This window comes from Ochotona curzoniae, unplaced genomic scaffold (genome assembly GCF_017591425.1).
Source record: "Ochotona curzoniae isolate NIBS_2020 unplaced genomic scaffold, NIBS_Ocur_1.0 contig_21, whole genome shotgun sequence".
Taxonomy (NCBI): domain Eukaryota; kingdom Metazoa; phylum Chordata; class Mammalia; order Lagomorpha; family Ochotonidae; genus Ochotona; species Ochotona curzoniae.
Genome location: NW_024465322.1, coordinates 1,487,894 through 1,711,112, shown reverse-complemented (window position 1 = coordinate 1,711,112; position 223,219 = coordinate 1,487,894). Strand labels below are relative to the sequence as shown.

The 223,219-nt window shown below is 43.3% G+C and overlaps 1 protein-coding gene across 2 annotated transcripts; it reads right to left on the bottom strand.

Moving 5' to 3' along the window:
- Positions 1–4,471: 4,471 nt before the first annotated feature.
- On the bottom strand, positions 4,472–140,902 carry SEMA3C (semaphorin 3C). Of its 2 annotated transcripts, XM_040971092.1 has the most exons (18): positions 140,662–140,902; positions 138,657–138,797; positions 70,329–70,489; positions 68,752–68,814; positions 61,915–62,034; positions 56,825–56,915; positions 53,921–54,040; positions 52,253–52,395; positions 50,967–51,081; positions 50,446–50,515; positions 49,140–49,284; positions 39,611–39,833; positions 22,510–22,598; positions 19,531–19,572; positions 15,981–16,138; positions 13,821–13,888; positions 10,765–10,895; positions 4,472–7,263 (listed from the first exon to the last, which is right to left on the bottom strand). In XM_040971092.1, exons 2-18 carry the CDS (start codon positions 138,757–138,759, stop codon positions 6,847–6,849), a joined length of 2,259 nt encoding a protein of 752 aa, XP_040827026.1. In that variant the 5' UTR covers positions 138,760–138,797; positions 140,662–140,902; the 3' UTR covers positions 4,472–6,846. The 2 variants fall into 2 exon arrangements, with proteins under 2 accessions (XP_040827026.1, XP_040827036.1); XM_040971102.1 differs by lacking the exon at positions 140,662–140,902 and having other exon boundaries at positions 138,657–138,804.
- Between the last annotated feature and the right edge of the window lie 82,317 nt (positions 140,903–223,219).

The following is a 223,219-nucleotide window of genomic DNA, read 5'->3' as shown; positions in this document are numbered from 1 at the left end:
GATGGGTAGGGAAGAGGAGGGAGGAGGGGGAATCCTTATAGACAGTATATAGACAATATATAGACAATATAGACAATAGCTTTGTTTGAGAGAGAGAAGGGAAGGTGCTCCCAGTCTTCACTTCACTGCCCACATGCCTGAAATCCTTTTCCTTCTCCCCAAGCTGGAACCAAGGCTGGATGCCGGGGAACTCAATCTATGGCACCCAAGGGAGCCACAGGAGCCCAGTCACCTGAGCTGTCCCTGTGCTATTCAGACTATGCATCTGCAAGAAGCTGGCCCCATAAGCAGACGACTGAATTCAGATATTTCAATATGGCACACAGCAGCCATAATGGCTAGGACTCGCTCATGCTCTTGTAGCTTATTGCTTACAGATGTAAGAAAGGCTTTGTAAAAGCTGAGTAGGAAAGGAGAAATGTTCCCTCTCTTTTCCCTTTCTCTAAAAATCTGCCTTCATTCTCTGCATCACGGTGTTTAAAATCAAGGAGAGTCATGCTCTCGTACGCGATCCATCCTACAAGACAGTGGCTGGAGCACCTGTCAGGAGCTTGAAAAACAGACCCTTCCAGATCAACCCGCAGCTACACCATGCAAAGCTATATTTTCACAAGGCTGAAAGGAGATGCTTGCACACATTCAAGTATGAGATGCACCAAAATTGAGAAGATAAAAATCAGGAAGAAAGACCACGGAATGAAGAGATTTGGGGGAAGAGAGCATGAGGTACCAGGTTAGGTGGGAGACACAGCCACTCACTTCTCTGGCCCTGCTATGCTAGCTCTTCCAGAAAGAGACACCACAAGGATGGACTCGGGATTTTTAAAATGACTTTTTTTTTTTTTCCTCCAATGACGTTTTCTATCCCCTACACCTGTGGTTGCTTGTCTGGTTCTTAGCACTTGTTAATAAAGAATGAGATGCTGACAAGATAACTCTCACCTACTGCTGTGAAACGCTTCATTTTTTTTTTTCCACCAATGTAGGAAGAGCAGGACTGGGAAAAAGCATGTTCTCATTTCATTTTGGCTTTGTGTTTCGCTCTGAGGCCACATAGAGTTGAGCAGAGCCAAATGAGACTGACCCCCCAAAAATGTGATCCAGTTAGACAATACGAATGGACAGCAGCCAGCCCGTGAGCTGCAACTCGAGGAATTCAAGCTGGAAGTGACATGATAACAGCTGAAAAGAGTCACTCCCCCCTTCCCCCGCCCCCCCGTCTTATGGTACATTTCCACATTACATAACCACATCTCTAGGACACCAACATAGAGACACAAAGCTCAGCCCTGCAACATGTGAGATCTGCTTTTGTTCCAAAACGTGTGGCCCGGTTACATGTCGTTGCTTTGTCTGAGAGCCACGTGTGCCATTGCTTGGGGCCTCAGTCCCTTGACTTGCCCTCATACGCAAGAGCCCAGCTACGCAAGAGCCAGTTAACAAAGTTTTTGTGGAACATCAGTTGCCCCAGTGTGTCCTGACAATTTGTTCCTCTTGCCTTAGCTTTTTGCGAGTCCTCAAGCTCTCTATTTAATATATTTGTCAGAAAGATTTTTTTTCTGCTAAAACATGAACACTGGGATTACTTCTCTACTTAGATGATTTGTTTTAAAGACTTATTTATTTTTATTGGAAAGACAGATTTATAGAGAGAAACAAAGAGAAAGATCTTCCATCTGCTGGTTCACTCCCCAAGTGTTTGCAATGCATGGAGTTGAGCCAATCAGAAGCCAGGAGCAAGGAGCTTTTTACTGAATCTCTCATGTGGGAGCAGGGTTCCAAGGTTGTGGGATATCCTCTACTGCTCTCCCAGGACACAAGCAAGGAGTTGGATGGAAAGTGGAGCAGCCGGAACATGAACCAGGGTCCATATGGGATCTCAATGCTTGCAAGATGAGAATTTAGCTACTGAACCATCATGCTGGGCCCAATTTGCTTGGTCCCAATCATTAATTTCTCTTTTGGTTCTACTATTAATTCAGTTTGACAGTTAATACATATTTTTGAGAACATATACTGAAACCATGATTTGCTGTGGCGATCATTCATAAATTAGGGAATCCTCCCTTCTATTTTATGTATATAAATATATAGACACATCATACTTTCAATATAGAGACGTTTCTCTAATATTTTCTATCACAAGCTATTTTAATAACAAGCTAGGAGAATCATGCTTTAGAAGAGCCCTGACCAGGGTAAGCTAGATTTGGATTCAGTTAAGATATGTTGAGAAAGTTAAAACAAGTGCATGAGACAGAAGAAAAATAGGACTTGCAGGTTATGGAGAAGTTAGAGTTGCTTCCCATAGGCTTGCCCATGGGAAGGCGGGAGGCAGTAGGATTTCAACCCACATGTGAAGAATAAGAAAGGAGACCCATGGATCTATGCCCTTATTGAGCGCCATGGCTGGGGCCAAAAATTAATATCCATTTGCAGCAAATGGAGAGACTCAAGACATAGGGAGCAGCGCCTGTGCAGAAGCCACAGTGCGTTGGGATGACACACCACGCTTTGTCAGTGCGTGAGTCCTGTGTCCGTTCTACGATTTTATAGGCAGGTTCTTTTAAGAGGAGTAAAGGCACAGCTCAGACGTATCGTTTCTGACATTCAGCTTCTATCAACAAACATCCACAATCATTCCGTTGGTGAGAAGGGAAGTGTATTAACCCTTCGTTTCCATAGCCTGAGCACCAGCTTCTGATCGGAGCCTGCCTTGCTGCAAACAGCCTTCTTTCCTTTACAGAGAAATTGGGGTTCAGGAAGGAAGGGGAGTGGAACCGTCTCGGAAGGCGCGGGAACTACTTTGCTGACTCTAGTGACAATGAAGGTCATGGTCAAACTCGCAGTGAATTAAGCCCTTTCCTCATCTCCACAAGGTCACTTCACCTGGAACGCCTTGCTGTAGCCCTCATCATCCACACAGCACATTTCTAAGTATAGGAAGTGCATCCTTAGGACCCAGTAACCGTTCTTTGAAGCAGGTCATCGCAGCCCCAGGAAGCCCCTTGACCATGATCTCTGATTCCTAAAGGCGATCTGCCTCTCTCTTGTAGCTTGCTGCTTTTTTTCAGATAAATGAAAACTCTGGAAGAAAGGAAAATGAAAAGTAACAGCCTATACTGTAATAGCACAAACCCGAGGTGTTCTGTTCCTACCAAACAGTCATCACAAACAGCATTACATCACAGCTTCCAAACAGCATCGGCTCACATCCATCCCAAAGAAGGTACTTTCAGTATCTAATTTCTATATCCGTCTGCAGAAGCCATTCTGGTGCTGATCTCAGCAAATCTTTGGATGGCATTTCGTATATGAATAATTCAAGCAGAAATGAAAGCACCAAAGGGGCGGGGGGAAATCACTGTATTTGTGCTGGTGTGGTTGAGAGAAACCCTATGACAGAATAAATGCTGTTAAAACAAGCCAATTAGAGAGTAAGCGGAGTGATCAGGTCGGGAAATCTGTTGAGATCATTTCTAAGCTTTGTTCGTATTTTTAAGGTTTATTTTTAGTTGGAAGGCAGATTTTTACAGAAAGAGGGAAGGAGAGACAAAGAGAGGTCTTCCACCTGCTGGTTCACTTCCCAAACGGATGCAGTGGCCAAGGCTCAGTGTCATGAGCCAGGAGCCTCTTTTCGTTTCCCACGTGGGTGCAGGCCATCCTCTATGGTGTTCCCAGGCAATAAGCAGACAGCTGGGTTGAAAGTGGAACAGCCACGACTTAAAAAACTACTGCCCCTGTGAGATGTTTGCACCACGGGGTGGAGGATCAGCCTGCATGCAGAATCCAACTTATTCTTTCCTCCACTCACATTATTACAGACCTGAAGCCCCAAGTTAGAAAAAGGGTTCTGTCAGTCAAAAGTGTTAAGAGGATTATGTTCTAACCTGTGGCTTCCTTCCTCTGACTTTAACAAAGGCTTCTTTTATTTCAAAGATATTACCTGCTCCACAGGCTTTAGCTGTCAAAGGCACTGCCTGGGCTTGAGTTTCAACTCCATTTCTGATTCCAACTTCCTGCTAGCTGGTACCCTGGGAAGATTAGGTGATGGTTAAAATATTTGGTCCCTGTATCTGAGACTCCAGCTGAGTTCCTGCCTCCTGGCTTCAGTCCAGCTCAGCCGCAGCTGTCCTGGGCTTTTGAGAAGTGAATCAGCAGATGACATACTTGATAGTATGTCACTGTCTCTTTTCTGTCTTTTAAATATAAGAAATATCAAAGATATGTTGTTACAGATAACTTTGAAATCCAGAGATAGTGGTCTACCTATTCTTTATTTCCCATAAAATTTTTGAAACCCATTTTTTTTTCCATGGGAACCCCTCTGGAATTTCAAAGGTGGAAAATGTCTTGATATGTACTTGTTACACAAATAGATGTTCATGATAATGACGAGGATTAAACTGATTCTGCCACATTAATAAGCAGCTACATTGTACATTAGAACAACAGCCAAAGACTTCCTTTGGGGAATTCAACATGTTTTATTTTTCCGGACCAATAATTTAAGTATCCAATTACATTTTCGTGGGCTAATTACATTTAACTTGCTTTTTAACAAAGATTTAAGATTCATTGGATGATTCCATCATGCTATTCACAAACCTACACCGGGAGGGGCAAAAGCACATTTCTAGGCAACTGTATGGACAATACAATCGGAAAAAAAAAAAGTACCAAGTCATGAAATCGTCAACTTACGCAAAATAAAACCAGCCAACCATATATGTTCAATAACCATGAATGATACTTTTGGGAAAAAAATTTTCTTTACATTTGGCAGGGTTATGTTGGAAGACAACATCTGAAGTTTTAAAAGAAAAGTGATAAAGGCATAGACATTTTAGTAACGGGCAAAATAAAGGGCATTAAATAGCACAATCATGATATTAAATCAAATAACTTATTAGCTATCAGTTTGGGTTGACGTGAAGCCGGGGGAATTGTGATGCTTACACAATGACTTTTGACTGTGCGTGTGGCATAGATTGATCACAAATACAGAACATGATTTCGTTTTGCATGGATACAGTTTGGTTTGCTCAGGCAGAGGTGACAAGAAACCTAACATCTTTAAGGCAGACAAACCATGCGCAGTGCCAACTTCTTTGAAGATAAGTTTAGAATTAGATACACTTGGGATAGATTTTTAAATCTGGTTTGCCGTTGCTTTGTTCTTTTTAACTGCCACCCTAGAATGCCATGACTTGTCACCATTTAATCACAGTCGCAGGCTTGGACTGGTAACCCCATTCATTTTGACAGTGGTACTACTTCTTGAAGTTTCGCATTGAAATTTCTTAAAGGGCAGCAGTATGACCTTAATGACCTGCTTCACAGGTTCTTAATTTCGGATATAATTTTAACACCAGCTTATACTTAGGAATTTGGCACAAGTTTTGTATTCGTCTGAAAACATGGAGATGTCTTCAAAGCAAATGAATTGCAAAGCCCCACGCTGTGTTTTTAAAATATAGGAACAAGAGGAAATGTATTGCATTTTCCTCATCTAATTTCTATGGGGAGAAGATGATTTCAATATGAAATTACTCTAATATAATTATCCAAACACACAATTAGGAGATAATAATTTTATTAATCATAAAACTTTCCACATTTACCAGTGAACATAATTTCATTTCAAAGGATGCGTGAAAGAAAAAACAATATAATACTAACATAAATAAAATGAATATTTTTATATTATTTTTCCTTTCTTGACATAATGAGTACCTCCCCACCACAAGCAAAAGCTTATAAAAAATAAAATATTGACTTAAAAATCAGTTTAGAGTCTAGTATGTGAGCCTCGCTTTCTAAAACAGTGACAATTCATCACCCAGCTCGACTACCTAATTTGAATGTGAACCACATTTACTAACACATTTCCTCTTACTACTGAATTTCCTACTTGGCTTTTTTCCATCTTTTCTCCTTTTTGCTGATTTCCTTCCCCACAGAGAAGCTCGAGACTTCCAAACTCTGTCCCTTTTCCTATTGACAAATGCCAATACGAAAACCAGGTACGACACAGTCATCAATTAAATAGTGGAAGGCTGTAGGTCAGTCTAGAATAACTTAAAATAACTTTTCCCCGAAAAGTGCTTCTGCTCAGAAGATGATCATGTAACAAGATAAACCCAACGGCTCCTCTGCTCTCTCTGCTTTATGGTGTAAGTTACCCATTTTTTAATCTACCTGAAACGAGGCAACAGAGGTCCGTGACAGATATCAGCAACGGACAAGACCTCGGATCTGAAAACACCTCCGCACTTCACTGGCAGCGTATCAAAACCTTCTTTGCCTTTATGATGCATTCGTGTTTTCGTATCGCTCTTAAATGGCCCCTTCCGTGTCAAGTATACTGACTACGTTTCTGCTGCCGGCTGTTCTGTTTCTTGCATTTGTGTATGACTTTCTCTACATGAAAACTGCAGATGTGGAATTTGCTTTCCTGCAGAAAAAGCACTGCCGGTCAGAACTCTGGACTCAGAGAACAGGATAGCAATAGCCCAGGATGAGGACCCTGTCTCAATTGAGGGATACAGCGACTCTTACTTTTGTAGCCGCCGGATGGAGTTTGAAGGTGAATAAAGGATATAAATAAAATTTGGGTTCAGTTAAATACTTCTATGCACCATGAAGACCATGACAAGTCTAGTGCTAGTCGATATTATACAAGAAAACGCATGCTCATTTCAGTTCGTGGAAAACCTTCACTTGAAGAGTAATGACCTTAGTTCAGTGATTTCTCAAGGGCAAAGCACAAGACTGTTCAAAACGTGGCTGTTTTGCAGACTGAGCATTTGTTATCAGAGGCTTAACCCACACCGGGAGAGTCGATTATGACTCAGGCAATTGATTCCTCCTGTTCCTGCTTTTCCGGCTGCTGATGAGCGCCTTAAGCTTGCCGTAGTCCCCTCTCATCCTCTGTGTCTCCTCGCCATGGTGGTGGTGTTGAGAGCGAGTGTCTTTGCAGTATTGATTGATCATCTGCATTTCGGAGTGGCTGAACGCCCCCATGATGTCCTTGGGGTGGAAGGGGAGGGCCCTCATGGAGCTGGCCCAGGTCCACGGGGACCATTTTTCAGTTACGACAGCCACTGTTTCGGAATCTAACACCTTGAAGTTGATCTTGGCTATGGTCTGCTTGAAGCTGTTTTCTGTTGCAATGCAATGATACAGTCCTTGGTCAGAGTCTTGAACAGAGCGGATCAGGAGTCCTTGGGACGTGGCGATGATGCGTTCATTCAGCTTAACCTGACAAAGAAACGTAGTTTTTGAAGATGGATTTTTTTGTTTGTTTGTTTAACTGGAAAGGTAGATTGATAGAGAGAAAGAGGGATGGAGAAAGATCTTGCGTCCCCAAATGGCCCTAACAACCTGAGCTAAGCTGATCTGGAGCCAGGAGCCAGAAAGTTCTGCCAGGTTTCACAATGTGGAGGCAGGGTCCCAAGCTTTAGGCCATCCATTGCTGCTTTCCCAGGGCACAAGCAGAAAACTATAGCAGGTGGAGGAGCCAGGACATGAACTATGTCTGTATGTAATGCTGGCGCCTGCAGGAAGATGATTAGCCATTTCAGCCACTGCGCTGGGTTGAAAATGAAACCTACTACATTTCCAAAACTATATTTTCTGAAATGATAAACCAACACATACAGAATAGTCCGGGTCTTCACAAGTTTCGGTAAGTACCAAACAGCTTCCTGCTCAGCGGACAAAGACCCTTGACCCCATTGTGTGTGTGTTTTTTTTTAAAGTGAATTAATTAGTTGGAAACTGCTGCTTCCTCTTAGGGGCTGTGGTTACGGGAAGCTGGACTGAGGAGGTGGAAGCAGGACTTGAACCTGGGTCGTGTAGTGTGGGTTGCAGGCTTCTTGGGGGTCTTAACTGCTAAGCTAAATGCTTACTTCCTGAATGGCTGCATTTAATCCATATAAAAAAAAATCAACTATGGAAAAGCATAAAAATGCAAACACAGTATTGAAAGCGCATTGATAGAACAGAATTAGAAAAGAGAGAATCCTTGGGAGGAAATAAAAACACAAGTTTAGATGTTAATCTTTTTACATTTAAATGTACCTCAACAATAACCTAACGATTAAGGAGAGTCATGCAGAAATTGAAAGAAAAATGAAAGCTTTGGCCTGTCTAGGCAACATCAAAGAACGTTTTCTGAGTCCAATTTAGTTAAATTAATTAATTAATTAATTAAAGCATGCACATTCTGATGCAGCCATTCCATTTGTAGGAACTCATTTAGAAGACAGTCTTAAAAATCTGTAATGTTTGTTTACGTTGTGTGTGTATGTTTCAAGAGTTATTTATTTGAAAGGCATATGTACAGATGGAGAGAGAGAGAGAGAGAGAGAGCTAGTTCTCGCATCCAAGTGGCCCGAATGACCAGGGTTGTACCACACTGAAGACTGGAAGCTGGAATTCCATCTTGTCTCCAATGTGGGTGATTGGGCGGTGGGGGGCCTTGCAAGCACTTGGGCCACCTTGTGCTGTCTTTCCAAACCCATCCGCAGGAGGGTGCTGGATTGGAAAGAGCCGGAACTCAACTACCTCTCCTGTGAGACTGACATCACAGATGGCAGCTTAACCCACCTCCATGGGCCCTGCCTTGTGTTTCTGGCTAGAGGAAAAATAAAAAGCAACCTAATCCAAGATGTAGTCACACCAGAGAATACTATACAGTTGTTAAAAGGAAACTGACCCCAAGTGTCCTGATAGATTCCTTGAGTGTGTGTGTGTGTGTGTGTGTGTGTGTGTGTGTGTGTGAGAGAGAGAGACAGGGAGAAAGAATTTATAAAGCACATTTGGAGGAACAGAGAATCAGAGAAATTCTTTTAGCCTGAAAAGTGGGAATAAATGCTAATGCAGAAACAGGCTCTCGGATTTTAATTTATGCCATTAAATATGAACTAGTAGGAGTATTTTGGTCCCGAGTTTTTGTTACTTTATCTGTTTTAGAAAATGCTCGATTTTTGCACACCAGTAACATGTACAACATGTGTGTTTGTCTGAAATAGTAAGAATCAAGACAAATTTGGTAAAACACAAATAGCTTTTCTAATTAAATTAAGAATAAGCAGAAACGTGTTCTGATTAAATTAGTTTTTTTAGCTTTGTAGTTTGTTCATTTTTGAGTCAATTTCGAACTGAACAGCTGTTCATGACTGTGCCAGAATTAATGGTATCAAATCTTCAGTTAGTTTATTCTTGTTTTTGAGTTTGTAAGAAACATCAACATTGTGCCAGTTCAGTTGCCACACTCTTCAATGTTGAAATAAAGTGCTGCAAACATCATGAAATGCTCCCATGTATAACACATCACATTTAAAATCATACGATTAATTCCTATGGCGTGTATCCAAAACCATAGAAAAATTATTTAAGCAATGGGAACTACTCATTCATTTGGATATTGTTTCATATGAACTATTTTACTGATTGAAAGGAAGTATTTTATCCATAGGAGGTAATTTTTGGGTTGAGAACCAGTTATACAATTTGTAGCCAAGCTCTGAGGTTTTTTTCTGGAAGAATTTTTCCTGTCCATGCATTCATTGGCCTAGCCCTGGCTCTCACCAGCACAGTGACTTCCACTTTAGGTTATCTTAAAGTCATCAATTAAACTGCAGAAACTTCAGGACATTTTTATAGCAGATTTTTTTTTCTTTTTATAGTCAAAAGGCAATCTCTGATCATTGTCATGAAGTTTCTTTCAAAGGTTTCTTAAAGTTTCACAGAAGTGTGGGGGGAAAAATATCAAGCTCTGTGAATGAAATCCTTTTTCCTCCAAACAATGAAACCTCCTTTGATGGGCAAGGACACTCATCTGCCCCCTTAACATCCCTGAAGACAGGATACATAGCCCACTCAAGAGCTCCCAGGCAGCCCACAGTGTTGCAAAGAATCCCTGGGTGAGGAACCAATGTTTATTTCAGGAGCTGTGATTTGGTGATGACCTGTGCCCCGGTGGGCATGCTACTTAGCCTTGTTCAACTCAACACTTAGCAACAACATTGCCACCAGAGGACACGGAATTCCGAAAGGATGAGTCTTCAGGCATCTTTAAGGATATACATATCAGACAAAATGGTAATGCTTTGACTGTATTCTCCCACCTCCACCACTTTTTCAACAGCTTTTACCCTCAGTAAAACGGGACAGTGAGTGCCTTGTGATTGGAAAATTTTAGGCTTGCTTTCTTCCACATCAAATCAATACCGGTGATGTTCCCATAAGCCATTCGTGTCTCACCTATGTGGAGTGTGTGCGTGGTAGGGGGGAAAAAAAAAGCAAAAGCAGGAAAACGGATGACCTCACAGCAGAAAAATGTTGCGTGCCATACAAGGTAGGCTGCGGAATCATTTCTTTGCTGCGGAAAACTAGGATCTTGTTGAGGACCTCTCTGATCTTGTGAGTCACCCTAAGGTGCTGCTGTGGGAGAATGTGGCTTCCAGATTCACCTTATTTCTTTCACCAACACCTCCTTGTGTCAAGACCAAGGTCTTGGTGCCCCAACTCTTGATTCAAACACAGAGGTAAAAAAAAGACAAGCGAAGATTTCCAATTAATCCATCCATTCCAAGAACAAAGGGTTTTGAAGGGGGGTGGCCCTTGTCGCAGCAAAGACAGAAGAGGGGACGTTCACAGGTCAGGACTTTTCCATTGACCTGAACTTGGCCAAGGGGCCAGTGACTGAAGGCTCCTTCCGGAGGCCTCCTGGATGGTGTCTGCCGAGTCACTCACCTCTTTCCTCCTGTCCTTGTCTTTCTGTAACAACCACTTGATGGATGCCTGGGGAGACTTGGGGGCACACTCGAGGAACGTGGTGTTATTTTTCACTCCGTACTGAACAATTTCAGCTGCATTTCTATATTCTGAGGAGCAAAAGCAGAACAAGAGAGAGCGCAGAAGTTAGAGCACGCGCTGTCCGGTGACATGCTTTTTCTGTGACACGGTCATCGAGTCGTGCAGCCAGCAGAAGGCAGCGTGACCACGGAACAAGGTCATTCCTCTCCATCGTTCCCTTGGTGTTTTTTATCATAAAGGGACAAGGGGGCTGTCATTGTGGTTCTGCAGGTAACGCTTCCACTTTTGATGCCAGCATCTTACAAGGGCACCAGTTCGAATCCTGCCTCATCCACTGCTGATCCAGTTCTCTGCAACTGGAGTGGCCGAAGCATAAGAAATGGTCCAAGTGTTTGGGCCCCTGCCGCCCACGTGGGAGACCTGGAAGAAGCTTCGGGCTTACGATTCCTGTCTAAATGAGCCCTGGTGGTTATGACCAAATGCAGAGTGAAACAGGGGATGGAAGATTTTTTCTCTTTCTGTCACCTACTTTATCACTTTTCTAAAATAAATAAATCAAGCAATCTCAAAAATAATAAAAGCATAAGAGGGTGGGGCAAATGATTTTTCTGTTATTATTTTTTATAACACATTTTTATGGGCACAAGTATTCCTCATTCTTCATACTCATCCTCTCTCTCCATTCCCCCATATTATCACCGTAGTTGAATAACAGTTGCAAGGTCGACATTCTGCTATTTTATCTCGCATCATGGCACAGTAGGTATTTAGAAGTAAAAGATGCCTAGTGTAACACATCTTTACTTCTCAGTATGCGAGGTTAGTCTAACCAAGGCTGCACTATTGGTGAGGGGAACCATGTTGATTGGCAAGAACCTACACCAAGAACTATTTCTTATAATTGTGGCCACCTGATTATTATGATGCATTTGCAAGTGAGGGTTTCTTAGCTGAATAAACAGAGGTGAGAGTATTTAAACAGCTGGGTGTATTCAGTTTGCAAGTCACAGTTACGCACAGAGAATGAAGACACGGAAAGGGATAGAAAACTCTTTGTCCGTGGGTTCACCCCCCAGAGGGCCACAGCGGTAGCACTTTGGCCATGTTGAAACGAAGGGCCAGAACTTCATCTGAGCCTCCCATGTGGGTAGCGGATAGTCAAACATTTGAGTCATCTTCCTTGGCCTTTCCCAGGCCATTAGCAGGGAGGTGGAGAATAAACAGAGCATCCAGGACACGAACCGGTGCCAATAGAGGATGCAGGGGTAGCAGGTGGTGGCTTTGTCTGCTACGCCACATGGCCAGCGTGTGTTCCCCTTGAAAATGTTTTACTTATTTATTTGGGAAGTCAGAGTTACAGAGAGGAGGACAGAACAGAAGCAGCGTTGGTAGGGACTCATCGATAGCAAAAGTAGCTTTCCCCACTGCCCCACTGCTCAAGCCCACCCCTCCGTGTGGCATGGAGGACCTTTAGAAACACAGGAAGCCGCAGAGTGCACAGTATGGCTGCAGCAGGAGGACGGAGTGGTGGGGAACAGCCTGTGGGATCAGGGATGACATCGCAGCTTCAGCTCAGCTAGCCATGCAACCACAGCCAAGCCACGCATCTGCCTTGTGCCCCAGTTCCACTCCCAAACAGGGGTTACAATGAACTCCTGAATGAAATCATTGAATGAGGCCAAGCATTTAATATCATCACTTAGATCAATTCTCACTCACAGAGCAGGGATAAAAATCCATTCTAATCTAGATCCATGCGCATTCAGTGCATCACCAGAAAAAGACACTGGGATTCGGACACGGATTCAGCATCAATATGGATCACCACTGTGCATGGAGTTTGACACATTCTCAGAATATGCCTGAGTGTTACCACAGACACAGCGATTGTGTTTTATTTCAGCACTGAGACTTCAGGAACAATTAACTTTATTTCAGCAATTAGACCTCAGGAACAATTAATTCCAATCTGCCTTCATTTGTTCCCTGTGGTTAGGGCAGTTCCTTACGAGAACAATATCCTTTACTAAAGGAGAATCCACGGCTTCAAAGCATCCTTAAGGGGAGGCCTTGGGCTAATTTTCCAAAGCAACACAGCTCTAAGCACCTCGGGGCATCAGGAGAAAGGACCGCCAGGGGCTACTTCCCAGTTGGTGGGAGGAAGGGAAGAGTCGGGGTGTGTAATGCTACGGTGTCTGCGCTTCCTGGATGCAAAGAAGGGATCCACAAGGCAGGGCTGTGAGCAGTAAGCAGGCACCGCAGCCCATCTGGACATGATGTTGGCACAACAGACAAGTGGCTTGGCACACCGCAGCTTGTGGGCGAGCCCCACAGAGGATTCCTCAGGCTTGGCTCGGGAGATAATGCGGACACACGACACGAAAGGGGACGAACAGACCTGGGCGACTTTGATGCTGTGTGACAGCAGGGCAATCACGGCAGGCCAAGAGTTGTACAAGTTGACTGTACCAGAGCCACACTTGTACGAAATTCCTAACACATAGAATGGCACCGGTAGGGGCTGGTGAGAGTGGAATGGACGCAGGGATAGAGTTTGGCAAAACGAACGATGCCTGGGGACTGGCTGAGTGAATGCATTTGGGGATGTAAAACCACACACTGCAACATGGCTACAATCCTAAATGCTACACTACCTATTTTTTACCAGGATCAAAAACATTGTTGGATGTGTTCAACAATAAATTATGAAAGCAATTCATTTTTTTGCTGAAAAGGGCAATGACTATGAAAACCTGTAATTAGAATGTATAGGAGTAAAAACACCAATTACTGCAAGTATGTGTGTTTTCGGGAATTCGAGTGTCAGAAATCTTAATCAGTAATACCTTTAATTGCTATCTTTCAATACCAGAAATTTCTACGGTGAATTGCTTCAAAGCGAGAGACTTGGCTCTAAATGCGTTTCTCTTTACTGAAACATGACAGGGAGCCCGGTGCCACTGGCCAGGGCTGATTGAGTTAGCTTCTCATACCTTTGAGATTAAACCCTCTGCATTGGGTCAGTGGGTTGCCATGTCTCACGTCTTGTCTCCGACTCCTCCTGCAAGCATACAAGTACATTAACAGGACTCAGTATTAGCGCTGCCAATTGAAACATCAGACTCTGCGGATGGCCTGAGTTGTCCTCAAAACTAAAAGAGACGGTCTGATTGGTTGATGGAGGAACCTGACATTTCCCAGTCAATGATTCAACGTATCCACCAGAGAGCTGATAATGAACCCAGCCTTCAACCTGAATAAAGCCTATCCCTCCCAGCTACCATGCGTGATGAAATCACTTGAAACCTGCTATGTTACCGGATTCCTAGGTAAAGTTAGACTCTGTCATTAAGCATGTGCAATTTTAGAAACATTCGACCAAAATTTTCTAAAATAATGTCTGAGAGGATAAATTAAAAAAAGAAGAAGAAATCAGGATCGAACCACTTTTAAAATAAAGATTTCTTCTTCTTCTTTTTTTAATTGGAAGGGCAGATTTACAGAGAGAGAAGATAGAGAGAACGTATTTCATTCCCTGCTTAACTTTCCAAATGGCCGCACTGGCTTAGAGCTGAGCTGATCCAAAGCCAGTGCAGCCAAGAGCCTCTTCCGGATCTCCCAAATGGGTGCACGGTCCCAAGGACTTGCACCATCCTCTGCTGATTTCCAGGCCATGAACAGAGAGCTTGATCAGAAGTGGAGCAATGTGAACACTCACCAGTGCCCACTGGAATGCCAGAACCATAGCAGGGGGGAACAGCCCATGAAACCACGGTGCTGGCTCCTGGACCACTTTTGTGATGGCTCTACTGCTATTATTGCTGAATAATTATTGCATCTCACAAGGACCTACAGTAAAAAGCTTATCTTACAACTTCTACCATCCACCCTCACCCAAACTTCCTAGCCCGGAGCTTCAAAGAAAGCTTGAGATTCAAACAGCACACCTTCAGGAAGGCTTCCTTACCACCCACATAGCATCACAACCCCTGATTCCCATGTGCTTCCCACGCCTTCTTTGTTGATTTTAAATTCATAAACCTTATCATTACTTGAGGTATGAGGATTGGATATTTTCCTTCTTGAATTACCACCCATCTTCCTCCATTAGAAATGATTATTCCAGAAGGCAGAACATTCAATTCTTTGCCTTTGTTTTCCGTGATATAAGTTGACTTTCTAGAACAGTGCTTGGAAATATTTGTTCCAAGATAGGTCTTTGATATCAAAACAAAGGATTAAAAAGATCAGAATACTTGGGCTACAGCAAGGGCGATTTTAATCACCTGTCACGGGACTTAACCGAACATATGTGTTACAGAGAGTAAAAGCTACAAACCATCAGCCAGGAGGGCTCCACTTGGAACATTCTTAGCACTCGTGGCTGGTCCTATTTGTTCCTCTGTTGATGTTAATTTTTATAGGTTTTGGCCCGTGTACCCATCATGACCAACATCACAGTAAGATTGAAAGCACTGATTACCTTGGCTTCCCCCTGAATTCTCTGCCATTTTGTTCTTCAAGCTGTTTTTTTCTACTAGTGGCCCTTTGCCACCTGGACATGGTTGCTCCAGTGTTCCCTGAGTGAGTCTTTCCTTGGACAAAATGCACCTGCCACAGAACGCTTTTCTCTGTTAATCAAGCCATCCCCTCTCTCTCTCTCTCTCTCTCTCTCTCTCTCTCTCTCTCTCTCTCTCGGTTGTCAAGACCATCCAGGGAATCAGGGAACCCACATTGAGAAAACACTCCCCGAAGCCTGAAGGATACAGTTGGCCTCGCTCTAGATAATATCTTTGTTTCTGTCATCTGGGGGGGACAAACATTTCATTGTAAACTAAGGGCGCAATGTGGGCCAAGACGATGCAATCTAAACATAGAGTGGATCACATAAAAACAACCAAACACATAAATTAGTTGAAGTGAAAAAAAAAAAAAAAACCTAAATGCTATCCCGACATCTTTCAACATCTCCTTCTCTGTAAGAATCTCAAGTTATAAGGCCTGGCTAGTTCCTTCGCCTATGTTAAATATAGCTACTATTTGAATGCTTTTTTTTCCTTTTGAAGAAAACTGCACCCATCGCCCCGATGGAGAGCAAGTTGCTACGTCTGGCAGCATACATCCTATTTGTCAGTCGAATGTTTAGCCCTTACCGCTTGCCCGTCGGGTAGAATCTGGAGCAGGACTTGCCGTCCCAGGCGCAGTACGGGTCCCTGGCCAGGCAACAGTCAGCGCAGGCTGTGCCGTAGGTGTGGCAACGATGCAGGGACACTTGGGAAATCCCTTCATTGGAGCTCACGTACAACTGTTGCTGTGAGAGAAACCATGATGATTTAGATCAGATGGGGAAGTTCAAAAGCAGACTTTCCAGCAAGAATGTTTCATAACATACGCCCATGGAGTCCCACGTTGATTTGGAGACAAACTGAAAATGAACAGCGAAAGCACACCAGGTTTCCAAGCCAAAATAAATAGAATTTTGCTACATTCATGTGCCTATAACATTACCCCTTTTCTGTTACAGAAAGAAAAGAAAAAAAAAACCCTTCTGAGCTCCATGTAGAGTGGGAACATATTTTGAACATTGAACTTCATTGTTCTCTCAGCTTGTAGCTACCACATTACAGATTTGAATGACGATATTTTCTTTCTTTTACATTGAATAATGCCTCTTGGCAAAGCAGGAGGAAGCTTTATCTTTCAACTCTGGCAACACGAGCCTTTATAGATTTGGAAAAGCAATGAACACAAAGGGTGTTTTCAGTTAGAAGCAAAAATAGTACCTTTCTTTTTTCTTTTTGGACTGGGGTATTAGATGACACCAAGAAACATTTCGGTCATCTGCCTTGGCATGTGTTATATTACTTATTTAGGTTGCATTCCAATTTGTCTAAAGAATATCAGTGTGTGAGCTGAAACATCGAAACATTTCTGCAAGAGGCAGCTGCCTTCATCAGCCTAAACAAAATCATCCAGAAAGATCTTCTAACTGGGTAGTGTGACAGCTTCTTCCCTTCCAATTGCTTCAGATAACGTAGCTCTTTTTTTTTTTTTTAAGATTTATTTTATTTTTTATTGGAAAGGCGATATACAGAGAGGAGAGACAGAGAGGAAGATCTTCTGTCCGATGATTCACTCCCCAAGTGAGCGCAACAGCCGATGCTATGCCAATCCAAAGCCAGGAACCTTTTCCGGGTCTCCCACGTGGGTGCAGGATCCCAAAGCTTTGGGCCGTCCTCGACTGGCTTCCTGGGCCACAGGCAGGGAGCTGGAAGGGAAGCGGGGCTGCCGGGATTAGAACCGGCGTTCATATGGGATCCCGGGCATGCAAGGCAAGGCCCTTAACCACTTGCGCCACCGCGCCGGGCCGGACAACGTAATTCTCAGGAAAGGAGTTTTTTAATTGGCACAGTTTCTTTTCCAAAGGACTTAAAGTAAATAATGCAATTTTGAGCAGGAGCTCTGAGCTCGAACTTGAGTAGCTGCGGGTACGAGGGACGTGCATTCATACTTCCCCCCATATCACTGAGACCTGGACAGTCGGTGACGCAGTCTGTGCGGGCGCAGTTGACGCTGGAGCTCTTAGTCTCCTCGCAGCAACACAGCTGCTGAGTAGTTCTGCCCAATCTCAGCTTCCTTACTCACTCGTCAATGAGTAAGGAATACTTAGCCTGTAGCGTTTTTTGTAAAAAAATAATTTGGAGTGGCCAGCACAGTAAAATGCATAGAACTGCTCTGGAGGTGTTGCTTACTTATTGTTTCATTAACAGTAATGGTAGAGCCAATTCCGTAAATTCTCGAATCTAAACCATCGTTCAAGTCCTGTCTTACTCCATTAGGTCTTAGGTAATTATGCTAAGTCAACTGTTGATCGCGAGGTAGGGGCGAACAGTCTCATGCTTTGACAAAGACGACTGGCCGAGGAACACGTGAAATAAGTCCTGTTTGTTTGATTGATGAATCAACAGTGAATACATGAATTCGATCAAACTATTTTACAAAAACTACTACGCCTGGGGAAAAGACCCACACGATTTCATTCAAGACAATATATTTTTAATGTATCCAGCTATTTTCTTTTGTATGGATACGTGAATAAATTAAAAATAGTCACAAATGAGCAATAAAGTCCTTAAGTATTAAGAAACGGACTAAATCTGTGATACTTAGAGATGCAAAGCAGGTGTTTCACTAACAGCAGCCCCTTCACTAACAGCAGCCCCCTTCCTCCTAAAGAAACAACGCAACAGGCCATTGTGCAAATGACTTCCAAAAAATGAAATAACTGCCTGTACCAGTTGTTTTAACAAAACATTTTAAAGCACATTTGCTATAATATTTTGAAGACAGACGGAGCATAGAAACCAAAAGCAACATGACACTCGTGCCCCTATGGATTGCTACATCATGTGGATGCAGACTTGGTGTTTAATGAGAAGTAATTCTTTCAAATGGATCCATGTGGAATTCTGCTCTTTCTCTCTTCCCATTAAGCTACCATAAACCAAGGGCTTCCCCGCTGACATCAAAGAGAGCCCTAATTTGGATCACGGTCCCGGGACATTACACAAAATGATACATAGCTGCGTGTTTCCTGGGAAAATGTTTGTCATGTACCATCCAAACATTTTTACAGATGACATGTTTAGTTCTATCATCCCCTGTTTATTTTTCCTCATAAAATTTGGTCAAATGGAAACAACGCAAGACTGATTACCAAATCCCACTTTGTCTTAACAGACCAGATACGGTCACCAGGGCTAAATCTACGCAGTCAGTTGTACTAATATTGAAACCTTTATTCCACAGTCCAAAAAAAACAGGTCGCAGGCGCTCACAGATAGCGGTCACGAAGGATGCACTTGATGTTGGCAATTTGGATAAATCAGCTCTTTGCAGGGAAGGGCCCTACTGTGCGGTTGTTGGAGCTGCGGTCAGTGGTGTTCAATGACTGATTCCTAACTGAAGGACAGGCCGGGGGACAAGCACATGCCAGCCCCCATTCTGAAGCCTTCTCTCTCTTGTTCCTATTGCTTCACCCTTTCGAGATTTTGTTTTCAGATGATACCTTTGGGGCCCTCACACATGCATGTCTTACATGTGTGCCTACTGGCATGAGGCTTTGCCTGGCCAGATCAATGCACAAAAGGAGAAGGTGCTTCAGATTTCTGGTTATCACTGGTCCAATACTTTGTCCCCCAAATGTTTAACTCTTAGATTTCAGCTTTTAAGTTCTACCTTTCTTTCTGGTGTTAATGGCATGCTCACACATTGGAAAGTCACATTTCCTTACAAATCAACACGAAAGAAGGCATTGTGCATTTTAGACAGCAGATTAAGAGCAGGGATTTTAAAGTGGATCCACCATGCATGCCAGGCCCCTCTCTTATGTGAGAGCTGCCCAAACATTATCCAATTATTTTCCTCCAGAAAGACTGCTCTGATTTTAATTGGCTTCACACACTCGAATATTGGAGAATACAGGTGACACAAACATTGCGTATCTTGGCTGTCTCTATGGTCTGCTCTGACGAACTTTTATACGAAAATAAACCGATAGGAATGAATGGGTTTTATGTCAAAAATAATCTCGTGGCATTTAACACTAATAATTTTGTTCATAGTAAAGCAGATGCTTGAAGTTTATACATTTGGCTAATAGCAAAATTTATGAAAAGAACAGGAATGTGAATCATTATTTACCTTTTTGGATGAAATTTTCATGGTTGTTATGGGAACACGATTCTAAAAAATCAGAAAACAATGCATTAGTTGTGCAAATGAGTCACCTTTCCACACAATCTGTTAAACTTAAGAAATCATCATTTTGTCGCTATGTGAGAAAATAAACACTGTGTCATATGCTTTTATAGCATGTACTCCTGTACTTAGCTGTCAAGTATATTTTCTTGTTCTGAACATGATACATGCATAAATAAACAAGGTAATTGCAACGTATCTATCAGTACAGGAAGTCGGAGAAAAGTAAGATTTGAGAAAAACGAGAGCTTTCATGAACCGTCTCTCCAACACTGAATTCAGCTTTGATCTAGTACCATCTTTGGAGAGGCTGTTTTTGGGGATGCCCCGTCTAAATTCTTCACAGTAGGCATTTGCCCAAGATGCCACTGTGGGGCTGTCAAGGATGGCACTGGAAAGATATATTCGGCTAGCTACACTCAATGTCACTTTTGCAAAAAATACTGACCAATCTGAATGAGTGAAACAACCACAGAATTTCCCGAAATACAAATCATCTGAAAGTGATTGTGCTGTTACTTCTTTTTAAATATCCTATTGTTTTTGCACAACACACTTTTTGCAGGTAAAGGGATTCATGCATTCCTCTTTCTCTTCCTCCTCCCCATTTTCTTCTCTTGTTGCCCTTTCCTCCCTATTATCCCTCTCGGATAGATGTAATAATTGAGCTAGACTTCTTGGAACTTGATGAAGATCCCAGATGTAAGTTAAGGAGGGGCAGTGAGCTCTCATGAGAAAATGCATCCCCAATCATTTCCTTTCTCAAGCGATACGCAGTTGAAAACCCTTAAATGATATCTTTAACTCCCAAATATAAGGAGTTTTTGATCATTCCTTGTAAACACACACACACACACACATATGCATGTGGTAGAATTCATAAACACCTAGGCAAAAGTTATCACTGCAAGTACATGCAAAGGAAGACTTGTCTTCAGGAAACAGGAAGAGGGGACTGCGAGCGGGGGTGACAGTTCTCCACGGAAGGCCAACAGCGTTGGTTTTCACACGCCAGGCTGTTTGCAGCAGTGTATCAGTGCGTCCCCTGGGCTAGGGACTTCCTAAGACTTAAATACACTCTTTCCTCCTGCCCCCGTCACACGGTCTCATCCACACTTAATTATTTCTACCTCACCTCGGGAAAGGTGACACAAAGACCACACTGTGCAGTTGTTGTATTTTGGTAACTGTGTCTCTCGATTTGGCCACATCCATCACTGTTGGCACATGCATCAGTAAGAAAGCTCAATTTTTGGACTCTCACGGACTGGTGCCTCCTACATACATCTTGAGTGATTCTAGTTTTCGTTGAGAGTTTATTCCTCAAGATGATAATAGCAGCATAGGTCAAACAGCAGGCCATGTGCAGTTAACACATGATCGGGACAAGTTGCAGCTCTTAAGGGGCATTCCCCTAACGCACATGTTTGGATTTAAGTCCGACTCACTTTATAAACGTGGACTGATAAGCAGTATTAAAAATGAAGTGCCACAACATAATCCTTTCATTGTCTATAAGAAAACTTCATAAAAAGGCACTCTACACATATCTAACCAGCCTAGGTGTCCCTGCTAAAATGACTGAGAAAAAAAATATTTTATGTGTGATTAATTTTGCTTGATCTAGTGAGGCAATACTTTACAATATAAGACATGGAAAGTATTTGAATATTAACACTATTCTATGAGCATCATTTTCATGCAACAATCAAAAAGGAAGTCATGGCTGGCATTAAAACCTGCAAGGTATTATCAGTGTATAATAACATATTGGGAAACTTTCCAAAGTTTGTTAGATTTTCTATCTAGGTTCCTCTTCTTATATTTCTCTTTACTTAAATTTTCAGCGAAATCTTGCAACACTGCGTGTATCACAACCACGTCTATGTTTATAAAATGAAGATTTGGGGTGATCACGGGCATACGTTAAGGAACCAAAGCGTTCTGAGTACACCCGGCTGAGCACAGCCAAGAGCTGGGTGTACGTACGCATGGCTGTTCTGATGTGCTGCTTTGCTGCTGTCCCAGCCGCTGCACGTCTTTCATTCTGCCTGGTAGAATTCACTAGAAACAGTGGCCTGCAGCAGGACCAACACCATGTCAAGGCTTCCCGAGCGTTCAAGGTTCCTGTGGCTGAGCCTTATCCACTACTCCATCTCCATGGATGCATATCACATGGGAGGAGGTCATAGGAATGATCCCACGAGTCCACTCTGCCACTTCACAGACTCAGAAACAGCAGCCACCCTGCCCTGACCGCGTGGCCTGTCACAGGCCCCAAGCTCCCTGGTTCGGACCTTTTGGGCTATGTTTTTGTTCCCTTTTTATTTTTAGGTCCCAAATTTCAGGAAGCGTAGAATAATAACAATGGGAATAATGCAAGCTTAGAACACGAGACGCTGAGTAGCCAAGAGACGCTGGTTGTGTTGAGTGAGAGTGACATTTGAATTTAAAGCAATAAAACACGAGATAACCAAGCGATTCTTCTTGAAATAACTGCCTACAAAAATATAAGAAATCTTATCTCGGAATCTATACTGTGAAGCCATCTGGTGTCAGTGGCTGGTGAAGCAAAATGATAAAAGTCCTTTCATGCTGAAATCTTTAAGACCCTGACCCCAAGAGCTCATTTGTTAAAAAATAATGACGGCCCAGATTCTTCATGTTGCGATGATAGCTGAAAAAAAAACAAAACTGAACCCTTTTATGTTAAGAGACACTGACGTGTAAAAAAAAACAAGTCACCGAAATATTTGTTCTATATTTCTTATTTTATCTGCTGTTTTCCTACCCTCGAACATTAATCACGTTCACTTATTTGATCTTTTCTCCAATATTTTTTCCTCTTCAGTAGCTGGGAAAAATCAAAGAATGCCATTCATCATTGCATGTTCTGAGATTAATGGAGGGGAATGTTCAAACCTTAAAAACTTCTAGCTCTTCCAGAATGAGCTCGCCATTGGTAGAACTGTTTGTAGGAAGGACAACCACCTTTTGCACAGTGCCTCGGTCTAGAAAAAAGAAAGACAGCAATGAGATGCTAAAATGTTTTCTCACCGAAGAGGAGGGAGGGCTAGTGGCTTAACAACGAGATTACGGTCTGCGCATATTTAGCTACAAAAAAAAAAAGATACTGGTCTATATTGATCTAGCATCATCTGCAAGACACTGCATCCATTTCAAATCTCACACACATCTCGTGTAACTCGGGGGAAGTTAGTGTGAACGTGTTGTATTGAGCGCATTGTTGGAGAGAAGTCAAGAATGGGTGTGCTATGCGAAAGAACTAAACATGTATTCTGGAAAACCAAATCCATAACCAACTTTCTTCCTGATTCCTCCTAACCAACATTCTAAAAGTGACATCCTCGTCCTTTTGGCAACTGACACACACAAAGAGGATTTCTATATCTGAAAGAAAGACTACTGGGAGGGTGGTTTGGATAATAACAACAAACTATGAGCACGGGGAAACTGACCCTTCCCATGTAGCTAGGTGACGTAGTCAAATGTTTCACTTGCATTTCAAAATAACTTTCCGAGGAGAAACACAACTGGGGTTTTATTTTTGATCCGGACAACTATTGATAGAATAATTCCATTTTTCACAATTGTATTTCTCCCGTGGAAATGTATTTCTCAGGATATGCCTAAATGGTAGGGACATTTTTAAAGGAGATGGACCCAGGAAATGAAAACAGGAAAAAACAATGCGAGAATGAAACTGACTCATATGTCTTTATAGACTCATGAATCTACTTTAGTTTTCTTTTTCTTTTTTTTTTTTTTACCTGAATCTACTTTAAGAGGTGACGATTCTAAGCACGCATGCTCCTTTACCAAAGTGAATAAATAACTAAATAACATCACAGTGCCTCTAAAATGGGACGATGAACACGGTGGCTTCACACCGGGGACAGCTGTGCCACTCTGTGAGCCTGGAATAGGACACTGCCATTGACATCTTCCGACTCAGCACGGAAGCAGCGAGAGCCAGGGACTCCGCAGAGGCACAGCTTGGTCAGCATGGCCTTGGACAGGCAACCTCTACCAAGGATCCAATCATCTCCCCCGAAGTGTTTACTAAGGAATTCGGAGGGTTATTTGAAAATCCTCGGCTACCTAATTAAACAGGTGACTGCAGCTGTCGTTAGCAGAAAGATGAAAACACTTTGGTGCTTTTTAGGGTAAAACACAGAATTCAAGTTGATTAGATAACACCATTCATTTCACTGGGCTCCTGAGCACCTTCAGACATGAACAAGTACATGAAAAATTTCTCAAGGAGTGGCTTTCATTTGGCCACAAGGAGTACAGACAAAGGTTCCCACGTCAAGGGAGAGACTCCTCAGCACTGGAATTGTTTTGTGTTAGCATTTCAGAATCATGAGAGACAAACACAATCATTCCTTTTGGCCTATTTCATGTCTCAGCATCTGTGTTTATAGAAGAGGAAGATACCAAATTATTTTTTTTAAATATAAATCAGTTAAATTGCTATTTTCTTTAGGCCTAAATTTAGCTAAAAGATTTTTTTAGTAATAAAGAAAATTAAGAACTTATTTGCAATGCACTAAAATACACTTGGAAAGTCCCCAAGCAAAATTATAATAAGGACATTTCAGACATTTCAAAAAATCAGAGGGTGTGGGGTCAGTATTCTGTCGAGGAGGCTTAAACTGCCACTGCATGGCTAAGATCTCACACGGGAGAGCCAGCTTGAGTCTTGGTGGTTCTATTTCCAATGGAGCTCCTGGCTGATGTACCTGGGATGGACGGGGGGCGGAAGGGGGCGGCACAGTGGAAGATATGCCAAGTGCTTGGGTCCCTGGCACCCATGTGGGAGACCAGCTGGGCTTCCTGGCTCTTGGCTTCAAATGGGCAGCGTTGGATGCCTGAATACTCCAAGCATTTGGAAAGTGAACCAAGAGAAGAAACAAGTTTCTCTTTCTCCCCATTTCCATGCCTCATTTTTTCTCACTCTGCCACGCAAATAACAAATGAATACATAATATTTTGAAAAAATAGATGTGTGTGATATGTAGTGCACAATGACAAAATAAAACTCGTTTTCAAACATTAAAATGAATGACAAAATCAGGAGTTCAAGTAAATATAAAGAAACAGAATTTTTAAAAGTTCTTTCTGAATTCAATATGACCATTGGCCATGATGAGCTAAATGATGTATGGCATCTTTCTGCAGTAAGCTAAATACAAATAAAAACAAAGCTAGAAGGGTTGCGCGAGGAAATGATTTTTAGGTACTGAGTAATGGGCAAAAATCACAAAGTAATTTTCATCAGCATCCCTTCTCTTCCCAGGGATCACTTCCTAGGAAGTAGCGGTTGGAATCCAATTAGAACCGAGTGTTCTCCCTGAGAGGAGAAGGGAGGTGTGAACAGTTAAGGCAACAGAAGAAAATGAATTCTCTAATGTGGAACAGCACAGAAACAGATCTCTCCAGAAAGAAAATCCAAGAAAGCCACGTAAGAACGCGTTATGAGCTGGTGGTGGATGTGTCCAAGCTACACGGAGCCCACGGCGGCTGCCGTGGGAAGCAGCAGACAGAACAAAGTTTAGACTCAACAGTACTGGGGGAAAGAGCGATGCTAGATGGCATTGGGACAGCCTGCTAACGCCTCCTTTAAAACTTCTGGCATCCAGCTGACATAAGCTGGACTGGGCATTTACAAATACACAGCACATTCTAGAATAAGACCTACTGTTAACCTGTTCTATCAATATATATAACCAAGATCTGGAAAGTCATGGAAAACAGAGTTACAAGCTCAAAAGTCCTGTAAAATTATTAGTGACTAGCCTGAAGCACCAAACATTACCAAAGCATAATACTATATCAAACAAGTTCCAAGTGATTGGGTAATAACAAAAAGCATACTATAATAAGAATGAACACTCAAGAGAAGTTACCAGAATTTAAGCCCAGAGAATTATCTGTAGTGCCTAATATTCAGAAACAAAATTCATTATCCATAATTCAGGAAAAGTATGATTAAGAATCAGAGATAACAAAGAAGTTAACATAATGCAAGCATTGGATTCAATAAATAATAATGAAAGATACTACTATGGCTAGTACAGAAACGCTAAAGGAACTACAGGAAAATTTGTTCAAAAGCTAGAGACATGGTTTTAACGACTAAAAAGAAAGGAAAAGTCAACAAAGAAATAGAAACAACCAGGAATGAAAGAAAATTTTAGAACCACAGGAACCACAATGAAATATGCACTCCATGAGTTTCATGGCAGATTGGATGTTTGAGGTTGAAAAAAGAGACAATACACTTGAAGATGGATCAATGGAACTTACTCAGTTGTGGGAACTCCAAGGAAAAAGCTTGGAGAAAGAAAACAGACTTTTGGATACGTGTGGTGCATTTTCTAAGGCCAAATCGCTATGTCTTACCGGAGTTCCAAAAAGGAGAATAGGGGGAGATTAGAAAAGCAAACGTTTTGAAAGAAATACTGGCTGGATGCTCCCAAATTTTCTAAAACATTTAATTACAGATAAAGAATTCGTCAAGAAACACGTTGGATATGTGTAGACATGACCAGATGTCAACACCTTAGATGGAAACATCTGGAAAAGAAATGCTATATATAAAAAAAAAGTCTTGGAAAGCAGCAGAAGAAAAGGGAGAAGCTGTGAGGATGGGTCACTGCATCATGAGGCCGTGGAAGCAAGATGGTAATAAAATAACATATCCTCAATACCAAAAAGGAAGACGAAAAATGAATCCATAATTTGATAGCCACGGATAATACTCTTGAATAGGAAAGAGAAGGGGCAGGTTCGTCTGCGTGTTAACACGGGCTCAAGGGTCTCATGCTGGTTCTGACTCCTAACCTCTGTTCCCTGCTAACGCAGAGGCTGGCTTGCAGGAGTGATGGCTCGGGGATCAAAGCCCAGTCGCTCACCTGGGAGACATGCATTGAACCCCTTGCTTTTAGCTTTGGTCTGACTTAGCTAGACCTGTACGGATGCTTGAACCAGATTAGAGAAATTCTCTCTCTCTCTCTCTCTCTCTCTTTTTTTCTCTCTCTCTGTCTCCTTCTCATCCCATCTCACCCATCTCTCAAGCAATACATGTTAAAAGCTTTTCAAAAGATAAACATGAAAACAAGCATTGGCACAGAGGTTGAAGCTGGGAGTCAGTGTACCTGCCTGCCTCTAATAAGAACCAGAACTGACCCTCTTTTTCTTGCGGCTGACCTGCCGGCACATCCAAGTTTTGGAACTTCTGCAGACTTTTTTGGGAACAGGATAAAAAGTTATTACCAGCACAGAGCTGACCCCTGCACCCCGCCAAGAAAACAGAGCCCAAATTCCAAATTGCAACAGAAGCCCAGGGTCTAATTGGATCACAGGAAACATTCACACTCCCAGTGGCTTTCAAATTAGCAAGTCAACAATATTTCATTTAAGAAGTAGACATGGAGAGAAACAGACCCCTTTGAAAATCGGAAGCCAGAGTACAATAAAAGCGTTACTCTGAAAAGAAAAAGTTATCAAAAAATCAACATTTATTGTATGATACCTGTAGATTAGTAGGAAATGACATTTTTTTGGATCAGCATTTAGTTTTTAACTTTTGAGGCAACATTTTAAATTCACATACAAAGGGGCCCGGCGCGGTGGCGCAAGTGGTTAAGTCCTCGCCTTGCACGCCCGGGATCCCATATGGGCGCCGGTTCTAATCCCGGAAGCCCCGCTTCCCTTCCAGCTCCCTGCCTGTGGCCTGGGAAAGCAGTCGAGGACGGCCCAAAGCTTTGGGACCCTGCACCCGCGTGGGAGACCCGGAAGAGGCTCCTGGCTTCGGATCGGCATAGTATCGACCCGTTGCGCTCACTTGGGGAGTGAATCATCGGATGGAAGATTCTCCTCTCTGTATATCCGCCTTTCCAATAAAAAAAAAAAAAAAATTCACATACAAAGAATCAAGGCTCCATTAAATAAAGAGGTCGACAAATTTAAAAAAAATTGATTAAAGAGGAAATCTAATCTAAAGCTATGAAGATAATAGACACTTATAAATGAGAAGTAGCTATCTTTTCACTGATTATCTGCAATGTAAGAATTCGAAGGGTTTTTTTTTTCTTTCATTAAAAAAAATATTCCTTTAGCAGCGTGGCTTATCCCAGTGTGAACTAATCTAGTCGTAAAGCTGAGCTGCACCGACACGGGGTAATTCGTGGCGTTTACTCATGACACCTGGCTTGAAGATTCCTCTGTTGGCTGCAGAGACAGCACGGGGCATTGTCGCAGGGTGTAGTCCAAGGTCAACACGCTCCTTCCTGCACACATGGCCTTTGCCGATTCCCAGGCTCATGAGCACAGAGCCATGGCGATTTGGAAAGAAGGGATTCCAAGGCATAGCTTGTTTTTTGTTTGTTTGTTTTGTTGGGTTTTTTTTTCCCCCTTTTTTACTAGGATTGCTGATTCTCTGAGCGAGCATCATTTGAGCAATGCGATCACCAACTGGAGGCAGAGTTCGATTAAGCCCATCGGCTACAATCAAGTGGCTGGCTTTACCACGGTCACAGTGCGGGTCTGGCTCGTGACACGTGTAGTGTGGTACACTTCCTGATCAGGACACGCACGCTCTGTTGGACGGCATGCTGCTCGTTACAGGGGCTTCCTCACATACTGTGTGTGTGACCCTCCTCTGCTCTGCAGTGATATATATGTGACATATATAATGGGTCGTGCGTATGTTTAATTATCTACATTAAACGTATTTGCACTATGTAAATACCTGTGCTTATACACCTATGGAATGTTTACAGATTTCCAGGCAGTACACCCAGGATTTCCTCTACATTATCTTATTTAATCTTTAAAAGAAGCCTATCAAGCAGGCACAGTTAAAAAAAACCTAGGCTGGGAGTGGCTAGATCACTTGCTCCAGGTCCCACAGAGCTGATCGGAGGGAAAAGGGCAGGATGTGAACTCCCAGCCCTGGGATGTCAAAGCATATTCCCCAATTCATCCAGAAATAACAAGGGGTTCCAACAAGTCATTCTGTATTTAACATGGTTTTCGAGAAATCCCAACCAAAATTAGAATTCATAATTATGGGAGACTCGCTGGACATCTTAATTATACAGCACCTTGCCATATGTTGATCTAGAATTTTACAAGTCAACACACACAGACTTGGGTGCGTTATTCCTGCAGAAAATTTTAAGTCTCTTCTTTTCAGTAGGTAGGATAATTGGAAAGCTAAATTCAGGGACAAAGTCAAAAAAGAGAACTCTTAAAAATCCATAATGTTGCTAAACTAGAGAACATATAATAATGGGTGATTATATTATGTTATGAGTTAATCGAGGCATAATAAAAGGTCAGAAAACAGCAGGAGAAAAGTACCCTTTAAGAAATCTGAACTAATATTTAGTCTGTCATAAAAATATTTGCTATGTCTAATATATATCAGAAATAGTTTAATAATTTTGCAGGTTTTTTTTTGGTATATTACGGTTCTAGAACCTAATCCTCTCCAGGATGGTTATTCACTTCAAGAGGCTACCTTTTTGGGGAAGTGGGTTGACTCACTGCTTGCAGGGCTGTGAGCATGGTTCCAGTCCAGGCTTCTCCACGTTCCCATCCAGGGCCCTGACTAATGTGCCTGGAAGAGCAGTGGAAGATGGTCCCAGTGCTTGGGAGTCTGGCACCCACGATGGGCAATCCAGATGGAATTCTTGGATCTTAACTCTGACCTTACTTGGAGCTGGCCATTTGTGGAGCAAAACACAGAATGGAAGACCTTTTTCTATTTCTGTACCTCTTCCCTTGATATAAATAAGATTAATTGTTTTCCAAGGAGAAAGTCGACTTACTAATTCACGTGATCTTAGTGATTGACCGGTCATATAGCTAAAGAACACTCATGTTGGGCCTTAGCAATCTTTAAAAATGAACACTTTGGAATTTTGTAAATTAAATTTCACTTAATAGTTCTAGTTGCATTACATCAAATATTGTTTTTATTTATATTTCCACATCAAGCAAGCTGCCTTATTGTCAGCACAGCAGGTATCCTATGTAAGGATTTACTGATCATACATACCGGATGTATCAACCAAATTTCCATAGATTCAAATTTACGATGACCTTTTTTCAGAACCCTTTATCAGATAAGAAAGATGTATTCTTTGGAGGTTAATAAATTGCATGGTCATCATTTTCCAGCACCATTTTGATTTTAAGATGTGCTACTTTGCATTAGCTTTCAAAGCTGACATCACTTCCACAAACTGGCTTGGAACATCAACCCACGCTTCCAGGTGCCCAGCTATAAAGTTGATCAAGCCACTGTTCACATGCCCTTGGGCATCCATAGTTGCTTCTTCTGCTCAAAATGCCTTCTTTCCTTCCTCTCAAACGTGACCAACGTGTAGCAAGGTGGAACAATATGGAGAGCAACTTATGACAGTGACCCTCAGCTGTGCCGACTCCACATCTGATGACCACTTCTGCCTGTCTGCTCTGTCCTTCCTGAGGCCACCACAACATCGCTTCTCTTATTCTCTGGTAATTGAAGGACCATTCCTCCTTCTTATTTCAGGTAAACACTCTTAGTTTCCTACCCTGCAGAAGAGCTTCGAGAGTGAAGCCCTTGTCTGCACAGTCCCCTAGAATGACCTCTATGAGGCACTGTCAAGAATTCAGCCAAGACTCACACAGGAGCGGCGCCCCTATCTCCATCTGCAGCTCACGCTCTCTGCTGAAGTGCCGTGTGCTAGGACGCCTCTTGGTCTTATCCTTCTCCCACAGTGCAGCAAATCTTCTACCCAGTTTGGGACAGACATGAGCTGGAATATGATGATGGTTCCTAACACGTTCACTGTCTACAGCGAGCCACTGAAGCTTTCAAAACCTCAGACTACACCAGGATGACTTTGTCTGAAGTTTTAATGAGACGATCCACTTTAGCTGATGAAGTTAAGCCCTAATGATGAAGAAGGCAAAGGAAGGACAGTTACACCATTCAGAAAAACGATCTGTTGCTCTCCGAGTCAGCTTCGATGGTTCTCCATCACTCCATCTGCTCAGCACAATTCCTGCTGCCTATCGAACTAGTTTTCAATCTACAAATGAATTTGTCCTTATCAGCCCCTTTCGTTCTCCTAACAAACTAAACAATAATAATAACCATCATTCTCAGCCACTCGCTTCTAAATGACTGATTTTGTTCTGAAAGGAATAGTTACAGAGAAGAAGAGATGGAGAGGGAGGTTTTCCATCTGCTGGTTCAACCTCAAATGGCTCCAACAGCCAGAGCTGAAACTAGGATTCAGGAAGTTCCTCTGGGCCACCCACAGTGAGCCATCTTCCACTTCTTTCCCAGGCCATAAGCAGTGAGCTGAATTACAAGTGGAGCTGTGGGGACATTAAATGGAAGCTCACGTGGAAGCTTAGCCCACAATGCCGCCACCTTCGTAGTTTGTTCTCAGAGCTCTGGGCTCCAATTGCACTATGGTCCCCATCCTAAAATAAATCATTTCCTTTGATTTCCTGGAACATGAACTTCTCCCAGGTTAATGAATACTTTGCAAAAGTTGGTTTTTCATGGACACCATGGCCACAGAGGATCGGTCATGGCTTCCGACGAGTGGACCCATACAGGCTGGCTGATTGCTGGCTGTGCGTTCTGCTCCTGAGAACCAGGGCTACCAAGTCTGCTTCAGGGAAATGACTGCACATCAAGAACAAAAACGCTCTGTGGCAATGTATTCTTGATATCGTTGACAACAGACTCAACGGAACGTAGTCTGCCAGCTGGGAGACATGTTGATGTTTGCTTAAGAGTGGAGGGTAGGGGAGAGGCAGCGCACAGCAGCAAGACAGAGCTGTGTGCTCACAGGTCACCCAGAGAAATCTTAGTGCTAGGAAAGAAGCTCTGGTTACACAGCAGGACAGTTTTATCTTCTATAGGCAAGTGTTACGTCCTTGGAGCATATTCAGAAATCTGCCAAGCATATCAGCCAACTATGTACATTAAATAAAAAGATGCACGCCAAAGATTTTTACCTCTATTTTAAAGTTTTTAAAGACCTCTTGAATGCAAATCCGAACTTGATTTGAAAACTACTTTTAGAGGTGTAAACATCTCATCAGACACCAAGGGTTAAGGTGGAATTCCACTGTTTGTGCATTCTCTCCTTTCCCTGCAAATCTTTATCTTCTTTCCTAACTAAAATGCGGCTGACATAAAACAAATCAAACTCACAAGCTACTTTCTAGCAGAGCTAACCCCTCACACAGATAGCACGTTGGTTCCAAGGCCAAGAGTGTCCAGGCCTTCTCTGGCACCTTGTCAAACACATCTAGTTTACAATGGAAGACTTGGTGACAAGACGTCAATGAGTCCTTTGAGGAGTATCCCTCACCCAGTGCCATGCCAACGCTAACACTGAATGTCAACACATCAACCATATCGTTTGCACATCCAAGAGTCCTTCAAGAAGTTCATGGAAAAATGAAGTAAAGGATATGTCTATTTTAGTGTAAAAACCTTCTCAAGGTCATGCATACTTTTCCAGGTACTTCCTGAAGACCTCTCTCGGGCACAATTGGGACATTTATTTCATAGTCATACAAGAAAACGCAAGTGCAATTAACGTCATGAAATATATAAAGTGATACTGACAAATCACGTTGAAGGAGTAGTGTTCAGATGTGAAATTGCTCGCTGTATTCTGGTAGTGTCATAAGCTAATGATGTATAGGCTTATACATCTGGGTCATCAACTACACACAGGGAAAGAGAAGGATGTAAGTCATTTATTCATTAAATTAATAACACAGACTGAGTGGCTCCTCTGAGTGTTGTGTTGGATCCAACAACCCAACAATGAGTAAGCCAGACCAAGGTCCTTGCCTCCTGTTGGCCACATCTTACACTGCCTCGCCGGGTCACTAGGAAACTGAGCAAAGTAATTCCCATAAATACCCGGTAAAAGGCAAGGATTACAAATATATCTAATTAGTGTCATTAAAGTAATAACAAAATAGGCTTGATTCCTGACCAAATTAGACTCCTTGCGTGACAAGTAGAATTTAGATAAATACATGGGTGATTCCAGCAGAGGAGCTAGTCTACACGATAATCATTCGAGTTTTTTACACCGTGTTTAATGATTTATTTGACTTACTTGAAAGGCAAGAATAAAAGAGAAAAAGAAAAAAGGAGAGTGAGAGAAGGAGAAGGGGAGGGGAAGAAAGGGAAGGGGGAAGAGGGAGAAACAGAGGCATAAGGAGAGAGAATCCTGATGATCTACCTGTTGGTTCACTTCCCAAACAGCCAGCAGGGCTGGAGTTCAGGGGTCAGGCCAGGACGAAGGCAGGATTTGGGAACTCTGTCCTTGACTCCATGTGGGTAGAAGGGCCCCAAGTACTTGGGGCATCCTTCGTTGCCTTTCTAGATGCATTGGCAGGGAGCTGGATTGGAAGCAAAGCAGTAGGGACTGGAATCTTCGCTCAGTTTTAGCTCCCGGCATTGCAAATGGCAGCCCGGGCACTGTTCTTATCAAACTCTAAAGAGCAGTATCAAAATGAAAAATAAGTAATCTCTTCATCAGCCAGCTATTTCTCTTTCATTCCTTTTCTAAGATAAGATTTAAAATGAATTTTAAATGCATTCAGCTCAGGGCAAATGATACATTTGTCAATAGATTCGCAATCACTCTGGGTTCTTTTCCAGCCTTCCCCCTTCACATCCTTCTGCTATCGAGTTACACATGATCACGTACATGACACCATCATTCATCATTCTTTCTCCTATCGATTCATGCTTTCTTCCTCTCTGTTCCACCAATACTTCCTGCTGTATCCATGGTACAGAAAAATCCCTGCAGTATCCATGATAAATTTCTAGGAGTATCCAGGCTTGGCTTGGAATAGCAGTAACCTCCCCCTCCCCCCGAGATGTTGCAAGCTGATGGCTTACAGAGGGATCTGCCCCTTCCTCATTGGCAAAAGCGACATCTCGACCCCATCTCAGAGTGACACGCAGGGCTCAGGCTCCAGCCGACAGTCTGTCTTTCCAGAACTCAAGCACACTCCCTCCAGTATTGTAGCGAGTCCCGCAAAAAAACAAAAACAAACAAACAAACAAAAAAACCCAAGATTCCTGGTCCTGCAGGTCATTCAGGGAGCCACTGCAAGGGGACAGAAGTGGTGACAAGCTCCAAGATGGTCACCCATGGGGCACACAGTTGAAAACTCCAAATGTGCAAAGGATTTGTAGCAACCAACCTTCCAGCTCAGTACCCAGCCCATAACACCGAAGCCAGCAAGGAGGCTCAAGCAGCGTATGTCCCATCAGGCTTTTGGCAGAACAACCCTGCATACTGTCCCTCCAGGCAAGACTCCTCATGGCATTAAATCAGCCTGAATCCTTATCACCCATTCACAAGAAAACTCACGGTGTTTTCATCTCAAACCACGTGTCATTCTGATTCATGCACAGTGCTAACATACAACCTTGACAGAACACTTTTGAACTTGACCCGCCCAGTTCCATACAAATGTCTCCAGAAGCAAAAAGGAAAACAGGGCTCTGGACAAACGGCCTGCGTGCAAAGCAGTAGGTGGTGAGGTTAAAATAGAAACATTCATCTTAGGAGAGCCCTTGTGTGTAGTTCTACAGCCCTTGCTAAAGTTGAAAACAAAACAAAACAAAAAAGTAAGGAAAATATAAAAATACTCAGAGTACTAATGCTAAGACCCCAAAATGAAAAATCAACAAGTTTAGAATAAAACAAAGCTTTGAAACAGATCTTTTTTTTTTTACTCAAGAGCAAAGAGTCATCACACAGCATGATGAACTCATGTATTATATCTGTAAATTAGAAAACGGCTTCTTTACAAAGTCCTAAGTCTTTCAAAACTCTTATTCCTCAGTCAACATGGAGCAGCCAAAGGGTTTTTTCCCTTATCTTTATTTGATGCATCAACATAGATGTTTATGGAGTAGCCTGTGATCTGTTGAGAAACGTATACACTGTCTGATTTTAAAATTAGGAAATCATATCTACACCTCCAACATTTTATTATTTTAACCTGATGAAAATATTCAGCATTGTTCCTTCTGCCTCTTGAAATTCACAGTCCATTTTCAGTATCTGCCGTCACCCCGCGATGCAACAGAACCCCAGAATTTCTGTTGGCAGACCGACTATAACTCCATCCCTGCTTTTCCTCCCTTCCTCACCCCACCACCCCTAAATTCTCCCCAGAATCTGCCACTCATCCTTCCACTCTGAGCTTCCAAGACAAACTCACTTTCTTTGATTCTATACAGAACATCACACAATATTTGTGTTTCCGTGGTTGGCTTACTACACTTAGCATGATATCCTGTCATTCCATTAATGTTATTGAAGATGATGGGGCTTCTATTCCTTATGGCTGGAGAGGACTTCCTTGTGCGTATTAACCACATTTTCTTATCCCCCCTCAGTGGATGGGTTGTGTCCGTTGCTTGTGAATAGTACCACAATAAATATAAGAGTGTCAATATTTCTTGGACAGACTGATGGCATTTTCTTTGGAAATATACCCAGAAGGGAGATGACAGGTGTAACATATGATAGCACTACTGAGAATTTCTTGATAGTTTTTCCATAATATCAGTCCAGGGGCATACTAATATGCATTGTAACACACATGCTCACCAACATCACAGAGAAACAAGAGGGTTAACCCATACACAGGACCAAATAGCTCCAACAGGTATCTCCAGAATGTTCCACTGGAGCCCCCAAACACATAGTGTTTTCATCGGCACATGGGACATTCCTCAAGTGAGATCATGTGAAACACCCCAGAGTAATTCTTCAGTTTCTCTGTGATAGGCCAACAGTGTATTTATTTTAAATTTCATGAGCTCATGGCTCTCCAGGACCCTGGTAGTATTAAAACAGCCACGGATATATGAAAATAAATACCTGCATTTCAATAAAAATTCATTCATAGGCATTGAATTTTAAGGATTTTATGATTTCCACTGTTTGCTGAACACCTTCCCAGCTTTTTCTATAATGCATTAACCATTCTGAGCCTAGATATTACATAAAAAAATGCAAAGGCTAGACTTAGTCCACAAGTTATATGCTGCTATGTTCTCCATTCCTTTCTTTCTTCTATCCTTCTTCCTTTTTCTTTCTTTTTTTTTTTTCATTTGTTGACTTTTTTTTGGCCCATTTTGCTTGGTGTCTGGTGGTACCCAAAATATAAAAGGAGACAGTCTCCATACCACTGGAAAACACTTAGGATTCACGTATCTTAAACTCGGCCAGAACTGTGTGCAATAACAGCCGTGGGATGATGGTGACAAAAGTCAAACATTAAACATCTCTAAGTATCATGGAGATACCTGGGAGCTTGAGTTAAATACAGATAACAAAGTCTCATCTTTAAATCTCAGGGTGGGGCCTGAGAAAGTGTGTTTCTAACGAGTTCTACATGACCCGGATTTTATCTTTCTGAGAAACACCCCTGGAGACAGACAAGGATAAAGCTTCTTTCATTCCACATCGGGTAGGGGTGTAAGACGATGCTCACTCAAAATCATCCACGGTATACAAGCAGATTCTCTACATGAGATTCTGCTGGCACTGTCATAACTAGTCAGACAATGTCCCAATAGGTCTTCTCTGACAACAAACGTTTCCGTTGGATTTGTCTAGATTTCCCATGATGGGTCAGAAAGGAAATCATGAGAAAAACACTCTGCAGGGGGCAGTCATGAGCATATCATTATTAATCCAAAGGCCACGAAGGGCTCTCTGGCATGGGGGTGGGGGGGAATTGGCAATACCCAGGGTGATTACAGACACAAAGATGCCCAAGCTGAGCCATCCTGGGGGACTGTGGCCTGGGTCGCTCCCAAGAGCCATTGCAGACAAAAAGCTATTTCATTCATTTCTGCCTACAAGTTCTGCAGGAAGAACTTCAGTTGAAAGAAACCTCACCAGCAATCCAGGAACTAAATGGGAAGAAGTATATTCGTGTAGACATGAATAACACACTGGTTGTTAGCGCCTAGGGCCCACTGAAGCCACCGCCTTTGTCCTCCAGTGCATCTGACAGGACCATGTGATCTAGAGGGTCTGAGTCCACTCAGCAAGATGCTGATGGTGCAGAGGCTCGGCCTGTGAGGGGTGGGGACCCTCAAGAGACTCCTGTGGCTTTGTAAGCAAGCATTGGTGAGGATTCAAAACGCATGCTTCAATATTATTTCTGAAAATGACACGTGTGTTCAAATACCAACATACAAAGTGTACAGAAAGATGCCAGAAGTCTATGTGTCAAGAAAAACCAAAGCATTCGTGCAAAACTATGGATTTTTTTTTCACTGAGTAAATATGACTGCACAGTTGCTTGAAAAATCCATCCATGACATCTACATATTTTATGTAGATTTTCATGAAAAAATATAAAAGTCTGGATTGGGACATCAAAGCCTACCTCTACCGCTGACTTCAAAGGAAAGAAAAGCGAACAGTCATCATTCTGGGGTAATATGAATATCAGGGAGAGGTGTGACTCTACATTTCAACTTAGCTTGAGGAAGAAATTTGCTTTTCTGCCAAATGCGAACTTGGCATCGAATGTTCTGAGTTGAGGTCCCAGAGCAAATGTGAGTCAACTATACAGACTATATATATATATGACCACAGGTTATAAGCAAATGAGGATGAACATTTGCAGGTGCTTATGAATTCATTTCACGGCATGGGTTAGAATGGACATTGTTACGGTTTTTAATTCATTCTGCCAAATATTTCTACCAGATGCTGTGATATTCCTTGATGAAGAACCTTGAGAGCAATGTGTGGTCATGAACACGGTTGTGGAGGCACCGACTGAAGTTCTGGGTAGAAGAGGAAGAGGATAAACTGTGTTTGAAACATCAGTGGCTTCTAGGATATCCAACTCCACAGTATAAACGTAGACGTTGTGTTTGGGAAAAGACAAGGGCTAATGGCACCCACGTTTGGCTTGTTTGCACAGAACAGATAACTAAAGGCAAAGGAGTGAAGGAGATGGCTGAAGACTATCTGAACAAAGAGGACGGTGGACAGAACCTTGGGGACTCTCTGTGCTCCCTAACCAGGGAAAGGCTACGGTTAGGGGAGGGGGGATGAGGTGACACACGTCTGATACAACAGGCAAGAGGGGAGTCTGCAGTCCCAGATGCCAGCACGAGGAGATGGGCAGCTCTGAGGGAAACAGACTAGATGGTCCTTGTCATCAGAAAATATGCAGGACTCTGCAGAAAGTGCGATGCGCGCGCAGGTAGCAACAAGGGCAGATGTGCACGTGGTTTCACACTCAGGCATAAGGGGTGTTAAAAAAATACCAGTGCAGGCAAAAGGGAATAAACAGAGAATAACAACAACGGGCATACAATTTGCAAGAAAGGTCATGAAGGTTATAGGCTAGATCAAACACTGAGAGCAAAAGGAGGAAGGGTTGAGTCTGGGAAAAAAGGAAGAATTTTAGTATGGATATCGGGGGTCAGGGGGAAGGAACACTCAGCTACACGTATGTGTGGGAATGGATGCTTTCCGAATCATCTCAGAAACTTCTCGATCTGTGATGCATTGGAGCTGAAACTCTCTGGGAGAGATTTAGATCTGACGTTTTGACGTTTGAAAATACCAGTGAGTGAGAATGTTATCGTAACAGCCAACCCTGGAAATTAAATGTAGCCAAGAAAAACTCACATGTTAAAATGGCTGGATGCGAAGTGCAATTGAATGCGTATTCCACCACCGAATCCCATGGCAATGTTCATAGACTTACTTTCTAAACGAACAGAGGAACAATCTACCGGCGTGGAGTAATTCTGGTGTGAGTAGAAGACAAATGGAAAAAGTTCATCCTATCTACATGGCAGCCAGGGATGCCCAAGGTGGACTTGAGAGCTTTTATTGCCAAAGTTCAGTGTATAGCAGACTTTTTCCGGGCTAGCAACAGTTCAGTGACAAGATCTCACCCGTATCGCGCTAGGCACGGGATCTGAACTTTTATGTTTCTACCAAGTTTGTAGTGACACAGAACTCACTGGCCCAAGAAGCACACTTCGAAGACATTTTGCTTCGGGGCCTTCGGGACCAGTTGATATGTACCAAGTAGCTCTACGCACGTCAGCACTTTCGAGTTTTTTGATAAAATGAATTGACAAACTGGAATTTGATGCTTGATATTTTCAAGAAGCCTATCCAGATTTAAGCTAAGTCCACTTCCAAATGTCACATAAAATGCAGTGTTTATTATGCTAATTTCCCTGAGCAGGTGCATTTGTGTATTTCATACGATATCATGAAATCAGTTTCACGTGAGAGCTAAACTCACCACTTAACATTTCTGTCCATCCTTAAGTCAGCTCGCTCTTCCTAAATCTCACCAACATTTGTGCCAGAAACTCTTCCACATTCTTCGCCCGTGTGAACCCATTACATCTCCTCTGTTGTATTCCATTAGCCTCATCTTGCAGATGGCGAAAGTGAGGCATCGGAAAAGAAATATCGAATTCGGGACCAGAGGTAAACATCGGGAGCTGACGCTGCAGCACAGCCGGTCAAGTCCCTGTTCGATGCGTCTCCCGTTGGAACGTTCTGGCTATTCCACTTCCAACACAACTCCCTGTGTACAGCAGCAGCGGGTGGGCCAAGGACTTATATTGCAGCCCTTCCGCATCCCTTCATGGGCGTTGCGGATAGAGTGTCTGGCTGCTAGCTTCAGTCTGACCCAATCCCAGCAATGTGTGAGCGTCTGGCGAGTGAAGTTGTGTCTGTGAAGACAAGGTGTGTGTGTGTGTGTGTGTGTGTGTGTGTGTGTGTGAGACTGCCTCTCAAATGACCGCATAAACAAGAAGCGATCATTCAGCCAAGCACGGCCTTTCCCATCCCCTGTCTTAGGGTTGCATCACAGTGCGGTCTCTGTCACCTTCAGGTAGGGCTGGCTGCAGGGGACACACACTCACCCGTCCCGAGGAACAGCACGCGGTAGCGGCCGTCGGCCGCATTCACCTGGTCCACGGCGATCTTGGTGTACTTGTAGTCGGTGCCGGTGCGGACGATCAGAGGCCGTCGGTGAATGGGGTAGACGGAGTTGTACATGAGCGGGTGGTTCCGGATAAACGTGACCACGTCATCGGGAAACTCCTTGGTGGTTCGGATGTTAGGAGTAAACGCTCCTCCGGGGCACTGAAAGGTTTTGGAAAGCAAAAAAAAAATGCAAACAGTTAGTAAATCATGACCTCTTGCTAGAAAGAATGAAAAGGCCTTTACTTTTCAAAACACGGAAACTCCAGTTGCTTTGGTACCCATGGTACCAAACTTCCTGCTTATCTGTACACTATTATAAAAAATTAACACAGGACGTGTATGATTTGATCATTTAGAGGAGACCAAGTTCGTTCTTCCTGTCCTATTTGGGTCTAGAGAAAATCACGGCCATTGTGAATATTTTATTTACAGTCGAAGCTTATACTATCAGAAAACACACACACACACACACACACACACACACACACGCACATATTGTGGCCATAAGCCTCCACTTCTACCATTTAACATAATCACGCTCTCATGATAAAATTCCACTCTCCTGCACAGTTTTATTCTCTAGCTTGTCTCCCCTCCCAAATGAAACATCTCAGAAGGTGCAGCTTAGATGGGAGAGGGCAAGTCCGCTGGAATGATCTGATTCTGGAAAAGTCTCTGTGATGTGTGTTACCCTCAGGATAAAATCCCCAGAAGCTGCTGTGTCATCTGGCCTGAGCTGTCGCTCTCAGCGTTATCCTGTCTTGTCTTTTGCTTCCAGCATGTTCTGTTCTGAAATACTGGCTCCTGCTACTGCCATCCATGGGCCCTTCCGGAACTCGTCCCCCATGGTTTGGTCTGAGTCTTCCTTCAGTCCTGAGCACCCATGGGCCCTCCTGAGGGCAGTACTGCGCTAAATGAGTGAATGCTGCTACGGCAACACTGATGGTTCAATTCCCAGCTCCTCCACTTTTTTTTTTTTTAAGATTGTATTTATTTGTATTGCAAAGGCAGATATACAAAGAGGAGGAGAGACAGAGAGGAAGATCTTGCATCTGATGATTCACTCCCTAAGTGGCTGCATGGCTAGAGCTGTGCCAATCCGAAACCAGGAGCCTCTTCCGGGTCTCCCACACAGGTGCAGGGTCCCAAGGCCTTGGGCCGTCCTGGACTGCTTTCCCAGGCCACAGGCGGGGAGCTAGATGGGAAGTGGAGCTGCCAGGATTAGAACCAGTGCCCATATGGGATCCCAGCGTGTTCAAGGTGAGAACTTCAGCCACTAGGAATGCTGGGTCCCCTGCTCCTCTGCTTCTGATACAGTTTCCTGCTAAGGCATCTAAGAAAGCCAGACATAATGGCCCAAGTGCTTGAGCCCCTGTCACTCACATCACACTGAGATGGAGTTTCAGCCTCTTGGTTTTGGTCTGGCCCAGCCCTGGCCATTGGGATTATGCAGGGCGTCTATTGTGGCAGCCCCTCTTCCCATCCAGCTCCCTACCTGTGGGAGCAGTCAGGGACATTCCAAAGCCTTAGGACCCTGCATCCAGGTGGGAGACCTGGAAGAGGCTCCAGGCTCCTGGTTTCAGAGAGGCTCAGCTCTGGCTGCTGCCGCCTCTTGGGAACTGAACCATCATATGGAAGCTGTTCCTCTCTCTGTCTCTCCTCCTCTCTGTATATCTGACTTTCCAATACAAATAATCAATAAATCTTTTTTTTTTTTTTAAAGAAAAGTTCAGCATTATAGCTCAGTGGATTTAGCCATCACCTGTAACATCAGTATTCTGAAAAGGTACCAGTTTATGTCTGGCTGCTCTACTGCTAACACTGCTAATGGGCTGGGGAAAGTAGCAGAGGGTGGCCCAAAGTGTTTGGGCCACATGAAAGACCCAGAGGAAGCTCCTGGCTCCTGGCTTTGGCCTCAGCCATCTCTGCCTGTCGCCGTCATTTGGGGAGTGAACCAACTCAATGCAAATTTCCCCAACTCTGTAACTCTGATGTTCAATGTACTCAGATGTAAGTTGCAAAATAAATAAACAAAGCATTATCAGCTAAAAGAAAAGGACCAACGTAAACCTTCTAATCCAGCAATGGCAGATACACACTGGTTCTGTGGACACTAGGTTGCAACGAGAATGGTAACTCACCCGGAAGTGAAATCTCATTCCAATGGGATCACTTCCTGATCCTGTCTACCCACGACTGCCCGCCTATCACTGCATCTACTAATCGCTCATGGCCCGTGAACAGCCTTAGCTGCCAATCCACGATGGCCCCTGCCCCCTGTGTGTGTTCTTTCTCTCTCTCTCTCTCTCTTGTTCCTTTCCCTCCTCCTCCAACCCCCCCTCCTCCTTCCTTTCTCTCTTCCTTTCTGTCACTCCTTCCTTCTCTCTCCTTTCCTGGCTCCCTCCCTTGGGACCCCCTCATGGCACTATACCAGGAGACCTCTCTCTCTCTGTCTTTGCCCAAGTCCTGGTGGCCATCCTCCCTGCTGGATTGAAACCTCCTGCGTGGCCAGCTGCATCCAAATTTGGGGTTTGTGGCAGACAAAATGGAGAGCGCGAATACCGAGAAGAGCTAACACCACTAACATGACATCATTCCACATCCTGGCGAGGGCACTTTCAGGCTAAGTTTGACCCATGAAAATGTGCTAGAACTTTTTGTAACAGCAGAGAATAGAGTTGTCTTATTCCACAGGGGCGTAAGAAGTAGTCCAAAGACTTAACAAAGAGAGGTAATGAAACAGTTATTCTGCTAGTCTTACTTGTTTTTTGTTATAGTATTAAATACATCATCTGGGGATGATACATAAAATATATCATTTGGGGATGGTGTATAAAATATATCATTTGGGGATGCTGTATAAAATATATCATTTGGGGATGCTGTATAAAATATATCATTTGGGAATGATAGTATTTTTCTCTTAAGAAGACGTATTATCCTTAAATATACATGTTAACTTTCCGCAGGAAAGACCCGAATGAGGACAAAGAATTGAACTGGAGGTTGTCCCACACTTGTGTGTGGTGTGGAATCATGGGTGTTTTCCCCCCAAAGTCTTCACACAAAAAGGAAAAAAGGGAAACCCATTGCTCACTGAATGAAAACATGGAAAGAACAATGCATGGGCGACTGAAATAGTTCCAGTTCTTTAAAAAAAAAAAAACACCACAAATTACGGCCTGCAAGGCTGAGATGTTTTCTTAAATATGTGCAAACACTCTCATTTTCAAGTTCTGGACAGACCCACAGTTAGCATATATTTCAAGGCCACTTTTGTCATTTCCAGTCTAGCATGGGATAAGCTGATTAAATTATCAGTGCCTCGGGTGTACATTTCATTTCCAGGATAACTGGAATTCAGATTTAAAATTATCATAAAGCTGCTCAAAAACATGGTTATTAACTAAGTAAATCAGATAAAATCAGTGAGTTTACACCCATCCCACTGCTCCCAAGTAAAGAACTCTATGTTCACAACGAATATTTTTGTTCAGAAACAAGGGTCTTCTCATATAATTCTGTTGATAACGATGATTGATCTATTAATTCATGTCGCAGAGCCTTCAGGTAAGGCAGAATGAACAGCGACAAAGACGACAATAACCACAGAGAAAGACACCCTTTTAAGCTATTTGCACTGGTAGGTTTACTCAATCTAACAACCCTGAGTTAAAAAGATGGGATTAACTTCTCCCCTCTCTTGAACTATAGCAGCGAGTGTGTACTGAGCCGTCAAGATAATGAAATATGCACATGCTATCATAAAAATAAAAGATTCAGTCCACTAATTGGGCTAGCTAAATTTACTCCACAAACAGTCGTTAAATAATTCCGGTTAAGCATCTCCTTGAATTGCTTGCTTTTCTGCCGCTCCTGCTTAGTGAGCAGCGATAAGCAGTCCTTCTTGAGCGAAGACACTTTAAGCATTGTGATTAAGCAAGGTGTTGGTGAAACACCAGGAACTGGAGTGCCATGTTAAAGAAGGGTTATCATTCGGATTCCAGTGTGCGGAGCCCCTTAAAGGCCAAGGAAGCATGACTAGTTTCCCAAAGCCTTATGTTAATGGTTAATGGGTTATTGTTAATGGCTAATGCATTAGGGCTGAAGCCTTGATCCGATTCGGATGTCTGAAGCGAAGGCCTTGGAAAAGCAAGTAAATTGGATTGGATCCGGTTGCTAGGGAGCTGACCATGAGCTCATGATTCAGTTCTGCCGGCTTTGTGAAGAGATACACAGGGACCTGGAAGATGGGCAACGTTGACTTTTTCTTTCTGATTTCTAATTCACTCCTTCTGCCATCCTGTGGCCTGCCTAGATGCCTACGCCGATGTGGCCATTGGACCCAAGTCAATATGCCCCTTTCCCAAGAAGTGCCTCTCATTTATGGGAATGGAGAAGTGACTAATACAGGGAGTGTTAGCACCTGCCGTCCCTCCCTAACTTCTCCTTTACACCCAGCTACTCATAAACATGTACCATTTCTGATTCTCGGAAATGTTGCTAATCCTCATATTATACAATTCCTCAAAAGGAGCATGCTAATGTGAGTCCTCTGGGAAATCATTTCAATGTGCCCATGGGATCCCAAGAACCAGAAAGTCCTTTTTCTACCCAAGTGCTCCAAGTAGGAAGATGAGCACACTCAGAACTCAATTGCATTGGAAGTCTTCAAGTTCTAATTCCCCCAAAAAGGCATTTGAGATCTGTGGTCATAAATGCATAGAGTAGGGCCCGGCGGCGTGGCCTAGTGGCTAAAGTCCTCACCTTGAACACGCCAGGATTCCATATGGGCACCGGTTCTAATCCCGACAGCTCCACTTCCCATCCATCTCCCTGCCTGTGGCCTGGGAAAGCAGTCGAGGATGGCCCAAAGCCTTGGGACCCTGCACCTGTGTGGGATACCCAGAAGCAGTTCCTGGCTCCTGGCTTTGGACTGGCATAGCATCGGCCATTGCACTCACTTGGGGAGTAAATCATCGGACGGAAGATCTTCCTCTCTGTCTCTCCTCCTCTCTGTATATTCTGCCTTTGCAATAAAAGTAAATAAATCTTAAAAAAATGCATAGAGTGCAAATAACACAATATATTTCAGCAAGATCATCATTTTGGAGTTTGATGATGGTTTACAGCCTTGGTCTATACTTTCCAACAGTGGGGCTTTTTCCTACTTACTTCCGTTTAATTCTTTACCTAATGGAGCATCAAACTTGTGATTATGAAGCTAACTGCAAACAGGTCATTGTAAAACTTTTTTATAGAAAGAAGGAAGGAAGGCGAAAGGGGAGTGTGGGCCGCAGGTAGGATCTGTTTTATGAGATGCATGAAATTTGTTCACTTTATGCCAAGAAAATAATTTGAAGTCTAAAAAAAATAAAGCATGACATTAAGACATGTAACAACGATTTGAAGCAAATATGAAATAATTAACAGAGCTTGGGTTGGGGCCAACTGTCACAGAGATTGAAAAGCCAGCACATTTAAACAAACCAAGAGCACTAGAGAAGGGCTGCCAAGATGCTCAAAGAAGCTTAGAGATGTTGAAAAGAAAAAGCTGGGCTTCTGCAGGGAGCTGTGATTGCTGGGGGCATCACGGGGTCACACAAGCTAATGTGAAGGAAGCAATGGGAGATGACACGGAAGACAGCGAGCAGGAAGTGACCCGAAAACCTTTCATAGAGTGACTAGCACAGGTCAAGGGGGTCTTGACCTGACACTGGAAAGATGAGTGCTTAGTGGATAAAAGGAGACACCCAGTGACCTTCCAGAATCTGGGCTAGGATTCGTGGCTGACAGAAGCCAATTTTACCTTTCGGCCCTTGGTGATCTGGGCCTTTTGATTGAAGGCCAGTTAATCAGACAGTGGGAGCCGTGGATTGCGATAGGGCTGCTATTCATCTTCCCCATATTGGCCCTTTTCTACCTGGAAAAGCTCTCGGCTCCAGTCGCGCTAGCCACGCACACACTCCGATGCATTCATTTCTACTGGCACCTTGTCATGGAAGCTGGACCCTCTGTCCACAAATCCTTCCAAATCAGTCCCTACCCGATTTATGCAAATCGCCTTGCCAGGCAAGCATCATCTCTACAATTGTAATGTGCCTTTTTTTGCACAAGATTGGCCCGCTACAAGCTCTTTTTCCTCTAAAGTCATATTTATGTTTACAAGTTTATTCATATGTTTACGTGATGGACAGAAAGTGATGTGTAATTAACATTGCCTGCATACGGGCCTTCGATGTTGTGTTTTATCATGAATCTCCCCAACTAAACACACTCCAGCATCTAAGAGATGTGCTTCAAGTTTCAATCAGAAGATACAGAAGCAATCAAAATGCCAGCAAGAAAAATACCTCCGATTATCTGTGTTGTAATCAACCGTGCTGATTATTCATTTTACTGAGGCTTGGCCTGGTTAAAGGAGACAGCTCAGCCTCACTCACTTCCAAATGGTCAAGCTGAAGGTTTTTAGCAGGTTCAGTCTGAACAGACTACCCCGCACACTATCTCCTGCATACACCATACAGCCAATTGTCAGAGAATGGACCACAAGAGCTGAGCCACGGAGACAATGTGCAGACGCTGGCTGCCCTTTGCAACATACCAAAGGTGTCTTGTTTCGTCCACAAACTTGAATCACTTATGGAAAAACATTATGACACAATTGGCAGGCTTCCCCCTACTGATTCCATCTTGCCGCTCGGGCTGTTTGCTCACACAGCTATGGAGCCTGCCTTTAAGAGCAGCACCCACGGGAGCACCAGAATGAGGTTATAGGATTTCTGCCAGTGGCATGCTTTGGAAAACACGGTTCCCTATTTATGGGGTTGACCTGGCAACCTGACTACTGTCTGGAGAAGTGAGGCCCAGCGGTCAGAGCTGATCCTTGTCCTGGGAGGACTTTGAAGGCTGGCAGCGAGGACTGCCTGGGGTCACTTGGCAGCAGGTGCGCTGGCTGCAAACGAGTAGGCTGTTAAGCTCTGCATGAGACAGGGGCCGGCCACTCCGGATTAAAGAGCTGACTCCACTTGGGGTTGGCGCGGTGCACGGCTGAGGCAGCGAGTCTTCAGGAAGGTATGCCTTTCCAGGACGAGTTCCAGAAGCCAGTCCTCCACCCTGCCCCCTCCCAATCCCCAAGGGATCATTCATCTGACAAGGTTTTTGATTTAAAGAAGCTGTTTTGGTCTCGGCACAGCTGGAAGAAACCACATTATAGAAAACACGCCTCAAGCCCCGACTACTCCCTTTTTGCCATGGTGTCTTTTCCAGATGTGTTGCTAAGCCCTGGCTGAATCTATACTGTTTTAGAACAGAAAAACAAAAAAAAAAAACCTCTTATTCTTGAGAACTAAAACAGAAATAGTGACAGTCAGGATTGTTCATTTTAAAAAAATAGTTATTTGAAAGGCACAGAGAGAGAGATATCTTCCATCCACTGGTTCAATCCCTCTCAAATGCCACACAGCCAGGGCCGATTCGAGCCAAAACCAGCATCCCGGATGATGATCTGGGTATCCCGGCTGGCTGGCAATCCCCAAGTCCTTGACTCATTAACTGCTGGTTCCCAGAGTGAGCAGGGGGCTGGAATAGAGAGCGGAACTGAAACCCAGGAGCTCCAATATGGGACACAGCATCCCAAGCAACAGCTTAGCCCCTGCCCCAAAGCGCCACGCTGAGCCGTTCCTTCTTAACACTTATCGAGAACACAACTCTTGCACGTGTTTGTAGCATACACCGAAACACTCGCACTCACAAGCAGAGTGATCGGAGTGGCATCAGACAACCAGCACTTCCATCTCCTTATCTATTCTTTAGGTCTGCTCCTTTAAAAAAAAAAAACAAAACAAAAAAACATATTTCTTTTCCTATCTGAAAGAGGAGGAGAGACAGAGAAGAAGATCTTCCATTTACTGATTCACTCCCCGAGCAGCTGCAATGGCCAGTGCTGCGCCAGGAGCCAGGAGCCTTTTCCGGGTCTCCCACAGGAGTAGAAGATTGCAAGGCCGTCCTCTTCTGCTTTCCCAAGCCACAGCATGGGGCTGGATGGAAAGTGGGGCCACTGGGAAACCTACCGGCACTTTTTCACGGCTAAGTGACAATTCTCCAAATTGGTCCAGTTAATGGTTCAACATAAAATATGCATCAAATGACATCAAAGCGTCAAAGGAAAGACGGCTTAATTTGGAATCGTTTGGCCTGGTAATTAAAACACCAATCAAAATGGTCAAGGGCATGAGACAGGCGCCTGGTCCAGCATCAAGCATTATGGGCATTCCAGGACTAGCCGATGGAAGCCTTCCCCCTAGCTACCTGTCAGTGTGTTTCACTCAGTCTATCTCTCTACCTCTCAAAAAAAAATGAGAAGAAGCAGCTTTTCAAGTTATTGTTTCCATTAAAAAATAAACTGACAGTGTAATTGTAAGACAATGAGGAAATAGGAGTGAAGGAGTGTAAGCAGACATTGAAAATAAATTCCTTTAACACAGAGAAAAGAAGAATCCAGAAACAGGGAGAATTCCAGGAGAGGAAGACCTGAAAGAATCCTGGCAAAAGAAATTTCAAACTCAGGAACAAAGACAAAAATAAACACATCATTAAAGTAAATATGATAATCACTACCCTTAGACTTAGATTTTTATGACGTAGTTCTTTTCTCTTTACTCGCATCAGCCACACGATAATGATAAACAGCCCTGTTCTATGAAATGCAGTAATGGCAAAAGATTTCTGCGCATGGCCTATTACATAACAGCTCCTCATAAGGGCCACCCCGTCCCTGCTTTCACAGAGACGGAAGCTAGGATTCTAGAAGACACAACTGCAGCTCAGTGGAACACAACTGTTCTTACGGAGGTCTTGTACAAAGTCCAGCTCCTCCTGGCCAAGTGCTCAGTATCCCCAGCTGGAAAATTAGCTTTCATTGTATCCCATAATGCAACTGCCATCACACGCTGTGGTTACAGTAACATGGTTCAGAAACAGTGCTTCAGGGATTTCTAATTCAAAAGCTGGACAAAACTAAACAAATAATTCCCACTCACCAATTTCCCAACAATTAGAAATGCTTCCTTTGAATGATGACATCACTTCCTCTTTCACTATTTGCTCACATATTCAAACACATTCTTCTTTTGAGAAGTACGCGATACAGAACTTTTAACACAATATATCAGTTACGAATGAAATGTCGACATATGCTACCATGAATTAATTCTGACATAGTTATTTGGTCATTGAGACATGGAGACTACTTAAAAGAGGGCAGGGCTGTGAAAAATCATTTAGCAAATTCTCTGGCTGGCCTGCAAAAGCTAACCGCTATCAAAACTAAATATCAGAGCTTATGAACTGAAAATCTACAAAGGGCAGTGGTCCATGGTTCCTACATGCCTGGATGACACATACTTCTTGTTAAGCAACATTTTCCACAAAGCAGGGAGCCAAGATTCCTCCCAAGGTACTTACAGTCCCAGGGCGAGGATAAGGAATTCTGCCCTGGTACGAAATGAGCTGATGGTTGGGTCCTTCCTTGTGGGCAAATGGTCCATTAAACACAGTCTGAATGTCAGAGAAATGATACACGCACACTGCTGAGCCTTTGAAAACGGAGCTAGAAAATAATAAGGAAAAAGATTAGAAGTTCATTTTCTCCCATTTTTAAATACAATTTTTAAGCAATGGATGATAAATATAATAATTATATACTGCATGCTTTGTAGAAAAAAAAATGAAAGGATTTAGAATATATTTACCCATGAAAAACAATAAAGGTTTGAGGATAGAGAAATGTTTACACTTATTGAAAATTGCACAATGCATGCATGCAATTAGATTGCATGGCTCACCACAGAAATGAAAGATCTGTCAGCTAAAGTTTTTAAGTTTGATACATCACTCATCAAAATGATGTCATGGAAAGACATCAAAAAAGCCGAATGCTAGGCTATGGAATTGTGTATGAAAGTTGAAAATGTCTGATTTGAAATTAGACATTAAGACAAGATATTTAATCCATCCATGAATGCAACAGGCGACGATGAATGTTACAGAAGATTCCTTCCCATGTTTCCCAAAAGTGTGTCAATTCAAGGAACTTCCCATCTAGCTAGCTTACTTTAACAAAAGTTAAAGAGTCATACATTTTGAAATATATGCACTTGAATTCCAAACGACTACCAATGCAGCCTTTGATAATGCTATCCAAAATAATGAAACCTGTTCATAAGAAAACATCATAGCTTTTTTGTATTAATATACACTTCGATGAATTTGGACATGCGCACAAGAAGATATTTCAAAAGTAATGGAAACATAAGCTTCAAAGATAAGTTTACTGTGGTACAAATCTCCTGGGATGCAGGCACAGTTTCCCTAGATCATTCGTTTTCCATGAACTTTTGGAGGGTCCTGCACGTGAACCACACTGCCGTCTACCATTACAACCAGGGTAAGCAATTCCATCACCTCCAAAAACAATTCCTACTTAAACATGTTCCTGTGCTCAGATTCTATCCTCATTGCAATTGGTCATATACACTGTTAAGATTTTAAAGTCCTTTAAGAATAACAGCACAGAATCATTACCAAGACTAGCTTAAGTAACTGTTCAGAAAGTACCATTTCAACTCAAATATAGCTTCTTAACTTGGTCAAAGAAACTGTAACATCTACACCCCAAATACTCTGTGAGATTAAAGTCAGACAGATAATTATTGCATGCCAAACACTCTTACTCAATAAAGTTCACACAATATAAAAGCTCAAAAATTACCTAGATGTCGTAAAAATGCCATATACCAGTGTTGTTCTTGGATTATCAGTTTCCAGGAGAAATACATCCTCTACAAATGAGAAAAAAATCTCAGTATTTCAAGTGTCCAAACATCAGCAATATTCTTAAAATAGTAACAAATAATTCTATTCTCATCCATTCTGATCTCAAAATCAGAATGTTAGATCATCTAGCAGGCATGAAATAGGGAATTCACTTACAAAAATAGTGTTCCTTATAAAGAAATCAAGTAATGTCTTTCAATACATGTAACACATTCTCTCACTACAAAACATGGTGATGTTTAAAAACACGTTTGAAATAATTACCTAAATGTCTCTGCAGTATATTCAGGGTTATGAATAGACTAAAAAAAAAATGCTTGGGGAAAGTTATAGACAGAATCTAGACAATGAAAGCAAGTTGGCACGTTACTGATGCTGAAATATCCATGGAAAAGACATTTTCCCCCCTGAGAGTTTTCAAGTGCATAAATACGTTTCCGTGTCACTTCTCCATACCTAGCTCATCGAAGTGAGTTTCCGGGCCATCTTCATCTGTGACGGAGCACACCAGCCTTGCTTTTAAAAAGGTGGTCCACTTGTTGACCAGGCTGCGCAGCCCGCCCGTGTCGTTCTGAAACCATTAGGCACACATCCTTAAGATTTTCTAAACACATACTGGGGTGCATTAAAAGCTCAGCATCGACTTACTTTAATTGGGGATTGACAATCATCTAAAGAAAGCAAACGCTAACCACATCTTCACATGAACAGCTCAAGTAGAATATTTAAGATATATAATATTTTATAAAATGATTACCATCACCCTATTATTGTCATGTCTGACATTATTGAATGCCCTCTTGCTCTCATTTTAACAATTCACAAGGAACATATTCACAGAATGCTAGGGGGGGGATAAAACATTGAACTTGTCTTATCTTGATTATTCACCATCGTCAAGAAGAACAAAATGACTATACATCATGAGGTTATCTGTACCTACTATGGTGAGTGACTAGAGACTAAGGCCCAGTAATTTTTATTTTCACTCCTTCATCCCTCTGAAATATCATTCAACCCTCAGTACTTCTGGTGGTTATTATGCATAATCTTGTGGTCACAGCAAATGGAATGGCGTGAAGAACATCCCTGCACAATCTTTATGGATGGCAGCTCTCCCTTCTGTGTCAAGAAAATTCTACCCTTCTGCTGACTTGGCTATGAAATGATTGAAAAGGAGGTGAGTCTGTGATCAGTGGAATATCATAGTCAAAGATAATGTATAAACTAGTTTAAGCACAAAGCACTTTTACAAAAATATCTTTGCAAATCCAAAAGTCAACTGAAGACCATAAAATTCCTATATGCAAGGACACCGCCAATTTCTATGAGTTGCTATGTATATTAACCATGTGTTTGCACAAATCTACATTGAGTTGTTCTTAATAACAGATACTGTAGTTACCAAGACACTTCTTCATTCTCACAATTATAAACAGTCCCTCCACAAACTACCTTTTACCCAGTTTACTTGTATTTCACTCACAAGATTTGCCACTAACAGGGCTTTAAATTGAGATGCAAAATTAGCTCAAATTCCTTGTCTGTTTAAAACTACGCAATGTTTCATTAAGATATACAATGAAATGTAGTGTCTTCATACAAGTGACAAGAATACATTTTTCTCCACGTTCCATATCTTTGTGGTTCTCAGTAGCAAAAGCAAGAAGATACACCCTGCATCTTCATATGGTGCTGATGCATTGGGCTTCTCTCAAAGCAGAACAGAGGTTCTTACTCACAGGACATATTCTGGCAATCATGGAATGAATCTGCTTGGTACTCCGGTTGTTGTCCGTCAGTTTCTCCTTGAAGAAGAAGTACACCTTCGCATCATTGGGATCGGTGCCGTCAGGGATGACATGAGCATCCACAAACATGGGCTCTGCAATAAAGCAGGAAGGCGATCTGTCCTCATGATGAAGATCCAACCACTGTGTAAGCAAACCACAGATACACGCCTTCCTCAACTCTGATAGGGAGGCACGAGTCAATGCTTACACACGATACTTGTAGGCGCAAAACTAGCAGGCACTCCACCCGGCCACCTTTGGAGGGTCAATTCCCTCGATACAGAGCTACGAGATCACAAACGATGCCTCTCCATCTGCAGAATATTCTGGAAGCACGGTAAATTTAAAAAGTACGTGCCCACTGATGAGCTCTGAAAACAAACTGGAAAAGCGTTTCTACTAGCTATTTCCCATGAAATCCCACAACTGTTTTATTCAAAAAACAAAGTTTGTTTTTCGACCTGTGGTTTTTAATCTACTGCACAGAAATTCCCCGAGGCAGGATGAAGCGCTGGGAGTCTGAGATCTGAAAAACACATTTCTTCAAATACAGCGAATGAAATGAAGAGGAACAGTTGCAAGGAAAATATGCAGCCGTTTGAAGACAGACGGGGTTTCCTTATTGCCAGAGCAAAATAATTTCGAGAATACTCTATTTCCAGATGTACTGGAAGAACATCATCTAGGGCAGGAATGGGACAATCGATGCTTTCTTATGCTGGCCTATCAAGAACGAGACGCTGAACTGCAGCAACTCATGCTCCCCTGTGCAATGCTGAACTGTCAAGTTCAGGGTCAGAGACAGATGTGCCCTAAGCTGAGGCGACGAGGCTCTGGGCCTGTTTTCTGTCCCCCATGACAACAGTGACTAATTGGACTCGTATCGTAAATCCTGTAATTTCTATTAAAAATTAGCCAAAGCTGGAAAATACATGGCAGCTTTAACATTCTAGAATCTATATAGATAGAACACATAGGAAAGATTCCTGCATATAATCTGTTCATCACATCTATGTGAGATTACTTTAGGATAATTTCTAGATTTTACGTGGCTAAAAAACATAACCACGTTCAAATAAATTTAAAAAAATCAATCTTAATATGTTATAATTGGGGAAGTTGCTTGGGTCCTGGAGTTTCTAAAAAAAAAAATATATTGTTACACATTTATTTGTACTTGTGTAAAAGTTGTGTAATAATTCACCAAGTGAAGAATTGGCATTTGGGATAAGCTTTTAGCCTAGAAGGGAAAGATGCTAATTAGGCACCCAGGTATCACACAAGAGCATCTGCCACCTCAGACTTTAGCGCTCACTTAATGAAAATGCTAGGATGCAATAGTGATGGCCCAGGCAGCTGCATTCCTGCCAGCCATGTGGGAGACCCAGACCCATTTCCTGGCTTCCAGCTTCAGCACTGGCTGCTGCGGACATTTGGTGATGAGCAAATGAGAGCTCTCTCTCCTTTCTAACAAATAGCTTTAAGAATTAGAATACACAATATGTGGCAACTCATTCATTGATATTAGATATTTTGAAATCATAGCGTACCGAGTTATCGTTGCTCATGTCATGGCCAGATATGAAGTTAAAGAGAATGCATGAAATGTTTTCTTACCACTGAGCCACTTAGAATTGTGCTGGTCGGTTCTGACTGCATTTCTCTTGGTTAAACTTCGAAAAATGGCCGCATCCGTCCCCATGAAATCTATGTACATCCCAGAGAAAAGTTCTTCATCTGTGAGACAGGAAACAGCAACCGAAATGTTCGTGTTTTTAAAGGGATTTTTGAAATTCAGGAAGAGTGAATTCAATATAAGGTCATGATACATATTACAGTGCATTTGTATTTTGTTCATCAGTTTTCATGACTGCCGAGCCAAATATTGGAAAACTTTTGCTCCGGTCTCATTATTATCTGTATGGTTACTCAAACAAAAACACACAGGTACTTTGAAATGTTGGTGGAAAATGCAGTTAAACCATACACTTGTTTTGTTGAAAAATGTCTGAGTTTCATGCAGAATAAGAGGCCTTCCAAAAGAACATGAAAATATACCTTATGAAAAGCTATATGCATTTCAAATCATGCTTGCAAATTATACCAAGATTCTTACTTCATTTTCCCACAAACATTCTTAAGTATCAATTTACACAGGAGTATAGTTTGAAGTAGTAAGTCTTTCAGCATTTTTTTTAAAGATTTACTTATTTATTCGAATGAGAGAATGACAGAGGGAGATACACAGACAGAAAGGGAAAGATCTTCAATCTGTTGGTTGACTGTCCAAATGGACACAAGGCTGGTGTTGGGTGAGACCAAGGCAGACGCTGGAAACTTCATCCCAGTCTCCCATGTAGGGGCAGAGGTCCAACATTTGGGCCATGTTCAACTGCTTTCCCAGGAGAGAAGCATTAGCAGGTAACTAGAATGGACATGGACTTGTACCAGCACTCGAAAGGGAAGCTGTGATCGCAGGCAGAGGGTTAACCCGTGGTGCCACAATGCCACCCAGTCTTTCAGTGATGAATGGCATTTTGGCAACTGTAATGTGGTCTCCACAACATGAAACAATAATAATAAAAATTACTGTGTTCAGTCCATTTGTTAACTCGACTGAGTTTTAAAATGAGTTTTTATCTGTATGTTTCATTATCTTAAAGCGTGATTTTAGAAGAATCTTACAAGTTGCCACCCAAAGCACATGTTTAATCATTTGGGAAGAGTTTTATTTGAGAAGGATATTTTCATCAGAATTTCTTGACAGGATCTTAGGCAAAGTTAAGATCATGCCTTTTCACTTTAATTCAACCTCGTGAGGCCAGTTTCATTTTCAATTATTAGAAATGCCCCACGATTTTTATGACAGTTTCTTTAAAAAGTAGCAACTGTTTTCCTTGGTCTCCTACAATAATGACTAAGTTTAGAAAAGAATGCAAAATTGCTCAATGAGTTAGACGGCATGAGTACATTTTGAAACTCAGAATTCTTTTCATTCCCAGGGTTTTTCACATTTGATAACTCTAAGTATTTTAAAGTACTATGACATGGTAAAATGAGTGATCAAGAAATTATTGGACAAGCGGTTAGAGAAATAATCCACTGAAGAAACAAAATAAAACCGCAGCCAATAATAAATGTCATAAGTTTGCAAAGTTTCGAAGTTTTCGTGTTAACAAAATTGCCCTAAGACTTTGATATGCAAATTGCAAATGTTAAGCAAAATATCAAAACTCAGCATAGGATTAGAGCAGCAATTCGAATCAAAGGTCCTTGAAAGAAAATCAAGAAAGTCAATTTTTAACCCCTATTTTGTAAACAAGTCTAATTCTCTAAGGCCACAAATATTAACAGCAATGCGACAGTTCAGTTAGAAAATGTATCTTGTTCTAACCCCTTGTATTTTACACAACATCCCAAAAAATTACATTCTAGTATGGTTATGTTAAGAGATATTTGAAGGTCATATCCATAGCATTTAATCAAAATGAATGGAAATAGTGGCTTTGCAAAACACTGCTTTATTCAAAACATTCAGAAACATCTCTGAACAGACTGTATCCGACCAAACGATAGAGCTTGTGTTTTCAATTTTACATGAATCTTTTTCCCTGATGGTGGTCCTCTGGCTCTATGATGCCCCGTCCGGATGCTCTTACGTACAATGACGCGCCACATAACCCCTCACCTCGGACGTGGTCAGCACCAAGGGAACCTACCTTGACTCAGTTTTCAGATCCAAGAAAGATAAGTCACCTACATGAACGAATTACCTACTGGCCACACATAGAGAAAGCCAAAGGAGAAACTTCCAGTATACACTGGTCACACTGAAATCCATGCTGCATTTCCCAGAGGGGACCAGTGGCCTCGGATCTATTCTCAAGGGTCTTAACGAACCAAAAGAGAATATTTTTTTTTTCCCCAAGTGAGACCCAGAAAGTCCAACAATGACAACAGTTTAAAAATGAATTATTTTACCACATTATATGAAGCAGTTGGACCTGGTGCTTGACCAGTATTTTACAAAACATAAGAGAATTCCAAAAAATTAGTTATCATTGCTTTGTTTCAGCACGGTCACCTGTGGAAGCTTCACACAAGTAGTCGGCAAACACATAAAGTTGAAACGTACAAATGATCGATTACAAAAGAGGCACAGGGGGTATAACAGACTGACTAATAGTTACCCAGAACACTTACAACTACTTTATAGAATAGATATCTCACTGCATAGGCTAGATATACATATAAACGAATTAATATATGCCGTATACCGATATGCATGCTTTTTCAAATGCTCGACATATTCCACGAACGGGAGAACTGGACACATACGTCCTCTAGTTCAAAATTCTTCAAAATGAGACATTGAGTTTCTTAGTCTGTAGCTCTCCACATTCCTCCAATGACTGAGCCATGCGGTGTCAGCCCTGCAGTCGCCCACCACGGTCCCAGCGTGCTGTGTTAACTTGTCTGCGTTCCCCGCCAGCCTTGTACCTCCCATCCCTGCATACTCACTGATCATCACAGACACGGTGTTCACACTGGGGTTGAAGGAGCAGCGTCCTTTCCCGGATTCGCACTTGGAATCGATCACAAAAACTTGATCCTGTGTTATAGACAGAATGCAAACCAGGATCAACCAGGACCAATGGAAGCAATTCCTTAGTGAAATAGGAGTATGCATCGAAAACAGCACGTGTCTGGTTGCCCAGCCTTTCTGCATATACTTTATTAGGGCACGCATCCCATTCAAAAGAATTTTCTGGAAACTACGAGCTAACTTCAGCAGGCCTAGCTCTCACCTTACAGGTGACCAAGAGAAAGAGCTCTCTCCAAATCAACATTGACTAAAATCGCTCCAAATCAACCATAATTATAAACATGAACTAGAGGGGTTGGCTACTGTCCACAGAAGAACCATATCTGAGAGGATTATATTTCCAAAATAACTAGGACATTCTAAAAATAAATCAGTGTAACTCTTTTGTCGTATAAAGTATTACACAGGATTCAACAAGAAATGTCATAACTTAGATTAAAACGTTTCATTTCCCCATCCACTTCACATAAATTCAGAGTATGCTAGATGATGTCTCATTCTTCGAGAAGAATCAAACAGAAATGGGAAAGCAGATAGCAGAGTGTGATGGAACTGGGTTTAATGTGAAATATGGTGATCAGCGTTTTCTTAGCAAGAGGGGTTGTCTGCAGGTGTAAAATATTTAAGTTTTCCTTATTCAAAATCACTAAAAGCTATTTCTATATTTAAAAGAGAATGATGGTCCCCTTTGTAGGTTGCATTCAGTGAGAAAAGTCCTAAATTATTAACACATTATGAGTTTTTTTCAGTGTGGAAATGCAGAATCAAAACTACCTGAAGGGACAAAGTCATCTTAAGATTTGTTGTACTTGGGGATGGAATGTTTCAAAACACACGGGGCATTCTGTAGGTGTGTGAATTTGCTATTCTAATAGTCCAGGAGTTACGGGATAATGCAACATGATGAGCCAGCACCTCGTTGCTCATGACAACAGCCAAGACGAAAGAGATTCTCTCATGAAAATCAACAGAGCCTGTCCTTGTCAAGAAATTGGTTCTAGTTCAGGAAGATGGAGAAAAGAAAGATGATTCTGGAGATTTGGCTCCCTGAAAAAAATGCAGCTAGCTCAGTCTTGTTAAACAAGTCCTGAGGTTGACACATCGCAGGACAGCTATGAGCCCTTAAGGAATGACGGGGCTTAAAGGCAAGGGCAGTGCTGTAGCCTGAGAAATTTCTACAAATGATCTGTTATTCTCTTCTTGATTGCCAACTCTTTCAAACCCTGGTATGGGCCTTTAGCCTGGCAAATAAGACACCAGTCAGAATGCCAACTCCACATACTAGCATGATGAGGTCTGGATCCTGGCTGTGTGCCGGATTCCAGCTTCCGGGAGACAGCAGGAGATATTCAGCCATTAGCATCCCTGCCACCTGCCCTCTGTGCGGATGTCTGCCTCCCAGCTTCAACCTGATCCAGCCCTGGTGAATGGGAAGCATTTGGGGAGTGGTCTAGCAGACTGTCTCTTTTCCTCTCCCTCTGTGTGTGTATGCGTGTGTGTGTCTGTCTTACAAACAGACAAGTAGTTAAATAAATACAGGTATAAATAATTTCAACAGTCTTAACGCTTTGCCACTACTTTGTCTTATCTCCTGATATTCTCACCTTATTTATTGCCAGCTATATTGCAGAAAAATAAAACCCTTAAATGACAGGTCTTCAACTCCTAACAAATATATAATTAGCATATATACATATGTATAGATGCAAATACACGCGCTCACCTGTAAGAAGGGCTACAGCTGTACTCTGAGGACAATTATTCAACCTTTCGGGTTTTTTTTGTTTTGTTTTGTTTTGTTTTTTAAAGATTTATTTTTATTATTTTTTTTTATTGTTGCTTACATTGTATTATGTAGTACAGTTTTATTTTGATCTTTTTCTTTCTTTTTAACTACATTTCCTTTATACCATCAATTGATCCTTTCTGCTTCCACATATCACTACCACTGCCATATTTCTCAGACATTCATAAATATTCATCACTACTTGTGACTTCTCATTCTATTTTCAATTTATTTCCATTGGGCATTCAACCTCAGCTGTTCTCCTGCAACACTTTTTGATAAGATCGTTCTGGAAAATCATGGTGCACAATTCAGTGCTTATTTTTTAGAATTCATCCTATTTAGAATCTCAATAGCATTCAGAAATTGGCAACCATGGCAGTCTTTCCAAAATGACTGTTTTTATCCTCAGAAATAAACAACAACTTTTTTTTCCCCCTCTATCTCCATGTCTGACTCTTTCATGTTTCATTTGCAAGTCTATTTTCCTCCATCTGGTCCCCAGTTTTAGTCACAGCCCTTCTACGCTTATTCAATTCTCTGTCCAAGTAAGCCTTTCGGGTCCTTCTAGTACTTTAATAAGCAGCAGATCATTTTATCTGGGCTGATGTTCAACTATGTACTTGATTGGTCAATGTGTCATACAATGCATCTCTGAATGAAGATTTTTTCACCACCTCACTTCAGGACAACTATAGAAGGCAATAAGCCCAAATTAGCAAACTGTGAACAGTGCTGGGAAATTGGGAGGGAATAAAAAGCATAACAAAATGTTTTAAGATCAAAGAAAGATATCAATAGAGGCACTGGAAAACACAGGACATGGCCAACAGTGCTCAGTGCTATAGAGGGGTCTAAGATAAGAGATACTGATTGAGGGATTCAAGCTGGTTACCAAGGAGACTTAGCCATTACATACGTAGTCTTGGTTAATATGTACGAGTGAAAGTTAGATAAGACAGATCTAACAAACTCAGACAGAGTAAAAATATGGAAGCTGGAAATACAGTTTCCAGAAACGCTCTGTGTTGAAGTAAAAAAAAAGAGAAAGAAAAAGAGTTGGAAAGAGTCATAAAGTCAAGATGACTTCAAAGAAAGAAAACAATTCTATTTCTAATCTGGAATAATTGAAAGCCAAATTTTGGGACGAAGACATCAAGTTCACAAAGTAGGGATGGAAGCTATTGCTCAAAGAACTTCATTGATGAGGAAAATGCACTGCATTTTTCTGAGAGATTAGGAAAACCTGGAGACTGAAACAGATGAGTTCTGTGACTGATACACCTCCAAAAGCAAAAGGGCTACTCTGGGTGCCTGGGGTACTGGAGTTGTCTGTTGTCTGGGGTCTAGACTATTGTGAACAAGCACTACGCAAATGCCTCGGGAACCTTCCAGCTCCATCTTGCAAAATAACAGAACAAAGAGGGTGTGTAATGAATGTGTGCGATGCTTCAAATTGAAGCCAGCTCAAAAAGCAGGCTCTGAGAACCCATGAAGGTCCATGAAGACGGATGGAAGCCAAATGGAAGGTAATGCTCAAGAAATTCAAAGGCATGATAACGGTCATTTGAGCTTAAACTAGTTTTACTTCCACACTACTCGATCTTTGAAAGATGGCATGTCTTAATTATTAACATGTCTTAATTATTAGCACTGTATTAAAGTAGATCTTTATATAACATCAGCTGGTGCAGTACAGGCCTGTAAGCTTGATGATATAATCAAACCCTGGAATTGGGAGTTGACTATGAAAAGCAGACACACAAAGCTTAAAATTCATAATTCTTTTCATATTTAAACTGGCTCTTAAGATGTTCACCTAGTACGTAAGAAACGAGCTAATTAAAATGCTTCACTCTTTGAGAAGATATCTTTTGGAGACCAACACGGTTCCTCTTAGCCAGGTGATTAAAATGTACTCCATGCTGGTTGTCCCAAGGAGATTCTTTTTTTGATAGACTTTCCAATTAAGGATTCAAGTGCATAGTGAGCAATTCATACCTGGGGAAATGATTTTATTTGAAATTTATGCTCTGAAAACTGCTACGCTCTCGTTGGCGCATACAGCGGCCTCACTGCCATCAGGGGAATGTCGGACAGCCTGAAGACATCCGAGGCAATAGTTTATTTAATCAATTGATCACAGGCATGTGGTTCTAATGATTAAGTTCCATGTGGTCATCTGTATTCTTCCAAAAAGTCTAACTTTCTTTGCCTTTAAGCATCTTACTGTAACACAGCTTTTGAAACCCCTTTTGGAAACGCCTCGTTGTGGGGTCAAATGATCATTGCTTGGTTATTTTTCAATGACTTTGCAATCATTAGAAGGTATGCAAGTGTAAATTGCATGTCTGAAATAATTAAAATTTAATCAGGAAGGCACAGAGAAAGAATCACTGTTCACTTGTATTCGTAGTAGAATATATTAATTTTGGTAAAAGAAAATAAACTTTCTGAGGTTTATGAATAGCATTTCATCTGCCCAATTCTACCCCTTTAAGACTGATGGATGTCCCAGAGAAGCAGACTTGTGGGCTTACACTGCACAATGAAAGCAAACAGAGATCATTTGAAATAATCCAGTTTTTAAAATAATCGCATCAAGGAAAACACATTTGACCGGAGGCATGAGAAAAAGCTCTTGGTCGAATGCGTGGTTTCCTTACTCAGCAGTTGTGAATGCGGAAGATAAACAAAGGGTTAAACACCACAGTTGAACTCCAACCAGCTTATATTTGGCTGTGCATTAGCAATCTATTTGTCTCGTCTTTGGCAAACAATATCCCATATCATTTTAATTCACGTGCAAATGAGGCTAATGGTGATGCTAGTCTAAGATAATGATTTGTTCATTATATAAAGTAAGAAACATGATTTATTCATTAAGTAAAGCGCTTTCCAGCATCTTGCTTTGTACAGATTTTACAGCTTTAGGTCTCAAATAGGTTTACTAATATGAAAAATTTTTTAAAAAAATGGCTCTCAATCGATCTACTTAGAATAGATCAGAGAAGTCAAGTTCATACTACGATATTGCCTAAATTGGAAAAAGTGATCAGCGGAGACAAAAACAGGAACCTGGCAGACAGAATGCAAACCTTGAGCAAGCAAGGCCCATGAACAATCTACAGACACTGATGGTGTGTGTACGTCTCTCTCTCAAATGCAGTGTTTGTCACCCTTGCATCAAAACTCAGAGTGCGAACGTGTTACACTCACCTCAGACCTCCTCCCCCTGTTTAAATACGTGCAGACGGGGCTGAAGGCGCCGCTCCCACAGACGTACAGGTGCGTGCGATTGAAAGTCTGAATGACACGTACAAAGTTCCCACAACCGTGCTGAAAGAAGCCAGGAGGAAAAAAGGGTCAGTTCACTATGTCGCGCGGTGAGATTGCATTTGCTAAGCTAACAGTGACGTGGCATCAAGTCTAGAAGATTCCGTGTCTCGGAGCATCTCCGCGTGTGCTCCCAAAAAGAAACCTTTGGTACTTGGGGAGGATACACCCAACCAAACCTGCATCTTTGGTTGGGTGCAAATGAAGAAAATGATAATTCAGGAAGAGTGATGGAGTGTTAAAAAGATGGGTCACTCAGCAGGTGTTTATTAGGTCACCTTATATGTCACCTTATAGTTAGATCTTTGGGGCCCTCTCAGTAAACGAAGTTTACAAACATTTTTGTTTCCACAGAGCTCAGAGAATCAACGTTTTTCTGGGGCCCGAGTTCTGCTATTTCCGCTCAAACATTTATCAAATGAATACATCTATCAAATGAATACATGCCAATTTAAAACCAGAATCATTTAATGATACTTTGATACATATTTTTTTGTGTGTGCGCTTTTTAAAATTGTTTCTATTGGGAGATATATTTGGGGGGGGTGGAATGCTAAATGAATCACGTGGCTCATGGAATGATTTATTCCAGCGGAAAGGGTGGCTACCCCAGGTAGCAAATCAAATGCTCTCTCCTAATCAAATTTCAATATTTTACTTACTTGCGAGGCAAGGCTATCATTGATTTGCTCATTGAAATACAAAATGATTAGTGTAATGCTAAACTGACCGTGACCTGGCAGGAACACAGGACAACCTTGTAACCAAATCAATCATTGAGTGCTCTGCGTGTCAGGTTCACAGTCCCTTCCTGGTTACAAATGAATCAAGTCCATCCCTTATATTCCCTTCCCAAGGTCGCTTTTCTCTCAAGGAATATTTATACAGTAACGTCATACTTAAGAGACAGAACATACAGTTTTATGAAAGACCGTGCAGAAATCTATTTAAAAATCAACAGTAGCTGATTTTTCCTGGTAATCAAATGACGGTTGTGACTAATTTCCTACCCCAGGTAGTTCTTCCCCGATTTTTCATAGTGCAAACACATTGTTTTCTACCACTGGGATAATAGAAGCAAAACAAACATGGCTAGAAGTTGTAACTTTCCCTAAAAGTCCGTGTCATTTCAGGATTTCCATCCTTTTCTGTTTCCATTCGTTATGTACCTGCCAACACACATCAGCTTCATCGACCACAAGAGAATTCCCACAGATGTTCCTATACGAGATTTGTGTTCTCAAATAAGCAATCACTGACGCTGTTGTCGCAGAAATGAATCCTTACGTAGCAGACTAAACGCTTTATTCTTGTGTGAAGACATTAAGGATTTTGTCTCAAATACACACGGTGGCATTGTGCCTTGACACCTGTTTACAGAGATACTTGGGAACATAGGAACAGATGAGAGGCGTGAGTGAAGGCTGCTGTGTCTATGTGAAGGCAATCTGTCAGGTGTAAAGCTCGTGTTTATTTTTTCACACTTTAGTTCTCCTGGGCATGTGTATAAAATATTTTTTTTCAGAGGCCACTGACCCATCCCAATTGTACTAATAACAGATTAGGTCTGTCTCATCCTTAAAGACCATTGACTGTCCTGAACTACTGACCTTTGTAAGCCAAAGGAATGAATAACACCTTTTCTTTATCCCCAATACACTTTCAACTCCCTACATATCTCTGACCATCAACTTACTATGGCTAATATGTATCGGGTTTATTATGTGCCAGACAACAAAATAGAAATGTATGTATTTTATCTCCAAGGAGGTTTGGATGCCAACTGATGGATGGCATTTAACTGAACAACTTGAAACCGTTACTTCGACATTTTACGTGCATACACTGAATTTTTCAAAGCTTAGCTTCTGTTGAGTAAAATACAGCTTAGATTCAAGTCCCCACAGGTAGAAGCTAAAAACAGATTGACAGATATGCGTTTGTCTAATGTTCAATCTTGCACTGTCAGTGACGTTACAACCTGTCATTTGGTGAAGAGTTCATGGTTGGTACTATAAAAATTATTCATATTTACATAACTATAGTTCTTAATGGTTATTAATATTTACAGCAATGTCCTAGTTTAACATGGGGCATTCCATTTAGTGATTCAAAAAAAAAAAAAAATGAATCCCAGAGCTGTGGATTTAATAAATAATTCACTGGGTCTTGAAGCATGGCCACTTTCCACCACGTAACTTTTCTAGAAGAATCTCACTGGCAATTAACAGATCCCCATAATGTTTCACACTTAACTCCCTTTCCCATACCTACTCTCACACAAGAATTTATCCAGCTGAGTTAATTATTAGAAATCATTATCTCGGTCCTTCCCATTTCCGTTGTGTTATTCTCTGTTTCTGTCCACATTACATTTGATCTATGCCATAACAATTCGGTCAATGCCACATGGCAAATATTTACTCAAGTCATTCTAGGCAAAGCACTAAAGGGTGCTGGCAACATTGGACCAAACGTATTCAACCGCTGCTTTCCGAGACGGGAAAGGCCACGAGGGCATGCCACGTTGGAGGCTGTACAGACCCGTGTTTGCTCAGCGTGCTATGGCAGAAAAGAGAAGACAGCCAGTGATGCTGACCTGAATAGAAAGGCTTGAGGGAAGGTCACTGGAGCTGAGTCTTGCAGAATTAGTTAGAGATTTGGACATTCAGAAGCACAATGGAAAAAAAAAACCATTCCAATAGAAATTAGAGTATGAGCAAATTGCAAAAGCATAGGACTACAAGCTTCCCTATGGGGAACACTGCCTATAGGAGCTGGAAGATGATGATTGTCTGCCCAACGGCAATGGTCATCTGTGTTAGGTGTGTGGTCTACCCGGGATTGAAAAGCAGCTGGCCTCTAACAAAGCCCCACAACTGTCCCTGAGAAACCGTGGGAGGCATACAGGGAGTTCGTTCTGCAGAGAGCTTAGAGCTGGTCCTGACAACAGCAGAAATGCTTAGAAGGCTTGGGGAAAGAAAGGAAACTTGGGAACTTCAGGGCAAATGAACAACCGTGGTGTTTCCTGTTCGTGATACATTCCCCTTCAGCAATCGTAATAAAACTAAAGCTGCGCGTGTTACGCGAAATGTAAGACCATTTGATTTTACGTGTACATGGGGAGCCGAAATCCTGCACAAACAGACCTTCAATTGTGGAGGGCCACGGACTTCTCGGTGATATGGTGTTGGCTCTTACGGCCTGTTCTAAGCTCTCTACAGATAGTATCATGTTAATCGTCTTAACCACCCATCAACGGAGCTCCTGGGAATGGGTACACTTCACAGTTAAGGGAACGCAGACACAGGACAGGCTGGGTTTCCAAAGGTAAAGAACGAATTAGAGCATCACTGAACTTGCACAGAGATAACTATGGTGTCGTGAGCTTTGGAGGGCGCTGGATGAAGTGACTCCCGAGGGCTCTCCCACACAGGGAAGTACCTCGCCCCGGTCCTAGCTACTCTGAGCTTCTGAGCTTGCTTGCTTCTCATGACTGCCAAGGAAAGGATGACGGTCCAGGTACTCAGGTCCTCCACCCACAGGGAGGACCTGGTTTCTACTTACTGGCTTTGACCTTGCCTCATTGTGCCTGCTATGGGCACTGGGGGATGAACCAGCAATGGAAGATCTCTCGCTCTTTTTCTGTCTATTCCCTCTCTCTGTCTATCCCCTCCTCTGTGTATTTTTCCCTGTAATTCTGCATCCAAACAACAAATATCACAAATATTTACATACAAATAATATATATGTACATATGTCCCAGAGCAAAATAAGTTTATAAAAATATTAATTCTTGGGCCCGGCGTGGTGGCGCAAGTGGTTAAGGTCCTCGCCTTGAACGCCCGGGATCCCATATGGGCACTGGTTCTATCCCGGCTGCCCCTCACTTCCCTTCCAGCTCCCTGCCTGTGGCCCGGGAAAGCAGTCGAGGACGGCCCAAAGCTTTGGGACCCTGCACCCACGTGCGAGACCCGGAAGAGGCTCCTGGCTTCGGACCGTTGCGCTCACTTGGGGAGTGAATCATCAGACGGAAGATCTTCCTCTCTGTCTCTCCTCTCTGTATATCTGCCTTTCCAATAAAAAATAATAAAAATAAATCTTTAAAAAATTAATTTTTCATGGTCATGGGCATACCAAGCAATAAAAAAAAAAAAAAGAACCAGCTTTCTTTTTCTACATTTCTGGTCTGGAAAACAAATCAAGGTATTTGATGAAGTTATTCTAAGAGGAAAATATATTTTTCAGTAAGTAGCTTCATATTGCATGGCCATAGAATTAGGTAATGTTCTGTGATTAATAAATCAAGGCTGATGATGTGTACATGCAATTCATTAAGCCTAAACAGACTTGATCCTGACTAATGTTTCAATAATTTCCTGTGCTAATACATTCATTAAACTGAATATCATTAGCTGTTTTTTTGACAGCAAGTGCTGTTGCTCAAATTCAATTTATTTAGAGAATTAATCAAAACAATATCATTTTTATATAAATTGTGTACATACAACTTAGTTCATGAGGGCAATGGCAATGGAGCCCCTGGATTTAGCCTGGTCTAATCCACTATTCAAACTTTGACAGTTGAACCAGGGCACGGATCTTCTCTCTCGCTTTCAAATAAACAAGTACATTTTTTTATTAAAAAAAAAATTTTTTTAAATGCAAACAGAGCCCTTCTCTCGTTACTTTTCTGCATATAGCCCTTAATCACAGAGAAGAATTTAAAGATGTCCACCAATGATATACAGGAAGACAAATGATTGAAGATTTTATGTCATTATTTGATATTACCAGACAGCAAGCAAAAAAGGATTTTATTTCACCAAAGGTGGGGGGAAAAAAAAGAACCAGATAGCTTAGCTAAGATTCCTCAGACAGTTAATAAAATTTGTGAAAATAAAAGTTACAAGGGAAAGTCCTCTATCCATTCTCCCTGGGGCGGCTTCTTTGAACGGGAGATGCGGATGTGTCTTGAACAAAGGCCCATCAGATGTAGTAAGGCAGTCACCAGGTGTTATGGTGCTGAAAGGCAATGATCCCCCAGGGAACAGCCTTCATTAGGCAATGGATGATCTAGTGTAATGGACCCACACGGATGCCCCTCACCGAAGAGTAAGATCTCATTCTCCAAATGACACTTCCTTCCAAGCTGGATTTCACAGAAAGTTTTCATCATGAACGCTTTCAACTGTTTCTTCCACATTTTTTTTCTAGATTTTACCCTCTAGATGGTGGTTCAGGAAATCCCTTATACTCGTGCAAGTTGCTCCTTAGAGAACATACTATGAAGCACAAAGCTTAGTTACTCCTGATAAGCTTTCTGGCCGGGAACTTTCCAGTGAGATCCCAGATTCCGGGTTCCCTGGACTCTTTCGTCACCCTCCCTTGAGCCCAACCTGCGGCAACATGACATGTGGAATTATCAAGCAGATTCATCCTGTGACTGGCCCAGCCAGACACATCTCCCTAACACTTCCCTTTCTGGTGCGGCGCTGTCCGCACCCCACTTTGCACCACAGTAAACTCCCTTCCTGACATTTAACATCATGAGCCTGTTTCTGTTAGAATCGCGGGGTTATTTAATAACTTTTTCCAGCCAGCCTCCATATTCCATCTCAGTCCTTCATTAGTATGCATTTCCAGGCTCATTTGATTAAGCTTGACTTTTCCAACAAGATAATCAGGTTGATTGGAGTCAGAACTGTGTCGATGTTGGGGGCAGAGAGGTCTGTAGCAGCCTGCACTACCCCAGATACATAAGAGGTCCTCAATCAGTACTTACTGATAATTGAATTCTGAGTGATTGAATTATGGAAAGATGAATTGAAAGCAAGAGTGAGCAAAGGAATTTCTCGAGCGAGGAGTTTGGAAAAGGCCGGATGGTTAAAAGCCATGATATTTTCTTTATATTGTTTTTCGTGATTTCAGGCACAAAATAGCAAACATTGCAAAAAAGAAATGACATGGAGACTTCAAGATATTCCTTTTGCGACTCAGACATAATATAGATTTCCTCCATATACTTATTTGTGATTTTAAGAAAGACTACACGTTGTCAGCCCGAAGCAGTCATTTGCAGAAACTGACACGGGTTTTGACCTTGACTGTTCGATAAGGAATCCCACTGAAGAAAGAATACAATTTGAACAAGAGCCGCAGCAGAATCAGTATTATTTATGGATACTTTTATCTGCTTTGATGGCTGCTTCTGAGGCTATTTTTTAATAAACAAAGCTGCCATTGCATCACTGTTGATCTTCATCTTTGGAAAGTACTGGCAAACCTGTACCCATTCACACGGAATCTTTCTCTGAAAAAGCCACGTGTCTCCTGGGAACCGCAACAGACTCTCGCATTATCAATATTCCGGCACCCTGCTGCGAATTCTGCAGCGTGCAGCCACTTGGAGCAGGGGCTAATGACTGAAATCCGTCATGAAGTGTGCTTGTGTGGAAATTAAAAAAAAAAAAAAGAAAAGAAAAAGAGAGCCAAATGGGGCATTTTTAACCGGTCAGGAATTCCAAAGCTACAGGCACACGTTGTAAAAGTTTCATTGTCTTCGTATTTGGAACATCTGTCCAGCTGAGGATTTTAAACACGGAACACCCCTCGGTCTCACTCTTGGCTGCACTCAAATTACACGAATTCAAAGAGCAAATATTTAACGTTTTGTGTGTGTGTGTGTGTGTGTGTGTGTGTGTTTTCTTTAGCACTCACTGTGGGATCTTTGCCAGCCATTTTGCACTCTTCAACTTTGATTGCAGATGCTGGCCAGAAAACCTGCCCAGAAAAGAGAAGAAAGCTTTCATTATGTCAGTGTGATAAATGACAGCCCCACGCGCTTCACCTGCTTTCCCCCAGCAGACCTGAGGCGGGCATGCGCCTCAAATGTCTTTCTTGTTTTGCCTTATCAACTCAATACTCGGTTTACTTGTAACGATGGCATATATCTTCAATAGTTTTTCTTCTAACAAAGTATTGAACGCATGGTCATTCATACATTTTCTACGAAAATACAGTTATAAGCATGGGGAGGAGATGTTGAACCCAGGAGTTACGCTGCTGGTTGGGCTGCTCACATCCCACATGGCATGTCTGGTTTCTTATTCTGCGCTCCACCTCCTGACCCCAGCAGACCCCAGCAGACCCCAGGAGACAGCGGGGACTGGTCCATGTGCAAGAACTTGTTTAGGTGCCCAGACTCCAGTTCCCACCCAGCACAGCCTGGCCCTTGCAGACAAAGTCATTTTAAAGAACAGTGGATCGTAGGCCCCTGTTTCTTTTTTGCTCTCTCTTGAGTGAATTAATTAGTTTAAAAGTCGCCGGAGTTTCTAGAATAATTAAATGGGCTCCCAGCACTGCAGCCGCTAAAATCCAAGTCTACATCATTATACCCTCGGAGCAGGTGTGGCCTTAACGATAACTTTTGTTAAGTTGTCATGACGTCAGTGTTGACATGGTAAACGCACAAGACTCCTACTGCAATGATTTCACAGTGAATGTACCTTTACTTGCTCACCGCAATGAGACTCAATTTTATTTTCTGCTTGTGCGAAAGAAAGAGAAATACTCTGAGGGGTTGCTCTTGTTCAAATAAACATGTCTCTGGGGACTGCGCTGCCCCGAAAACTTCCAAGAGTAACATGTTAATGACCGCATGGACCTTCTGTAATCTAGATATTTCCATACCATACTCCACGCCCTTCTTTTTCTCTTTCCAAATACATATGTGTGAACGCCGAAAACATCGACCTGCTTTGCTCCAGTTTTAGGATTATAAATAAATAAATTTTAAAACTATGAATTTAAGCCAAGCAAAAACTTAACTTGAAATATTTCCAGTCTAAGAACTAAGAATTTCCTTCACACTTTACATTAAAGGTAGCTGATATTCTCTATGGTTTTCATGAAATGCGTATCATTTCCCATTGCATTTTAATCTTTACAGAAAGGGGCCGATGGTAAAGCAATGGTAAAGGACAGAGCCAGTCCCCATCCAGGTGCCTCGGGCTCTGATCCATCACCCTGCTGATGGCTTGGGGAAGGCTGTGGGAGATGACCTAGGCTCCTTGCTTCAGCCTGGTCCAGTCCTTATAGTTCTGGGCATCTGGGGAGTGAACCAGCAAATAGAAGATCTCTCTCTCTCTCTGCTTCTCTTTCTTTTTCCCTCTCTCACTCTGTAACTCTGCCATTCAACAAAATCAATCTTGAAAAAAAGAAAGAAAAACACACCTAGAAAGTACCATTGCCCTAAAAATATATATATATATATACAAAAAAATGGATGGACTTACACTCAAAGGATCTTGACTTATATTGTTAATATTCAAGGAAAGAATGTGGTCTTTGCTGCCCACATATATCCGATCTTGGTCTTCGTCCATTAGTAATATCCTGTAGTCTAGTGGGTGGGGGGATAAGCTAAAGTACTCCGCAGTCTTGGTTTCTCGAAGCTCTGAAAAAACAAACAAAAAATACAAAGAAAACACATGAAAATAGAGTAGTCTGGTTCTATGATTCTACTATTTTGATGGTTCTGTATTTTTATGGCAGAAATATTTCTCCAAAAAACTCAAAACAACGAATCAATTTTACAATAGAGTTACAGCCATGGCTGATGGGTCTATACACAAAGTAAGAGAGAAGCGAATTAATAGGTACAGCGTTAAAGCTTATGACAATAAAAAATTATTCAGATCTGTGACAATCTTAAATCTGTTCTATTACTGGTTGACATCAGCTCGAAAGTGGTCAACCAAAAACCACATATGCAACAAGAGGAGGGCAGAAAGAACAAAAGCAATGGTGCTGTTCATCGTTTCTTCCTGACCTCAATGTAGTCATCTGTTTGGGATTATACGGAAGTATCAAGGGCCAGAAGAGGGGTGGGGCTTTGCTCGGGAGGAACAGATGCCAGTTGAGGTGCCCTGCTTCCTTTTTGGAGTCACCGGTTTTGAGTTCAAGCTCCATGCCTGATTCAACTTCTTCACATCTGCGCCCTTGGAGGCAGCAGGTGGCACAGCTGAGCCCCTCCCATCCCATCGGAAGAACCAGAGTCATTCCTGGCTCCTGGCACAGCGAAAGGGAACCAGCAGATCGGAACACTTCTTGCTTTCTCTTGGAGATAGTTGAACAGGCCGATGGCTCATTGAGAACAGACTAGGGAGTCAGATATGTATGGAAGCAGGGCTTGGGGGGCTAACCTTCCTGTTACCGAGCCTTACTGGTTTAGAAAGGTGGCACAGTTAGCAGATGGTGCCACTGACCCAGAATCCGCATCAGTTTCATTTATGAAGAGAGCAGAATTGGGGAAAGAAGGTCATTTAGGGGGGGAAAAAAAGTCATTGGAATTACTCAAGGATTGGCAAAGACACAGATAGCCTTGAGCTTTTGGTAACGTTTTACTAAGCACGCTTTTCACATCCCAGGGTAGTGACTCCTGGCTGTGCGAATTTACCATAAAGCATCAGGAACGAGCATGGGTTGCAGAATCAAGGGTCATTCACCAACTACCTGCAGATAAGTAACTTTCAAGCAGTACCGAGGAGAGTAGCGACAGGTGACTGAATCCAAGGAGCAAGGTCCCACTGCTGCAGCTCTGCCATTTCTACGTCTACAAGTGTTTGGCAAGTGGACCCTGGTGTGCTAATGGGTAAAGTTAAAAAATAGCAGTACCTACATTACTGGGTTGTATGGAGCTATAAGTCAATAATATTAATGAGGCACTTTAAGAGTCCCAAGCTACAGTGCCATTCATTACATGAGTTATGTATGATTAAATCCTGGGGGAATGTGTCGATCTTTAGCCTGCAAAGTAAGAACACATCCTTACAGAAGGGAGATGGAAATAGAGGCATATATTAGCTGATTGATATTTAATAGTAATATGGTTATTTTCATACTAGACTGTATTCCAATTATTGAAGCACGCAAGTATAATAAAAAAAAGTTAAGCCTTGTTAAAGAAAGTAACAGTTCGGAAATGCAAGATCATTTTGGAGTTTGTCAAGGAACAAACACTGTTTTAGATAGCCAAGAAAAGTGTTGACAAACACCTGCCAGCTTCCAAAGAAAATAAAGCTTCAATGGGATAAGCGCCTCAAAGAATCCACACAGAATAATATTATGAAGATAGGGTTGAATAAACGGGACTAGGCAGTTCTCCTAAAAGGTGCCCGCTAAGGAAAGGGAAAATGAAACCACCTTTATTACCTTCCTTACTTGTAGGGAAGACTTCCTTGACAGATAAAACTTACCTATGGAAAGATGAGGGTCGAATACGCAAGATTCGGGTTGACCCCCATGGACAGAGCAATGGGATAAAACTCTCAAGTTCATCCCTTCTTAAGTCAACAAGGATATTTCAAAAATTCACAGAACATAGCGGAGTGTTACGTGCTCCTATGTGCCGTGCTGCTATGCCAGTGTGCCCTGCTGCTATGCCAGCCCGAGCAAAGACGGTCCATGACCGCACCCCTGCACGGATCACTAGCCAACAACATTGGAAGGGATGCCTTGTTGCAGAGTACTGACATGAGTTTCGTGGGTCCTAAACGCTGGCACAAAAACTTTTCTTTCTTCCTCTCTGGATTGTATAGCCTATGAGCATGCAGTACTTATAGCAAAGATAGTTACCAAGAATGGCGCCAGTTAAAAATGGCGAGAAGGTATCTTTGAGAAATAAAAACAAAAACATGAGGCCTCTTAAGTAATCTCCAAGTCACTGATTCACCACAAAACTGCACTATTAGCATTGAAATATGACCAAGAGTACACCCTGAGCCGCAAAAATTTAAAAAAAAAAAAAGCCTCAAGTGAAATTTACTAGCAAGTAACAAACAATGGCAGCTTCTGACGTTCGAAAATGATCAATTTCATGCATCAAGCCAAATGCCATAGGGAGCCATAACCACATTAGCTTAAGACCTTTCTGGTCCACAGATCTTTAGTTTTCCAGCCCATAAAGCATCTTCCAATTTAATTACCTGAAGCTCACTGACAGTTGACAGCTGTGAACCAAGGATGATTTACTTTAAAAGCGTTGTTGTTACGATAGAAGGGTAAGCTATTTTCTTGAAAGGCTATTTAAATGGTTGTTAGTAGCTCACGTGGAAGTTTGGAGCTTGAGAAGTTTTTCATCTTCTCAGCTTGGGAGAAGGGGAAGAGTTCAAAGCCAAGAGAATTTTATCTATAAAAACAATGGCCCAAGAATCCATCACCTGGGGGTTAAAGCAGACACAAGGAGATTCAATAGAAAACAACTGATTTAATGATTCAGTGACAGTGAGAGGGGACCACAATTGGTCGACTTTCATCTACAGCAGTCCCAGAATGGCGCTACCCTATGCTTCTATAAATCTTCCTAATGACGTCATCCTTTTTGCAGCATCAGAGGGACAGCAAGCCGTGTTGCTTCTAAGGACGTGATCAACAGACAGAGAGGAGAACTTGCTGAGAGCATATGCCAATGAATGCATGGGCTCCACAGGGGGCAACAGGAGTCTCCCAAGACACTGAAAAAATCCCCTAGGAAACAGCACTTAAAATACAAACAAGCAAACAACAAAACACTGAGTGCTTCTATGCTAAAATCTACACCGTTGGCGAACCCCCAGGCTGGAAATATACTGTGATGTTTCCTATAGGGATAATTCTAGAGGCAAAATTTCCAGCCCACTCTGCTGGAATAAAATTCATGTATTCCACACACACACACTGCTTTCTGTAGGGACAGCTCTGATGCGCTTTGAGAATATCCCAAACTGGAAGGATATTCAGATGCTGCAAAAATGCAAATCTCTTGGAGGGCAGGAGTTGTGGTGTAGCAAGCTAAGCTGAAGATTTGAGTTCTGGTCTGTAACACAGTGTTTGCTTTAAAGCTTGGCTATTCCGTGCTTAAGATTCAACCTCCTGCTGGAGCATCCAGGAAGAAACAAAGAATGTTTCAGACAGCTGTTTCCCTGCTGTTCCCACACTGTTGAAGTTCCTGGCTCCTGGCCTTCGCCTGGTCCAGTCCTGGCTGTTGTTGACACTGCCATAGTGAATTGGTGTTGGAAACTCGCTCTCCCTCCCCGTCACTTCTCTGGCTGTGTCTCTCTTCCTCCCTCTTCTCTTTCGGTTGTTCTTTCCAGTAGATGACACAATTAAATCCTTTAAAAATATCTAAACCCTAAAAATTTAACTTTCTGTGTCTACTTAAGCAAGGCCAGTATTTTGATCGAACATTTATAGCATAGTTCCATATACATGCATACATTACTTTTGTCAATGATACTCTATCTTTGCCTACATAAGAATTAATATTTATTTTCTGGTAAGCCAATCAGTGATCTTGAAATCCCATTAAGGAACCTCATTCTTATGCTCAGAAATGCAGTTTTGGCGAACAAGATGGAAGAGGGTAGAGCTTTCTTCTATGACCTTTATACACCTGCTTAAATGCACATGGAAAAACTCATCTACCCAGTTCGCCCCTTTGATGTTTTTATAAAATTCAAAGAGATGTAAAGGGTTCCTGGATTGAAAAGCAATCCATAGGAATCTGCTGATTAGAAGCGTACGCGGTAGTTACTCATTAGATACACTTAAAGCTCATGATGCGCTATGAATATGTTTATGCAACACGGAACCATGGAGCCCTTATCATCATAGCAGTCTAGACGCTGTTCAAACAAAAAGGACAAAAGCAGAAAAATTCATTTTGTGCCATGACGATAATGTCACCTCTCGCCTCAGGCTCAGTCAGCCCTCGCATCACAGATGTCAAAGTCAATCCCCAGGGTACCCTTCACAGGTGGTGTAATTGACAGGCTCGTTTCCTCTCTCCGAGTCCCCTCTCAAAGAAGCTTGAGCAAAGTGGTCCCCAACAACCCAGCTTCTCCCAGAAACTCAACTGTGTTTGAAACTGAGCTGAATTTCACCTGTTCCGTTTGGGCAAACAAGCAAAGACAAGTGTGGAAACTCCAACGGACTGAAAATTGGGACTCCTTCATTCCTAGTGTAAACAGGGCAGCAGGCATAGGTTCAAAGATATTTGCTCAAGTTAGAAAAACAACAGCTCCAATAGAAATCCTAGGAGGGTTTACCATTAGGAATAAGTCTTCTTGTTTTATTTAACACCCATTTAAAGTCCCTGCGTTAAGCTGCTTAGAGTATCAAGTCTGGCCCACAAAGAAACTAAAATTCAGTGAGTCGGAGCAGTTGGAACAAAGTCCCACATTGACCCAGGGAGAGACAAGATCTAGCATTCAAAACAAGTTAGGTTCTTAATCCTGGTTCTAACAGGCTACCATGCCTCAATGCTTGTTTATTTCCCTAGCCTAAGAAGTATCAAACGGTGTAAAAATGCCTTGATTTCCCCCTGTTTTCTTGGTCTGTCTGGGAGCAGTGGGGAGCACAATGCAATTAAGGTGAGAACAATCAAGATTTCCCGGATGTGGTTCCAACAAGTATTTGCAGCAGAACCTGAGCGTGGGCATGGCTTCCAGGAGATAAAAGGCTCGGCTTGTCTGTTTCTTCATGGCTGAGCATGATTGGCTAAGTGGAATAAAGTGACGTGCATATTCATGAAAGCGGAAGGAGGAAAATGGTTCCACTGAGTGAGCCTGCCCAAAAGGCGATAACACCTGGGGTTGGCAGCAACGCGGGGGCACAGCCCGCTGATTTTCTGCCTGAAGTGCCAGCATTCCATATGGGCGCTGATTTGTGCCCTAGGTGCTCCACTTCCGATCCAGCTTTCCGCTTATGGCTAAGGAAAGCCATGAAAAATTGTCCGAGTGATTGGGCCCCTGCACCCACATGGGAAAAAATTAGAAAAAGCTCCTGGCTTCAGGTTTCGGGCTGTGCCAGCTTGGGCCGCTGTGGCCATCTGGGGAGGGAACCAGTGGATCAAAGATCTTTCAGGATCTCTTCCATTCTCTCTCTTTCATGTCACACAAATAAAGCTTTTAAAATGAGAAAGAGACAGGCAACAATGGACACAGCCAGTATCAGGTACTACATCCAGGAGGTTTTCAGACACACAGTGAGCTGCAGGAAGAACCACCCTCCCCAGGGTTGGCCCCACACATGGCCCCAATTTATTCCCCTTTTTTTTTTTCCAGCCCAAATCTCAAGCACCCCCTTTCACTCTCAAAGGACTCAGGGTTTACATTGCTAAACTCAGTAGTCATTCTTTCTGCTTCCGTTTCTGAACAGTCTTCTTGAATGGCTTTTGTTGTTACATTAAGGATGAAATCCAAATTTGCAACGTGGCACATGTCCAGAAACCTCACTCATCACCACTGGTCTGGTTTCTTCCTGCTCTTGTTCTTCTGACCTCCCAATGGCTGCAAACTTGCCTCTCTCCCTCGGGATATTTGTGCATGCTTCTCCTGCAAACAAGACCCATCCTGCCTTTTTCTAACGTATGCTTCTAGCGCAAACAATAGTTTCGATTCTCTTTAAGCAAAGATGCAGCACAAAAGCTCCCTTGATCCTGAGAAGGGTTCATGTCTCCGGTTTGATGCTGGTCCCTTTTGTGGTTTTCTCTTCTGGAATATCACATGACATGGTGTGCAGTGCCACAGGTTGGGGACTGGAAGAGTGTCTTGCTGAGAGACCTATTTGCTCTTCCTTGCAGTTTTATCCTGAGTCTGAGACAAAGTTCTTTGCTCATTTCCATTGTAACTTTTTGTGCTCTATCAAGTTGCAAGACTTGTAAAATCTCAGGCCCCTGAAAAACCGAGAGCTTGGGGCTGGTGTTTGGCTTGAAGATTGGGACACTAATGAAGAAGGTTGGGGGGCTGAAGTTTGATCCCTGGTTCCAGCTCCTGACTCCACCTTCAGGCTAATGCAGAACTCAGGCGAAGAGCAGGTGCTGACTGTGGCCATTTGAGAGTGAGGAAACCAGTGGGCCAAAGATATTTCTCACTCTCTCTCTTTCATTCTCTACATCTTATCCTCTCTCTGACTCTGTCAAATAAATCAACACATCTGAAAAAGAGTGAGGGCATGCAAACTTTAGAGACCACTGCGAACGATCCTCGTAGGAGTCCTACTGAACGCACCTGGCAAAATGCTTAACTGGAAAAGGCAAAAGAGATGCTAACGACTAACGGGAAAGCAGTGACATATTGCCAGAAAAATCTCTCTGTCTTGATTGGTTCAGAGTCATGGAAGGCCACCCACGACTCTAAGGAAGACAGACTCCTTGGAATGTAGCAACCCGGCTATCTTCATCAAACAGAATTTTGATGCATTCTTTAATCCCTTCGCCTTGGAGCACAGGCAAAAAAAAAAAAAAAACCTGTATACCACAAATTCCCCAATTTAAAGCATTAGTCCATACATACAGAGACAGACTCTTCCTAAAAAGACAGCTACTCCAGCTACTCCAGCTAGTCTCTCTAAATATTATTCAGCTCAACATGACTCATTGTTTAGCTAAGTTACAGCATTTGGCTTCAAAAGAAGCAAGTTTCAGGAAGAACCTTCCAGGCTTGTCCATTTGACTTTAAACACACTCTACGCTTCTTCTGTGCAGAAATCTCTCTTTCTTCTTTTTTCTTGCCTTTCTCTCCCTTGACGGAATTAGAAATCCAAGGGAAGCAGGTGCCTTCACATTCACACCAAGCAACTATTTGTTTCCAAGTGGTATTCTCGGAATTGACATCACTCCATTTTCTTTTTTAAACACAAGATTTTGCGGTCATTTTCTGTTTGGCTCTGGAAACAAATAATATTTATCATTCTTGCATGTACTTCAAGGAGAGCCACAGAATATGGGACTCTAAGCTTATTTGACAAGATGCTGTCACTTCCGGGAGTTAAACAGCAGGCATGGCTGTCCTTTCATTTTCTCTGTGCAAGGAAAATCTCTGGAGGAACTTAGGCACCTCAGGGGAGGAAGGAAGAAGGCTTAGAAACCATGACCTGCCACCCGAGTATTCATACCTCGTGTTGCCTTATTAATGTGGAAGTCTCTTTCCACTCACGCTCACAGCCATTTCCATCTGTGGATCTCAAAAAAGCAAACCACTCTATTAGACGAAACAATGGGAATATAGCCAAGAAGTTCAGGTACTGTGACAGGAGTCATGTGAAACCAGTTAAGCGACTTAGCACAAGTAAGTCAAATGAAGTGGAATTAGGACTTCACATCTCAGAGTAAAATGAACAGTTTTCGAATCGGGAACTCATCTTTGCTCTCTCTTCTTTGAAGAGAAAGCAAGTTTCAAGACTTGGAGAGCTTTGTAACTTGACCGTGATGATCTTTTACAACCAAGTGGAAAATCAATCCCAGAGAGTACAATTTAAATCCAAAGACCAACTTCACCTAAAACAAATGGATTCAAACGGAATCTTCCTTTCCCGTTTTTTATGAGTGCATTTTCCTGAAACACAATTTGTTTTTCAAAGACTCAAGATCTGCTCTCAAGTCTTGACTGGCTTTCTGCCGGGCTGCAAAGCCCCGGGCAAGTCTCAAGCCCCACCTCAGTGGAAGAAACCATCACCCCCACCGATGGCCTGGGACTTTGTGCTAATTGAATCAGACAATAAGCGTGAAGTGCTTTGAACATCGTGGATGTCGCGCAAAACCAGCAGTCTCCATGCCACGCTGGAGGTTTCCATTTTGAGCAGAATATTTGCACACTCTGACCCCGCCGTAGGCTTGTTTTCTGAGCTAATCCTGTCTCAGAAAACCTAGCCAATGAACATATCCGTTACATCAGTGTAGTGATGAAAAAGGTTATGGATATGGCACAAGTTTAGCAAAACTAATTCTTGTTGCAACACAAATGCAAATGATGAATAGGACAAGAAACTCCCTTTAACCCATACCCCCTCTATCTTTATTATTTTGAAAAGATTAATGAATTTACCAGAAAGAGGGATGGAGAAACAGAACAAGATTCTTTCATCTCCTAAAACATGTCCTAAACAATCATAATGGCTCTGGCTGGTGCAAGTCGAAGCCAGGAGCCAGAAACCCCATACAGTGCTCCAATGGGGGTACCAGGGGTCAAATACGTGGTTCCCCATCTGTTTGCTCTCCAGGCACATTAGCAGGGAGCTGCATGAGAAGTGGAGCATCAGGAACTTGCACAGGCACTGAGACTCGGGTGCCCCAGCCTTGGGCGTGCCCCTTCACCTGCTGACCCACAATGCTGGACCACCCATCCTGCCTCACTCTGAGCGGGCCTATGGAGTATGCTTACCCATATGCCAAGAACTCCACGGCACTTCTCAGCCAATGGCAACACAACCCGATGAACCAGCCTTATTTATCTTTTCACAGCACACATAGGAAGAAACCGCAGTGTCTTTCTTCCTCCCTAAATTTTGCAAGCTCTCTAATCCTTCCAAGAGGATGGGAATTCACTCGGCTAAGATTCTGATTTTTTTTTTTCCTATGTATACAGATGTGGTCATTTGTTTGTTTAAAATAAACTGACGTGCTTTCTAGAAACACTCACTTAGACCCTTTGTAGCTCTGCCTAGAAACGCTCTATGTTTGTCTTAACCCCAAACACCACTGCCAAGAAAGACCAACACCTTTCCCAGGGACTCTCTTACAAACGACTGAGACCTCAACTGTGATGCATTGCTTATCTGCCATGCCTTAAAGACTTGTTCCATATTATTCTGTTTGTTTTTTGTTGTTTTTTATGGTTTATTTCATCATCTTCAAGTTCCTAACATCATGTTTTGTGTAAGGATCACATTTATTTTGGGGATGGAATAAATATTAATACACAACTAGGACAGTTTTCAGAGGGCATGTGTGTATAAAGTTTGACAATCTTGAAAACTTAAAAAGCATGTTTTTAAAAAATAATAATAGTACCTCAAGGGCCCAGCGCAGTAGCCTTGCTGCTGAAATCCTCACCTTGAATACACCAGTGATCCCATAGGGGCACAGGTTCTAATCCCGGCAGCTCCACTTCCCATTCAGCTCCCTGCTTGGGGCCTGGGAAAGCAGTTGAGCGTGGCACAAAGCCTTGGGACCCTGCACCTGTGTGGGAGACCTGGAAAAGGCTCCTGGCTCCTGGCTTCAGACTGGCTCAGCTCCAGCTGCTGCGGTCACTTAAGAATGAATCATGGGACGGAAGACCTTCCTCTCTGTCTCTCCTCCTCTCTATATGTATCTGACTTTGCAATAAAAATAAATAAATCTTAAAAAAAAAAAAAAACCTCAAGAACCTTCAAGCAAAAACAAATAAAACACACATATATTGATATTCTGTTTTCTATGTAAAGGTTGATCTGGCCGATTATAGTAATGTCACAAGTGATGACATTGAACCCACCTTTTGTGTAAAAATCCTACATAGTTCAGAGGGGGAGGCCCAGGCAACAGTATTGGGATAAATAACCCTTTCGTATCATTTACTGCCTTATCCATCAAAGTCACTTCATTCTTTGGCACGGGAGTTTCCTGCTTGCGAGTTTGTGATAAGGATAAAGGAAAAATAAAAGGCAATCCATCCACATATACTTATTCCAGGCCCATTGTTTTGCTCAGAAATATTAGCTGGGATCTTCCTGAGAAAGGTCACACATCTTTCTCTCAAGCTCATAGGGCCCAAGGGCGAGAATGTAGCTGATGTCGGCTGGAGCACCCTCGCCCTCTTCCACACCCCTCGCCAGCTTCCAGTGCTGGCACTGCCCGTCCTGTGAGGTCCCCCGGTTCATCCGTGAACCACGACCTGGAGGAAGCGCGTGACATGCGAACGGAGCATGCCGCTGCAGGGCTTTAGCAGACACACACGGAGAACACGGCCACCAGGAAAAGTATTTCCCTCCATCCCAGCAGGTGCTTTGTCAAACACTGTTGTCTGTTTCAGACAGCTTCATTTCCTGCCTGCTGGTCGGGACTCTTCCAGATGAAATCGGGGTCTAGACATTGCCAACGGCAACCATTTCTGTACATTCAAGGGATACCTCAGCCCCTGGGGTGGTGTGTGTGTGTGCTTTTTTTTTAAGTTTTCATAAACTTTTATTCTCTGAGTTACTGGGTTAGTCGGATGTCCCTGAGCCAGTTGCTATTAAGTATATCATAAAAATAAGCAAACTTCAAAAATTCCTTAGGGGGAGGGCGATTGTGGGTCCACATTGATACGACAAATGTGTTAAAAGAGAGGCACCAAGTGCCAGTGGAATCCTAATGCAGCCTGTGTATTAAAAAGTCATGTTCAATTCCACCTTCAGGGCCAACCCCTAGTGCGGGGCGTTATTCATTTTCCGTCCTCAGCGTTTCTTTCTCCCATCTGTCATGTATTCTCCTGCCCCGTGAGCATCCATTATCACTCTGAATTCCAGACATTCCACCTGTCACCTCTGACGGATGGCCACCGCGGGAGCCCTACCTGCTCTTCTTATCCTCATTCTTATCTTTGATTCAAATATTTATTGAATGTCAGGAAAATGTGGGCACCCTGGACAGTCTGCGTGGCTGGGGCGGGGTGGAGGGGCTGGTAATACAAAGACTTTAGAGCCAAGGTCGCAAGTGATGTGAAATGTACACATGTGTTTCACGTGTCCACCTGAACGCATTAGCATCCCAACCTGAAACACGGCCACGTCCTTGGCACACATTGCTTCTGTCTGACTTCAGATCTGTTCAGCGACTTTTTCTTCATTTTCGGAACCAACAATTCTGCGATAGGAACCGTGCCACATTTTAACAAAGGATGCAGCTTTTCCTGGAAAGGCTCACGGGCTCACAGCCGTACGAGTCTTTTGTGTCTCCAACTGCCTTTGAGTGCTCACAATGTCCCACACGCGCCGAGGTGAGGATTGACCGACCTGAAGTCATGCCTCAAAATGACAAAGAAGGCTGCAGAACGTTCGTGGGAGTGCGTCTAACGTTTGAACAAAGATTCCTATACTTGTGCAACATCTGGCGCCATGCCAAAGCTGTTTCATCTTTGCGTGAACTCTTAGCAGCATCCCACCCCCATCAAGCTGGACACTTGATAATCTGATGCTTTCTTCAGCTTCAACACCTGTTTCTCTCCCGTGGCCTTGCTGCATCAGTAATAGAGCCATGCATATCGCCTAGAAAATAGGATCTCACCGCACACGAGCCGGCAGTTTCCTCCAGCCGTTGCCTACACACTCTCCCACATTGCTAAGCTTTAACCAGTGCTGCCGTGTTTACAAAATCATTCTTCAAGTTCATTGTCTTCTGTGAGAAGTGAGAAAATGGCTTACCTGCCCTTGATAACATACTATTCTACAAGTGTGCCCCTCACTACATTTATTCTTTTTTTTTTCTTTAAGATTTATTTCTTTTTATTGGAAAGTCAGATATACAGAGAGGAGGAGAGACAGAGATGAAGAGCTTCCGTCCAATGATTCACTCCCCAAGTGACTGCAAAGGCCGGAGCTGAAGCCAGGAGCCAGGAACCTCTTCCAGGTCTCCCACATGGATGCAGAGTCCCAAGGTTTTGGGCTGACCTTGACTGATTTCCCGGGCCCCAAGCAGGGAGCTGGATGGGAAGTGGAGCTGCCGGGACTAGAACCCGCGTCCACATGGGATCCTGGCGTGTTCAGGGTGAGGACTTTAGCCACTAGACTACACCGCCAGGCCCAACATTTATTCTTTGCAACAACAAAATTCTAATGTGGGAACATTGTACTTCATGTCCAATAAAGAAGAAAAATGCACTTGCAGGATTTAAGTGTGTGTTAATGAGCTGGCGCTAAGGGGTATAGGAATATTACTCTAAAGCCTTTCCATACACTTTTTTTTAAGATTTATTTTTGTTAGAAAGGCAGATGTACAGAGAGGAGGAGACACAGAGAGGAAGATCTTCCGTCCGACAGTTCACTTGCAAGCAGCCACAGTGACCAGAGCTGAGAACAAAACAAAGCCAGGAGCCAGGAGCCTCTTCCGGGTATCCCACGCAGGTGCAGGATCCCAAGGCTTTGGGCCATCCTCAATTGCTTTCCCAGGCCCCAAGCAGGGAGCTGGATGGGAATCGGGCACCCTGGATTAGAAAATCAGCACCCATATGGGATCCTGGGGCATGTAAGGTGAGGACTTCAGTTGCTAGGCTACCACACCGGGCACTCCATACACTTTTTTTTTTATATATACATTGTAAACAGTACCAGATTCATTTCCTCCATAAGTACAGGCATTCTTTAAAACTTTTATTTATTTGTTTTGGATGACACCAGAACCGTTTAGAGAGAGGGCGAAACTACTTGTTAAATTGTTTCAGTGAACGGGATATAAGGCCTTCAATTTTCCTAACCAGTTTGGGAGAAAGAGTTGGGGGGCAGGGAGCAGAAAGGGCTGACGGATTAATGTTTATCTTTCACCAGGGGAGAAATTTGAGGGGGCGCGGGGGAGGAATGGTATGGACCATTTGAGATGCCCAGTGGTAAAGAATGTGTTTTGTTTATTTCTATTTCAATTTTATGGTACACAGTAAAAGTAAATACCGAGATAAACAAAAGTTAAAACCGTTCAGGCGTACAAACACACGCCCGGATCACCCAACGTAAGATCCATCATCCACTCGGGTGCTTCGATTGCTAGTCTCACTGCTTAGCAGCAGCCTTCTCGGCACCTGCCGCCACCTCTAGAAGCCCTCACTAGACGAACACCGATACGAAAGAGCTTTTCCATTTTCCCCAAGAAATAAAGGCAAACGCACCGGACATCTCAAGCTGCTTTTAAAACCTTTAGGACAGGCAAGGAATGCACACCATCTTCCAAAGCCGAGAAATTAAAATGTGTCTAAAGGAGATGGCAGGTTGCAAGCCACTGGGCTTGATGCTGGCAAGGTGTACTGTAGGAAGGACGGAGACCAAAGTCTGTGGTCCCTGCCTTTGTCTGAGCAGCTTTGCACACAGCGCCATGCATTTCACTGCGGCTCAGCTATGCCACATGTCAACAAAGAGGTTGAACTAAATAATCAGGTAAATCCTTCTAGGAGACACTCAGCATTCGTTGACATTTAAGATTCTAAAAGTTACCTTTGACCTCTGCTGAGAGCAACAAATATTTACCTGGAAAATTCCGGCTATCATGTCCTCTCCTACACGTGAAATCCAAGCTCACGTCTAAGCAGTTACATGCTTTCTGAATACTAGTTTATCATGAAAGCCGAACTGAACTTGAACTTGTGTAGCTGGTTGGATTTATATTCAGAGCAAAAATGAACATGAAGAGCTCAAGTTCAGAATAATAAAAGGAAATGGACTTGAAGCCCCGAGTCCTTCTGGATTCTGACCGGAACTCAACATCCCAATGTTTAGTCTCACAATTGAACTTGACGCTCTAACTTTTGACCGCACGAAAGAGCTGTTCTTTCTTTATTAAAATTGTATATCTATTGAAAGAAGGCGATTAGCAAATAGCCCCCACCTTCCCTAACTTTTGAACAACAGGGCACAGAAATCCAACCATGTTAAAGCTATACTAGTTCGATAAAGTTACCACACTTCCCCAGATATTCAGGAGCATGCAAAGTCGGGCCAGGTTCCACCAGGCTGCACAGTCCTCTGCTTAATTCACGTGGACAGGGCAAACCGCCCACCCCAGGGGAGTTTTGCTTGTCCAAATGTTCATCTTTCAGTCTGTTCTTCGCTCAGTCTGTTCCAGCCTGCGATGCCTTTCTTGTTCAAAAGATCCCTACCCTGTCCTGCAGACCTAGAAAACACAAACTGTTTCCTTTGCAACGCAAAATTTTCTAATAATTAGTAAAAGACAGATCAAGGAATTGCACTTTCCCCAACTCCTGGAGGCCCTCTCTCTCTCTGCACCGTGGAGTTCTCTGCATGGGGAGGCTAAGCCCATTCACAAACCTACGGGCACACCCTTCCTCTCATTATATTTCACAGCAACACAGGTTCGCTAAGGCAAGCGATTTTACTGTCTTTGCATCCAGCTTTTGAAAATGTCACGCAAAACTTCCTTTTGCAGTTCAGTTTCTAAATTCAGTCTGAAGTCTGTCTACCGTGAGTTGATAATTTGCTTAATCTACTCTAGCAATCTCCTTCACCGCTCAGCATGCAAAATAATCCAAGAATATTTACGCGGCCTTTGTTCTATATTTCTTGTCACGAGCACTTTAACCTAGAATTTCAACCTCGACAACACATAGGTTTTACTAACGGCGGCAACTCATTGACTTTGAGGCGTTGGCCAAAGACACCCATCAAATGAACGTACTGCTGTCAACAGACTGTGTTTCGCTGAATTGAAAGCTGAAAGTGTCTGCTTTTAAACTGACAGTATCTAGGCTATTTTTACCTTAAACTATACTTCTCATGTAATACAAAGCCATGTACGGAAATGCATGCGTGTTTTCAAATGTTGCTCAGAAAATGGATTCCTCAGCCAGGGTCTTGTTTCTGGAAGTCACGTCCAGCGCACATCAAAATGTGAATATTTCCACAATACGCTCCCCTAAAGAGATACAGCTAGGAGACTCCATAAGTTTATAGATCTTGATTTAGTACATAGGGGGGAAGGGATACATCACAATTAAAAGCATGATGAATTAGAAAACATAAAAATGGGTAAGTTTCGTGCACAAAGGCCACCAAGTATGTGAAAAAAAAAAAAAGCCAGGCAAATATAATGAGGATAAAGATATCTAAGCATACGTACCCGCCATAGGGCTCACAGGTGGAACGTAGTTTTGAACTCGCAGCCGTTACTTAGAAAAAGACAAAATGAAATCCGACAAGTAATGGCTTAAAATCAGTATTGTACAAGATAGCTAATGAGCCATACATATGTGAGTGCGTGTTCACACTGGTTATGAATCTAAAGGAGAACAATCAAATCACGCTGCAACGCAACACATCGGCCACACCACCCGAACAAAACTTGTCTCCCAGTGGCAAGAAAACCACACAAATGGACTGGCACTGTGGCACAATGGGTTAGTCCCAGGCTTGCTGCACCACATCACATACTGCAGGCTGATTTCAGATTCCGGCCACTCTACTCTGATCCAGTTCCCGCTAAGGTGCCTTCCTTCCCAGAAATGTGGCCGCAACAAAGCCCGTTAATGAGCTTCCCCCCCCCCCCACCGCCGACCCACTGCTGTCACAGGGAGATGTGTATTCTGTATACGAGAGAAGCTGAAGGGACAGGTGCCGTGGCACGGCAAGCTAAGCCTCCGCCTGCAGCGCTGGCAGCCCACGTGGGCACCAGTTTGAGTTCTGGCTCCTCCCCTTCGAATCCAGCTCTCTACTAATAGCCTGCAGAAGAGAGAGAGAAGCAACTGCTCAGTGTCGTGGAGCAGGCTGGAAAAACTACCTTTTTTTTTTTTTCCGTGTTCTATCAGGACACACAGGCGGGTGGGCAACAGACCTTCCCGCCACAATTGGCCCCAAGTGACAAAGTACAAAATGCATCTCAACTAAAGAACAAATGGAAAGCCTGTTAGTCTACAATGCTGTGTATTTTCATGAAAAAAAAAAAAAAAAGGGCTGTGGAAATACTGATCAGAAATGGTAAGAATGAACAACGCCATCTCACTGTGACGCAACAACACGCAGGGTCATTCTCATCAGCAAGCCTGTGCCTCGTCCCTGTGTCTGTGCTTGGGGTCTCTCCTGCCACATTGGCCGGCCGGGACACTCCTGGACACACAGCGGACGCCAGCACCGCAGGACTCAGACACGCTCTGCTGGAGACAGACGTGGACGCCCGTCGTTCGCTGCCCTGACCCATCCGGCCTCTGACAGCGGCTCTCCTTCCATCTGCCCCTTTCCATTATTGCACGCAGCCACAGCGTCCTCCCTGACCTCATTCATGATTCTGCTTCCAATGCGCGTGTGTTCCTCCGGATGCAACAGCTGACGTCACTCGCTATTCCTAGATCTCTTTAAAGAAAGGGGAGGCGTGTGTCTGACATCCTTTCAGAGCAAATGGAATAGATGCCACAACTGCATCTTCTGCCCGCAGGCAGCGGAGTCTCTGTTACACGCCTGTGTGACTCCATGTCCACTGCGGGTACCGCGTGAGGTACGCAGAGCCCATTGGGGTTTCCTCTCTGGATTCTGTTTCTTAATGCTGAAATGATCACAGACAGGAAGCAGCGTAATCTCACTGACAAGTGATATTTCTCGAAAGCCTTTCCATGATGGTCAACACAGCCAGGGCAGCAACGAAGCCATGATCTGCCATCCCAAATGGGACAGTTTCAACAGCAAAGGGGGAAGCCTCTTAAGCTTATTTCAGGACACCTGGCATTCATGGGTCTTTCCTTGGCATGCCACTAGGCGCAGCCGTCCTGTGCAAAGTGACTCCCAGCCCAGGGTCCAGTGGAGGAAATGACGGTTTAGATATTCCGATAATATTTCCACCGGCCCTGGGCAGCCTGGCTTCTGGCACCCTGTTGTGTCTGAGCCCTGAGCCTGGATGACTCCAGGGAAATCAACAGGATGCAAATTCAAGGGCACCGGTAGTGATAAAAGGCAATTAGAGTTGTAACAATTTCCCTCCTTTGAAATCCTCGCTTATGAGTCAGAGCTAGCGCGCGATAACATGTTAGCTCGTTTGTAAATTTCATTTCAATCTTTTTCAAAAAGTAATCACACATCGCTACTGACATTATACCTTCACTAACTTGGCTCGTGGTTGGCAGTCACATGGCTGTGTCTTTATGTAAAAGATAAGATTTTACGAGTTTAATTCTTGCTTCCTAGGAAGAAATCAAATTCGGGGAGATATCTGGATTAAATAGATTTAGATAACAATTTTGTAACATTTCATGATTTAGCAAAAAAATTTTTCCGCACAAGATGTAATTGTCAAATGGAAAGGATTGCCTACTTTTCTCCTAAGGGTGGAGTGACACAGCAAGAGGGAGACCTCTTCCACTGCTTTGTCCCCCAAGTACCTGCAACAGCCAGGCCTGGGCAGGCAGGAGTCAACAGCTGGGTCTCCACCCAGGTCTCCCAGTGGAGCGACAGGTGAACAAACACCAGGGTGATTTTGCCACTAACAGGTGCCCCGTGCCGGAACTCTGCCGTGACAGCCGGGACTGGAACCAGCACTGCTATATGTATATATATATATATGTGTATATGTATATATATATATTTTTTAAGATTTATTTCTTTATCTTTGAAACAGAGAAAGAAGGAGACACAGGAAGAGAGAGAGCTCTTCTATTTGATTTACTCCCCAAATGGCCACAACAGCCAGTGTTGAGCCAACCTGACGCCAGGAGCCAGGAGCCTCCTGCAGATCCCATATGGGTACAGGGACCCAAGGCTATGAGCCATCCTCCACTGCTTTCCCAGGCCATAAACAGGGAGCTGGATGGCAAGCGGAGCAGGCAGGTCTGGAACACACATCCGTGTGGGATGCCATGCTATGCCACCTCGTTTTAAGTTTTGAAGCTACTTTAAGCTTGCCTGTCTCCTTAATGCTTTCCTATGCACAGCAGAGCGCCCACTTCTGAGATACCATAACAGAGCTATACTGGGACCAAGAAACAAAAAATGATGTGCATATGTTTTCAAAATGAACTAATAAAATGACAGATTGGGAGGGGGAGAGACTCAGAGGGAGGCAGGCACTGCCTTAACGCATAGCAGTCCGAAGACCGGCTGCTGCCTTGCCAGCATTCCAACAGACGCGCACTCTTGCAAGAGCTGGGAAAATAGGTCAGAAGAGGAATTTATGAAAAAAAAAAAAACTGTACCTTAGGCCTAGAGTTTCAAGGATTAAGAAACAAAGGCGCCCTGTGATTCTACATTCTTCGCTTGGAAGGAAGAAGAAAAAAAAAATATTATCTCCAACAGCCTGATAGCTTACTGCCACTTCTGCTGCTGGATAGAGCCGCCCTTGACTGCGGGTCTCCTGTGCCCAAGGAGCCACGCAAGGCCGGGGAGCGCCCTGGTTCTCAGGGGGTGAGAACAAAGCAGGTCCTCCCACCTTTGGCAGCAGCAGCAGCAGCAGAGCCCAAGGTCAAGGTGTTATCTTGCAAAGTGACCTTTCCGTTCGCCAATCCCCGTGCTTCGGAATGCAAATCACAGCGCTCATGGTTGAGCTGGAAGCAAAAATCAACTCCGTCCCCTTCCTCCCCCGCCACCTCCCTCGGAGTCCATCCTAGCAACCGCATACCAGGGCAGAGAGGAGAGCCGTCCCTGGGGCCCCACCTCACAGGGTGGATCGCCAAGACACGGGAAGCAACAAGCAAACCCTCTCCTGGCCTCTGCCCCAGGGGGGGGTCTCTATCAGATTTTTTCCTCTGGAATGTTAGTGTGGTTTTAATTTTCTTTCTGCCTTGTTTGGCACACACGCGTGTGTTGCTCAGATCTGAGTAAGATTTCCGGCGGAAATAGCACTTCAAAGATGGGTACCTGAGCGGATGCAGGTTCGTTCCGGCATCGGCGGGCCATGCAGCCCTGGAACTGAATTGAAACTTTCAAGAGCTCCTTAAACACCCCACCCTATGGATTTCATAAACATTTAGCCATTAAAAGAGAGCGAAGTGACAGGCAATGATTTTAAAAAAAAAAAAATCATAAAAACGTTACATGGCCTGATTCAGGGCATCTCAGAATTCCTTAGCAGCAAAGATGAAACAACCTATATAGAATTGCTTTCCAAGATTTTTTTTTTTAATTCATTTGAAAGCAGGCCAAAGAGAGAAAGAGAAGCAGAGAATTTTCATGCACGGGTTTACACCCCAGATACCACAGCCAGCGCTAAGCCAGGTGGAAGCCCGGGAACCCCAAAGTCCACCCGGGGACCCCTGTCAGTTACAGAACCTGCGGGACGTCCAATCTGCGAGTAGGAGGGCATCCAGTATGGGAGTCCCAGCACTGCGAAGTGAGACAGCATTTCACTAATGGGCCTTGTGCCTACCTCGGAAGGATTTTTAAAGAACTAGTAGCCACGGGCCCGGCAGCGTGGCCTAGTGGCTAAAGTCCTCGCCTTGAACACCCCGGGATCCCATATGGGCAACTGTTCTAATCCCGGCAGCTCCACTTCCCATCCAGCTCTCTGCTTGTGGCCCGGGAAAGCAGTCGAGGACGGCCCAACACTTTGGGATCCTGCACCTACATGGGAGACCCAGAAGAGGTTCCTGGCTCCTGGCTTCGGATCGGCACAGCACCGACCGTTGCGCTCCCTTGGGGAGTGAATCATCGGATGGAAGATCTTCCTCTCTGTCTCTCCTCCTCTCTGTATATCTGACTTTCCAATAAATAGATAAATGTTTAAAAAAATAAATCTCTCAGCATCCCAGCTGCCTTCTTTAAAATGGAATGTTCGTACCCATACACCTTTAAGTCAACTGAAAAATGATTTTCTGGCTGGTAGAGCTTGCTAGTCCCCTTCCGCGGACACTATTTTCAATGATAAGGAGGAGCAATATGCAGGGGGATCAGCATAAGCTAGAACAAGAACAGGCTACATGTAAAGCAGCTAACATTGCTTTGCTCCCCAAACAAAGGAAAACATTTCTGCTTGCTCACGGTTTGGCTAAAACAAACAACACTCTTGCAACGTCTCAGTGGCTGAGTTATCTGAGAACACGTTTTAAGTTCATGTCCTTTTTTATGGCTCGAACAGACCCAGCTACACTCATACTAATGACGTTTTAAAAGTAAACATGAGGGGCCCCCGCGCGGTAGCCTAGTGGCTAAAGTCCTCGCCTTGCATGTGCCAGGATCTCATGCGGGCACTGGTTCTAATCACGGCTGCCCCTCACTTCCCGTCCAGCTCCCTGCTTGTGGCCTGGGAAAGCAGTCGAGGACGGTCCAAAGCCTTGGGACCCTGCACCCGCATGGGAAACCTGGTAGAAGCTCGTGGCTCCTGGCTTGGGATTGGCTCAGCTCTGGCTATTGCCGTCACTTGGGGAGTGAATCATTGGGCGGAAGATCTTCCTCTCTGTCTCTCCTCCTTTCTGTATGTCTGCCTTTCCAATAAAATGCTGGGGCACCCATGTCACAGTGTCTCAGGTCCCGTGCCACCTCTGCTCATGAGCCCAGCTTGTGCTCCCTGGCAGCCTGGAAGCCATCACATGGCCATTCAAACCCTGGCATCCATGCCATCCACATGGGACCCCTGGCTTGGCTTCGCAGCCGCTGTCTTCCTCCGTTGACCCAGAGGACAGATGAGCCCCGGCTCTTTCATGCTTCCGTGTTTTATCTTTAAAGCAAATAGAAACACCGTAACAACGGAAGCATTTGCCATGCCACTTGGCAATGACTCCCGATAGGAAGGGGCCTTGGAGGATTGGCAGAGGCCCCCGTGGGTACTCCGTGGGGCTCATTTATCATCATTCTGAGAGATGCTGCGCAGGATCAGGCAGGTTAAGCAGTCACTCTGCTACGAGTCTCGCCTGGAGGCCTTCCTTTTAGTGTAATGGGGGACCAGACGCAAAGATCTACAAACACAACATCATTCACTCCATAGTTATTCACATCTGCACCAAAGTGAAAAACAATTTGTCTAGAGCATGGCCCTTGAGAATCCCACTGTGAGGTTACAGCTTTTGCTTGGAGACGCATGCAACCACTGAATCTTTTTATAGGAAAAATTCCACTTACTATCGCAGGCCGGGAAATCATTGAAGTGGTGTGTGGGCCTCAACTCTTTACAAACCTCCTGGGCTCACGTGCCAGGGTGTGTGTCCATAGGATGTTACAAAGAAGGCCTATGATAAACACAGACCAGAGCTTGGATTACATTGGGTTGAACCACTCAAGTCCATGGTTCAGTGACGCATAGGTCCAAGATCAAAAGACCACCTGTTGCCTACTCTATTTTCTTGGCCTTGGAGCAGTACGTTGTATCGGATGCATTTTAGCCCTGACCGGTTCTAGCTCTGTGCAGGTGACTCGCCACGTCTCACTCCCACTTGTTTCGGGAGGCAACACATCTTTCTATTGCAACTGAACTCCTGTACAGATGGTAAAATTCAGCTTCCTTTATTAGCATGGTGTTGTCTGTTCCCTCCATCGTAGCATTAAACTTCTGTAGGATATTTTCTTCAAACGTTTAGGCATTTTTTTTTTCCTCCACCTTGGTGGTCGTTTGTAATTGCATTTGAAATTTTGTCATTAAACGCATTGATCGGATTTGGGTTCTCAGATGGCACATGCAACATAAATAAAGAGTGGTGGATATAGGTTTTTTCAAAAAAACAATTTTTTTCTATGTCGGAAAAGAAGTGTGTTTTTTTAAACTATAGGCAGGTGGTATTGTTTTAGCCAAGTCAAATGTTTGGACGAATATATTCAAATAACCTTTTCCCCCCCAAGGTCTTATTACTTCCTTTGATGGCAAGCACACGCATGCGTTTGGTATGCTGTTTTCCTACAGATCTGGGACGTGTTTGAAGAAACTCAACCTATTCTTGAATTTCCAAGTTCAACCTGCATCTCTGTGCCAGGCCCCAAGTGCATGCAGCAAGTCCAAAAATGGTTACAAGAGCTAGATTCAAGACAGCGATGAGTCTTCAACCAGGAACTGAATTCTGTATGTCAAAAACAAGGAGCCAAAGGGAAGTGCAGCTCAAAAGCAAACCTAGAAAACTTCTTGGTTAGCAGTTGCTGTGGGCACACATTTTCAAACGTGGTCTTGGGTCCAAGGAATGGCAAGCTCCTCTCCACGACAAGGCATGAGGCCTTATTTGGTGATGAGGGCTCAGCCGGCAGCCCGGTGGTTGGCACCGAAAATGCTGCTAAACTCCCCTGAAAGTTCGAAATCTCTGACACCTTTCACATGTGTTTTGGTTTAGAAGTCTCTTTGTAAGTCGGCCAGCCACAAGTTATGTTTTAACTAATCAGGTTTCAAGAATGTCTCTGTTATTGGGCTACAGACATATATTTTCAACTTGGCAAGCCATCTTTTAACGAATACGCGTAAAAATGCTGGGCTATTTATTTAGCACTCACTTAGCTTCTATTCAATGGAGTCTCAGACCTCTGAAATATCCTGTCCTAGGACTGCCTGGCGAATGCAGTGGTGACTGGGTGCTTTTATCTCACTGACCACTCAGGCATAAGGGTGTTTCTTAGGAGAAATAAACTACTGTTAAACTTTTGATGCGTGAAGGACAAGTACGTCCTAACCTTACAAACAGCTCTTCAATAAAAAAAAAAAGTATGTATTTTTTTTTTAATGGCAATTCACTGTTTTCTGACTTGATCAGCTTCCCAAACTATCCTGCCCATTGCTTCTGCAAGATACATCACCATCCACGTGACAGCTACTTGTCACAGAGGAACGCCTCCAAGTTTCTGCCAAGATATGCAACAAACCCAACCGCGCTCCTTAAATCGCTGCTTCAACACAGAGGAGGAAATAGCCTCAGTGGCAGCCGAGAGCCACAGACTCAGCTCCGCCCACACCCACGCCCACGCACGTTGCAAGGGCATTGGACTACTGCTCTTCGCTGCTAGCAACATCATCTCCATTGGGATGTGAGATCTAAGGCTGACTGGCAGAATCACAGAGAAGAGGTTTGCGATTCGAGCTTGTAGAGAGATCAAGGGTCCATGGTCAGCCCTCCTTCAGCAGTGGCAGAAACAGGACAGACAAGTGCGCGCAATCACAGGAGAGGGACAGCGCGGAGGAGGCCACCCACGCAACCCAGTGCGCTAACTTGGACCCTTTTCTGGAACCCACGCAGCTAAGTACTGTGGGTGTAAGTATTGTGCTTTGGAAGGTAATTTTTTGATGAGTGTGTTTCTTTTCTAGGATACCTTCTAAGGATACGTATTCAGCGTCAATTACGTCAAGCTTTGATTTAAAATATACACTAGGTGAAAGAATACGGATTTTTCTCTTACTAGCAAAGGACTTTATCCAGTAGCTGGAACATGAGACAATGAGAATAAAACCAACGAGCAATCATTTTTTTCAACCACTTCTCCCTGATTTTGGCACTACAGAAAAAAAAAAAAAAACATTGAAAAAGCTTTTTTTTTTTTTGCAAATTCAGCAAAACTTTGAATCTTTTTTTTTTTTAGATTTATTTTTATTATTTTTTCATTAGAAAGGCGGATATACAGAGAGGAGAGACAGAGAGGAAGATCTTCCGTCCAATGATTCACTCCCCAAGTGAGCAAAACGGCCGATGCTACGCCGATCCGAAGCCAGGAGCCTCTTTCGGGTCTCCCGTGCGGGTGCAGGTTCCCAAAGCTTTGGGCCGTCCTCGACTGCTTTCCCAGGCCACAGGCAGGGAGCTGGAAGGGAAGCGGGGCTGCCAGGATAGAACTGGCGCCCATATGGGATCCCGGGCGTGCAAGGTGAGGACCTTAACCACTGCGCCACCGCGCTGGGTCCGAAACTTTGAATCTTTAAATCTATTAATCCATTACTCCTAACCTTCAGTGAAAGTTTTATATATGTTTTATTGTGTAATATTATATGTCATGATATGTAATATTTTAAAGAGCCTGGGCTACCAAGCCTGTTGTGAGAACTCATGATATACATATTAGACTCTACATCACATTTGAAACAACGAAAGCTTCAGTTGAACTTACTATTTAATAGCATGGTGTCATATATTTACTTCCAATTATTTTCAACATTCTGGGCCCGGCTTTCATAGCCAATAAAAAGCCCAAATTTCAGCAGTTACTTCTTTCCGTGTCTACATCACACTTTACAAAGAGCATGTATGGCAGCGGGTCAAGTCAAACACACAGCTAGCCAAACTGATGGACATCAAAGCTGCCCCTGTTCACACGAAACAGCCTAGAGCTTAAACAGTTCATGCTTTTAGAAGTCAGGATATACAAATGTGCCTGCAGTACGAAGATGCACTCTCTCAGAGATTCTTTGCCAATCTGCGTTATTTGTTTATCACTGCAGTAGGCTCTGAGAAGTAGACAGCGTGTCTCGTTCCCCTTAATTTCCTCCAGCAGTTAACCGGATGCAACAAGGATGGCATTGTGACCCAAACCGTTGTCATGACCCGGTTGTTACAGAAGACGCCCCAAGAAAATCAGGACTATACACAGAAGGGTGAAAACAGGAACAAGCCAGAGTTTGTAAAGAAGCACCAAAATATTAAAATTAGAAAGCTGCTTACAATCCATGAAAATATGCAAATGCCTACCACCTGTTTATTCCAGTTTATGTTAAGCCGAGTTCCAACTCAGGTGATGCTAACCAAGACTTCGGCCATGTCTCACCAGCCTTCTCCTGTTAAAGGTGTTTTTTTTTTTTCTTTCGAAATATTTATTTATTTTTATGGAAAAGGCAGATTTCCAGAGAGAAGGACACACAGACAGATGTTCCATCTGCTGCTTGACTTCCTAAGTGGCCGTGGTACGGCAGGAAGCCTGAGCTGAGCTGAGCGGATCCGAAGCCAGGAGCCAGGAACCTCCTCCAGGTCTCCCATGCCAGGGTTCCAAGGCTTTGGGGCCGTCCTCCACTGCTTTCCTAAACCACAAACAGGGAGCTGGATGGGAAGTAGAGCAGCCGGGATACAAACCAGCGCCCATATGGCATCCTGGCACATGCAAAGCAAGGACTTTAGCCACTAGGCTACCACTCCAGGCCTTATCAATCTGTTTTATCATCTTTAACTGATCGCGTAAGGCCTGTGAGAAAGAAATGTGTGAAATTCAATGATGTCACCTAAAAATCTCCTTCTTTACAAGTCAATCATTTGGTAGCAAAGAAACAAGTTTATCCCACAAATCCCCAAGTTTACAAATGTTGAATATACACTTGGGGTCAGTAACACTTAACTAGCGCCTGCAGCCTACTGAATAACTTCCTGTGTCACAGACACATTTCAATCTGCCTGTTTTTCTTGATTCCTCTATCTGGAATATTTATTTTTAAAATTTATCTATCAGTCTTTAAGGATGCCTCCCCACAGCCAACCGAAAAACATACACATTTTTTTTTCCTGATTTTTCTCACTTATGTATCTATTGGAAATGAAGAGTGATGAAGAGACAGATAACAGGTGGACAGAGTTCTTAGCCACCAGTTCATGACCCAGATGACTGTAACAAGTAGAGCTGGGCCATGCCCAAGTCGGGAGCTTAGAACTTGATGCCGGTCTCCCACTTGGGCAGAGAAACCCAATTCCCCGAGCTGCTGCCTGCGGCTGCTCAGGACCCTGGAGCTGACAGTGGAGTCACGGCTCAAAGGCAGGCAATGGGATACAGGCAGTTCACAGATCGCAACGCGGTTGTAGATACGCTGCCTTAATGGACTCGCACAGAACAATATGCAGGGGAGTTAACTGCTTTCCATGGCAGTCAAGTAATGTGTCAAGATTCCATAACTGGATGATAACCCCCAAGAGCAAAAGATATGTTCTCTACCCAGCGTCTTTTCCACGACGCTCCACTGAAACTCCCAGTTCAGAAAACAAAACATAACAAAACATGGATTGGCACCATCAAGTTTCCTGGTTTTGCAGAAGATCTGGAGTCAGGGACTGTCACACACAGTTCCGCGTTTATCTCTTCCCATTTTCGCACCTGCACTTCCTTAAGCCTTCATCGTGCCAACTGAGCCGAGCCCAGCTTATCAGGGCACGCCACAACCCTGCCCAGCACCACGGCAGGCAGTGCTTGACCAGTGCCAGGGCAGCTGCTACGCAGGTGTTTGTCTTGACCAAGAACCATGTGGCCTTCAACAGAAGTCAACAGCCACTCAGTGCCAAAAGTGCCACTCCTGGCGTTCCTACAAACTCGGTCGTCATCCGAAAGAGTCACCCAACAGCCACAGCGCTGTTTGCACATAGGCACTTGGTTCACTGGTGACAAGATCTGCCAACGTGAATACAAACTTTCCACCAAAGGAAATACTTCTGTGGCCTCCCCAGCTTAAAAGCCGACCTACTGGGAGGACCGTATGTGTTCAGAGAAAGCACAGATGGTCATGTGTGTTGAGAGTCGTAGCATTCTTGGACATGGGCAAGCCAAGCAGCAACTGGAACCGTGGAGCGAAGTAAGAGAGACTTGAAGGGACAGCATTGGTTTGGAATAAATGCCTAGTGGGGAAATCTCTAGAAGGAAAGTACTCATTGTCTAAGTTTCCATGTTTTCTACAAAAACAAACAAACAAACAAACAAAAACAGCAAAAATTCCAATTCAACATGAAACTCTGGGAATTCATACTAAGATTTTCTGATTTGTGGTTGCAACCAAATCTTCTAAAATGACCAAAACTCCCCAGTAAGTTTAAACACGAAGAATATACACTATCATTAAGCCTAGCACGTCAGGAGGGACCACAGCTAATACTAAGCAGGCACCGGGTCTTGCTTCTAAAGGCCGCAGTGAGGATCAGAGACCCTGGAAAGCCAATGCCCCATCGCCAGAGGGTGCCTCTTTCCTAGCTCCAGTACCATCAGTATTGCCACACTTCCTAACCTTTCAAGAGGAACAGCTTCTTTTTATATGGGACGCTCTGGCAGCAGGAATACTGGGACAACCAACTCATTGTTTTCATCGCCCATGGAGACAGCCATGTGCCTGCGGGCCCATCTGAGCTGGAAGGAGCCACTGATGCCTTCTGGACGCAAGCACAGTTCCTCTCTGTCTATCCCAGGATAGACAAAGGAGAAGGCGGGCTGGAGACGCACAGAGAACAGAAACTCTTTTTTACTCTCCAGCTCCGTCGCTGAGATGTTAATCAAATGGAGCCCTGGATACCAGCATATGCCTGAGTCATACATTTGTGATCAGATCTCGAAGTCAAGACTATTCAGTGAAATTGACAACCAACTGAGTTGTTGGCGGAAGTGGGAGGAGCTCTCCGTAATGGCGATCTTTAAAAAATACCCCCTTCGTGAACAGATCACAGCCAGGCATGAGCGGGTTCTGGGCGGTTCTACAGCTGGCTAATGTGCCCAGGCTGGGTGTCACATCCAACCAGGGACACATCCCGAAGTTAGCCATCATCCATACTAAACACGCGGGAACTTTCCTTGCCAACGGACAAGCTCTACTGCGGCATGACTGTACGAATTTAAAATGAGGGGTATCATTTATTTGCTACTCTTAAAGTCTAAGAGAATAACATACTTTGTATATTTTCATGGACTAAATCAAGAATCACTCCACAATGAGAATGGTGGAAATGTTTCTGAAATGCATGATTTTCATAAATCCTGTGTTTGTTAGCAAGCAGCCAAGGAAGTCGGCCTCTAGCGAGAATGGGCTGGCTGGAGGGGACCTATTTATGTGCAAAGAAATTCTGAAATGGTAAAAGCATGGGGCTTTGGTGTTCCTCTCAACATGGCTAGCCCATAAAACACCCCCACGGAAGAGGGAAAATGTGACGTCACTGCTCTTTTTCCACAGGGGCCTCGGGTATGCTGTGTGTTCTAATTCTGGAATGTTCGCATCTTGCGCTTCCGACAACTTTCTTGGCCACTCTTTCTCTCTTATTGGTTTCTCACTAAGTCTTCGTTTGGCCTCGAGAGTTTGCTCCAGGACTTCCACCTGCTATGGGTTTTGCGTTACAGCTAACATCTCTACATGGTTCAACTCAAACGTCCATTGGAGGCAAGCACAGTATCTAACATACAGGACAATTTTCCAGACTAAATATATCTTAGTAATAATTTGGTATTTTTCCTCTACAAGAAAGGAACACATTATTAAATTACAAAAACCATTAAAATATAAATGATGCTGCCTTCTAATCAATAAAAAAGTTACCCATACTTAATTTTTGATCTGCAAATAGCTTCTTCTGCAACCTAAACTAATGTTTTTGGTAAGACTTAGATGACAACACACTGAAAGCCCCACACATCTTTCTAATTTCTTTTGATTTCTTACTTCTTTTAATTTTTTTTTTTTTTGCCACATGCCAACTACCCACTCTTAAAGCAACATGCAAACACTTGTTAGTAAAATGAATGATACCACCAGTCTCCGATAAATCTTTCTTATCTCTTGTCACCACCGCCCTGCTCTCAGGGTCACACTCAACCGGACCCCTGAGATTGCGAGACTGCCATGCCCGTGGTGTCGACACACGGCTTTGTCTCACAAGCTGTCCAGGACAAGGAGGGTCCCATCTGTCATGCTGATGGCCACCGGTTAGCCTGAAGCGGTGCTGACAACTCCTCTGACAGGCAAGCTTACTTTTGAACCAAAGGCAACAGGGGCTATCTTAGAAAAAAGATTGCAGCAAGATGAGGTGGCTTTCTTGATAAAGGATAGCCACAAATCGAAATTGCAAAAGCACAGGGGGGCGTGCACAGGCGAGCCTTAAGCGTGCCTCCGACTGCAATGGCGACCACCTATTTTTAACAAGTGCCCTAAAACTCATTATGTATTCAGAGCTATGATATTTGAATGCTTCAAACTTGAAATGTTCAACCTGAGTCTCCTCTCGCTGCCAAGCTCTGTGTAACCTGCAAAACTCTAACTTTGGCAGGATACGTTCCTCTGCACAGAATGGCTTAAGGAAATCATCATAAAGAATAACCTACAGGGCCCGGCGCGATGGCGCAGTGGTTAAAGTCCTTGCCTTGCACGCCCCGGGATCCCATATGGGCGCCGGTTCTAATCCCGGCAGCACCGCTTCCCTTCCAGCTCCCTGCCTGTGGCCCGGGAAAGCAGTCGAGGACGGCCCAAAGCCTTGGGACCCTGCACCTGCGTGGGAGACCCAGCAGAGGCTCCTGGCTTCGGATCGGCATGGCACAGGTGCACAAAGACAGTGATGCAAGCCAGAGCAGGAAGTAAAGAGACCAGGAATGCCACGGGCGACCCTAGGGACACTGACGACACTTAAGGAAATGAGACAAGAGGAGCTGAGAGTGTTCAGAAAGATGCTGACCCATAGGACGGCAATGATGCGGAAGAACGTCGCCAGGAAAACCGGAAAGAAGATTCCAGAAGGAAGGAGCGGCGTAGTGGTCAGTGTTAGCAGACAGCTCATACCGGATAGGAAGAGCCGAGAGGTACCCTAACCTAGAAGTGGGGGTGTCACTTCAGTAGGGTCAGTTAGGCGGGTACCAGAGAAATGTGGACAAACATTGAGACCGCAGACATCTGAATGTCACCTCCAATGCCACAGACGGACGGCTGGCCAGCGGGGAACACAGAAACCAAACAACACGGAAGTCAACGCATCATGAAGCCCTCCCCTGCCTGCACCCAGCATGAAATGAATTATTCGTGGGGTTTAGTTTAGTTTAGGGGATTACCGGTTCTAATCCCGGTGGCCCTGCTTCCCATCCAGCTCCCTGCTTGTGGCCTTGGGACAGCAGTTGAGGACAGCAGTCCCCAAGGCCTTAGGACCCTGCACCCATGTGGGAGACCTGGTAGAAGCTCCTGGCTCCTGGCTTCGGATTGGCGCAGCACCGGCCGTTGCGCTCACTTGGGGAGTGAATCATCAGATGGAAGATCTTCCTCTCTGTCTCTCCGCCTCTCTGTATATCCACATTATTTTTTTCTTTAAACATTAGGGGTGCTCAAATATATATGGAAAACCATATGATTTATAAATTTAAATTAATTTCTTTCTTAGAGATGCACAGAGACAGACCCGAATGACTAAAAGCACATATGGAGTTGAACCAGGTCAGTTCTGGGGGCTTGGGGACACAACACAGCTTTCCCAAAAGACAGACAGGGTCCCAACCTCCTGAGTTGCCCGATGCCACCCAGGGTGTGTGTCACCAAAAAGCCGTAAGGACAACGGAAACCATACTCCAACCAAATACTCAGATACAGGACGTTGGGAAGCCCAAGCAGCACCGTTAATTGCATTGCCAGTCACCCCTCAAATGTCTCTCTCTCTCTCTCTCTCTCTCTCCCTCTCTCTGTATCTTTCTCACATACACACAAAGTCCTTTATTTCATTTTTCCCAATAACTTTCAAAATACTATTACAGATGTTACATAATAGCATGTAAATCTTGGAAAAGCTCTGTGCACTTTTTGAAATGTTTATTCCAGCCTCCACCTACTAACACTGCCCAGATCCCAAAGTAAAACAGACTCAGTGCAACTATTTCGCTACTTCCTTTAGGGGGGCCAAGGCATGGAAAAGCTCAAGAGTAGGACCTGGCGCGATAGCCTGGCAGCTGAAATCCTCGCCTCACACACGCCTGGACCCCACATGGGCGCCAGCTCTAATCCTGGCAGTCCCCCATTTCCCATCCAGCTCCCTGCTGGTGGCCTGGGAAAGCAGTTGACAATGGTCCAAAGCCTTGATACCCTGCACCCGTGTGGGAGACCCTGAAGAAGCTCCTGGCTCTTGGCTTCGGATCAGCTCAGCTCCGACCACTGAGGTTCTGTGGGGAGTGAATCAGCGGATGGAAGATCTTCCTCTCTGTCTCTCCTCCTTTCTGTATATCTAACTTAACAAATAAATAATTTTAAAAAAAATTGAAGGGTAATCATTCTTATCAAATTGCAACCTTGACAATAATAAAGTACTTCATTTGGCTGCTACGTCAAATAAAGAACTGCCTTTTACCAAAAAACTTCCTGCGTGAGGGTCATTTTACATGAGTCAAAACACACACACACACACACACAAGTTTTTCATTTTACCCAAGAAGTCAACAAGACCAACACGAGGATTCTCCCACATAAACCTTTCACCGTGCTCTAATGATAATATTTACGGTATTGTCACATGATCTCAAAACATTCAAAAACAATGTGTAAGAAGGACATTTTGAAATAAGCTTCATGGAGAGATTTTTTTTTTTTTAAATTTGGACTGCTAACATAGCAGTACCATTTTCCAAGAAAATGGATTTGATACTTCCACTGAGTGCATTTGGAGTTTTACACAAATTTTGCAAGAAATAATGGGGAAGTTTTGGCATCCCTGGCGGAGTTTTGCATGTGTAATCCATTAGCGAACTGAATTCCACAATGGCTACATTCTCCTGCTGCTTTATCTTTTGTAGCATAGGAAGCAAAAAAATTTAAAAAAAAATCAAACAATATTTTTTTCTTAGTAATCCTGGGAACAATGAACTGCGTTTATAATTCACTTCATAGTGGCAGCAGAATGAGTTGAAAAAAAGTTATAAAATTACAGATACCATTTCTCATGGAAAAAAAAAAATTTTGGACCAAATCCTCTAGTCAGCCAGTGGTTTAAAATGAGGAACATTGTGAAGCTGAAAATATCAAGCCAATGAGAGAAAAAAAAAAAAAACTTGCTGAATATCACAAAAGATTCGTTGATTGGAATAATCATGACAAATGATTCCTAACATTTTGTGGAGTTCATCTGATGACACATGTGTTAGCTGTCATTTTAGTTACAGAAAAGAGGCATCCCCATCAGTAAATACTTATACAACATACAGTTAAGTGAATAAGAAGCGGCTGCGTGACTGAAATTCTTGTGCGGGTTGTACAATATGGACTGAAACCGCACGCGAGTTCATCAAAAAGTTAATGGGAGAGGGGAGCAGAATCAAGATGGTGGAACAGGGTGAGGATCTGTTTCAACGGACAGAGAACCATTAGCCAGTGTGAAGCAGAGAGGGCGCATTTGAGGAAATAATACAGGACAGAACAACAGCAGAGGGGTACCTGGACACGGACACAGGAAAGCAGCGGACACAATGGCGTGGCGGTGCAGTGACCAACACCCCATTGCCATTCGGAGAGTGGCAATTTCAACTCCACCAGCAGCATCCAGGTGGGAACGGACATTCACCAGGAGCTCAGCAGGTACACCCAGACAAAAAAAACTGCTCGTCCTGCTGGTCTTTTTCATTTGACCAGGAGCAGAGACAGAGCAGTAGGTGCCAGCCGGGACTTAACGGGAACAGGGTGGATTTCACAGCCCAGTCCTAGAGCAAAATTGTGCGCCATTTTGTTTAAGGAGGCAAAGGCAAGGGGGAAGGACTGCGCATGCGCTGAGCTGGGAGCAAACTCACTGAGCTCAGTGCGTGCATTGCACTGGTCCCGCAGGGAAAATAATACCGACTTAGTCATCGTACGGGGCAAAATAGGTCCGTGTGGAACTCAGACCTAATATTCAAGAGGTTCCGGCAAAATTAGCACCCCTAACAACCTAGCTGTATGGGACACCCGGTGTCTCCCTAATCCTGGGACCTGCTCCAAACAGAAGTGGGAGAAAGGTTGTACAGACAATGGTGCAGCCTCAGCACAGTGTCAGAGGAGGTGGAGAACTGGAGAGCCAGGAGCTGGGGCTACAGAGACCATGGTGAACATCTAAAATAAGAACCCAGACCTGGAACTCGCTGCAGGGAGTAGCACAAGTGACTGCAAACAAAAAGCTGTGTACCAACTGCAATAAGTAAAATTGAACTGTAGACCTGTGGGTGACACAGCTTAGAAACCTGCCCCAAGGAGAAGACTCTGCTAACCAGAAGTACAATGACCAAGAGCAAAAGAAGAGACAAGGGCACAATGAATATTACTGAAGACTCCCTTGCAAAGAAACAAAACCCTTTGCCAACCTCAGAGGTCACTGAGGAAGACATCGAGAAAATGGGGGCTATAGGATTCAAAACACCTGTTTTTAAGACATCAACAACAAGAAGCACATAAAGTAGGCATTCAAGGAAGTCAAGGATGAGGTCAGTAAATCAATCCAATGAAAGCTGACATATCAGAAATGAAGAATACAGTAGAGCAAATTAAAAGTACAGTGCAATCTAAAATAAAATGAAGGCGGCAGAAGAACAAATTTGAAATTTAGAAGATATTTCTTGTCACCAGGGGGGAAACAAAAAACTAGAAGCAGGGCTGGGTCAAGCTAAAAAAAAAGTATTCAAGAATCGAAAGACACTATTAAAAGACCAAATGTCTTATTTTCTTCCAATAGCAAAAACTTGAAATCACTATCCTGTGGCCCCGCCCCCCTCCTTTATTTACAGTTTTGTTTTCTGCGGATTCAGTTCTCCACAATCGATCCCAGTTTTAAGGCATTCAAAGGAACACTCTAGAAATAAACAATTGGTGATGCCAACTCGCACACCATCCCAAAGCGCAATGAAAACTTCTGCCGTCCTACTCCATGTCGAAGTTGATTTGAATCTTCTGTTGGTCAAGCATCTGCCTTGCATACCCAACCCACCAATTAGTCATAGTCGCTATCCCTACGATCACCTCCACTAACCTGGATACCAGATGCTTGAGCTCAAGGCACTGCTGTTCTACTTGACAAGAGTCCCAAAGGGCAAAAGTAATGATGCATGAAAGTCACCAAGCTACGAAGCCTGGCAGGACAGAGTAACTCTGGCGCTGGGGAGAAAACACACAAGTGTGTTGAGGGCTGGGTATCCGCGCTGCTCCATACATCCATCGGAGCAGGTGGAAACACACCCTAGAATAAGCAGGTGCAGCAAGCGGGCGCCACTTCAAAAGGGCACGTTTTCTGTTTTGAACACTGTCAGCCACGCCGCGTGTCGTTTACACGTGTTCTAAAGTACAGCCACGGAGGGCAAAAGTCCTGATTTGTAAACACGAATGTGGATGAAACAGCTCAGCTCAACAGGCACCGGCGGAGGCCAGCTAAGGATTGGCTTCCCACCCTGGGGGCCGTGTGAATTACCTCATGTCTCACTTGCAACAATTTATTTTTCTTGCATGCATGGCTGGGTTCAAGAGTCCTTTCCTTGTTTTAATTGGATACATTCTTCAGTCTTTCTTTTCTTTCTCCCCCCCACCCCTGCTTACGCGACTTCTCGACTTGTCGGGCGTCTGTGTCTAACTCCTGTAATACCGCAAAGGTGGCCAACAGGAAAACGACCATATATAAATGCTTATTACCGCGGCCACTTTCCATAGAAAAATGAACATAGACGCATGGAAAAAAAAAATCTACGGAGACCAGGAAGAGGAGGGACTTATCAAGAAGTGACATGCATTGCAACTCATTTCTAGAAGCCATACCGATGAATGCATTTGAAAGAAAATGAGAATTCCCTGATTTACAGTCATTGTCCAAAAACAGTTCTTTCTATCATCAGGTCAATTCGTTTGAATGCCTTTGGAAAAAAAAAAAAGTTTCAAACTACAATCTTTTATGTTTTTCTCTCCAACAGCGAATACGAGACACAAGCTACGCCCTACAAGGAAACTTCAAAAATGAAGAAATTGACATGAGAAGGTGTTTCCTTGTCTGGGAGAAAAAAAAAAAAAAGTAAAACTCGTGTCTAACTTTTTCCATAGCGCGAATGTTCTATGAGCTTTGTAAAGAACAGTCATAAACAACTTTTACACCGAGCAATGAACACGAAATACCCAATTCAAGGGGCTGCAAAAAAAAGCTGGATTTTTGACTAAGCTAACGTGTTAAAAGTGGATCCTGTCCAAGTGTCAGAAGAGAAACCTGGGCCATCTAAGACACGTTCTATGGGCCAGGACAAGAACTGGGCACCGAAAGCACGGTGTTTGGAATCTGCCAGTCACCCACAGCTGTAAGCTTCATCAAAGGTCATTCAAGTGAATTATCCAATAAAAGCAACTGTGTAACCCATGGGAACCAACGCTCCCGGGGAAAACAACAGCCTTGCTCTTACTGCCTGAACTTTGGAGAGCCTGTCTCCATTTGCCCCTGACTGCCTTTGCGCATGCTCAGACATACGGTCCTAAACTACACCCCGTTTCTCTCCCTTCCTCCCACCCCTGCAGACACAATTAAAGGCTTGCGGCAGCCCACGTTCATTCACCACACTGTTAACCTTCACAGAATTAAAGTAGACCTTTCAATCATGAAGAAAAGATTCGGGTTGTTCACAGAATGCATTCATACCTTACTTTAACCAGAACTTGCAAAGGGGGTGGGGGAAAGGCAGTCAGCTTTCACTTCCTCCCTACATACACCGTTTTATATCAAAAATGTTGCCAGGGTCCACATTCAGCTGGAGAGCCCCTGGGATCAATCCCCAAGCCGTTCCCCCACCTGTGAGCTTGAAGGCAATTCTTTGTCTAGTGTGAGCAGAATCTTGATGTAGACAAAAATCTGTGTTATTTTAATATAGTACTCTTTGAATTTGATTGGTTCTTCTTATTTTTTTATGATAGACAGAAGATCGGATGGGGAGCTTCCATTCACTCATTCCCTCCCCACATGCCTACAACTGCAGGGGCTGGTCCAAGGTCAAAGTCAGCAGCCAAGAGGTCTCTCCAGCTCTCCCCCTCTGATTGATTGTCAGGAACCGAATTCCTGCAGCCAAGAATTGAACGTTTTAATCCACAGTCTAAATACTCCCTGTTTACAATTTTTAATCCTATTCCATTCAAAATTAATTTTGTAGTCAACAAAAATTATAAGCATTAAAAATTGTATTCACAGGCGATGTGCATGGTTTCATTGACAGGTCCATGTAAGGGAAATTTCATTCATTCCAGCAACCGTTTTCTGTTAATATATCTGAATATATGTATATTACAGGTCTAAATTCCCACCTGAGTGGAAGAATCAAGATAAGACTAATTGGAACCACTGGAGAAGACTTTCAGTTGCATAAGCCTTATTTTCTCCAACTGTCCTTTCAGACCATGCAAGCTAACTTTGCAAAACACATGAGATGTTCTATAGGAAGAACAGAGCGAAAACATAACACATTTGTTGTTCCCATGGTGAATGCATGAAGGGAAGCTGTGTCCCAACAATTCCTTCTACAGAGCAGACAAGCAGCAAATCGTTTCCATCCTTCTCCATGGGAAGGTGGAGAAAAGTGAAAAAGCCAAACTTGAGCTTGGACAAAGTGTGGAGGCGAGAACACGGAACAGCCCAGCCCCAGACACACTGTAGCTCTGTATTCCTTTCTGAGCCCAGGCTGGGCAACAGTGATGTAAAGTCCAACCACATGTTCTGCAGAAACAGTGAAGCAACTATGTTGCTCTGTTGAAGAATGTCTTCATGTGTTTATTACCCCTTTGATGTCGCCCATAAATCTCCACTGGAAGGTCACAGGACCGTGATGGCGTACAGAGGACCCAGGCTGCAATAATACGCTGAATGTATAGAAAGACTGTAAAAGCGGGGACGATAATAAACATTAGGAACAGCGCGCCTATTGAGAAAATACAGATGAGTTACTCTTACAAATCATCATAATCAAAACAAAAAGAAAGAAAACCTTTTAAGGAAATCTTTGGCCCTCGCATAATAGAAGCTCAACGTTTCATTTCTGAGCGGAAGTCATTTCTGGGGCAATCGTCTCAGCCGGAAGCTCTCACTGATGACGGATAATTCTTACAATTGAAAAAGGTGGTTGCTGGTTTGACAACGGGGCCATTGAGGATTTGCTCCGCATGCCATCTCGGATGCAAAATTATACCTGATGCCTGACACACAGCTTCATTTTATATTTCAAAACAGAAAAATGTGGTCCTTCGCCCCTCCTGATCCCTAGGAAAATTGTGTCAAGAATCATGTCTGGTGAATGTGTAAAAACGGTTATTTCATGTAAAAAAAAAATACATAAATGGCTCATTAAGCATATGAAATGTAAGCATGACTCAGCAAACTGGCAGCCACATCCACGTAAATGTGTTAAGCTACAGATCTGTTTTTAATACGAAATACCAAAATAGACACCTGTAAACTTTCTTATACACAATGTTGTCCTTGTTAAATTGTACCCCACAGAGCCCCAGGCCGGGGAGTGGGCCTGGGCAACCGACCCCTACATCCTGCTGTCTTGCCCTAGCACAGGGCGCCATTTGTTCACACACACCTGCTGGGCTCAGCATTTCTCACCACTGACCTGCTTTCTCTTACTGATGCTGGCTGTCCCCTTTGAGAATTAGAGCAGCCGTATTCTCCCTAAAAGTGCGCATACACACATTCTCCCTTGGAACTAATTTAAATAGAGGGCTTGCTAAGTCACTAGGAAATGGGAAAGAAGCTATCTGACAGTTAAGCAATCAGTACATTGCCATAATCTGTCACAGGCCACGTCCGGTTTTCCCTATTCATTTGTGACATGGGACAATGTGCTTACCATATGGTATAGGTTAAATGAATGTATATGCTACACACAAGGCAGGTCCATAGGTGCCAGGATTTTTAGCGAGAAAGTTCAGATAAGTGTGGGAGAGTTGGACATTATCCTGGAAAATAGCGCAGATTCGCACGTTGTCTCAGAGCAAAGGCTACAAGCAGGTGTGTGTTGAAGAGGATTCATCCATCTAAGAGTTAGTTCAATGCAACGGCACTCACTTCATTAAATCATCCTTGTGCTAAATAAGTCTCATGTATTCTACTTCTCATTGGTGAACATGGCTGAGCTCATCTATGCATTTGCTATTCTGTTTTCTTTTAGTTTGACTAAGCTAATGTCTGCAATGTCCGCATGTCCCATGAGAACATGCGTGAGCCCTGGCTGCCCCATGTCAAGCCACTTCTTGCGAATGTGCCTGGTAAAGTTGACTGTGCAAGAAACTGCACACCCGTCACACATGTGGGAGTCCTACATGGGTTCTGGACCCCTGACCTCAGCCTGGCCCAGCCCTGCTTCGTTGCAGCCATTTAGCTAGCGAGTCAACGAGCAGACAGAATATCTCCATCTCTCTAAATTTTCCTCTCTGTCACTCTGCCTTTCAAACAAGTAAATATTTAAAAAAGAAAAAAAAAAAAGAAGAGAGAATGGCTAAGTTGGAAAGGCGGCTTTCTCTCCAACATTAAAAACTGCAAACTTCATTTGTACACCTGCTTCTGTAAAACCATGTACCAGCGACATGACTTAAAACATAGCATGCATTTGTGTTCCACTCAGTGACACACAAGGACCGTGGAATTGAAATGTTCCACGAAAAGTTTTTTTTTTTTTTAACATACCAATGCCATTTGCTAGGGCACATTGAAAATATAAGGAATAAGGCATGGTACATGAAATGAATTTAAATTTTCTAACATGAAATACTTATTGAAAATGTCTACAAAGATGTAAACACACAGTTATTAGTTAGCTAAACAGACTAAGCTTACCAGTTCTTAGATAACATTCAAGGTAATCACTCCAATTTGCTATAACAGAAGTGGATGGGCGGAGGAAACACAGTACTCCGTAGGGGAAAAAAAAATAACTCAATGAAATATATTTCCTGAGGTTTTATACATGTCTTACTGTGATTCTTTCCAGTAAACATACAACACTTTGAATGAAGCAGAAAGATTAAATCGATGACTCAGTCCCTAAACCAAGATTAAATGGATCCAGCAAATCAAAGAAATGACATACACATAAAAGCTACCTCATTTCCATGACAAAAAGGGTTGAGCACCATCAACAACTAGAGCCAGTTGTTGGCACGGCAGTTGCACGTATTACATTCATCAGAACACAGGTATGTTAAGTTTCCTGAGTACAGAGACGGGATACATAGCAGCAATTGCACATCACGGCACGCGTCTTAAAACACTTGCAAACAGATTCAAACCAACAAGGCAATGTCCTATTGTTTGACGCAGTCCAGTTCAGAGACTTCTCCAATGTCAATCTTTCACGTTCAAGTTAAAAAGCTCCGTAATTCAACTTCATGATTTTAGCTTATCAGTAGTCAATGATCCATACACGTGTTAGGGTAAAACACGTCATTGGAAGGGCCAACAGGTGAATCAATCCTTGAGTGTGATAACTGCTACTGAATCAGATATTTGGATAGTAGGCCCTTCTGATGCCTCTTTGCCCTTTGTGAATGACTTAAAAACTGACATGGTTTTTGCCATGGCCAAATGTTAAGAAGCTACCTAATTTTCTGATTTTTATATGACACTCTGGGCCACACACAGCCTCTGACAATCTTAACTTCATAAAAAGATAGCTGCCTGCGCTTGTGCTGTGGCACTGTGGATGAAGCCACTGCCTGCAACGCTGACATCGCAGGCCCCCCCGATGGGATCCGGGCTGCTCCACTTCTGATCCAGCTCCTTGTCAAGGCACCCAAGCAGCGGAAGGTGGCCCCCTGCGATTTGGCCCCTGCACTCCCATGACAGACGCCAGTAAAGTTCCAGTAAAAACCCTGGCCATGGTGGACCTCGGGGGAGTAAGACAGAGTTAGAAGATCTCTCTGTCTTTCTCTCCCTCATTCTGACTTTGCCATCCAAATAAGTAAATATACTTTCTTTTTTGAAGATTGATTTATTTTTATTGCAAAGCCATATATGCAGAGAGGAGGAGAGACAGAGAGGAAGATCTTCCGTCTGATGGTTCACTCCCCAAGTGACCGCAACGGCTGGAGCTGCGCTGATCCAAAGCCAGGAGCTTCCTCCGGGTCTCCCATGCAGGTGCAGGGTCCCAAGGCTTTGGGCCACCCTGGACTGCTTTCCCAGGCCACAGGCAGGGAGCTGGATGGGAAGTGGGGCTGCCAGGATTAGAACCGGTGCCCATATGGGATCCCGGCACATTCAAGGTGAGGACTTCAGCTGCTAGACCACCACCGGGGCCGTAAGTAAATACATTTTTAATAAGCAACATTGTTTTCACCTACAATAATTTTTCATGTCAAATTCACAAAGAATGAGCGCAGTCGAATCCACCGGTTGCAGCTGACACACGCAAAAAGCCAGCTTGCAATGCCCTTTCACAAAATACGGGGTAGAATTAGCCAGGCTTTGGCTGTCAGCCTTTCTCACACAGGACCTGTTGTTCTCGCAAAGAGTCGGATTATATGTCCATTCTAAGAAACCACTTGTTTCCAGAAGTCCAATTTATTAAAGGGACAGACACTGCGGCTACACTGTCCGTTTAGCTTCAGTAATGCGAGCGCTTGCCCAGTTTAATGAATCACAGTTTCAATGCATACATCTTTACCATTCATTGTTCTCACTTCAAATATTATTTCTTTATTTCGGAGGGGAAGAGCTAGAGACAGAAGGAGAAAAACACAATGGAGATATACATTTGGTTCAATTTCCCTACCCCTAAATATCCAGCAACAGCCACGGCTGTGCCAGGACAAAGCCAGAAGCCCAGAGCTCCATGTAGCATGACCATGTGGATGGCAGAGACCCAAACTCTCAAGCAAACTTTTTTTTTTTTTGTCTCTGAGAGTCAGGAGCCAGTAACAGTTATCAAAACTAGGTACTTTGCTCTATAGGAAATGCTATAAATCATTTATCTAAACATATACCCTTGTGTGTGTATATATGATTTGTTCATATATATATATATATATACAATTTGTTCCTCTGTCAGGAAACAAGAGAGACTGGTCCTTCTCCAAATTCCCCAGATTGACTGGGAGAGCCTGGACAAGGCAGGAGCAAGGAATTTAGCATGGATCTCCCTGGTGGAAAGCAGGGACCTCAGTAGTTGATACCACCTGTTGCAGTAACAGGAAACAGTGAACAGTAACAGGAAACTGGTACCAGAAGTGTCAGAACTTGACCCCAAGCCTTCCAATATGCAAGCAGCAACTTTACCCTAGGCCAAACGTTTGCTAAACCATGACCACAGCTCCATCAAGGGCAAGGACAACGACAACAACTGAGTGTATCTTTCTGGTGGTCACCTTCAGTCGCCCCCCACAGCTCAAGATCTTCCAAGACACGAAGAGTTTCCCCATGACTGCCCCCTTGGCTGGCAGCACCGTTTTTCAGCATAGATCTTAAAACTCAGCAGACTCTTAAAGTCAAGGTTAAAACTGAATAAACACAAGTGAAAAAAAAAAGCGCAACTTAAAATGTTGAGGGAATACTTGCTTAAAAAAAAAAACTTCCAAGCAGCCAAGTGTAATGATAAAAATTTTTTTTTTTTTTTTTTTGCTTGAGTTTGTTGAGGTTTGGCTGTTTGGCTGACTTCTTCCAGTGTATATGTTTTCAGCTTTTTGTATGTGTTGGCCTGAAAGCTGAGACATACATGTGTGGTCAAGGGATGGAATTTTCCCCACCAAGTTGGCACAGGCTCAATGCCCAAGTTCAGGGATTTGCAAACATACCGGAGAAGGACCATGAGCTCAGTGGCAGAGACATCGCTCTACCGAGAGTGTTTAAGATGCTAGCAAGATTGAAAAGACATCCACTGTCGTGGGTTTTCTGACCTGACAGCTGGCTACCCACAATGCACCAGGCAACGGCCCCTGCACACGAAATGGAACGCATCCTGTAGGGGACCGTGCCAGGATTTTGTGATCTCTGCATTTTTGCACTTTGGGGCGCGTTTCTTTGGGAGGTCTCTAAGGCACAGGAAATCGCTGTGTGGCTTGCGGTTTCTTAGTGCTAAAAAGACTTCATGAATGCCGGTTCGGATCCTAGGTCTGGATGCTAACGCAGTTACAGATCTCCCCTAACACGCCACACAGACACCTCTTTGCTTGTCACAGCTTTCCCTCATGGTTCAGGCAGTCCTCCTGCTTCTGGCACATAGGAGGTGGAGCTTGAAGCACCGTCTACCTTCCACTGGTTCCCAGGAAGACTTCTGAGAGTGATGGCGATACTTGGCTAAATTCCTGATCCCTGCATAAAACAGGAGGCATCCTAGCAGGTGCTCAGCCATCTTCCCTCTGGAGCCCCCAAAGCCTTGCATGTTTGTCCTCTCGTTGTGCAGAATCTGTTGTAGCATGAGCCCATTCGTACTTTCTCAATCTGTCTCTGGAGTTACCACACCTGGTGGGTCAGCTGATCTCCACCTCTCCCCCTTAATAAATGCTGCTAATGAACTATCTCTATTACAGAATTCTTCAACTAACTGGGAATACACCCGGAGGGGGAGAAGGGAGGGCAGGGGGAAAAACCGGGAAGGGAAAAGCAAGGAAAAGCAGGACAACATACATGTCCTTCCTTTATCCACATCTTTTGCTTATTTTAAATGACACGCTGCATGAGCTTGATCAAGAAAACATTTTTAAGGAGAAACTGTCCACTTTCTTCGCCAGGAAAAAAACAAAAGCATCCAAATCATTTTCTGGAACCCTAGGGCAAATATTCCACATCGTGTGATGAATTGAATAGTTAAAATACAACTAAACAGGTCAAACCAGGAAGATTATTGAATGCACCAAACGCTTAACTAAAATGCATTGTGCGGGTTATAGCGAATGCTCATGGTCTTCTTCAAGGAAGATGATTCTTCCACAGCAACCAGAAAATCAGCTTATTACAGCATTTGCCTAGGAACGTAGAATAAGCCAGCCATAGCTGCATAGTTGAAATGAAAATGATCAATTTGGTACTTTAAGGAACTTTGTTCCCTGCCATGCATTTACAATATTAGGCTGTGATAATACGTTACCGTGACATGGCAAGTGTTTTGCAAAAACCATTTAAACCACTGTCTACACCTATGAGCTCATGATCCACTCACACAGCAGAACGACAGGCTGGTGACCGTTGCTGAAGGACTATACGATTGTGATCAAATGAGAGAAAACGGTGAGGGATGGAGAAGAAGAAAGGTGAGGTGAAATCCCGGAGCCTACGGAACTGTATTACGAAAAATAAAAATCTAGAAATATATATTCTTTATAATCTTTCACTGTTAGAAGTATTTTCCCAGAAGACTTATGCGTAGACTACTGAAATGCATTTACACAGATCTGTATTTAATGCGAATTTTTGGGTTTTTTTTATTCTAATACAAATGACACCTTTATCTTCAGATAGATAGAGATTGCTTGCTTGGAACTACAGACGCAGTATTTGAAAATGACCATGATACTTCTATTTTTTGCCGCATGATTTTCTACCTATGCAAGGCCTAAACTGTAAGCCGTGTATGCATTATTTATAAAGTAAATAGAAGCAGGTTGTAGCGTAGGCTCTGCAGGAAAGCAAAGCAATTCAAAGATCTGAAACTGAAATAGGTAGCGTTTCTCAGTTCTGACACATAGCAAAGACATACAAATGCTTCCTGCTAAATGACTTAAACAACCACATCATGTTTGCAAGTAGGGATTCTTTCAAGATGTGCTAGGGTGAGGTTTTTGAAGCCTCTCTAATGACTCAGGAATATGGATGTCTTTCCTCATCTCCAGCTTCCTGCAAACATCTGACTTCCCCTGAAGAAGATGGCTTGGTTAAGCACGGGCTTCCCTCTGTTTTCTTTGCTCTAACGCGATGACGTTAAGATATGTAAGGTGTTGATTTTTCCCAGTATGTTTTCTAGTCTTCATCGAAAAACTACAGACGCTAGAAATGAGTTTGCACGGGAACAGTCCCCAGCCATGCTCCAACCACACGAAGCCTGCTGTGCCCAAGCTCCTTCCTTGGCAGGTGGCCTAGGGGGAAGTGGCATCAAGAAGCGCAGCGTGCCTACTTCGCTTCAAGGTCACGGTTCCCGCAGTGAACTTGTTGATAACACTTTCCTTCTGTTCCGTGTTAGCCTTACTTTTCTGCCCATGCACCTTGAACTCCAACTCCATCCAACGGCCTTGGCGCTGCAACCCGCCTCATCAATGGGACAACATGTTAGCCATGTTAGTTTCACGTTCAAATTCCTTTCATCCTGATCTCTAGAAACATTGTTTATAATCCAATCCATCACGTAAGAGAACCAGCTGAGAAAATTTCTACAACGTTGCTGTGTCAGATATACCAACTGCCTCCTTTCTTGCTACAATTATCAATTATATGAAAAGGGCAGGAGACAGTGTCATCTCAAACACTAACTTCTACTTGGGTCCTCTGCTACTTATTCACCATCCTCTTCCTCTCCTTATGGGACTGCAAGTTTCTGGAAAGCAAGAGATCTTTCCCAAATGTTCCATGCCATGTCTTACATGGCATGCCGCAGTTGCTCCTGCAGAACTTTCGCTTACTTACGGGAAAATATAAGTTTGGGGAGCATCTTGAAACGTAGGCATGTGTAGTTTTTGTGTTTTCACAAAAACATGTTTATCTACATAAAACATCACCCTAGCTTTATGCAGACGCTGGCGTTTCCTTCTTCGGAGAACATATCGTGGTATTTCCAAGGTCTATCAACAATTCCAGTAAACAGAGACACTCTTTCCAGTAAAAATTAACCTAAAGTACACTCCAGCCGTCATGAAACAGATAAGCATTGCGAATGTTAAAAAAAAAAATAAGAAAGGAAAGCCCTAAACGGGTTATAAGGATGTTAATTCCTTTTCGTGATTGCAAGTTGACTGAAAATATTTCTCTCGTTTAAATACCATTGCCATGACTCATTCGGTCTTATCCCTTCTTGCATGAGAGAACGTTGAAGAAGCTAGACATTTTTCCCAAAGAAAAACAACTTATTTGCATGCTGGTTAGGATACAAATCCAAACTACTGTAGACTAAATCCCGATTGTTGTGAAAAAAAAAAAAATTCTAATTGGGGAAGTTGTTTAACATCCTACAGTAGATTATACTAGCTCTTGCTATTGCAATACACCTCACCTTAAAGACAGACTGTATCCCATCTCTGTTCGGCTCAATTTGCACTCCCTGCTGATGGACAACCACAGGAGGTGGCAGGTGCTCACTGGAGTCACTGCATCTCTGCATCTCTGCCACCTTCATGGGAGACCCAGACTGGAGTTTTTCATTTACCAGGTTGGTCATGGCCCGAGCCCGGCCATGGGCAGACATCTGGAGAGTCAATCAGGGAGTGGGAGCCCTCTCTGCCTCTCTCACTTTTTTATCTTCTTCTGAAGAACTGTCATAACAATGGAAGTAACTTAAAACTAAAATTTAATAGAAGTCAATACTACTTGCGAAAATCAAATGTAGATGTTGTACCTACAAATAATGAGGCCTAGAAATTGTTTTACACATTCTTTCTTGGTTGTTTCACGTTGACATTTTTTAAAAAAAATTTATTTCTTTTGATTGCCAAGTCAGATATACCGAGAGGAGGAGAGACAGAGAGGAAGATCTTCTGGCCAATGATTCACTCCCCAAAGAGCCGCAATGTTCAGAGCTGAGCTGATCCGAAGCCAGGAGCCTGGAGTCTCTTCTGGGTCTCCCACGTGGGTGCAGGGTCCCAAGGCTTTGGGCCTGTTCTTGACTGCTTTCTGGGATGGGAAGCTGGATGGGAAATGGGGTCACCAGGATTAGAACCGGTGCCCACATGGGATCCTGGAGCATTCAAGGTGAAGACTTTAGCTGCTAGGCTACCACGCAGGGTCCATTACATTCACATTTTAATAGAATATTCCTATTAAGTAAGATTTCACAAAAATCAGGGTTTTTTTTCCCATTTTTTTTTCACCATCCAAGCAATAATTTCTCAGAAATGCGGAAGTCAACAATGCGAGTTTTTATGAATGGATTCTTTCCTTGTGGTTTAAGAAGAAATTCCTTTCATCCTTTGCTTCTTCCTGTAGAAGCTAATTGTAAATTGCGAAGGTCTGTCTTTTAACAGATGAACCTTTTTACTTGTTTTCGGTTCCCAAATATTCTCTTTTCACAGATCTGTTTGCCTTTCATGTCTGTGTCTTCTCAAAGCCCGACCACTTCTGTTTCAGTCTCTCCATCACGCCTCCCGCTGCGTTTCCCGGATTCTCCACGCATCCCTCAGAAGGTAAACAAGATGGACAGCACCAAGCTGATCCACTTCCCGGTCACCCTGCCTCGTGCCTGGGAACCTCAGCTCTCTTGGGATCGCCCTTCACCTTAACACAAAAGGGTCCCATTAGGTGACGTTCAGTTTTTCCTTTTGCGATCACAATGTGGAGTCTAAACACAGGAAAACGACGCGTGGTCTTTTTGGCCACGGGACGCTGGCTCACATTTCAGCACAGGCAGACTCTTCGAAAGAAAACTGAATCCTTAAACAGATCGCAGTCGCGGCATCCAACAAGCACCGCTCTTCTGCGGTGATTCATCCCAACACACACACACACACACACACACACACACACACACACGCCACCTCCCAAAGCCTCATCCTTTTGGAAAGTGACTCCGAGTAGAGTTCACCCTTGTTCATCTCCACGTAACTTGGAGTCACCAATCGCGGGGTTTGTGTGCGGTGAGCCTGTGGTCGTGAATAAGAGGCCAGCAAGCAATGGAACATGGAAGCCAGCCCACTACCTCTGTTTTTCCAGCTGTCTCGCTGGTTCAAAAAAAAATTTCCAATGAAACAGATAGCGTTTCTGTTCGCCCTCATTAGTTCCTCATGAGTAAAGCCACAGGGCAACGTGTTCAGCGGCCATTCCTGTTCAGACAGCAGCATCTTTGCATTTTGTCAAAATGTATCTCTCAACGCCCACCTTAGCACAGGAGAAGGTTTCCATAAAGGTTTTGAAAAGCTGCACTGCTACGCATTCCCTGATGCACAAACAAACCTGAGTTCCACGTACTCTCTCCAGACCACACAGTGGTGCGGAGTAATTAAAAAATTGCAGGCATGGTTAAACACAAAGAGGTCCCAGGAATATGTGCAATCCATTACCCAGGCAGAAACAGCACTGGGCTTTTAAAACAACACATGGGGGAGAATGTCTTTTTTTAAAAAAAAAAAATCTCTTGTTACACATCCAAACGGCTACCTCATTTTCTCAAATATCTCTGTGGCTGGGGAAAAAAAAAAAATCAAGGTGATGATTCATTTTAGCACTGCCTAAGGCAACTTGCATCTACACCAAATTAACTACCTTAATTGCTCTCGGTTGAAAAGTTCCTTGCTAGAAGCCACGCCTAAACATGTGACTTGGTCTACAAATAGCATTTGGGGGGCACTCTTTGCTTAACGATCTTCATAACGACTCCTACAATTCTATGAAGTAGGAAGAGAAAATGCATAGAATGAAGTAATGCAATGTAAATTATGTGGGTTGCGTCTCTGCAGTGTGTAACATCCCCACAGGACGAGGAGCCTAATGTCAAGCTTACAGCGCATCTTACCATAAGATCACTTTAATTGTTTCATAGTTTCCCTGAAATAATATGTCACTGTCTCTCAGACAGCTCCAGAGCTATACACATGGGAACCCTCTACTCCTGTGTTGCTACTCAAGGCAACTGTACCTGAAAACCATGCCAAGCCTAAAGGCGTGGGAGGCTCATAAAGCAATTACCCCCGAGTGTCTGTCTGTTGGTGTGATCCTGCAAAGCAAAGAAAGGTAACATTGAAACTCTGGCCTGCCCTTGACCTACGGCGTACAAGTCCCCTCCCATGGCACTATTCCCACAGCCACTAGCAAAAACTGGTACACCTGCAGCTACCTTGAGCACGGGAATCTATATTCAAGACACGCTCAGTGTGTGTGCACAATGGCAAACAACACACGTAGAATCAACAAGAACGGAAAATTGCCTTGGGAGCCCCTGAAGCCAGCTTGATGGGGGCAGTGGCCTCGGGCTGGAGAAGACCTGCAGGCCTGAGAGATAAGAACCCACGGTCATCACAACCCTAGTGGTCCCTGTTGAAGTGGCTGTCCTACAGCTCAGGACCTCCCAGGCTCTTAGCGCCTCTCCCTTCTATAGCCACACTGCTACCTTCTGCTGCATCGTGCTTGGTACCCACTGCCAGGCACTTTTCTAGTATCCGTGTTCTGCCTAGGATGCTAGATGTCCTCATGTGCTCCTGAGGCATCTGTCTTTCAGGCCAGCCACCCAAGCAAGAAAAGTGAATGAGTTTACGTAGAGTAGGGGTGGGCAGGGTTTGTGGGGGAAGGGTGCAGGTGCAAGGAGCCCACTAAGGAAGCAGGACTGGGACCTGAGCCTCCAGCTCACACAGCCTGATGCTGCTACCATGCAGCCACACTTTCTGGGTATCAATGACTCCAGTGCATTCCTCTGTCCTTGCATTGTAGTAATAAGTCCTAGGCCAAAATGAAGACACGAAATGTACTATAGCCACGCAGTCTTTCGCATAGTGTATGAAGCTATTACAATCAGGAGATTTCATCAAAAACAGAAAAACAGGTGCGAGTGCCTGGCACAGTGGTTAAGGCATGTAGATTTTCATTTCATAGTACCTAGACTGAATCTTGGCCTCTGGCTTCAGATCCCAGCTTCCGGCTGATGCAAATCCTGGGAGGCAGGGATGGTGGCCCCAAGTTTTTACAACCCTGTCAACCTGAGTGCTACCATTCCATGGGGTTTCTGACTCTCAGATCTGACTGGGCTTACTTCTGGATAGTCTGGGCTCAGAATATAATAACCGCCTCTATATGTCTCCCTGCCTCTCAAATAATATGTGAAAAACTAAACTAAAAAAAAAAAAACCCATTATGAAACAACCAAGAAAAAAGTGATAAAACACCAAATCTTTCCATTCTTCTCCGTGGAACATGTGGATTTCCAAAGGAAAGAAATGTGTGTGTGTGTTGGGGGGGGGGCGGGGATTTGGGGGAGAATGGGTTGTCATTAGGAATGTTCTAGTTTATTCCATCAATAGCGTTCAGATGTTTCTGCCTGTCTGGGCCAATGCTGATCTCTCTTCAACAACTCTGGCCAAGAAAATGTTAAGAGAAACAAAACTGGGCAGAGAAATGTTCATGAGAGCAGAGACAGAAAGGAATGCCCAGGAGTGGAGAGGCAGAAAAAAATGGTTAATATAAAAATAAGTAGCCCAGAGAAATTGTTTTGAGTCCCTCAAGTCCAGTGACAAGATTTGCTGCTTGGGAAAAGAAAACTCTGGGTAGAAAGTGAGGTTAGAATGCTACAGTCCAGGCCTGGCAGCGTGGCCTAGCGGCTAAAGTCCTCACCTTGAACGCCCCAGGATCCCATATGGGCGCCGGTTCTAATCCCAGCAGCTCCACTTCCCATCCAGCTCCCTGCTTGTGGCCTGGGATAGCAGTGGAGGATGGCCCAACACCTTGGGACCCTGTACCCATGTGGGATCCTGGATCCAAGTTCCTGGATCCTGGCTTGGGATCGGCATAGCATCGGCTGTTGCGCTCACTTGGGGAGTGAACCATCGGACGGAAGATCTTCCTCTCTGTCTCTCCTCCTCTCTGTATATCTGAGTTTCCAATAAATAAATAAATCTTAAGAAAAAAAGAGAGAGAGAGAATGCTACAGTCCCTTTGTAACAGCTAGCCGAGTCGGACAGGATACAACAACCGGGCCCCAATACACTGGAAGGAGTCCACAGGGCAAGTGTCTTTCTAAACTGCACATGAACTTCACGTGCGTGTCCTTGCCTTTGTTGATTGCAGATCAGCACACCAACCACCATAAGGGAGTTTAGGCTCAAGTTCATGGGGACCACTCTCATAAGATTTTTTTTTTTCCCAAAAGTTTTCCTGGACCAAAAAAAAAACCAAAAAAAAAAACCAAAAAAACCAAAAACCCCAAACTCAACACGTAAATCAAACCAACCATCAAATGCTTAAATGCTTAACAATCCCTACCAACAATAAGTCCTACAGATTTCCATGTACAACACAAACAAGATGAGGGTGTGGCATGCCAACTGTCCGATACAATGCAAGTACTACACGTGTCGGGATAAACCTGAGAAAAACAACGTTCTCGCCTATTATTATACAGCAAAATACAAGTAGAATTCCATCAAGGCAGTACCAGAGCCCCCAACCCATGGGAATCACTACATCCATTATCTCCTGGTACTGTGTGTCAGCCCACTTAGGGCAGGGCACGCCCCTGGTAACAGGTGCATGGCTCAACAAAAGGTTTTATCCAAATGACATGACATGCTCATAGCAACAGCTGCTGTCTGCTCAGAACTTTGGATAGTGCAAACTGGAATGGTGGCTTCAGAAACAAAAGGTTGAAAAAGAAGTCAGGAGGTTGATGAATCATCATAAACCCTACTTTATGTTTCTGACAATTATTCACTGATCTTGAAAGAGTTATTGAGAGAGAGAGAGAGAGAGAATCTTTCACCCACTGGCACACTCCCTAGATTGTTGTGACAAGCCAACATGTGAGGTTGGGCCAAAGCTAGAAGCCAGGAGCCAGGAATGAGAGCCTCCATCCAGGTCTCCCCCATGAATGGCAGAGTCCCAAACTCTTGGCTTATCCTCTGCTACTTTCCTATGGCCATCAGCAGTAGAGCAACCAGGACTCGAACCCAAGCCCGTACGGGATGTCAGTGCTGGCAGACGATGGCTTAGGGCACCAACCCTGGAAAGGGCACTTTGATAAAGACTTAGAACTGAGGTGGATGTTAAGTCTGACACTGTGCTTATTCTAGATCAGAGTCTGGTGCTGCATGTTGGGTTATAAACAGGTGCCATCAGCAATGGCCCATTGAGTCCCCATTAGCCTTCCCTGCCTCCAAGGCTTTTCCATGCAAAATACATACACACACACACACACACACATATGAAATAGACATTTCCTGAGCCCTAATATTAGCAGCAAATTCATTTTAAAGACCACATGAGCCACAAACGACCTTTCCCAAGCTAGTGACCCAGAAGTTTTATGTGTCTAGCTTAATGTTTCTTAATAACTGCAGATAGCATAACTCCAGACTAAGACATATATCCGGGTCATTTTTAACTCCCTCGTTTCGTACAAAGCCATCAGCCTTAAACTTTTAGTATGTTTCACTCGGTGTCCCATGTCACTTAAGTATTCCGCATACATTACCTCAATTCATCCCAATGACATCATCAGGTAACAACCCACACGATTTCTATTTTATAACCTCAGAGACAAAGCCGACAGAAGCCGGGGCACCTGCAATGAATTTCACAGCTCCCAAGAGGTTGGATCCGAATTTCAAAGCAAGAAAACTGCTCTCCGAGTGGCCCAGGCTTCTGGCAGTTTGGTTGGACATTGGAAGGTGTGCCAGCAGAATCCACCGTTTCCACTGCAGTGTAGACACAGCAAAGGTAACACCTGGGGGGGAGGGAGTCTACACACCACCAGCCTACAAATTGTCCACGACGCCCAATTAAGCCAAGTCCCTCCAGCATAACAAAGAAATCGATCTTATTCTTTCGACGATTCATTTGCAAACACTCTAAATACCCCAACGTCTAATTTTTACTACTGAGATAGCACCAAGAGAAAATGCACAATGTATATGTCAGGGTGAGATCCCTAATGATGCTGCAGAAAGCTCCTGAGTGGTTTAAAAATAGGTTGGAAATATGGCACTCCAATGCTGCACACTAAACAGTTCTGACTTCACTGGGTGTGGGGAGATGAGTCATAGTCTTGCCTGCTGCAGAGGGCGGTGCGGGAGGCACACCTCATTTAGACGGGTAAACAGCACACACACACACACACTCAAAGGAATTCAAAACCCGGACATTATATCACCATCAAGCACTTTTTTCCAACTGTCAGGGTAGAATTAGTGGCTAAGGGCCCGTGTTGCAGCACAGCGTGTTAAGCCGCTACCAACAGTGGCACTGGTAGCCCCATCCAATTCCACCCTTGTCCTCCTGTCCATCGCTTTGTTAATATGCCTGGGAAAATAGCAGAGGAAGCGAAAGGCTCCCTGCCACCCACAGGGAAGACCCGGATGGAGCCGGTGGGTCCCAGCCTCAGCTCAGCCTACACTGGCTAGTGAGCCAAGAGAAAGAAGCTCTCTCTTTTTCTGTGTCTCCGCTCCCCTACTTCTCTGCCTTCCAAGCAGCTAAATAGATAAATCTTTTACTTATTTTATTATTGGCCATGATACAGTTCCATAAGCTCTGGGATTTCACTTCCCTCCTCCACAATTCCCCGCCCCCAGAACCGCCCCTACAGACACGCTGATTTCCCCATATGTCATTACAATAATAGAGTCCTTCACAATCAGTCATAAGTCCATCATTCTGCTATTTAAGTGTATCCTGACATTGCAGGCATGGACACGGGCAGAGAGTCCAGCATCCTCCTGACAGAATATAGACAACAACAACAACAAGATTAAAGAGGTCCAATACTGCGGCATAGCGGGTTAAGCCACCACCTGCCAGCATCGCACAGGGCCATGGGTTCAGCTTGAGACCTGGCTACTTCACTTTGGATCCAATTCCCCGCTAAGCGTACCTGGGAAAGGAGATGTCCCTAGTGCTTGGGCCCCTGCACCCACAAAGAAAATCAGAAGAAGTTACTGGACCCGACCTTGGCCTGGCCCTGGCCTTGTTGTTGCAGCCATTTGGGGATGGAACCCAAGAATGGAATATATTTCTCTCCCTTTCTTTTATTCCGCCTTTTGAATATCTTCTTAAAAATAATCGATAACTAATGAATAACTTAGGGTGTCAGCATCAACAGCTTCCTCCAAAATAAAAAGCGCAGTATTGAATGAAATCTAAAATGTGTATTTCAGTCTGCAAGATCTTAAAAACTAATAGTACCCAGTATGGTCTACTCAGGAAACTGCACTTCCTTCTCCTGACTCAGCGAAGTACGAGCGGGTCAAGTTCAGATTTGACACACAGGTAGCTGTCACCTTACTTCCAGGCCACACAGGCGCTGCCCCAGAAATATCTCAAGTACTTCCCATGGCAACCTCACCTTCCCTGCGTGACAATACTTCTCTCCGGCGGTATGTCGCAGGAACCCAGCGGGCTGTCTCAACCCTGTCTGATGCCAGAGCTGTCACTTTCTATTCAAGAGCCGTCACAAAGTCACACGTGGAAGCGGGGACATAGCAGCTGACTTTTCTGTAATTGCCCGGGAATATCATCAGCTGATTCATTCATGTCTATCTGGTTTTTTTCTGCCACTCCAAGCGCATTCCGTGGCAAAATATTCATGGTGTTACTTTTCTTCCATTCAATATATCATGCAGAATAAGGCATAACTATGCATATTTCACGAAAATATAATTTATATAAAAATAGAAATGTATACCATAAATGAGAAAATGATTTCTTTTTGCATTATCTCATAATGAAGACATTATACTGTTTGTTGCAAAGGGTGGTATATAACATTATTTAAGACATTATATTGGGGTGATGAACCAAAACACTTTGCTAGTTTTTGACAAAACACACAGTATGTTATCAATTACATCTTAATGAGAAAAGGATGACACACCTTTTATATAAAAAAAAAAGTGAAATCTTCAGACCCAAAATGTTGACATTGTGAGATTTCATTTTTTTTTTCATCTGTTAAGGCTGGTAAGTGTGTTTTTACCTCAGAACTGTCTCAAGCATTTTTTTCCACAAAATATTTCTCATTGGTGGCTACGGGTGACAAGCTAATATGAGCATCAAATGTGTTCATATTAAAATGAAATTGATCTTTCATCACACTGCAGGAACGTGGACTATTTTCCTAAAAAGTTACTAGTAGCAAATTGGCCACAGAAACAGCTAGAAGTGTTTTGATCCACATTTCTTTGTACTGTGTGAGGCTAAGATTGAACCTTGCTGATTCCTATACATACCTACATATAATTATGACATGATGAAAACATGTCAAAATAACACATAATAATGTGTAACATAAATGGGGGGAAGTCTTGCTACCACGTCCGGTCTGCAGTGAGTTCCCTGATACTTCTCTTTGCAGCCCCAAGTCTGTATAGCTGTAGAATTCCACTGACATTTATTTATCCTCCGACAGCTCAGGATCTCCTGTTGCACCACGGAATTCTGGGATGTGAGCCCCTGGCTCTCCTGCTCAGGCAGGAAATCATTCGTTAGCATTGACCTAAGTTCATCTCCTGAGACAGGGGATGGGACCACATTAAATAGGCCTCTGAATTATCGACACTCTCTAAGCCCATAACAGAATACCACGGTATGTTTGATCTACTAGGTCTCTCAGTGGTTAGTAATTATTAAGTACCTCTGATGTATTACGCACCATCAAAGAGGGCAGACAAATGATACACAAACAATAGCCAGAATCTGTCACTATTTATACACATTTTTTTCCCCCTGAGAATCTTCTGAGATTTCCCCTTTTCATCTCCCACTGCCCGGACCACCACCAGGAATTATAGCATCTTTCGTCTTCCGCAGGATCTGTCACCCTACAGTTAGACCCCAAACGCACCCAGTGTGGAACCCCTATGATATTCGATCTATGCTGGACTCAATGACACGCCCTAACCCTAAAGCTAAGAGAGCTTGTCCGGAATCTCACTGAAATGTCGCTACATCCTGAAACAGACAGGAAATAGAAAACAGGGCATCAGTCTTCGGATCGCAGCTTTGGCACGATCCCCGTATTTCCCGCGGAATGAAGGACGCTTGCTCACGCTGCGTGGCTTGTTGGCACGCACGCTGTGTCACCCCTGCACTAACACTGAATTCAAGCATTTTTTTTTTAAAGATTTATTTTTATTATTATTTTTTTTTTCATTGGAAAGGCGGATATACAGAGAGGAGAGACAGAGAGGAAGATCTTCCGTCCGATGATTCACTCCCCAAGTGAGCCGCAACGGGCCGATACTATGCCGATCCGAAGCCAGGAGCCTCTTCTGGGTCTCCCACGTGGGTGCAGGGTCCCAAAGCTTTGGGCCGTCCTCAACTGCTTTCCCGGGCCACAGGCAGGGAGCTGGAAGGGAAGCGGGGCTGCCGGGATTAGAACCGGCGCCCATATGGGATCCCGGGCGTGCAAGGCGAGGACTTAACCACTTGCGCCACCGCGCCGGGCCCTGAATTCAAGCATTGAGTAAAGCAGCTGAATTCTCCTTGCCAGCCATGATCGTAACCCAGTATTCTCTCTCACTGCTGAAGGGGGCTGCTTGGCAACTCCATGGTTTTCTAACGACAACTGCCTGTCAGGGGCAATCGTGTTGAAATGTAACTCAGACGAGCACCACCTAAGGTGGTTTCGGAACACAAGCTCCATCCCAACAGAAGCTAACTTCACTGGCATTGGATGTGATCTTGGCATTGCCATTTCTAGAAACTTCCATGGGACTCCAAGATAAAACCAAAGTTGAGGCTTACCATTTGAGATCACAAACTTTAACCATGCCAGCCATTCCCCAATCTCAAAATTACACATTTCTTCTTCCTGGGTTAGTATCTACTTTTCTTTTAATCTCTTCTCTTGGGGAAAATTTTAAATGTGCATGAAAACTCGAGATGATGGCCTTATGAGGCCTGGGCTTGGAATTTGTTCTGGGGTGTGAAAGCCATTTCTAAAGACCCATTTGTTGTTGTTTTTAAACACGTGTTTATTTTTATTGCAAAGTCAGATCAAATTTCTGCAGAGAAGAGGAGATAGAGAGAAAAGATCTTCCATCTACTGGTTCACTCCCCAATTGGCTGCCATGGCTGCAGCTCAACCAACCAGAAGCCAGGAGCTCAGAGCCTCTTCTGGGTCTCCCACACAGGTTCAGGGTCCCAAGGCTTTGGGCCGTCCTCTCCAGCTTTCCCAGGCCACAGGCAGGGAACTGGATGGGAAGTGGAGCAGTTGAAACATGAACCAGTGCCCATATGGGATCCAGGCGCGTGCCATTGAGCCATCATGCCGCATCCACCCAGATGTTTTGACATCCAATATTTACCATAGATTTCTTGCGCCTTTCCTACGGAGGGGGCCTGGGAGTAAGTGAGAGACAGACAGACTCAGGGCTGAAAAATAGAAGGGACTTTAAAAGCAGTCCTAAGCACTTGAGATTTTTAAATGTCCTGGACAATGGGGGGGGAAATTTGCCAACTCAGCGTTGGTTGGTTGATCCATTGTTCAACCAAGCATCTATTCATAACAGGGACTTGTTGCGAATTCAGAAGTTGAAAGTCATTACGAAGCAAAGCCCTGCAAAAGGGTGCCAATCCAGAGCCTTAGCATCCCTCCTGTGGGCACCATCACCTTGCCCGCCGTGTTCCAACTCTGTCTCAAGTCAGTCTGCTAGACATTATGTCACCGTCATCAGGGCTTACAAAGTGACCCAGGTCCGCACCGGATTGCAAGTCATTTTGGTTTCAGAAGTTCCGCCTCCCGCCCTCTGTGAGGTGTTTGCTGTAGATGCAGACACAAAACTGCCTGAGGCAAGCACCCCCAAATATGCCTGCCTGTGTGTGAATGCAGCTCCTTTATACAAGGAAAGAATGAAACGGATGCTGTGGGAAGGGAAAGAGGTGGAATTGAGGGGATGACAGGCGGACAGAACATAAAGGCTGAAGAGCTTTTCCGGCTATCCACCCTTAATTTCCACATTCTGATCAGATCATCCACTTCCAATTCCAGATGCAACAAACTAAACGTTTCTTTAGTTATACTGACTCTGGCGAATACGACGTATTTCACAGTTTAAACTCCTCATATTTGTAGATCATTCTACATATGCAATAATTTCAAATATGTATCAGAGCAACAGACGGCAGATGAAATAAAGTGAACTTATGGAGTTCAATGCAGACAAAATCTTTGCAATCAACGCATTCTAAAAGACATGGGGATTTTACCCACAGAAATAAGGAAAAAGACGGTTTTGTCCTTTTATCTCAAAATTTCAAAGTTGTACTATTCTGGGTTGAAGCCGTGACATCTTTCCCCTTCAACAAGATAAAACTACACAATGCCTCTTCCTATTAAGACTGGACATGGCATGCCCCACTTTTGCCACAAGAAGTAAATAGACAAAAGCTATGATGATAGCATAAAAATCGTTTTATTGATCCTACTGTAGATGTCAAAATTTAAAAAAAAAAATATTGCTACATAGGATACATGCATGATCAGTTCTTCCTGAAAAAAAAATGTGACATAATTAAATTCCTACACAAAGGTTTTAAAACTCTACTCCTATTGGCAGCTTTAGTGCATTAATGGGCCAAGGGATTGATGCAATTATGTCGAATGGTGGCAGGAAGCGTGGCTTTTAAGAGAATCGGCTTAAAGAAGGGAAAAAAAAAAATCCCAGTTACATGTGCATTAAAACTGTCAAAACTCGCAACTAAAGATTTGCTCTCCGTGCCAGCTAAGCTCCTGCCCGGCTCTGGAAAGTAACTTTCTGAAGCCATGCCAAGCCCTCAGCTTGAAAATAACATCTTAATTGGGTTCTTCGAATCCAATCCAAAATGTTCTTTGGGTAATGATAATACACTTATTGTTTTAGCCTAGCTTCATGTTTTGGAATGTTCAGAGTATTACTCTTCGGGGAATGAAAACAGAAAACAGAAAAAGTCCGCGTGCCTGACACGAAGGAGGAGCAGCAGGCCTGGCAGCATGGAGCAGACAGGACCAAGCTGGCAGCAGGACTCAATCTACGGAGAGCCATCCTTGAGAAAGGCTACAAGACTGCAGGCTCTTTCCACTGCCTTCATTACGGGCGCGTAACAACTTGAATGCTCAGAGCATCAACTGGCAACTGACATTAATTAAATTACTCGATGGCTCTTTCCAATGGAGGGTGAATTTGAGTCATAAGGTTTTGCTTGGGGTTGAGTTGTGACAGCTAAGATGTAACCAAAGAGGCGAGACAAGGCGAGAAAAGGATTCCGAGCTACTCCCCTAGCGGACCCACACTCCGGCATCCCTGAGTTAACAACTAGCCTTTCTTAAGTAGCTCTGCCAAGGGCCGGTGTGGCAGTGCAGCATTGGAGCTGCCACTTGGCAGCATCTGTGTTCCATAATGGAGTGTGAGAAGGCAAGCTGGAGTCCTAGATTTTTTTCCTTTCAGATCCTGCTCCCTGCCAGTGCTCCAGAGAAAGCAATGGAATATGCCCCCAACTGCCTGGACTCCAGCCACCCCCATGGGAGAGATCAGGGCTCCTGGCTCCTGGCTTCTGCCTGGTCTAGCCCTGGATGTTGTAGCCCTTAATGGAAGGAAATAGCAATGAAAGATTCTCTCCTTTTTTTCCCCTCTCTCCCTTCCTCTCCTCTCCTCTCCTCTCCTCTCCTCTCCTTTCCTCTCCTCTCCTCTCCTCTCCTCCTCTCCCTTCCCCTCCCCTCCCCTCCCCTCCATCTCTCCCTTTCTCTTTGACATATGCCTTTCAAATAAATGCATACTCTTTTTCCCTAAAAAAAGAAAACAAAAACTTTTTGATCCAGTCAATCGAATATTTTGTACGCCCAAGAATCAGATTTTATTCTCCGACGAGATTCAGTAAAATATGAATTCTTTTATGCAAGCTCATTCTGTAATCATACTTTTGCCATTGAAAGTCGGCTGTGCTAAGCATTACTGCTCTGCCTGAATGGTTTTTCCTACACGGAATATTCTTTACAGCTTCTAAGCCACCAGTCACATTGAACGCAAACTCAGCCAGTGCAGGAACATGAACACCAGGTCGACCTGCCGTGTGCGCGGTTGCTAATTTTGTCCGTGGTGCGTTCACATCTTCACGATCAGATTTCACCTGCAGAGGAAGTGCCAAGGTGCTGCGCTCCAGCAACTGCACCAAGCCGGGTCTGTTCACCAAACAGAAAAGGTCTTTTCATTAACTCAGGTCTCGAAATGAGGATTATAGGAAAAGAGAGACGTGTCGTGACTGGGGACAACCTACTTCTTCAAGTGGGACGCCCTCGCCCCTCCACAGTGGATGCTAACCGCAGCAACATCAAGATGCAAGTGTTCCCTGCTGAGCTGGGGCAAGCCCCATAGCGTGCCCTCCATCTGGTAGGTTTTCCCTGGGCATCTGTGCCCAGCTCATCCCATCAGGCATCGCTAAGCAGACGGCGTGGAAAGAGGATGCAGACTCACCCATCCTGGAGTGTCTAGTCTGGCCCTCAGCTCGCTGGTACACAGGCTGCTACAGAAATAAGCATCAGAATACCATCTGAAGGACTCATGTGTTTGCCAAACGAATCACTCCATCACTGTCCGATTGCAAATCTATGATTATCTCTAAATGGCAAGTAAGAAAACATATAAATAACACATAACAAGTACTGCAGGGCCTGGCGTGGTAGCCTAGCAGCCAAAGTCCTCGCCTTGAACATGCATGGATCCCATATGTGCACTGGTTCTAATCCCCGCAGCCCCGCTTCCCTTCAGCTCCCTGCCTGTGGCCTGGGAAAGTAGTCGAGGACAGCCCAAGGCTTTGGGACCCTGCACCCGCGTGGGAGACCCGGAAGAGGCTCCTGGCTTCGGATCGGCATAGCATCGGCCATTGCGCTCACCTGGGGAGTGAAACATCAGACGGAAGATCTTCCTCTCTGTCTCTCCTCTCTGTATATCCGCCTTTCCAATAAAAAAAAAATAATAATAATAAATCTTTTTAAAAAAGATATAGCACCATAGCAGAATGGTGGGCTTGGGACTGTTGCCGAGAGACTAAACTATTGCTACACTATAGAAGAAACGAGTTGGCGGGGGAATGGATGGGGAGGGTGGAAGGATCCCAAAGACTACGGAACTGTATCATGAAAATCAAGAATTAAAAAAAAGAAACCAAATCTTGACTATAGGAAGGGATAGTATAATGGATAGACTTAGAACAAGAGTAATTAAGAGGCAAGTTTAATTAGACTTTTTTTTTCAGATTTATTTATTTGAAAGGCGGGGTTATAAAGAAAAAGAGTTTATTCCTCAAATAATTGCCATGGCTAGAGCTGGGCTGGTTCCAGGCAAGGGGTCTGGAGCTTCTTTCAAGTCTCCCATGTGGGTTCAGGGGTGCCAACACTTAGGCCAACTTCCATCGCCTTCCCAGGCCATTAGCAGAGAGCTGAACCTGAGTGGAGCCAACAGAATACCAACTGGTACCCTTACCGGGGTGCCGGCATCGCAGGCAGCAGAAGTACTTGCTATGCCACCACACCAGCCTCAATATCGCTATGGCTGACCTAGTGTTTCTACAGACTTGACAATACGCATTTGCAGAATATCTCTATTTCCACACATGCCCCATTCCTAGCTACTTCTGTCCTTCCAATTTTGGTCTTTTTCCCCTATCATCTTCGAGGCATGTGGTCTATATCCTCGCCTTTTACTTCCCTGGGCCTTCGCATCCACCTGCTTCGCATCCATTCCATCCATGAGATGACGCGCGGAGTCAAAAGCCCTTGTGTACACGGATCATCTAACTCGCCACCGAGTGCTCAAAGACAATTCCTTCCCGGCGGATCAAGAGGGAGGCCGCGACGATCGTTGCTGCACGGCCCACCTTGGCAATGTGGAAGGTCAAGGTCCTTGCCATCTTTTACAGCTCAGCACATTGTTTCCTGGCTAGCGCGACCCGAAAATAGCACCTGGCTCAGCACTGGCCTGCGCCTCTCTCGCCAATTCTGGCAAACACGGATCACCTCCCTATCCCTGCATGTTTTGCCTGCGTTTCCCCGGAAAAGAGAAGGAGCCCAATAGGAGGGCCGGGGTTCTGCTCAAATTTTGCAGCTCGACTCGAAGCCATACACTTGCATACCTTGTTTCCAAAAAAAAAAAATGTTTAAGAAGTGGAAAACCCGAGTGTGTTTCGGTGCTATCTTTGGGGCATGCTGCAATGTTACTCACAACACTGAAATGGCTGTATTTTGCTTGCAAAGCAAAGTGCAAGCTCTGCTGAACTTAAAAATGCTTTCTCATAGAGCCGCACAAAGAGAGCAAGAGAGAGCAGAGTCAAGTTTTCCTTAGTGACACTTGACTTGAGCCCAGATTGTTCACAGCTCACAAAAGGGGATCTCCCCCACGGCAACAAGGTACACGGGCTGCGTAGACTGATTCGCTTCGTTCTCCCGTACAAACTCAACTGAGCAAAAAAAAAAAGTCTATGGAACTCTTAACGCTCCCAGAGAAGAGTAAAAATTCCAACTCTCCCAGCAGCGCAATGGAAGAGACTTCGGGCTCTGGAGTGGCACTTTTTGCTTTCTTTTTTGGTTCTCTCATCCCTGTGACCTCAGGCAAATTAGGTCGCTTTTCCTCTGCCTGGAATTTTATCAGGATACAGACTGAGTCCAACCCCTCCCCACCAGTGCTGCGAGGGTACTACTGACTGGGATTAAAAAAAAAAAAAAAAAACCACACAAAGCAATGCCGATGTTAGTGGTTATCTCCGAAACTATAACTAAATCCCCAAGGAAGTTTCGGAAATTCCAAAGAAAGACAAAAGACAAAACAACCATAGGTGAAGGGTGGGGGGAGAAGGCAAGCACCACTTTGGGTGTATTTCTGGTTTTTTTTTTTAAATCCAAACTGATCATCAAGATTGCATTATACACTAGATCAGCTAGATTCACTGCAGCCATATTCATTTGATAAGGAGTTTCATCAAATTCAACATAAACGGCTCAATATACATGAGGTTAGCCCATGAAGTGTAAGGTGTCGGTCTCATAGGACAGCTTTGTTGGCATGGCGTGCCAGACCGCTGACACTTCCCTTCTGGGGTCCATGCTGCACCTTGTACCTTTGATGTGGCCTGACACGGTAGCGTTAGTTTTGGGAAATAAATTCAAACTTACTAAAATCTAAGAAAACACATCTCGAATACATTTAATTCTTAAGAAGAGGAAAACTTAGGCTTCCAAATTTTACAAACAAATGCAAGGCATTTCTATCCTAATATCCCCTGAGAGATGTTCTTTGTATTAGTGAAAATAAAACTTCTCCCTGCAAAAGCAAGACTAGGGCCCAGCGAGAAAGCCTAGCAGGTAAAGTCCTCTCCTTGAACGTGCCGGGATCCCATATGGGCACCGATTCTAACCCCAGCAGCTCCTCTTCCCATCCAGCTCCCTGCTTGTGGCCTGGGAAAGCAGTCGAGGACGGCCCAACGCCTTGGGACCTGCACCTGCATAGGAGACCGGGAAGATGCTCTGGCCTCCTGGCTTCGGATTGGCTCAGCTCCAGCCATTAGGGCTGCTTGGGGAGTGAGCCATCAGATGAAAGCTGTTCCTCTCTGTCTCTCCTCCCCTCTGTATATTTGCCTTTCCAATAAAAATAAACAAATCTTGAAAAAACAAAAAAAGACATAGCAAGCAACACTTTCTCGGCTGTTCTTCCCAGCTTCCCCACCACTTGTATTTTACAAGGTTTTCATTTAAACGTGGCATCGCTCTATGCTAGGCTGTGCACCTTGGGGTCACCTGTGAGTGGCACCTGCATTTATCCGTGTTCTCCAAGATGCAATGCAACCAGAGGGAGCATTCTCCAAGATGATCAGAAAACTCAAACCCAACTGGTTGCATTTTTATCCCTCGGGCAATCACAAAATCGTTTCTTCCGCCTTGTCATGTTAATACCGTCAGACCTCATAAAGAGGCAATTGATCATTGTTGAGTTGATTGTGGAATGACAGCTCATCAGCTTTGGGGTTTCATTCACACGTCCTCAGGAGTCCTTTGAGTTGGTGCTCCAGGAGCCCAGCTTGTGGTCCAATGAGGCAGTTATTAAAAGAGAAAAGATGTTTTTTCTTTCATTGGAACAAAACTGTCCTTCATTGAAATACCTGAAGGCTTTGGCAGTGCTGTGAGTGGAAGTTCAGCTCTTTGCAAAAGGGATTGCCAAGTAACTGGGTGAGAAGATTGCTCATCCTGGGTAAGTCTAGTTCTATTTCTAATACACCTGCTTTTCCACGCAAAACACACACTCGGCCACTTTGATGGTTTGAAAAACGTTGAGCTGCCCGCGTGAAAGGTCAGAGTCAAATGGAACTTTGGGCCGGAAGATGAGCCCATAGCAGCTTAGAAAAAAAAAAGTATAAGTTTACCTAGAAATCTCCATACGATTTTGATCTTTTAATTGCCATTTTTTTCCCCTTTGAATTTTCAGCAACTTAGTCCCGTGTGTTTATGCGAAAGAGGCCAAGTTCATAGTAGGAAGCGTTGGGGAGATAGGCAAGGAATTCACCCTGTGATTGTAACTACCGATGCATTTATTTTGAATTTACATCACAGGGGCTTTGTATTTTTTTTGCGGGCGCCTTCGGGGCGAAGAGTGTGAGGCTAAAAGAGATGATGGAAATGGAGCCCAACGTCTCCCTGTTTAGTGCAGCGACGTGACTTCAAATAAACTCGATTTTCTCCTTATCGCAAATGTTATTTTTCTAGATAGAAAGTACATCCATTACTACCCAAAACTCAGAATTGACGATTACGTTCTAGAAAAAAAGAAGTCATTGTATCAGAGACAAGTAACTTCTTTGGCTAAGAGAAAGTGCCACTGGCTAATCATCAAATTCACTCTTGAAGAACAGTGCTTTGGCGCAGGAGGCAAAGCCACCCGCTGCTCTTATCCTGTATGGGTGATGGTTCCTGTCCCGGCTGATTCGCTTCTTTTTTAAGATTGATTTATTTTTTATTACAAAGTCAGATGCACAGAGAGGAGGAGAGACAGAGAGGAAGATCTTCCGTCCGATGATTCACTCCCCAAGTGAGCGCGACGGCCGGTGCTGTGCCGATCCGAAGCCGGGATCCAGGAACCTCTTCTGGGTCTCCCGTGCGGGTGCAGGGTCCCAAAGCCCCGAGCCATCCTTGACTGCTTGCCCAGGCCACAAACAGGGAGCTGGATGAGACGTGGAGCTGCCAGGATTAGAACTGGTGACCCTATGGGATCCCGGGGCGTTCAAGATGAAGACTTTAGCCGCTAGGCCACGCCGCTGGGCCCTGATTTGCTTCTGATCCAGCTCCCTGCTGATGGTGTGGGAGAAACAAATCAAGATGGCCCATGTGTTTGCACCACTGTCACTCGGTGGGGAGACAGGGATGAAACTCCTGGCTCCTTGCTTAGGCCTCGTGCAGCCCTGGAAATCATGGACTTCTATGGAAATGAACCAGCAAATGGTTCTCTCTCTCTGTCTCTCTCTCCCTCTCTCTTTTTCTCCTTTGCCACCTCCCTCTCTCTCTCTCCCTGTGTGTTTGTGTGTGTGTGTGTGTACATCTGTGCGCGTGTCCCCTCTCTCTGCGAGTATATTCAGAAACTAGCAGAAAACAGCTATTTTAAACCCGTCCGATTCCAGAGTCATGCATTTTAAAATATATTTATTTTTGTGCTTTCACACCGCCTGGTCCATCACTAGCTATTTCTGAAAGGAGGAAATAATTGCAGGTTTCTTCAAAGGAGGTGTCATTTCTACAAACTGAGAAAAGCGGCTAAGACTCCACCTGCGGTGCCAGGGTGCTGTTTGAGCAGCGCTATTTGTCCTGACAGTTCCGCTCTTAATCCAGCTGCTATCTTCATAACCTCTTCGGTACAGCTCTCGCTCGATCAATATAAAAATCACACATCTATCAAAAATACTTCCCCATCTTTTCATCAGAACACCAGAACCCATCAAAATTCAGGATCCATGTTCTCACGCTCCGTTATATCCCATTTGTCAATATACATCCATTCTATTAAAAAAAAAAGTGTTTCCTGCACCCAAAGCACATGTCCCTGTGAGGGCTGTTACCAGGAAAAATCAAGGATATTTCAGGATGGGAAATTAGTCAGAGAGCATTCTAGATTTATCTGGGCTCAAGCAGAGCAACTTAAAAAACGTGAAGCAAAAACGGATACAACTGAAGAATCAAGCTAAATACTCCCATGGTACGGTTGGAGAGTTTAACCATTTCTATTAGTAATTAAAACAAAGAAAGAGAAAAACATTGAGAGCACAGAAGCAATCTGAATTGATTGGCCCTAATTATCATTAACAGAACACAAAACAGTAAAAGAAGAATACACTTATGTAATTTTTTGTAATGTTGACCGTATGTCATAGAACACATGAGACTACGCCAAGGTTCATGATTTATGTATTTCTGAATAACATCCATATGAAAGCATACAACAGCAACAGGATTAAAACAAATTGAACATACTAGAAACCTAAAGGTAGTTTGCTCAAGATATGTAAGTTGCAGCTAAAGCAGTACTGAGAGGAAAATTTATAGCAATGAATACAGTTGAATACAGCAATGAGAAGAAATTCCTGAAATCAATGGCTAGACTTTCATATTAACAAGGCCCTGAGAGAAGAACACACTAGAAATTCATGTTTCAAGAAGAAATTAGAAGGAACTAAACTCCTGTGATAATGAATTTTAGAGCCTTATCAATTGAATATCAAAAGGGAGACTGGGTGGGGCTTCTCCCTCAGATACAGGAAGGAAACAATATGGAAATATAGTCTTACCCTCTTTGCTGTAGCCCTTGAACCTTTTTGCTCTAATTAACTATGGAAAGAATGTCAAAAATATAATAAAAAAAAAAACAATGGAAAAAGTTAAAAAAAAAAAAGACTGGAAAAAAAAAAAAGGAAAGAATTGGAAAACAGAACAATGATCCAGCAATAGATTATCCAAAGTCCAAAACTTGGGATAAATTTCCAAAAAAAAAAAAAGCTAATGATTCTCACAAGGTAACGGATCCCAAAATCTCTACTGGAAAAAGGCTCGGTTGGACCTTTCCACGATGCCTTCTCTTCTACATGAGCAAGCAGAATTCGGTCCAACTATTGTATCTACAAAATGATGGCTTTCCCAGCGATTTTTCGGGATCCCAAAGCTTTCTGCTGGGGAGGGGCGGGGGATGGGCAAAGGTAATCATTTTGAGAAATATGACTCTGTCCGTCGATTGGGATTTTTTTTTTTCCAACCAAAGTTGAACTTCAACCAAGAGCATTCATAAGGACTTATATTCATTAGACTGAGTATTTATTGCACAAAGAATGAGAATCCCCAAAGTGATATTAGCCATTGGAAGCACAGTCCTCTTTAACGTGGAGCTTTAGCTAGCACAAATGTAACTAATTAATAACATGTGAAGTGCCTGCTCCCAAGGACCGAAGGCCATCTGGTTGACCCTGGCCCAGATCAATAGGAGAAGCAACTCGGTAAATCACTTCTCCAAATGTTATCATTCCATCCAACCTCCCCAAGAAGGATGGAGCGAACGTGGGTGGGAGCAAAAACCCTCTCTCACCTCCCTTATCTTGAAATTGATTATAATGCTTGCTTGGCTTGCCCATGAGAACAAACTTACTAGATTCTTCTAATGTTCTAATTAGGAAAAGACAAAGGACCAGAGGTCAGAGGTCGGGGTTAATGAGGGCAGACCTCAGGGTAAAAATGCCCAGAGGCAAGGCATTAGGAGACCATAAAGATGTGTAAAGTTTTAAAACTACTTTGACAAATTAACTGCCTAGGACAATGATTGCTATACTATACAGTGATGAGAAGAGAGGAGGGACTTTTTTTTTAAAAAATCAGATTCATTTTTATTGGAAACTTAGATCTACAGACACAGAGAGAAAAAGCGCTTCCATCCTCAGGTTCACTCGCCAAATGGCTACAACGGCCAGAGCTGAGCTGATCCGAAGCCAGAAGCCAGGAGCTTTTTCTGGGTCTCCCATGCAGGTGCAGGGTCCCAAGGCTTTGGGCCATCCTCCACTGATTTCCCAGGCCACAAACAGGGAGCTGGAGGGGGGGGGGAGTACAGCAGCCGGGACATGAACCCGCACCCGTATGGGATCCCTGTGCATCAAGGCAAGGACTTTAGCCACTAGGCTACCGCACCAGGCCCAGGATGGAATTTAAAAATTCGATGCTAGACTTTCTCCCGTTTGCTATAACTACAATGCTGTAGTAACTGTTACTCTATTCCACAGTAATCACACGGGAGGAAGTAGAAGGGAAAATGGGGAGGGAGAGTGGAGGAGGGGCGTGACATCCCTAGGCTACAAAACTGAATTATGAAAAACAACAGCAATGAAAAACGCCAAGATACCAGACGTGCTATTTTTAATTGCCCTCCATCACAACGTGGACTCTCCCAGAGTAAGACGCTGTATCGCTCACGTGGGATATAAAATGATAAGCCAGTGTTCTGAGAATTCCACAATGTCATCCTTCCCCAGAAACTACAATGCAGGAACCGGACTACCACTGCATCAAGATAGTCCCCGAAAGAGATACAGAGAGAACCTGGCGACAGGTGAACCCCCAAATGCCTTTTCTTTAAAATAATCCGCGGCTCTCAACACGGAAGGCAAAGCGTGAGCGACCCCTAGATGCTTTTAGTGAAGAATTAAGGAACACAAAAGGACCACTTCAAGGGGTTCTGTTCGCCCCATTCTTAGCAACATCGCTGCGCAGCATCTCAAAGGGATGCCTGGCTTGGAGGCCAAGCGAGCAATTAGCATCTCGCACACACTTGAGTTCTAACCCTACGGTTTCTTGAGCACTTGGCGGTGACCTTGGGCAAAGCACTGGCTGAGTTCAAACGAAAGGGGGAAGAAAAAGAGTCCTTGGACTGAGAAGTTGTCAGCCACGCTGCTATTTGGGATCTGAGATAACTTGGAGCATGGCAGAGCCGTGCGTGTGAATTTCCATCATTAGTGAGCTGAGCACAAGCAGGACGCTTCTGCATGCAGAGTTCAAAGACATAATTAAAGGATTCAGATGAGCAAGGTAGTGACCTTTTAACCGGTCCTGCTTCCATCTGTCCGATTCGGATAGCCTACTGAACTCAAACCGAAAACCACCCACCTGTAAGCCGCGTGAACCATGCTCAAACGTGGCAAATGATCCCCTCTCCAGACCTCGTACTTGTGCGCAAATATCGCATCCATTGGCCTTAGCCTTCTGAAAGCAGCGTTTGCACACAGCCATCCAAAGGCACATTTTCAAAGATGCTCTTCAATGCCCTGGCCCTTCACCAGGGTGCTCTCCCAACCACTGGAGACGCTTATATTAAAAGTACGGTCGGAACAAAGCGGTGGAGACCAATGCCCCGAACTGTTTACAGTCAACCAACACGGCCAAAGTTGGGGATGCTTCCAGAGGGCCAGGCGAATACTTGACCTTAACCAGTTAGGCCTCCGCCACTTCCCATCCCTCTAGGGGCCAACAGCAAAGGAAAGTTCACGAACTTTCATGAACACAGCCTCAAATGTACAGGAAGGCTTTCCTCTACCGCCCTAATGATTTAAATGTGTCATATCATCCGAAAAAGCAGTCCGTTAAATATACATATATATATTTAAATTAGGAAAGTTTTGGTAATATTTCGCTATCATTCATTCATTCATTCAAGTTTGAGTATGGATAAGAAAGGGGAAAAAAAAAATCTTTGAGTCACGTCTTCCCCCACGTGTGTGTCTCGCGTCTCTTACCATCGAAGGTTAAATACACTCTTGCTTGTGGCTGGGAAGATCCGTTCCCAGAGACAGAACAGACAAGTGCTCCAATCAACAGACAAATCCCCCGGAACGCCATGCCGTCGGAGGAGCCCGTGAATATCCACGCGAGGAGACCTTCAAAAGACAGAGAACAACACGTGTGACATCTCCCACGTCACGTTTCAGGACCCACCTTAGACACCACGCGCTGTTGACGCCAGACGCGTCTCCGCTTGTGCAGCCCTACAGGCGGCAGGAGGTGCTGTGACATTGCAGCTTGCAGGGGACAAAAGTGTGCATTGGCTGGCTGCATTTGTCTCAAGAACTCTTTGCAACCAGAAAAAAAAAAAAAACCCGTTTCATCTTTCCGCATGATAGACGCCGGTGCAGAGTAGCAAAGACAAGACACCCGGTTTGCATAGGCATTTTAAATGATCTCTCTAAAAAGCCACTCTGTGAAACTGACTTTAGAATATGACCCATGAGGTACTGCCTAGTTAAGAAAAAAGAAGAAAAAAAAAAACCACCTCATTTTCTCTGCATGAAATGGTAGCAGAGAAATTCTTCGAACATATTGGTGCACAGCTTATCTTTGATAGGGGGTTTCTCCCAGTAGATCTAAGTGTGTTCAATCCTGGAGGGCTGAAATGGCCAGACTCAATTATAGGCCATTTTATCCAGATGACCCGGCAGCTGTTCAACGCTGTCGATGAGGTAACCATGGACCGGGGCCAAGTCCAAAAGCAATGACATAGTGGTGAGTAATCCGGGGAACCCAGTAGCTACACCAAGACCCATCTTAAATAAATCAAGCCGAAATTGGGTTGTCAAAAATCCCCAAAACCGTAACTCAGATGAGAATTCCGGCTTGACACCGTGGCTAGAAAAATCGAGAAGGATTCAAGAACGTCTGAACAGCCAAAAAGATCAGGCCGTGTGTCAGGAGCAATCTACAGGAACTCTAGTGGCCACGCTGCGCCAAAGAAACTCCACACACACACCAAAAAAGTATCAGTTGGCATGCACGAGTCTCTGATTCAGGGAAAAAAAAAATTTTTAAAAATGGCATGACAGGTCCACTTAGAATTTCTTGTTCAAGATACAAGGCTGACCGTCTAAGCTTGGAGGGCTTTTTTCACGTTAAAATCCCAGCATTCATTTGATGTACTGAAGTCCCACCGAAAACGCTGCTCCTTTAACACGGGGAGGGAGGAACAGCCCAAATGAGCCTGCAATCTTTTATGTCAAATCCCGAGCTGCTGTTCTCAGTGGAGCAGGTGCGAACTGGACCCCTCCCTGGCCACGCAGCTGGGGAAACCCCTAGATGTTTGGGTTGGTGATTTTCAAAAAGAAAGTGTCTCCCTGCTTGCACCACCGCTTCACCCTGCCACTGGTAAATTTAACTTGGAAGAAAATTGATTTCATGAGTACTGCTCTACTTCTTGGTCCTGTTAACTGGAGGAGTCCTTTTTCTTAAAAGCTGTTCATACGGATAGCATGCCTTTACCAAATCTACTCTCATCGCTGTCTTTCTAAAGAGCCTCCAGTAGCAAACAGTAAGAAGACTGAGGACTGAAGGACGCCCGGGGTAAGAGATTTAAACCCCGTCTGCCTGAAAAAAAAAAAAAAAGACAGAAAGCCGATTTCTTTCACGCACTGCCCACGCCCCCAGCCAGCACTCGCAACTCCTCTCTCTTGCAAGCACTTGGAGACCCGGGACACTCAGGGGAAGCGCTGAGTCGTCCGGAGCGATTTTTCGCCTTGAAAGGGCACACTAGCCATTTAAACCGCTCGCAGGTGTAGGAGCCGGGGAGCAACCAACCCCTCCAGCCTCGCTCCCCGGCCAGAAGAGCGCACCCCCAGAAGCCCGCGTGCGCCCCGCAGCTCGCCACCGCGGTTCGGAAAAGTCAGCCAGCAGCCCCGAGGAGGGGGGTGGGGAGGGACAGATGCGGGGCTGGCGCTCCGGGTGTAAAAGCTGGAAAGATCCAGCGCAGCTTACCCACGTTGAGGAGAAGAAAATCGCGCGGAAAAGTCGTCCAGGTGCCGCCGGGTGGGATGACGCGCGTGGCCGGCCGCCCTTGAATTCCGAGAGGATTTCCCTCGAGTGGTCCACGGAGTGTCTTTTGTAGAGGAATCCTGGGGGGGACCGCGGCACCCGGCGCCGGTTCTCTCGGCCTGGCTCAATCAGGCACCGCACGCGCAGTGAATGGAAAAGTGCCGGCGAGCGCTCGGGGTGTCCGGTTACAGCGACGCGGCGGCGACGGCGCACGGCTCGGGCTGCCCAGGGCGCACCGCCCAGCCGCCTCGCCTCCCACCCCGGGGCAGTGCCGGCCGCATCCTCCCTCCCCCGAGCCGGCCTCAAGGCCCCACCCCGAGCAGCAGAGGGTGGCCGGGAGCCGCGAAGGCGGGGCGGCTGCCCGAGGAACGCCAGCCAGCGGGGCGGGAGGCACCCCCGGTGGTGCCTGCTGTGCCACTCGCTGGCTGCGCGCACCGAGCGCTTCCCTACCGCCGCCTCTCGGACGGCGCGCGGGGCCGCTGGGTGGATGGCCAAGTGCGCGGCGCTTTCTTCCCCCCACCCCGCCTCCCCCCAACTCAGAGGAACCACGGGGGCTCCTTTTAAGGCAAAGCGATGTGTTTTTCTCCAGGGCCCCGAGTCCCGTCCTGACCTCCCGCAGCAAACTTTGTCAGACTCGTGGAATCGCACGCGGAGTCTCCTCGCAGCAGCACTTTTAACCCCGGTCGCGGACCTTGCATCCCGTTGCCCTTTGCTGACCCCTGCAAGCTCACTCGATGCAGCGCCTCCTCCGAACCCCACTCCCCACTCCCCACCCCCAGGAGACTCCTCAGACACAAGCACGAATCATGTCACAGTTTGTGTACAAGGAGGATGTATGCCTAGGGATAGGGCTTTATGAGTCTGCACGCTGAGATCTGCCCCGCATTAGTCTAGGGCACGCTCCTTCAGCTCTGAAACTGATTTCCTTATCGCCACAAATAATTGCTTCTCTGAGCCGCGAAGATCAAAGGTTCGGGCAGGGGAGGAACCTGAGCTCAAGAGTTCAAGGAGAAGACACTGGCTGAAAGCTCTGCTCGCAGCAGCCCAGCAGATGTCCCTGTGTGTGCAGAGGGAGTGGGTGATGTCGGTTCCCTTCCTTGTGCTCCGCAGTGTTCTTTTAGAAAATGAATGGAATCATGACGTTCTTATCAGCGGCATTAGACAAGGTGTATTGGTGTGGGGAAATCTCTGGCATGACCCAGGCACACCTTCCCTCTGTCTGGACACTGACTCCTGGGCCCAGAGGACATACATACGTATTTCTGAGTCTTGCTGCCTTGGAAAAAGTGAAGGCAACAGTCAAAAAGGAAGGCAGCTTTAAGAGTTCAGAAATTATACTGGAGAAAAGTCCTGTTCTATTCAGGCTTACTCATATGGGTTTCGAAGATGGATTTGGGCCCCAGCGCAGCAGCCTAGTGGCTAAAGTCCTTACTTTGCACATGCTGGGATCCCATGTGGGCCTCAGTTTATCTCCCTGTGGCACCACTTCCCATCTAGCTAGGATAGAGAAGGCAGTGTCCATACGGAAACTTGCAGTTTTCCCTTCCACTGTGAGAACCACCCGTGGCTCTTGGATGCTGTCCCGTGGTGTCACCGAAGTCCGTGGATGGCCTTGAGCCTGTGCACTGTGCAGGTTCCAGGGCTGCTTCCGTCCCATGTGGGAGATCCAATGGGAAATGACTGACCTGAAGTACTTGGCCTTCAGGGGCAGTCACATCTCCAGTGACCTCCTTGGTAGCTGGGACACGGCCCTGGGTGTCCTTTCTGATGATTCTTGGCGAAGTGTCCATTGCTTCTGCAACGAAGAGCACTTGGGAGGCCTCCGGGGGTCTCACTGGAACCAGGAGCACACACCTCTCTCATCCTGCTCTGCCATGGGATCCCCTCCTGGTCTTTAAGGTAAAAGACCATAGTGACCCCTTTAAGAGGATATCAGGGTACGTTCAGGTCCCATTTGTAAGTTTCTAAAGTTCTGTCCTAACATCCAGGGTAGTTAAGAATCTAGCATCTATACAGCACCTATACTTGCTCAAGCATTCTAAGTTGGAGGATTTCTCTGTGGCCCTAATCTCAAGGAATTATTTACAAAATGAAGAGATTTAACTTAGCAATTCTCATGTATAAGTCAATTAGAATAGGTTACATAGCTTACCAAGTAAACATGTTCATGTATATCAATTAACATACATTATAAAACAAAACAGCTTTCGTAACAGCCTTTGAAAAACAAGTTTAAAGTTTCAAAATGCTTTAAAGTTATCAGTTTAAAGTTACCAGTTATTTAGAATTAGATCTTGCTCTCAGAAACCCAAATTAAAGATGCTTTCAGTTGGAACCTGTAGCTTACTGTTTAACTCTAGCTCTATCTGCAATGGATGCAATAGTATCTATTGGAACCTAGAAACAAACGTAAGCATCTATTTACTTCACATTACATTAAGTTACAGAACAAGTTGCACTTTTTCTTTTCCTTTTTTTTTAAAAGGAAAGGCTAAATCACTTATCTCTTACTCCACCCCTCTCTGCTAAGGGGTGGGAGGGAAAGCTACAAAAATGTAGGCCCTTAGGATGTTTGGATGTGGTCAAGACAAAAGAAACTGGGAGAGCAAGTTAGGCGAAGGGCTAAAACAGAAAAGTTTTAAACAGGAAATCTTTGCTTCCCAGTGGGGAGCAAATGGAGACCTTCAAACAGTGGGGGATGGCAGGGAGAGAAGAGGCAAGATGGCGGACAGAGGGAGAGGGTGGGGGTTGACTGCACATGGAGGACAAGATGGCGGTTGCACGTGGCACCAGGGCCCTGGAAGAGGGCACTGGGGTTTCCTACTTCATAGCTAGAAAACTACGGAAAAGACAGACAGAAAGCCGAGAGTGAAGAGGGAATGAGACTTCCCCCGATTTTTCCGAATGCATGCAGCAATGAGCTAGGTTCCGAAACATGTCCGGATGCGAAATGCCATTAACTGGTCACTTGAAGGAGTTATGGGAATACTGGGGCCAATCCACATCACAGAGGCGTATTAAAGTTTTAGGTAACAAGCCAATTAAAGGGTGTCTAAATTTGCTAGAAGGCAGCCCAAAGGGGTGTTGGGAGGAACTGGCGATGAAGAAATAGCTCCCATTATTACAACTCAGGCCTGATTACCATGGTGGACCCAGTGGTCCGTAAAAGCGACCCAGTGGTCAGGAAAAGACGGCTCTCGTAGAAGGTCGTCACCCCCTACGTAAGGGACGAGCCAGGTCCCCAAACACCACCTGTATCCGAAGTCGTTAACGGCCCAGTGGCCCGACTTGGAGGTACAGGGGGGCCCCCAGAGTGACCCAGTGGTCGGGGGACTTCCGCCCAGTGGCTAAGAGACACGGCACCCGGCTGGGGTTTACCATGGTGGACCCAGTGGTCCGTAAAAACGACCCAGTGGTTTACAGAACCGGTCTCCCAAAAACTCCCAGAAGTGGAAAATCAGACCTATTCAGAGGAGCACAAATATGCCAAGCCAAACCCAAAACTCCAAGGGCTGAGGAAGGCAACCCTATCTACAACAGTGTATGCATGCAACAACGTGGCATTCGGAAAGATGGGGAATACCTCGTGTGCTCCGCGTGGAGATGGAGTACCGGGGAGCACGCGTCTGGGCAACGTTGCTGCTGGATGGATGCAGATGCCAGCACGGTCAAGTTAGATGAACTCAGGAACGGCCACGTGGAGGTAGAGAATTCTGGAACCAGCAGGCGAAATCAGGAACAGGCCGTTGAAGATGAATTCACGAACCAGCAGGCAGATGGAGACGGATTCTGATGGCTGCTGACGAGTCTCGGTGGCGCAGATGAAGACAGTTAACACTGATCACAGTTCTCACGGTTCGGGTCCCGGTAGTGGCCAAAGGCCCGAAGGCCACGTGGCCAAGTGCCGGGGGAAACCGACCGGTCACGGCACCAAATGTTAGTTATTTAAAAGAATGTAAGAGTTCTATTTCTAGGTTATACGATATTAAGATACTTTACGCGCAGCTAATTCTCGCAACCTGGTTCTTTACCGTGAGCTGAAAACACCAGACGCAACGACATTATCCTAGGAAGTTTATTCCAGCGGGGCAGGAAAAGGGGAAGGGGAAGGAGGGGGAAGGGAGGTAAGAAGGAGGAGAGGGAGAGCAGGGGAGAGGAACCAAGGAGAGAGCAAGAGCAAGAGAGAGAGAGCGAGAGAGCAAGAGAGAGAGAGAGAGAGAGAACTGAGTGGGGCAGGAACAGGGGAAGGGGAGGGAAGGGAGGAAGAGCAGGGGAGAGGAACCAAGGAGAGGAAGAGAGAGAGAGCAAAAAAGGGGCGAACCGCACCTGGGGGCCTTTTTTGTCTGCCAGGTGTGGGGGGCGGGGATTGGGAGGGATTGAGGTCAAGGCCCCAGGGGATTGGTGCCTGCAGGTGAATGCCTGGGGATGATTGGCGAGTGGGCGGGTTTGGGGAAGGGGCTGGGAGATTGGGGGTGGGATTCTCAGGTGGAATACCAGGTTACATCTGATTGGTGGATGGCTGCACTGGCGCGAATCCCGTGAGCTGTGAGGAAGAAGAAATGGCGCAGGGTCCAGGGTGGGATATTGGAATAAATCCTTATAATGACGTTCTTATCAGCGGCATTAGACAAGGTGTATTGGTGTGGGGAAATCTCTGGCATGACCCAGGCACACCTTCCCTCTGTCTGGACACCGACTCCTGGGCCCAGAGGACATACATACGTATTTCTGAGTCTTGCTGCCTTGGAAAAAGTGAAGGCAACAGTCAAATAGGAAGGCAGCTTTAAGAGTTCAGAAATTATACTGGAGAAAATTCCTGTTCTATTCAGGCTTACTCATATGGGTTTCGAAGATGGAGTTGGGCCCCAGCGCAGTAGCCTAGTGGCTAAAGTCCTTACTTTGCACATGCTGGGATCCCATGTGGGCTTCAGTTTGTCTCCCTGTGGCACCACTTCCCATCTAGCTCCCTGCTAGTGGCCTGGAAAAACAGTTTGAGGACAGCCCAAGTCCTTGGGACCCTGCACCTGAGTGGGGGACCCGGAAGAGGCTCCAGGCTTCAGATCAACTCAGCTCAGCTCTGGCTGTTTTGGCCACTTTGGGAGTGAACCGGGGGATGGAAGATCTTCCTCTCTGTCTCTCTTCTACTCTGTGTATCTGACTTTCCAATGAAACGAAATTGAAAACACCAAAAACAAACAAACAAAAGAGATGGATTTGTTCGAATGGTAGAGTTACAGAGGAGGGGGGCGCAGAGAGATAGAGGAATGGGGGAGAGAGATTCCTCCATCCATTCCATGGTTCACTCCCCCAGTGCGCAAGTTCAAGCCAGGAGCCAGGGAACCCACCTGGGTCTCTTAGATGGCTGGCAGGGACCCAAGCAGTTGGGGCATCTTCCACATTCTGCGGGAGCTGGATCGGAAGCAGAGCAGCAGTGACGCCTAACTGACACCTGTATTAGATGCCAGCATCAAAGGGTGTGGCCCTGCCCTCTGCAGCACCGTGCTAGCTTCCACATTCACTGGGTTGGAAAGAAATTGCCATTCAGGGGAGCTGGCATTTCAAAGCATTAAACAGAGTAAGAATTCCTTGAGGATGAGGGGACCATCAGTGTAGTCAGCACAAGTGTATGCAGCTTCCTGACATGCGTTTGCAATAACGGGGTTAACCCACAAGGCATCTGCCAGCAGGAGAACCAGATGTGAAAGTGAAGGAGCCCCGGTCTGGCTTGCTTGAAACACTTCTGAAACTGATCAAGAGACAGGTTACGCTGGCCACACTTCTCTCTGTCTGCTCATCCCGGAACCAGCAATGAAGAATGAAGGCGGGGAGAAGCGCCAATCATCAGAAAGAAGATCAAGGTGAACGGTACAATGAGGCATTTCCTTGGAAAATGTGGAGCCATTAGAGATTGGGGTAAAACCTGCAAATCTTTGTCAAGTTGAATGTCTCGATGCGTTTTATTTGTTAGATCCAGGGTACCACGACAAAGCAAAGCAAGGTGAGCACATGCCAAAGGCCTTGGTGACAAGTGTCTTGAATTCCAGACTCAAATGATTAAATCACAGAGACACAGGTCAAGGGCTCCTGCTGAGTCTCATGGCTTTGGACACAAGGAGAGATCACTGGATTCGGTCGCAGTCTAGGAAACGTGAGCTAGATTTCCTCTGTCTTGCCTAAATCGACCTCTTTCCTCTGTGTTCCTGGGCCTTGCTAGCTATTGTTTTCTTGGAGTTGAGCAGCTCCAATTGGCCACACTCTTGGTGAGTCATAAGCATGGTGTTAGGCATGCGCCAAGAATCACGCAAGCGGGAGGACACGAGGGGCGTTCAGCCTGCCCTGAAACTTCGGGGTGAAATTTTCAACATCGTACTTAAGCTCCTCTTTGTCTGTGTCTACTTCTCATGGCCCCAAGCAGCTTTGGACTCACTGATGCAGAAATAATAAGTTCTGGTGGCCAGGGCCACCCTTTTAGAATAAGCTCTCTGGCTGTTTGCACTTAGGGAACAATATAAACCGGAAGAGGAGAGTGGTTTGTGAACATTGGGGTGGAGGGCCCCCTAAATGTACCCAATGAAATAGTCTATCGAAATCTCTTGGGGAGATATCAAAGCTAATGTATTTACGGGAGTGGCATTGTACAGCTGCAAGGTGCAGCCCCCTCATCCCCTATGTTGGGAGCAGTGGTCTTGGTTGCTCCGTTTCAGAGCCAGCTTCTTGCTATAGCGCCTGGAAGGCAGTGGATGCTGTACCATGTACTTGTGATATGCGTTGGGCAGGCAGCTGGCTGGTTCACACCCCACCTGCCTGTGCGATCCTTTGAGTCAAAGGATGCTCTCTCTTATCCTTACCTGAATCAGGGTGATGGGGTGGGTGGGAGTGTTGCCTGGCTGCATAGCCATCCTCTCCCAAGCTCCCTAAAGCCCCTGTTGGGGAGGGGGCTCCCTCTCTTGCTCTGGGTCAAATAAGCAAATATATCTTTTCCCCTCCTCTCTCCTTCCCTTCCCTTCCCCTCCTTTCCTCTCCCTTCCAGTCTTCTCCTCACCCCTCCCCTCCTCTCCTCTCCCCTCCCCTCTTGTCCTCTCCCTTTCTCTCCCTTCCTCCCCCTGCTCCTCTCCCCTCTCATCCCCTCCCCTCTCTTCCACTCCTCGGCTCTCCTCCCTTCCCCTCTCCTGCCCTCCCCTCCTCTCCTTCCTTCCTTCCCTTCCCCTCTCCTGTTGAATGCTCCCCTCCTTTCTTCCTCTCCCCCCTCCCTTTTATTCAAATTCCAGTTCCCAGACCTTTCACTTTCCTGACCTTTATCAGAAAGTCTGCACTTGGAGCAGTGCCTGACTTTACACCTGCTGCCTTTACCTTTGGGTTACTGCTTGCTGCCGAGAGACCCAGCCAGACAAACAGGTCTGGCCTGGAAAACTGCAAAGGATTCTCTATGCAAACCATGATAGAGGTTGCTAGCTCTTCCCTCAAACCCATTCCTCACGTTCAACAGGATGGGAGCATCTGCATTTTCATTCTCCATCTCTCGCTAGTCTGGACTGCTTTTTTTTTTTTTCCTGTATATGCGCAACACTGCTTTTGTACAGTCTCTGACACTGAACGAATATTCTGGTAATGACTCTTAGAGACAAAGCCATTGGCTGGAAGGACATTTTTTTCATCGTTTTCCTTGTTTTCCGTGAATGTATAAGCTATTACTGTAAGGACTTATTCCAGTATCCCACCCTGGACCCTGCGCCATTTCTTCTTCCTCACAGCTCACGGAATTCGCGCCAGTCCAGCCATCCACCAATCAGATGTAACCTGGCATTCCACCTGAGAATCCCACCCCCAATCTCCCAGCCCCTTCCCCAACCCCGCCCACTCACCAATCATCCCCAGGCATTCACCTGCAGGCACCAATCCCCTGGGGCCTTGACCTCAATCCCTCCCAATCCCCCGCCCCCCACACCTGGCCGACAAAAAAGGCCCCCAGGTGCTGCTCTCTCTCTCTCTCTCTTGCTCCCTCTTCTTGGTTCCTCGTCCTTGCTCTCTCTCCCTCCCTCTCTCTCTCTCCCCCCACCCCCTCTCTCTCCTCTTCTTCCTTGCTCTCCCCCTCCCCCCTTCCCCTTCCCCTGTTCCTGCCCCGCTGGAATAAACTTCCCAAGAGACGTCGTTGCGTCTGGCGTTTTCAGCTCAAGGTAAAGAACCAGGTTGCGGGAATTAGCTGCGCGTAAAGTATTGTAATAGCGTATGACCTAGAACTAGAACTCGCACATTTCTTTTTAAATAACTAACAATTACGAAGTTCAAAATTTCAGTGTTCAATATTCTTTGGAACCCGTAAGCATCTCAAATAGTACGAAGGGCGCCATTCCCCGACACGGCCACCGTAGGAGCTTCCTGCCTCCGATGTCACCGCTTGGCAGTGTCATGTTTATGAAGCAGAAGGGCAACGGGTTTCAATAACAAGAATTTCTTACTTCTTCGTTGCACAGTGTCATGGTGTGCATGGCGAATGTGCACACCACGGGGCACAGTGTAACACTGGCTTTGTCCTGATGAAAGCATTCTCTGAGACGCTTGTAGGGTGAGGTGCGTGCCAAGACTCACCTTAAAATACTTCCTTGTGGGGCCCGGCGCGGTGGCGCAAGTGGTTAAGGTCCTCACCTTGCACGCCCAAGATCCCATATGGGCGCCGGTTCTATCCCGGTAGCTCCACTTCCCTTCCAGCTCCCTGCCTGTGGCCCGGGAAAGCAGTGGAGGACGGCCCAAAGCTTTGGGACCCTGCACCCGCGTGGGAGACCCAGAAGAGGCTCCTGGCTTCGGATTGGCATAGCATCGGCCGTTGTGCTCGCTTGGGGAGTGAATCATCAGACGGAAGATCTTCCTCTCTGTCTCTCCTCTCTGTATATCTGCCTTTCCAATAAAAAAATAATAAAAATAAATCTTTAAAAAAAATACTTCCTTGTGGATGGCCCAAAGTCTTGGGACCCAGAAGAGGATCCTGGCTCCTGGATTCAGATCGGCTCAGCTCTGGCCATTGAGGCCACTTGGACACTGAACCAGAGGATGGAAGATCTTCCTCTCTGTCTCTCTTTCTCTCTGCAAATCTGCCTTTCCAATCAAAATCAAGAAATGTATTTTTTTTTAAATTGCATTTTCTTTGTAGACTACTTCCTTCTTACAACACGAAGAAATGTTAGTCAAATCCCAGAAGTTTGGAGTGATAGCTAGCTGTATTAATTATAAAGTCAAATAGATTTCTGTTTATGTCTAATTCTTAAGGTAACAAGTCATGTATTTCAGGTGATGCTTACTTTTCAACTTTTAGTTTTATTTTTCGTGTAGTGAGAATTAGAACTACCACGTTAGGGTTCATTGGTCAATTCAGTTTTACAATGTATGCCTTTTTCACTTCTCCCTTCCCACAAGTTTGAGATGTTCCCTAAGATTTATTGCATCCTAATATTACAATTCAGGAACATTTCACCTTTGATGACCAATTGCTTCATAACAGGACATAAAAATCATAAACATTGTAGAGCAAAGCAAATTCTTATTTTTTAAAAGATTTATTTTTTATTATTTTTTTATTGGAAAGGCGGATATACAGAGAGGAGAGACAGAGAGGAAGATTTTCCGTCCGATGATTCACTCCCCAAGTGAGCGCAACGGCCGATGCTATGCCCATCCGAAGCCAGGAGCCTCTTCTGGGTCTTCCACACGGGTGCAGGGTCCCAAAGCTTTGGGCCGTCCTCGACTGCTTTCCCAGGCCACAGGCAGGGAGCTGGAAGGGAAGCGGGGCTGCCGGGATTAGAACCGGCGCCCATATGGGATCCCGGGTGTGCAAGGCGAGGCCCTTAACCACTGTGCCACCGCGCTGGGCCCAGCAAAGCAAATTCTTATATTTTATATATTCATTTTCCAGGGTTCACAAATTTACTCCCATGGTTAGTTATTATTCCTTTTAGGCCATACTTGAATTCTGCATGTATAAGAAATAAGGGAACCATTGCTCTACATTGAGTCTTAATATTCAACTGCTATAAAATGGGTGGCATGGGTTAAATGTAGGTTATCTTTAATATAAGCTTTAAAATTCAAACTCATAAATATGCTTTACATGTCTGTTTGCTATTTTAAAAAGATCAAATTAATAAAAAAAAAACATGTTTGTTTTGGTATAGAATTAGAAAAGTTAACTGATATAGACTCCGGTGCTGTAGCCTAGCTGCTGAAGTCTTTGCCTGGCACACGCCAGAATCCCATAAGGATGCTGGTTCTAATCCCGGCCGCTCCACTTCGCATCCAGCTCCCCGCTTGGGGCCTGAGAAAGCAGTTGAGGATGGCCCAAAGCCTTGGGACCCTGCACCTGCATGGGAGACCCAGAGGAAGTTCTTGTCTCCTGGCTTTGGATCGGTGCAGCACCAACCGTTGTGCTCAATTGTAGATTGAATCAGTGGATGGAAGATCTTCCTCTGTTTCTCTTTTCCTCTCTGTGTATCTGACTTTGCAATAAAAAGAAATAATTCTTTAAAAACACACACACACAAGAAACCATGTTTCAGAATTGAATAATCGGTAGCCAGTGTTGTGGCACAGTGGGTCACGCTGCCGCCTGCTACGCAGCACCACACACGAGGACTGGATCAAGTCTTTACTCTTCCACTACAAGTCAGCTCCCTGCGAAGACAGCTATGTTCATAGGCGTTAATACGTGTTCTGTGGCGTAGGTATTCTTAGATGTCATAACACGTGGAAAACGAGACAATTCTGAGAATCACCTATGTTATATGTCGTACGGGGGAACAGTGACAAAATTTTCCCGGGTTACTCCAGACTATATTTGCTCATCCACAGCACCAAGAACAATGTCTTGGATTGCTTTTTGAGTGTTTTTACAACTCTATCTCCTTGCTTGAGCGTCATTTGAATAACTTTAAACAGCACCTCAATAGGATGCTCAGAAATGGCTATTTTAGCATTGTGAAGACATTCTATAAAATATTTGCAGCCAGTCTGGCATCATGGCTCAAGAAGCCGACCCTCTGGCTGCAGGCACCTGGGTTCCTTCTGGGTGTGGCTTTGTTCCTGCTTGCTCCACTTCCTGTCCAGCTCTCTGCTTGTGTCCCCCGGGGGGAAAGCTGCAGAAATTGGCCCAAATCCTTGGAACTGCGCCCCCGTGTGGGAGACACTTGGCGTCTAGCTCTGAATCAGCTCAGCTCCAGCCGTTTTGGGACATTTTCGGGACACTGAAGCAGCGGATGCAAATTTTTTCTTTCTCTCTCTTCTAGACATCTCTTTCCAGTAAAAATGAAAGAAATCGTTAAAAACATATTTGCCGAAATGATTTTGATATCTGAATGGGAAGCAAAATTTGCATCTGTCTATGTAATGCTTCCTTCTTCACGCTTCTTACGGGCTTCCTGATGGACACATCCCTCTCATTCAGTAATCCATAATCAATAAGAGAAGATAAGATTATACATATTTTTATGAAGATGGCGGTCACTAGTCTTTTTTTTTTTAAAGATTTTATTTTTATTGGAAAGGCAGATATACAGAGAGGAGAGACAGAGAGGAAGATCTTCCGTCCGATGATTCACTCCCCAAGTGAGCGCAACGGCCGATGCTATGCCGATCCGAAGCCAGGAGCCTCTTCCGGGTCTCCCACTCAGGTGCAGGGTCCCAAAGCTTTGGGCCGTCCTCGACTGCTTTCCCGGGCCACAGGCAGGGAGCTGGAAGGGAAGCAGGGCCGCCGGGATTAGAACCGGCGCCCATATGGGATCCTGGGCATGCAAGGCGAGGACCTTAACCACTGTGCCACCGCGCTGGGCCCGGTCGCTAGTCTTGATGTTGATGTGAATGGCCACATTCCTCTCTTAGGATATTTTTCTTTATCTCCAGACGGTGTAATGGACTTCTCATGTGGAGTGGGACTGTACCTTCACTGACGGGTTAATGGATTCTAAGTGGATCCTGACCCCGACCTTATCTTATTTGTATGTGACTTTGCATGAACCATTAGGCCTGTGTTCTTCCAGTGAAGTTGTGTGAAACGAAACGGCCACATTCCACACTCGCCTTCCCAGCCTTTGCTTAAGTCACAGAGCCGCATTGTAAAGCCCTTTAGCTCGTCTCATGAATTAGTGACAATACCAGTACAGAGAACGCTAGAAGTCAATGGTGGACCTAAGCTCCCTGCTTGCTGCCATGGCCAAGGGCAGGGCAAGCCTTTTTCTGCTGGAGATGGTAATAGGGTTTCTTTATATAGACACATAGAGTACAAATAATGACGTATCATAAAACTTGGCTTTTTATTCTGCAAATATAACAAAAGTGTTCATTTAGGGGCAGGGCTTGATAACTAATACAACTAACGAGATTATCAATAGATATCTTTCTTACATCTTGAAGCCTCCTTTGATTTTTCTTTCAGGGACAAATCAGTACCATTTTTCTAGAAGATGACATCTGCTGGATTGAACTCTCATCCAGTGAAACTACCTTTTGTTAATAAATAATCTATAATCTTTGAAAACTTAAAAACGGGAACCTCTGTGGTATCTTGTATAAGCATATTCATTATACCTGTTGAAACCGAGGCTTGAAAGCATTGGCCGTTCATTAGTGAAGCGAACCTGTCACAGTCTTACGGGGTGTAAATATCTGTTGGTTACACGGCCCTTTTCCTTTATTACTTTGTGTCTTTTTTCCCTTCTTATCTCAATGGATCAGATATCGATGTCTCCTTGGTTCAAGAGAAAGGCCAAAACTGAGCAACTATATCAAAAGTTATTGGGCCCAGAGCAGTGGCCTAAAGTCCTCACCTTGAATGCACCTGGATCCCGTATGGGTGCTGCTTCTCATCCTGGGGACCCCGCTTCCCACCCAGCTCCCTGCCTGTGGCCCGGGAAAGCAGTCGATGACAGCCCAAAGCCTTGGGACCCTGCACTCGCGTGGGAGACCTGGGAAGAGGCTTCAGTGGAGGTTGACTCTCCGCCCAGGAGGGATGTGTCCGTGATTGATCAAGGAAGTGCCTTGATGCACACGCACGGGCTGGGGGGTGGGAGGAAGCAGGGAAGAGAAGCAGCCGAGTGATGGTGCAGGTGCATTCCCAGGTGCCTGCAGGGCCTTCAATTGCCCCAAGCAGAGGTAGGAGAGTGTGGGACAGCGGCTCCCGATCTTCTGTCACTAAAAGGGGCTAAGGAATAAAACCCAAACAAAACCCTTGAAGCTCCTGCTTTTCATCTGGGAAGAGCTCTCGTGGTGTCCCCTGCCTGTTTCCCAGGCATTGGGCCAATCATCTCCACCTGGACGCAGGCAACTTATCAGCTGTGTAGTGTTGCTGCAACAACAGTTCTAGGCCCTGGCTTATGAATGGGGGACACTTATACATCATGCGAACAAATACATCGGGGTCCTAGATCTGAGAGACACCGTGGGGCTTTGTGACTCAAAGGCAAAATGCTGAATCAGCTCACATGTGTAGCAATCCACTGACGTCTGACAAGAGAGCCATGCATCCAAAGCGGTCACCCCGGGGACGTCCATTTCAGGGACCTGTCTTAGGTTGAACTGGAATTTGTGGTCTGCAAAATAAATGGCAATGATCTCACCTCGAGACAGCTGCTGCTTTCAGAGGGATTTACATGTAATGAGTAGTTAGAATACGGTCATGGTTAGGTTCATAAACAAGAATCCATTGTACTCACCAGTACTCAGGGTAGGCAAGGAGGGGCAGAGTGGACAATTGCAGTCTTGTTTCAGTGTCATAAAGCAATTATCACATGAGTCTTGACACAGACACATTCCCACAACCCGGGATCAGTCAACTATTGCCCAACACATACTTGGCCTTAATCGCGGTTTCTGTTGTAAAAAGGGGCAAAAAAAAAAAAGACAATAAATGATGGTGACGCATAAGGGAGGGACACATTCTTGAATTTCTTTATAGTAGAGACAGCAAACACAAATTCAAGTTCAAAATCAGGTGATCAGAAAGTCAGTGCATTGCACGTATCTGTTGGTACCTGGTACCACTTGCGAGGAAGCTTTATACAAGGGACCCAAGTGGGACCTAAGGGACCCAAGGGACCCAAGTGGCACTTGTCAGACACCCCTGGGTCTTTCGCTCTTGGCTCCGCTCCTTCACATTTTGTTCCTCTTTATTCTCTTTCACATCTTCTTTCCCGCGTTTTCAGCTAACATGCAGAGGAATCAAGTTTGCATATCTCTGAACCATGGAGTCGCTTCCTGGGTCCATTGCTGTATTCAAGACATTTTTCTAACACAGCCCGTTCGCAGTGGAGTTCAGTGTTCTCTGATTACCTTACAATTGTACCCGTGGTGCTTTTGGGACATGGATAACATGCAAGCACAGTTTAGAAACAGGTAACTGACTTCTTAGTACAGTCCTCTTCCCAAAACTCAAGTCAGGGTGTAGAGTCGTCAGACTCCTGCCATGCGAGGGCCCGATTCTGAACAGCAGGATTGGTTTTCCCTTCTCATCCAGCAGGCACTGGCTCCTGGCCAACTCCTGCCAGCTCTGTCCTGGCTTCCCCAGACAGCTGGTCGCAGAAACTGGCTGAGTCATGTCCCTGCCAGGCTACTCACTAATGAGACATCTCCAGGGACATTTTTGGGACCAGCCAGAGATGCACCTCTGATCTCCACCCGTGTCTTCATCATCCCCCAGGCTGTGCCCATCCGGTTGGCTTTCCAGCTCCCTGCCCCACTCAGAGGACAAGGAGAAAAATCTCCAGAATTGCTGCTTCCTATGACTCAATCAATCAGTAGCAGAAACAGTGAAAAGGATGGAATGCAGCGTTGTTGGCTCTTGCCTCAGATAGAAGCACTTCCTTCCTATGATCAGCTTGGGGATACAGCCGACACAGCGGGTGAGAGGGGAGGAGTTGCCAAGTAGCAAATATTACTATGGAAAAAAAAATTTTTTTTAATAGAGAATATGGTACTTCTCCCAGCCCTTCCTTGAGAACTGAGTCCTTAACTATAGGTAAATAGTACCAAGCCAGCCAATATCTGCTGCTTTTCATAGCAGAACAAGTGGATTCTGAAGAGTTCCTGAGCAAAGATTTGCTGATTTAATAAAGGAACAATTTTTGTTGTAACCGATATTTTGCTGCTATCCCAGGAAACGAGTCCAAAGACTCTGCTGCTGTGCAATTTCAACACAGTCAGCTTGGAAGGAAGGGAGAAAGAAGGAAGAAGGAAGGGAAGAAGGAAAGAAGGAAGAGAAAAGAAATTAATAAAATGTAATAAGGTTATGCAGAGGGTCAAGTGCAGAAGCAGATCTTCGTGACCCCTCTTTATTTCTAGCTCATCTGCATGAAGATCAAAGTAGAAGTGGATCAAAATAGTTGTGACCTGAGGCTTGGTGTAAAGAAAACATAGAAAAGTATTATGTCAAAGAGGGTTCAGAAGTTAAGTAAAGGAGGAGAACTTGCTAGAGTGTTCTAGCTTAGGGGTAGCTGTGCAAATGCCCTGTGGTCTGTGTTTCAGAAAAGTAGGAGAATCTGGAAAACAGAGACCTAGCGAAAACTGTATTGAGACCCCCCCCCCCAAGATGACAAGGAAGCAATTGGGATTTTTGTAGGTCATTTTCAGGATTTTGCCTTTTTGTACAGAGGGTTTGAGGAGGTCACTGGTTTGTCAGAAGAATCATGAGTGGGAGATAGAGCCTGTGGATTTAAGGAGCTCGGTTTACACAGGAGAGATGCAGGTATTGGAACCAGCCAACAGGGCTTGAGGCTTCCTTGGCAATCCGAAGGGACGGGCAGAGTAAGTTCGACTGGCTGCACACCACCTTCAGCAGCCAGTAGTGCCGCTGACACACTGCCAGCGAAACACAGAGGGCGTGGGGAGACGCTCCTCTTGGTTTTGGATGCTCCTTCAACTCTGGCACTGGCAGTGGATTGTGCAGGTGCACTGTGCCAGCAAAACACAGAGGAGGACCTGGGGAGACACTCCTCTTGGTTCTGGATGCTCCTTCCGCTTACGCACTGCCTGTGGAGTGCGCAGGTGCAGACGTCTAGCATGAGAAAGGGCACACGGCTGGACCACTGCAGGAGCGAGCATTCTATACCACGTATGAAGAGATAACAAAACAGCATGGGAGGCAAGAAAACCCAGGACAAGCCTACGGAGTGGAGAGGGAGGAAAGCCTGGGAGAGCGCAGCCTGAGGAAATTCAGCACCAAAATCTAGCACAGGAGGGCTGCGGGGGAATGCCCAGCAATGCATCAGCTGTCCCAGGCGATCCGGTGACAGAACTGTCACAAAGAGCTTGGCACGAGGCTTGATCCTTTCCTGGCAAAGCACGTTTTTGCCAAGTTTCAACAAGAAGCCTTTTTTTCTTATCACTCTAGGGTGATTTAAGGGAAATTTGGAAAACAAATACTGGTAGGAATTGGATAATTATTAAAACAACATTCGTTTAAATATTATGCAATGGCATATGAAATGACACCAGTTTAGAAAATGTGTTTTCCCAGTGGAAGCATAAATATTTTCCGGATGAATATTACTTATGTGGAAAATAGCATTGTGCAATGCAAGTGGTAACGGAATCCGGTGTGCTAGAATCATGGAGAGAGATGAAAAAGTGAGTCCTGGTGATTTCCTGGAAGGTGAGAGTAGACTGGAGCCTCTCAGAGGGTGAGGAGGGGATGGAGAGACAGGGAGGGAAAGATTGAGGAACAGACACTAACGTACAGTTAGAAACGGGAGGACACACTTAGTTGACTATAAATAAAGTCCTGTATGTTTCTCTTAAAAAAAAACTATAAGATTTTGAACGTTTTCAACACAAAAACATAATCAATGTCCAAAATGATATTTTTTACACTGATTTGAATTGTAAACCATGTGCACATGCATCAGTTTACCATAGCTCACAAATAGATGACTCCTGGCTCCATCACTGATGTCCTAGGTGAGCCGTGGAGTAACAGTTCAACCCAGGACAGAGTTCCAGGCTTCCAGGCTAACCATCGGCACGTTGACCACCTCCACCATCTTCAGCTCATTCTATTGGTTTGCCTTTGCACATATGTATTTCATTAATCGTCTCATTTATGGCAAAATAGGTCAGCTTTTTCATTTGTCCCTATTTTTGTTTTGAGGTTTCATTTATTGGAGCCAGAACTTGACAGTATGGATTTCGCTATGCACCCGTTCAAGTCGACTGTTCCATTTCTCATCCAGAACCCTTCTAAGATGACAGAAGGTGGCTTGTGTACTTGAGTCCCTGCTGTGCATGAGAAATATGACATGAAGTTCCTGGCTCCTGGCTTTGGCTGGCCAAGCCCTGACTGGTATGGCCATTTAGGGAGAAAGCCTTCAGATGGAGGCTCTCTCTTTCTCTCTCTTTCCATCTCTAATGTTTTCTCATAGGTGACTCTGACACCTGCCTTTTAGATAGATAGATGATAGATAGATACAGGAGCTAGATAGATAGATAGATAGATAGATAGATAGATAGATAGATCCATTATGAAAAGGGGGAATTCATTGATTTATTTGAAAGGCAGAGCAATAGTCAAAGGCAGAGAAAGAGAGAGACCTTACATAGGAAAGTTCACTACCCAAATGACTATAATAATCAGAGCTGGGCCAATCAAAAGTCAGGACCAGGGAGCCAGACACTGCACTCAAGTTTCATTGGTGAAAGGGGCCAGAGCGCTTGTGCCACCCTCTACTGCTTCCCCAAGCGTATGAGCACCAGCAGGCTTGAAAGAGCAGCAGAAATTTGAATCAGTGAAACACTAGGAAGCGTGACCATTGCAAATATACCTTCACCCACTGTATCACAGTGCCATCTCCAGGGGTGAAGTTTTCTCCTGAAGGCAGAACAAATTATCGCTTGTGGATTTCCTTCTAGAACAGGGCACTGATGCTAAAAATTAGATGAGAGGTTAGTTTCAGCTTTGTCAAAAATATCATCATGGAACACATGCCAGGATATTCTTTTGATATTTTTTCTTGTCAGAATTTAATTCTTTGTTTTAGAGAGTACTTCATAATCAAGTCGGATTTTCGACTCGATGAATCCTTTTGTAATACAATTTTTTTTTTCTTCTGATGATTAAATTTCTCTCTGCAGAAACACGTTGAATGGCCCAGAGGTGTGGTCCTGTCATCACAGTCTATTAGTGCTGTAGAAAAAGAGATGGCGAAAATCAACTTGGTCTACATGAATCTCTCTGCAGCAAAACCAAATATCCTGGATTTTGAAAAAATTTTGTCATCCTTCTTATGAGGCCGTGTCAGAAGAGAACAAATGAGAGTCCAGGATTATAAGGGCCTCTAAAACATTTAAGGGCTGGAAAGGGACACTGTTTGTGCTCAGAATCATTCTTTTACTGCTAAACCTAAAATATGCTAGTAAAACATTAGAGACGTGGGCAGCTCCGCAAATCCACCTCTCTCCTGGAAGAATTCACTCCTGTGGCCCACCAGAAGGAAGGAGGACTTCTATAGCGTGAATGGGAAGCATGCCTTGCCTAAGAAAATATATGAAGGTACATAAGAAAATGAAAGAGGATGAAAGGGACAGCGGGTATGAAGGGGGTGTATTGTGACATCAGGTGCCAAAGAGGAAGTGAGAAGTCAGAGTGAAATAGCACAAGACAGCTGGACCAGCAGACCCCCTGCACCTGAGAAAAGCCTCCTCTTCTTTCAATGAACAGCTTCTCTTCTCACTCCATCTATGTGGTTTTATTTGACAGTAGACCAATAATACATGGCTGGTCCCTCCATCCCATCCTTACCACAAGAATGGATGGTGGTATTTGCAAGGCTAATGGGAATTCTTCTGGATATTTAAGGTTGAAAGAAAGGGCAGCTCTGTAATTTTCCCTGCATTTTGTTGGCAGTACAATGCCCTTCCATCCAAAATATTTCCATATCCTTTTCCAGAAAGGCTGTGACTCCATTAACTTACATGGAAGAGTGATATGCATATTGGAATCGGAGCTGCTGATCTGCCAGATTTTAAAACAACTGGATTATTTGGGGCTATCAATTTTAGACCAATTTTAGTACTAGGTCCTTAACTAGAAGAAGGATGCAGAAAAACAGATTACATTAGAGCTATATTAGAAGGAATCATCAATTCTAATTAATAGAAAGGCAGAGAGCGAGAAAGGAGAGACAGATCTTCCATCTATTGGCTCACTCTTATTCTGGCCATAATGGCCCAAGCTTTACCAGCCTCCATCAGGAAGCAAGAGCTTCTTCTGGGTCTCTCATCTGGGTAAAGGTGTCCAAGCACATGGACCATCCTTTTCTGCATTTCCCAGGCTACTGGTGGGGGAGCCGAATGGGAAGTATAGCAGCCAACACTCCAACTGACACTCAGGTGTAGTGCTGGCACTGAAGGTGATGTCTTAGCCATGCTATACCACAGCACTGAGCCGTGAAAGCAAGCTAGAAAATGGAAAGGTTAAGATAATGGCCTCTGCCCTGGAGCCTCCAGAAGAAACACTGGCTGCACTGGCCTTGTTCTTACCTGGAGCATTGCTCAGCTTGGGCTGTAGAGTAGATAGCTTTTCCTCACTGTAACTGAATGTCTGAAACAAGCTGCTTCTCAAGGAACAGGATTTGCATGGATCGTGGTTCTGCAGATTCTCAGTCCTGGCTCCGGCAGGTCCCATGGGTTCAGTTATTCGGTGAGGCTGGGGGAAGCCAGTGGCCGAGCCTGTGTGCAGGGATTCTCACGGACCAAGCAGGGAGAGAGCGGTTGGGTCTGGATTTACTTTTATACCCTAACCATCCTGGGAAAACTGCCTTTTGAGTGTGTGGCCCCAGTGACTCAGAGCCTTCTCACTAAGCTCAACTCAAAGACATCACAACTGGACACCTCCAATCTTCCAGCAGCAATGACCCAGACTTGGGGATTTGACTGTCTGTGTGAGTACAGGTGTTATAGCAGACTGTCATAGCAGGTGCCAGGCACTGTGTGGCTTAAACAACAGAAATGTATTATTTTAAGCTGTTTGTGCTGGAGACAAACTCTAAGATCAAGTGTGGATGGCTGATGAGGGCCTCCATTTGTAGCTTGCAGGTGGCTCCTTCTTCCATGTGTGAAGTGAAAGGTAGAGTGAGAGATTCTACTTATCATCACAGCACTGATTCTCAGATTCCGATTCCTCGTGCCCCAGGCTGGAGAGTGATACCTCTTTTCAGGCCCAAGTAGGCTTTTTGGGAGTTTCATCATCTAAAGTAAGGGAGGGGCAATAGTTTGATCTTCTGACCTATGAAATGTTACCAAAACACATTTGTATTCTTTTAAGAGACGTTAAGGATGTGGCCACTTGTTATATAAACAATCAAGCTCATACATTTGTTTTAGAGGGAAAAAAAAATCCCTTTGCTTTAGCCTGTAGGATTTCTCTCCCTCGCAAACTAGAGGGTTGGTGTGGAGCCAGGACATGTGCAAAGGATTAGGATGCCATCGGTGAGACGAAGTAAACAGAACGATGTTATGCATACGAAGGAAAGTTATGCAGTCTGCATTGCAGGAGCCAATATGTTGAACCTATTGATGAACTGGACCTAACTAACTTATAAAAGAAAGATGCATGGAACAAAATAAAAACGAAAAGTGTTATGATCGTTTATGGATTCCTTTTCATGTCATCAAGTGCCTATTTGCACTCTAGAGTTGGGTCCCCATTTCCTAGGAGGGCAAATAGCTTTAAGGCCCAATACAAAGGGTCTATCCGGATATGATTTTACAATAACATGGCATGCATTAATTTAACGTAAGTTTAGGTGTGAAGGAGTTAAGAGAAGGAGATGAAAGTAGTAAGAGATGGAGGGAAGAGAAGCAACAGGAATATGGAAGAGAAGGAGGATAATGGAAGGGAAGAGAGGACGTCCGTTTAAGGAAAATCAACCTTCCCACTCTACAACATCTCGCCCATAAAGAAGCGACTCGCTGTTTATGAGGTCCCGTTGTTCTGCTTTGCTGCAGGCCGACAAGTCTGGACAGGGAAGCTCCCTTGGGAAGTAGCTAGAAGCTAGCTTTTCTCCCAGCGAGAAATGCTTCAGTTTCTCCAAACCCTAATTCCTAGTAAAAGCATTTCATCACTGGAGGCATGCAGGGAACTTACTCAGCAGCATGGAGGATGGATGCAGTTCTGCATTCTGGTTTCTAGTTATCCCTGACATCTGACATTTCAGGGTTTATTTCCTGCCTTTTCATTTCCTTGTCCATACAGGTGCCGATAGATCAAATCTCTTGTGATTTATTTTTTGAATATTCGCTAATGCAGGATACGCAGTGTAACCTATGACGTTGGCACGACAAACGTTTTTGCTGAGTTACATTTTCAAGTCTGAGGTTGGCCTACAACATTTGTACGTTTCAGCAGAACTGATGAGAGAGGTTCATCGCTATCTAGCTGTCCAGATGATTAAGTGCTTTGGTACCTATGAAGTGCTAAGGGGCGTAGTTAGGAAATGCACTCTTCAACACACGTCAGTCATTATTATCACAAATATTACTGTTATCACCGTGGGCCATTAAGCGCTGGTGCTGTAGCCAGACACACCGGAATCTACATCTCTGTGGTTTATTCTCTGTCGGTCCTGGCAAGTTAAAGAATAAGCCTCAGTTTCCTCTTACTAAAAAACAGAGATACAGGATTGACATTTTAAAAAGTGCTTAGAGTAAGTGAGAACATCTTTTCCAAGTACGTGGTACTTGGATCATTGAAACACGTAGTTGAAGGAAATCCTTAATGGCACCCAAATAGCTGTAGCCAATTATGGGAGAGTACAGCACCCTGGCTGTGTTCGTTCAGCCGCCTGGCATTGCCCAGCAGGCATTTTCAAGATGCAGGAAAAGAATCGGGAACAGAAGGCATCGGATACGCCTGGTCCTGGCTTGCTTCCTAAAACCAGTATCGTGACGTTTGGATTTGAACCTGATGCTATCTCTGAGCCTAATAGGACAGATGCTCACAGCTTTGTTAATGCAGTATTCATAGAAACGAGAGGAAAATTGTCCAGGCCTATTGGATGATGTCTCTGGTGGTGGGGGAGCTGTGGCAGAATCTTGTAGCTGTCCCTGGTGTCTCTCTATGGGGGGGGTCTCATGACTTGGTGCCTTTGTGAACCCACGTGTGTCCAGCACTGGCACAGCAGGAGGGCGGTGAGACCTACTGGCAGATGCGAGAGGCTTATAATGATGTTGCAGCAGAAATGACTGTTAAATATTGCATAGTTTGTGCGAGCCAATCACGAGAGGCGGTTTTAAAAATTAAAGTAGATAAATTTATAATGAAACAGTGATAGCGTAGGTTGTAGACATTCTCAAAGGACAATTCATCATTATTTTACTGCATTTTTTGATACTTTGGAGATGTTGCAATCTACTGTATCTACATAATAAAAATGCACTCAGGCTTTCGGATCTCAAATCTGATGAATTTTTCATCAACCCTCTGTGTTAAAAGGAAAATTGCTAACCATGGGATCTGGATAAATCTGTGAATGCAAATAAAACAACAAGTAAAACAAAGGTGTTGCCCTATAGCCTAACATCATGTTTACCTTAACATCAGAAAAGTGTTTAACTGAAAATACCTTTCGGACTTTTCGGGGGTTGAAATGCAGGTGGACACATTCATGAATGCTTGGCAAGAGGTAGAGGATACTTCGCATTGCTTGAGGCAATGCTTCGATCTTCGAGTGTTAGCTTGTGTGGTCTACCGCATTCACCTGTTTGTCTAATTTGAAGCCCCATTTCAGACATCAGTGATTTTCCAAGAAAATATAATGTGGGAGCATCGCCTGTAAAACGGGGTGCAGTTGGTTCTGTGGCAGTTAACAGGACCATTTTGTTGGTATGCTGCTTTTAGAAATGCTTTTTAAGCAGTCGTCACAATAGGGGGCGCTATTCTAGATTTTCCAGAATGTATTTGAGGACAAAGAAATGGTCATTTCGAAGCTCTGTGTGTACGCTTGTGAGTCTGTTTTTTTCTTTTAAACCAGACTGATTGGCCCAGCACTGTGGCATAGTTGGTGAAGCTGCCACACACAAGGCCGGCAACCTAGGTGGTTCCATTCTGAGTCCTGAGTATTTCACTTCCAGTCTGGTTCCCTCAGTTCCCTGCTGATGGCCTGCGAAAGCAGCAGAAGGTGTCTCAAATACTTGGGCTCTGCACCCATGTGGTAGTCCCTGATGTAGTTTCTGGCTCTTGGTCAGCCCTGACCATTTTGGCCATCTACGGAGTGAGCTAGTGTGTAGAGTTCTCTCTCTCTCTCTCTCTGATTTTGCCTTCCTTTCTACAACTCTGACTTTCAAATAAATAAGTCTTAAAACTAAAGAGATTGCACCTTCTCAGTAGGACACAGCTATTAATTATCCAGGTATTTAGGCACTCATTTGGCAAAGCAGGTGAAATTGTGCATGCTTTGAAAATATTTGCACTACCAATTACTGTATTTTATCTGTGTATTTTTAAGAGTTTTCTATTTTTTTCTCTTGTCCAAAGTTCCAAAAAGCAAATATTGCCTGGTTTAGCACTGTACTCAGTTATTTGAGGATTTAACTTATTTGGTCCCTGTGCAATATTTAGTGGCAGCCTGTGAAAGATACAGAGATAGCCATTTCCCAATCTTTCTGAGAATACAATAAAAATGAACCTCGTGGAGTAAGAGTGTATGTTGACCCAATACAGAATCTGCACGCAACAAAATAATTTTGCAACTTTTTTCTGTTTCTAAAGTGCTTTGAAAGCCTTTCTTTTTTTTTCTAATTTGAATTCTTTCCCTGTACTTCTAAAAATATACTGGAAAATTTTTGTCTTGATAATTGTGCGAGTGAATGAGTAACTTTTGCATCAATTTTCTAGATACTGTGGCTCAACACGTATCTAAAGCAGTTTAAGATAGCTTTACTTATGTTTTACTGTACATAATATGAAATTTTATCAAATAATACTGGACAAGGCAGTGCTTACAAAGTCATTGCTAGCAATTTCTGCTTGGTTCTCATGTTTTGGCTTTAGATAATTGACTAATTTTGGAGGCCTACTTTTTAAAATATATATATATATATATTTATTTGTTTTTATTGGAAAGTGAGATATATAGAGAGGAGGAGAGATGAAGAGGAAGATCTTCCATCTGCTGTTTCACTCCCCAAGCAGCCTCAATGGCCGGAGCTGCGCCTGTCCCAAGCCAGGAGCCAGGAACCTCTTCCAGGTCTCCCATGCGGGTGCAGGGTCCCAAGGCTTTGGGCTCTCCTTGACTGCTTTCCCAGGCCACAAGCAGGGAACTGGATGAGGAGTGGTGCCACTGAGATTAGAACTGGTACCCATATGGGATTCTGGCACATGCAGGCTGGAACTTTAGCCGCTAGGTGGTCTATTTTCCATTTGGTTTAGATATTTGGCTAAGTTTTGGAGGTCGACTTTCCCTTCCATGGGAAGTCCTAATGCAAAAACCAACTGATTCTTATCCTTATTAAATTATTACCTCATTGACAACACTGCAAATAATGTCAGTTTGATACAAATACTGTCAGCCCCAGGAAGTCCTATAATAAGAATTTGTTATTATCTATAGATGATAATAAGCTATATAATAAAAATATCGTTTTCCAAAATGAGTTTTGCAGATGCATTATTAGAGGACACTCCTTGTGGATCGGAGCTATAGCTTCATGGACAGAAAGAAGACTTGCTTGGTGACACAGAAGGTCATGAGGCCGTTAGTGGTGTTATCTTGTAAAGTCTCCGGTACAAATGAATGTGTGTCCGGCTGTCCTATTTTCAGTATGCAGTGCCAGCATTGCCAAGATTCCCCAGACATGCCTGAGGCTTCGGAAACTTTATCCCCAGATTCCAGAGGCTCTATCATGAAATCCTCTTTGATTTTGTGCGCTTGCTAATCCAACGGCTGCTCACACGATGGTCCCAGTATAGAGAACCAACTTCTGTTCAGAGGATGTTCCCAGTATGCCATCTGCGGGCTCGGATCTTTGCCACTTAGTTCCTAGGAGCTAGCGTAAGGAGTCACATCAGAGAACAGATCTATAGATTTTCACAAATGAGAATTTACCAAGGGTTTTAATTTCTTTCTTTTTTAAAAATTTTGGTGATCTTTACATAGTTGATTAGGGCTCAAAGGGTCAAAGGCTACAACCAAGTGGGTAAGACCATTGTTTCCATGTTATTAATTTATTTTTTTAATGTATCTGGGGGCAGGGGAGAGATAAAGGGAGAAGCCCCACTCAGCCTCCCACCCATCCCAGGGTTCCCAATGTAGGGCATGCTCCGAGGGCACTGCTCAAGTGTTTTTGATAGCTCATCAGTTCTGAATTGCTGCCAATCTTGTTATGCCAAGCATGAGGAAATCTCTCCAGAATCCACTGGCTGACATAGTTCACTTTAGCATCTCCACTTGCCCAGATCTTGACTGCCAACACTTGGCTGGAGGAGCTATCAATTTGTTCTGTCCTCTGTTGTGGTTGTCAGGAGCCCTCTGCAGGCTCCAATGTACTATAGTATCCTCCGTGTACACCTGGATGTGCTGTCCATTGCTCTGGCAGAGTCACTGAGGAGGCTCAGCTCTGAAACATACACTCCATGGTCAGACCATGGAACCTGCACTTCTCTTCATGGTTGGGGTTCTGGGACCAGCAGTTTGATTAGGGTGATCCCCAAAGAAACTTCATCTGACATGATCCCAGACCTGATTCTTGTATGTGTTTGCCAGTACAGGGTCCAGCTAAGTCCATCACCCCAATCAGCCTATGCAGATGCTGGTGGTTGCAATTGCTGGGTAAGTTCTGCCCCCTGCCTCGTCTTCTACACAGACCAATGGGTGTTGGAGCCCTTTCCTATCCTGCCCACCACACATTTGGCCCTCACACAAACCAGTGGGAGCTGCAGCCTAGTCAGATCAACCACAATAACCCCCACCAGGCCCATCACCTGCCCTGGTTCTGTTGCTTGCAAACTGGTTCAGCCTGTCTCACAGCCCACTCAGCTCTCACACATGTCAATGGGCATCGAAGTCTAATTCTACCCAAACAACCGCACTATCCAGACTTTTGTCCAAAACTCGCACTTGTTTCTGTCATATAGCATTTCCCAGTACTTGCTATGGCTAGTAATGGCCTTGGCAATGACAGGCATCCTAGCACCTTCCCTGATTTTAAACATGCCCTCTGTTTCCCTATTGGGCTCACTCCCTCTCCCAGATTATGCACTCTCTCCAGGTGGTTCTGCAGTTTGGCTTGACAGAATTAGTCCCCTGTGCCAGCATCTGCCAGTTGATGCTGTGGCAAAGCCCAACCAACCCACACCCACTTTGGCTTATACTTGGCACCAGTAGGAACAGTCCACCCAGCCTGGTTTTTCCCTGGTGCCCGTGAAAAGGGGATTTACCCACTGAGCCATCACGCTGGGTAATTTTAAAGGTTTATTTATATATTTGGATGGCAGGGTAATAGATGGGGGAGAGGCAGTGGGCACCTCCTTCTTGGGTTGCCACCCCGTCTGGTGACATGAGAACCAGCACTGGGGCAGGCATGGCTAGACAGAGTGGCACCCATCAGCAGGTGCACCCTGATTCTAAAGAGGAATTCAGAAATGTTTCCACTGTGATGAATAAAACTGCATTCCAGAGAAAAGGGTGTTCCACGTAGGATCACTTAACCTCCTTGGAGTTTATATTTGGGATTAAAACGCCACAGCACCAAGACACATCCTGTGGTTAGTATTAGTCATCTGGTATACTTAATAGCCATCCATACATCTGTGTCGATTCTCATCTCGTGTATGCTCTGTACAAATCACCAGGAGATGCCGCAACGCAACTGAAACACTCGACAATTGAGTTAAGGAATTGCTATGCATGGCTTAAAGCAGGGGTTGGACAGAGAGAGAGCGAGAGAGCGAGCGAGCGAGCTTTTTTCCTAGCTAATTGTCATGCCCTGTATTGGCAGCAACCCAGAAGACGACTCCAATTTCACTTCCTCCGTGCAGCTTCTTCCCGCCTGATTTTCTCCTGTTTCCAACACTCGCGTGGCACCGATCACTTACGATCAAATAGAGAACACTTACAAAAATAGCTTTACTTTCATCCCTTTCCAGTGAAGTCTAGTGGTTTCAATCACAGGGTTAGAGGAAGGACTGACTGGTTTCGCTTCTCAGCGCTGCCTCTTAGCCTGGCATGCGACCTTCAGGATGCTACAAGGCAAATTATTCTGACCCTCTGTAACAGTTTCCTCCAAGGTAAAGTGAAATTCAGTGTTGACATTTGTTGAAAACCTTGCTTTAGAGTGTTCTCCTCAAAATTAATGGAATCTATTGAAACTCTTGTAGGGGTTTTGAAGAAATGATTGTTAAGGAGTGAATAGCAAAAGCTGCTATTCAAGTCACCTTTGTGCTGGACACTCTTGGTAGTAATTACGTATGTTACATCTCTTTTCATCACGCCTATATTTACAATCTGAAATTGGTGGAGGTTTAATTATTTGTCCCAAGTGTATACAGCCTTAAGAAGTCAGAGTTAAATTTCAAGCTTAGCTGTTCTAAGTCAGGGATGATGCTTTTACAACAGATACAATTCCCATTTCCACTCAGCCCCAAGAGCATGTACTAGTCTCTAGATTCCTATGGAGAACGAGGGGAGCTTTGTATCAACTGTCACTCCAATACTGCAGCAGAAATTTAGACCAGGGGTCTTTTGATTTTACTGTTTCAGAATCATTTGTATTACATCTTGTTTTAATTTTTTTTCCTTATTATTAAAAAAAAAAAACAAACCAAGAGTGCACCTGTACCACCCAAGTATGGATCATGGATGCATTATTCTTTCAGAATGCTCCAGGAGATTCAAGTTTAGGCCTGTAATGGCTTGATATAGCTATATGATAGAATGATGGATTTGTGACTGTGGCTGAAGGACTCTAGTATTTTATTATCATGAGGGAAAATATTTGGGCGGAGGAAGATGAGGAGAGAAAAGCCCAACTGGAGGAGGGAATGCTTATACCTACAAAATCATATCATGGAAAATAACAATAAAAGTATGAAATAATAATAATTACCTCAGCATGATAGCCTGGTGGTTAAAGTCTTCACATTGCATGTGTTGGGATCCCATATGGGCAACAGTTTATGTCTCGTTTGTTCCACTTCCATCCAGCTCCCTGCTTGGGGCCTGGAAATGGAATTGAGGATGGCCCAAAGCCTGGGACCCTGCGCCTGTGTGGGAGACCCAGAAGAACTCTTGGCTCCTGGCTTCGGATTGGCGCAGCTCCAGGTGCTGCAGTCGCTTGGGTAGTGAATCAGTAGATGGAAATCTTTCTCCGTGTCTCTCCTTCTCTCCATGTATCTGCCTTTCCAATAAAAATAAATACAAATCTTTAAAACATAGCCATTATTAAAATAAAATAAAATCTATGGAACTTCCTTAGTGGAAAGGGAACTGCGGTGATACCCTGGAAACTTTAATGTAAGAATCTGAAGATAGGTGAGGAGTTTTTATACAAAGAATTGAGATTTCATTTTTTGTATCAGGGGTTTGAGCACGCTGAAAGCTTTGCTTTGATTATTGTTATATTTAGAATTGGTTCTATGAGAATGTTGCAGAGGGTGGGGAAGGAGTATTTCCCTGTAAATCACGTGTCATGGGAGAATCATTTTTATAATCATAATAAGAAAGAAAATGTAAAAAAGACAGACCTATTGGTATAGGACAACGGTTGTATCGAGAGGCAGGTCCAATTTATCAGACCAAATCCACAGATCTCATGGAAGCCATGAATTACTTGATGTTTGGAGGACAGGAAGTTTATATCAAGGGTTCAGGGGGGGATAAGAGTGATTAGGGAAGAGGATAAATATGAAAGAATTACTGTGCAGACTCCCAGCGGAGAAGACATAGTGCATCGTCTTCTTGGGGCAACCGCCTGCAATAAGAAATACTGTGCCTGCTGAGGCACCTGCCCAAACTCCCATCATCACACCAGTGGCACTATGCGTGTGATAACATTTGCAATTTTTCATGGATCTTGCTTTACTTTAAAAGCATGGGTCCATGCTTCCTCTCTTCTCAGCTGCTCTCTGAGAAGCCTTTTGATTGGAATTTTATTTCTTTTTAATTCTCTAATTCTGTTTCATCCTGGTCACCTTCTGTTTATGATTCCGAAGGCAGCATTAAGTTGATGCTCTAACATATTCAGGTTTTTTTTTTTTTCTCTCTCTCTACTTGAAATTTGAACAATCTGTTCCATTAAAGTGTGAACATTGCAACGTGGTGCTATTTAATTCTTTGTCTCAATAGTATTTTATATCTAGCATGGATTTAGAAAATGATTTGGATTTTAAAAATAATTTTTGATTTATTTGAGTGGTGTGGTAGAAGAGACTGAGTGGTAGTACACACACACACACACACACACACACACACACACACACACACACAGACTGGCAAGATTTCCCAATATCCCATCCTCTAGTTCACTTCCTAAATCTCGCAACATCGTGGCCTGGGCTGGGCTAAAGTTAGAAACCAGGACACACTCCAGGTCTCCCTAACAGGTGGCAGATACGCAACTACTATATCATCGGTTGCTGCTGTGCAGTGACTGTATTGTCAGGAAGCTGAAATCGAAGGCAGAGCCAGGGCACAGATCCAGGATCTCAGACCCGGGATATGGGCATCCCAACTGGCGTCGTGACATTCTCATTGTAAGACTGGGAGCAGCGACGTGGTCTAGAAAATGAAGCGTCCACTTGCATTACCGGGAACCCATGCGGTTTTCCAAAGTCAGTTGCAGTCCTGTCTACTCCACTTCCAATTCAGCTCTCTGCGAATGCACTTGGGCAAGGAGTTGCAAATGATACAGGTGACTGGGCCTTCACACCCACATGCAAGACTCGGGAGAAACTCCTGGGTCCTTGATTTCAGGCAGTCCAACCACGGCCATTGCAACCGTTTTGGGGAGAGAACCGATGGTTGGTGGATGGAAGATCACTCCCCCTTTCGTCTTTCTCTTTCTCGTTTTAACTCGAATTCAGACTTGAACAGATTTGTGTATGAATGCAAAATTAAAACTAAAGTGTATGAATGCAATATTATCATTTTTGTTGTGTAATTCATTAGAAATAACCTCATCATTTTTAGTTTCAAAGATTTATTGTTTCCTCTAATCGTATTTCTATAAGCATAGTTATATTAAAGTATAATACGAATTTCAGTACTTTAAATTGTTACACATAATAATTCTGCATGAGATTATATGTATAAGATAAAGTGCTGACTTGCTGTATTTTGAAAATGAGTTAGGAATGTTCAAGGAAGAAAAAATTCAGTTTTTATAATTCATCTATGTACTTTTAGTTGTCTTAGCAACAACAAAAAAAAAAGGAGTTTATTTTTTACAAAAGACTATAGATGGGGTGAAAAGTTCAGAACAGGAAGAACTTATTTGAGACCTATTGTCTTTTCTTAAATAATGCGTAAATTGCTTCCAGACAACACATATTCAAAATATCATTTGAGTCGTAAGTGGACATTCCATGGAAAACAATCATAAAAAGAAATTAAAATACTCCACAAGTCCATGCAAGAAAAAAAAAGTTGTTTAATACAAATCCAAAGTGGAAAATTCAAGAATAAAGAAGTATGATATTTCTTTCTCAATGGAGAATGATAGCAAAATACAGCATATGGTTTGAAGTCACATTGATGACAGTTTTTGGAAATGACTCAGGGCTTTCCGTTGTGAAATTAAGGAGTAACTACTTCACTGCCTTCAGAATGTGATAAATCAACATACGTTTGTATTGTTTAATGAAGTCCTTCAGTGTTAATTGCCTCTAAGAGGGAAATAGCCGCTGTAAGTGGATTTGACAGATTGGAAAGTTAATTGACCAGCTTCAATTGGCATCTTTTTTCTTCAGGTGGCTGCCGGTTACGCATCCACAACTGACGTTGGCTGTCAGCTTGAAATTTGAGACAATAGGAAGCATTTTACAGGTGTTGGGGAAATGTGCATGAAACTCTAGAATCTACCATTATATGAAACTCCAAACACGCTGTGCTGAGATGTGGAGCCTGTAGGAGATGCCTGAAAAAGTGACAGCCCAAAGTCCTTTTGTAAATAATCCCTAGAATAAAGTCTAGAGAATGACCAAATGTTTTGAAATGGAAGCTATGGGACTGAAGAAGGGAACAGAATGTTTGCCATGATTGTAACCGGATGTCTCCACGGAGTCTTCAGCAAGCTTCCCCTACGTCCCCCGGTTTGCTTCCACTTACAAGTGACTTGACAGTGTTACCACCTGACAGCTGTTGTCATATTTGAATTCGATCCATTCCCAGCTCAGCTCTCAGGGCAGGTGTCCATGTGGTAAAGCCAGTATCCTCATGGCCACCCATGGGCTTCATCTTCAGCAAAGTCCGTGATTGAATCAATCACATGGATGCTTTCCTTCCTCTTGTAAGATCGCTAAACATCTTGCTAGTTTCCCCCCAGAGATGCTGCTGTTTCCTTAGTGAACATCTTAACGAATTCTGGCCCGGGCTCAGACACTGAGCTGAGATGTTCAGTTTGGTCGTGAAAAAGGAATGAGATGGAAAAATCAACTTGCCTCATTACCTCTGTGTGTGGTCCTAGTTACAGAGCATGGGAATTTATCAGAGGGGTGGGATCGTAGGAACTGTGAACCATCCACAATACAATAACAAAAAACCGATGTGCATTTGATGTAATGATCAGATATTGGCTAGGAAAGAAAGTCACCACAAATGCTAAACAAATAGAATGGATTAAAGGCTGGAGCAGGGATCTGGACTCTGTGTGATCTGATATTTTCCATTTGTGGCATTTTTAAGTCTGACCGAATGCATATGACTGTAATAATAAATACTCGTGTTTGATAACCAGATCTGGGAGTCTGGTAGTAGATAGATAATCTCCATTATCTAGCACGCGTGGAAATTTGGAGAGAGATTTTATTTCCTTTTTATTTGAAAGGCAGGGAATTCACAGAAAGTGAAAGTTGTGGGAGATACAGAAAGATCTTCCATTTGCTAGTTCATTCCCTAAATGGCTGTGATGGCTGGGGCTGAACCAATCTGGTCATGAGGAAGGGAAGGCAACCCTTCAGGGGCTACCGTGTGGGTGCAGGGTCCCAAGAGTCAGGGCCATCCTCAGCTGATTTCACAGCCCACAGTCAGGGAGCCGAAGCAGAAGTGGAGCAGCTGGAACGTGAGCCAATGCCTATTTGGGATGCTCATGTGTGAAAAAGAGGAAGATTAGTTTTTGAGTCATAGCCTGGCCCCTAGAGAACATGTGTTTGAGCGAGTGTGGTTCTTTTTTGTATCTTGAAAAGTGTTCTTCCCGTGTTCTTATAAGATTGTGTGTTCTCATAAGGTTGTCTGGGAAGATCTTTCACAGGACCAGAAATGAAAGTTGAGTACTGTAGTTATAAAGAGAGGAAAAATTCCCAAACTGGGATTTAACTCATTTAACAGACACAGTCTGTTATTTTTTTCTTCTTTTTATATGGTTTTCATCGCGCATGAGGGACAAAATGCCATGCTCTGACTTGTGACAATAAAACCTTGCAGTTGTGTGGGTAGAAGCAGGCAGAGAAGCAGTCGTGGGTTGATGAAAAAAGAACTTCAACTTGATTTTTTTCACAGAGAAGAAACGATTGTGAGTTCAGAGAACACCTGCTTTCCCACATTCTGACATAACTGGCTTACCCCAAGCCTTTTATTGTCCTTTTTATGTAAAGGATTTCCTGGTAACAGATATGCAGCAATGGATTATCAATTACAGAGATCACGTGGGAATTCACACAACTCAGAAGGCGTGATATCTGCTCTGAATCCTCCAGGGTTTTTTATAGAACTGGAGTCTGAGTTCTTAGCCGGTCAGATCGCTAATCTCCATGAATGGAAGGAGAAAGGGGGCGTTTACGAACTGACATTTGAATTTTAGACATAAACCTGGAACTGGGCTTGGGAGATGATAGGGTGATCCAGCTTGTCAATTAGTTTTAATGCAATGACTTAATGACTTACTCTTTAATTGGAAGCCTAATAATCATGGCAGCAATCAACATGTAGTTCTGATGGTCTGAGGTGGAGGAAATCAGACGGTGCTTATTGAGTAGCTTATTTATTTATTTAGCTTTTTTTATTGATTTAAACACCCTGAAAGGGAGCAGCCAGGGGAGCAGGCCAGCTGTTAGCTGACTGACTACGTGATGGATTAGAATCTGGGAGACATTGATCGGGGGCAGGTTGCCATTGGCTAATGACTTTTCCTTCATTAGTGATTTCCCCGTTTCCAGGGACAACTTTTTTTTTTTAATTAGGTACTTCCTTATTGCCAGGAATCCAGAAGGCCTGCAGCTAATATTGGACACAGAATATACATTTTTCAGTTCTTGAGAAGAATACTTTCTGGAAACGTCATGTGCAAAAATGGCCATTTGTCATAACAATGACCTGTGCACTTGGGATTCGCTAAGAATGTGGGGACTAGAGTTCTACCATAAAAGCAGTAACCATTGAGTGAACAGACGTTACCTAACTTGAGTGTGGAAATCATCTCACAGCAAATCCTTTTGCATCATGCTCTATTCTTTGTGCATAGTTTGATAAAATCAAACTGTATCTCATTGACATTAGAAAGCAAATGGGTAAAGATTTTTGTTTTTCTTTTAAGATTGCCCATTTTTCCTCTAGAAATTACGCACAGATTCTTGACTTCCACAATGTTAATTTCCTGGAAGAACATCATTTAAAGAGCGAGTTAAATGAATTTCTAGCCAGTGTATGATATAACTGCTTTGACTTAGGCGTTGTCAATGCGATTGTCCTCAGAATTATCCCCCAAAGGATGCTTGGTCCATGATGTGACCTCGTTACTGGCTTTCACAATGAACTGTCTGGAGGTCAGATGTTCAGTTCAGCATAGGCATAGCTGAAGGGTGTTTGAAAGATAATGGGAAACATTCCATTTTTCTTTCTAATGAACATTTTTAGGAAAATATCGTTCCTGTCTCGTACCTATTATCATGTCTTTTATTCCTAGGAGCATCTTTGCTTCCGTTCTGGTAACTGACACTGCTAAGCTGTTCATCGGAAACCCCACACCCCAGCTTGATGCTCTATATGCACACACAGATTATAAAATTTCAAACAGAATCTTCTTTTTTATTTCTAAATAAAATTAAGTAGCAATTGCTCTTGTAAAGATTGAATGAGGATTTGTTTTTATATATTTTTAAGGTTTATTTATTTATCAAAGTCAGTATACGGAGAGGAGGAGAGAAAAAGAGGAAGATCTTCTGTCTGGTGATTCACTCCCCAAGTCACCATAATGGCTTGAGCTGCGCCCATCTGAAGCCAGGAGCCCAGAGCCTCTTCCAGGTCTCCCAGGCAGGCACAGAAACAGAAGGCTTTGGGCCGTCCTCGACTGCTTTCCCAGCCACAAGCAGTGAGCTGGATGGGGAGTAGGGCTGCGGGGATTAGAACCATCGCCTGTATGAGGTCCTGGCACATTCAAGGTGAGGACTTTAGTCGCTAGGCTATTGTACTGGGCCCCAGGATTTGTTTTCTTTAACCTTTTTTTTTAAAATAGTTTTCATGAGGCAAATCAATATTCTAGGTGTTAGTAAACACTTTTAAACAATACTTATAAAACAATAGCTGAGCACTCACTATTAATACTAAGGTTCATGATGACTAATTCCTCTTGGATATACCAACAGGGAAAACTTGTCTGTTTACAATCTTATTTTCTTTCAAGGTAAGGTAGTTTGCAGTACGATCAGAAGGTGAGCCCATGCATTGTTCCAAACAAGAAACATTCAGTACGAAGAATTACTATCATAGAGGTTGGAGTAAGTGAGCTTGGCTAATGAGAATTAGAGATAATGCTAATGAATGCAGGCATGGAATATATGAGCAGCACTAAGTACCTGGGGACTGAGACAGCATCTACAGAAACCCCCCTTCCTGTCTTGAGCTCTAGATGACCTTGAGAAAGATGAAATGACCTTGACCTAGTGGGGAGAGAGGCCATCCAGCAGCCTTTCAGTAGGTTTGACAACCATATTTCATGAAAACATGCTACAGAAGCTGCCTGCCTTGGGGCAAGCAGGCACCGGATTTCAAATGTAGGTTGTGTTGTTATTCAGGTGTGGTGAGGCTACCAGCGCAGGTGGCAATCACCTTTAAAAGGAAAATGTTTATCATACTTAGGATGTGCTTGGAAAGTGGGCACATCCCTACAGTGTCCAAGGGGAAAGGATCAAAATGGGTAAGAGCCAAGAGGGGGAAAAAATGTGGACTAGAGTGTTTCTGGTGTGTTCTGCAGGAAGGGACAAACGAAGCAGGACAGGAATGTCTGGGGATGGCTGGTTTGAATACGGCAGCTGGTCCCTAGCTATTGGTACCAGACCTTGAGGCGATTAGAGCAGGTGGATACAGCCTCCGGGTGTGTAAAGAGTCCTTAAAGGACAAGAGTTGCCTTGGCTACTTTCAATTCACCCAGGGGCAAATCGCCTTAAGCTTCAGACTGGATCTCCTGGAGAGCTTCCTCTTGTCCTCAAACTCCTACTGTTGACATTTCACCTTCTAGCTGTGTTCTGTTTTCAGTCAATGGCTCCAAGAATTTCAATCACCTGCATTCCTTTGTGTTAGCACACTACATCACGTCCTTGCAAGGGGCACTCACACCCATCAATCTGGTTCAAGCTGAAATTGAGGTCTTCCGTAGTCATTCTAGCACATTCAGTATTTATCTCAGTAAACACATCCAGCATTTGTTGGCATAGAGCAAACACGCTCCCAGGATGTTTGTGGAAAGATGGGAGCGATACAGCCCACACTGAGTCGAACTGCAGTCTTAGAATTGCCGTAGTGTTAGAGCTCTCAACCAGAGTCGGGACTGTTCCAAGACCTTTGGAAGCCTGGAGACTCTTTGGTTGTCACAACTGGAAACGTAGGGCAAGCCATCTGTTTTGTAGAGGTCAAGGCTGCTGCTCTCCATCTAACAGCATCAGGTGTCACACAGACACAAAGAGAATGAATTAGTTGGCTCACAAGGTCAACAATGATGGATGAGGCTGTGAAAGCATTTGGAGTCAAAGAAGGCCCGTGCTGCAGTGAGAAATGCCCACGTGGAGAGGGCTGGAGGAGACAGCTTTAGAACAGGCTCACCGATGAGCAGCCATGGCAGACCTAGACCCCAAATTGGCCATGGGGTTGGCAAGCTCCACATGGCAGTGAGTTACTCTATCCCTTCAAAAATAACTATTTAACCAAAATTGGAATGTTAGTAATTGACATTTCCTATGAATATTTTTCAAAGGAAAAACACTTGTCTAGCACAGAAATCGTTAGACATTGATTAGCTTCTTGCCACCCCCCCCTTCAATTCCCAATTATTTGGCATTGTTATTTAGATTGATCTCGGAAAACTAAAGTTTTATTTTGCCCTAGATACACTTTTGAAATAGCAAAATGGAACAGCAATAACAAAACGAAGGGAAGATTTTGTGTGCTCATTCCCACGTGAGATGTATAACGGTGTTCTGTGATTTCTGCCTGGCAACTCAAGCGTGGATGTGCAATTCAAGTCACGTGGCCACCACCTGAGGAAGGAACTGCTCTGATTTTGAGTCCATAAAGTTTTCCCTTGCAGACACTGGGACTCAGAAAGCTGAAACGACTTCGTGAAAGTCACAGCCTGGATTTCTACCTTTTCATTGAATTCACTTTCCACTAAGTAACAGAAATGTGAGGATGGTCAGAAACAAAAACAAATGAGTCCATTTAAAAACGTGTCGGTGTTTATATTTTTTTTTAAAAAAAAACTGTATTCCTTTGGGTGGGCCTAAATAGATTTAGTAGTAATTTTCACAGTCGTGGAATAGTTTTAAGGGAGGTAATCGTGAATGCATTCAAGTTAGAGGGAAGAGAGGAAGGAGAGATGAATTTAAAAGTAGGTACTTAGGATCGTATTGAGTTACATGGAATCTGTTGTCTTCGTATTAATATCACATTAACATGAGATTGGGTGAGAGCAAAACCAAGCCTGGACTACAGAATATTGCTTTTTCAACAAAACAAATTTATCTTTTATTTCTGAAAGAACCACTGACAATAAAACCCCACATTCACATTAAGTAGATACTGAATACTTTGCTGGACTAAACAATGGATTGACACTCCTAAAATACAATTTTTATTCCAGCACCATTTTCCATTTTCCACAGCAGAGTATGTGATTCCTCGGATTCAGAAGCAGCATTTGCAGCTCCTATCTGCGGCATCAGACATAATCACCCACCCACTCTTGATAAATCACTCTGCTCTGTGAGCGCCTTCTTCCCCGCTGATGCTTTGTCTTTGTTCTCTTCCTTTACACAGTGGGGTGCAGGTGAATAAAAAGAGTAGCTAAGTGGTAAAGAAGGTTTTAAATAGAATGTTCCCAGTGTTTAAGATATGATTAACAGTAAGGCGCTAAAGAATGACTAGATCTCAACAAGACACTTGGTGGAGAAAATGAAGTGGTGGGAAAACGGAGAATAATGGAACCTATGAGCAAATGTTTCTCTCATAAAGGCTTAATATATACTTCTTTTTTTTTCTAGTTATAAATTAAAGAGATTTACTTATTTGGCAGAGCCATTTGTTTTAAGGTCTTTCTGCGGTATTATCTAATTCAAGAAAGAGTGCGAATTATTCTCTGGGGTTTGTAAGGAAAGCAAAATCTAATGTGAATAATTCAAAACTTAATTACTCAGACTTTTTCCAAAATCGGACTGCATAGTACAAATCTGACTCCTAAAATGCATGTAACATATACATTGCTTTAATCATAAATATATTTCTTTTTTTAAGATTTATTTATTTTTCTTGGAAAGGCAGATTTATGGAAAGAAGGAGAGACAGAGAGAAGGATTTTTCCATCTTCTGGTTCACTCCCCAGGTGGCCAAAACATCCAGAGCTGAGCCAGTGCAGAGCCAGGAGCCACGAGCTTTTAGCAAGTATCTTCGTGTGAGATTTCTTTCCTCACTGTTTTTTTTTTGTATGATTTTATTTACAAAATATTTTACTTCTGGAATAAATAAGAGAATAATTCAGAAGGTCATTGCAACAATCCATTTTTCAACAAATTTTGATTTAATAATGTAACGTGCCACAATAGACTTCAGACTTTAATTTCATTTAGAGTGACAGTTTTAGGTGTATTTTTATATGTGCAGGCTTTCTGCTCACACTTCTAGGAGGCTGAAATGAAGAGTGTTTTCACATTGAAAAAGATCACATTTATTTCAACTTTTTTTAATCTTTAATCTTTATCATCTGCTTGTCAGAATCCTCTTCTTCCAGATTTATAATGTAGACATACATGGTCTGAAAATGCCACATTTGAAAATATGGCAAAAGGCACGATTAGAATGAAGTCACCAACACATCAAGTCAGTAAATATTTTATTATTGAAATTATAATTATTTATTATATTACTATTTGGATTCAGCTCATGTCTAGTTACATAATGTAGGAAAAGCTGGCTCTCTGAAGAGTGACACATTTGAAGCTGTTGACATACTTACTATTTCTTTCCAGAATTTAACCATCTAGCATAACGTTCCTATTCGTGTTGGAACACATTTCAATATCTCTTATCAACTAACTATCCCTGAATAGGTGAAAGACATTTTTCATCTTAATAAAAGCAATAAGTGACTCTTTCTCTTGCAATATATCAAATAATGTGAAGGGTGCAGGAAGAACACTCTTCATAGAGCTTCTTGGCTGCATTTTGAATAAATTGAAAAAAGTCAACATAGATGAATGGGAGGATCAGGTAACTAAACTACATTATTTAAAAAGCATTAAGCTACAGGATCAGAAAGTTTCTAGCATCCTTATCGATTATTTTGCTTAAAGATACAGGAATTTATACTTACGTCTAATTTTCACAAAATTGCTTGTGCTTCTAATTCTAGCATCAGAAGCTAAGTATGATGCTATCGAATACTCTTGGAAGGCCATTCTCGCTGATGCTGGGGAGAAAGAAGAGCAAGGGGTGGGTGGTGGGAGAGAAACGACTTCAAGCACGAACACAGAGTAGCTTTTCAACGTGTCAACTCCATTGAAAGTCCAAAGAAAAAGAGAAAGGAGGAGGAGTTGGGGTTTCCTTCAACATAGGAGCCTTTGAGATCTTTCTCTGAGTCATCAAGGTCAAAAGATAAAACAAAACTTCTTCAGAGTGAGTCAAAGAGAAGTTGAGGGGTTACAGAGTCAGGGCAGGGGAGGGGCCCAAGACATGGATTTTTGGCGGTTGTTGATCAGTAGTTGTATTCCAATCCAAAACGTTATTTTAATGGATACTGTTAAGATATATCTGTGTGCTGGGAATGATCCCGATGATGAGTTAAGATTTAATGAGGAAGGAAATCTTTCTAGAATTCGATGAGAAGTTGTTTGGGAAGTAAATGGAAGAAGAAACAGAAGAGTTTCCTTAATCTTGACCCTAAAATCCTAATCACATTTCACCTAGTAGCTATGAAAAAACTGTTCTCCTTATGGATATAGAAGATTATGAAAGTTTATGAAAGTGACTTAGAATCGTAAGGAATGATACAAAGAAGTAGGCATGCAACATGCACAAAAACATAAATAGCAACAGCTCAAAGCAATGTGCATTGAGGCGCAAAGAAATGAAAGACACTGTGAAATCAACAAATGCTCTGTGAGGTTTGAAGTTGAATTTATTTTTGATGCAGTAGCAAGAAGAGAGAGAGAGAGAGAGAGAGAGAGAGAGAGAGAGAGAGAGAGAGGTTCTTCCACTTTTAAGTTTACTCACAAGGTGATGTGTCTCAGGTGGGTGCTTTGGGCCATCACTGCCTACTGCCTCCCAGACAATTTAGCTGGAAGTGCAGAATAGCTCGAGTCCAAGCTACACAATCCCACATGGGCTGCAAATATCCCAGGTGAAGTTTATTGCACCATCACACCTGTCTCTGGAAGTTTTTGATAAGGTGTTAAAAATCCTGCATTTACAGGCCTATAATAATTGCCCCAAAGCCTATTCTCTCAGCTAAAGTACAATAGAAAGTTTTGGTGTTAACAACACTAGAGACTTAAAGGGCATCCTATCGTGTTTGCGTTTGATCTGTCCATTGATGAATCCCAGCTTAAGACAGACAAGGAACCATGTGTTTTTCCATCTCTGAGGTTTTGCTTTGTTCTCGAGATGAAGTTATGGAGTCATGTGTTCATAGCTCTGATTCTTGCTATCCCACAGTACCAGTACCAGTAGTATTAAAATCCCTGACAGTGCAATAGAAAGGCTATTCTTGGTCTCACGCTGACAATTTCTGTAGAATTTGGAGTCTCTCTTCTGAGTGATGCTTTGAATGTTGCCACCGGTGCTTCATGGATCCTAATGGCAACATTCAAAGCACTTCCACCCTTGCCAGCTTGCCCTGCCATGTAGAGAGCATTGCCAGAGCCTCTTTGTGTTCTGCTGTGCCAGTTGAGCCTGGGCACCTGTGAAAGAACTGGGGGAGTTGAGTGCCTCACAGTCCTAAGTGCTGTTCAGTCCACTACCAAATCTCCAGGTTGGACCCCAAGTCAGTTTTGCCCATAAGGCTCTCCTCCAGCCAATGCGTGCAGTGACCTGGGATGTCCCATCACCTCACACTTCTATCGGATGGCATATTCTCTAGCCCTTGCTGTGAGAGCTATGAGTCCTGTCCCTGCTTGCTGCTGTGTGCTTGGGCTGTCCGTGCTCCTCCGTGACATTTCTCTTGAATCGCCACTGCAGTCTTCTCTCTAGTTACTCCCTGGGATGCACTTCCTCAGCCTTTTAAACATTTTATCTTCCCACAGTCAACATTACCACATCTTTCCCCCGTGAAACCCTCTTAGGTTTTGTGAGTCTTCTACTTTTTAGATGTCTAATTGGCCCAGGAAATGATATAAAATTGTTTTAAGCAAATGAGTTTCTGTATTCTTTATCTAGAAATTGTCATTGCTGACGATCTTTTGAAAACACAATCTTTAAAATCTTCAGGGTACCAAAATTTACAGTATGTGAAATTATAATAAGTTAACCACTATAAAACACACTGCTCTCAAAATGTACCTTCTGAACCACATTATTAGCTAGTTTCCACAATTGGGCTCAGCAATGAACTTGTCTCAACATTTTTTTTTTTTTTTTAAATCTGATCGCAACAGTTACAATATGGTCTCAAAATTTACCATCTGGTCTCCACAATTCTTATCTGATCTGAACAAATGCTATCTGGGCTCAACACTTACTATCCGCCCTTATCAATTATCCTCTGTTCTTATGAATAAATGCCATTTTTCCTTAAAGAATAAGCTGAAACTCTAAATCTCATTCTGATTCTGTAAAATTTGCACATGCAACTATAGACCAGGAAGGATCATATTTATGAAGTTAAAGTTTTAAAAGTATTACCTAATAGTTATAAGGAACTTTTATGGTTTTAACTCACTGCAATATTTTAAAAAAATATATTTGATTCTGGAGAGACACAGAGACTGAGAGGAATAGACACAGAGCTGGGGAGAGCTCCAGTGTACTGGTTCATTCTGTAACAGCTGTGGCAGGACCAGGCTGAGACAGAGAGCTGAGATGTATTTCCTGGCAGGGGTGGGGACTGAACCACTCGAGCCACCATCGCTTGCCTTTCAAGGTGTGTGTTAGCCAGGAGTGGGACTTGTGACTCGAATCCAGCAGCAAATGCTTAACACCAAGGTTAGACTACTGTGTAAGATCATGCAAGTCTTCCTGCTTAAGACATGTTTGTAGCTCAAACCTTCAATGCTTTTACACTGTAGATTTTAGAGTCCCGGACACTACATGCAAGTTGCTTTCTAAAAATTAATATTAATTTAAATTAATATGAAAGAGCAGATTTTATGTATCTTACTAGGTGCAGTTCTAAGAAGGTAAGCATACTGTCCTCTCTTCCTCCATTCTTCTTGGAGGAGTCATCCTATTATGGTTCTACTAGTCCACCCACAGAGAATGGGGTACATCACAATGGAGTTTTAAGGCGAACTAGCACCCAGAGAATGGGCAAGTAAAATGTGTGCGTGTTAGTCTCATTGGTGTAACTATATATCTACTGAGCAGTGGGGTTCATAGAGAGCTGTGTCTCTAGTTTTGGCTCCGATTCTTTCAAATACCTTACTTAAGCTGTGCTCCTTTTTCTTAGTTTCTTTTCTGTTCATGTTTATTGTTAAAAGTTTGTCAAGTTTGCACCAGAGAAATCACACATAACCACTCTGTTTATAAATACTTATATTTGTATCATTGAAATTCTGAGATCTGTACTGAATTCAGTTCAAAAGGAGGAAAAAAATCTTGAAAGGCAGGCAAGCGTATGCTAGTTATTTTTGCTCACGTGATGCGTGACAGTCCTCAGTTCTTAAAGATCTTGAAAAGATGAAAAGTCTCTAATTTTAGATGCATGCAACAAGATTATTGTATTATCTTTGTTTCTAAGTTTGGGATCATGTTTTTCTGGTATTATTTTCATTATTTTTTTTTCACCAAGGAAAGAGATGAAGTAGTTTTGCAAGAAGTAACAAGTGGAAAAAAGGTCAAAATTGAATTTATGGTTTTAAGAGGAATGTCTGTTAGTTCACACTCAGCACATTTCTTAAGGTAATATTCAGGCTACATTTCTAGAAATTTAAAGTGTCATTGCAAAGCTCCTTGTAAAGCTCGTTATGACATTCTCTCAATTCAAGTTAAGTACAATTTCCTTTCATTTAAGACACGTTTACTATAAGCCTTTTATCCCTTCTTTTTAGAATTTATTTTATGTTTTATTGGAAAGGTAGATTTACAGAGAGAAGGGGAGACAGAAGGAGATACAGAGAGATCTTCCATCTGCTGGTTCACTTCTCAGGTGGTCACAATGCCTAGAACTGAGCCCGTCTGAAGCCAGGAGCCAGGAACTCTTTCGAGTCTCCCACATGAGTGCAGGGTCCCAAGGCTTTGGGCTGTCCTCTGCTGCTTTCCCAGGCCACAAGCAGGGAGCTGGATGGGAAGTAGAACAGCCTGGACATGAACCAGCAGCCATATGGGATCCTGGAGTATTCAAGGTGAGAATGTACCTACTGGGCCATTGCACTGAATCCCATTAATGTTTGTAAACCACTTGGAACATGCTAACCCATGTGCATTAAAGCAAGGGTTTGCTTACCTGCAAAGGATGGAAAGAACTTTGGCACTCAAACAGCTGCAAATGGAGCGAGTTTACAGCTCTGGATCTTGCACCTCTGAGTTCATTCCTAGTACCTGAAGCTGTTTTTCAGAAACCAGACAGCCAGAGAAGTGGAAGCAGGGAGGGGCAGCATCAAAACACAGCGTTTTCTCCTGGTGAGGAGGCTGCTTGCCTACCATTCATATGCGCAGCAGATGGCAAAAAAGACAGTGGAGTTGGGAGTGGCTGGCACCTTGTAGACTGCCAGTCTCTGGGCTCTTGATAAATATTAATTAAATGAATTACATCCATTGAAGTGCACTGTTCAGGCTGCCAGGTTTGAGTGCCAGCTTCTGTTTGATGTGCTGTCCTCATGTTAGCATGACAGGAATACTAATCACTCTTTATTAAATGTGCTGCACGGATAACCTCACAGAGGTCAAACCGAGACACATGTGTATTTTGCGAATGCTACGTTATCACCATAGTATTAAAAAATCATATCCTAATGATATGTTGATGAGTAGCTCCTGTGCAACTGAGAGTGCAATACTTTAGCAAAATCAATTGTTGTGTTTGAGAGACTGGGAGAGCTGAGGGTTGATCAGTCCTCGGCTTGGTGCTCTGGTGGAGCAGGAGGTAAAGGAGTGTTCAGGTCCCACTCTGGAAGAATGTCCATGAATCACACAGCCCATGAGCTGTGAAAGTGTTCACTGAGTCTCCCCAAACGGTACACCATTCCCAGGGACCTGCTTGGCAGGGCTGCAGACGAGAGAAAGCAAGGCGACCTGGAGCTCGGGGATCCCTCCTGGAGCCCGAGGGCTGAGGAGCCATAAACAACTTCAGAGGTCGGAAAGCATCTCTGTGTTCAAGCGTGCGGATGGGCCTCTGTTTGCAGGGTGTGTCAAGTGAAGCAGTCACAGGGACGCGTCTCCTTTGTTAGAGTAGGGTACCAGATGGGGGTTCAGATGAGGACTCATGAATATTAATGATTCCACAGGCTCTCTCATCAGGGCCAGGCATTGCTCCCTTTCCACATGTACGCATGGAGATGCCGGCCAGTGCTTTCTGGGGACCTGTTGGTGTCATCTCCGGGTTCTGTTTGCCTCCCTCCAGGCTTCTTGCTACTCATTATTGCCATGCTATGTCATAAGGGGAAGCATCTGCTCAGCAGCATTTGGTCCATCATTTCTTCAAGGATGTTAGTAGGCACCTGTGTTAGCATAGGGACTAAAGGCTTTTCTTTCAGTGTTCTTAGTCATGTATGCTCCACAGCAGAGCCGATAAGCACCCAGGGCCCATTCTAAATACACCTGCCAGCATTTGGGCGCATCAGAGCTAGTGCCTCACATGGGTAGGAAACATTTTGGTCCCTCCAACTGGTCCATCTGGGAAGGGGGATAAACATGCTTTCCTAAGAAAATGTGTACTCACCTGGAGAGCATGTGAGGACTTGAATCTTAATATTCTCATGGTAATTAGGGACTTGGTTTATATTATTGTGTCTCCTGTAAACTCCTTAGCTGTAGGAGCAGAAACTATGTGTGCCAACCAGTGATCCCAACCAGGGTCACGTGTGCCACAAGTCTAGAATGTACCATTGACATGGGATTCTCTGAAATTGGGTAGGAAGGGCCCACATTTCCAACTTCAATAAACATGGAAAGTGCCTGAGTAATTTGGAATGCATAAATCCTATTATGCACGCCTAGGTCTTTCCTTTAACTTCAGTTAAAATGTATGCAGACGACGTCATGGTTCTGCTCACTTATAAGAACGTAAGAGACAATAACATAAACCCTTTCACTTCGGGGATGTTGATGGTGGTGCAAGTGCCTTTCAGAAGGAGCTGAACTTGGCATCAACACACACATGGTCCTAATGGAGAGGCAGGAACTAGAGAAGACAACAGCAGAGAAACTACGGGCATCGGAGCATGGAAAGCTACATCAGTTATTCTTGGAATTTCCCCCCTGGGCTATGTTTGCAATGAGTTATCAACAATGTTATTAAGGAAGGTAGCCATGGAAATAGCTAAACAGAGAGCTCAATTCATGGAACATTTACATTCAGGTTATTTATTAAATATTTGCCTGCTTTTATTCACAAACACTCATCCTTCATAACTCAAGGGACGGGGAATTACATCGTTAATTTTGTTGAAGCAGCTTTGAAAGACTTCTACTAGTTTTTTATAAACTTAGCAGGAACGGAGTCCAACTCAGCTGTCTTCTGCTGTGCAATCATAGCACCTTGCCCAAGCGCTTTGCCTCCAACCAGACACAGCTCTGTTAACAGGAAAGATGGGTTGAACAGATACGCAGGGCAGTAGCTGCGAAAACACTGCTTTGGACAGATTGCTATGGGAAGATGATTTTCATGACAAAAGCCTTTCTGAGTGTTCCAGTGCCAAAGCAGAGGCACAGACAAGGACAGATGGTAAATATGTTCCTTCCAAATGAGATGTGATATTTCTGTGGCCAAGTGGGTCCTGAGTCAGACTCGTGCACTCCAAACTATATCTAAGTTCAACATGTAGTTACCACTAATTAGCAAATAATTGGAGCTGCTACAGGGTATTTTTGATAGGAGAGAGAACATAAAAACAACTACTAATATTTTTAGGATATTAAAGCTTTTATTTAATCATATATACTGTGTCATGTTTTGGGGACTATTTGTAAATATTACAGAATTCACCAGCTAATACATATAGTCATCTGAAAAAAATATTTTTTTTCATGATGGAAGCCAAAATGACATCATTCAAAAATAACTTTCCATACTTAGCTGTTTCGATGGATTTTGGAATTGCTTAAATGGTTAAATGTTTATGGCAATTGCTTTTTGGGTATGCGCTTGATGCTTTAGAAAAAAAATTGCCTGAAGTTTCTCCAGGTTTATATAGAATAAAATTCTGCTTGATCTTACTATTGCTATGTTACCCATAGACTTCTTCTAACACTAATAAGGAAGGTTACTTGCTCACCTAGAGAAATATGGTCATTGGCTGATCGTCAAATGTGGAACAGATACAAATGTTGACAGTGTTGGCTAGTTCAATACAAAAAATCCTTCTCTGCCTCAAGTTCACTGCTACCCAAAAGCCAACGTTTTAGCTCCTGTAACAATGCCCCTAAATACTAGAATGCATGCACACCAAGGTGAGCCATGCCCTGGGTTGTTATTGTAATGTTGAAAAGAATCCATTCCCTCAGACTGGCAGAATTTTCTAGGATAATTATTTTCATGTTGAGTTTGAGAACAGGGCTGAGAAGTTTTGCCAGACCAAATCTGCTGGGGTTTGGATGCTTACAGCTTTTAGTTGCTAGCTCTGCCAGCTTCAAAAGAAGGGCTGAGTATAAAAACCACATGACCTGAAATGACTGCAAGAACGTCAGTCACCTGTTCATCAATAATTTGCAATATGATGTGATCCCATAGAGTGCCAAAGTAGATAATGTAGATCAGCAAATAATCCTGATTTTCTCAACAGATTGTTCATGCTGTATGAATCTAGCAGTTGTCAAATGTCCGTTTACTTTGGTTTTTACTCTGCTTATACCATAACATCAAAATGCTAGAGTGTGGATTTTATAATGTCCGTTTTCCAGATCAGAATGCCTGGGTGAGTCTCCAGGCTCCATCTCTGATCAAGTTGCTTACCATGTAGATCCTGGGAATGGAAGCAGTGGTGATGGCTCAGGCACCTGGCTTCCTACTGCCAAGAAGGGAGCTCTGGGTGGAGTTCCCAGCTACCTGCTCTGACTCAGGCTGAACCCTCCGCTGTCATGGCAACTTAGGGAGGGTGGCACCAACAAACAGGAGACCTCTGCAGCTTTTCCTGTCAAATGAAAAATAAATAAACAAATGCAATGAAAGATGACAAGGTTGATTAACATTTTGTTATCATATTGTATATCTTCTTAGTTTAGGGGACCAACATGTCACTCTGAAATTGTGTGACCTAATACAATTATTTGTCTAACACGACTCATCTAACAGCACTGTGAGCTGGATTTCATGGGTGGCCCTGCAAAGGTCTCTCCTGCATCAACTCTCACCTATCTTCATCCTCTGGACTGCTTAAGGTTTTTCACGTGGTGGTTCTGTACTTCCATGAGCACCAAAAAAGGGCAAGCCCCAAGCCACAAGGATTTCCCAAGTCTTTTTATTTGATCATATCCTCAGACATAGATAAGTAACACAGATAGAGCCTGCATTGGAGTAGGTGGATACTCAACATTATTTGAAGACTTGTGACACATCACACTTCTTTTTTTTTAAAGTTATTTATTTATTTGAAAGGCAAAGCAACAGAGAGAGAGAGAGAACATCAAAGCAAAAAGCAGATTTTGCACCTGCTCTTTTGGTACCCAGCTGGCTTCATCAGCTGGGACTGGGCCACGTCAAAGTCTGGAATCAAGCACTCCATTGAGGTGTTCCACATGGGCTGCACAGATGCAAGCGCTTGCACTGTTATCTGCTGCTTTCTAAGTGCAACAGCAAGGAGATAGATTGGAAGCGGAGCAGCCAGGACTCAAACCAGCCATCTGCTCTGGGTATCTGATGCTGCAAGTAGCAGCTTCCCTTAACAAGTATTGCTGAATAATGATGATAACAAATAAAATACTGATTATTACTAAAATTTCCACTAATAAGTTTTTTTTTTTTTACTTGTAGATATGTGTAACCTATCTCCTTTGGAAAGCCTCGAATCCTTCAATGCGTGTATAACACTTATGGAAGAAGATTCAGAAAACAGGAGAGCACTGGTGAGTCACCTGTGAGCTTGGTCCTGACAAGCGTTTTGCCTCGACCTTGGGCTTGAGAGGCAGAAGGTAGAAGCACTGCCCAGATCTGCAGGATCTTCTCAGGGTTCTAGCTCTTGGAAGAGAAGCAGCTGGGGTTCAGGTCCAGCCTATTGATCAGGTTGGATGGTATACAGAGGTGGTGCATTGGTGGTGCTTTAGAAAATAAACATTGCTCATTCGCTTCAAGGTCCAAGTGCAGCCCAGCTCCAGCTCCACCAACGCCTTGCTGGGAGAAGCAACAACTTTGCTGGCAATGCCCTTTGCACACAGGGAATGTTGAACTTTGGGAAATGCCTGGATGCAGAGTTCTGACTCAGCCAGCCAAGGAAGTTCTGAGAACAGTTCCAATAATTCTTGTCATATTTTTCTTCCTTGTAATTGGTTTCCTTCTTTCCTAAAGGTGGATACATCGAAAAGATGTGCTCCGATCAGAAGGAATGCTAAGTTGGCATCTAAGATTTCCCAGTACCAAATGTCCTTCTGGAGTGACCTCAGAGTTGGAGCTCCTGAGGGTCCGACCCTCCCCTCTTAGCCTCTCTTCCCTCCAATGGTGAATCCCAATTCAAAGTGACTCTTGGGTAGCAATATTCTCACAGGCAAGTGAGGGGGCCTTGGAGCATGGAAATTCGGGCAGTAATATCAGTATTCTGCACCTGCCCTGATCAGACAGAGGCACCTACCTTCCTGTTGTAAAGAGATAAGGAAACAGGCCTGGGCCACAGTTCTAAATTCCAAATTCTATTCACCAAACCTTACGCAATAGGTAAAAATGTGATTCATTCACTGTTCCTTCCAATTAATAAACACTCTTGGGGCTGGGCATGAACCTCAGTGTAAATTGTTACCAGATTTTCCTTCTCTCTACCTGGAAGAAATAGCATAAAATATACTTTTTAAATGCATACAATATGGTTTAATAAATTTGATTCTTGCTCCATCCCTTCTCCTCCCTTTAGCTTTTGGCTGACCTAACTGGGATTGGAGCCACTCCCTTCATTTTCCAGCAAAGACTGTATCTGTTCTTCTAACTTACAGTAGCCTGATGTTTTTAATCAAATCCAAGGGCTTGGGAGTTAGCCTGAAAGCATCCGTGCAGCACATTTGGTGTAGAGAAGTTATTACAAGTGTCACCCTCTGGTTCCTCAAAACACATTAATAGTAACCGAGGCTCTTATTCCAAATCTAGATTGTTTTCCATAATTTGATTAGTTGTCCCTATATTTTAGTTTAAAATTCAGCTTTCTGTCCTCCATATATATATATTTTTAGCACTTACATAGATAAAATTCCTTCGCCATTGCATAAATTCAAACTCAATTTGTTGAAAAGCTGTGCGGACTCTATTTCAGAGAATGCTTGGGCTCAGGCACCAGACAAAAAGAATTAGAGAATCTTTTACTTCTTTGCTTTGGGGTTCCTTTCATGAATGTTCAGTAAGCAGTTACAGACTTTACCTGAAGCATCTCACTGTTTATGCTTTGGATAGCTTACAATCCAATAAGCCAATAAGTTGTATAGACAACAATAGGCCAGGCTTTAAAGGCAGTGTTATCACAGTGATATCACAAACTTTGTGATATCAAATAGCCTGAGATGATCCAGTAAACAGGATGAGGAACATGCTGGGGACCCCATGTTCTGATGGATGGAGAGGTTATGGAGTACAAAACGCAGTAATGCAACCAGAGGGATTTTAAAAACCAGCACAGAGAGCGCTAAAATGTCACTAGCCATACCTAAACTATAAGAATAAAAATAACTCTTAGTGGATTGGAATGGGATAGTCAGAAGTGGAGAGTCAAAAATGAAAATAGACACGAGACAGCTGAATAGTACTCTATAGCCATTTTAAGGTGTACAGCAGCCAGTTGTGTACAAACTAAAATTGAAATGTCGATGGAGCAATCACAGGATGTGGTTAAGAACTTGCATTTCCTAACATATTGGTTACTCAGTACAATTTCATTTAACTCCATAAGGTTGTAAACAGTTGTTGATGTTATGTTGTGGCTTTTAATTGGTTGGGATGATATTCTGCCAGCTCTGCCTTCAGACCAGAGATGGTCTGCCCAAGAAACTGTTGAACTTATCTGGACAATAAGATGCTGGACATTGTGCAAAGTATATGCTTGCAATGAAAGAATGAGGATTGGATTTGAACTGTTATACCGCAATAGGTGGAGATTTCCACCACGGGAGGAAGGTACAGGGAGGGGTTGGGGAAATCCCAGAGCCTATGAAACTGTGTTATAAAATCAAATGTAATAATAATAATAATAATAACAACAAAGAGAAGTGGATAGTCGGACGGTACTGGGAAACTAAGAGGAAGGGAAGCAAGAGTGATTCAGCAGTCACATAAATGATACTGCCAGGACATGGCAAGTAGCTTTAGTGCAGGAATCACTGAGAAGAGACAACCTAAGCAAAGAATTGGGTAGGTTAGTTGCCATTTAATCAGCAGTTACTTTATATGAAAATCAGCAGTTACTTTTAAAACCCCTTTTCAATCTGTGATGAGCTTCTGCAATGCATTTTCTCATTTTCATTTAGCACAGATGAAATGCAGCTTCAAAAACCTTGAACATGCTCAGGGATGCCTACAAGTCTGAGTATTTTCATTTCTAATGCCTGTCTTCTCATGGATCCTTCTAGCCAGAACTTCAAACCACTTGATTTCATTACAATAAATATTTCACATTGTTTAATACCTGATTTATTTAATGTCAGCATTGTAATTTTATTAGTCTTATTCATCTTAGCATTCCAGTGAGTTTAAGGTGAGTTAAGCTGTTGGTGGCACCCCATATGAGCACTGAGTAGAGTCCCAGCTGTTCCACTGTTGATCCAGTTCCCTTCCTGCTAATGTGCCTGGGGAATAAAGATGATCCACACTCGTAGGCCAGGCCACACATGTTGGGAACCCAGATGAAGTTCAGACTTTCTGGCTTCAACCTGGCCCAGCCCTGGCTCTTGTAACCATTTGGAGAGTGCGCTAGTAAATGGAAGATCTCTCTCTCCCTCCCTCTCTCTCTCTCCCTCTCTTTCTCTCTCTCTCTCCCTCTCTTTCTCTCTCTCTCTCCCTCTCTCTCTCTTTCTCTCTCTCTCCATGCATGTGTGTGTCGCTGTTTCTTCTTCTCTTTGGTAATCTGCTTTTCGAATCAACAAATACATCTTTAAATAAAAGATGTGTTAACTTGTCATTGAGCCTTAGCTGTATTTTTTTTTTCTCCCAGACTTCAATTAATGTCATTGAGAACGGAAAGAAAAATTAGTTGAAACTCAGAGCTAGGTGATTGGCTTGAATGCGATCACTTGATTGTCATTGCTTACCTCCTGTGACTTGAACTAATAGATAGCTGGAGTGAGCAGTTAGAACCTGTGTTGAAATTCAAGTACTTAACTGATAGATCACCTGCCCTGGAATTTATGTATTTTGAATGGAGATTTGTATATATCCTTTGTCATATGCCTATGAAATCCACCTCCATTTTAAAGCAGGATTCAGTCTTTGGCTCAGTAACTTTCAGGTTTTAATTTTTAATGTACAACTTAATGTACAAATGGCTCAAATGCTAAGTTCCCTGAGACTCACATGAGAGTTTTGAATGTACTTACAGGTTCCTGGGTTTGGCTGGACTCAGCCCAATTGTTGGGGGACATTTGTGGAATACATCAATGGGCGGAAGCTTCTCTCTCTCTTTCTCTCTCCCCTGCCTTTCGAATAAATTAAAATACATAATGATAATTAATACATTTTAGAATTTCAGCAACAGAGTTTTAATATTGAGTTTATTTAAGTTTTTTGCTTCTGGATTTTCCATTGACGGAGTTAGACATTTTCTTTGTGTGTTATTTAACATGCCTGTAGTAAGTCCGATTTCTCAGTCTCTCTATGCAGTAAAGCTCTGAGTGTGACAACTGCCTATGGCATGTCAGCTCTCCTCTTTCTGGTTCACTTCTCTGATGGATCTTGCCCCCACAAGTCCTGATAGTTTCAATTTTTCCAATATCCTCCCCTTTTGTCATTTTACTGTGTGTTTTAGCAGTCTCTTAGTCACAGCGTTACTCAGAGTTACCCTATCGTAGCCACCCCAGAAATACCCAGGAAGTTGGTTTTGATGATTCAAGAGTTCCACGTAGGTTTGACTGTGAGCCTGATTGGTTTACTGAGTAATGCATAAGCTTGAATGACACATAAAAAACTGTTCTTGCACAGTATCCACATTTCTTCCTTACGCAATGCTTATCAGTATTCAAAAATTGCGTATTTTACTTATGTCTTATGGCTACCATTTCGTCTGATCTGTTTGCTTTTGGCCATCTCTCTTCCGGCCATCATCTTGCCTGTGAATCTTGGCTCTCTCTGTCAGATTGTAGCAGGAATGGTGGCTTTGGAGGAAGTCAGCTCCAGAGACACTCGCTAGCAGGTGTTATGTGGGGGGCTGAGGGCCACTGCAGGTCCATCAACGTCTTTCTTTGCTTCCATCGGAGTAGAATTTTGTCTCATCACTGGATGTCCACTCAGGTTTGACAGGTCCCCAAGTCTACGTGGGAGTGATTGATGGGGACCCAAGGTCTTGGTTCCTGCCTGAGGGACAAGCAGAATGATGTGTGCTGTCCACCCTGCTCACGTTACCAGGAAATCCCTGGCTCAGGCCATCTGCTCTGTCACTCCCTACACATGCTGAAATGGAAATGATCACAACAACTTTGGATGTTTGAGCAGTGTGAATATATTATCAATGCAACTAATTACAAGCAGATGAAATGTAGGATCAGTAACAATGCTGATTAGTATAAAAGAAGACAAAATACCTCCCCAAAGCAAAATGAGGCATATTCTAAATTCCTGCTTTCCTCAGAATCAGATTTATTTCCTAAAAGCATCATGGACCATTTGCAGTAACACATTTGGGATCTAGACAGGGAGCCATTCTGAGGTCCTTGTGACCAATGAGCTGTTATGTCTCTATCGTGTCTGGCGACTTGACTGTGTCGTCAGAAAACCTTGTATGAAAGAAGAAGCGATTTCAAGCAACTACAGAGACGCTGGTGGCCAGGCACCTTCCCCTTATCCCTACATGGTATTTAGTGTTTGACAACAAATACGCTTGGAGTCCAGGCTGTAATCTGAGATGGAGCTCAGAGGATGTGAATCAGTTTCCTGATGCAAACATGTAATTAGAATCAAACAACGAGAACAGTGAAACACGTCATGGCCAAGCAGGTTGTTTAGCAAGGGACTTCCTCTCCCGTGTTGAAACGTAAGGCTTCATTGCAAATATTGTGCAGCCCAAATGCAATTTGTGTCTCAAACTTTTTCAGACAAGACATTTAGTGCTGTATCTGTATAGTTTCTCATGGACTAATGTTAGAATTAATGAGTGTCTTATGAAGCAAAACTGCTCCTTTTCTTAAAATTTGCCAGGTAAAAGTTTAACTAAAAAGGTACCTTATTTAGTTCGATTTTACATTTTTGATACAATGAACCATAATTGGGGTTATTTGCTGTATAAAAGTATAGAGGGTGTTGGACCCAGGTAGTAGCCTAGTGCCTAGGGTGCTCGCCTTGCATGCACTGGGATCCCATAGGGGTGCTCTTTCACATCCTGGCTGCTGCACTTCCCACCCAGTTCCCTGCTTGTGACCTGGGAAAGCAGCAGAGGAAGGCCCAAGGCTTTGGAACTCTCACACCCATATGGGGGAGACCCAGAGAAAACTTCTGGCTCCTGGCTTCAGATCAGCTCAGCTCTGGCCGTGGCAGCCACTTGGGCGTTCTTCTCTGTCTCTCCTTCTCTCTGTAAATCTGCCTTTCCAAGAAAAATGAAGAAAAAATAGTTTAAAAATTAGGTTGTTCAGTTTGTAATATATTCAGATAGAAAAGCTTGGCCTAAGTTTGAATAAACTATACTTATATATTATGTACATATCGCTTATATATATTATATTTGTCATATATACAAAATTTTAAAAAATCTATTCTGTCACTATCAAAATCACTTTGGCTCGTTATTAATACTTCCTTATAATTCGGCCCCATCACAAACTACCCACCTCAAAGACCTCTGTAGCATTTTCCCCTGAACACCATGATCTGAATATCAGATGTGGACCAAGGAAAGAGAACATTGGAAGCACCTGTAATGACTGTGGGATGAAGATGCTGAGATGTTTGCCCGTTCAGTTTTCATCTGTTGTGCTGTTTTGCTTTTGCTTTTGAGATGATTTTATCTATGTGCCTGGATGTAGACTTTTTTTTTTAAAGCATGGAAAACTGGCTAAATAGTTTCTGAACTTTGTATTAGGCATTTGAGAACCTTACTCGAAGCAAAATGACTGCAGTTGTGTTATGGTCCCTATGAGAAGCTAGACAATGAAAGGAACAGCTTTTATAATCCATGACAAAAATACGTGTATTCAAAAAGAAAGATTTTGATTTAACAATATGAGGAATTTAAAATGAATTTGCACGAAAAATGAAGTAATTATTGTAGAATAAGAAATACATTGGGTATTTTTGTCTTTCAAAGACAAACAACATGTTTTTCTGGGCCAACTTGATATATGCTGTGAAACCAGAAAAATCTTGGCAACAAGCAGTTTAATCTTTTACGCCTTGCGAATGAAAGGAAGCAATTCTTTGGGCATAAACCTTTTAAGTGCCAATGAGGAACTGGATACTAAGTTTGCTGATTTGTTTCTGTTACATTCGAGAAGCTGGTGTTGCCTAAATGTGAAAGGTGATGAACAAACTAAATCTTGACGAGCCATCCTTTCTCAGATCACATTTTGTTTCAGACAGCATTTTGAGCTTGGAATAGGACAGATTTCCACATTGGTTCAGAGTTCCTTGTGTGTGCCATCCATCACGCTGAGTGAAACTCTGGAGAGAGAGATCAGTTGGCTCTTCGGAGTTGAGCTGGAGAAGAGCTGAGAGTGCTGTCTGCACGGCTGAAGATGATTCGTCTCAAGCCCAGGTCGGAGCTGCCTGTTTCCTCAATGTGCATCCATTTAACATCAAACGTCAAGACGGAGAAGAACGCGCTGACAATTTTATGGTCTGGAAGCTGTGTTTCCACAGCAGTGCTCTTTGTCAAAAGGCGATACACAGAAGAAAACGTTTCTGATCAAAACCCATTTGCTTTTCTGTCTGGTTTTCTCCATTGCCGGCTGCTCCAGACATTGGGATTAGGATGAAGGAATTCTGTCTTACTCAAACGAGATAACACAATGGGTCTGATCAGTCCCGCTTAGATGCCATATAAGCTGGAAATAGGAAAACCGAGTCTTAATACTTTTTAAAGATTGAAATCAGATTAAAAGTATTGGTCCACTAGGTTTAAATCATGATGTAAGATGAAAAGATTAAGTGGAAAAGATGATATAAGAGTGGGATATTATTGGTTAGCTTCTTGGCTCTCTAGAAACATGAAAATAACTGCCAAAAGAACAGTGGTCATTGAATATTATCCTTGGAAGTTCAGAAGACATTTAGCAGCTACATGAGTCATGATAGAAATGTATATTTATTCAATGCATGATTGGGGTCTTAATCCAAGTTGTTTTGACAAGAAAATGATATAAATTCTGCTAAAGCACTAGCACGCCCTGGCTTCTCACATCTGTGGATTCTACATCCAAGGAGCCAAAGGATATTGGAGCACAAATAGGTCAGTATTGTCCTGCACCTGCTGAGACACCAGCAGCCCATGTTACATTACTAGGTCCATTCCAGGTCATTCTTCTCATCCAGGTTCCTGCTAATTAGGAAAGCGGTGCATGGTAGTCCAAGTATTTCAGCTTGGGTTCATGTGCAAAAATTCCAAATGGAATTCCTGACTTATGGCTTCAGTCTGGCACAGCCTAGGCTTTTGCAGCCATTATATGGAAGATTCTAACATTCTCTCTCTCACACACACACACGTATATACACAAATATATTAATCTGTGTTTATAAAACATAAATCTTTGAAAAGTGTTCAGAGAAAAATGCATCTGTCCTGAATATACGTAGACATTTTCCTTGTCATTATTGCCTAAACAATACAACATACCTATTCACATGCAGTTTGCATTCTGTTAAAAATGAAGTCATCCACTCATGATTTAAATTATATAGGAGGACGAGGGCCCCTCACAAACTTTTCGAAAAATGCGTATCATGGAGAAGCACTATGTATTGATTTCCAAGAAAAAAAATTTTTGCACCAAAATGCATAGTTATTTCTGTGTACTTTTTGAACCCCCCTAATAGATGTTATTTTATGTGAAGGGATTTTAGAGCCCTGTAATACAGGGTTCTGTGGAAGGTCTTGGAAACAATCACCTTTCAGAAAATGGGGCCACCATTTTACTCTGAGTTCCATGCACAGCAGATTTTGTGTTTGACCTGGAATACCCATAGGTCTTGGAGCTGATTTTCCAAGCACAATTTTGCTCTCTTCGATGTTAATATAAAAGATGTTTGGCTCAGATCAGTCTCTCATCCTTATGCCCATTTTTGCTCCTGCAATGAATTGAATTTCTATTGTTTGAGAAAAATTGCTTTTCAATCAACATCACTTCTGTCTTCAAGGTTTTTCTTTCCTTTCCTTTCCTTTCCTTTCCTTTCCTTTCCTTTCCTTTCCTTTCCTTTCCTTTCCTTTCCTCTCCTCTCCTTTCCTTTCCTTTCCTTTCTTTTCCTTTTCTTTTCTTTTCTTTTCTTTTCTTTTCTTTTCTTTTCTTTTCTTTTCTTTTCTTTTCTTTTCTTTTCTTTTCTTTTCTTTTCTTTTCTTTTCTTTTCCACACTCATTCAGACTGTTATCAGAGTCTGTGGTTTCAGAAGGAGCTGCCTCGGTTTTGGTTTAGCCTCTCCCATTTTTTCTTCATTAACTCATAAACCATTTATGCTGAGAGCCAAGTACGAGGCTCCATGTGCACTCAGCACCATGTCCCCCACGGTCAGTTGTGCGCTCATCCGCTTGCATAAGGCTCACCCTTGAGACACATCGGCTTCCTCAGCATGTGAATAAGACCAGTGGAAATGCATTCTTTCCCTGTTAAACTGTGGCTGTATCTCTGGCTGTGAGTTTTGAGTTGTTCAGTAACATTTGTGTCTATAAAATATTTCCATTTAATCAGTACCAAACAATCCCTTAGTTGCACGCTCCTGCACCCATCACAGCACTGGTCTGGAGTTCATGGAAACCTGTCTCTACTATTGCAATGACCCTATTCTTAGTTCTTCTGATTTAAAGATATTCATCATTTTGGATAAAGTTTAGAATCAACACTTTCATTTCTGGGTACATGATATTAAATTTTTAAAAAGATTTACCTATTTCTATTGGAAATATTGAGGAGATAAATATAAACACAATGATATGGGAAAGAAAACATAATAAGGAGAAAGCAATGTAGAACTTCAGGGAAATAGTAAGAAAAGTGTGTCTTATAAGATCTTTTAAACATTGAGAATGGTTTACGTTACCAAAAACTGAAAGACAGAATTAACCCAAGACACTATAAAATTGTTTTCACAGTTGTCAGGAGCCCAAGGGTGTGAATAAAGCACAGGAAAAAGTGGTTGGTAATATGAGTTGGCATCAGAAGTTTTATGAGATTCCTGACTTGAGCAGACAATTTGACCAAGACAAGTGTGGAAAGAAGATGAAATAAAATGTCACATTCTTCATTCCTTTGGGCTTGTGCTTATAAACTAATGCACACATTCAACCATGAACACTCAGACATAATGCAAGGTCAACTTTCCCTGAAAGAGTAACATAAAGGAGAGCTTTGAAATTTGTGATGATAATTCTCTCTTTATTTGAGAATACTGTTCTAGAAAAAGACATGTTTCATTTATAATTAAATCTGGGGTATAAAATAACATTTGTACATAACATGTGAATTGGAAATCCAAACGTGGGGAAATTAGAAAAAAAAAGCTAAAAAGTAAGAGATGTTATAGCTAAATAATCTCTGTAGTATTTTGTTCAGATATGAAGAATTCCTGTAGTATGCAGAAGTTTTCCTTAGCTATGTTGGCTAAACTCTACTCATAATTTGCATTTTCAGAACGCTTTATTGGCAAGGTTACTTACAGAGTGAGAAAGAAATCCAGTACTTGCTCAGCATAACAGAGAGATGATATAACTTTTACAATAAGGACCGACCACAAGCCAGCTTCTGACAGTTGGTTTCCAACGTGATGTAGCTGAGGCAGAGATTGCTCTGATGACTTAAAATTTAACGATCCAGGTGCCTGTAGCAGGTGTTTCTCATAAATGAAGAAAGTCAAAACTCCTTTTTAGTTTTCCAACCACCTCTTTATTCTTGACCATCGAAACTCAGTTTTTCAAGGGCCAGGCACTAAGATCAAAAGCAGTCACACTTGAGGGGGTCAAAACAAATGCCATCCGGGCATCCTGTGAGCAAAGTCTGATATCAACGTGCACACTGACAACACGTCTGCTCATTCATGTTTATTCTGCGGGTGATGAATACATGTGGCTGCTGCAAGGCCTTCAACACTCATAGCAATTTTACATATTGAGAAACTAAGGATTCAATAATCACCCAAGCATAGATATACACACGTGTCTACAACTAAGTCTATATTTCCAAATCCATCCATCTATACCCATCTTTTTCCATACTGTCCTGTTTCCAGAAAATATTTATGTGTTTGTGTGTGGAGTATCATTACCATTCCGTGTAGTTCTGGGCATTATACATAGATTCATTAGTTAAGAAAAAGTAATCAAGGGATGCTAATGGGGAAGGCTGAAAATCAGAGTACCCCTGTTCACTGATTTCAAGGTCTTATACCAAATGGAACCAAGAGGCTGCTCAGAGACTATTAGAACTTCTAAAAGAATATTTCAAAGTTGTAGTATAGAAAACCAACACATAAAAATCAATAACCTTTGTATACATGAACGATGTCATGGATGAGAAAGAACATATTGGTTCCAATCTAAACAACAACAAAAAACATGGTAAATAGGTTGGGGCCAATTTTACCAAGGATGTGAACAATCTCTGCAGGGAATATTTTAAAATATAAAGGAAACAAAGAGACGATTGAGAAAAAATGGGAAAGTCTTCACTGTTCATGGATGGGAAGGATTAATATCATTAAATGTGCATGTTGTTCCCCACACCAAAACAGAACAGAACAAAACAAAACAACAACCCAAACCAAAACAAAACAGATTCAATGTGATCTCAATCAAAACAGCAAGAACATTTCTCTCAGTTGTGGGGGAAAAAAAAAATGGACCTAAAAATTTATGGAATCAAACACGAACCCAAAGAGCCAAAGAAGTTTAAACAATGGAAACCAAGCTGCAGACATTACATACCAGAGAAAATTTAATCAAGGCAGCCGGGACTCCCACAAAACTGAATGTCTGGAGAAGTATTATAGAGACTCTGAAATTAATCCATACATCTAGGATCAACTAATTTAAAGGAACAAAAATCACTCCTTGGAGAAAGTGAAGTTTCTTCAACAAGTATTGCTAGGAAAATTCTTTTTCCACATGCGGAACAACTATGCAAAGAGACTCCTGTTTCACATCGTATCCAAAAATCAACTCACCACAGATCAAGGACCTAAATCTAAGACTTGAAAATGTAAAATAGCCAGAGGGGGAAAAACAAAAAAACATAGGCCAGACACTGGGAGACATTGTCAAAGTAAAATGTTTCTTGGATCAGATCTGAGAAGCACATGCAATAGAAGCGAAAATAAAGGGACAAATTGGATCATATAAAGCTTTGGGCCGTCCTCAACTGCTTTCCCAGGCCACAAGCAGGGAGCTGCATGGGAAGCTGGGCTGCCGGGATTAGAATCAGCACCCATATGGGATCCTGGGATGTGCAAGGTGAGGACTTTAGCCAGTAGGCTACCGCACCGGGCCAAGCACAGATTCTCTTGTTCATCAAAGGATTTCTGCCAAAAATATGAATACAACCAGACAAAAGGAAAATGAGACTCCATTTTCAAAGTTTTCTGAGCAAATGAGTCTGAGGAATGTAAGTCAAGTTTGAGCAATGTAACATCCACAATTATAACCAGGATGCATATTTTAAGTAGTGTATGTATGTAATTTTTCTGTTTTTATTAGAATTTTGGGATGGGAGTAAGTAAAATATGTCTGGTTAAGGCATTGAAAAAAGGATGCACAACAAGTCAATAGTTTTAGAAGAATATTGGAAAATTCTGTGCATGTGTGCTAAATTGTAGAAATGTGTGACTTATTCACGCCATGAATTTGAATTCTGTTTATCCATTGCTGCATTTAAAACTCTTTCACTTAATTGAATCAACATTTTGTCAGTTGTGCATGAAAGAATTTGGGGCTTAGTCCCTATTTTTGCATATTTAATATTGATTTTTATTTCTTTGAAAGGTGGAGATGGGAGAGACAGAGGGGTTAGTTCATGCAGTCGGATGCCTGCCATCCACAGGTGAGACCTGGAATGAACTATCAGGTCCCAGCATCAGCCTGGACCAGCACCTGCTACTGTGGCCTGTTGCGAGTGAATCATTGGAGGTAAGATGGATGTCTACCTTTCTCTCCCTCTGTCTCTACCACTCTCCATCTCCCATCTCTGCCTTTCAAATATTTTCTTTCAGGAGCAGAAAAGATAAAAGTGACACGTTATTGCGTTCTGGGCTTTCCCGCCTCAGCTGAGAATAGATTGTGCTTAGGGCTAAATTCCAGTCCTCTGACTTGGAACATCTTAGCTTTCCTGCCTGGATCAGTGGACGGTCCTTGGCTTTGTAGCCTGTTGGACAGTCGTGGGTGGAAGAGGCTGATCTGATTTCTGGTAGTGAATGAGGCAGCTGCACATTGAATCAGGTGTCCTCGAGCCAGAGTATGGGAGAGGGGTCTGAGCAGGTTAGGCTGCGGAAGTTCTGGCCTCCAGAGTTTCAGCAAGGGTCCTTGCAGCCAGCTCTGTGGTCTGTGAAGAGGGGCACCTGGGCAGACACACTCGGCAGGCGAAAGAGTGTCGCCATCCCAGAATATCAGAATAAAAACCTACATAGAGTAATAAACCTGGGTGACATCAATTTTGATAAAGGAAAGACGAGAGGTTGATTAGCATCTCCTGCAAGCACTGACTGGGGCAGCGTCTAGAGAACGCCAAGTCTTCATCACACTAGGAATCCGTAACAGGAAAAGGAATATCTAATTTACAATTACATTCTTGACTTTTCCATTCCTCCCCAGATGGTCACAAAGGCCATGCCTGCCAGAGATCTGCAACTTTGTCCAAGTGCCCCCACATCATTGACATGGCTCTGAATGCTTGAGCCATCATTGGCTTCCTCTCCAGGAGCGTGACCAGGGGTCTGATCAAAAGCAGAGCAGTTAGGACATGAACTGGCATTCCAATACAGTAGACTGGTGTACCAATCGGCGGCTCAGATTACTTGGCTACAATATTGTTCTCCTAGTTGGAGCTGCTCTACCAGAGTAGGACAGCTCTGAGAACACAACGGAAGAGGCACTGAGAGCTTGGTCATGGAGTGTATAATATCTGCTCATATTCCACTGGCAAAACACAAGCTCAACGAGGCAGATGAATGTACTTTGTGTAAAAGTTTTGCACAGCTGCTGCAACCGTCCCACAAATTAGATGGTTTTTAAGAACACTTTCCAAGATAACAACTCTATAAAATAATGAATTCTCGCAGGAAAGGATGTGCTGATGAAATGAAATAAAATGCATTTATTAATGTTTACGCTAGATGCCAATGGATTTCAGTTGTAAATAAGAACATTTCTCATTATATATACTCAGCTTGCAGTCAGAGTAGCAAAATCAATCTTCTTGCTTAAGAGATGGACAACACGAATTTTAAAATGAAGGAAATGGTGCTAAGGGATTTCAATGGAAGTGTTCAGTTTTAGTGTGTTCATCCTTCTTCAATTAATGATTTACTATCCACAGTATTATAATCCACAGTATTATAATAATCCTTTGTTATAATCCACATAAACGGACAGCGTGCAATCTAACTTCAGCCAGTCAGCCTGCATAGCGTAGGTTCAATCAAGTTTACATTTGTTCTCTTTCAAGTGGCTTGACCTCAGGGAGATGAACACCAAACTGCTCTGACAGGCTACTGGAGGAAGAGGACCCAGATGGGGCATCAGGCCAACATCTCCCAAATATGTTCCCCATCGCTCTTGTCGGGAACACTCAGATATTTATTACCTGATATATCTTCAATTCCATTTCCACATCTGCTTTGGAACACGTATGGTCCTAGTGGCTGAGGCTTGACAGAAACTACAAAGGAGTTATTTTTTAAATAGCTGTTTTATGTTCAACCATTCTTATTCTTCACTGTGGTTTTTGGAAATGAAACCAAGAGAAAATGATGATTATTAATGCACTGTTCAGACTTCACTTGAAAAAAGGTCAGGCATTCTCTATTTAGGCATGCCAGCTTTGTAATGCTATTAAACCTTTGGTAAAATTGAAAGCCATTTCCTAAATTCTTTCATTTGAAGCACGTAAAATGCAATTGAACTCATCTATACAAACACACCCACACCCCAGGTTCTCGGAAAAATTCTTGGAAAATATGCATTGTAAAAGAGATAGGCATAGGTGCTAAAATTGGTTGCACTTAAGTATACTTGTCTTTTTATTTCATTTTCCTGTGAACAATGTAAAGTCACTTCATATGTATTATGCACACCTACATAAACTGTATCATACATAGGGAGAGGGTCAGATGTGGTGAGAAAAAATGGAATTATATGATTCAAAACAATACACTGTATTTCTAGAAGTAAATTTCATTTGCTGGTTCACTCCCCAAGTTGTCTCAGTGGCCAGAGTTGAGCTGATACAAAACCAGGAGCCAGGAGCTTCTTCTGGATCTCCCATGTGCATGCAGGGTTCCAAGGCTTTGGATCATCCTCTGCTGTTTTCCCAGGCCACAGGCAGGGAGCTGCATGGGACGTGGAGCATCCAGAACACAAATTGGTGCACATATGGGATCCTTGCACATGCAAGGTGAGGATCTACCCAATTAAGTTTTATTTTTATTTTCATATCTCCCAGTTACAATTCCAAGCTAGAATTAAAGTGCGTTTTCAGTGAACATATTTTTAACGACTAGACAAGGTGTGTAAAGACCAGCGTTTCTCTGTATATTAAAGTTTTCAATTCAATGACTGCCATGGCGTTTCATGCTAGTGATGCTTAAGTGACAAAAATACTTTGCTTATTTCCTTATTTTGCCAGGATCCATATATTTTTTTTTTTTTGCAAGTTCCACAAAACTCATGGAAATATCTGATTTCTCGAGGCACAACATGATGCACAAGGCTTTTTGGGGAACAAATCCCAGTTAGACAGTTTGGTCTTTCATGTGCTAAGCCCGGTGAGACGTACTCTCTCTGGATTTCCATTTGCTTCCCATTTGTAGGAAACATTTCTGTGATAATCTCACTGAAAGGATGAAAATTGGTCTATGGACAGTACTCCCAGTGTAACTGGTGGTCAGAAGTTAGTTTGCAATTGCACTGAAATTATTCTAGCAGAAGAGTAAAAATATTTTGTTCTTCTAGGGACTAAACATCTAGTTAAAGATGAACTCTCTCATAGCATGGTCAAATTTTGTGCCATCGAGGAAAACCAATAGACATGCTGTATTCAGAATATCTCCCTCAACTATGTGTTGTTTTTATGAATAAACACTACTTTTATTTTCTCAGAGCACCTGGTTACAGAGTCTACAGTGACATCAAACTCTGGATCTCCAAGAGCACCTGAATTTCAAATTGCACCTGTGCTCCCTGCTTGCATGTAACTGAAGGCGGCATGCACCTTCGTGTCAAGCATCAATCAGAACATGATGCCTTCTGAAAACCACAGTGAATTTTTGATCTCCTGAAAGGTACATGCAGTGGTTTATGGTCATGGATTGCTTTAGTAGTGAAAGGGGTAATAAGTATTTTTTAGTTGCTCTAGTGCATCAAAGTTTATTCAGTCAAATAAAATAGCCCCTGGGTATTTCCATCCTCAAAGAATCATTGAGGGCTTTGATCTCGGACAGCGCGTCTAAGTTGGAGTCAGATTTTAACCCTCGTCAATCTTTGTCAGGCAACGATTCACTTCTCTCTCAGTTCTTTGCAAGCCTGTTCTTCTCTCCTCTTCCTGAGGGAGAGATGTGGCTTCTGTTCAGTACTGGTGTGAAAATATTACATGGTTCTGATGGCTGAGTATTCAGAAATTAGTGAAAGCCTGATTGTCTTAAGGAACAATTGGCACCAACGTGGCAGTCTCTTCATCTCCTGATAGATCTGTCTTTTTTTTTTTTTTTTTCCCTCCAGGATCTGTTTTTTTTTCCCTGGTCAGAATGCAGTATTTGCTTATCCTTGCTAGTGTAAAAAATAAAAAGGAAGAAAATGGGTGACATGCAAAATGGAGTAGTCGGGATAGGAAACAGTGCCTGTATGGGATACTGGCACATGCAAGGTGACTGCTTATCCACTAGGCTATTTGTGCCTGGCCCTCAAATATTTATAATAAATAAATACCTTTTCATGGCCAACAACAACATATGCAGTTTATAACATTTATGATATAAAATATACTGTTACTATGGGAACTTGTTTACTTAAATGCACATGATTTTTTTTTAATATTATAGACTCTTCCTATTATGTGTTAAAGTCTGAGGAAACCATTTTTTAATTTAACTCAATTTGCTCCTTTCTTTTTCTTGGAAGACGTAGTTTTGAAAACTTCCTAAGCACTTCTCGTATAATGTGCTGAGCCTCCACTATATTCGTCAAGTAAATGTTGCGTGGTTTGTCATGATTTTTATAATGCTTTCACTGAAGAATAATTTAAAATCAGACAATTTGTCACATGAGAAATTAGTAACAGATGCAGAACTGTGTCTCCATTCCCTTTTGTGTGATTTCCTGCATAATTATGTAAACAAATTTGACAGCTATTAACCAAGGTTGCTAATGGCTTCTACCAACCTCCATAGAGAAATCGGAAGCAACGTGGAATTCTGTGTAGGAACAAAGTAGAAACTAAATGGTATCTATTATAAGCTACATATTTTTCATTCATAATTACTTTTTCTTGGAAGACGTAGTTTTGAAAACTTCTCTTCTTAAGTTTCTTTCTCTTTCTTTCTTTCTTTCTTTCTTTCTTTCTTTCTTTCTTTCTTTCTTTCTTTCTTTCTTTCCTTCCTTCTTCTTCTTATTGCATGTACTTCTCACACGTGCTCAGGAACATTTATACAAATTGCAAAATCTCAAAGATATAATTTGTGAACTCGTTTTAACTCATTTGATGAAGGGTCTATTTTTCAGTTCTTGAATTTGCTATTTCCCGTCTAGACATGTATAACATGATAATTTTTTTATGACTTTGCTATTCTTTTCATTTTTTTTAACTTTACAGAATGATGCAATAGCTTTGTAGCTTTTTGAAGTCCGAGCAGTAAGATTTCTCAAATACTTATCTATATTCATAAAGGATCTTGTTCCCTTCTCTTGCCCCTGTATTGCCAACTCACATTTTCTTCCCTAACAAGTGATAAAGGATTCTGTTATATGTTATTTTGTTTCCACAATGTGTACTAAGTATTAGTAATATATTTCCAAGAAACATTCGGATGGACAGTAGGTATTTGAAAAATAGACAATACTGTGTGTAGCATATCTCTATTGATATAGAAAATTATGCACTTCGTCTATTACTGTGTTTTGCAAATTTCAAGAATATTCTGTGCTCCTGCTCAAGAAGTTTAAGTGTGAAGTTTTATGTTTATATAAAACAGCTTCTAAAAAAAAATCACCTAAGAAGAATTCTGTGAAATAAACTGAGAAATAGTCAAATAGCAACTAAGGTTGTGCCACAGTTGGTTTAGCCTTCAGGTGCACAAGGAGCCAGCATCCTGTTTCAGATCACCTGTTGTAATCCTGGCTGTTTGCTTCCAATCCAGGACCCTGCTCATGCATCTGGGAAATTACAAAGTAGTTGACAGATTTGGGCCTCTGCCGTCAGAGTGCGAGGCCTAGATGGAATTTTCAGCTTATGGCTTCTGCTTTGCCTGGCATCAGCAGTCTCACCCATTGGGAAAGTAAGCCGGAGGATGAGAGATCTCTGAATCTTTACCTTGGCTGTTTGTCATTAACAAAGCCATCTGGTTCTGATGTTGATTGGTTAACATCAGATAGGTCACTTTCTAGTTAAACTTTAAGCATCACCCAACTTTGACATGTGGATGAAGTCAATTGGGACAGAAGTTGTATCTCTCTGACCCATCCTTTGTGTGTGTGTGTGTGTGTGTGTGTGTGTGTGTGTAACAGAGAAGCCTTTTAACAAATATTCCATGGGAAAGACACTGAGCCCAAAGCTGAGAATGTAAATTGAGTTCACGATGTGCCTCATTGGAGCACTTGAGTGCTGCTCCCAGTTGCGTGTCCTCCCAACTCTATTCCTAATCCAAAAATCCAGAACGTGAGCAAGCACTCCAGCATGGATGCTGGTTTTCATAGAAAGGACTTAACAGCGGCCCCACAATGCCAGCAAACCAAATAAGAAATTTTTAAAGAAAATTGATTTTTCCCCCCACATTGTGTTGTTTTACCCATGTGGCAATTTCAAGAAGGTCCACACGTGTTTTATGTCTTCCACCATTACCCATAACCTAACAGGTTTAGATCATCTGGCTTGGTATTGGTTACATTGGTAAGTCCTGTATTTAGACATAGCTAAAGAATCTCTCTGAAAGACACATAAAAACAGAAAAAAGCATGCGCCAAATATTCTACTTAACCGAATTATGAATAAAGGATTCAATAAGATGCTTTGAATGGTTCAAATGAGATTTCCATCAGTAGAACACTGAGTCAGTACATCAGAAGTGCCCCTTCTCAGGGTTCTCTGCAATTTTCCCTGCTGCACGTGCTCGCTTCACACTGGTTTTATCTTATTATTATTATTTTTAAAGATTTGTTTATTTATTGGAAAGTCAGATATACAGAGAGGAGGAGAGACAGAGAGGAAGATCTTCTGTCCCATGATTCACTCCCCAAGTGAGCGCAACGGCCGATGCTATGCCGATCCAAAACCAGGATCCAGGAACTTCCTCCGGGTATCCACACGGGTGCAGGGTCCCAAAGCTTTGGGTCGTCCTCGACTGCTTTCCCAGGCCACAAGCAGGGAGCTGGATGGGAAGTGGAGCTGCTGGGATTAGAACCGGGACCCCTATGGGATCCCGGAGCATTCAAGGCGAGGACTTTAGCCCCCTTGGCCACGCCGCCGGGACCCACACTGGTTTTAAAGTAAGAATTTAGAACGCATGATGATAAGATGATGCACCTATATTGAGTAAACAAAAACGTAACAACAAACGAAGTTAGCCCAGCAAAGCCAAAATGCTACCATTCCAAGCAACTTTTCATTTTTCACAAGCGTTATTGGCATATTGGAGTCTCCAGAATCTTCTATTGATCTAACTCTCACCTCTCAGTCTAAAAGCTTTTAAGCCACGTTATTGGAAACACAGACAGGTGGATCTTCCATGTCACATTTTTTACCACGTGAACACTCTCTTCCAAAGGCTAAGTGGATCTGGCCTGTCCTTCCTGTCCCACGTGCAGGGAGACAAAAGCGAGAACACACAAGGGTGGAACAGTGTGAATGAAAGACTGAAGAATATTCATTATAGAGAATGTGAGAAATCCGTTTAAAATGAAGTTCTTACTCTCTGGCACTCAAAAGAATTTTTAAAAATTGCACTCATTTGTCTTACTAATGAATTTTGAGAGTGAATGCTCATGAAAATGGAACCTAATCCACATGAATGACCATTGAATTAAAAGTATACAATTGATTTTTTTTTTCTTTCCCTTACCAAAAGGAATTAATCATTAACTGGAAAGCCAGATAGTTAAACACATTGAATGAATATACAAATATAATATTACAAATATATTTCTGTTGATGTTCCAATATCTACTGATTTTCTAATTAGATGCGTGGGGGTTTAGGTTTTATCAAAGTTAACACTTAAAGCACAGGTAGGTTGCAGTTCCGCCCAAGAAAACAGAAGACAAATATTTTAAAGCTGTCGGACCAAAGGCTCGACTTAGTCTCCTGCTATCAAAGTCAACCCAAACTGGACCCCATCACATCACAGCAATGAATGCCCACACTGTTCCTGGTTTGTTTCTTCCATATGAATAACCCTTTCAACTGGAGGATGATGTATGGTCTCATTAAGGAGGTATACGTTTAGGAAGTTTAGTCTAAGAATCACTTGTACAATTTCTCTTGTTTGTATTTCGGTGGCACCTGGAAAGGGAGATTAGTTGCTTCGAGATTGTTTGGTGTCATTTCCTAAATGATTCACGAAGGGCAGATATTCAGTTCAGAGTTGATACTGTGCAAAACACTAGGAACCAAGAAGAACGAAATTCCAGGAAATGACTTCGTGCGGGTAATGAAAACAATAAAAATGATCTTATGTCTTAGTTTTAGTTTTTGGAGGAAAGCGTACACTATTTAACATTTTTACTGGAGATTGGTCATGAAAATTGCAAATTGTATTACTTGTTAAGAACAAATAATTATTGCTTTCTAAGCCAAGGGTATTAACAGTATGTAGACAACATGAATGCAAAACGGAGGCTTTTCATGTCTTGTCTGAAATAGGAGAGCAAATAGGCAAGAAAATTAATAAACTATAAAATCTCTTCTGGTGAATATCAAATTAAGAACCAAGAAAATGCATATGCCAAAATACACTGAAATTATAAAATTATTTACTCTCTGTTTTTTATACATAATTTTTATTAAATTATTTAATATTCAAATAGTGTATGAAAACAAAATATGAACCATATACTGTTACAAGTTCTGTAGAAATACTGTGTTTTAAAAAGTTAGATAATCCTGATTTTCCCAATGCGTTACTTTTGAAAAATATTTCGTATCTGTAAAATAGACAGGGAGTAACTGCACTGCTACAAAAGCAAGCACACCACCAATACTTTATAAAATCCAAACTAGACATGAAGTCTTCAAGGGGAAGATCTACAATAAAGAATAAATAAAATGCAAGATCTAGTGCCTACAATGTCTTTATAATCAGTGATCATTGCATAAGAACAATGATAGGGTTCTCCCTTCTCACCTATTGTCTCCTTTTCATAGCATAGAGAATCTGAGTGTGATGATTGGGTTAGACTGAATTAACAGTTTCTTCTAACCGATCTGAAGCCAGGAGCCAGAAGCTACTTCTGGGTCCCCCATGCGGGTCCAGGGTCCTATGTCTTGGGCTGTCCTCCACTGCTTTCCCAGGACACAAGCAGGGAGCTGGATAAGAAGCCGGGCCGCCAGAACAAAATTTGTCACCATATGGGTTCTGGTGGTTGCGAGATGGGGATTTAGCCATTGTGCCAACACAGCAGACCCTTGACAAACTATTTTAAGCTTTCAATTACTCAATTCCCTTTCATTAGCTAGAATTTCAGATCCCATTGACAAAGAATGTGTGATCGCATCGCTCCGTAAGCTTATTGGAAGTCTTGGAAGCAGTAGTTCCTTTCAATGTTTGGGTTAAGTCAACTTTTATTAAAACTAAGACACATTCAGGTTAAGTCCTTAGTCCTGGGCTTGGTGTACTCCCCAGCTCACCAGATTCCCGGTTAGACAAGGGGAGACACGCTGTGAGGGCAGCAGCGTACCTGGGGAGTGTGTGGTCTGCCTCAATCCCTCACCTCGTGTAGAATCCCTGCTCCCAAGAAGCCCATTGTTTGAATTACACCAGGCAATGAGCTACTGGAAGCACAGGTTCATTCAGTTCTGGTGTGGCCTAAGACTTTCTGCAGAATTACTCTATTTCATAAAGATTTTAAAGAAGAAGAAAGGATCTGTAAACTTGTCTGGGCCCCCGGAAGATGAAGCCAAGTGTCCCTGGAGACTCTCCAATGGCTCTGTCCATTATGGCAGGATGCTCGGGGGTCCCATCAATCTATCAGCAAGCCTCCTGGGGCACCAGATCAGCTTTCCTCGCCCAAGTGATATTGTTCCGCCTGACCAAAGTGCTCTGACCTCCACTCCACCCCACTGCCTCATCTTCTTGCCACCAGCCCACCCCCTTCAGCTGGGCCTCAGGCTCTCACATTCTGTATGACACCTGCGCTCCCACTGCAGGCAGAGGATGACCAATTTAAGAATCTCCCAGAAGTGTCAAGGAAAGAATACGTTGTGTCCATGTTACCTTCTGAGAAAATACACACTTAGGTATGTTTTCTTCATAGTTTGAAAACCTTTAGATTCACTCCATCATATTTAATTAGAACAAGAACGTTTTTACTTATTGTGCATAATTTTTAAGTCACGTGAAAAGAGAGCATGCATACACACTTGGCTTAGTATCAGCCACGTTTGTAGAACTTTTGTATTAGCCCAAGATAAACTACAACAAGTTTTCTCTTTTTGATTTATTGTTTGTGGGATGGTACAAAGGGAGACGTTCACCAAGAGGAGTGTCTATTTATTTATTTTCTGAAAGAACCTCATGCCCGCTTTAGAACTGTCGTTTCTCTGGAAGGGCCTGAAAACTGATCTGGGAGCTGAGATGTGCAAGACCCAGCTCTCTGACCCTTGACACCGCACAGGTGGGGCGGGGAGCACATCCTGTTTGTGCAACACAGGGAAGAGCAAGCAGCCCGGAGCCTCACCAAGCTCTGCACATGCACAGAGCTGTGGCAGGGTTACCAATGATAAAGTGTGCACGACTTCACTGGCAGGTGCGGCAGCAGTGTCTCTGTAAGAAGGATGTTCACCAGCATTGGAGAAGCTGTCCTCAGACACAGGCCCCATTCATCTTCAGGAAGGGAAATGCTGCATTATTAAAGAGAAGAAGCTCCGTGCTGGTGGAGTATTTCTTTATATTACTTTTTTCTGTTCCAGCAAAGTGAAAGGCATGTTTAAATGGCCAGGAACAATGGAAGACATGTGAATTATTCCATTCAACAAAGAAAGTTGAAAAAAGTCATCAAAACAGGGTTTATTCTGGGGAGCACTGTTAAGAACTTTCACAAATATATCTTTCTTCTATGTAATGAATTCTAAAAATATGACTTTAAAAAATACTTTGGTGTGTATGCTTTGCATACTGTAGGGATAGATTAGTATTGACACCTGTTTTATTCCTCACTAAAGGACATCATAGGCTGTTTAAATATTCATTTCCATCATTTATTAGACATGTCCTTTTAGTATATACTTCAAATTCTTACAATTTTATTTCTTTACTTTTTCCTAGACACATTCAAAGTAAGCGAACCAAGACGGTGTTACCCTTCTGGGGAATCAAATTTAGCCATCTGAAACTTCAAAGATAACAAGCACCAATGATCATGTAGTTTCTGCTTTCTTCTTTCTTTTTCAAATGCTTTTTGATGGTGTTTACACAGTTGATCAGAGTGGGAGGGGTGGACAATTGGGGTGAGTGAAAGTGGGCGAGACCATTGTTTCCAAAATTTCTTTTTCTTTCTCTGGGGGGAGCAGGGAAGACAAATGGATCAGTCTTACCCAGATCCCAGCAGCCCCAGTACATGGGGTTGGGGACAAGCCACCTGATGTCATTCCAGGGTCCCCAATGTGGATTATCCTCGGAGGGTTCTGAAATACTGTCAGTCTTGCCAATTCAATGATAAGGAAATCCTCCCAAGGTCTATGGGCTGACACTGTCCACTTCAATCTCCACTCGGCCAGGTGTTTGCTGTTAGCACTTAGTGGGGTAGTTGTCCAATTTATTCTGCCCTCCTTCCTCTGCTGTGGCAGCCACACTGGGCCCTGGCATCATGTTTTAATGCTTGTGTGCAGCCAGCAAATATTTGCAGACGGAATAGATAAATGGATTAAATCAACTATAAAATTAAGCGATTCTTCAATATATTAGACCTGTTTTTAAAACACATTTCTTAGAACACTGGAAGTAAAAAAAAACACACACTAAAAAGCAGGCTACTGTTCACTTTTTCATTGTCTTAAAACACATGAACTTCAATTTGTCATGTAGTTATGACTTCAGCTCGTATTGCTTCATTCCATGTGGTATCTTTGAAAAGTTTATTTTTATGAAATGAAGTCATACTGGTATAAATATTTCACGCTATCTGAACCTGTACACAATTCCAGTATCTAGATTTTAGAGTATATACATTTTATTGATGAGATAATATTCTGGGAAGAATATAGCCATACCAGCTGTCTGGATTCCAACACACATCAAAGTTAAAATTATTATTCTCTCCCAAAACTACTGCTCCCATAATCCACAGGCAATATTTTTAGAGCCAACAGCTGGAATGCATTCCAGATTTTTGGTAGTAAAAAATGTAGAGAAACAAAATTAACCAAGTCTTTAATTAGAAGCTTATGTTATAATTAAAGCAAGGGAAAATGTGGGCCATTGCATGCAGTGATTAGTGAGAAATTGGCCCAAGTGCCATCTATTTCCATATATAATTTGCACACAGAGAAACTAATCATTTTATTTAAAAGGTAGATACACAGAAAGAAAGGTGGTAGGGCTAAAGTCAGAAAGAGCCAGAGCTAGAGAAAGTGAAAGAGAACCTTCTAGACACTGGCTCACTTGCCAAGTGTCACTTGCCAATTTGAGTACTAATCTCACTGAAAACACCCCGCCAGAAATAAAAGCCGGAGTGATGGTTAGTTAAATAGGCGGCACCTTGCGGACTGTCAAGTTGACGCGTTACATCAACCAGCATATGTCCAGCTTGTGTTAACTTGCCATCATTCCTTGAACCATGTGTAATCTCCAAATAAAGAAAATAGCAACTTAAGTGATACAACTGTCCTATATATGATGAAAATTCACCAGCTGCTTCCCCAGAAGAGGAGGTCAAACCTCCAGAGAGGTTTACCCTTCTTGATCTTTGCATCTTAATCTTACGGGCTTCCATGCAGAAGACGATAAATCCTGTGTTTGTGTACAGCAAACATGTATTTCTTGTGCGTCTCAAGGTTAGCAGGTTATCAAAGCAAGGCGATGGAAGATGGCGTGCTTGGTAAAGGCCCCCTTCTTCATAGCTTTCCCCTTCCTTACTTAGCTAAGGGAGGAAATCTGGTGTCTTTATTCCTTCGTGAAGGCATTGACCTGGTTCATGAGATAGCTACCCAGAAAAGGCCTCACCTCTTTGTGCACCACACTGGCCATCCGGTTTCAGTGTCTGAGTTCAGGAGGACCCCACTATGGAGACCATCGTTTCCCATCACTGACAACATCCAAATACTATGTAAAGCTACCATCATCCAAACACTCTGCTTCGGAGTCAGTACAGCTATGGTCCACGATTAGAGAATAAGAGAGTGAAAAATCCACTCTGGACAGACGTTCAAATTCAACAAGCACAATTCTATTCACAATAAAATAAGGTAGAAATAATCAAGACACTTACAAAAACCTTGTCTAATTTACACATCCTGCCACAATAAAAGCTACTGCAGACTTGTTGGAGTCAACCACAGATAAGAATATGCTGCAAATCTAGGACAGTGAGTTCCAGTCTCTCTTTATATAAGAACAAAATTCTTTTGCAGATTTATAATTTATAATCTTTTATAATTTCATTTAACCGTAGATAACTCTCCATATTTTCTCTTTCTAAATAGTGCCACATTTGAAGCCATAGCTAATAATAATAATAATAATAATAATAATAAATAAGACTTTGAAAGGTGAAGAGACAGTTCACTCCTCTTAAGTTCTTATTATTTCTATTGGCCATAGTAAATACTCAATTGATTGCATGTTTGATTTGTAAGTCTATTTGTATTACTTAGGATGTGGGATTATTTTTAAAATCACTAAGATAGAAATGGAACCAGGATACCATGATTTTCATTGATTCTGATTGGCATTTGTAGTTACATAAGGTGATAGAAGGATTAGTGTACTTGATTTAAAAAAAAGGAAAATCCGGGCTCTCAGCCCAGAGGTGAGTTTTTTTGTAGAGCTAAAAGCCATAATTCCTTAATCTATCTTGAGGAAGTAAAGATCAACCAACGAAAACAATATCCATTTTAAATTCATTGTGAACTGAGAATTACTTTGCATCCTTCGACCTGTGTAGACCTTGAGCAAAATCTTCATGTTCCCAAGATGAACCTGCTCATTAGCGTCTCCGTATGAAAGAGTGTACTCTATACTTAACCCATATCCTTTATGTTTTTAAAATATAATCATGAAAAAAGACACCGCTGATGGAACCAGCTTGCACTGGCTTGCAACTGCTTGATTTTCACGAAGCTTAGAAGTCGTTTACCACATTCACGTAGTTATTAAGTGCGAAACCATCCAGATTTAAAATGAAACGCTGAAACACAACCAGTGGTGAAGTGCATGCCCCGTCATGACTTCAGAGTCTGTGCTGTTGACTTTAGGACGCTTTTGTGATTGGTGGGAATGCTGTGTGAAGGCGAGCTACCACACCTCTTTCCACGTCTGCTTCACTTCTTGTCACACTGGGAGCCTGAAACAGGACATCGTGTGAAAATCCGTATCACGACAATCTAAGACCCTGACGATGAAGGCTTGACCTGAAGAATTTTCGGATTGCTTCGATTTAGCAAAAGATGGGAAGAATAAGGATAATGGATCTTAAAATTGACAACACACACTTCTGCAGCCATAATATGATACATGTCCAAAAATTGCCACAAAGTGTCAAAAAACACTTCAAGATTCATAAACAATTATTTGAGCTAGGAAACATCCAGTTCACATCGCTAAAAAGTGAATAAAGTTCGGCACGCACCTCTCTTTTTTTATCTTCTTATGAAGGAATCATTGGTCCCCGGCGCTCTTCAGCACTGTAGTCTCGGTGACACGAACAGCCTTTTGTGCTGAGACAGTTTACAAACAGGAACTTATTTAGAGTTGGGGGTTTTGCGTCACACAATTTTAGAGTCATAAAAAAAATGATATTGTGTTTCATGTTGAAATTACAGATGTAAATTTTTTAAAAAGTGCGGTCACTTAAAATGTGCTGATTTCCAAAATCACATCATAAAATGATTAGCAAGATTTCTTGCGTTAGAGCTGCAGGGGTGACACTTACGAACGCCTGCACATCCCCTTTCTCAGAAAGCTGCTGGTGCGTTTCCTAGCACAGCACTGCCCAGACATGTCACTGAATAAACATGTTCAGGTTGCTGATTTGAACTGGGCATAAGACGGGCAGCAGTGTGCCTCTCTGCTGCTCCCATTCAACCAGTCTCACAGGTGTCTGTCTCCGTGGCTCTCCAGAATCTCCATCAGGATTATTCCTGGGAGTCACTTCTCTTCCTGAAGCATCAGCCTGACCCTCCTCCTCCTGGAATTCCTGGTTCCTGGCTCGTGCCTGGCTCAGCTCAGGTTGCTGAAGCCATTTGGGGAGGAAACCAGTGGGTCTCTCTCTGGAATAAATACGTCATTAAAAAACTTGCACTGTGCTAACCAACCACAAAAGATACCCAATAAAGCTATACCCAGATACTTGGTGCATGGTCTAATATGTAGATAATAGTCACACATGACTGTTTAAACAGAAAATAATTACAACTGAAGGGCAAGACTTAATTTTTCACCCACACTATCTACAGCTCAAATGTTCAATAGCCATATGTAGCTGGCATGTTGGTCAGGACAAACAGGACGATTCTCTCAGGGTGGACAACGCCATCAATGAATGCTGGGACACGGGATTTCCGGTGGAATCTGCTTGCTTTTGTGAACGGAACACAGTTGCATCCACTTGTTTGCACATTTATTTTAAGGCTGTTTCATTCCTCGCAGAATTGGTGACTTTGTTGGAGACCTTATGATTCGCAAAGCTTAAAAGAATTAGTATGTGGGGAAAAATTGAAACAGACGTATCATAACACTGATGGCTTCATATGGAAGGAGTAAAAAAGATGCAAAAAATTAAAAAAAAAAATCCCTAACATTTGGTCCTAGATGGACAGCTCTGCGTAATTGAGGCCTAGCACTAATCAATGAATCAGGTAATTTTCTGGCTTGCGAGTGATTTTTACAGATGATTTTGAAAGCCTTCATTTTTTCCTCATTTTCCTGTTTCTCTCTCAGCTTCCCCCCCCCTCTCCTTCGTGTTATTTCTTGTATTTCTTTACTAGAACTGGCAATCACGAATGAGAAACTCCTGAGGAATTTCTCAGCGGTTGGATAATGAAAAGAAGAAATGAGCCTTAGATTTCTGAATGCTTTTCAGAGGGTTGCAACCACCATGACATAACAGTGAAAATACAGTAGTGTTTTTAAATAAAAGTCAGAGAGAATATTGCTGTTCTGACATGCGAGCGTGGGCTGCGGAGAGGAAGTAATCTTGTTTTATGGACTTAAAGATGAGAAATGTTCCCGAGGGATGGATTCCAATACAGCGTTCTTTTGCTGATTTCTCTGTAAGAAAAAGTTGACGCGTTCACATTTGATGGTTACTCTCCAATGCAGACTGATTTATTTTTTTCAAAAAATATATAATCAAATTCTCATGTCAAAGGCAGAATAAAAACTAGCCTGTTTTATTATTTCATTCCCAGTTCAAATTTGACACGGCCCTTTCGTCTCCTCCAGTATAGATTTCCTGAGGTTGAAGTCAGGTAAAATGACATCTCCTTCAAACGCCACTTGTTTAAGAAACATGTTTCCTCGCGCCGTAAGGTAATTGCAGTTGAAGTTTGAATTCAAGCACAATCCTGAGGTATGTGCCAACTACAAAAATGTTTTATGTTTGTTAATAATGATAGCATCCCGGGATGAAAGCCTATCAAGCTTTGCTTTAACTCTGGATAGAAAAATGGTTTGTCCAATAAATGCTCAGGCACATAATTGGGCACCATTTTCTTAATTTCACGTTACAGGTAGGAAATAATGGAGACAACATACCATGGGTTTTTGTTTTTGCCGCCTAAAACAGTAACAGCCATAGGCTGTTAGGTGCATTTGCGCAGACTCCAGAAGGAAAGCTTCACCATACACTATATCCCAGCTATGCGTCTTACGAGTTTGTAATCTCAGACAACTCACCTAACGAGTATGAAAAGTGCATCTCTTCCTTGAACTGTTTGGGAACCCAATGGTTAAAATACCTAAAAAATACTTTGAATGGTGCCTCACTAGCTGTCCCTAAATGGCGCAGAGGACTGCCTTATCCCTAGGGTGGATGCAGCGTGCGTTTTTGCAGCCAGGTTTCAGTTCTACAGGTCCCATTAGATTACAACTTCTGCTTTTTTTTTTCTTCATTTACAAAATGCCTATAACAGTGTGTGGTAGTTGCCATAAGAACACGGGTGAAACATGTAGGATGCCTGGCATCTGACATGCTTCATAAACAGCAGTTGATGTTAACCCAGTTATGTAACTATGAAGATGCCAAATTGCCTAAGTCATGGAGTCAGTGTGGCCAGCAACATATATGTGATTTTTGGCTCATTTCCTTAAACCTTCTCTGAGACTTGCCTTGTTAAAGCCTTTGAGCAAATGTTGAGCTAGTAAACTTCATGCCGGTCTTTAATGAAAGCCCAGATCGTCTTTTTTGCCAGGAGGTGACTTTCACTTCCATGGAGTTAGCGGAGAAACATGACTTCACAGACTGAGGCGTGCCGAGGGCGAGATCGCATAGACCAAGTGCCTCGTTGCTGATGAGCTCCTCCCTTGCCTTTGGCATGCTGTTTCGCCACATTCCTTCCAGGAGTCTGGACTGACTCCAGCCCTTGTTCTTTCTTCATCACATCCCATACAGCATCTCTGGAGAAATATGTTGCTGAAGAAATGAAAAAGTAAATCAGGAACCTTCTTGAGCAAATGATGTTACTGTATGAACTATGAGTCAGTGAAAAAATTAATATGAGGAAAAAAAAACCAGTATTGAGGAGATGAAAATAAAAACAAAAGCATCAAAATTCATGAGATACAGTTTCTGCTGGTATATTTTGCTGAGCTGTGTCTCCTGTAAGCAAAAGATAGATGTTTTTAAAAATCCAGTCTATTAATCTACGATGTTCAGAGTTAATATGAATGGGGTGGTAATTTGGTCCTTTCATTTTAGCAATGGGTTGTTCATTGATTTAGTCTTCCGTTGTTATTTTATTGGGATGTTTTTCACTTTTGCCTTTGGTTTTGGCGGGTGCTATTCCTTTTCTCTGTCAAGAAAATATCTTTAAGTATCATTTGTAGGACAGGTCTGGAAGAGGCATGATCTTTGAAAGTTTCTTTGCTGTGGAAGAATTTTATTTCATTATCAAAGACAAAGCATATGTAATATTATGTACTATACTATGTGGATGCATAACACTATAGCATTATAGTATTAAATACTATACAAATCTATTATTGCTATGCATATTTATATATACTGAAAATGCATAGATGATCTTTTCCCGCAAGTATAGAACGTTTATTAGCAATGATTTCTTCAGGGCTCACCTCGAACCTTTCAAAAATGCACAATGTATCACCACAGTTGTTCATACAGGTGTGGAGGACACAGATGCTCACAAGCACACAGACACACACACACACACACACACACGTGGCCGTCTCTGCTTCTCATCTGTTGACTACAGACAGAGCTGTGTGCACAGGACAGCTGCCTGCCTGTGCCTTTTCAGAAGGGACAGTTTATGTATCCGTCTATGCAAAAGACACAACCCAGTATGTCTGAGTGTCTGCCTTGGGCGGGACTTCCTGTGTCTTCTACGTGACACATGGACCGCGGGCATCGTCTTTAATATGCAGATACCTCATGAGCTAAAGCAGCGTGGCTCGCTGAGTTAGAGTTCGTTCGGAGGCTATGACTCGGTCTTGGCTGCCTGATTTAATGCACCTACCTGGTGTTTAATTAAGAAATGCAGTTCTAGTTTCCATTTGAATAGAAGAATTTAGCAATATTAATTCCATTCAGATAGACGTCTCTCTCTTGACGAGATGCCATTAGGTAGAAAAATTTGTTGGAAAAATAAAAGAAGTTTGATGAATGAGGCTTTTGTGATTGGCAATCAGGTTAAAATACATGCAAATAGAATTGGAAAAAGAAAGATGAGGAGTAAGGTAAATAAACCATGTCACTTTAATCGAAATCTCATTCAATATAGGTGGAGTCTAATAAATACCAATCTTATGATTAAAGCATATCATATAATCCTGCAATTTATCCCAAAAGGAATTGAGTATTGTTCCTGTTTAATAATATAATGTAGGGGCTTTGCATGATGGTTCCATGGCTAGATCCTCGTTTTGCAAGGACCGGGATCCCATATGGACACTGGTCATGTTCTGGCTGCCCCATGTCGCATACTGCTCCCTGTTTATGGAGTGGGAAAGCAGTAGAGGCTAGGCCGAAGGCTTGGGACTCTGTGTCTTTTCAGGACCCTGAAAAGCTCCTGCCTTTGGATTGACATTTGGGAAGTGAGCCTTCCCTAAAGGGAAGGGAAAAGACACGAGAGAGTGTCCATTTGCTAGTTCACTCCGTGTGCTGGGTCCAGTTGAAGTCAAGAACCAGGGGTCTTTTCCAGGTCTCCCGTGTGTGTGTCAGGGGCCCAGGCAGTGGGGCTCCTTCCCCTGCTTTTCCGAGGCCTTGATCAGGGTGCTGGATCAGCAGTGGAGCAGCCAGGACATGAATCCGTTCCCACACGTGATGCCGGCATGGCAAGAGGCAGCTTTACCTGCAGTGCCACAAGCTGGTCCCGTGTCTGCGCCTATGTGGTAATACATGAGCGCAGTTGAACATCTTGCCTTTGCTAATTACTTATTCCCCTCGGCTGCATTCCTACTGAACATGGTCTTGTTAGTTTTTACTTGTTGAACTCTCTAGAGGAGTATTAAGCGATGGACTCTAATGTACCCCCAACATGCTGTCTCAAGCATGCTAACATGTGGGCCCGGTGCTGTAGCCTAGTGGCTAATGTCCTTGACTTGCATGTGCTGGGATCCCATATGGGCACTGGTTCTTGTCCTGGTGGCCCTGCATCCCATCCAGCTCCCTGCTTGTGGCCTGCAAAAGCAGCCGAGGACGTCCCAAAGCCTTGGGACCCTGCACCCGTGTGGGAGACCTGGAGGAAGCTCCTGGGACATGGCTTCTGATCGTCCCAGCTCTGGCCATTGAAGTCGCCTGGGGAGTGAATCATCGGACGGAAGATCTTCCTCTCTGACTCTCCTTCTCTTTGTATATCTGCCTTTCCAGTAAAAATAAATAAATCTTTACAAATGATAAAATGTCAAGTAAAAAAAAAAATGGCATGAAAACTTCATGGAGAGATGCGGTTACTGAATAGAACTGGAGTGTTTTGCAGAAGGCCGCCAACATTTGTCACAACAGCACGACCCGGTGAATGTTTGCTTTGGTTCGGTTGCGCCTTTTAGCTTGAAGCCTCAGTCTGTACATATTCACAACATTGCCACACAGGTATTCAGCCTGGGACTTGCCTCCGTCCCGATGAGTGACCTCGGCTGGGACTTTTTATCCGGTCATTCTGTTTCTGACCTCCCTGATGAACTGGGGGGGGAAAATCACCCACACTGGGAGTCCTACGCCTTGACACAGAGATGCTGAGTGGGAGTCAGGGAGTGATGGCGTCTCCAGGAGAAGATGATTGTAGCGGTGTGACCTTCCAGAGCCCAGTGGCTGCTTCAGGCATCAAGGCGTGGGGAGCAGACCAAGATTAGAGGAAGACTGGACACAAAGGATGCTTTCTTAGCTGCTCCTGCCCGAGTCCTTCACAGAGGAATTGCTGTTAATAATGCCACTATTGAGTGGCCTGCGGAGAGCCAACAGAGAGGTGTTCGACAACTAACTCTACTTGCATCAAAGAGGATGCATTTATTCTAAAAGGCCAAATATCCAATAGCATCCCAAGAGTAGAGTGCAGAGGGATGTTAAGGTAGCCAGGCCGGGTCAAAACAAGAGGTAGGGAGTAAATAATTTGGAAAAGTTGACCAGGGAGGAGGCAGTCTAAAGCTAAGAAAAGACCCAGAAGGAAGACAGAGATGTGAGAATTATTGGTTCGTTGAAGGAGGCTCCAGGATAAAATGTGAAAGCGCTCCTGTTAGCTAAGGTCATGGACAAGCAGATGCTCACGTTTCCAGGAATGTGACTCCCATTGATGAAAGCTCTTCATCTTTCTAAAGTAAAGAGTGAGAACCTGCATCAGTCACTAGGTGTGTTTATTTCAACCGATGATTTCAACACCAAAGGATCCAAATCAAGAGTCAACATTTTAAAACTTAAACTATGTTATCCAAATCAATTTATATTGTATTACTTGAAACACGAAGCCCACATCTCTCAAAAGGTGTTGTGTTCATACTCAGTTTCTCAGACCCTTAGGGGCAGAGGGTGTTGTGGCAGAGTGGGCATTTTGTACTTTGGAATTCCTGCTCATGTTCTGTAATGGAACTCCTGGAGTCTTCTTCCATCTTTTCCCATTCCAGTTTCCTCTGGCGTTTAGCGTGGGAGCTAGCACGTGAGGGCCCAGGTACTTAGGGTTCCTGCCACCCATGTGGAATATCTATATAGGGATCCTGGTTCCTGGCTTTGGACTGAAATTGAGGGCATTTAAGGTGTTAACAAGTAAGTGAAAAGTATCCCCCTTTCTCTGCCTCTCAAATAAGAATAAACAAATAGAATTTTGAAATATTTTTAAACTTAAAAAAGCACGTACATATAGGTTTGCCATCGTGTTGAAAGGTAAAGTGGAAGTTATTCATGTTGACTTTTTTTTTAAATTTGTTATAGTCACTATGCTTTCTTTATGTGTATAATCCATCGTCTACACACGACGCTATATCCTGAGAATGGAGGCAAGCAAGATTGAACCCACAATGGATTTTAATGATGTTGAAGCATTAGCGACCGAATCGAAAAGCCAACACAAGACTGCATGTGTGTGGGGACATGTATATAGTGTGTGCTCAACCAGGCAATTCTCCGACCCGAAGGGAGCTTAAAAACACAGCAAAAAAATCTAGAAGACAGTTTTCGGCATAGGGGGCGAAATATCTATATTTAAACAAACATTTGGTTTGCTAAGATGTCAGTGTTCTATTCAGATCGGTTCAAAATCAAAAACACAAACCTAAAGTGTTTATCCATTCCATCTTCATAAAGAATCTACTGGGTTTGCATTCGTTTCATTAAAAAAATAGATAAGAGGAGGCTAATCCACAAAAAAATGCGTCTCCTCCCCCCATTTTTCCCCTCCTTTAAAATCAAGAGATGCGTGTAATTTAAGCACGCTTGCTTTGAGCAACAACCAGCATGGGGTTAATGTGTGTTGAGTTCTCTTTCTAAGCAAGTATAATAGCTCACATTTTTGACGCATCGCTGAACAGAGGTCACCCTGGATCGTCCCAC

What these genes read in the sequence shown, in the direction of transcription:
- SEMA3C (XM_040971092.1), bottom strand. Translation starts at nt 138,759, where the DNA reads ATGGCGTTCCGGGGGATTTGTCTGTTGATTGGAGCACTTGTCTGTTCT. An exon ending in ACAGGGGGAGGAGGTCTGAG is followed by an intron (nt 56,916 to 61,914) that starts GTGAGTGTAACA and finishes TCTATAACACAG; the next exon opens with GATCAAGTTTTTGTGATCGA. An exon ending in CACCGTGTCTGTGATGATCA is followed by an intron (nt 54,041 to 56,824) that starts GTGAGTATGCAG and finishes CCTGTCTCACAG; the next exon opens with ATGAAGAACTTTTCTCTGGG.